The sequence below is a fragment of the Argiope bruennichi genome, chromosome 1, assembly GCF_947563725.1.
Source record: "Argiope bruennichi chromosome 1, qqArgBrue1.1, whole genome shotgun sequence".
Classification (NCBI taxonomy): Eukaryota; Metazoa; Arthropoda; class Arachnida; order Araneae; family Araneidae; genus Argiope; species Argiope bruennichi.
The window spans coordinates 95,064,679-95,306,549 of record NC_079151.1 but is presented as its reverse complement, the minus strand read 5'-3'; the positions used below and the strand labels follow the sequence as shown (position 1 = coordinate 95,306,549).

The following is a 241,871-nucleotide window of genomic DNA, read 5'->3' as shown; positions in this document are numbered from 1 at the left end:
TATTTTTTTATTTTATTAATCTATTAAATTATCCAAAATATGATCCCATCAAGGAGTATTCCAAATGAGGGGTAATGAGAAGTTTAAGGTGTAATGGTTGTTTTCCGTCTCCGTCTCTCCTGACATCATCTCCTGACGGGCTCCCTGCCAATGACGGCACGTACCTTCTGCAAAAAAAAGATTGTACAGAGCCGCCATAGTGTTTGCCTTATTGCTGTTGCGGTTTCCAGATCGTTCAATTAAATCCGTATGCCATTGAAAAAGGCTTTGGAACTCTTATGTAATGACTATTTTTTTAGAAAAATCAGCAAGAATATTTTATAAAATTATGTAAAGATTTTTCAGTATGAATCCTTTTATAGATTTAAATGTATAAATATTTTCAGATTCTTCTGTGACGCAATCTAACTTTATTCTTTTATAGTAAAAATAATCACATCGTAGATATACAAAAACAATTTCAGTTTATCTTTGAATATTACCTCATCCAAAACCCTTCCCTCTTACAAAATGTCAGGGGTTCACAATAAAATTTTATGTATGATAAAGCAATTTTGTCTCGCTTGAAATTTCCGAAAACTAAAATTTAGGATGCCACGCTTTAAATCTAACATGAATTGATTGAATAAAATAGGATAGAAAGTCTGAATATGCTTAAACTCAATTTTTATTGGAAATTGCATTTCAGTTACCAGATTATTTTAATATAAAAAAAGAGGAACGGGAATATCGGGTTCATATCTGGAAGGAAAAGCATTTCCCATTTTTGATGAAATTTTAGTTTTCTAACTGCATTACACAAAATTCCATTCCCAGCAGCTTATTAAATTTTAATCTTACCCGTGTCATAATTTATTTCATTCTGAGTCGGGTATGTTTTCATCTGTACATGTAGAAAGCAAAACTTTGACAAATGGATTAAAGAGAAAATGTCATATTACGTCTGAAAGCTATATTTCATTTGTTATCAGAGTTTGAAAATTCAAATATTAGTTTATTCCATGGCATTTCTGATTTTATTGCTACTATTTTCTGGTTTAAACAGCTTCTAGTTTTGTTTTATAATTCAATTTTCATACCTCTGTAATTCGTATTTTATTGAACAACTGGATCGTAATTATTTGGTATCATATATTATATTTGTCTTTCATTTTTTTGTATTATATATTTTGATTATTTGAGTTGATTTTTATTCTAGCTATCTTATTTCATGTTTGTAAATAAAAATTATGTAATAATGTTTTATCGTTAAACTCAGGAATGCTAGGAATTTGATGCCCTTATAAATTCTATTCTATCTCTACTAATAATAATTCTATCTCTTCTACCAGAGGGCCGCAGTGGCCTGGTGGTAAGATCTCGGCTTGTGAACCGTAGGGTTTCAGGTTTGAGACCCGATTCCACCGAAGAACCGTCGTGTAAGGGGGGTCTGTTGCACGTTAAATTCGTCATGCCAAACGTCCTCCCGCTGATGTGGTGTGTAGGGAAGGGGGTACCAGCTCAGGTGTCGTCCTCGTCATCTGACCGCAGTTCAAAATTACGAGGTCCGTCCCAAAATAGCCCTCGTGTTGCTTTACAACGAGACGTTAATATAACTAAACTAATCTCTACTACTAATAAAGGAGAACGTATGCGTGTCTGTGCTGGTGCTTTACAGAAAAACAATTTGACTTGCAGCTATATGTTTTGGTGGCTACGAAGGCTAATTGGGGAATTAAGCTAAATGTGAGGTCTGTCCGCTATAACTTCCGAAGATATTATTGCACACGATTATCTATATTTATTTTTACACCTTTCAAAATTCGCGTGTGTGTGTGTAAGCAAGCATGTTTTAGCATTAGGAACATAAAATTTTAAAACTTCGGTTTATTTTGTTACGCGAAGCATTTTATGTACAAGAAGTTATGATAAAACTGAAGTCCATCGCGATACAAGTGCAAGAAAGGGACAAAAAAATTCCTTCAGTAATTTTACTATGAGATTTAGATAAGGATTTCTTTGGCACATGTAGATTTAGGATTTGAATTTTAGGTATGTTTGAAAGAATGTGGTAAGTATTAAAGATATTTATCCATTCCCTCGGAGAGAGAGAAAATGCAAAAGTAAGCATTTTTACAGAGCTCGTGTAGAATTAATTAAATATATAATAGGATTAAGTCAGGTAATAAGAGAACATTGTATAACGAAGTTAATATGGGGTAACTTAAGATTAAAAATTGGGAAAATAATTATGTTTTAAGTTAACCTTTCTAAAATGTCAACTTAAGAGTGGTTCAAATGTTTCCCGATTTTTGTAATCCGTCAAAAATATTTTTTTGGCTAATTTCCAACAATAGATTACTGTTGATCTGAAATTCAAACCGTTTTCATTGTTTCATCAAACATATAGTTGTGTGATTTTCTACCAATGTGGAGTATAACTAAGAAAGAAAACGATTCTGTTTATATCTGTATAATTTACAAATAAAAAAAATAATGTCTGTATAATTTACAAAATATCTGTATAATTTACAAAATATCTGTATAATTTACAAAATATCTGTATAATTTACAAAAAATATCTGTAGTAATAAAAATGTCTGTATAATTTACAAAAAATATCTGTAGTAATAAAAATATGTTTATATCTTTATAATTTACAAATAAAAAAAAATAGTATCTGTATAATTTACAAAAAATATCTGTTTATATCTGTATAATTTACAAATAAAAAAAATATCTGTATAATTTACAAAAAATATCTGTAATAATAAAAATATCTGTTTAATATCTGTATAATTTACAAATAAAAAAAATATTATCTGTATAATTTACAAAATATCAGTATAATTTACAAAAAATATCTCTAATAATAAAAATATCTGTTTAATATCTGTATAATTTACAAATAAAAAAATATTATCTGTATAATTTACAAAATATCTGTATAATTTACAAAAAATATCTGTAATAATAAAAATATCTGTTTAATATCTGTATAATTTACAAATAAAAAAAATATTATCTGTATAATTTACAAAATATCTGTATAATTTACAAAAAATATCTGTAATAATAAAAATATCTGTTTAATATCTGTATAATTTACAAATAAAAAAATGAAATAATAATACCTCGAAAGTTAAAAGATCATTTTACGTTTTCAATAGAGCTATGACTTTATAGAATTAGTCTTCATTAGAAAAGTTCATGAACACGATAAACATAACATATATGAAATAATTAAAATAGCGTGGCTCTAATGTCTGAAAATTTGATGAAATCACGGATATGAAGTTGTATCTAATATATTTGAAATCTTATCTAATGGGGTATTTGAGGGGAAAAATTGATTTCCATATTGATTCTCATAATTTTGATTTTTATATACTAAAAAGTTTATAGTAATAAAAATAATAATAATTGTCATGGGTCATAATTTGGCTTTACTATTCTAATAAACTATATGAACTGAACTAAAAATTTTAGTAATTGATTTTATTAAATTTGAATGTCTGCTTAAATTTCTGCGAAAGTTTTGTTTCTTCTCCATTTGAAAACTTTATATTAAAGTTAGGTACACTTTCCATCATTTGATACACATTGAATATTACATTGCATTTTTGATAATACAGAAGGTTATGTTATGAATTTGCATTTTATATATACATAAATAAAAGTTACTAAAGGACCCACTTAACATATTTTATTAAAATGATAAGTGAAATAAATTTTTAATAAAATTTATATTTGATTTTTTTTTGTCAAAAGTAAAAGGTAAAGATTTGAACCCAGCTAAGAAAGGTAAAAATTTTAGAAATTTTTTAATGCTTTGAAAATAATCTATTTAAACATTCTTCTGCTCTATTATGATAAAGGTTACGAAAATTCATGTTTAAGAAGGCCATAAGTTCGATTCAACTTAAATTATCTCAATTAAAACGCTTTCCTATTGATTTTTTTTATTATTATTTCAAAAATGTGAAAACAATTTTTTATCAGTCATGGAATTTGATTTTTTTTTCCTATTTTTTATTCATTTCTTTAATTCCGAATTTCATATTTGTTATCGAATGTTAACCCTTTTTTATTGTTATTTCGAAAGTCTCACACTTCCGATGGGTGACTGTTCTTCAGAATAATTCTTAGGTTTTAAACCGGTTGAATTATGCAAAGAACATTATAACAACTTCGCGACGGAATTTTATCTCCTCATTATCTAATTCAGCACCTTCTCTATTTGTTCGCACACTAAGCATCAACTTTGAAAATTCGAAAGCTAATTCAATCCGGAAACGAAAAGGTTACGCCAAAATGGGATTGTCCTGAAAACCATACCTTGAAGAAGCGACCTTTCTATAAATGTTACATTCTTAAGATCATTCTTTGCTTCCTAAGATCTATTTCTATCTTTCTAGCTATGCAAATCAGATGACAGAACCACAAACCACTGAATCATCAATGCTTCATTACAACAATTCTTAACCCCATAACCTTTTAACTCTGAACATGTCTGCCACGACGAGTCCATCTTATGCAAATATGACCGAGAATTACTTTTCTTTTTATTACTAATCCCAAACGACTAGAACACTCCTCAGCACCTCTTGACCCTCCCCAACTCGTTCTTTGTATTTTTCGCTTTCTGCTTCAACCACACCTGGACACGACAGTTGACTAGTTAAGGCAGTTCACCAATGCGGAAGCAAGAAGAGAAGGAATTCCACGACGTGCGTTGATGCGTTGTCCTTTGGGACCCGTTCGTTACTATAATGCGATTGCATCTGTGATGTCTTATCATTGGGAATATCGAACCAAGGATTCGGTTTCTTGCAAGGGAGGTTTTTAAGTATCGTTGGACTTCTAAAAGTTAATCCGTATTGATTGCCAGCACGAAGTCAGTGCTATTGTTGTTGGAGTGATTTTCTACAAATGGTGTGCAGTTTGCGAGACGGTAGCTATTCGTTTGTGCGTGTGATCTGGCTTCGTGGCTTTTGTTATAAAATTTATGTGCCATTACCAATCGGCTATCTTAGTCTTTAAAGTTGTAAAGTTTAAACAAACAAATGAGCTTCCTTTTATTTCTAAATAATTATGTTGTCTTTTTTTTTTAATGTTACAATAAATGCCTACAATATTTGACCATCAAATCACACTTTCTGCTGGTAAAATGTGACATTTTTTTTAAATAACCGAAACTTACATGGTATTCATATTGTCTTTTTCATTCTCCTCTTTTAAATATTTTAAATCACTATTCGTAATTCGGTACCTTATGAGTTTTCATAACAGCATACGAAATTCCCGAATTATATACAAATGAAATTGTCATCAAATCATTAATAATGAGATACAATTTTAAAGGAGAACAGTTGCAGGAGAAACTTAACAATAAATATTATGTTGAAACATATTTTTTCCTCCTCAAATGAGTGTTTTATGACAATGATAATTGAAGTTTGTTTCTTATTATTTCAATCACTGTATTCGATATTGTCATTTGAAAACCGTTCCGAATTATTTTAAAATAACCAAAATTCATCTGATATTCGCATTGTTTTTTTATTCCCTTATTCTAGATATTTTTTTAAAAAATTCAATTTATGGTACCGTATGAATATTCATAACGTTAAGCATAAAAAATTCCTGAATTATATACAAATGAAGTTGTCATCAAACCGTTAATAATGAGAAATAATTTTGAAGGAGAGCAATAAAAGGAGAAGTTTAACAATAAATATTGAAACATGTTTTTCCTCCTAAAATGACTTCTTTTAACAATGATAATTAGAATTTAATTCTTATTATTTCAGTCACTGTATTCGATCTTGTCATTTGAAAACCGTTCCATATCATTTAAAAATAGCTGAAATTTATCTTGTATTCACATTATATTTTTATTCATCTATTCTAAATATTTTAATTTAAATTTCCTATTACAGTACCTTAGGAATTTTCATAATGGTTAAGTATACGAAATTCCCAAATTATATACAAATGAGGTTGTCATCAAATCGTTAATAATGAGAAATAATTTGAAGGAGAGAAGTACAAGAAGTTTAGCAATAAATATTGTGTTGAAACATGCTTTTCCTCCTCAAATGATAGTAATAATGTGTTTCTTATTATTTCAATCACTGTATTCTATTCTAAATTCTGTAATTCGAAACTAATTCTAACTGTAATTCTAAAAACCGTTCTATATTATTTTAAAATAACCGAAATTTTTTCTGATAGGCACATTGTTTTTTTTTAAATTCCATTTTTCTAAATACTTTAAATCAATATTCAACACGGTACACAATCAATACGGTACCTTATGAGTTTTAATAACGGATAAGCGTAAAAAAATTCCGAAATTATAAAAAATGTTGTCATCAAATCGTTAATTATGAGTAATAATTTTAAAGAAGAGCAATACAAAAAGAATCTTAATAATAAATATTGGGTTTAAACATGTTTTTCCTCCTCAAATGAGTTTCTTACAATAGAATTACTAAGAATTACTTTCTTAGAATTTGTTTTTTGTTATTTTAATCATTGTATTGTCATTTAAAAACCGTTACAGATTATTTTGAACTTAATATATTTTGTCGAAAACAAAAGGAAAAAATATTTTTTTTTATCAAATCATTAAGGAAAATCCGATTAATTGCTTTCGTTTTTCGATACAACAAATTAGTTTTTCTATGCATGATACTTAAATAGAATGTTGTTGATGTTTTTATTTCATAAATTAATCAATAGAGTTGATCGTGATACATAGATACATTTATATTTTAGAAATATAATTAAATGAATTAATATTGTTTGCAACTAATTATTTATGTCTTTCATGGTATAATCATTTTCTAGAAATATGCATATAAAAAAAGCTTAAGAATAAGAAAAGAATGTTCTTTTTGTACAATGGGCTAGTAGAAATAATTAGAATTTCATATATTACTACGTATAAATATAATAAATATAGATTTTTAAAAAAATTTAAATGGTTTTTTAAAATGTATTTTGTAATTTATATAAATTGCTTATTATTCCTCAGATATGAGGCTTCTACTATATAATTACAAAATTTAAATTATTTGTTTAGGAAATTGCCAGTAGTTGATAAGCCAAGAAAATAATTGTCCATTTATCTTAGATTTATTCCGTCGATATTAATAGTTTTCACTTTATCTGATAGTTACGATTTCTTTTCTTCAAATGCAATTATTTAAAATCGTTTGATGAAACTAAAATGCAAGACTTCTTGAATAATATGCAGTATTAATGTTACATCTACATAATATTTAGTAAATAGATTGATAATCAAAATATCTTTTACATCGCAATTAATAAATTGCAAATAATTTGAGAAGAAAATTAAACTTATGATAGAAATTGCATTGATTTCAATTAAAAAATAGTCCAATTAGAATAAATTATCCTTAACTGAGAGAATTTAAAAAAGCAGTTTCAAAAGAGCAGTGGATTTCAAAATAAGTAAAAACGACGAAAATAAGATTTTTTTAAATTATTTCTTCTTTAAGATATACGTTTCTATTCAACTTAATTGCATATATTAGCATTATTAAATGATACTCAATAGCAATATTAAATGCATTGTTCATAAATACGAAGGCTTTAGAGAAATAAATACATTTTAATAACTTTTCTCAAAATTTGGCTCTAATTAGACTTAAATATCTTTGAAATGTTCCATGTCCCTTAATTTTTAAAAAAATTACAGAAAATTGGTAATGAAGATGCAATTAAACAATAAAAAAAACCATGGTATGCATTTTATGTTTTTATTTCTTTTAGATATTTAAAAATCAATTTTCAATCAATCAAACACAAAATTATTATAAAAATTTGATGTTTGAGCATAAAAATATTTCTTAAAAAGTTATCTTTTAATTGGAGTCACAAAATTATACGCATTTTTTTTCTGTGAATTTATATATAAGAAAAAAAAATAATAGTGAAAATTAAAATTTAAATCGCCTTAAATATTTAAATTTTTTTTTAATTTTTGAAAATAATATATTTTATTAAAGTATTTGACGCATTTATATTTTAATGCATATGAATAAAAATTTTATAACTGGTAATAATTAATTTGCAAAAATGTCAAATAGATTCCACCGTCCCTTTAAAGCATGCATCTATTTTTAAAACTCTTACTTTCATTCATTCTATAACCGATTATTTTATTTTATTTCCACAGTACTACACATGATCTAACCAATATTAAATAAAAATATATTCCTTAACAAATAATTGGAAAATTATAATAATTTTTTAATAATATAGTTTTTATAGTAAATTTTAAAAACTCATATTTCCATTCTACATTATTATACATGATCCAATAATCAAGATTCCAGAAAAAATATTCCTCAATAAATAAATGGGCAATATAATAAAGTTTTTATAATAAATTTTAAAAACTTGTATTCCCATTTTATACCTGATAATTTTATTTCCACAATGCTACACATGATCCAATAATCTAGATACCAGAATTAATATTCCTTAGTAAATAATTGGATGATATAATAATCTTTTATAATAAAGTTTTTATAGTAAATATTAAAAACTACTTTCTCCATTCTATAACTGATAATTTTATTTTATTTCTACAATACTACACATGATACAATAATCAAGATTCTAGAAAAAAATATTCCTTAACAAATAATTGGATGATATGATGCTACAGCTGAGTGCGTAATTTCATCACAATAAAAGGACCGTACCTGTGGGAAACCATTTGTTCATATTTCCACCGTCTTCAGAACATGCCATCATCGTCAGTGCCCATACGTCTTAATTATTAGACCGGCGTCAGCACTCCCACACACTCCGGAAAATGACCGACCCACCTCCGGTCAGCACTATCCTGTTAGCGGGAGCTGACGTAGCTTCGGTCATAAATCCTTTGTTTTTACAGGGAAGTCTTTATTCCAGTCCCTTGAATAGGAAGGAGTTCGGATAAGAGAGAATATTGGACTTAGAAACGCAGAGATCTGTAGAGCTTTTGTTATTCCCGTATAGCTTTGTTATGTACGTTGCTGATTCCTTTTTGATTTAACGACTTCTGCCTAGAAGTTTATGCTGCGAAGTCAGCGAATTTGTAGAGAAATACCCTAAAAAGGTTCGTTTCTTGCAATAAGGCAACGATAAAAAAAGGGGATTCGATTGAAATATCAGTTTGTTTTTCTGATGAAGATTTGATAATGTTTCCCCTTCTAAATCTTGAAAAATCCTTTTATGATCTCTCTAACTCAATGTTTATGAGCAGTGTTAAATATATTATGGTGGAATTTATTTTTATATCATTAATTTAGATAAATTTGGTTCGTTATTTTTTAAAATTAATTTAAATGTGCCGTTTCTTTAACTGCAAATTCGCAAATTTATATTCTAATTGCCTATATATATATATATATATATATATATATATATATATATATATATATATATATATATATATATATATATATAATATAAATTATTATTTAAAAAATAATATACAATACACTCCAGAGTTTCCGGCCTAATATGGTGGAAAAAGAGACCGGATAACAAAAAAGTCGGATAAACCGGAGTTGCATAAATTCATTTCTTTGCCCACCAATAAAAGAAGACATACTAAAACTCAGATATTAATGCGTATTTTTTCACTTCTTATTGAGGACTAAACTCTCCATTCATCTCAAGCCACATGAATGTGAACGCGGCCCGGTGAAACATAGAAGTTATTGCTGGTATCGCGTCGAATTAAAATAGAAGACTCTGTACTTGTAGTAGTATACTGCAATATATATTTATATACTGCACTGTAAGAATTTATTAGAGAAAAAGTAAGTTAAAGAACATAAACTGTTCACATTTTGACATGATATTGTACACTTCATTATGGTATATTTAAAAAAAACATTAAGAATTCCCCAAGAATAATTTGCGAATAATGTACAAGTTTAGTTTAGTTATATTAACGTCCCGTTTGAAGCAACACTAAGGCTATTTTGGGACGGACCTCGTCATTTTGAACTGCGGTCAGATGGCGAGGACGACACCTGAGCTGGCACCCCCCTCTCCACGCTACACCACACCAGTGGGAGGACGTTTGGTCAGGACAAATTTAACGTGCAACAGATCCCCTTACACGACGGTTCTTCGGTGGAATCGGGTCTCGAACCCGAAACCCTCCGGTTCTGAAGCTGAGAACTTACCACCAGGCCACCGTGGCCCGCGAATCCTGTACAAACTGTGCTGTTATAATCAAGAACAGCGGCAACAATTGAGGTTCACTTCACACTGACGAAACATTGAACAATGAGCAGAACGGTGTTTTTCCTGTCACAGCTTGTATTTTGCACACGACATGTAGGAGGATTATAGCAGACGGCTGCTTCCAATGCCTGCATAATATTGCCAATGCAAGTCAGGCCTATATCTTTTAATTACGACAAAAGAAAAATAGATCGGATAGTACGGAAGCCGGATAATCGCAAACCGAATATTCGGGAGTGTACTGTAGATTTTTTTTTTTATTTTAAGGTTAAAAGTACTTTGGCTATTAAATTTTTTCATTAATATAAGTTTTATTGATCACCATAAATTATGAATTATGTTATGCTAATTAATTTAATTTATAAGAATTATTAAAAATATGCATTTCCCAATCAAGATGTGTAATAACCCTTAGATTTGTTTGTGGTTGTAATTGTCACGAACCGGATATTCGGGAATGTACTATATAAGAAACCCGATGAATTTAAATTCAACATCTGTGATTAAAAATATGTTTGTTAGACAAACACTTTCAATAATCCAATTTTTTTAAATTGTTTTCTCATTACATGCATTCAAAAACTTGATTTAAAACTTATTCTTAAACTTTATCGCTATACAAACTTTATCTTTGATGAAGAATGTATAAATTTTATCTTCGTACGTACTCTTTCCTATCTTTTAAATATATAAAAATGATTTAAAGTCCTACAATAAGATATTCATATTTTTTTTTCCGATTTATTTCGACTATGAAGCTTGGTCAAGCTTGAAATATTTGTTTAAAAAGCGTAACAAATGGTAGATGACGCTTGCTGTTATCATACGTGATATTTGGAGAACAGCAATAATTTTTTTACGAGTAATTTAAACTTTACACTGTAAAATTAAATAAAGCGAGACTCCTTTATTAGTTTCTATTGTTAGCAGAGATAATGAATAATTTAAACAAAGATTTCGTCGAAATAATATATTTTGAATTAAGAAAACCAAATAACCATTCCCCATAGCACCAAACTCTAAGCCTGTTTTCTATAATTTTTATTTCATATAAAAATTTATTATATCTATATAGCGCATTAACAATCTGTTGTCCCTCATCTCAAATTCTATAGAAATCTCAAAAATATTATTCTGCTATACCTCTTCTTTGGAGTAAACCACTGCACTAATAGTGTTAATTTTTATCTTTCTAAAGCGATATATATCCTAGATATGTCAAAAATGGTGGTTTGCCATTCACAACTTCCCATTACCGAGACATATTTCGAGCCGAGGTGGCCTGGTGGTAAGGTCTCCATAGGGTTTCATAGGGCCATAGGGTTTCAGGTTCGACACTCGATTCCACGGAAGAAACGTCGTGTAAGGGGGTCTGTTGCATGCTAAATCCGTCAGGGCCAAACGTCCTCCCGCTGATATAATGTGATGCGGAGAGGGGGGTGCCAGCTCGGATGTCGTCCTCGTCATCTGACCGTGGTTCAAAATTACGAGGTCCGTCGCAAAATATACCTAGTGTTGCTTTGAAACGGGACGTTAATATAATTAAACTAAACCGAGATATATTGCTGAATAAAAACTCGGTAGAACCTTCAGTCTCAACAACTGTACCGATTTCACCAATTTATATCAGTAACTGCGAAATGTAGGGAAGTAATTGGAATGCTCTGTTTATTGAGCAATTATAATTTTAAATAATTTCAGCTTCTTTCCTTAATGGTATGTAGTTAATAAAAGTTAATTGGTTGAATAAGTTAATTATAGAAGTAGGATGGACAAATAGCTAACCATTGAAACGGGTTGCTAAAAAATCTCGAAACCTTCTATTCATCATATTCTCTAATAAAGATGTTATTCCCTCTTCCCGTAGCAGTGGCTTGGTGGTAAGGTATCGGCACGTGAACCGTAGGGTTTCAAGTTTGAGACCCGATTCCACGGACGAACCGTCGTGTAAGGGGATCTATTGCACGTTAAATCCGTCAAGACTAAACGTTAAATTTTTTGCCGGCATAAAATTCATATTTAACATATATGAATTATTAGTATGCAATGCTAGTGTAGATATGTTAGTATTCCATGAATGGTATAATTGTTGACCTAATTTCGATTTTATAAAAACTCCGTTCCAATAGATTACTCCTTTCCAAGCTGAGAATTCATGAAATTCCAATATTTTTCTCCTTTCAAGAATTACTTGGTAATCTGGAGATAGTTTCTTTGAAAACTTTCTTCCTCTAAAATGTTTTACCTCTAAAACCTATCTGTTTTTACAAATAAATTCTACATATTTGAATTCTTATTTTGAAATGAAATATATGGTTCACAAATAATGAAACGGAATTTCTAATGTGGCCATTTTTCCAGTAAATAATTACTATGTTCTTCTTGTAATTATGAAGAAAATATAGTGATTTTTTTTTTTTTTTGTGGATCAATTAACTTTACATAGATTTAAATTATTTTAAGTATACATCCTTTTAAACAGTAAATAAAGCATTCATTTTCTTTCAGGTTTCCTTCTTTGAAATATTTACTATTTTAACAGAATGATTATTACACATACTTTATATTATATTTTAATATTCTATAAAACAAGAAAGGCAAAAATAAATGGAAAATGGATTAAACGCAACTTTTCTCAAAATAATCTTCTTTTTTTACTATAATTCACTTGAAAATAGTAACTGATATCGAAAATGCTAGCGTATTTTATCGAAGCTGGTTTAAATTTTATAAAAATACTCAAGTAAAAAAAAAAAATCGTTTTTTTTTTTTTTTTTTTTTTTTTTTTTTTGCAAACATTCTAGAAATTCTGATATTTATTTCATAGAATTTTATGGTTAAAAATTGATAATTTTCCAAGAAACTTGTTAGCAATACATTTCATGAAAATTCCTAGAATTTTATGCTTCTTACAAAAATTTGTCTTAAAAATTTATCTCTATCAGAATAACAAATTTCATGATTTTTTTTTAATATTTTGAGCTGAATTTTCCAATCGATAGGATATTTTAAGAGATTTTGACTTATGATTGCATTTAGCAGTCTTTGAAGTAGAAATTATAAAATAATTATATCTGATAATTAATATAATTCCTTATTAATTCTATGAACTATTTATTAATTCAGTTATTTATTATTTCAATATAGTATTTATATTTAAAATTATTTACTATTTATATAGACTATTTTTAAAATATACCTCATTCGCAAGCAATAAAATAAATATTTTTGCTCTGTCTTTTTTTGTGATTTTTTTTTCATTTTTTTATTTATTTATGCTATTAAAAATAAAATGATTTTTTTTTAATTTTCTTAATTTCGTCATAGCTATTTTAACGAAAAATAGAAAACTGTTTTCTTGCCTATACGCACCTTTGTAATTCTTTTAAAATGATTTACTAAAGTTGCATGAAAATGTTAATTAAAACTGCAATCAGTTCATTATCAAATGATATATCATGTGCCATAATTTTACATAAGTTAAATTCATCCTTTGAAACGGGGAAAACTTCTTTTCAATCGTAAAGAAAATAACACTAAATATTTATTAATAAAACAAATTTTCATTAATCTCCCGATCTCCCGTAAAATAACGAAATTTCTATGCAAATGAACGATCCCTTGCAAAACAGTGAAATTTAAATTCTAATTCACCAACTTCGAAACTTGGCTGTATCCAACAGACATTAGGAATAATTGAATATAAAGTGAAACAAAGCAAAATTAATTTCCATTGCGAAACAATTAGCCTTTGGAATATCTTTCCTACAACATTATCATTTATTTATTCAACTAATTTAGTAATTTTGCAGTCGAAATCTTTACTCTTTAATGCTAATTAATTGTTGGATATTTAATAAACGAATTTAAATTGGAGATTTTCACACTTCGGCTACTTTTGCAAATGGGATTGAATATCAAAATATTGATATTAAAGCATTTCTATAATTGTTCCATTTATTAGGTTTAACCGGGTGGAAATAATTAAATAAACTATCACTTATAATTATTTTGTTATTATCTCTATTAAATCTGAATAAAATACATTTTGCATTTTTCTCTTTAGTTGTAACTTCATTTGATTTGATTTTGAATTCGCTAATGTAAACACTTGATTTAGGAGCTAAAGGGCCACAAGTTCAGGAGCCAATTGAACCCCTCTCCTAAAACCACAACAGGTCACACTCCTTCGATTACTTGGTGTAGAAGTTTCGATTGGGAATTCCCCATCATTGACTGGTGTCATATGATAAGACATTTGTTTAGGATATCGATCTGAAAACAGCCATAGAAGAGTTTCAAAACAAGCGTTAATTCAACCAGTTGAATTTTATTAAGAATTTTTTGTATGTGAAAGCTGTTAGCTAACCCATTAGGAATTACTTTTTCTCCATGAAAAAATTAATCAGGAATAGGAGAAACGTAATTATCTCTGCTTTTAAATAATTAATTTTTAAAAAAAATATTTTGATATTTAGAATGTAGTTTACCATAACTAACCGAATTCAACAGTTGAATATTACTAAGAAATTTTTGAATGTGAAAGTTGTTAATTCACACTATTAAGAATTACTTTTTTTCTCCACCAAAAATTTAGTCAAGAATAGGAGAAATGTAATTATCTCTGCTTTTAAATAATTATTTTTTAATTAAATACTTTTTTTGAAATTAATTTTTTATAAAAATATTTTTAAGATTTAAAATGTATTTTACCGTAACTTCAAAACAGGGCGTTAATTCAACCAGTTGAATTTTACTAAGAAATTTTTGTATTTGAAAGGTGTTAGGTAATCCTATTTGGAATTACTTTTCTTCCACCAAAAACGTGATCAGGAATAGGTGAAATGTAATTATCTCCTCTGTTAAATAATTAATTTTTAAAAAATATTCTTGTGTGTGTAATTTAACTAATTCCATTAGGAATTACTTTTCTTCCAACAAAAACTTAATCAGGAATAGGAGAAATGTAATTATCTCTGCTTTTAAATAATTCATTTTTAAAAAATATGTTTGACATTTAGAACGTATTTATCATAATTTCAGTCAGACCATCATTCAAATTCTTTTGCACATTTTTTGAACAATAACTAGTTATTTTATTTTGTAAGTCATTCTTTTTTGTTTCAATGGTCGTTTTAATACGAATGGTTAAAAAATTTGATTAATAAGATCTTACCTGACCGAAAACCCATCTTAAACTAATCTTAGCTAGTGAAATAAATAATTTATTTACCTTGGCTAAATTTTTACTTTACAATAATAATACATACGTACTTTACAATGCAGCGATAACTACTTCAAAAACTCAAATTGGGGAGAATAATTAGCTGTTGTAGAAGGTAAAGTATATTTTTTCGAAAAAAAATCAAGACAAAATTTTTATTGAGGATGTTGAGTACTACTCTAGTGAAGTAGGATATTTCGAGTTGGTGGTTAAACGCTTTTTTTTTCTTTTTGTGTACAAAACCAAATGACTGTAATTGTCGTTTGGTAGACATGAGGATATAAAAATAAAATAAATCAGTTGGCTTAGACAATAAAAAAAATCTGTTTTGTCTTCCCAGCAAATAATTAATGTTTGGCCGCAAGCTGTTAGCCGATGACAAGCTCTTATTCTTTCATTACTAAAATGACTAATAAAGAAAATATTTTGAAATTAATCCGCATTCTATATTGTCCATTCACTTTCTCTTTTATGAACAAATCTCTTAGAATACTTTCGACTGGAAAAAATTATTTATCTTTAATTATACAATGTGAAAGAGGCAATGAAATTGGAAAAACATTCATCCTTTCAATGCAACATGAAACACAATTTATGTTTTCTTCATAATAAAACGATCAACTGTAATAAACATTTTTATTGATGATAATTATTTAATTATTGTATCAGTATAATATTGATATATATACTTGTTTTTCTACTGCAAAAATTGAATTGTATTTGCCTTCAGTAATACGACATAGTCTTTGTAAATACTAATATGGTATTGAAAAATCATGTTTGTAAGAAATAAGCTAGTTTTATTTTAACTAGAAATTACTTTCTGTAGGTACTTTTATTATTTCATTTCAGTCTAAACATTATTTGATAGTTATTAGCTGAAACCTTTTTCTATATCTTAGTAAAACCAGGGAGAATGGAAGAGTCTGCCCAAAACTTTATCGCATATTCTTAAATAAAAATGTTATCTTGGAAAATGACTTGCATATCGTTTGCGTACTGTATTAACGAAATACTAACCTTCAGCATGAATTTAACATTATTACTGAATCTATCATGCCATCTTTGGAGAGTTTCTTGGCAATTAATCACTATCAAGCAATGAATGGAACCCAAAATTGAATTTGTGTTTTAGATGTGCTTTTTCCAAACGATTGAAACACAAATTTAACACAAAACTACACTTATAGTCACAAAGTGAAAATCAAATTTGATATATTCAAGTCATCGCATATTTGAATTATCGTGATTCCATGTTTCTTAAACTACAAACCGGCAGACAGTCAATCTCTTATTGGATTTGGACCAAACTTTGACAAGAGTGTACACTATACATGTTAAATCATTGTTTTAAACGAAGTTTGTCTATAACGTAGTTAACGTGTTAAATTACATTAGAATTGCCGGACAAACTTTTCAGAACCGAGTTTGTTCAAAATTTCTTGGAAATTTATAAATCTGGTATAAAGAACTTATGCTAAATTTCATCTGTCCATCTCAAAACGTTTTTGAGTTATCTTTATCACAGTCAGACCGATAGACGTTTTCTAAATATGTGTTTTTGAAACGCTGGAAGGTCTGAAACGTGGAGATTCGCTAAAAATCTAGAAAAATTTTTTTGACGATTACACTACTTTCTCTCTACTTCCTATACGAGAAAGTAAAAAATGATGCTCATGGTATTCGATCATATTTTTTTTCAGCTGCTGATGATGACTGAAAATTTGAATTGTGAAACCTCATTCCAATTTAATTTCTTGAGTATTTACCATTCAAATATAACATAGAATTGTAGTGAATAGCTTATAAGCCAGTTAACAGCTACGCTAATGGAGCAATTGCTTTTGTATCATGGTCATGTTACTGGGCTGCGAAACACAAGGTCCCAGGTTCTATCCTAGCTCATAACAATCTTTCACATTGGTGACGTTGGACGATGAACCTTCAGCCTTCGTACAGCTGTTGTGGTGCAATCTACCCACAGCAAAGACAAAGTCGTCAGATTCATTTGACGCAGCAAACCAAAGTCGTCAGACTCACTTGACGCAGCAACAGCAACCACTCACACACACGCTCCCCAACTCAAATGGGTACAGGTGCATTAGACTCAACAGCTAAATACATCATCACTCAACAGCCATTTCGTTCGTCTCACCTTCGACTCACTGGAGGGAGAGCCTGTGGTGAAAGCTTATAAGCCAGTTAACAGCTACGCTACCCGAGCAATTGCTTTTGTATCGTGGTCATGTTACTAGGCTGCGAACCACAAGGTCCCAAGTTCTATTCTTGCTTATACAATTCGCCACAGAATTATCGTTCAAGATATTCAACTTCAATATTGCAAAGTATTTGTTCATTTTAGACAACACTCACACACATCCACATATTAAACCAGTGTACCGGATCTTATTTACCTAGCTCTCTTCATTTTGTAGTTGTTTATGTTAACTTATATTCGAATAGCTGGACAGACGGACTTCCTCTAAACAGATTTTATTCAAAATTTCATAGATATCTGAAACTTTTTGTGTCGAGAACGTATACCAAACTTCAACCGTCTAGCTTAAAGCATTGTTGAGTTATCTTTATCACAGACGGAAGGACATTTTCTAAATATGTTTTTTGAATTCAAGGAGGTCCAAAGTTTGGAGAATCGCCAAAATTTCAAATTCGAATTTTTTGATAATTACAATACTTCCTCTGCACTATGTATACGAGAAAGCAATAAAAAATCTTTGATCATAATCAATTAATCATAACACTCATTGATATGTATGTAAGAGAAAACAAGGTAATACAGCACGAGGATAATGTGGTGTAAGCTTATAAGCCATTTAACAGCTACGCTACCCGAGCAATTGCTTTTGTATCATGGTCATGTTACTGGTCTGTGAACCACAAGGTCCCAGGTTCTATCCTAGCTCATCACAATTCGCCACAATAATACCACAAATACCTGTCTACTCTAGTAAAAAGTGCGGGGAAAATCAGACGTCAATCCCTTGTTGTATTTTAGATCAAGCTTTGACAAGTGTTTACTTTGGGGATTTTAAATTAGTATTAATATTTAATATTATCGTGTTAGTATTTAATATTATCGATACATTATTGTAACAGTAATGAAATAAATGATATTGATTTTCTCGACTCTTAACAAGACCGCAACTTAGAAGCTGAACGTTTACCAATCCAAAATGATATACTCATAGTACATTCTACAAATCCTTTGTATCATTTATTTTATACATATGACAACACATCAAAATCCACGGTGATGGCTTCCCATTCTTCCCACAAGCCGTTACACTAAACCTTCCAAAGGCTTGGCAACTCAATGCCTTCTGAAGACTTATAAGACGGTTTTACGGGCTTGGCAGGTTTTAAAAAGATTTGAACCTTAACCCATTCCATATCATTTGCCGCCTGGACAATCCCTGTGGTCACAGCCCGTCAATTGTGAACACGCAATCCAGCCAGATAAATCCGTATCATTTTCGAACACTATATTTCAAATGGCGGATAAATCGAGATCTAAACCGGCTCGATCGACCTTTCAATTAAATGCCTTTCTCTCCGCAGTGACGTCATAATCCCTTCAACCTATCAATTAGCGAGACACTAATACCGGGGATTAAGCCGGTAACAATGAGGGATTGCTAAGAACGGGATACTTCCACACAATAGGCTTACTGATAAACATCGGGTTCATCATGCATTGTTGGTTTTCACGATGGGGGAGGAGCTGCAGGTTTTCAGCTGATTCGCGTTAGAAAAGTGTTTGTTCTCTCTCTGCTGTGACAGCCTTTCGACAATAATTGTTAAATGAGCCCTTAACGGCCACTGTCATCAATAATAGTGTAAACAGTGTGTGGTTAAGTTATGGACTGTTTTCTGAGAAAGTTGAGAAGGAATTAATTATTGCAACACGGAAAGGTGTTGCGCAACTCATGATGTGATGGGAAAGAGCAGCTAGTTAAACTGTTTCCTTTGACAGATTAGTTTGCGTGAGATGTGCTTTTTTTTTCTGGTGTCGCAAAGGACATAGATAGTTTTAGAAACTATTTCAGCAAGTCAGATTAAAAGTTTTAAAGAGTTAATTGCGTCTGAATCGGAATGAGAATTATTTGTTTCTGGTTTTATGATTTAATGATCTTATTATAGTTTGGTTTGATTCAATTGTGTTGTGATCTTGCTTGCGTAGATTTGAATTTTGAAATAATAATGTGTAATTTGTCTTGGTGTTATGATATTAATTCTTATCTCAAAACCTCAATTTCTTGGGATTTTTGTGTCACGAGGGTTCAGTGCCTGTACGAAAATCAGATCCTTCTCAGAAAAAAAAAAAATCCCTGGTTTCATTCCTTGCCTGAGGGTGACCCTTGAAAAAGTCTTCAGCCCGGATTCATCATTTCTTTCTTTTTGTTCCATTTTTACATTTAATCTTAATATTTACTTCTAATTTGATTCTGTTTTTAACATAATTCGCACGCTCATAGTAGCGTTTCACATTTCATTTCATATACATACTTAAATGTAATTAATTTATTTGGCCTTTAATTAAGTGAAGAGATAACTACAGATATTATCTATATGATAAATATTGTTATTTTATTTGAAAATGGCAATTTTTCCTGTTTGTCTAATTTTCTTATACAATTGTTACATTTGCATATTACTATAAATTACGCATATTATTGCTCAAAGTATTGTATTGTAAACATTGTTAAAACGCTTTTATTGGCATTATATTTTGAAAAAAACATTTTACATATATTAATTTTGGTAAAAAAAAATAAATTTACAAATAGCAAAACTTTTCTATCAAGGCATTTTTTTTCTTCCCTATATATTATAATAATTTAATAAGATTATGAAAACACTTATTTTATATATTACTCTTCTACTATCACTGCTTATAAGCAAACATTTCACTAACTGAATTTCAGAAAACCAGGTGATTCATTTCATGTTCTCGTATGTGATACATATCAGGAGACAATATACAAACATAAAAAAAATCGACTTCAAGAGATTTTGAATGGATTTCAGCATTTTAAATTTGCTGACATCAAAACAAAGAGGTATTCTTTTTTTTTTCCTGTTTTACGGTGAACAGGATATTAGATCCAAGACATTACCTGATAAACGGATAAAATAATTCTGTGTGTTATCTTTAAATCAATATTATAATTTCCTATCGAATTTTGAATTGCATCCTTTATCAGGAAGACTTCCTGCCTTTTTTTTCCCATATGTATGTGAATATGATAACTCAAAATCGCAATAAGTTCAACTTACATTCCGGATTGGATTTTATTATGAGCCTGCGTCCTGGCCTAGGGGTAGCGCGTCTTCCCCGTGACCTGGCGTCCTGGGTTCGAGTCCTGGTTAGGGCATGGTTGTTCCTTGTGATCTCTCTGTGAGGTGCGTGAATGAACCCCCTGTAAAAAGGCGTTGTGCAAGCGAGTGTGTGTGTGCTATCTTCATTTGAGCTAGAAGTCGGACTTCTGCCCTCGGTTGCTCAGGGGTCTTTACCCTCAGAAGCTACTGCTCAAAATTTGGCTTAAATTAGTCGCACGACAAAAAAATGTATTATGAAGATGTATATTAAATATTTTACCAAATCCGTCTACAAAGTGACTGCCATTCGTTTTGTCTAGTCTTCCACTCGTGGGCCAATTATCTATAAATGAAATAACTGAATGTATTAATGGAAAATTCGCAAACAAATATCCTGTATAGTCACAGTGGATCTTTGGCAAATTTTCATAAACCATCCCAGATAAAACTATCTTTATGTCCATGAATATCGGAGCACAATAATTATAAAAACCTGTCATATTGAACATTATATGAGCAATTGAATTAATGCACCCAAATCATAAATATTCATGAAATAGAATATTAATAGACCCTGATATTTACCAAAAAAAAACATATTTTCGATTCCTTATAGTTTACCGAAAATTCAAGTACAAAAAAAAAAAAAAAAAAATCGCGTTGTTCAAGAATATAAGACAGTCAACTAGGAATTGTTCCACTTGATTATCTGATTAAACAAACAGAATATGCACTTTACTGGAATTTCAGTCTCTAAAAATCAGTCAGTAAATCTGCAGTCACTTGCATTTTGTAAACAAATATTATTCACATTTTTTTGAGATGATTGAAAATCGACATTTTACTAAATATATTCGCTCTTTGTAAATTCTACGGCAAATATAAACAATTTTTTTTAATAACATGTATTAATAATCCAGTTAATTATCATGGTTTGATAAGAACTTTGTCGTTTTGTTTCGAAAATTATTATGTAAACACTGTTTAATTAAAAACTATCTACTGTATTAACTAATGCCATTATATAAATAACCATATCTAAAACTAAAAAAAAACTTTTTCTAAACGAAATTAAATAATTTCGGAATCGCAACCTTTTTGTTTCATAACTGGTTTGAGTGTTATTATATGGTTATTTTATGTTATTTTGTTATTTAATTATTTATTTATTTGCTTATTAGTGGACGCATTCTTCTAATTTATTGTTTTGTGTTTTTCTTTTCTGTGTAAACGGTATATCTCTTAGGCCTAATTTCAGGGGATTTTCGGGTCATGAGGAATCGATAATTGGACTGCTTAGTCTGCATTCCTTCACAGAAAAAATTCCTTTTTTTTTGAATCACTGCTTGAGGGTGACCCTTGAGAAAGTCTTCAGGCCGGATTCTTCTTTATTTGGTTTAATTTTGATTTTTCCTATTAACTTGGTTTTTATAACTATATATATAATATTATTGAGAGAAGTAAATGTTTTTCTCTCAAAAAGAATCACATAAGAATCTTCTGGATCAAAATTCAAAATCCAAAATTATTTTATATGAAGTTTTTAAGAGAATCTAATATCAACATAGTTTCATAAATTGTTTATCTTTTTGTGTCAAAAAATATTATTAGTGTCTATTCACATTAAAATTATGAAATATCGTAAGTAACGGTTTTTTCTTATGTACAAAAACATAGCAGCGAAAGCAGTGATTCATTTAAGTTTATTCTCAAGAAATTTCTGATAATTAATCAATTGTAATGATCATTTTCTCTAAATATATTGAGTAAAAGCAAAGTACATTGAATAAGATAATTCAACTAGATAATTTTGAGAAAACAAATTCATATTGTGGCTTTTAAAAGCAAACGAGTTTTGAAAATATCCGATGCATTTTTTAAAATTCTTGAATTACAAATATAGACACATTCTGCTTAATCCGTTTGCTTCAAACATTCAATAAAAGAAAACTCACTATTCGTGATGTTCTATCTAATAAGCACCTTTCAAATAGACTGTAAATTGAAAGCAATTTCCCACAACGATAATAATTAGTCTCAACGAGCGAAGCCTATTTAAAACGAGAAAGAAAACAACTTAAAACAACTCCAGTCAGAGCCGGCAGAAACTACTCAACCCAACTCACATCGTCGACGGATCTTTCGACTGCATCAGGCGATTACGATTGTGATAGCGATTCCTCGTTTCCGACTCTGCACTCGGCTCAAAACAAACTCTACGAAGAATACAGAAACAAGAAAAGAAAAGAAGGGGGAAAAGCTATTAGGTATTCCGGGAAAGGAATCAACCTACCATCGTGACAGTAACATAAAGTAGATGACTTTCTTTACTGGAAGATGCCTTAAGTCGAAATTGTGGTTACTCTCCTTTGATTAGTCATTAAGGTTTGCGATACGCTGGTGGTAGGGCGATGTGATGATGACACTAAATAAATTTTCGCCCGCTATGATTACGGTGATAGTAATGGCAGCATTCTTTTTCTCTGAGACAGAGGAACTTGTGCCGTTGCCAAATTGTACTTACCTTTTACATTTTCTTTATTATTTTTCTCTCTTCCTGTTCTCCGAGTCTTATTTCTTGATGGAAAGTAATTGAGATAATTACTAGGAGGACGGTTTTCTGGGGATTTTTGAATGAGTGTTTGGTTAGTAAGATGTGAAATGATCATTCTGTTTGAATTATGGCGGGAATTATGAGAACAAAGAAATTCTAATAATGATTATAGGGTTAAAGTTTCACGCAGCAGAAATTTGATTGCTGAAATGATATATTCAACATGGTTCTTCTTGTCTGAACTTACTTTGTTGAAATAATTCATCATATTGTATGAAAAATATTTTTTAAGTGGTATGTTTGATCTAAGTGATAAATATTTAGACATAATATTATTAAAAATAGCCTATATTATTATTATTTTTTATTTTTCTATTAAAAACAATTGATACAAACATATCATTAGCAAACATTGTAATGCCATTGATAATGTTTCCGTGTTATGTACCGTCCCATTTTGAAATTTATGAATGACTTAAAAATGTAAAGAATCTTATTATGCGTAATATGTAGAGATATGAAAGGAATTTTTTTACTGTCAAATTTCTATGAGACATCGCAATTCATAAATATTACATCTATAAAATGCTTAAAGTAAAATTAAAAGCGATTTTTACCACGAAAAATTAATCAAATTTTAGTATTTTATTGTAATTCACATTTCAAGTAAGTGAAAGGAAATAAATGCTACATTTAAATACCTTCTCAATATTTCAATGAAATTATATCTCAAGAATTAAATAGAAGATTGTTGTAATACAGGTAATATCTTTCTTTCATTAACTTTCATTTGACTTTCTTTCATTTGAAACCTACTTTTGGGGTGTATTTTAAAAAATGACTTTTACTACCATTTTAGAATGAGGACTCATATTAGTTTGTAAAAAATTTATAAACTTTAACTATATAATTATAATTTTATAAAGGCTACGGTGGCCTCGTGGTAAGATCTTGGCTTTGGAACCGGAAGGTTTCAGGCTCTGGACCAGATTTCACAGAAGAATCCATCGTTTAAGCGGCTCTGGTGCACGTTAAATCTGTTGGGGTAAAACGCTCTCCCACGTTATGGAGCGGAAATTTGGAGAAGGGGGGGGGTGCCAGCTCAGAAGTCATCATTGTCATCTAACCGCGGTCCAAAATTACGAGGTCCGTCACAAAATAACTCCAGTGTTGCTTTAAAAGAGAACTTTAATATAACTGCTCTGAACTATCATTTTACAAACAAAAGATTGTAATCACAATTCAGAAAAGAACAAACTTATATCTATCTCGATTTCAGGATGAATATAAGCAATGATTGCGGCTGCACAATAGGATACATTCATGCAATGACTTAAAATGGATAAAATTGGTCACATTGCAAATTTTTACAAATTTTACACACCACCATACTATACCTTCGTTTCTAGCGCTCATGTGGTCCGTTTCCGTTTTGATAATTAAAAAAACTGAAACACTAGAGGAGACTTTAAAATATACTATTAATAAAATGTGGGGAAGGTTAAAATATTGCACGGAATATCAGAATCTAGTTAGAATAATTCTCCATGATCAATTAAGAATTTAATCATTTTTATGATGAATTATTAAGGATCTTTTTATACTAAAGATTTTCTAGAGAAGTTGAAGGTTTTCTGAGATGCCATGAAAGAGTTAAAGGACAGGATATAGAAAAAGATGTTATAAAAAGTTAAATACATGAAAAGGTAAATTGGCAGACGCTGCTTAGATTTCTCTTACACTCCTTAAAAATCTACTAAGATAGAATATAATCTAGATAGAATTGAAGCTATTTGATACAAACTAAATTTTTAATAGTATGTATTTCTAAAGATAATGAATGCTACGTAAGAAAACCTTGTTGATTTCAACATATGTAATGAAATTAATTGAACGAATTAATTAATCTAATTTTTATTGTTAAAATAAGTTGCCAAGTTACTACGTAATTTCGCTCTTGAAACAAAACTGGTCAACTGTAAACTAGCACTAAGAGAGCCGCTGTTTCCATTGATAACAACAAAGAAGAATTACAAGTTAGTTGTCAATGGAGCGTGACTTACCTATTTATATTAATTCGGTCATTTAAATCGTCTAATAAGGGACTGCAACTGAACCGCATCGGTTACCAAAACTAATTGACAATGAAAGATAAGTTTTTAATTTTTTTTATTCTCTTAGCCACTAATTCAATTCCCTTTAAATATTATGTCTCTTATGTACAATTTGCCATTTTTCTCCAGTTTAAGAAAATTACGAATGAAAATTTAACTTCCAATATTTCAAAACAGGTTTTTAAATCATACCTAGTTTCTAACCAACAAATACATATAATTCTATACCTACTAATTTTATCTAGTTTTTGAATGATAAAATTAAAGTAAATCGCCATATAATTTTTTTTTGCAAGTTTTTTTTACTAGCATATGATTGCTTTCTCATTTAAACTTAGCAAAATCTTTATTTAACCTGTTAACTACTGAATATGACGAAATATTTCAATGCAAAATGAATTGAATATAAGTTTATTCCCTGGTTAACAGATTTAAACATCAATTTCTCGTCAGTTTCAGAATATTTTGATTAACTAAACACCCAACTCATTATGTTATAAGCGAATTGAATCAGAATAAATGCCTATGTGAAAAAATACATTTTAAAAAGAAGTGGCCGATTAATTAACATAAGAAAAAAGATGGAAAAAGCACAACATATCTCAGAAATATTTAATTACTAGGATTTATGTGTTATAATGCTAATATGTTCAATTCTGAATAATTTCATATCCAATAATCCAATATTTTGAAGTAAATTAGCAGAGAATATTTTGATTAAAAAAAATCAAACTGAAACAACTGACAATAACGAATCCTGTAAGTAAATTCGAAAAGAGAATAGATTATTTAGAAAGAGTAAAAGAAGTTTCTCAGAATATTATTTATTTAGAAGATATTATATTTTAATGTCATTCTTTTTATATATCCGAGAATGAATTTCCATTAGAAAAACTATTAAATTCTTATAAAATTGTCAAAGCAGGTATTTTGCAAATTATTCGAAAAAATAGTTTACACGAATTTTGTATGATAAAAGATGAAATTATCGCTGGTTTTTAATACAACCAGATTTTTGTAACAAAATTATAGACAAATATATTAGTTCTTTAGTCATATATAATTTACCGGAAATTTATGAATCGTCGGTATTCTATATAATACTTAGGCCTTTTTTGAGAATTCTTGGCATTTTCAGTATATAAAATGCATTATATATTGCCTATGTATTTGTATATAACACCTAACCATTCTATAGAAAATTATGAATGCTATAAAGGGGGGGGGGGTCACAAAAAGGCCATTATTTAAAAGACATTCATTTCTCAAAACTAAAAATTCTATAGGCCGGGATAGCCTGGTGGGTAGGGCGTTGGACTCGAGTCCTTTGGGTTGCGAGTTCGAACCCCCCCCCCCCCGGCCGAAGACTCCCCGAGTGGTGACTAAAGCGCGTATAAATCTGTCGTGGTCACAAAGTCTTCAATGTCGAGAGTAATACCACTGGGGGTACTGGATCAGGAGTGATCGTTCTCTGATTCAGGTCTAAATTACGATCTGTGAATGAAAGGCATGAAGGAAGTCCGCCCTGTAAAAATGGTTGTGACATGTGTGTAGCTAAGTCGTACTTTTGGCACCAGATGGTGCTACTGAAAAACAAGAGACATACCCTTGGCTTAAAATCATTGACTTCTAAAGTCAGTGGGCTTGTCTATGACAAGTGCCATTAGAAACAACAACAACAAAAATACCATTTTGAAGGGAAAAAACGATAAAAGAGAAACTTTTCTAAAAACACTTTTATTCAAAGTGTGTAAAAAATAATAATGTTGTGAAAAATAAATTTATAAGTTTAATAAAGAAATCTTAATAAAATATCAAATTATTTGTTGAATCAAGAAAGGAAATAATTTTATTTCGAATTGCATTTAATATTATGTCTTACTAGCCGCCTTAGGCAACCAGCATATACTCCGCGATTAATGGCTGCTAAAATTTTTCAAATAATAATTTTGCGACTTAATGGTTTCAGCAAAAAAATAGTTTATAGTACTATGTGTTTTCTTAATTTTACTATCACCTTTCTAAAAATTTGAAATTTAATTTGAAACGAAATTATTAAATTTCAAATAATACAAAACCATTTTTGCTGAAATCAAGCAGGACTTTAAAAAAATATGGAAGCAGAAAATAGAATCATTCAGCATTGAAGTCATATAAGTCTGATGGAATATTTTATATAATTTATATAATGTTCGAAGTATTATTATATAAAATTTATCTAATAGGTCGTCAAATTCAATTTTCAGTTTTAATTCAAAAGAATTTAAATGGTGAAAATAAAAATAGTTATTTTGTTTCAATCAATAAATATACTTCTAAAATATTATCGATCACTGAATATTTTCAATCACATGGATCATATTCAGAGAAATTCTCGACACTTCAATTTTTAAATATATATATTTATAAATATATATATAATATAATATAAAACGTTTCAATCTTCTGAGACCACTTCTGGCAGAGTTATAAAGCTTTTGATCATATAACTTCAGAACAAAAAATTATTTTAGACCAGTCTGCTAAGTGTATTTTCTTCAAGTTGGCCAATGAAATGGTCTAAAACCATTCCATATATATATATATATATATATATATATAAAATAAAGACGGTGAGATTTGCGTAACTTTTTAACTTTAATGGTTTAGAAATTTGCCGATAAGTCATGAATACTGTATATTTTAAACCATGTTTGCTTTAAAAATTGCAGAATTATTGAATCAGTAATCTAGATCATTTAAAATCACAGAAGCCCTTTATTTTTTATAGAAAATATAATGTTTCATATTTATTTTATTTCCTACAGAGAAGTGCTAAAAATTGCGCTTATCTAGATTTAATTGTAATGAGAGTTAACTTCATTTGTTTGACAGATGGCAACGCATTTATAAAAGCTTTATATTTTCATATAAGTATAACGAACTCGTTCTTGTAAAAATTTATTTTTATTTATATATATATTTTAAAATTAACTAAAATTTGAAAATATATATATATATATGTAGCAAATAATAGGTTTCATTGAAAATATACTGTTTTTGAATTATAAAACGATGTAATTTTTTTTTTCCTCTAACACTTTTGCAAGTTATCAACGGAAAAACGCTAACATTTCATGTAATTTTTAATTAATATTCTAAATAAAATTTTAAAGCATCCCTCCAGTGCCCACATTTACACTCGCAAAAAGATACGAGTCGTGTTTTGTAGATCTATTCAAATCATCGAGCCTATAAAATATCGACAAAGACACACACAGGATGACGTATAAAATAAACCAGTGTCATCGAAGATGTATATCATACTTTGGTGGCTTGTCATTTCATATTTTATAGAATGCCTAGGAAATGTGAGAAGTAATAACCATTTCATACTCTGCTGGTCAGTTTTCGGCATCGTATAGAATACATAATTTTAAATTATTGCGGCAAAATGTATATTAAAACAGGCGTGTTTCGTTTTATCTTCAAATATCTTTGTAGGTATTTTTTAAGAAATTCTTTCATGGGAATTACAAAACAGTGCAATTTCGCAAAATATGTGCCATTTCGAAATTTCCAAAGCTAAAGAAAAAAACCAACAGTAATTTTTTTTTTTATTAAAACTAAATACGTAATATTTCAAAAAAGTTAATGATATATATTATATGATGATATATAATAATATATTAATAATAATTAATATTATATAATATATTATCGTATTACTGATATATAATACCAAAGAATTAATAAACTCGATGGACCACCAAAGAATTTTAAATTAAAGCTTTTAGAAAACAATAAGATTATTGATATATTTCTTGAATTGAAATAATAAAAGCATTCTGTTATATTCGACGGAGATTAAAGAAGAAAGGATAACAATAAAATGCATTTTTATTACGTATGGAAGTTTATTTAGCAATCATTATCAAGAGCACGTCTATTCATCAATTTTTTTTTTTTTTTTGAATACATTGTTATTAAAATCTTTCTCTCAAATGTATAAACAATACAAAAAGAAATTTCTCTGCAGTGTAAGAATAGCTCGGAAAATAAAATTAAAGATTCAAAATCTCATTGCTGCTCATATCACATGCTAATTCAAGTCAATAGCCTTCTTTTTTTCTCTCTCTACAATACCGTTAGTTGCAAACGATTTTAAATCTTAATAATTCTAGGGATTTTTTTTTTTCCCTAAGAAGTACATTTTTCCCTCACGGAAGGTAGTTATTAAACTCATTGTTCTAGACCTAATTAGTGATTTTGGAAAAAAGGGGAAAAAACTTATACTTATTAAGAATTCTTGAAATTATTTTTTAAACATTGCTTATACGAACACGACCATTTTAAAGTGCTTTATTTATTTTTTTTTTAACCTAGGTAAAAAAAATGCAACCCTTGATTGTTGTTGTTGATGTTTCGCTGTGCTCGAAATTAATTAGGGAAAAAATTTATTTATTTATTTTTTAGTTGAGTCTAGTTTCTTTTATACTCTTTATACTTGCATGAAGATCACTAATTAAGTAAAACTTGGAAAAAAATTGCTCGGAGTTTTCATTAAAACGAATTCTAAATTGTTTTAGAAAATTAAAAAGCCTCAAGTGAATAAATGAATAATTATTGCTCCCTGTATAGTTAAAAAATTTTGTTAATTATAAGGAAGACACGAAATTCGAATTCTCTTTTTTATTATTCACTCCGTATTTTTCATTAAATGAAACAATTAATTACAAAAATACTTCTTGAGTGTTTTCAGACTAAATTTATGCCAAATCATGTTTTTAACGTATGTCTAGAACAATTTTTTTCATGTAGTGACGTCCACTTACAATTTTTAAATTGTCTTATTTACAAAAGAGTTTATTAATTATCTTTCATAAAATAATATTAATATAAAATATATAACAATCTTAGTTTTTGTTCATGCCCTAGAGAATGAATTTGATTTAGAAATGCCAAATCTGGAACAAATATACTTTGGAAAAAGGAAATTTAGCAGAAAGAATTTGGAGGGTAGAATTTTATTTATTTATTTATTTTTGAAATTTTAATTAGGCTTATAATTAATTAAAAATTGATTAAAATTATCACTATTTTCTGTAATCTTGAAAAAGTAATTGTACTCAAATCTTATTTTAAAATGCAAAAAATTGTCTTTTCAATAATGCAGATTTAAATTGCAATGCAATTTTTCTAAATTTGGGCAATTCTTTAAAAATATATATTTGCAAAATTTTCAACAATAGACTTCATTGTTGCAATGAAATTCTAATCGTTTTGTTTGCTTCATCAGTTATTGTTTTTATTCGAGTAACTTTCTTCCATAATAGAAAGCTATGTCTAAAAGCATCTGTTTGTAAATGGTGCAGTTAACATGACTTATGAGGAAATGAAACTGCAATACCACAAAGAATGATAGCTCTGCATAAGTGTAATCGGCACGATGATTCGAAACAATTAGGAGGGTTCATGTGCATAATAAACAGTACATGTGTAAGGCTATTACCATAACACGATGTTCATGTATATTACAATTTGATATTTAAAAAAAACTTTATTTACAGAATCATGGGTATCGTATTTAGAATAAGACATTTAACTGAAAATAAACATTAGCTCATATTCCCGATGATTTCTAATCGCCTTTCACGGCGATCGATTAGAAGTCATCGCATTGCATTATTTTTTTTTATATATATTTGGAAGTTTATTCGTTAAATAAAATTCTTCAGTTATTATTATATTTTTAAAATTTCTACAAATCTGAAATAATATATAAGCATTTCAATTTATATATCATGGTATGTCTTTCAAGCGCAGAGATTAAATGTTTAATTAATTTATAAATTTTTTCTTATGCATATATAGTTATTTTAATTTTATATTTAAAATCTACCAAATATTCAATTTTTTTAAAAAATATGTAAACACAAAATATTTTTAATACTAGACATAAGCACAATATTAATATTTTTAATACAACATTCAAAGGAAATTTATAAGCATTTGTAAACTATAATTGTAAGAATTTATTAGTTCAATTCAGTGAAAAGTGAAATTGGACAAGATATCTCACAAAATTAGTGGTCAGTTAAAACCTTTTTATTATGATTTAATTTTTAAAAATTCCGTGAAAAAAAATTGATTATTTTGATCAAAATTTTGAATACAAAACCCCCATAAAAATAGTTTGAATTTAAAAAAATGTTTAATTTTTTACTAAGAAATTTTAAACAAAAGCATAATTTTCATTCCTTAGCTGTAAACAATGGAAGAAAAATAAATAATTAAATATTTTTTTTAACGGAAAACGACAGCGAATATTGTCGCTGTTTGAATAACAGCGACAATAAAAAGTATTGTTACAAATTACACATAGAAATGCTTTTCAAAATGTGTTAAAATTAGTAAAAAATATGGATACTCAAATATACAATGTTATATAAATTATATCATTGAAAAGACAATTTTCAGCATTTCAGAATGTTTTAAAAATTATTCTTATTTGAGGATATTTACGGAAACATTTGATTACTGTTTAATTAATTAAAAATTGTTAATTTTATCTTATCTCTATCTCTATTAATTAATTTCTATCTATCTTAATTTGTTTATCTATATTATTTTGTGAAAAACAAAATCGTTGTGAGGGGTGAATTTCTAGATTCCAGTATATATTTCGAAACTGTAAGAATTAGAAGCCTGGCCTGCGGAGCGCCAGTAATTGCACATATAGACAAATATTCTTTATTATTAGTAGTAATAATATTTTTTTTGAAAGTACGAATTTCAACTAAGAATGGCTTTATTAATATTAATATAAAATACCATATATTTCAAAACTCTATTCTTTATGTACGAACAATTCGAAATTACATTCATGCGACATATAAAAGTATAGCAAAATACTGTTTCTTTCAAAATAAATAAAAAGCTGAAATAATTGTTTCCGTAAACAAAATGAATCCAAGCTGAAAAACATGCATTACTATTCAAAATAAAACACTGTTTGTCATACGAATTGATATCTTCATGCTCTTTTATGAAAATGGCTTAAAAGTAACAAATCAAAAGTCAAAATATACATACTAAATTCAACCCATTTTATTCTGTCGAACGAAAATTATTTGGTTTCCATTCATATTGTCAGAATTCTGCATTAATCTCTCATCCAAAATCATCGAAGAAGAGAAAACGAAAAGAAAAAAAATGGCGATTTCGAATCATGTCTTTCAAAAAGACAGATGCATTTGATCCATATTTAAGAATGTAGCAAATCGTAATACATTTTCACTAGAAGAAGCAAAAAGAAAGACGAATATCAAATGGAACAAAAAAAAGCAATACAACTTTCGATCAGGCATAAAAAGTTCCGAAACTACCGCGAAATTTAAAGCGCTTCTTAAACTATTATTCAAACTCACCAGCCATTTTAATCTCGCACCAAACGATTTTTTAAACGTTTCATCTGCTTTTTTATTTATTTATTTTTTATTCTAAATCCTATTCTTTAAGAGCTATACTCGTGCAAAAAGTATTAACAAAAATAAGAGAACAAAATAAAGAGATGAAAAAATAAATAAGTAAAAAACGATCAAGAGGAGAGAAGTGAAATTTTTCGTTTCAGGATTTTTCGTTTGTGTGAAACGGGAGGAAGAAAACGATTGGAAAAGAGAATAACTCATTAAAGTGCATTCACGAAGAAATTCTCTTCTACAACTCTTTTTCCTCTTCTCCGGGCGCGTGGAGGCATTCGTGGATTGAGCTTTCGCTGAATTTCCTTTTCAAACTGTCTACACTCGCCAACAGACGCATGTATTATGCATGAAACTGAGACGATTGTTTCCCTTTTCTTTTATTCTGTTCTTTCCGCAACCCTACACTCCCCCCCCCCTCTTTCTTCATCGCCTGATCTTCTGCTTCTCGGGGGCTGTCCAATCACCCTCTCGCATAACCCATAGTTCGCATCTCCGTAGGTTCCCCTGAATGACGGCAGTGAAGTCAATTTAATTGACTTCAATTTTATTGACTTCATCTGAAATATAACTCCATAATATTTGACGCACCTCCCTTTCGCAAAATTCGCAATTAATTTAAAGTACAATAGATTCTCGGTTATCCAAGTTAGTCAAAATGCCTTAAAGGATATTTAAACCTAAAGCATGAAACATCGTAACAGGTAATATTTTAGGTTTGAGAATTTGACGCATTTCCCTTTTGCAAAATTCCCAATTAATTTAAAGTGCAATAGAACCTTGATTATCCGAGTTAGTCAAAATGTCTTAAAGGATATTTGAACCACTAGAGTGAAACATCGTAACAGGCAATATTTTAGATTTGAATATTTGGCATACTTCCCTTTCGCAAAATTCGCAATTAATTTAAATTACAATAGATTCTCGGTTATCCAAGTTAGTCAAAATGCCTTAAAGGATATTTAAACCTAAAGCATGAAACATCGTAACAGGTAATATTTTAGGTTTGAGAATTTGACGCATTTCCCTTTTGCAAAATTCCCAATTAATTTAAAGTGCAATAGAACCTTGATTATCCGAGTTAGTCAAAATGTCTTAAAGGATATTTGAACCACTAGAGTGAAACATCGTAACAGGCAATATTTTAGATTTGAATATTTGGCATACTTCCCTCTTGCAAAATTCCCAATTAATTTAAAGTACAGTAGGCTCTCGGTTATCCGAGTTAATCAAAATGTCTTAAAGGATATTTAAACCTAAAGCGTGAAACATCGTAACAGGCAATATTTTAGGTTTGAGTATTTGACGCACCTCCCTTTTGCAAAATTCCCAATTAATTTAAAATTCAGTAGACCCTTGATTATCCGAGTTAGTCAAAACGTCTTAAAGGATATTTGAAGCTCTAACATAAAACATACTAGCACAGCAATATTTTAGATTTGAATTAGCTGTATTTATTTTACTCTTAACTCGTAATTAGCCGCATAGGGCGACCAACTGTTGGTCACTGTATTAATAATATTAATTAAAAACTGTGATTCATCAAACAATTCAGTTACTGCTTGATAAAACCTAGTTCTTAATTAGATTATTTTTATTATTAATAATAATATTATCAAATAAAAATATTTTTCTAACTGCACAGAACTCTAAAAAGCTTAGAGCATTCTAATTCGTTAGTTGTGCAAACAAAGTGCGAAAATTAATCGGCTGAATCCAGTCAATTATTGATTGGAATCTTTGTTCTGGATATTGTATGCCATCTCTTAAAAATTAGCAGCCTTAATTGCACGTGCTTTGTTATATCAAATAAAAATAATTTTCTAACTGTACAAAACTGCACAGAGCATAGAGCATTCTAATTTATTAGTTATGCATGCCAAATGTGAAAATTAATTGTCGAAAGCCAGCCAGTTATTGATTGGAATCTTTGTCAAGGATATTGTATCTCATCTCTTAAAAACTGAAAACTAAGGAGGGGAGGCATTTATCTATCTACATGTGTTTATTATATCATGTGTATTATTATATCAAATAAAAATAATTTTCTAACTGCCCAAAATTGCAAAAAGCATAGAGCATTCTAATTTATTAGTTATGCATGCCAAATGTGAAAATTAATTGTCGAAAGTCAGCCAGTTATTGATTGGAATCTTTGTCATGGATATTGTATGCCATCTCTTAAAAACTGAAAACTAAGGAGGGGAGGCATTTATCTATCTACATGTGTTTATTATATCATGTGTATTATTTATATCAAATAAAAATAATTTTCTAACTGCCCAAAATTGCAAAAAGCATAGAGCATTCTAATTTATTAGTTATGCATGCCAAATGTGAAAATTAATTGTCGAAAGTCAGCCAGTTATTGATTGGAATCTTTGTCATGGATATTGTATGCCATCTCTTAAAAACTGAAAACTAAGGAGGGGAGGCATTTATCTATCTACATGTGTTTATTATATCATGTGTATTATTATATCAAATAAAAATAATTTTCTAACTGCCCAAAATTGCAAAAAGCATAGAGCATTCAAATTTATTAGTTATGCATGCCAAGAGTAAAAATTAATTAACGCAAATCAGCAAATTATTGACTGGAATTTTTGTCATGTATGTTATATGCCATTTCTTAAAAATAGGGAATTAAGGGGTGGAGGCATCTGTCTATGTATAACGAATTTTTATGTGAAATAAAAATTTTTGAAATTTGTACAGTGGTTTTGCTTGGATAACTAACTCAGTTATGGTATTTTTTTATAAGAAAAGAAATGTAAAGTTTCCTCAAAAACGGATTTGGCCAAAGTGAACAAGATCACTGATGATATTTCTGCGTTTAATAAACTTTCATATACATTAAAAATTGGAGAAATCAGTTCAGTCATTGGGCCTCAGTGACTCTGTCGTGTTTTTTGAGTATGAGCAAAGAATCATTTATTTTAAAACAACTATAACCCTACAAAATACTACAATTTTTCAAAAAAATAATATATTTGAAAAATGTATGTTCGGCAATTGGTTCTTTATTACAAAAACTGCGTCTGACTGTGGAATTCAGTAACTGTAATACAAAAATTTTTTTATAGAATACAAGAAAAAAAATTATGATTGAATTTCCTATAAACATAATCTATGACCAAATTCCCAAAGAAAAATTATTGCATTAATGTAATTCTACAGCATGGTGGTATTTTCAATTTAGCCAGTTGGTCTGTTGATGGCATAGATGTTTCCGAAGACTGGAAAGATAGTTTTTTAAAGTGATTTAATCTTTTAAATAAAGGAATCTAACTTAATAAAAAAATTGTTTGTTACTGTTTTATTTAAATACACACGACGAATTCTTTTTATTGATGATATCATTATTCAATTGTTTTTTTTTTCTAAACCAACAAAATAAATTAAAAATTTATCCTTAACCCCACAAAACACATATTCTTAATTATAAGTTCGTTGAAGTTTGAATATCACGTTAAAATCGAAATTACCTATAGAAAGAAATTAAAGGCGAACGTAAGATAAACAAGTAAAAGAAACATTCAAATGTAAAACAATTGAAATCAGCTCAAAGTTTACCATTCTTTCCTTAAAATAAAGCGCGTAAAATTAATTATGAACCCTATAAAGGCAATAATAATTCAAAACTGGAAAGGAAACTTTGTTTTAGATAAATATAACAAATCTAATTAAAATTCTTATCTTGTCTTTTTATGTTCCGCTATTTGCTTTCTTTATATATGAAATTTCATAAAGAATTAAAATACACCAAGCAACTTCTTAATTCAAATAAATTCCTTTTCATATACAATTCTTAAACATTTTAACTGAAAACAAAGATATATAAAATATCCATTTGAACGCCATTTATTTGACTCGGTCATGTTTAAACATGGAATTTTTCACGAACTATTCAGTAAAATATGTTTATTCTTCATCTTTTAAATGAAGAAAAAAGAAGAAGAAAATACTTGATTTTTATTTTGAACTTTATTTTATACTCTTAGAACTTACTTTACACTCTAAATAAATCGCTTCAGTTTGAATGTTTGATATTCTAAAATGATATAAACATAATAATTTATTTGTCAAAGCATATTCTAACAAGATCACTAATGCATTAATTTTTTTATATAATCCTATTAAGTCAAAACAGAGCATGAAAGAAAATTATAACTAATAATACTACACAATTATCAACATATTATTATTAAAATTATTTTACTATCAAAACTTAAGACTTTGACTATCAAACGTAAGACTTTTAAAATTATTATTTGAGAAAAAAAAATCTTACTGACAGTAATGATAAACGAGCTGTAAAAAGTACTAATTAAATAAAATGTGAATAATTCTGATGAGTTTTGGGATCTTTACAAACAAAACGTTGACATATTTAAAAATTAGGAACTTCAATAAATAAATTTAAGTTTTTTTATGCTTTGTGCACTCTAAATCTTTTTAACAGTTTTAAATAAAAAGTTGATTTAAAAAACAGTTTTTGAAGATATTTATCACCTTTTAAATAAAACCTAATTTATTGTAGCAACACATTTTCTTAAAAAGTTTCTATTTTACCTTTTTGAAATTTCTAATAATGCAGTAATTATAATGCAGTTATAGAACGCTTATCTTGCCACTTATATGATTAATTACATAATTTGCTCTTTATGATTATGAAATTATGTTATCAGTGTATTTTTTTATTTTTATTTGTTCAAATTATTATACAACATTCCTAATAAATTAATGAAAAAAAGTTTTATTATGAAATAATCTGAAAACATGAAGCTTTAAATATAATGGCAATTTTATGAAATTATATTTACTCTAGAAAAATATTTTAAGTGTAAAATATGAATCACAGTAGAATAGGCCGCTTTAAAAATTATTTTTCACTTCAGCAAATATTATTTTCGTTTTATAGATTTTATTTGGTTATTTCAACTCTTAGATGAGATCATAAAATGAAAAATAAAAACCCAAAGAAAATATATTTTGTGTTTCTCTACTATTTTTTTTCTTCTAACAAAATCCTTTCTGAAGAATTTGAACGTATAATACGAAATATTTGAAATATAAAGTCATAAAATATTGCTTCGCTTAATATCTTTAAATTACTTCTTTGTTTGCAAAAGTAAGAATGAATCGATTTTATAAGACAAACGATTTTTGAAAGTGGAATATAGAATTATGATTGGTAAAAAAAAATGGAAAAAAAAGCTGCTTTAAATATTTTAAATACTTCTCAGAAATAAATATTTGTAACATTTTCATATGATTTTTCATTCTGAATGTGACAACTAAAAGAATGCTAAGAAACTTTTTAGTCTATTTTTTTATAGATATAGAATGTTGCAACTTGTTTGCATAATGATATAAATATACATTTTAGTTAATATAATATATTTATTATCTATCGTTTCATTAATCAGTGTGTACCTTAGATCAGTTCAATGATTAATCTTATACCTTTAAAAGAGCAATTCTTGTGTGTGTGCGTATATATATATATATATATATATATATATATATATATATATATATATATATATATATATATATATAATATTAGTTGACATTTGAAGTAGACTATCATGTAAAATTTTAATGCCTTTTTCAATCTTATGTGTATGATTACGTTTGTTTGCTTTTAACTTTCCATAATGCTTCTGATGGGATAACGATCATACAAAAGCTAAATATTAAAGTTATCAGTTACACATTTATTTTGTTAAATCGGATCGGAAAAGCTCCAAGGACTATATTGTTAATCTGATAATTTATAATTATAGAATATATTCAAGATGAGACGACATACTTAATTTGGAAAAATTAAAGAGTAGTTGACTCATTCATTAGACTAATACTCCTGCTTCGTAATTTTGGGAGGACTCTTTTGAAAAGCACCCTATAATCTTATCATTTATTAGAAGCCGTGGAATACAACTTAACATTGAACCTATTTCCTAGAATTCTCACAACATAAACCTAATGGTATTAGTAATTTGAGTAGTATTTCTTTTTGGCTTTTAGAAGATCTCTTACACAAATACTTTCATAATTTAGATAAACTGGCACCATAGAAAGATTTAGAAAAATCTAAATTTTTTTTTAAAATTCTTCCGGTGAAAGAGTTTTTGAATTTCGTAATACTGCCCGTCTTCAAGCATTTCTGTACAATTTTTATTAGTTTTACTGTTTAAGTTGTTTGAATAGACTATTACATAATTGTCATAATAAATCTGCTACATAATTGATTTCTCTCTCTCTCTCTCGCTTTTTTGTGAGTTTAATTAGCTATTAGAGACCTGATTTCTTGATAGATCAGCTATCTATACCCGCCAGATAACCCGTCAAAAATGTCGATGACCAAACGTTCTCTTTTCAATGTGCACTGGAAAAACGTTAATTACGCGAGAGCTATTATTTAGCACTTTCACATTTATTTAATGCTATTTGAACATGACAATCCTATATTACCACAAACATGTTTATAATCTAGATATTGTCTATAAAAAGAGTCGTTACGTGATGCAAAAGCTCTTCGGAAAACGCTTCGCTACATACTTTTGGACCAAGAGCTGCTAAATTTGACATGTAGATAAATTTTGGAAAATAAATGGTCAATAAGTAAGGAAATTTTCAAAATATTAATTAGATTTCTAATTAAAAATTAATCTAAATGTTAAACAGCTCCTCTCAGTAATTTGGAATATATCACACAAACACCATTTTGATACTTACATCACTTAAAAACTATATATATAACATAATTCAATGATATCAGTTTTATTTCTTTACAGCCATTTTCTTAAACTTAATAATTGTTAGAGGCATTTCAGTATATTTTTCAAAAATATTTTTTATTGTTTTATATATTACTCTTATACTCACGTGCGTTGCGACAGTATTAAATAATTCTTTTTTGTGCCTGTTATCTCTGCATTCTAATTAAGAGGAAACTGAAGAAAAAAAAGAAATTAAAGGCAAATTAGCCATATTTAAAACATTATCATGCTACAGTGTTTCGAAAAAGAGAATTGAAACTACTCCCCCCAACCCTGAATATTTGTACAGTTGATATTAGTTATAGTATGAACCTGGAAAATATGGTAAAATAACAAATTCTCCTTTTCGATATTTCAGTAAAAAATATTTCAGTTCAAATATTCAGTTTTATTGATATTGCAGTTAAAAATTTTAAGCAGCGTTTTTTTCTTTACTCTTTTAAAAGAGCTCTCACAAAATAATTCGAAATATAAGCAAGATTTGTTTGTTGCATAGAGTGGGTATGGGTGAACACATTCTGTTCACCCATTTGAATGGAAGAAAATTATAAAGCTCCTTACAAAACTCCCCTGTTGTAACTTCAAATGTCGAAGTAAATCCAAATGACAAGAATCTAAAATTTTATAATTTAAGAAACCATGGACTGTGCCGTTCAATAATAAACATAAAATATTAGTCAAAAAATCTTTTTTCTGAAAGTATGTACTTAGGGATTTTACGTCTAGGTATTTGTAAACTAATAGTTTAGTTAAGAAACAACTCCAAAAGTCTTCACACGTTACCTTTACAGAAATAAGACGTTTTTTTAATGTCTTTTTGAAAAAAAGTTTTTTTTTTTTTTCATAAATCTCAAAAAAACACATTTCATCTGAAAATGTATTCGTAGTTATTTTAACAAAAATTTAAATATATTGTATTGGTGTTACGTATAGTCGTTACAATTTCAGAATTAGAAACTAAAAGGAAAATTTCAGAACTAATTAACAGAGAAATAAATAAAGGAAATGTCAAATAATGATTCTAATTTAGCGAGATATATGAAAATCATTTATAAATCAACAGATTTTTTTCAGCCATTTTTATTTGTTAATGTTCCAGCCAGTCTTCTATTGTAGAATAAACAAATAAAGAATAATATTTTCCTACCAAACGATTTCATTGATTTTTTTTTCGATTTTGGAGAATATTAATACGTAAGAAATCGTTTTCGTTCGCTATGCTATGTTTTAGTTATTATTTTTTTTGTTTTAAGTAAGGTTTTGTTTTCAAAGTATTATATCAAGGCAAAAAACATATTATTTAACCAAAATTTAAATATATTAGATTACTGTAAATACCGTTGTTGCTATATAAATCTATAATGCATTAAAAGGTGTAGTTATTCTACAGCTTAATACTGCAGATTAAATGCACTGTAATAAGTCGTAACCCAAAACTTAAATATTTATAATTCTTTTTTTTTCCATAAAATAATTCTGAAAACCATTTGAAATCATTTTTTTTTTAGTTTATTACTTTTCGATCTGTTTTAGTCATTAGAAAAACATACTTCTGAAATCTTTAAATAGCATACTTTATTTTTCCATTATATTAATGAAGTGAAATTTCAAAGAATGTTTTCTTTCAAAAAAGAATGTATATTGTTTTAATCAAAAATCAACTTTGGAATTAGAGTTTTACAATCACAAATAAAAGGCAATTTTGAATCAAATTTCCTATATATATATATGTTACATTTTCATTTTCTAATTATCGAAATAAGGAAAATAAAACATTTTAAACAACATACTTCAATTTGAATTTATTCTTTATTTTCTAAATTTCTATGAGTATTGTTTCGAATGAAAATATTTTGATATCATCTGTGCGAAATAACAAAATAGCCCTTTTTTTTTTTTTTTGCAGTATCGCATAAATAATCGGAAGAAAATACACTTTAGTCCATTATTTATTTAAGAGTTACAAATAGCAACCAATGAATATACGAAGAGAAAATACTGTAATTCTGAAAAGAATTTGGTTTGGAGACATTGATGAATTTGTTTATAGCCTCTTTTGAGTCCACTTTTGGAATCAGTCTGTCTTTGAACACGATAATTAAAAAAAGCAAAAGAATTTAAAGAACTAAATTAAGCAGATACTGTTATAAACAAGGATTCTGATCTGTATAATCATTTGAATTAAATTCTTCAACAAATTTATCGTTTGATGTTTTGATTTATAAATGCGTCGAATAAATGAGATTCGTTGTAATAATGGAGACAACAGTACAGAAAAATACACACCCGAAAAGCATTTTCGTTTTTTTTATTATATTTCAAAACACAAAAAATGCAATATATTTTTTTGGTTTATGAAAAATTCCAGCAAAAAAATACTTTCTTTGATTTTTATAAAATTCTCTCAATATATACTTCGGTATTTCCTCATATCGTACAAAAATATATAGAAAATGCATACTTAAACATTTTTTGTGTTACAGACAATGCATTTCGTTTTTCTGAATGTATTCAAGCATCTTATCTTTAAATGAGTCGTTTCAATTTCTAAAATATTTCGAAAAAGAAAACAAAGGATATATAAAACGAGAGAAAATTAATATTGAATTTTTAATATTTGATACTTATTGGATAATTCATTCTTATTTGTGAAGAACTATGTAATATAAGTATTTTATCTTCAGCGTTATTTAACCAACAGGGATTTCAGTAGCGTTCTGTCCCTATCAGCACAAGATATTAACCGGTATTTCTAAAATGTTTATTGATATTATAAATTCCATATAATATCGTAAAGGTATTGTAACTATATTATTAAGCATTTTGTACTAATAAGGATTGTTCAAATGTTTACATATTGATGACAAGTTGCATGGAGTAAGATTATGTTACCTAGGAACTGGAAATGTTACAAAATAACAGTTGATAGCATTTATCAGTAAAAGCTGATCATAACAAATGACGAACAGTTCAAGTTATGTACTGTGGGTATACCATTTTGAAAGCATATTGTGTCGATGTTGCACCAATATTACATATTCTTGGAGTCTCAAAACTTCTATATCATTATTTTGATATATCATTGTCGAATAACGGAACAAATATAAATACCTGTAGATGGCGTCGCCTTATGTATCTTCTTTTAAGTTCATAAGGTCTTTTTTGTGCATTTGTGTGCTTGGTTTGTGCCTTTTTATAATTCGAGACATTTTAATAAATAATCGTATCTAAGCTTGCGCTGTAGAGTAAGATATTTCGTCATTTACAGTTTTGCAAATTCTGTACAGTATAGCGCCATCCATCGGCAAAACTTTATATTGTTTTTGATTTAATAGACGACGAATGCATAACTTGAAATACATATCATCAAAATTTTTGTGTTATTTGGACCAAGAGGATATCTTCTGATTTGGCGAGGATTAATTTAAATAACTTTATTCTTAAATTTATTTTTAGAATCAGTATATCACCACGTAAGTTAAATTTTGCATTGAAATAATTAAGGCACACAAACAAGGGCCTACAGAAAGTATAGCATGTTATTAATATGATTTTTATTATGGAATGCAAATAATTTTTGAATTAAAAAAAATAAAAATCTTATGTTTCTTAATTTTTTTTAAAATCCTAGCCATATAACTAACCCAATCTATAAAATACAAGTGCCTATAAGCCAATTTTTTTAACAGTACGTAAAATACTTGCTATAAATTATCTTCTCAGCTTTCTATAACCTTAATATGATAATTAATGTTTATATTTTATAGTTTTTGACTGAATTGTTTTAAAAATGATAAACCCTTTACTTGAACTTTTATAAATTTCAATTACCACTATTATTTAGATACGGGACTTTCATCAAAAAATTGTGTTCCTTGTACAGCTATTGACATCGATTTTAAGCATTCTAAAATTATGTGAGCCTCCTTTCAAAGGCGGTTTCGGGACATATGACGATTCTTTTAATATTCAAAATATGACCTTTCAAAGTTTTATTTTTATAATACAAATTGCTGATAGTGACTAAAAAAGTAATTACGCTTTCAAGTTTTTAAACAAAAATGCTATAATAATGAAAAATCCATTAAATTCTGAAAAAAATGATTCGTATTTCCGTATCTTATAACTTTAAATGAACAATTCTTGTATACATATAAATTAATTTATTTCGTTTATTTCGGAAAGGGCTCTAACAAATTTGGATCAAATTGTATTTTTAGATAAGGTTTTGCTTTTTACGTTTATATAGGTGCCTTTTCTGAAAAAAAACCCTCGATTTTACTCAAAAAGATAATTAATAACGAATGATTAGAATATATTTAACTTCAGCTTCGAAGTGCGGGCAGTACAGTATAGTAGTCAGAACAACATGGATGATGACGCTTGTGTTGCAGGCCCTCTGTTCGAGTCGCGATTTTTACTTAAGTCACTTTTACACACAAAATAATAATCTTTTTATAATTTACTATTAGAGCCTTTTTCTTTCTGCTATTATGTTGACAATGTCATATAACGCCATCTCGGACCCGATTGTACCATGGTAAAACTGAGTGTAAGTACAAAAATATAAGTAATGACATCAACTCTAAAATGAATACTGTAATATGCAGATTGTTTCGAATAACGAAGAGTATTCATGATTCGTTTACTTACAGGAGCAATTCATATGTAAGTCAGATTGAAAAATATTCATATGTAATCAATATATGATTAGTATCTAAGTATTTTCTCTGAAAAAACGCTATTTTACAAACAAAAATAAATTACTGATATTATTTCAGTATTATAGTTTGTTCGATGCGCACATTTAACCTTGACTTTAATAACAAAATTAGACTTAATTTTTAAGATCAATTCAAATGCATTAAAACTTGATGTTTCAAATCAATACTGAATTTCTTGTTAAATTGTATTAAATTTTAAAATTCAAAACTAATAATATATGACCATTGATTAGAAATGTAACTAAAAATAGCTAATTATCTTTATCAAAAAAAAAAAAAGATGGTCTTTCTGATAATTGCTGAGATAGTCATTAAATTATGTCTGTTTAAAATATTTGGTATAGGAATTAATTCGTGTGGTTTTACAAGAGATGGCGTAACTAGCTTATTGTCCAATAGTTTCGTTTGTTCAAACATGCATTTAAAACTACTGTTATTGAGCATATAGTTTAGTATATGCCATTTGGTTTCAGCGTAAACAACAACAATTTTTATTCAATTGAAAATGTCAAATTTTGTGCCTGATAAAGTGTTTTTGCAGCGGGTTCTTCTTCATTACTTTAACAGGAAGAAAAGTGTTACCGAAAGTCATCGTATTTTGGTGGAAGTTTATGGTGACCATGCTCTAGCTGAGCGAACGTGTTAGAAGTGGTTTGCACGGTTTAAAAGTGGTGATTACGGCTTGGACGAACAAGAACGACCTGGACAGCCAAAAAAATTTGAAGATGAAGAATTGACAGCATTGCTCGATCAGGATTCGTGTCAAACGCAGGAAGAACTTGCAAAATCATTAGGAGTTGATCAAACAACAATTTCCAAACGCCTCAAAGCAATGGGAATGATTCAAAAGATGTCACATTGGGTTCCATATGAATTGAAAGAAAGAGACGCTGAAAGAAGAAAAACCGTTTGCGAAATGCTGCTTCAAAGGCAGAAAAATAAGGGATTCTTGCATCGGATTGTTACTGGTGATGAGAAATGGATTTATTACGAGAATCCTAAACGAAAAAAAGTCTGGGTAATGCCGGGTGAACCAGGTCCATCACAACTGAAACGAAATATTCACTGTGCAAAGGTTATGCTGTGTATATGGTGGGATATGAAAGGCGTGGTGTACTATGAGCTTCTGAAACCTGGTGAAACTACTAATATAGAACGTTATCGACTTCAGTTGATGCGTTTGAAACAAGCTCTGGCCAGAGAACGACCAGAATGGGATAACAGACATAATAAACTTATTTTTCAACATGATACCGCTCGACCACATGTCGCAAAAGCGGTCAAAACATATTTGGAAAATGTCGGATGGGAAGTGTTACCCCACCCGCCGTATTCACCAGACATTGCTCCTTCAGACTACTACTTGTTTGATTGCATGAATAACGATTTGCTTGGATAGAGGTTAATTTCTTCAGAAAATATTGAAAAATGGATCTCTGATTGGATCGCTTCGAAAAGTGAGGAATTCTTTCGACACGGAATTCGTCAATTGCCTGAAAGACGGGGAAAAGTAGTAGCTAGCGATGGACAATATTTTTGATAAAGTATTTATGTATTTTGCTTTTGAAATCAAGCTTTAATTTTTTTATTAAAAACCGCACGAATTAATTCCTAGACCAAATACAATTCACAAAAATCCTGTCAAAAAAAAAAAAATCTTAAGTAAATTGTACTAGGCATATGTTCATTTAACCTTAACTTGCTTCCCTTTTCTTTTTCAGTTACAAATTCGCATGTTCCGTCCATTTTGTCCCCGAATAATCCTTTTCCAGGAAACACATATATTTCCAGGAAAGATTAAATGTCCCATTCAGTCATGCCCAGATCTTTTCATTACCCTTCCAGGATTGAAAGTAAACTTCCACGCGCACTTTCAGAAACTTATTAAATATCTCCTGAAAATGAAAGGGAATTTTGTGAGGGAAAACGCAAAGAAGTAAAGCCATAGAATGCATTTTTAATTGAATGCACGCTCCTGTAATAACTTTTGAAGAGATATTTTTAATGAAATTTTCGGAACATAAATTTTAAGTGCGAGACCCTCTTGCCAAATCGAAACGAATTTTATTGCTGAGAATTATCTTTATGACCATGCAGTGAATGGCAACGGTGTAGTCTGCCAAACGATCTCTTTGGTTGCTCATCGTTTTATGATGGCTTTCTGTTTGTGTTTATTGCTTTTTGTTGTAAATAGGAAGATAGTAGCTATTTAAAGCAAACGACATTAAGTCGCAATTTTAAAGTGTTTTCTTCGTAGCATTTATGAAGCAAACTCCATCATCACGGAATAACTCAATTTTTGTTCTTTCTCTCATTTTACTCTTTTATTTTAGAAACTGCTATTTCACTCGGTAAATTACAAAGCGGAGATTTTTACAGAGAAAAGATTCTTAAATCTTCTTAAAGTCCTTTCAGTTATTTGTTGCTTTTTTTTGCTTGACGCTTGTGTATATCCAATGAAATTTGAATGAAATTCGTTCTTTTTGCTAAGAGTCACTTAATGTTCTGAAAATTTCGCTGAAAATAAATTGGCTTCTGTGAAAAATAAAAGCGATCTTTCATTGTAGGAAGTTTAAATTCTAAGCTCTTATTGCTCGCGATATCAAATGAATATAAAATGAGAGGCGATTGGATAAAATTCTTAAAATCACAAGAATAATCTTAAATTAAATATGAATTTCTTTTCGTATTTTAGATGCATTTCAGTGAGTATCGAATAGAATGCATTTAATTCTTCCTTATTTGAGAATTTTTTGGTAACGATATTTATAGAATGGGGGAGGAGTATATTTCTTATCTCTCTGTTATCTGCAAGTCGCACATTTTTCATATTTTTATTACGGAAAACAATGCATTCCGACATCGCTATTTACGACTTAATGTAGGATTCCTATCAGCCTGTAATATTGATATCATCATTGGAAGAAAATATGTGTTCGTCGGATTAATGATTCATGAATTCATCATCATATTTTACTGATCCGATCCAAAACTGATTTTCTTTTTTGCGATTCGCAAAACAAATAAAGATAAAACGATATTTTTGAGATTTATTACTATTATTATAAAAAACATTTTTTAGATTTATTACTATTATTTTATAAATATTACTAGATTTATTACTTTAGATTAGATTTATTTACTGTTACCATTATTTACCATTTACCATTTGGATTATCTGAACTCCCGATATCAGTAGTTCAGCTAGGAATATTCTGCAGCTATAAAATTTTTGAAAGAGTAAAATACAATAAAATTCTCAATAAATATTTCAACAGTTCCTAAAGTAAAGGTTTTGGTGTGATTCTAATGTATGATATTCGGCGAATTGAGGGCCGCGGTGGCCTGGTGGTAAGGTCCCGGCTTGTGAGCCGTAGGGTTTCAGGTTCGAGACCCAATTCAACCGAAGAACCGTCGTGTTGCACGTTAAATCCGTCTTGCCAAACGTCCTCCCGCTGGTGTGGTGTGGTGTAGACAAGGGGGTGCCAGCTCAGGTGTCGTCCTCGTCATCTGACCGCAACGAACCGAATTTCAACGATTTAGAGCTGGCATGCGATTAATAAACAAATAGCAGAAAATAGAGTATGGAATTTGGACACCTTTCTTCCAACCAACTAAAACTAAAATTTGATACATAACTATATATATAATATAGTCGCAAGATCATACACTAAATTTCATTTATTTTAATTGATACGTTTTGCAGTTTTCGCTTTAACATACATGTGGAAATATACAGACTGACAGCGTTTACCCTTTTGACAGAATTAGTTTTAAAAAAATAGATTAAAATCTATATATTACATGTTAAAAACTGTGAACGAAATTTTTAAATTATTGTTCAAAAGTAGAGATTGTCAACTCTTTAACGAATATGGTTCAAAATTTGATAAGAAGTTACATTTAAGACGCTAAACCTGTGTACCAAATTTTATCTATGTAGCTCAGTACATTTTCTAATTATCTTGTTCATTTATAATCGTACAGTTTACGGATACACCTCATCTGAAAAGATTTCTTTCAAAATTTGACAGAAGTCTATAAATTTGGTTTAAAATCTATATTCCAAATTTCAATCTATATTCCGAAGTTTTTTTTTTAATTATCGCATTCATAAACAGATATAATTCCAATAATGCATATTTTTGGATTCAATAAGATCTGAAGCGTAGAGATTCGTTAAAAACTCGAGCTCGAATTTTGACAGTTACAATATTTACTCTTTTCATACTTTGCATACAAGAGAGCACGAAGTGAATAATGAATCAATTTCCTGAAACACAAACTTTTCGTTAAAAGAATTACCAGAATATTTCATAATAAAATCAGAGATTCGAGTCTATTAAATAAATTACTCTAAATGGGTGTAAAAAAGCTGTTAATAATAGCTCAACTCAGAGCTTTGTATTGAGATTTGAAATCCCTTTTTCTTTTTTTAATTTGATTATCCGAACCTATTGTCATTCTGATTCCTTGTGGATATTATAATTTTGAGCCGTGTTCAGTGGACAAGAGCAAACCAGAATTGAATCCCCATTCCACTGCAAAATTTTGTGACACACCAGTGAACGAAGACATTTGACCTTCGATAGATCTAAAATGAATCTACCCCACATACCTGATGGATCTTCCTTTGACTGGAGTTTCGAACCCATGATTCGAGATTGTCATCAAGTCACCTGAGAAAATCGAGAGTGTCATCAAGTCACCTGAGGAAATTCAGGTTGCCATCAAATCTCCTGAGAAATTCGAGAATGTCATCAAGTCACCTGAGGAAATTCAGATTGCCATCAAATCAAATGAGAAATTCGAGAATGTCATCAAGTCACCTGAGGAAATTCAGATTGCCATCAAATCAAATGAGAAATTCGAGAATGTCATCAAGTCACCTGAGGAAATTCAGATTGCCATCAAATCAAATGAGAAATTCGAGAATGTCATCAAGTCACCCGAGGAAATTCAGATTGCCATCAAATCAAATGAGAAATTCGAGAATATCATCAAGTCACCTGAGGAAATTCAGATTGCCATCAAATCAAATGAGAAATTCGAGAATGTCATCAAGTCACCTGAGGAAATTCAGATTGCCATCAAATCAAATGAGAAATTCGAGAATGTCATCAAGTCACCTGAGAAAATTCAGATTGCCATCAAATCAAATGAGAAATTTGAGAATGTCATCAAGTCACCTGAGGAAATTCAGATTGCCATCAAATCAAATGAGAAATTTGAGAATGTCATCAAGTCACCTGAGGAAATTCAAATTGCCATCAAATCAAATGAGAAATTTGAGAATGTCATCAAGTCACCTGAGGAAATTCAAATTGCCATCAAATCAAATGAGAAATTCGAGAATGTCATCAAGTCACCTGAGGAAATCGATACTGCCATCAAATCAACTGAAAAATTTGAGACTGTCATTAAGTCATTTGAGAAAATCGAGACTGTCATCAAGTCACCCGATCTTCACTAGTTATTTTAAACCAGAAAATGTATTGTAAAATCAAAGAGGTGTATCAAACTAAAAACAGGCAATCGATTCTGAAAAGCCTTTAAGGCAGAATTAATCAATGGACATTTTTTGTGATTATTTATGCCGGTTATTTTTAAATTCTTTTTCTTATATTTTTTAAACCCTCAGTAAATAAATGGTAGCGGACATTGAATGCTCAATTTTTGTTAAGATCGTGAAACACATCCACTTGTATTCTAAAGGTGGCCCCGGAAGCAGAACCTGGAGAACTTCATTCGTAATCACTTTAGTTTCGACATCTGGCAATTGCTGCGACAGCAGACGATGCAATTGCTGACAAGATGCGGGGCCCGAATCGTTCGACTGTAGATGTCGTTTGCTGTAACGAGCCGTGTTCGTATTATGTGGGACTTGGGGAGGGAAAGAAGAGGGAATGCGAGCAAATCACGGCACTTGTTTTAATCTTGTACATCGTTTGCTGGAACTCCTTTCTTGGAAAATCGTTTTCGAATGTTTTCTTAGTGATAGCCCTACGTGTTATGTTCTTGGATATTACCGCAATTTCACTAAAATCTTCAAATATTTATTTACCATGCAGTTACGGGGCTTATTGGAATGCTTATTTTATTTTTAATATTAGATTATTACTGAATTACTTATTTATCAACGGTGATTTTATGTACATCTGTGTTCTTTCAACTCTTAGCACGAATTTCGCATTTCATTATTCCAAATTAATGAAATTAGCTACTGATTTTTGCTTTCTCGTGTTCGAATGGTGCAAAGAAAAAGTATTGCAATTTCCCAAAAATTTGAATTCGAGAACTAAAGTTCCACAAACTACATTTTTGGAATTATGTCTATTTGTGAACATGATAATACAAAAACGCCTGAAGCTAGATAAATGAAATTTAAAATATAGAATTTGTAGAATTTTGTCAATTTTTGAACGAAATTCATGCAAATCCTGTCCGGCTGTCCGATTACACACGAACACGATGATATAAAATGTAAAGAGCTGGATAAATAAAAATTGATACGTAATTTTGGTATCTAAGAAGTAGACCATCGTCCGATTTTGATCCAAATATGCAAAACGGTTCACCATTTGTTGATCTATTCATTCCAATGCAAATAAACTCAGTGACTTAAATAAAATATGGTTTATAATCTTGTGACTATAATTGTATTTTAGTGTCATATTTTGGTTTCAATCAGTTCGAAAGGGCATCCTAAATAAAAATTCAATTTTCTTGTGTTCTGCTATCCCGCATGCTATATATAAGCCGGAGGGAGATTAATCGCTAAAAGAATAGCCAAAACTCGCATCCCAATATGTTCAATCATAAGTATTGCCATCAATGGCATGCAGTAATATACGATGGGTTTTTTTTTCTTTTATCATACTATGAAGATCATAACTATCAAGTACTCTAAAAATAAAAATCAGAACACTCATTGCATTTATTGCCTTGCTCTTGTTTAATTCGAGGGTGGATAGAGAGATAATGCTCTTATTAGATAGAATGCGATAAAACTTTGGGCGGACCACTTCTTCAAGTTAGTTTATGCTCTCATTAGAAAAAAAAAATATCTTAGCTTTAGTCTTTTACCTTTGTTAATCATAGTATCGATAATAAAGCTGTTTTAGTTTTCTTATATACGAAATATAAAAACAGAGTAATATAATCGACAAAAACATTACCTCCTTGTTTTGACTTCTTGTATCAACAAAAAAATGGCGTACAGTCTACGAACAAAGTAACTCAAAAACACAAGGTGTTGAGTAAAATGCTTTACCTGTATTTTTTCTTACCAACTTTAAAAATGGTATCAGATTTTGGATGAAATTTGCTCTTTCTCTGTTGAAAGAAAATCGCACAGAAATACAAGATAAGGCTCGTTGATTTTCTTTTCACTATAACAAATTTGACATACAGATTCTAAATTGTTATAAGTTTTTTCAGATATTTTTTTACGCGCAATGCATATGCTTCTTAGAACTTTGCTACTTTGCTAACTTTTATAAAAATACTAGCCACATTTGTCAATAAGTTTGCTCGTCAGCATTAATGGTGCACTAAAAAAATTCTGTAAACATATAATGTAATTTATTGTTAATCGCTTCCTCGACAAAGTATCCTTCAATTTCAAATTTAGCTAGATATTGAACTTGTTCTATTTAAGAAATCTTACACTATTCTATTCATTGAGTATTCTATCGATTGGATAAATTCAGCTAATTTTCTGCATCTCATTTAAAAATTGAGCTTTAATATATAATGGAACCTTAACTAGTTCTGAATTAGTTATTATTTTATGTTTACTTTATTTTTAAATATAACAAAATATTAAAATTTTTTGGAAGAATACCTTAAACAAAAACTTAGCCATCATGTAAAAATTAGCCTGTATTTATTTCTTCATTTAATAAAAATAGATGAAAATTTCCAAGATGAATATTTCTAAGTACAATGAAAAAAGTTGGAGCTTTATTTCAACATTGAGATATACTATCGCCAATGAAATAATTTTTAAAAAAATTTAAAAATAGACATAAAAAGTACTTCTGGAAAGTTGTATGGTTGAAAATATATTTTTTTTTAGTTTTCAGATGCTGTATAAATAATTTTAATGTTGTACTATTTAGCGAAAAAAAAGACAAAAATTCATTTTTTATGTATTTATGTATAAAAATTCTAACTAAAATTTATGAAAATTTACTTCCGACTTGCATTTGACTACTTACTACGTTCCAAAGCATATATTTGCCAAATTTGATGTGTCTATACTTTATGGTGTGATCTATAGACAACCAACACATACATACATGCATACATCTTTATTATTAATACCGATAGAGATAGGAACTAGCAGAATCATCATCATACTATTTATGGTATGATGAATATAAGCGAAGTTAATTAACAGTAATGTAAAATAGAACCTAGAAAAATAATATTTATTTTCACGATAATGATATAACCTAATAAATTGCAAATGTTAAAAATTTGAAACATGTAACTGGAATTTAAGATTCGCTAAAAAAGAAGACAGATGATGATGATGAAATTAGAAAATTTCCTTCAAATTCTAATTTAAATTATAGGAAAATAATTTTATAATTCTTGTTTAATTAATTTGGTTCCTTTCTAAATCAATAATAACTGAAAAAAGTAGCCAATAAAGAATGGCGAATGAAGAAATTCAATTTTAATTTTTTTAAGTATTAACTCTTAGACGTTTTCCGTATATATCATTATTTTTTAAAACTATTTCAAGGTTCATTAAATTAATAAATTTCTTTAGAAACACAATTGCTTGGTCTTTTTAATAAAGCCCAACTCTTTTCTCTATGAGCAACAGAATTGACAGTATGGGCAAATACGTTCGAAAAATCACTCAAAAACTATTAAATAAAAAATTCGCAGAATGTTGAGACTCTACCTGAATTTCATTTCATTCAGTCGTTTCTCCGCTAATAAGATTCAAAGATATGGGATCGTAATGTGAAATAATCCACTCGTTATTAATCTGACTCCATTTTATTATCTCTCTATCTATCTATATACAATTCTATTTACATGCTATATATAATTTTAAAATGCTTGCTTTTTTAGTTGCCATATACAAAAACATACATTGGTTTCGCGCGCAGTTAATTCTGATTTTAGAGTTGTAAAAGCAAGTTATAACTCTAGTATGATTAAAGTTAAAATTAGTTTTTTAGCCAAAGGCGCTCGTAACATCCTCCCACCTTTTGATTTTTAAATTAGGAGGTTACAAAATCAAAATTAACAAAATATTGCATTCAAAATATTTAGAAATCAAAACATGAAATGCACATATTTGAAAAGTACATAATAAAGTTCAAAAGTTATTTAAAATGTGAAGGTTTAACCACTCTTCTTCCACTTCTAGTTTTTGTTTCATAGTCGTTATTTTCCGAGCTCGGGATTTCGATTTCTTCATACGAAGCAACCGGTTCGTTTTTTCTCGCACCCACAGGATCGTCATGGTCTAATTCCAAGGGGTATAAACGTTGCACTGGACGCACAAGTTCCACACTCGCTGTTTTTAGCTTCACTACTCGGATGCAGCCATCTTTCCCAGGAAACACTTCGATTACCAATCCCAAAGGCCAGTCTAGTCGCTTTTTGATATCACTTTCAATTATAACAATATCTCCCACTTGCACTTGTCTAGATTCCTTTCCTTTTGGCTTCTTCTGGATTAACAAGCTTAGATATTCTTTTCGAAATCTTTTCCTCAAGTCCTCTCGTAATTTTTGTTGATACTGATATCGTTTGGAGATATTTACTTTATCCAATGTATCCAAATCGGGAACTCCTACCTTTGTAGTCTCTTGAATGAACATTGAGGGAGTCAGTGGAATTAAATCATTCGGATCTTCCGATAGATAATTCAGAGGTCTAGAATTGATGTTGGCTTCTACGTCACAAAGAATAGTGAACATTTCTTCGTAATGAAGCGATGCCTTTCCTAAAACTCTTCTTAAAAATTGTATTCAGAGTCTGTCGCTGGCCATTCTTCTTCTGGAAGTTTCAACCACTGTGGACCCTCCCACCATCTCGATTTCAAAAATCCTTGGATTGAACAACCACGGGAAGGGAGATCAGCAGGATTGCAAGTGCCTGGGAGATGCTTCCAAGCATCCTTTGAAGAAAGACTTCTTATTTCTTCTACTCTGTTATTCACGAACGTACCCCAATGATCTTCTTTTTGAATCCAATAAAGAGCAACAGAAGAATCTGTCCAATAAAAAGTAGGTACGTCTCTCAAAGACATAGAATTTTTAATATCTGAAGTTAACCTAGCTCCAATGCAGCATGCTAGTAATTCTAGACGAGGTATTGTAATAACCTTTAAAGGTGCTACTCCACTTTTTGCCTCTATAAAATATATTTTGACTTCCTCTCCCAAGGTATTTCTCAAAAATACGACAGTACTGTATGCAACTTTGCTGGCATCACAAAAGGTATGAAGACTTAGTCCTTCTGTGCAGCCATTGATCTTTACACACCTAGGGATCTTAACTTCAGACAGCAATTTCAAATCAACAATCAAAGTTTTGAATTTTTTCTGAATGTCATCTGGTAGAATTTCATCCCACCCTAAGTTTCTTTTCCAAATATTTTGCACTAAGAGTTTTAAACATATTGTCACAGGACATAAAAATCCAAGTGGATCAAATATCTTTTGAGACGTTGACAGAATATTTCTTTTACTGCAAACATCAAAATTAAATTCTGTATTTTGTAAATCACAGAAAAGGAAATCTTCATTTGTATTCCATAACAGTCCAAGTACTGAGGTTGGAACGGTTGGCTCGTCCCGACTTAGGTCCCTTGTATATTCCCAACCTCGAAGATCAAAACAAGCCTTGGAAAGCAACAACTTTGCTTCTTGAATGAATCGGGTAAGATCATCTTCATTGCGCACGGATGTCACACAGTTATCTACATAAAAGGAATTCTTCAATATTTCGAAGGTTTCAGGAAAGCACTCTTTACTTTCCTCTAGATGATTCATCAAAACCGCTGCCAAGAGGAAAGGACTACAAGTGAGGCCAAAAACAAGACGGCGGTGACGAAGTATCTCAAATTTTCTTGTTTCGTAATCTTTCCACCAAAGAAATTGCAAAACATCTTGATCCTCTTTTGCAATTGAGATTTGAAGAAAGGCTTTTTTAATATCAGAAATTACCCCAATGTTATTTTGTCTGAATTTTCTTAAAATGGGTGGAATTTGCTCTATTAAATTTGGTCCCTTTTCCAGACAGTCATTTAAGGACGGAACTTTCTTAACTCGACAAGAAGCGTCAAACACTGGACGTACTTTGGTTGATGAGTTTTCCTTAAAAACACCTCGTTGCGGCAAATAATAACTTGGATTTCCTTCCTCCATTTTGGGCACTTTCTCTATTATATTTTCCTCAAGCCATTCTTCAAAAACAGCTTCATATTCTGCATATTTCTTTTCATCTTTTAACTTTTGTGAAGTACGGATACAACGTTGTTCAGCTGTTGATCTATTGTCTTGTAGAATTTCTTTTGCTTCTATCCAAGGTAGCTTAACTATGTATCTGCCATTTTCATCTCTATCCACTGTTTTCATAAAATGATCCATTGCGTTTCTTTTCATTTCTTCTTTAGATTTAGTTTCAACTGGATCCATAATACCTAAAGTTTCTAATTTCCAAAGATCAGCGATAGAGCTATTTTGTATTAGCATTGAAGTCACCAGTTGAGCGGAAGTATTTTCCTCTTTTCCTCCAAAAACTTTACCCATGATCAGCCAGCCTAATTTTGTTTCATATGCTACTAATCCACATTTCAGAGCATATATATTTCCTGAGAATAACTGTCCGCAAAAGTCAGCCCCTATCAGCAATTCAATGTCAGGACAATCATTGCCTTGATCAGAGAGCATTATATTCTTTTTCTTCAACTCCTTTTGCCAATTTCCTTTGTGGATCCGAGGTATTTTTCCGCATATAATTGGTTGATCGAGGACTTGCATATCGTAAGTGAATCCCGTATTCAAATTCTGAACGGTTATTTCATATAGTCCATGATCTTGTTTTTCTAACGTAGATCCACCAAATACCGAATGTATGATATTTTTAACTTTAGTTGGCCTCAGATTCATTTCTTTAATTGTTTTCTCTAATAAGTATGATCGCTGCGAACCACTGTCAATAAGAGCTCGTACTCTGCGTGTTTTTCCTTCTGCTTTAATATTAACTTGCAATGTTTGAAGGAGAACTTCTTCAGCAGCACACTGATTGGATAAATTGACATTTAGATTCTCTTCCACCTCAGGTGTTTTGACTTTTGGTTTGTTTGTTGGCAGATCTGGACACATCAAAGTCCAATGCCTCTTATTACAAAGCAGGCACTGTACATTTGACTTGCAAATTCTTGACCTATGGCCAGGCTTTAAACAAGTGAAGCAGCATTTTTTATTTTTCAAAATCTTTTGTTTCTTTTCAAAATCAAATTTATTGGCATAGTAACATTCTTTGCTTTCGTCAGGTTTTTCACAAAAAACGCATATGGTATTATGTTTTCTTTTTTCTGTACCTCCTGAAAACAAATCTGTAGCAGTAGCCACAGAATCAGAATTCCTCTTATTATACACCTTAGGTGCAAATCCTGATTTCGCTAAGCGAATTCTTTCCTCACCTTCTATTTCTGTTTTGAGAAAGAGTAATAAATTTTTTAGTTTTTCTGAATAAGCATTGCTTTCCGGGTCATGATTTGCTATTATAATTGGATTACGCAGCCATACCCTGAAAATATCTTCAGGTATGCAGGATTCCACCAGGGGGAAAAGCATTGCTGAATACTTGTCTGATGTTAAACCAATTGATTCTAGAGCTCTTAAGTAAGTTTCTAATTTATCATAAATTTGCGACGTGCTTAATTTCCTTTTAGCTTCTGAAGCATTTATTATAACTAATTTTAGTAGCTCACGAACGTAGTATTCAATAAGCAACTCATCCTTTCCGAAACGCGATTTTAAACTTTCTATTGCCTTGCAATAATTCGCATTTGTTGGAGGATAACTGTCTATAATTTCCCGAGCTCTAGTTCCTTCACTTACACATTGGATCAAATATTGAAATTTGTCTTCATTTTCTAATTTATCATCATCATGAATACGCTTAAATTGACTCCAGAAAGCCAGCCAATTCTTAATTTCACCGTTAAATTTAACGAGTTCTATTTTAGGTAACTTAAGTTTTCGTTTAATTCTAGGAGAAACAGAACCAACGCTTTCCTTTTCAGCGTAAGAAAGTTTAGTCAAATATATGTCCACATTTACTTTCGCATCAATCATTTTTGTGCTGTATTCTTCGATTTTCATATACTCATCTTCATACTTTTCGGTATCCGAATTTTCCAGAAGAAAACTACATATTTCATTATCTAATTTGGCCAAATCCGAATAAATTCGTTCCAAATTGCCGAAAAGTGATTTAATTTCTTTTTCCTTAGGTTCATCGACCTTTAATCTTTCAATTAAAACATTATACGTTTTCGTAAAGTTAGATCTAATAGGTATTCGCTTCTTAACGGACATCTCCATTTTTATTTCACTACTTAATTCTTATTGCAAATAAAAACAGACGTACCGTATTTTTAGCAATCACGTCCGGGTTCACCACAATGTTGAGACTCTACCTGAATTTCATTTCATTCAGTCGTTTCTCCGCTAATAAGATTCAAAGATATGGGATCGTAATGTGAAATAATCCACTCGTTATTAATCTGACTCCATTTTATTATCTCTCTATCTATCTATATACAATTCTATTTACATGCTATATATAATTTTAAAATGCTTGCTTTTTTAGTTGCCATATACAAAAACATACATTGGTTTCGCGCGCAGTTAATTCTGATTTTAGAGTTGTAAAAGCAAGTTATAACTCTAGTATGATTAAAGTTAAAATTAGTTTTTTAGCCAAAGGCGCTCGTAACACAGAACATTCAAATTGCATTGTGTCTCAATTAAGTCTACTTGTGAGACAAATTTCATTACTGTAATATATATATATATATATATATATATATATATATATATATATATATATATATATATATATAATATTGAATATCGCAACAACACTCGCATAAATTAACAAATTAAGTCATCCTTGTATAAATATTTTTTTTCAAAATAATAATAATAATAATAAATCGTTAGATATAATTGAAGTAGAATTCTTTTCTACATTCTGCAAAACCTTCTAATATAAAAGCTTATTTCTTTTTTGCTGAAGCAGATATGTATCAACATATCTGACATGCAATGGCATATATCTAGTCCAGTAGTAGCTTATCTAACTGTAGATATGCATTAACAAATGGATCCTGAAATTCTGAAACTTCTGTTTTTATCGCAGATGCATTGTCAGTAAAAAAGGAGAGAGAGAAGAAAAATGTGTTAGATCTATCCAAATCAAAAACTATTGCACTTCTATCCTTTTTTTTCTGGTGAGGGCTTCTTCTAACACTAAGCCTGCCTTAATTTGTGGAGATAGATTGGACTAGCAAAAGACAAATGGGAAAACGATGTCTCTAAAGAGGACAAAGAGTGACCGATATCATTAAAAAACAACCACTGTGGGACAGGTAATAAATTAGGCCTGTAAATGGAATAAAGGGTAAATCTCTGGCATAGCAGAAATGAATATTCTTTTTTAATTTCTATTTTGATTTATTGAAATTCATTAAACTATATTAATTGCCTGAAAAAATTGCTCATAAATTAAAATTATTATGCTAGTAAGGTTGTTCTAATAACTAGAACTAACTATTATTTCTATGAATACCAAAAAAAAAACTTTTTATTTGACTGAAGTAATATAATTTATTGGCTGTATTTTTATCAAACTTTAGACAAGTGTACTTTATTTTAGAAATGTCATTGACAAGTGTAGGAGTTTTTTGTGCAAGGTTTTACTGTGAAAATTTATTTGCAAAAGAGTAAGTAAAACAATGGATACTGTAAGCGCAGATCAATACGCGTTAAGGATCTATCAATATTTTTCTTTTATTTTGACTTTTTAATATTATTATGAATATTGCGCTCCAGCAGTCTCATCATTAAAAAAATTACAGATGTTTTCAATAAATGCTGAAAGTGTATTAGGTTAACGACGCCCAATCTTGATGTTGAATTTGACTACCATCTGCTATGTAGTAACGAATTTGGGAACCAAAATGAATATTTTAGGAAATAAGGCAATTTGATTCTGTCTTTATTAGGAACTAAGATTCGAAGATTTTTCCAGGAAAATCCTTGCCTTATTGGAAAACATATATCAGCACGAAAGTTTCAAATGGTTCAATTTATTCTCTCTTTGAAACTTAAGTCGTGGAGTGATTAGTCCAGCTGCATTCTGAAGGATATGACTATTTTCTGCCTATTTGGGTTGTGAATTTTCTTCAAGATTTGCTCTTTATATATGAATCCTATGCGTCTTTTCTAACTATGTATCATATTTTCTTGTTGGAAGAGTCATCCAAAGTGTTGGACTTCTTTCACTTCACACCCACCGGCTGATTTACGTAACGATATAAGCAATGATTTTTATTCTGTGTAATGGAATTACATATTTTTGAAGTTTAATGATCCTTTAAGAAAATGCATATGCTTTATACTATTTTTTTCATCAAATATGGGGCATTTTTTATATAAATGATGATATAATCCAAAATTTATATACAAAGCGCATTTATTTAAATATAAAAGTGCATGCAAATTAGTAAAAGGAATTGCATATTTGCCGGCATGATAGTTTATTGCAAACAGACAAATGTAATTTAATTTAAGAGGAAATGAAAAAAAATCCAGCTTTTCTAAAAGTGTGTACATATTGAATAGTTGTTATATATGCAATTATTGGAAATCATTAAAGCTTCGTAATATAATTAATAAATATAAATGTAGAAATTTTTCAGTTATCAGAAATGCTTAAATTTCTAATCTTTCTCGTCCTGCTACTGGTGATAAATTTGGTTGAATGAATTATGTTTATTAGCATTTGGATGTATTGTCTTCCGGGGTCTGTTTTTAAATCTCTGATTAAAGTCGTTTTCGAGCTATACATATTATGCTTTCTGTATTAATACCGAAGGAATTCCATTTGCATAAAATATGATAAGTGTAAGGAATAATTTACTACTAGTTAATCTTTACAAACTAATTATTTATAAGAATTCCACCAAGTTAAGTATGATATCTAGATAGTAATGCAAAGAATTCACCACACTTTTTGAAACACTTTTTGTATTCCCAAATATTTCTAGAGTGCATCGGATTTCAGTGCGCTGACATTGAAAGTTCATATAAATATCACCAACCTCAGTACACAAAAAGAATAACATGGCTGATGATTAACTGCATGATGGGGAAATTAATTATTTTCTAAGAAATACAGTGACAAGAGAATTAGGGAAGGCAAGAAATAAGAACTTTGAATTTCTATTTACAACTCCAAATGAATGACTGAAAAAAAAACACAGCTGGAGTGGTCTCCCGAAAACTTTCTCGCGTTCTCTCTAATAAACGTGTCATGCCAGAGGACATCTTACATGGCATTGGCATACAATAGTTACAAAATATAAGCTTTTGACATGAATTTCACATTTTTACTCAATCTATCGTGTCATCCTTCGCAAGTTAATTGGCGATTAAGGCCTGGCATGCATTAATAGTGTCTAAAAATTATATTTATCCTTCTTAGAATTTAATATTATCAATTCATTATTGGTACACTAATAAAACTAAATAATATTGAATTTCTCAACATTTAACAAGACCACAAATTTGAAGCTGAACGTGTACCAGTCCAAAAGGATATACTAATAATATATTCTACAAATACATTTTTATCATTTATTTCATACATATGACCACACATCAAAACCCACGTTGATAGCTTCCCGTTCTTTTTGGACGATTACTATAATTTCTATATACGATACGAGAAAGTAAAAAAAATCATATTTACTTCAAATGGAATAAACAATTTCATAATAAATTAAATTCTGAAAATCTCTAACATATGATATATGAATTATATATTTAATGGGGTACATGAAACTAAACATTTATCACAAATTTTAAATCAAATTTTACTTTAAGCATTTTTTATATTGTTTGTTGCATATGCATCTGAATATATAGACTATGGCGAATTGTTATGAGCGAGGATAGAACCTGGGACCTTGTGATTCGCAGTCCAGTAACATGACCACGATACAAAGGCAATTGCACGGGTAACGTAGCTGTTAACTGGCTTATAAGCTATTCTCTACAAGAGCAACGCATGATGGATCTAATTCCTTCTATAAATTTGATCAAAAGTTAATACAAATAAGTAATTCTGATTTTAAATTTGTATGCCAAATATCATCTTTTTCGCACTTTGCAATTTTGAGTTGTCATGTTTATATGCATGCAGAAAGATAGATTTTCCACTTTATTTATGAGTGTTCATGGTAGGGTCACATATCAAGTTTCATCTCTCTTGCCCACTGCATTTTTGAGTATCATGTTCAAACACAGGTTTTAGATTTTGAATCGAAAAGAAACATTTTTGAATGCCTAGATATAGTAATTAAAAAAATGAATTCTTTGGATTCAAGGGAGATGGAAACATTGAGATTAATTAAAATCTTTATGTTTGCATTTTTTTCTCTTTGTATATCTCAACAAAGAAAATGTCTAATATGTTTGAGAATATAAATGTAAGAAGAATTTAATCGTTTTTTTTTATCAGTAATTGCTACAACATTCGGTTATGAGTTGAAATTGCAACAACTCGCTCATTATAGCAACATCTATAAAAGAATTCAAAGCTGTGTTTGTTTTTAATTTTTTGTCTTTCGAAATATTATTTTCAAAGATAGGTTTTAGATTTTGAATCCAAAGAAAACATTTTTGGATACCTAGTTGTAATTTTAAAAAATATATTCTTTCGATTCAGGTGACATTGAAACATCGAAATTAGTTTAAATGTTCTTGTCGAATTTTTTGACAGTATAACTTTTCCTTTGTGCATTTCGTCAACGAAAATGTCTAACATGTTTGAGAATATGTGTTTAAAATAATTTTAATAATTCCTTTTTTATTAATTTCAAAAAAATTCAGTTATGAGTTGAAATGCAACAAATCTTTCGTTATATCAACATCAATAAAAGAATTCACAGCTGTGTTTGTTGTAAACAAAATTCTAACTATCAAAGTTCTTTCTATCCTCTCAAATATTCTTCCGAGTTTCAAAAATACATTTCTTTCGAAAATCATTTTTGAAAAATTTTTACTCAAAAAGTCATGACTTCTTTCCTTTTCTCCAATATAAAAGTGGCAAAGGAAATGAAATTTTCAACATCCGAATTTATGATCAGGGGCATGCAGCAGCAGTAGTACTAGCCTCACTTTCAAATACATATAGAAATACTCCTGACGGTCAGCACTGCAGGAATACACAAACACGAAAAAAAAATAATAATAAATTGCCTCCGAGAAAGAAAACTTAAACAAAAAGGCCTTAGCCAATCAAGTAGCCAGATCCTAGAATTGGCACTGTACATACCGAAAAAAGAAATGCGATCCAGAAAAAGAAAATTTTTCGAATAACGGAGTAAAGGTTGCGAGAAATAAAGAAGCAGATTTTACGACACCGTTATATGAAAAAGTTGTTTAAACGTCCTTTCTGTGCCAGGCTGTTTATCACAATTTTTATAGTCAAGGATGAGATAGGTCGGCAATATGGCGAAAAAAAGAACACCCACGAATCAAAACCATCCCATATTTTCGAGCCCTCCCCCTTTAAAGTATAGGAAAAAGGAACGTTTTACGACTCTAAATTTGAAGTCTTGTGAAGAAGAGGAGAGATGATTTACCGTAGCGTTTTCATTCCAGACTAGAATCGGACGATGCCCAGCTTATGTTACTTCACTTCAGTTTACTTTATCTCTCCTTTATTATTCGAGAATAATGAGTGGAACGACGAATGAGAAATGAGGAACCAAAGAGCGAATTTATAAAGTGCGGAAAGGGGAATTTTACGTTCTTCTCTGGAACGTAATTTTGAACAAGCGCGTTTTAGTGAGACAGCCGGAAATTTATATATCTTAGAATTTCAGCATTGAGAGTTTTGTTTGTTTTTCTTCCTTGCTTGGTTTTTGTTTCTTTTGCTTATTGTGAACATTCTGGACAGTAAATTTTATAATTCATATCGTTCGCTTGTCAAGCGTTTAGCTCAAGTTTTCAAGATGTCTGAGTTAAAGGATTTAAGAGCAAACCATAAGCGTATTTTTGAAATTACAGTGGAAAATATTTTTCTTTTGTAATAGTTCTGAAGATTTAAGGATTTTTTAGGCTTGTTAGTTGCAGACATCCCCTTTATAGTATATTTTCTCACAGAAGAGCATAGATTAACCCAATACATTTATAGAAAACTTTATTTTTGTAAAAATTGTATGATTTAACCCTTTCTAAGGCCGTGGGAAGTATGTTTCCCACCAAATTTATCAATCTTTGTATGAAATTATGTAGGTTGGCATAAGTTCTGACAAATTTTTTTAGAAAGACATAAACTTAGATGCTCCAGTTCTTTATCTCGCACAAAATGTGTCGATTTGTCACTTAATTATTAATTAACCAAATTAATTAATTAATCAAATTAAATTTACCTAATAAGCTAAATGAATCCCTTTTCTTGTTCTAATTTCAAGCCTAAAAAATATTTTAACATAATATGACTAGAAAAAAATGGCCCTTTAAAGGGTTGAAGAAAGAAAATATTTTTAATTTTTAAATTATTTTGAAATAAGGTTAAGTAATGTTCTTCAATAAAATTGGTGAATTTTCAAAGTATCCATTAATAGAGCAACAGAAAGATTTTGTATATTTTAATCAAAATATTTATATGATAATTCAAAACAAAAACTTACCGATTATTGAATAACTTCATTATAAACAATAGTAGGGAGAAAAAAACTGAACTATTTACAATAGTTTAAAATTTTGTTTGGGAATATTATAAGTGCTCTATATGATTCACTTTGTTTAATGGACAACATGTATAATAGATTAAGGAGCCCACGGTGGCCTGGTGGTAAGGTCTCGGTTTTTGAACCGGAAGGCTTCAGGTTCAAGACTTGATTCCACCGAAGTCTGGTGCATGTTAAATTCATCGGGGCCTAATGTCCTTTCGCTGATGTGGCGTGAAAATTTGGAGAGGAGGTGCCTGTTCAGTTGTTGTTTTTGTCATCTGATGGCGGTTCAAAATTACGAGGTCCGTCCCAAAACAGCTGTAGTGTTGCTTTAAAATAAAACGTTAATATAACTAAATTATGATACATTACATTTCGTCCCGATCTGTAAAGCATATTCGCACTCATCGATGCAAACATTATACAAAAGGAAATTTAGAAGAATTTTCCTTCAGAAATGTATAGTTCCTTAATATACTATTATCAAAAGAAATCTACTCCCCGGAGGCTCTGGCAATCCCCCTCGTCCAAAGCCGTTTTAGACACTTTTGGACAGATCTAATTCTATTGTGCTACTGGACAAGACAACAACAACAAAGGAAGTTTAAAGTTTTGCTTGCATATGAAATAATTACTTAATGGGATTCCTTTTGGTCAGATAGGGAATATCTTTATGTTTGTTTCACACCAGATACCATGAAGCATGTTTGCAACTGTCGATACAAGCATGTTTTATGTAGCTTTCTGGATTTTCTGAAATTACTTCATATGTCTCTATTTCGTTGGGATATGACGCAAATTGTGTCTAAACATTATTTTTGCATAGGATAATGGATGAACCGAAGATACTTGTAGAGAATGAATCATATAGCAATGAAATGGATTACTTGAACGTCGCCCTTATGACCAATTTTTATGCACGCAAATAATCATTTTGTATACAGGACAAAACGTCATCTCAAACCTATCTGTAACCATTCTAAACGGTTTGACAGGGCATGTCACAAGAATTTTACTGAACATCAAAATTTTTACAAAACATAAAACATAAAAAAATAAATACAGAATTTGAAAACATATATAAATTCATAATAATATGAAACCGTTTACTATGGCTTTCTACTTTGAAATAAGACAGAAAAATTATCTGGAGTAATAATAAATAGAAGGATATTATGAATTAAAGAAGCACATGAGTTCTGTGATTGTTCATTTGTTATCTTAACACAGTAGATGAAAAGGTAGTTAAAAAATCTAATATAAAATAATTTGGTTAATAATTACAAAGAAAATCTCTTAAAAAGATATTTATGGTTCCGTATAAATGTGAAGAAACTGCAGTTCTGTCCTCCCCCGCCCGATCTTTGAGTGGATTACACTTGATGATGCAGGCTGGGGAGGCAAGAAGAGATCTCTGTTTTCTCTGATAAACTTAATTATCCAAAGGATTTTTTGTATGAAGAAGAAATTGTTGGCAAATCTTTTCAGCCATTTTTGTTCAAGGTTTGGTGATGGGTTTTTTCATATGCCAAGAGACTATGAGGATGCATTCTGTAGCATAATCAAGTGTCGTTCCAATCCTTCCACAGCTGCACTGATCAATTCCTAACAGGTTTAATCTCAGTAGTTTATGGCAAGGACTGTATATACAAATGAAATTTTAAGCTTCTTTCTGTACTGTGGTTAAATCTGAAATTAACGCAAATATTCGAATAATGCTAAAATGCATCTTAAAATTACCAGCAATTAATTGTATCAGAAAATCTCTTACTTTTAAAAAAGTTGTCTTTTTAAAAATGTCTTTCAGTTTATATCATGAAACGATTAAGAGTCTTTCGTTCGACGCATTTTTTTTCTATTGTCTTCAAACTGCAATGTTTATGCCATTACAAAAAAAAAAAAAATAGGTGATGCTACTTGTCATGGGCAATAAGTTACTTGATTCATGACTGCTAAGTAATAAAATCATTCATTCGGGCTTAAATTTTTTTTTCGAAAGAAATTGTTAAAAATAATATGAATCCAGTGTCCTTAATCATCTCTTCAATCTGGAAAATGAATCGTGCATATTTTAGAAATGTGGCAAATATTAAATATTAATTTCATGAGAATATTTCAATTCTCTTCAGTTTTTAAATACAACATTTTAAAAAGAAAATCCAAATTGAAGAAAAACGAAAATGATCTCTTAAATATTCTGCTAAGATCCTGATTACTTAGTGACATTGCAAACAATTTTGTATTGTATATACAATATTAGGATGAAGTATCCGAATGATTTATACTGTCCGAATATGTAATATATAAAGAACATTTATCTGTTTTTTTGTCTTTCTCTCTCACCCATTTTATAATGCAAAGTACATTCACTCCTACAAAAATGAGTAAAATAAAAAGAAATCGTAAAGATATTTATTAACTTGGCGAACTAAATATAATAAACTAAAGATTTATAAAAATTTTCAAAACATAATGCATTCAAGCGTGCGAGATATAAATTATTCCATCATATTTCTGCAGCTCATTTTTTAAAAATCTAAACACTTTAGTTTTCAACCGTGATAAAAGTTATAAAAAAATTTATCAGAATTTTCATACGTTCCCACATATTTTAATTCTTTTTTATGTGTCTGTAACCAGTACACGTATCAGTTCAGACCAATAACTCTCCTACATATATATAGTTTATGTTATAGTCATATCAGTACGAAAAAAGAAAAAAAAAAGAAATAACGTGCCTGATCCTCAAGCATTCTGTTATAGAGATATACATTTCATTTTTTTTTCTTGACGTCTGTATGTGTGCTTTATATAAATACGTGCCTTCATAGCGGAAGCTTTCCGCCGGGAAGTTCTGACTTGGCAGACGGTGTTGAATAGTTTATTGAATTGGGTCTTTATTTTCACTCATGCAAAGTTGAAAATGTGGTGGGGAATACAGAAAGCATGTTTCCCTTTTGATGTTACCGTCAACGTGAGCGGCTTAAATTCCCTACAGGGAAGGAAGGGAATTTATAAAACAAGAGTTCTGGTCTAGTCGCTATGGTCCAAATCATCGAATAATAATTGATCGTCTGCCAAATTTTGGATAAATGCAGTTTAATTTCAAAAACAATATCCATATTTTGAATAGTTATTCCAATCTTTGTAGCGTGTATTCAATTAATGTATTAATTATGTAAATTTTAAATATAAATGCCCTTTATTAAAGGACTATTAAATTTAAACCGACCTTTCCATTACTATGTAAAATGAATAAAATATACATACTAAAGATTTAAATAAATTTTCATGAAAGAAACCGGGTTGAAAAGAATACATTGCTGTAAGAATTTAATTGGAAATTTATTTTGGATCAAAAGGGAATCTTCATGATTTTTCTAAATCATCTTAGAAAAAAAAAAAGAAGAATATTCCTTTGAAAAGGCCCATGAGATAGTTAATGGCTTATCTAACATATAAATTCTGCAATGAATTCTGAAAATTTATTGCCGAATTTATATAATGTACGGCAAGACTTTGCACTTTCTTTCTTAAATTACTTATCAGTAAACGTAGTTGATAGATAATTCTTGATAATAAATTTTCAAAATTTATATAATGTGTGACAAAGCTATGTGCTTTCTTATTTACAGTTAAATTCCTTATCACTGAAAATAGTTGATAGATAATAGATGATAATAAATTTTCAACATTTATTGCAGAATATATATAATGTACAACAAAGTTATGCGCTTTTTTACTTATAGTTAAATTTCTTATTAATGAAAATTGTTGATAGATAATAGAGGATAATAAATTCTCAGAATTTATATAATATACAATAAAGCTATGCTCTTTCTTACTTATAGTTGAATTCCTTATCAATGAAAATTATTGATAGATAACAGTTGATAATAAATTTTTAACGACGATAATAAATTCTCAGAATTTATATAATATACAACAAAGCTATGCTCTTTCTTACTTATAGTTAAATTCCTTATCAATGAAAATAATTTATAGATAACAGTTGATAATAAATTTTTAGAATTCATTGCAGGATTTGTATTATGTAAAACAAAACTATGCGCTTTCTTGCAGTTAAATTCCTTATTAATGAAATCAGTACATATCATTTATATACTGCAAATGCCACTATAAAGTTTTTCACTGTCACAACCTTTATAGAAGTGAAAAAGTGACTTCTAATTTTATTTCTTCCAAATTGGCGAATTTTCTTTTCAATATTTTAACAAGGCCTCTTCAATTTTGGAAAAAGTTTTCTCGAACATCTTCAAATCTAAACCTTACCCCATACTTAATCCCGAATAGAAACTCTCGCAAAAGTATAAACTTCTCATTTACACGATTATGCTTCGATTTCTCATATCATATGCATCTATCATCTGGGATACAGCTGTCAGGACTCATATAATACCATTAGAAAGACTATAAAATGTGACGTTTAGTCAAATCAATAACATGCCGTGGTCATACAATAAAGTCACCCAGAAAGATCTTAGTGTGCCAATCTAGCAAGACTTCCACAAGAATTTCTCGGCTCGTTTGTTTGAAAAAATCGGCAAAAGCATTAACATCGCAATTAAAGAAATGGAAAATTACGACCCTACACTACAAAGAAAAGCTAAGCTACCTCTTCATATCCTTCATGTCTAAGATATCATCATAAATTTACCACACCGACTTGATTCTGGACCGAAATTTATTAATGTAAATTTTTTCTTCTCTTCTCTTCTCTTCATTCTTTACTTTTTCAGATTTATTTTTAAATTGTTACCTATCAAATTAATCCTCAATTTATCTTCCACAACCAATTACTAAATAATCTCATTGCCATGTCAATACGTAATTCAACTGTTATGTCCGTAGGTGAAGAGCCTTTAGTCCAGGAACTCCGTGATATTCCCCTCAAATCGACAAATTGACATTTTAAAACAAAGTAATTTTTTCCTTTCAGTCTAGCTTGTTATTATTCTACTCAAAAATATTATATGATATAAAGGTTAGTAATATTATAATGTTTTTGAGAATTTTTAAATTTAAACACCACTCTAAAATTTTCGAAAATAATCATCATTTTATCATTTATGTTATACTTTACTAACTAATTCTGAAAATATTCCCGTTATGGTTGTTCTATTATTTTTTAGATAATTTGTCTTAAGAACTATTTTTGAAATGTAATCTTTAAAACATCTTCTTTGAATCCTAAATCTAAACAAGATACATATATTTCTGTACTGTACCTTAATTGATACTATAAATTTTTTACGTCTGCAACTTTAAAATTTGACAAACGATAGTGAAGTGATCTTGTAAGACAAAAATGATTCAGCAAAGCACTTGAGTGTCATAATTAATTACATGACACTCAATATAATGTTTAATATATGAAATAGATTAAAGTAGAAGTACGTTATGCAATAGAATAATCTACTGCATAAAAATATAATAAAATATTCACTTTTTAAAATTCCTATTACAACTAAAATTTCCTTCCATCAATTTAATTATAAAAATTACTCTTGAGGGAGTTTTGCATACCTTACATTATATAAATTGCAGAAATATATTCAAAAATTGACTTTTGTATCTAGAAATCAATTTATTTTTTGCTTTTGATTTTCCTTTATTGTTTTTAACACATTTTTACTTCCCTACTGTTTTGCTTTATATGTGTTTATTTGCTTTCACGTGTTTTGTGTTTATATATTTTATGTTATAATTTATCTTTGTTATTTATTTTTTCATTTAAAAAAATAATATCCACTCCCATTGATCTAGCTAGGGAAAAACAATTTCTCTAAAGAGAGATGTATGTTGAAGCCTTTAGTTCTGTTAAAGAGATATATGTTGAAAAATTTTGCCTTTAAAAAAGGGATATGGAAGCCTCTTGGCTCTAAAGAAGGGATGCATTAGAAAAATGTTGGCTCTAAAGAAGGGATGTATTAGAAAAATGTTGGCTCTAAAGAAGTAAATATTTTGGCTCTAAACGAGGGTCATGTATGGAAGATTTCTTTGATTCTAAAAGCAAAGATATGTGAATATTTTTTTGTTTTAAAAGAGGGATGAATATGGAAGCCTGTTGACTCTAAAAGAGGAATTAAAGGATAAACTAATAAATTTAATATGATATTCTATAAATTAATGGATAAAGCTAATTAAATTTAAAGCATGTGATTACTTGTGAAAAAAAGGTTTATTTTCTATTGTAATGAAAAAAATACGGTGTATTCAATGCGTCTAATACTTTTATCTCTAGATGCCCCCAAACATGGAAATCTGTCAAGATAAATATGTCCCAAATCAGAGTAATTTACATTCCTTGAAATACATGCGAGATTATTTTCCACGTAAGAAATCAACTTTTTCTCAGTTCAAAAGTTTCAGCTCACGTATTTATTTGAAAAATAAATTCCAATCAATAATAATAAGTTCTTAAAGAAGATATGTTGTTTTAAATGCATGTGTTTATTTAATTTTTAAAGAAAATTTGTAGAGGATTCCAATAAGAAGAATGAGTAATAACATCTATGCTATTATTATCTCTCTTATGCAATTATTTTTCATTTTGTCTTATAAAAAACTTAAACTGAATCGATCTTGAGTAATGATATGAATTAAGATGATTGCTAGACAATGCAGGTATTTCTTCTCAAAACCAATTAATTGCAATTTGTTTTACGAATTATTGTTCGTCCTTGTTAGAATTTTTTAGCTATTTAGTTTTTTAATTTTTTTCTTAGTAACTAAAATACATTTATACTCAATTTGTGATTTTCCGAATAATATATTGTTTGATAAAATTTAAACTTCATTTTATGATAAAGATGAGTGTGTGTATGTGTGCGTGTATCTTACTCAGCAGATTATTTGACTTAAAGCTACCAAATTTGGCATAGATATACTTTGAAAGGTAGGAATGTAGATTTGAAGGGTTTTTTTACTAAATTTCAATCGGAATTTTAATTAAGTGATGACTAAATGAAAATTTGATATTTTCTTACCATGATTTCAGAAAATATTATTATACAAAACTGCTTTTTACTCTATTTTAAAATTGATTTTTAATGATACAGTTTAATTATCATGCAAATTTTTCCTAACTTTTGGCAATTTTTTAAAAATAACCTTTACATAATTTTCAACATATATGAATTTAAAATTCAAATCTTTTTCATTGTTTTGTGAAATATTTAATTGCATGATTTTCCTCCGTTGTTTAAAGATAAACTGATAAAGTGAATTTTTCTAGAGAAATTAGAAAATAAATACATTAACGCGAAAATCAGACGGAGGACGAAAGTGACAATTACGTTTTCAATAACATTATAAAGCTATGAAATTTGCTTTTTGGGACATTTTCTATATAATGAATAGAATAACTGCTCGGCTATTAAAATAACACGGCTAAAACATATGTCCAAATTTGATGCTTGAGAATACTTTCTTCATGGAGTTAAGAGTCAACTTTAATTGAATGAATGGCCTTAAATCTATTTTATTTATTATGTAAATGAACCTTCTTAATAGAGACAAGTTCCATGATGTCTCAATGCCGTTAATTGCTTTCATTGCAAAGGCATTTTCATTTGCAATGCCATAATTTCCTTTTCCTTTTTAGTTTATAAACAACATCTATACTTATATAAAGCTCAATGTGTGTGTGTGTGTGTGTGTGTGTGTGTGTGTGTGTGTGTGTGTGTGTGTGTGTGTGTGTGTGTGTGTGTGTGTGTGTGTTAGCTCTCTACAGGCCAGACCGTTTGACCTACAGCTACCAAATTTGGCACATGTATACCTTGGAGGTCGGGAATGTGCACCTAGGGTCCCTTTTTTGAATTTTTAATTATAATTTTAATTATTAATTAAAAACTAACTTCCCCGCCAAAAAAATCTTTTCATTTTCCCCACCGCCAAATGAGTAATGCTTCAGTTTTTTTCCCACACTAATGAGGCTAGGGTTAACATTTTTTGGCCGATTATTTCAAACGATTCTGTTTATTTTCTTAATGTTTGATGCATTTAAAATTAAACAATATTAATTAATCGATCTTTCAGATTCATTCTGAAGTATTTTTGAATTAAAATAAAACAGAATAAAAGAAATTAAAAATTTCTAATCTGCATAGCGTTACCCCAACTGGCGTAGAAAAATTCATCCATTTGCGTTACCGTAACTTGCGTTAAAAATTCACGCATGCGCATTGTGTTCTGATTGTTGACAACGGATTCGATTTAAGTTATTTTTAAGTTAGTTGTGTGCTTTTATATTTAAATTGTATTTATGTTAGTTATATTACGGATTTTCTACGGATTCGGATTTGATTTAAATTATTTTTAGGTTAGTTGTGTGCTTTTGTAATTAAATTGTATTTATGTTATATATATATATATTTGTATATGCTTATAGTTTTATGTATATCGTTTTTTAAGTAGTTTATTTTAACCTGTTTTCAACCGATTATTTTAAACGATTCTGTTTATTTTTTTAGTGTTTGAGGCATTTAAAATTAAACATTATTAATTAATCGATCTGCTCATGATGAATCTGAGAAAATTTTGTTGATAAATTCGTGATATAGTACATAAATTAAGATATATATTCTTTAGTACCCATAAAGTTTAAACGCTCAGTGACTGTTTTCAGTAATCATATTATAAAAAAATGCTTTGTGTCAGTAAAAAATATTATATTAATTGCAGATTCATCCTTTCCATTCATCCAGAAAATATTTTTTTAAAATTATCAAAATGTGTGTGTGGGGGGGGGGATTAGTAAATTATCATCATTAAAAGATTTAACTGAATCATAAAATTAAAAAATTATTTTTGTCCAATAATATTTTCGGAAATTAATACGAAAATACTCTAGTTCAAAATCTAGCTTAATTTTTAATTTATTTTTATTTTTTAATTGAAATTTCAAAAAAGTATTTCCCTTCTTTTCTTTCTTGTTATATCTGCCTCATTCATTATATTTGTTATATCTACGTACAATCTGGTGGCAAAGGTGCAAGTCTATATCTTCTTCTTTAGTAGAGACTATTTTGAATGACTATATAAAAATTATAATTTTTAATATTCAGTTATTATAATTTTTTAATATTGATTATAATATTCTTACTCTTTTAATTCTGCTTTTTCCTTTATTTCCAATATTCAATTTTCGATTCACAAAATATTGAAATCTTTATATATATTTAATACCAATTTTTACTCGTAAGCAATCCCAATAAAATGTTAATATTTCTAGTTAAAATAATTAATCCATATTGTGAAATAATGCTCAACCACATCACTGATTTGTTGCATACAGTTTTAAACTTTTGCAAAACATTCCTAAATTTTCCATCGAGCAGTATTTCAAACCTGTGCAATTAAACTACTGTTTGTCTGTTTTTATTTTTTAATACAAACCTTGCACTGAAGTTACATGAACAATATTGGGCAGAATCGAGGTAGTTTGAAACCGGTTACATTATGAACATGTCACTAGAATCTTCACCCCACTCATAAAATTTCACTTCTACCTTATCAAGGACGTCCGTTGCCCTACAATGTTAACAAGTATCTGGCTAAATTCATGATGCATTTTCGGCGAAATCGTGATAAGAGAGCATGACACTTTGACCTTGGAGATGAAGTTATTGCTACTAATTTCAACCTTTAACAGACAATAAGCAATAAAAAAAAGAGTTACTGAAAAAGCATCGACAAATCAGGTGTCTTAACTCAAAAAATGTAAGCCTTTATTCTTAAATAAGTCAAAATTCTATACTATACTATAGAGTAGTATTGGATCTAATAAGAATTTTAAAATCCACCTTGTTTAATTACTTCATACCAAACTTACTGCCTCAAGTACTTTAACCCTTTAAAGGGCCATTTTTTTCTAGTCATATTATGTTAAAATATTTTTAGGCTTGAAATTAGAATAAGAAAAGGGATTCATTTAGCTTATTAGATAAATTTAATTTGATTACTTAATTAATTTGGTTAATTAATAATTAAGTAACAAATCAAGACACATCATTTTATCTGAGATAAAGAACTAAAGCATCTAAGTTTCTGCCTTACTAAAAAAATTTGTCAGAACTTATGCCAACCTACATAATTTCATACAAAGTTTGATTAATTTGGTGGGAAGCATACTTCCCACGGCCCTATAAAGGGTTAAAATGGTAAGGAATATGAATAGAAACAAAAGCTCATACAAATGCAGATTTTCGAATTTTTGAATACCAAAAATTTTTCTAATCTCGTTATTATTAATAGGAAACCCGCCATTGCAGTATCTTATTTATCTGCCTTGTGGTCGATAGAAAAAGAAACAATTTATATTAATTATATATTTTTTAATTAATATCATTTTATAATGGAACATCCTTAAAATTTTAATAAAAGAAATTACATATTAATCATACCATACAACGGATCACCCCGAGTAACATATTCAATAAAATTGCTTAAAAATAAAACATGACAACCAAATTCCATGCTAATTCATTTTTTATATCACTTCTATGATTAACCTCTATGCAATAAAGAAAGAAGTGAGAATTGATTCTATTGCCATCGTAGTATTTTAGTTAAATTTCTGCGCTAAATTTCAGCAAAACTGAGCCAATTGTTTTGAAAATCTCTTTCTACTACATGCTTTGGGATAATTATCATCTTGAAGGTTGTTTGAATCTCATGAGATATATATTTATGAGACAAATTGAAGCACATGAATCAATTATATGGCCATTCGTTACATGTATTTTAATTCCACTATTTTCTGCATAGAAAAGATTGTTTGGTATAGTTCAATAATATTTTTATTCAGTCCAGAATATCAATTTTTATCGGAAGTGATTTAGCTATTCAGCAGTAGATTTCTCTTTATTAAAATATCCAGACTAAAGACCAGGCATCCTATAATATTCATAATAGACAACAAAAGTATCATCTTCAGATATTTCTACTCTGGCAGATTATTACTAGATTCACCATGTTCAGTTTGACCTCCAAGGATCAAGAAGAATCAAAGCCAAGTGCACCTGGCCAAAACCAACAGGAATCAACAGCCGAAACTTCACACAATGTCACCAATTAAAAACTCAATTCTCCTTTTCCCCGCATTAAATTTAAGACCTTTGGTAGAACCGCAAATATTTTGCAATTCATTAACGAACAATAGTTCTAGTATATATCTTTGTTTTGAATCAGAGATTTTTATTGAATCTATCGTGCGAATATGAATTTTGAAAGCCATTTTGCCTACCGTATAGGATCCCCGGAAGGCACCACGAAATGAGGATGAGATGATTTCGGTATGGTGGCTGGATCTCCCCACCATGGGTGGTGGACACAAAAAAGGTGGGGTATCTGGCTCCTCCCATCGATGATGGGACGTATTTTCTTCGGGAAGGGTTGTACCGTGGCCAGTGATGGCCTTTAGGACTCAACCACAGTTCCCGCCTGTGTTGCTTTTGCGGCCGTCCGGTCATTCAGTATTATTTATCATTGTGCCTTCGGACGGGTCGGAAAGTCAGTGATATGACTTGCCTACTGTATAGAACCAAATATGATACTGAACTACAATTGTAATCACAACAATACACGCTGAGTTGCATTGACTTAAATATTTCCATTCATGAGTTATCGTGTTGGGATGCATGTGTAACATGTGTTTACATGTTGCAAGAACAAACCGACAGGCTGAACACCTTTAATAAATTTGGCTTAAAATTTAAAACAATCTACATTTTAGATGCTACACCTGTATAGCTATTTATGTTTCGAAGTTACCCTGTTCAATTATATTTGAGCATCAAGAATTCCTTTCAGTAGATTTGGTTCAAAATTTGACAGAAATCCACAACATTTCTGTAAAGACCATTTCAAAATATCAGTTATATCAATATACATCAACATTTGATAAGAAGCTATATTTTCGCTGCTAAACATGCATACCAAATGGCATCTATCTAGCTTTGTGCGTTTTGGAGTTAATTCAATTGTAATAGAACAGTCAGACAGACTTTCTGCGAATAGATTTCGTTCAAAATTCTATAGAAATCTATATCATTGTTCTTGAACTACATGCAAATTATATCCGTCTAGCTCAAAGCGTGTTTGAATGATCGTATTCACATATAGACAGACTGAAGGACTGACACACAGACAGTCCCAATGCCAAAATGTGTCTTTCGAATCCCGGGAGGTCAAAAAGAGGAAATTTGTTAAAATCTTGAGCTCGTATTGATTGACGATTACGATATTTCCACTATACTTTGTGTATGAGAAAATAAAAATATACCAGTTATTTATGCAATGTACGGTAGATGAGACGATTGACTTTATGTTGACTAATCTAGGCTATGTTTGTCAACGATTTGACTAATTTGTGAGCAATGAAGGCATTTTTGCAAACAGTGACTTATATTTATCCATTAATATATATATTTTATTATTTCTCGTGAATTTACTTTTTCATAAATTGATTTTTATCATTTTAAATGTTTTGATTCTTCTGCTTTGTATTTTCTTTTTTTTTCTCAATTTTTAACCTTGCTTTTTTTACTATTGCCCAGACAAATTGAAAAGGAGCCTTCCCGTTCCTTTTGAGGAAATTCTTAGCCTGCCATTTAGAGATGATGCTCAAACAAATATAAAAACGCTAAGATACACATTGAGTTTGAGTATATTATAAGCATATATTTGTCTCTAGATCATCTAATTCTAAATACTTTAACTCTTACTTTTACTTTACTCGTACTTACTTTATTCTTACTCGAACTTTACTCTTAATACTTTTCTGATTTTTTTCTTTAGAGAGTTTAGTGGTACATAAGTGATTGCCATTTATAATGCAATCAATCAAAATTACAATAAAAGCATATATACATTGAGTTTTATATGTATGGATAATTTTCTTAATATCCAAAAAAATTTCATTTAATTTAAATTAGCTAATTTTTCTAAACAAAAGCTTATTATTCTAAATACTCAACTAAACTTTTGTCATTAACTTTTTTCAAAAAAAAAAAAAATGCATATTTTGAAACAGATGAAAAACGAAAGCGTTTCACTTTTCACTAACGAAATAAAAAAAAAAGACAATTTCTTGTGGGGCATTTTGATCTTGTTGAGCAAACTATAGCAGATTTTTTTTTAAATTTATATAAAAAATAGTTTCGATTACTACAATAACAGGATAAAAAGAACTTCTATTATTGTTTGTTTGTCAGATATGACAAAAAGGAAATAGAAGACATAATTTGGTATTTCGCCTAATTTTTATTTCTTTTGGCCAAACTTGACGTTAAATTACGAATTTTTTTTAAATCTTCAAAATATTTGCCGAAAAATGGCTTTCAACTGAGGGAAAAAACAAATTACGAATTCTTTCTCAAATTTCAAATAAAGTTCTCGTATAACAAAACTTGGAACATACATCAAATAACATGTCAAGGGCGGAATTACGAATGAAATTCGACATCTCGAATAAAAAAAAATTCACTTGATAATCATCTGTCTACCTAGAATACGGAAATCTAACTGTGCGCTTCATTTCACTTCTTCCATCTTTTGAAAATCGTCTGCCGCGAAATCGCGCCGAATTCCATCGAAGAAAAGCAATCGTTTCTGAGTGACGTTTTTTGCTCTATCATGTGACATTTTTTCGATGAAGGGAAATCTGAAAAGAGGTTTCGGGAAGTTAAAAAATGTAAAGAGAAAAAATATATTACAGAAATAAATAGAAAAAGAGAGAGAGAGTGAGAAAAATATCACACATTCACCAAAAAAGGTGAGAAGTTCTTCAGGAGAAGATGAAAACTCCCACTTTTATTTCGAACCCTTATTTCGAACATTCTCCACCACCCCTTTCCGAACCCGCCTTCTTTCAAAAACTCGAAAGGCGAGAAATATTACACCACTTCCGATGGGAATTGAAATCTGGCAACGAGAATGAAAGAAAAAGAGCAGTGCGGATATTTCTTCTGGAAGTATTATTTATTTATTATTTATTTTTCACTTTTGCGTCTTCTATTTTCGCAGTGAGTTACGTTTTTCTTTTCGGCCAAAACCATCTTAGTGATCTCTTCCGACTTTTATCGGTCACGTTCGTTCATTTTCGAAGAAGGATGATACTGTTGAAAAAGGCGGCGTACTTTATATGTTCGTGTTTAGTGGCTCATACGCAGACGATAATATATATAAGAAGAGCGATTCGACTTTATTTCCCGCGTGTGGGAAGTGTTTTAGTCAAACTTTTTCTTATCTTTCTATTTGATTCCAAACAAGAGACAAGTGACAATAAGTTGAAGATTGAATCCTCTGAAAAGAATATTCCCAATTGGTGTTGAAAAAACGGGAGTTTCTACATCTCTCTATCTTGGACTAACTCACGCAGAAAAATATCACTTCATCAAAAATAGTTTTGTCTGTCTTATATGCAATCAGATATTCTTGCTCAAACAATACGCTTCCATAAATATGTTTTTATTAGTATTTTAAAATGTAGAAAATGATTTCTTCAGCGCAATATGCAGAAATTAAGAAGATAATTAGAATTAATTAGATACTAATATAAATAAATATTCTATTGGAATTGGAATTGGAATTAAAATTAATTTAGATTTCAATTTTCACTGAATGTTTAGTAAAATTTTTCTTATACTATTTTTCTTTATTTTATGTTATTTAATTCCTTTCATATGATTTTTACTTATATTATTTCTTATATTATTATTTTTATGACTATTGGCTTTCTTACCTGTTAAATTCTATATAGCATGTAATTATGAATTTAACTGAATCGTTTGATTATATATCACTGCTCATGCAGATTAAAAAGTTACAAAATAAAAGCGAAAGAGATATTCCTACAGAATTTATGTTTAAAGAAAGATTTTCTTAAATTTAATTTTAACATTCACTAAAGTTTCAGTTTAACAATTTAATGAGGCAATGAAATTAATTAGCTTTCATTGTAAAATTTTTAAAAAACATTATTACATCTCTGGAATAAATTATGTTTTAAAATATTTATTAAAATAAGATAAAAAAAAGCAATTACACAGAAATAAAATTGGTGTCATTTAAAAGGTAAATGTTTCAGTTTTCCGATGATATCTGCTTTTTTTTTAAGTAATAATTTGGACGATAGAACTTAACAAAAAATTGCCGAATTTCATTTCGATAGAAAAGAAAAGCTGAAAATTTATATGAAAGACATACAAATAAAAATTCAATTTTATATATGATATTATTGAAGATATTCAGTAGAATACGATGAAAATTGCAGCAAAAAATAACGATGCTTTATTCAAACGAAAATATTGATACACAAGTAATAAAGCATAACGGAATGTACACAAGATAGCACTTATATTAATAAGTAGCGGACAAACAAATTGCTATTAAACCACCACAAGAATTCGCTGAAAATACTATTCCCTTTATTTATTTAATAAATTCTACACGCGCTCTAGAAAACTAATGATCTCAGCATTTTCTCACGCTCTGTGCGAAGAAATAAAAATCTCTAATGCTTACAACATCCTTTTAAAGATGCCTAAGATTCCTTTTCTTAAAGCGACAAGTGTCAAAGAAATCCCTATCAAATTCTCATCCTAAAAATCACTTGATGGTAACATTTCTATCTCTTTTACTCTTGTGTCACGATGTAGATATGCACATCGCTTGCCGTTTTTTCCTTGGTACGAAAATTATTCCTTCCGTGGTGAAATGAATAGAAACTCTCTTCTATTCTGCTACGCCACTGTTAAAATATGTTTATATATGTAGGACTGGGTGGGACAAAATGCCCATTCAATCCCATTTGGATCAGTGTCTAGGGTACTGATTAAGAAACTTTTAAAGAAAAACAAATAGTTTATTTACAGTAAACAAAATTAAAAGGATATTAACAATTAGGACGGGAAACATTATTTACATTAAAGTTAGAAGTAAAATATTTAGATGGCACCAAGGGCGAAGCCTAACAAGGTGTCTGCTCATAGCTAAGCTATGTAACGCCTCTCCTTCTCTGCTCTGCCTCGAGCTAATGCCAACAGCTCGCTTTTTCAAATTTATGGTCACGTGACCTAGCACTTTCGATTAGTAGAACCCGTGGTGCCATCTATTACAATACAATAAAACTAAATTGAATTGGATGCATTCAGTATAACAGTGGAATGGTAATGGCCACTAATTAAAACTCTACATATATATATATATATATATATATATATATATATATATATATATATATATATATATATATATATATATATATATATAATCAGATTTATCCACTAATTCGTTAAAATTTTAGATTGAATCATAAATGTTTACTTATACACTGGAATCTGTAATGTATGAATAAGTCGTATGTAATTGTTAATGATTTTATAACCTTAATTCCGCATATTTGTGTTGAAGGTAATTTACAGAAAATGTTATCTAATCATTAAAAGATCTAATCATTTAAAGGATTTTATAATATAGTGGAGAGTACTTAATTAAAATAACGTATTATTCAATAATTATCAAACTCAGTTTTAGAATAACAACAACGAAACTAAGCTAAATGGGAATTATTTAGAAGTATTTATCTTTAATTAGTGTTTTTTTTTCTGTCTACCCTTAAAATTAGTGAAGAATTTTTCCTCAGAAAAGACAGTTAATTGTGGCGTGTATTAAAGCGAGCAATTTCATTAAAAATGTAAGATTCACCTAGATACTTATTTTATTCAACTATTTAACGCCATTAAATCTCGAATAACCCGCACAAAGCAATTAATATTTCAGCATTTAAAATATTTATACCTCCATTATTTAACAGATGCAGCTACGATAATCTTTATAACAATCATCTTTCCATTCCATTCTGCATTATGGCGCCATTTTAATAAACATGGAATTAAAAACCAGTCACTTTATCACAGAATGAAGATTTTTATCAAAATGAAGAAAGAAACTGAACCAAAATAAAATAAAAAAAATAAAGCAACGAAAGCGTTTCCCGATCAAATATGAGTTAATTAAATACAACGGCTGAAAAGAATTAAAATCGAGCTTTAATTAAAACGTTCCGAATGTCGCACAAACAAATGTTCTTACGCACTGGTGGAACAACTGACATCTAATTGCGACGACTAAATAATCCCTAGGCGTTTATTTTTGATAGTGTCTGGAACAGAGAAAACATGACTTTTCTCTCTCTGTTAATTTAGTCTACGAGACAGTTCAAATCCACAAACCAATCACCTTGCAAGTTTTGGCGTTGACTCGTTGCACATTTTGCTTTTTATCAGTTCTGCAGGACGTCGCTTTTGTAAATCTAATTATACTTTTTGGCAATAAAGGCCTTTTAGGAGCAACAATGGCGGGTGTTGTCATCGAAATAGATTATGTTTATTGCCATGGTGTAATATCTTGATCCAGATTATATTTGAATTCTTTGTTGAGATGACTTATTAAGAATCAAAAGTTATTTTTGATGTGTAGCTAATTAAATTTGCTGGTGCATTTGCTTATCAATGACTTTCTTTTACTATGAATGCTGTTTACAGTTTTGCTTACACTAGTATAATATTTTCTATAATTTGATTAGTGTTGAAGTTTGTATCTACAAGTTCTATGTCTGTGGATTAATATTAATAATCAATTGATTTCTTTGTCTAATTCCACAGAGTTTTTGCTTAAAAATACATATTTAATTAATACATCATAAATATGAGTATGTACTTGTAGATGAAAAATATATGATTTTTTTAAATTTTTAATTTGGTACGGTTCTCTAAAACAACGTGTTTTCAATGGCTCTTATGGGACATCTACAGATTTCAGTGTTTTAATGCGTATTATATTCTTGTCATCATACACAGAATTCTAAATAATAATTAAAGTAATTTTCTAAGAATTAATCATTTAATTAGGAAATTCTAAGAGCACGTAAATATATTATAAATATTTTATTTACTTAATATGTGAATACAAATAACATTTGTCATAACTTTTCATCATTTGCTAATTAAAATGTTAACGTGTACACATAATTGCAAAAACGAAAGTTTTGATGTTCCAGTTTTAAAAGTGGTATCACCTGCGTCTTCCATATCAAAATAAACATATGTTTAGTGATACCAATAAAGCAAATGCGAAACATGACAGCTTCCAAAAAGCGAAGGTTGCAAAAACAAATACATTGCAATCTGGAACTGAGAACTGTATATTCACGTCCTATGTATATTAATTCACATGATAAGATTAATTTATCATTTAACTTTTTAAATACTCAAACTAGTTTGAAACCGTTCGAAATATAATAAAAAAATATTGTAATATTTTTTTATCGCCTAATTAATATTCGGCATCATATTCACTAAAGGTCTTGGGATATAATAACTAATACTAAGTCATATAAGCGAGAGTTCTTTGAGTGCTAACGGCTACTGAATTAGATTTTTGATAAAATCTACTGAAAGCGAAAACGCCCAAAAGCAGAAATCCAGAGTTCAAACTTCCATTGATAGTATTTGACCAAATTTTACCTGTGTCTGTTGCATTTAGAATATATTTGGGAACAATAGCTTTAGAGCAAATAATTAAAGAAAATTATCTTTATAATTTAATTAATGTCAAACAAATATATTCAAAAATTGGGATAAGTAATAAGATAATGTTCTATTTCAAGGCATATTAATTAAAGAAATTACAGCGAAGATGTTTTCTTCGTGCGCTGCTTGCATTCAAGCATTTGTCAGCAATTTAGCAGCGAGGCGAGAGCGGGAAAATAAATAATTCCATTATTATTTTCTCGTATACGTAGTATAGAGAAAATATAGTAATCGTCAAATATTGGTACACGAGATTTTTACCAATCCCCACGTTTTAGACTGTAGGGAATTGGTATGAGTGAGGATAAAAATTGGTACCTTGTGGTTCACAGCCCACTAACATGACCACAATACAAAAGCAATTGCCCGTGCAGCGTAGCTGTTAACTGGCTTATAAGCTTTCACCACAAGACCTTCCCGAGTTCTAAAAACACATTTTTACAAAATTTCTGTCTCAGTGATAAATGTAACTCAAAAACGCTTTGAGCTAGATAGTTCAAATTTGGTATACAGTCTATACATCACATTAGAAGATGTCACTCAAATTTGTGTAAAATATGTTCAGAAGAAATCCGTCTGTTCGATTAAATGTTAACGCGATAATTACGAAGCAAAGAGAGCGAGATGGATAAAATTTGGTACATATATTTAACATCTATAGTGTAAAAACCAGTCAAATTTTGAGATGAAACCAACTACAAGTTGACTGTTTTTAATGTCAGAAACATTTAAATGCGATAGTTCGATAACGCACGGATTTAAATATATCAAATTTGATATAAGACTTTAACTCCAGTTTTATTTCAAATATTTGTTTCAATCGGTTGAGGAAAATGCGTCTAAAATTGAAATTTGGTTTTTGTAACTATTAACGCGTGCCAGAGATTAATCGCCAAATAACTCGCCAAAGAGGAGAGCATAAATTCAGTAAAAAGGCCTAAAATTAATGTTTTGTAATTATTGTAAGCCAATATCATGTAAGACGTTCTCTGGTATGACAAGTTTATTACAAAGAATACGAGAAATTTTTGATGAGACCACTCCTGCAGATTATGTTGTACGATTGAGCTGTAAAAATGAAAGCCGCTATTAAGACTGATTAAAATTTGGATGAATCTTTTTGTTTTTAAATATGAATATGAATATTTCTCAGCCATCCAATTAATAGTAAAACAGCCTTCTGATAACCACCATCATTTTTCCTTAATTGAGCTGTTGACGATAATTTTGTAAATATATATATATATATATATCTTTGCTTCTGCCATTTTCACTTTCCCTTTGAACAGTACCGACTTCTGCTCATAGTAAATGCTTTAAATTTCCCCAAACTGTATTGAAAAAGTGTTCATATGTATTTCTAAGAGTTGATAGAATCCAACCATCATTTTCACAACTTTACCCTTGTCCTCATGTAGTCGCCAGTCAAAGTGACAAAGTTTTGCAATTCTCGTTAATGGAAAGATGAAATCCAGGTCAATAGAACATGTCTAACTAGCTTTTTGCTAGGATGATGACGACAATATACCTTATGTTCCTCAAGAGCCAAAACAACAACAAGATAGAACAGAAATAACTATGTCACATCCAGATGAACATTTTAGCAAAATTGTTTCTAAAACTAAATCTGAAAGCCCTGTCAGATTTCCTAAAATCTTAGAACAATTCATAAAATAAATTTCTCTTGCAAATTTTTTTTTATTTCATGTTCTAGAATGAGTAACAATCATGCAAGGCAGTCTAAAATCAATTTAACAATCATATATGAATTTATCTTTTATTCTCAGTTAACTAGGCAAATTCTTTGATATCAAATGTAACATTTTTTGTATAAATCTTGTGTAATCCGTTTTTATGTGTTATGGTTCAGTGAGTGATTCATGTTTGTGGTTATGTTTCACGGTTCGTCTATTTAGTGGACGGGAGGGGGGGGATACTCTGTAGCGATGCCGATCTCTCCGAATGTGTGCTTAGATTTAAACATGTGTCAGCAATTCAGCCGCGATGCGAGGGCGGAAAAATAAATAATTCCAGTTCTATGCCGAACTAACTGAACTGTGAAAATGAGAGCCGCTAATAAGATTGTTGATTAAACTCTGGATGAATCCTTTTGTTATTAAATCTGAAGATGAATATTTTGTAACTATCCGAGCGATAGTAAAACAGCCTTTTGATAACCACTATTATTATTTCTCCACAAAATCTAGCCTTTCAGTTCTTTCTTTCAAAATTAGTTATCGTTAAGCATGAAGCATTTTGAATCTTTTAGCTTGAAAATATTACATTTTCTTATCTATTGTTCATGCAGTTTTGTATATGGATCTGAGTTGTCTGCATTGTCTCGCCTCTCATGTTGGCGCTAGCGCCATCTTCCATTGAAATTCGTTTATTTGAAATAATATTTATAGGGAAGCAGCAGACTTTCTTTTACTTTTGCTGATTACATTCTATTTCGTTATATGGTATATCTTATGGTTATATTCTGAAGTAAAATTTGTACATATATATATAGTAAAATTTCTTCACTAAGTTTCTTTTTATATGGTGTTACATAAGAAATATCATTTTATACAATCCACACTTTTCACTTAAAACAATATTGATATAATGGCTTTGATAAATAACAGAATGTAATCGTAAATATCTATTAAATTTAGAATAATTGCAAAATAATTAGCAAGTGTTGAAATAATCTAACTATTGAAGCATAAACCACAATCTTTAGTGTTAATCAGAATTGACAAAACGCTTTAATATTCAAAATTAGTTTTATTTGCTGCATAAAGAAATAGACATTTTGTGTTAAAGAATAAAGTGAAATTTTTATAGCTTATTTCAACACGACAATGACTTCACGAATTTGTGAACCATAGTTGTTTGTGCGATAAGAATGTGACTTGCAAGACTCTCAGAAACAACAGATTAAATGAGTAACTGTTTCGAGCAGAATGTACAAAAGTCAAAATTATATGCTTTTTGTGTACTGGAAATTCCGAATACAACTCTTTAAAATATTTTAATCGATTAATTTTAATATTATTATTGTTTCATAACACGAAATATAATTATTGAAACAATTCAAGCCTTATATTGACACATTTCAAAGCATTTGAAGAGAATCGAAACACCTTCGCTTAACAATAAGAATACATACAAAAATTTGTAACCATTCGAAAAAAAAGTGGTTTTGTCATTTCACGACGTTTTGCTTATTTCCATAGTTGACGTAATTTTTATAGCCTACTGAGCTAAAATTTGAGAACTATTTTGTAACTTTCTAATGTATCTTCAAAAAATTCGTGATTGGTTTGGTTTAGTTAAATTAACGTCCCGTTTAAAGCAACATTTTGGGACGGACCTCGTAATTTTGAACCGCCGTCAGATGACGAGGACGGCACCCGAGCTGGCACTCCTCTCTCCACACCACACCAGCGGGAGGACGTTTGGTCATGACGGATTTAACGTGCAACAGACCCCCTTACACGACGGTTCTTCGGTGGAATCGAGTCACGAACCTGAAACCCTACGGTTCCGAAGACGAGACCTTACCACCAGGCCACCGCGGCCCAAAAAACAAATTCGTGAATATGAGCGTTAAACACAACTGACTCTTTAATATTAAAATATTTATTTTTAAGCAAGGAGATTATTTCTATTTAATCTTAAGAAACTATTATTTTATGTAATAATAATCAATCGAATTATATAAATAATTTATTGAAACAGGAAGCATAGCAATCCATGGGGCTATGGATTTACGTTTAAAAGGAAATATCAGCAAACACGTAATGCATTACTAGTGTGAAGTTGATTTACACAAATTCGCCTAATTGTTTGGTGATTTTTTTTCTTTCTTTTTCATAAATTGCGGGGTTTTTTCCCCCGTTTTGAAAGCGAATGGAATTATTTTTGAGCAATACTGTGCAACTGGAATTCTTTTCAGACTTAGGCACAGTGTGACAGAAAACCTTTGCAAAACTTTAGTAGGCTATGAATCACAGTTTTGGCTAGATCAAAAGTTTTCGCTCACTTTGCATTTTTTAAAAGAATCATTGAAATCGAACGAAGGCCTGCAACTGCAAGAATTAACGAAAATATTGTCATGGGCATATTTTCTGATCGTTACTTGACAGTCGTTTTTCCATTCTATTTGCACCAGTATTCAACAAATTTCGACGAATTAATCAGGAATGATCTATTCAAAACATTCTGAAATAGCTTTCACGGAAACAAAGGAACAACATGTAGGCAATAGATCTTCGGTTCCGTTACTCTTCCTTTGTGTTCAAAGAATATTTCTATTTCTAGAATTGAAAATTCGTTTCAAAGACAATCGTTACTACTAGTAGTACTAGACTGGTATATTATTACTAGTACTAGAAAGCATCATTAAAGTACTAGAAAACATTAAAACGGACGTAAACAACTAGATAAAGGCAATTTCAATATTTGAGTGTTATTTACACGAAGAGTGGAAAAATCGTCATCAACGTCATTTAGTTTTGGAAGGTAATTATTTTGAAGGAGACAATGTGAGATAGTAATTTTAATTTTAATAAAGATTATTAAAAGTCTCTCTGATTACTTTATATTTCCTCATTTCTTATATCATTAAGTGAAATCACAAATGAGGATCCCTTTATTTCTTGCAGAATTTGTAACTAATCTCGTGTGTAAAATATAGAGAAAAAATATAATTTTTTCTCTCTATATTTAATTTTTTCTCTATATTTTTTTTCGACATTTTGTCATTTCTTCTGGGGCTTCTTGTTCTTATAATGAATAAATTTCTCATGACTGAAAATTTTCACCACCCTAGTTTTTCACACAAAATTCTTAATTTTAGAATAAGTGCGAGATTTATCAATTGTTACTTTTCATAAATAGAAATAACCAGAGTCTGGTTTTCCCAAAACTTTCTTACATACTCTCTAATAAAGATATAAACTCAGATACTCCGTGCATTGGCATTGGCGTACAATAGTTACGAAATAATAACTTTTGACTTGGATTTGGTATTTTCATTGACTCTATCGTGTCATTTTTTGGCGAGAGTTTTGGCTATTAATTCTTGACATGCCGTTAATAGTTCCGAAAATCAAATCTGCCTTTTCGACACGTTTTTTTCAATTGACTGAAACAAAGATTTGACAAGTCAATTGTAGTAGCAAAATTCATATCATATGTGACATATTTAAGTCATTGCGATTTTTGAATTATCGCGTTTACATGTTTCTGAAAGTTCAGACCGGCGGACAGTCAAAGTCAACCCTTTGTTTGATTTGGCTCAAAATTTGATAGCTATTTACATTACAGATGCTTAATTTGTGTACCGAATCTTATCTATCTAGCGCTTTCTGTTTTGTAGGTATCATCTTAAATTATATTCGAACAGCCTGACAGACAAACATATTCTAAACAGATTGTACTCAAAATTTGATAGAAATCTAGAAACTTTTGTGTAAACTAAATTTCAGCCGTCTTGCTCTAAGCGTTTTTGAGTTATCTTTGTCGCAGACAGGCGGACATTTTCCAAAAATGTGTTTTTCGAACTCAAGGAATTATAAAACGTGGTGATTTTACAATATCTCGAGTTCGAATTGTTTGAAGATTACTTTACTTTCTCTATACTACGTATCCGAGAAAGTAAAAAACGCAATATTTTTGTGTGCTATATTAATTCAAAACACTAAATAGAATTTCCTGAATTTTGTTTACAGATGCCATAAAGCATAAAAAAAGTTTCCTGACATTTAGTAATTAAGTTTTATTAACTGAAAAGCATATCCTCTGCGCATTTGCGATGTACAAAGCTAAAAATATTGTAATAAAAGTAAAGTGCATAAATAATTTGTACTCTATAAAAATCCAAATTATTGAATAATTTCCTTTCAACTTTATTCTCAAATATTCCAAAGCATCTGTTTCGAAATAAAAGAAATGAACCTATCACGAGTTAAGCGGGCTTTATGCATAACAATAGTTTTATGTAGATTATATTTTACTTCAAAAATATCGACAAGAAATTTATCCAAAAATTGTTGGATATATAAGCTAGTTTATAACATAAATTACTTTTTTGAATATTTTTTCAATACTTTCACGCAAAATAAACTTGAAAACTGATGATTTTGAAATGCACAATCACAGACTGAAAGCCTTAGTTTCAGTTTATTCAATAAGTGGATTTAGAATCCAATGATATTAGGTATATTATGATAGAAATGCTTATATCAGCAATAGTATTTTTACTGACAATGGCAGGTGCCTTATCAAAATTCACATTTGTATAAAAAACACATTATTCTCATAAGATTGCTTGGTGAGTCTGTGGAATTTCTTATATTTAAGCCTGTTTGTGCATATTATAGATTTTAAATTGCTTTCTAATTCACATAATATTCAAGAATGCGATATTCTATCTAAATATTTTTTTTGCCAAAACCTTATTAATAAACAAAGAATAAAAAGGAAAATAATTCTATAAAACAATATCTACCAGTCTTTTGTGTTTTATGTCAACAATTTCCACCAATATTTTAAGAGAAAGATATGGTTTTTTTTTTTTTTTTTAAATCAAGCACAAAATCAATTTTTACGAAATGCTTTTCAAGATTTTGTGAAAAAATCTTATTAAACCTTTTATTTACCTCCTGTTTGTAGAAAGCACTTAGTGGAAAAGAGTTTAGAACAAAATCTAATTTCCTAGAATAAACGTGTTTACGATTATTATGAAAACTACGATAGATTTTTTGTGAGTGTCTCTGAAGAAGAAAATTCACTGTACATTATTACCTTTAGTTAATTTTTTATACCATTTCTATTTTGTTAGCGAGAGATAGAATTTTCATCTTCGTCCTACGCTTTATTGTTGTCAACAACGGCAAGAAAATTGCTCGTCGAGACAATGATCTTTGAAGCAATTTTTTTCCACTGAAAAATAATGGTTTTGCTTTCAGTTTCCTTACTTAAGAATATAAAATTTTACTTACTCGATTGAAAGATATAATCGATGGCTTGTTTTGCTGAAACACAGGAAATGTACTTTGGTTTTGACGCTTAATCCAGAATACAATAAAATCAACTGCATCTGAAATATATTACCCGATTTCGATTTTATCAAAAAGGTATTTTACCTTCACAAGTTACCTCGACAATCGGAGCTTCCATTGTTATTGTTTCAACCATTTTCGTAAACCTATTAAGTTCATTTTAATGTAAAAAAAATCAAGTAATCTAGACTAAACAAAGAACATTCATTTTTTTTTCTCTATTAATCATCTTGGAATTATAAGATTGGTATGACCCCAAAAGACTTCTGTTTATTTTGTTCAAATGTCCAAACACAGTGATTCGCTTTTTATCAACTAACAACACAATTTATCATTCTAATCTCCATTTTAATATAATAGGATGATTTTTGATTTTGCATGGTCGTTATTTGGCAGTTTTGAACTTGAGATAGATTGAAATCCATCAGAATCAACACCATCATTATTTATGTAAAAATGCCGAATATGCCAAAATACTTTGGTACTAAATATTTATATTTTTTTTTATATCTATTCTCAAATATTTTGTGTAATATGTATTTGTTGTGCATTTTTAAAACTATCATATCTTGTTAGTGGTATTAAATGTCGCATCAAAATTCATATATTTTGTTGTATGTAGTGTTGAAAAACTCTAGTATGTGTATGTTTTACTGCGTGTAGACTTACTCTCATACTCTCTCTATAATTATATTCTTTTGTCATTTTACAATGGTTCTCGTACATATTATCATTCTTTTTGTTTCAAATAATTTTCATTACTTTTAAGTTTTTTTAAAATTAAAACTTTGGAATAGATAATACGAGTGGTACCCAGAAATTAATAAGTAATTAAAAGAAAAGGAACAATTGTTAGAAAAACATCTTTAGGGTATAATGAATGACAACATTTTTTTTTTTTTTTTTACATAATGAAGTACAACATTATTTTTCTCCATTGCCACCATTCCCTATTGTATAATGAAGTACAACGTTTAAGTTATTTTTCAACAAAATTGCCTCTATTTTTCTCCATTGCCACCATTCCCTATAGTATAATGAAATATAACATTTAGGTTATTTTTCAACAAAGTTGCCTCTATTTTTCTCCATTGCCACCATTCCCTACAGTATACTGAATTATAACATTTAGGTTATTTTTCAACAGAGTTGCTTTTACATGCCTTCGTCGTAGAAAGATGTCACCTACAATGATGAGGAAAGAATGTGGTGAATGTATTGACAGTGTCGTATTCCTCAATATTCTTTTCATTTGTGTAAACAAACAATCACTCAGAAACCGCAACTTACTTCTTCCTTCATCGTAAGAATTTTCACATATTTCTTTGAAACTTCGTAGCCACCTTCTTACAATCAAATAACTTACGGTATTTTGTCTGTAAATTTCACAAATTTATCTGTGATTTTTTATTGATTTTCTGTTCCTAGCTTTAAGAAAGCGTATGACAGAATGTAAAGGCCAAAATATGCCAAAAGTATAAACAGTTAGGATTAAAAACTAGACACTCGTATTAATGTGGATTGCAATAAGATCAACTTGGTGTGTTGTTCCTATTCCATAAATCTTAATAGAGTTGTAGTTAAATTTATTTGGATGTTTATATCAGATAAGTAAACTAATATGTAAAAGAAAGAACAAATTATCTGTAATTTATATAAGCTGGAAAAAATTTATTCATTTGTTCACTTACTTTGATTCTTTTTATAAATTTCAACCAGTATTAATTTTAAAACAAATTCATTATATCTGCAGATTTTTTTTCTCCTTAAGAGTTGAATAATTTGCAATTCGTTAGATAATTGAATCGTGATTTGCGAATAAATTATTAGTTATAATGAATTAACCAGGATTATTTAACCTTCTCATTTAAAATTAAATAATGAGTTTGTTTAAAAAATAGTTTGTGTTTATGCTGATCTGAGACAAGAGGCACCAAATATTTTTATACATTTTTATAGGTTATTACATTTTATTTTATTGAGAATATACGTTGTTGTTGTTGTTTTAAGAGCATTACTTTGATTTTTGTAAAGGAACTGAAACCTTTTTTATCATGTGAGAACATGATGTTGCTTAGGTTAGGGGCTTTTGAAGCTCGAAATCGCGTAGGCAATGAATAAAGCATAAATGGCAATTTTTATCATCATATCTTAATGACATATATTTTTTTACGTGCTTTTACCAGTATTGCATTATTATTATTATATAAGCTTCTTTGAAAGCAGATGCGTTTTTAAAAGGTTGATCTTCTTTTACCAATATTGCTTTATTGTTACGTATGCTTCTTTGAAAGCAGATGCGTTTTAATGACATTAATTAATTAAAACAAATAACGACTTAAAAATAATGTTCTCACATGATAACTGGAAATTTACAATCGTAGATTTCATTAAAAAATTTTTATTTAATTTTATCTTTTTTATTTCTTTATTTTGTTCTGTAAATAAATTCCTGCATTCCTCTTTTTAGTTTGTGAACGAATAAAATCAGAACTAGTCAATCAAAGTGGAAAATAAATTATCACTTCTAGATTAGCACAGCTCAAACTTTTTTGCAGTTAGCTGAATGTAAATATCGAAATACATTAGCCATTGTACCAGCAGGGTAGCCATTAATAAGTGCAGACGATATATATTTTCAACTAAAGAAATGTGGCTGCGTTAGCAGTTTAATTAATATTTGTGGTGTGATTAATTTGTTTAATTTATGACAGTTATTAATTTTAATAACAAATTTATGTAATTATGTGTGAAAAAAATATTTGTGACAATAATTAACTTTTTTCTTGTTTTGTGACGTTTTCTTTTTTTAATTTTTTAGATATAAGTTTGTTAATATTTATTATTTATGTCTTCTTGCGATTTCGGTATGATACTTTTCTTTCTGGAATCTTTTTAAAATAAAATTAGTGGAACACTGAGTTTTTTTTTTCACGCTACAAATTTTATTTGTGAAATGAGGGTTTTCTCTGAGATCTTTGCTCCTAATTTAATTATATATTAACTTATTTTAATTAACATAATTTAAAACATATGTAAATAAAGAAAATTGACACAATAATAACGCCTTAACAGTGTTGTTCAAAATTACTATTCTAGAGAATGTTGACTCTCAAATCAACAATTATAACTAACTTTGTATTGCAGTATTACGATTTTTAATATTCACATCATTTAGTCGAAAACTATTTTTAAATTTTAATTTTTATACCCAAAATGCTGAAATCAATTATCATGAAAATGTAATTGTAATGCAATTCTAATGTTTTATTTTTTCAGTTTTATAATCCCTCTAATTTAAAATTTGCTTGTAAAGAAATTAAATCAAAAACATTAAAATATCTGGTTTTGGAATTCGGAAAAGTACGCTTTGAAATTTGTGTTATCTGAGGACTTTTTCAGGATTTAATGCAAACACTAGAGTAAGATACACTCTGATTTCACGGAATTGTTAAATATGTTACAGCAGTGCATGAAAGTCAGAATTTTGTAAGATATCTGCATTTTATAGAATAGAAGAAGATGGTCGGCAGAGCCTGAAATGATTAAATTTTACACATTTCCTTGCATTCTATAAAAGGTTAAACGGGACAATATGGCAAAATATGAAACACCATCGACGATTCTTTTCGAATGTCACATTACGAAGCCGAATTTAATACTCATCTCAGGATCAGAACTTATCATTTGTATTTTTCTCTTTATACTGGAATGTTATAATATATAATCGATTAGTCATAATATGCGAAGATTAGTTTTATATTGTGTTGCATTAAAATGAAAAAGAAAAATGTAATGATAGAGGATGTATTAGAGATGTTAGTAAAACAGTGAATCGGCGGTGAGCTGTCCAAATTCAAGTTATTATTGCAAAAAATAGTTTTTTATTATCCGAAATTATTTATTAAAAGTTAGTAAACTATATATTCGATAGTTCTTACATTTTATATTTCGCCTGAAGACGCCGACATTCATATAAAATCTCAAGGTATTCTTTAGAATGTTAGCCTTATTTCATACTCTGCCTGAATAGCATTTGCTGTTCTGGCATTATAGGCATTATATTCTTTATATAGATATATGATATTACTATACTTTATATAAATATGTCCAGGAAAAGTATATAACTTTGTCCCACTTTCATACTTTTCTTAAATACGCCGGGCATTTAATAAAATTCAAATGTATTCTATAGAATGCTGTTCGTTTCATATATTATCGGCAAAAAGTGTATCAAATGGCATTTTATGCGTTTTCCATAGGACAGATGTAAAATGATGTATAAATAAAAAAACTTGTAATAACATTTTAATAATTAACTTTGACTATCATGTATTTAATGGTACTAATGCAAATTCATTTAAAAGTTATAATTTTAAAGTTTTTTTCAATATTTCGGATAAAATACTATATAAAATTGAAGGTAGTGATATTAAAAGTAGATTATTAGAAACAACAAATTTAAATTGCTCTGAAGGCAAATTAAATTTTAAAATTGAGTGTTAATTTAGCTTCACAAAAGAATTTTGTCCTAAAAATGGGGAAAATGCATCGACTGTTCTTGAATATATTATATCCTTTTTTTTTAAAAAAAAATTATATGATTTATGTGTATGCATATACAGAATCTTTAATCATCATTGAACCAGCAGATTATCTATCTGTCTTAAGCACAGAATTACGAATTAATAAAGTTCATTAATGTCTTATCATTGAAGTTTTGACGGAGTTCGAAGTTTTTCAATTCTATTCATGTCCTAAAAGAATGTTGGATTAAGTTATTAACTTTCGACGAAATCCTCTACAGTTAGACCAAACAATGTATCTTCTATTAATTAAATCAGTCATAAATAATTCCAAAACACATAGTGTTAGAATTTCAAGGAAAAGTTTCCACTGAACCTTGGACTACCAATTTTAATTTTATTTTGGAAACCATTTTAGATATGATTTCTTTAAAAAAATGTATTAGCCAAGTGCTTTTGATCAGTGGTGGGCAGATTTTTCCAATGTGCGGGTTACTTCTAATTTTTTTTCAAGGTGTTGCTGTTCACCCAGTGGCGTAGATGTGGTGATCTAAAGAAACGGTCTGTATTATTTATTATAACTTAATAATAAATACGGAATATGTATTTACCTACATAACTACTAACATAATAATGATAGCAAGATACAATAATAATAGCCACAAATATAATAATATCAAATGATGCATTTAATTTTAAGCAATTCAAAATACATTAAAAAATAAATCATTTTCATCTAAAGTTAGTTCTTGTTGCTGTAGTTAGTAGAAGACTGTTTGCATACTGTCTGTCAGTCTTGAATATCTCGGTATGCAATTTCTAACAGCTAATCTTGTACTACGTGGTAGTCTGTGAGAGGGGAACGGTATGTTGTCTTAATTATATCCATTTTTGAAAATGCAGACTCACACAGGTAGATAGAGCCAAAGGATGATGATAAATTATATGCATTTTTTTAATTAGGATACTTTATTTTCTTCAAAAAATATTTGTGAAATTTAGATAATGAGAAACTTTTTAACGAAATTTCATGTGCAAATGTTGAAATACTTTTAGCAATAAAACTATTATTAGGTTCTGAACTATGTGCTTTTAAGATTATGTCATTTTGAAGGAGAAAATTTCGTTTTCCCCAAGAGATACAGAGAATATATAATTAAAAATAAATTTGTTTCTTTTAGTATGCGCGTCTTAAGTCTTTGTAAAGGCGGTCACCTAAAAATATCTTGGTGGTCCACGGGTCGATCGCGATCGACTTTGCCCATCCCTGATATATGATTATAATCGTATTGCAAAGAGAGAGAAATTTAGAAGAGTGGAACATATTTGTCTCTCATACCAGTGACTGGATCATCAGGTCCTACTGGTATGCTAGGTAACAAAAAAAGCATCAACAAATATCTTACAAACATTTTTTTTTTTTTTTTTTTTTTTACGATTGTTTACAGAGAATGCCTATAAATCAATATCATGTGTTGCAAATTCCAAAGAATAGTATAAAAAGGGGAATTTGGCACACGGGACACTAAGTTTTGGTTCTTATTTCATAGATTCTACTGCGTTCTGAATCAGAGGAACACTATTCAATAAGTTTTAGAGTTGGTAAAATTCCATATATGCTTTTATTCGATTTTATGAGAAATATGCATCCCATTGGTAATCTAAGGGTTAATAGGAATATGGAAATAATAACTGAGGCAAATAAATATTCGTGAAATTTTGATAATGAGAAAATTTTTTAGCTAAATTTCATGGTGCAAACATTGAAATACTTTGAGCAAAACAAGTATTTCATTTTTTTTAATATTTTTGAATGAATTGGTACAGAGATTAAAAAAACTAAGTAGAAATATAACGAAGAATTATTAAGAAACGTATAAGCGTAGATTTACTGTAACTTCAGTGATGTTTTATTGTTAGTTGCAACATCTTTGAATTAGTTTTTTTTTTGGGGGGGGGATCAATTAGAAAAATTCATAATTCCCCAGTAATAAAAAATGCAAAATATATTAGTAATAATATTATTATTCAATATTACATTATTAATCTTATTGACATTATTTCCATATCATTTTTTTATGTAAAAACTAAAAAAAAGACATAAAAAATGCAATATCATTTAGAAATAATAAATTGACAGTTGAACTGTCAAAGCATAATTTAATTCGGAATTAATTTTATTTAATTATGATTATAATTACTTTTTTATTTAAGAAATTCTACTTACTTTGTAATTTGGAATTATAAAAATGCATCGTAAATTATCTGAATAATCGATTAAGCTGATATAAATGGTTTTTTCAAGATCTTTTTCCAACAAGTTTCTTATCATTTCTTACAAATGATTGCATGCATTTTATTGTCATCAAATTTTTGGAATATAGCCTGTTTTTTTTAATTTATTGAAAGTTCAATTTAATTGATTTCAGAAAAAATTTGTTTGGATACTTTTATTTATTTTCAGAATAAAAAAAGAATAATAAAAAAAGAAGAATTATTCTTGATCTCAATCTTGGAAATGTTTTATCATTCCTTAGAGAGTTTTCTTTGTCGATTAAAACAATGTAGCCCTCTTAATTCAAAATCTATTATATTATTGGTCTGAATAGCGTTAGTTCCATATCAAATTTAGAGCAAAAACTAAAATAATATGTATCATTTAGAAAAGATAAATTAATATTTAAAATGTCAAAAGAAAATTTCTACTTACTTAATAATTTGGAATTATAAAAATGCATTATTATCTCAATAATCCATTAAGCTGATATAAATGGTTTTTTTCAAGATCTTTTTCTAACAAATGTCTTACTCATTTCTACATCTATTTTATTGCCATTAAATTTTTTGAACATGCCCTATTTAAAAAAAAAATCATTAAAAATCCTATTTAATTGATTTCAGAAAAATTTGTTTGGATTCTTTTATTTATCTTCAGAGCAAAAAAGAATAATTAGAAAAAGAACAAGTATTCTTGATTTCAATCGTGGAAATGTTTTATCATTCCTTAGAGAGTTTTCTTTGTCGATTAAAACAATGTAACCCTCTTAATCCAACATCTATATCTCCCTTCGGGGATTCTTTAAGAACTGCTGCCATCGTATCAAAAACGAAATTTGTCACATGGGCTATATCCATGAAATGTCACGTGTCTTACTCGTTTCACGTATTACTCTGTTAGGATCATTAAAATGCCGAAAGGAATGAACAGAAGAAAAAAGAAAAGAAATTGGAATAAAATAAAAGTTAAATTTTTCTTCCGAAAAATCAAAGATTTTTTTTAAAGATTTCTTTTTCCAAGTTTCCTCTTGGCTTTCATTTTACATTCTTTATCTCTCTTTTTTTTCTTTTACTTCTCTACATCTGAAATCTTTCTCGTTAATGCAAAAGCTGCGAATTTTTCCCCATCTTTATTTTTTCCCCATTTTTTTCCCGCTCTTATTCACATCTTAGAAGAATCTGTTCTTATTACGGTGGCAGTTCCAGAGAGTTCCAAGACAAAACTCTCTAATAATTATCCAGTCCGCAGGCAAATCATAAAGCGAGCTTTCTCTCTTTTTTTCTTCTTCTTGTTCTTCTACTTTAAGATAGAAAGCTAGAAATAAAAAAAAAGAACAGATCCGTATCGAGAAAGTTCGGAAGCTAAAGGAAACAGAACTAATACTTTTCCAGTTCGTCTCTTGTTAAAATTGGCTTCATGATTTTCCCGCGCAATTGTCGTTTTATTCTCTGTTCTCATACTTTGATTCTGAAGTAGTAGAAATAATGAATTGATATCAAGCGAGACTTGATTTCCAAGACCGAAGGCAAAGTATTTAAGTTCAACAAAAGAAAAATGTTAGTTGTATGCTTTAGCAAAATCAGTGAATACATGTATCGATTGATAAAATACTCATTATCTACAGAAAGCTGGAATTACTGAAACCATTAGAGAAAAACAAAGTGCAAGTCAGCACCATAGATCTACGTCTAATGCGTAGATCGTGTATAAAGAAGTTGCAATCAAAGTTACAAAACCTTGATCGTGAGTTTTGAAATAAATAAATTCTCCCTTTGCATGCATCAAACATTAAGAATATTTTGCACCGTTTATTCTCTATTTATTCTTGGAATATCACAATATTCCAAATCTTATCTTTTCCCCCGCTTTGATTGTAACGGGCGATTACTTTTAATACACGAGTATTGAATATGAAAAAGTGAATTTAACTCCATCATGTGAACAGTAGTACATATTTAATGATCCAATTCTTTAAATTTGAAAAATAGAATATCACGATACTTTATTCTTAATATAGTTATGGATTTTAATACAATAGGTAAACTAATTAAATGTTTTATAATCATTTCCGCATTTATTTCCAATTTTAACTGATTTGCAACTATATGTCACTATGGATGGAAATAATCGGTTATTATTAAGTAATCAAGCTAGTATTAATAATAACAAGTAATTATATTTAATAACCACCTGATGAGATTAATCGATTAATTATGTTTATCACATAGTTATCATTATTAATAACAACCAATTAATTAATCGTAGCGCACGTATTTCTTCTGATATATTATGCATTCAAAATATGGTTACAAATTTAATTACAATTTTCTACACTTTTTAATACTACACGTTTTTAGATAAATTGACGTTTCGATTTGACGTTCGATGACTTTGGGATTAATTTTATTATACACTTTCTGATGGGCCAAAATGCTAACGTTTTGTAAAGGTACAGGTCCTCGATAGTAAAAAATTAATAATATCATAATTAATTATTAAATTATTCGATTAATTTTAATAAAATTATGATTCTGTTTGAGAGACGCCATCTGGTGATGAACAAGAAATACATTTTTGACAGAATTTCGTTATAATAATAATAAAAAGTAAGAATTCCTAAGTTAAATTCTAATTAAAAAAGGAAATATAATAAAAATGTTTTTTTTTTAAATTATAAAAACATAACAGCGGGAAAATGCGAAAACAATACCCTACAAAATTAAATCGCAATGGACACCATTTATATTTATAATAAAGCTCAATGTGTGTATGTGTTGGTGCTCTGCAGGCCACGCCATTTGACCTACAGCTCGGGAAGGGATCGGGAATGTGCCCTTAGGAGTGATTTTTTTAAATTTTTAATTAGAATTATAATTAATTAAAAATTAAACAAAATTTTGACGTTTTTCCATTATAACTTCCGAAAATTGTGCAGCTCAAAATTGATTTTTACTCCATATTAAAGACCAAAAAAATTATCTTTTTAATGATACTAATGTTTTAACCTGTAAATTAAATTTCTATCTTTAATAAATTTTAAAAAAATAACTTCATAATATTTTTTAATAATTTATTTCACACAAAATAAAAATAAAATTTAACCTGTACCAGCATGGCGAAAAATTAGGTGTGTTAAAAGTGTCATCGCCCTTCTAATCCCGCATAAAACAGAGAACCTTGGGCAAAAACGTGAGCACCATGAATGGTCAGACCACTGGAATGATTTGCGAATCCCACGTATGACGTATTCTGCTCTGTAATATTGTAAAGGAAAGGACTATGCATTTTAGTTGCTTTTTTTCGACAGCCTGAAGCCAAAATTTGGTACAGAACTAAATTATTAACAACAAAATCGCATGCCAAATTTTATTTAAATTGTTACTATTTTTCAGTTATCGCGTTTGTAGGCATGAGAAAGTACAGGCCCACCTATGGTCATCCTTTTGATAAATCTGATTAAAAATTCAGATTAAGATTTAAGTTTAATAAAATAAAGAGATAAATAAAAGAAGTCTTAGATAAATAAATCTATTAAATCTGTTATAAATCTTAGATAAATAAAATTTTGTAACGAATTTCATTTATCTAGTCGTTGTATTTTTGAACAATCACGTTTAAATGCTTACGAAAGTATATACCAAAAGAACCGAACGCCCCTACCCCCGTATCCGTAACCATTCTGGTCACTGAGCGGTTTGATACTTACATCACGGGAATTTTATTAAAGGCCAGAATATTTACAGAAGATAAAGCAGAAATAAGTAAATACAGAATTTACAAACATATAAAGTATGATAATAATATCAAGCCGTTTGAAAGGGTTTTCTTCTTTGAAATATGATAAAAAATTATCTGATGTAATAATAAACAGAAAGATATTATAAATTTAATAAAACATACGTGTTCTGTGATTTTTGCACTTATTATCGTAACATAGTATATGAAATGGCAGTTAAAAAATTTAATATAAAATAATTTGGTGAATGAGATTAGGAGAAGAGATATTTATGGATACATAGTATTGTGGACCAATAGACTATCAAATCTTTAATGTATTTGATTCAAAACTTGATGTGGGTCTTAAACGCTAAAAATATATAGCCAAATATTTTATATCCAGCTCTTAGGATTTTGTAGATATCGTTTTAACCTGTACATGAATAAAGATTTGCTACGAAATTATTTCGTTCAAAATTTGACGAAAATAAGTAACTTTGTTGCAAAGTTCAAATATAGAATGCCATCAATTTAGCACAAAGGTTTATGTGTTATTGTGTTCACAGATAGACAGATTTAATTCCAAAAATGTATACTTTGGACTCAAGGGAGTCTGAAATGTGAAGAAATGTCGTGTTTCGATTATAAAATTTTCTTTTTATCTTCTTCTAACAGAGAAAATAAACAATCTCATGCAATGTCTTTTATTCTATTAGATATTCATTGCATTAGTGAAATTCAAATAAGTTGATATAATATGTACATTGAGTTTTGCTCAAATATGCTACTTATTAAAACTAACAGTCCCCTGCAAAATATTCGCGTATTCTTATGAATAATTAGTTACTTAATATAACATTAATGTAATGCAAAAAATATAAGACTTTGGCAACTTTTCCTCTAGGAAAAGTTCTTCAACAATTTTCTGTTACTACCATTGAAGATGAAATGCCATTTCAAAAATTTCATCAAAAAAAGTCATTTTCAATTTTTTTATGGTAGTTTCTGTATTAAAATCAGAAAATTCAATTGCTGAGAATGTGTTTCGCATTCCGTTCTGCAAACTTCGAGACTTAGAAAACTGCCTATATGTAACGTTAGTTTTGAGTTTTCTGGTAATGTGAAAAACGCATTAGAATTCTACAAAGCAGGCTAGAAAATATTTTAAACCACACTAAAAGGGTTTCGAAGTTTAAAGTTTCCTAAATTCCGGATTAGGCCGGAATAGACTGAGGAAAGTTTTCTCAGGAAGAAGTTAATCTTCTCACTTGTGTGTTTGCTTTACGGAGCAAAAATTTAAAACGTTTTGTATGTGACAGCAAGCGCGACGTAATCTCTTTCTAAAAGGCAACAACTCACTTATCTGAGGTAAAAGAAATGCTTATTTTTGGCAACAATCTTGCAGTCCAGCTTTTGTTGCAAGGAAATGCTGTCATCATCTTAACTGTAGTTGCTTTTAAGACTAAAAGCACGCGATAAATTCATATCCTTGTCTCTAAGGACTAACATTTGTTCAGTGGAGCCTTTTAAGATGACATTTAGATTTGTCCTTAAATGTTTTCTTTTACTTTCTCTTGCATGCATGGTTCGTTACATAGTAAAGACTGTTAATATAATTTTCTTTAACTTTTTTACCGACTTTATTTTTCGTTAGTGAGATAAAGTAAAGTTGCAATTATGTTATTTACCACGATAAAGAAGGCAATGGGTTGAAACTCTGATTTTTACTTCTTTTGTTCAAGATGTATACAAATAAAAAGTATTGTGGCTGTTAAAAGATTCTTATGCGAGATTTTGACGGATCTCCACATTTCAGATATCTTTAAGTCCTAAAAAATATATTTGTAGTTATGTCTGTCTTTGAATACGATAACTCTGAAACGGTTTAAGCTTGAAGGATAAAATATAGTATTTGGTCTCTTTGATAAAATATAGTATAGTATTGGTCTATAGTATTTGGCATGAAATTTTCAAATTCCTATCAAATTTGGTATATGATCTTTGCATGAAATATACAAATTCCTATCAAATTTGGTATATGGTCTTTACATGAAATATACAGATTCCTATCAAATTTGGTATAGGATCTTTGCACGAAATTTTCAGATTCCTATCAAATTTGGTATATGTTCTTTGCATGAAATATACAAATTTCTATCAAATTTGGTATAGGGTCTTTAAATGAAATATACAGATTCCTATCAAATTTGGTATAGGATCTTTGCACGAAATTTTCAGATTCCTATCAAATTTGGTATATGATCTTTACATGAAATATACAGATTCCTATCAAATTTGGTATAGGATCTTTGCACGAAATTTTCAGATTCCTATCAAATTTGGTATATGTTCTTTGCATGAAATATACAAATTTCTATCAAATTTGGTATAGGGTCTTTAAATGAAATATACAGATTCCTATCAAATTTGGTATAGGATCTTTGCACGAAATTTTCAGATTCCTATCAAATTTGGTATATGATCTTTGCATGAAATATACAAATTCCTATCAAATTTGGTATAGGGTCTTTACATGAAATATACAGATTTCTATCAAATTTAGTATATGGTCTTTATGAAATATACAGACTCCTGTCAAATTTGGTATATGTTTACATGAAATATACAGATTCCTGTCAAATTTGGTATATAGTCTTTACATGAAATATACAGATTCCTGTCAAATTTGGTATATCGTCTTTACATGAAATATACAGATTCCTGTCAAATTTGGTATATAGTCTTTACATGAAATATGCAAATTCCTATCAAATTTGGTATATAGACTTTGCATGAAATATACAAATTCCTATCAAATTTGGTATATGGTCTTTACATGAAATATACAAATTCCTATCAAATTTGGTATATGGCCTTTACATGAAATATACAGATTCCTATCAAATTTAGTAAATGGTCTTCACAATAATTATTATTGAATTTCGAGAGAAATCCATGCAAAGGAAATCTGTTGTCTGTCCGACTGTCCAGATACAACGTAATTGATTTAACTATAAACTGAAAACACCAAGATGGATCAAGTTTGGTACATAGATTTAGAATCTAACTTATAGATCAGTGTCAAATTTTAACCATAATTTAATAAAGGACATAATAACTGTATCTGTACTTTTTCATAAATGTAAACACATTAACTTAAAAATGAAATGACTTAAAATAAATAAATAAATTTAATACACTAATCTTATGACTATAATCGAACATCTGTGCCAAATTATCTATTCATCATTCTTATTCCTGTTTATTATTCACCAAATAATAATCACCAAAAAATCGCCAAGAAGTGTATGATAATTGTTTTTTGTTTTTTTCATAACTTTCGTTCGCCAACAGCATACGATTAATAAGACGCCAATACATTACTTAGAAAGTATTCCGTACAATTGAAATTGATTTCATAGAAAATTAAAGCAATTTTTTTTTTAGAAAAGCATTTTTTAATTGTATTTACACAATTATGTTGCAAATAAAACATACTATGCAAATTTTATGTTATCTTGACATCTCAGAATTTTAGTACTCTTTTAAATGAAATGTAAGGCATTTAATTGATTTAAAGAATATTTTTAGTTTTAATTTGAAATATTTGTAATAATGAAATATCAAACAATATTCTAAAATTCGAAAGTTTTTAGAGTATTTCTTATTAATAATTTCGGGTCTCCATTTATAGATTGTGAATTTATTATGTGCGTCATTTATTATGTGATCTCCACTGATTGTGAAAAAATTATATGCATATACATTTAAATGTCGAATTTCTTATGTAGTTGGAATTTTAATTCGCTTTTACTTCGTAATTTGATTGAAATTAAGAACTTTTTATTTCAAGAATAACATTTCTAAAAATAATTTTTAACATATATCGTGTTTGCAGCAAAACATAGATTTCATAAAAAAGATAGTTAGGTCTTTCAATTTAAAATTATTGAGCAAAAATAAGATGCGCATGCAAAAGTGAAAAATATTTCAATCTTTACAATTTTCTAATTAAAAATTTTAAACCACTTTCAGATTTTAAATGATTTTTTTGACAAATTTCTGTAATTAGTTTTCGATATTACGGAAACGGAAAGCAGACGGAAAATAAGAAATCCGACATTTAAATGTGTATGCATATAATTTTTTTCACAATCAGTAAAACATTTTTTTTAAAAACTTAGAAGTTCTGAAGAATGTTTTTTGTTGTAAAAAAATAGTTAATAAAGACTATCTTATGTTTACAAAATACGAACCCTCCATATCGAAACTCAGAACTGACAGTCCGATCACAATTATCCTCAGTTTTCTGAGAATTAATTCGTTTTCTACTAACTTTACTGGCACACCCAAATAAATACTTCAATATCAAATAGGCGGCATATAATTAATTTCTAAATATTGAATAATTGCTAAAAGCATTTCTGTCTATATATTTAAATAAAGAAATATTTCCGTTATATACTTGTCTAAATAAAGAATATGCATAATACGCCAGTTAGGATCATGGCTCAATAGAGTGTCAAAGCCGATAGAGTTCAGCATATTCTTTCATATGAAAAAAAAAAAAACTCTAAATGAAGGAAGCAATTAAATTTTATGTTGTTTGAATATATAAATATATTTCTGAAAAAATAATATGCCTTCGTTTTTATGTTGTCCTTCGGTCCTATTAATAACATTTCGTAAAATATTTTTGACAAACTCATATGTTTTACTAAAAATGATTAATTCTAATATTTTGAAATTTTGATTAACAAGCATAATTAGCTTCCGAATGTTTCTCGTAAAACGAATCACTCGTTAAGTAAAACATTTTTTTTTGTTGTTGTTGTAGGAATCTACATAAAATGAGACAATCACTCCATTCCTAAAAAAATACTAATGTAATTTAGAACGTAATGTATATGCTAATATAATGTATACTAATATAATTTATTATTTATAATGACAGTTATTTATAAGAGTAACCAAAGACATTGGTCTTTGGTTACGCTTAAAATCAGGAGAAAATGAGACTCAGCAATATCGTTAAAGGAATTTGCAGCGCTCATGCATCGAAGAATCAGAAATTTGATCAACTGGTTGAAGATCTGTTGAAACATTCGTCCCCTTTTACGGAGAAAGCGGCCTATTATCTCTTCTGTGACTTAGTTAAGAAACCCAAAATAATAATTCCATACAATTGAGGAGTTTCAAAGCAACGTTCAAGCCCGTCTCATATCACCAATGATAATAATTTTTAATAAGATGATAGGATATATCGTTATAACAAATGCCTAATTCTTTACTGCGATCATGCCGAAAAGTAATCATGATTTTACATAACTTTTAGAAACATATTAATTTTGTTCTGAACTTTTGGCTTTTTTAATGGTTTATCAGAGATGGATTAAAAAAAAAAAGTCCATATGAGTCTTTATATTGTCACCTTCCTTAAATTGGCGCTATCAATACTACGCATATGTTGTGCTAGAAAATGCTTCAGTTCACCAAATAAATAAATGTTTAAACACTTCAAGAGATTTTAATCTCACGAATAAGCTCAAGGAGTCTAATTTTTAATTAATGATTCAAGATTAATTTTTACTAATAATTTTAGTATTTTCTTGCTAATAATTTAATTACTAAGTTTTTAGTTTAATTCTTGATTAATCATTCATTTATTCGGTTCAAAAGAAAATACGAATTTAATATTTTAATTTTTTTTTCATTTTCAAAAGCTACGGAATTATATATATACTATATTGGATTTTTCTTTCTTAATATTTAATAAAAATAAAAACAGGACATCATTACAATGTGAACCTGATTTATACTTGAGATTATAACAAAAGTTGCAGACTTTCGAAATCGGTTGTAATAAAACTGGCTATAGGCATTTTAATCCTTGCCAATACTAAATCTTACTATTTGCAGTTAGGCATTGTTATCAACAATTTACCACAATATTTCATGCGTTTATGTTTTTGCTGATAAAACCTCAAGCTTCCTTTCATAGTTATTCATTTTTTTTCTGTCATTATTTGCAACGAAATTTTTTTTTATATATATAATTAGCGAAATTAATTTACATTCACCTGAATATTTTTCAATAAGCTCACGTACGTAGGATAGCCATAATTAAGTGTATATGCTTATAATTCCATTGCAAAAATTGCAATTATATTTCATATGCATAATATTTAGACTACGGGAAATCTATTTATGAAAAAACAGATTTATGTTTTATTGATTATATATTCTGTTTTATTGATTATATATTCTGTTTTATTGATTATATATTCTGTTTTATTGATTATATATTATGTTTTATTGATTATATATTCTGTTTTATTGATTATATATTCTGTTTTATTGATTATATATTATGTTTTATTGATTATATATTATGTTTTATTGATTATATATATATAATATTCAAACCCCAAGGGAAAATGTGGAACTGTAAGTAAATTGTGTGCAGTAATGTAACGATTAAAACTTTTTAATAATGCTTTACATGAATGATTAAAATTTAATGCACTATTTAACACAAAAATTTCGAATGTTTAAAGCTGAAAAATTTATACTCTTTAGCGAAAATTTGAATTAATTATGGTTCAAATGAGCTCTATCATGTTAAGCTACAGGCAATTAAATTGACAATTTCCTAAAGTGAAGATAACAGTCACTGAATTATATTTTAGGGTAATTAATAGCTTAAATGCAATTTCTATGTACCCAAACTTTAAGGCAATAAGTTTAAATAAATGCAAGGACATTAGTTTTTAAAATCAAACTTTAATTAAGGTGTATGTACACACTTGAAACTTCGAAAATCGTTCAAAATATCGAATATTTTTTTTATTGCTTAATAATGTTCTCTGATCCTTTAGCTTTCAAACGATACCAAGATGTTGTCAATATTCGAAATATTTCTCGAGTTATAATTTTTTTTTTTTCAGGTGCTTTCATTAAAAACTCTAGTTACGGTGTTTTTAAAACTCATTTTATGAAGAATGATATTTTTGCACTATGTTGCTTCATTCAAACAAATATAACTCAGCAAGAAATTAACGAAATACAGTTATTTATATATCAAAATAATCCGTATGAAATAGCGTATGTTTTGTGCCTCAATCAAAGTTATATTTAAAAAAATAAATTTTTAATAGCTGTTTAAATGTTAAAATGACAGAAAAAATCTCGCTTTTTCTATTCATTGTTGATGAAAAATTGTTTAAAAAAAACTATCTATTTTTATAACTTGATTGAGGCAGACAACATGAAGACTAATATAAGGCATAATTTCCAACTAGAATTGTGTGTCTGTACAAATTAGAATTTAAGATATCCTGTTTCAAAAAATAGGCTAATTAGCTCATTAAATATTATTTAATTAATTAATACTTAGTGCAACATACTTTTTTCTCACTGAAATGAGTTTAAACATATATTAGCAACCTACTGGAAAAAAAACTGGATTTTTAAAGTTAAAATTTTAAAAAAAATCTTCAAGTGTGTACGTACACCTTAATGTATAAAAAAAGTAGAAATTTCATCATAATTATTTTTTTCTTCTAAGTTTCTAATGTTCTTGCATTATTATAAAAATTTTGAATGACTGAAATCAGTTTATCTTTCACGAATTCAAAGTGCCATCATTAATACGAATTAAAGATTTAATAAATTATTTAATTACTTAATAATTAAGTTCGTAAGATAAAACAACAATGTACTCCATTGCAAATACATGAGTGATTCAAATCTCAAAGCGACTACCACATCAAGGTCTGAATTTAAAATCAATTACAGAATTCCATTTTTACAAACATGAAGCTAGTGAAGTTTTAAAAAAAATTATAATAAAAACAAAATGAATTTCATATCATTTACCCTCTAACTTTAATATCACTAAAATGAAATATCAAACTTTCATTTAAAGACTTTGTGTACACAGACTACGAAAAGACTTTGTGTACACAGCTGACCTTTCAAAAGAATAATACTATCAGTTACATTTACATAACTTTTGCAATCAGATCTTACTTCGGATAAAAACCCCAACTCCAACTTAACTTATCCAATAACTCCGTAAAACGTGATTCTAAACCCAAATCCCAATAATCAATCTTGCCTCATTTACATTTTAGAGAATGCAATTATTGCGGGGAATGAAATGTACAAATTATACATGCCCAGTGACTTGTTCTATGTCTTTCTGCAAACTAAAATCATTATTCATCCAGTGCGAAAAAGGGGAAAAAGTTTCCAACTTTCAAAGCTATCTTTCCCAGCGCTCAGCTTGGAGCAAAGAAGGAGAGAGATAGAGACATCAGGTGTCTTAAAACAAGTGGGAGGTTTACAACCACCTCCAAGGTCAAACTGGCTATTAGTTTTCGAATTTTGACTGGGGTGACATGAAAATATATTACCTTTTCAAGAAAGTCATGAGTCTGGGTTGCTGCATGCTTAAATCACTTGCATTTAAAATGAAATGAGATATCCTTTGTTAATAAGCGTTCATTAATCTCTTTATGTAGAAACCTTAATCGACGGAGTAATTATTTTTTTGACCGGGGTCACCTTTTTATCATGGTCGATAATAGTTTATTACATGGTGTATTTTAATCTTTATTCATGACGTCCTATTCCTCTCATCTATTTTTTATTCGTCTGTTAATTGCTTCTATATAGAATTTTTATTTCACCTTTTTACAATGTAATAAAATTCTTCAATTTTGAATATTTTAATTCAATTTTCCAAGACTATATGTATTACTAGTTGCATCAAAGGACCACTGTGTCCTGGTGGTAAGGTTTCATCTTCCGGACCGATTGATTCCAGGTTGGAGACTCGATTCCACCAAGAACAGTTGTATAAGCGGAAATGGGGCACGTTAAATCATTCTGGGCTAAATGTCCTCCCACTGGTGTGGTGCGAAAGTTTGGAGACGGGGCGGGCAGCTCAGATTTTATCCTCGTCATCTGATTGCGGTTCAAAAATACGAAACCCATCCCAAAATAAACTAAACTAAACGCTAATTACTTCAAAATAAAATTAATATGTATCTAAACTACTGATTCGAATAAATTATAAGTAAGGGATTTCAGAAATATAACTAAAATTCAGAAGCAATGGTTTAGTTCCTTTCAAAGAATATTCTCTCAAATTTTTATCAATTTTCGGAAATTCAATCAATTTCGGAAATCAATTTTCGGAAAGCTTTGTAGTTTCTTCCTTACAACATGCTAATATATACTGGTGTAACGATTTGACAAAAATAAAGAAAGAATTATAGGGTTATATATTTTATTGAATGTAAAAAATACATTTATAAATCAGACAAAGCCTTTAAAAGATATGTGCTAAATATCAAACATCGAATATAAACAAATAATCACTTTTTATGATTGTATTTTGGGTGAAAAGATGCAAAAGCATACATGGATGCATAAATAATACAAGAAAAGTACAAATATCACATTAGAAATATGTTCAAAACAAATACAAAATTGGAAGTCCCTGAAAAGCGTGAACATTTGAAAACTTGAAGTATGTGTATATACAGATTAAATCAATTGGTAACCCCTAAATTTTCAAAAAATAAAGTGCTTTATTAACTGATTGCAAGTTAAACTCAATCATCTTCATGCAAAAGATGAATACATTGCACCGCACAAAACAAAACATGAGATTCCTAACACAATCAAGAGAGCAAACTGATCGCTTCCATATAAAATAATAAAGCTTATTTTCTGGTCCTTTTTTATTTAAAATTCACTTAATTTATCAATTTTTTTATAATGGATCAAGATTTTACCAATAAAGAGCAGCAGTTTCGCACATTTGAAGAAAAAAAAATATTGCGATTCAAGTAAAATAAGATGTTCTGAATGGACTGAAAATTCAACAATCATTATTTGTGATAATAACAAAATAAGGCTATCTTTATGCTTTTATCATACATGAAATAATAGCAGATGGAAAATTAAGATTATATCCCAAAGACTTATAAACCTGCTTTGGAAATAATTTTCACTTACCAGCTATAGCCGATATATACAGATATAGACTAAAAGAAATGCAATTTCAGACAGATGATAAAATGGTACAATTCAAGGTTAAACAAGGTCACAAAACAACAAGTAATAAGATGTGACTGTTTGAACAAGATCCATATTGTTACCCAACGATCACCAATAAGTTTCTTTGTTTTATCTATCGCAATTTTAGTCCTAGTTACAACAACCGCACCACACGGAAAATGTTTGAATACTTAATGAACGACGTATCTTCAGACGATCCTCAAACGCCGATTCGAATGTTCTTGAGTTCCATAATTTCATGGTGGCGACCCGTATGATCCATACACATTTCGGAATGAAACTTCTGGTTTGGCGTAAAAAAGTTCTTCCTGTCGACCCCCAGAAGGTCTCCTCATTGGCCCAGTAGGGGGTTGTGGGCGTGGAAGCTTCAAACTTTTCTGAAGAATCTTCTTTCTTTTGCTTTTCCTATGCCACTTGTAGCAACAATACGCACCTATGAGCCCAAGGACATGCGCTACGGACAAAGTGACTGTAGTAGCAGCTATAGTGGTCACAGTTGTGCAAACCATTCCAATGGATTCTACATCTGCTGAAGACTCTGAAAACAAAAATAAACGACATGAGATATAATTTTAGAATTATTTTGAAGAAAAATTGTCACAAAACATTGGATAAAAGTACAAAAGTCAAAACTTTTTCAAATTATCTCAAAAATATCAGAGGTCTAATGGAGAATTTTTCAATTCTCTAGATAATTTCGTATAAGTTGATTGCTTTCAAATCATATCTAAACTGAATACTCTTAACTTCAATGGAATCAATATCAAACTCTATTTTAAAGTTGTATTAGTTACAAATTAATGTTATGAATCCTTAATAATTCCTATTTAATACATTGGACACATGAAGTTTTTTAATTACTTTTTCATTTTCTGACTTCTACTGTTTGTTTTATCTGTGTAGAATGCATAATTTTTTGATAACAAAAACGACTTCTCAAAAATATTCTTAAACAATTTTTTTATTATTATTTATTATATACTAACCCCCGTATACGTACAAATTTACACTATACATTCTTTCAATTCAACCTGCAGCGGCCAAACAGGCGATAAATCGCTGTTTGTTTCGCCAGTTGGCGATAAGCATCAATCATACCTACGGAGATGAACTTTGCTCTCCAACGGATACGAGTGACTCACTTCCTGCCTTCGCCAGCTGGCGTAGAACTTCTGCCTCGTGCTGGTCGATGGAATTACGGCCAATGTATCATATTCTATATTTGTTAATTTAATTTGTAATTAAAATTTATTTTTGTTATCTACATGGCTGGCAGTTTTCATTAAGTAAAAATGTTTTAACACTTTAATTTAAAGTAAATTTGGCAATGCGTGTTAAACCACGCACCAAAAACCCTTTAAAATGTTTTAGAGTACCCACACCTAATTAAAAAAGTGGCACTGCAATTTAAATTTAAAAAAATGATTAAAATTACATAAATAGCTATGGGGAAACGAAATTTATGTCTTTATAAAGTTAAGTTTTAAATTTCTAGACGATGTAAAAATAATTTTTGTGCAATGATATATTCCAAAGTTATTGCGAAAAACATAAAATTAATCTGCCTTCGTTTCATTCCGTAAAGCAGATCAGGAAAATGTTTTATTAGTACAGTTAATCCTGTTAAGTGCTCAGAAACATGACTTCCAAATTTTGTTTCATTCTGTTGAAAGATGTGGAATTGTATAAGATTCAAGAAAAGAAATGAGCATGCATTAGTCATATTGAATTTTGCAATTCATATCTACTAGCACTAACTTGTTAAAAACGATCTCAAATAATAAATTTTGCTCATTCTCTTTTGCTTATATCTATCAATATAAAATGCCATTAAGATGAAAAGAATTTTACTGTACATACCGGTTGAACTCACCACTTTGATACTTATGTTTAAATAATACCTTATTAGCACAAGATATTGTCCGATATTCTCACGATATATTTCGGTATTCTGAATACTGAACAATATTGTGAGGATATCATAACAATGTATTTGGATATTTTGTGTTAATAACGTAAACGTGTCAAAGATTATTATAAGATTGATTAAAAGATTTTCAAATTCCCTTATAAATATTATATATATATATAAACATATTTTAGTAGTTGCGTGGCCGAATAGAAGAAACTTTTGAAAATTCTAAAATTTCGATTTATTCCATCCCGGGAGACATAATTTGTATAGATAAAAAGCGGTAAGAGATACGTCAGTCTACATCGCGACACAAGAGCGGAAAAGCAAAAGCCACCAAAACTCTTCCCTTTACAGGTTTTACAATGAGATTTTGATGGGGATTTCTTTGACACATGTAGTCTTTGGAAAGGGAAATTTAGATATCTTTAAAACAATATGCTAAGCAATAAAGATTTTTATCCCTTCACTTGGAGCATGAGAAAATGCTGAGTGATGATGATTATGACGTCGTGTCCGCGTTACCACGGTACGGGGGTGCAGTAGCTTCTGAGGGCAAAGACCACTGAGCACCCGAGGGCAGAAGTCTGACTTCTAGCTCATATGAAGATGAAACTCACACATTCGCTTGCACAACCCGTTTTTACAGGGGGGCACATTCACACACCTCACAGATAGAACACAGATGAAGAACAACCATGCCCGAACCGGGATTCGAACTCGGGAAGCCCAGATCACAGAGAGTGAGCAGTTTTATAGAGTGTGTGTTAAAAGTAATTAAATAAAAAGTGGAAATTGGATCAGGGAATAAGAGAATATTTTAGAAGGAAGTTAACATGGGATAAATTAAGATAAAAATCTGGAAATTAGTTCGGGTTTAAATTAGATTTTAATATATCATTACATATATGTATATATATATAATATATTTTGATATTTTAAAATATTATCATATATATTTTATAGTAATATGCTTTATGATAGGCACTAAATAATGAATGGCACAAACATATAGAAGAGATATTTCAAATGAGCTCATACATTTTTCAAAGAAACCCGTCTCCAATTACTTAAGTGACAAATTTCTTAAGACAAAAATTGATGAAATGCATAATTTATCATCGTGCAACAAGACATGAAAAAGCAAAAAAAACTTTAGCGCCCTCTTTTCCTAAAGATATTTTGCGAACTCAACCGCTCCACTCGAAGTGATTCTAAGCACAATATTAAATTTTAAAGTAAGCCAGTCCTTGCGAAGAGCACTCTGTGGGCTCGTTGAAACCCATTCTATAAATAAAAGCCATCCTCTAATTCTCCTGTAAATAAGAGAGGACCGTGTAGCTCTAACGACGAAATGTCCTCCAAGTTAAAGTCGTTTAAAGAACTCGGACGCCACGAACGAAACTTTAATTATCCAGACATAAACTAAGCTAATTAAGGTACTCTTTGACAAGGCGAGGGGCTCTTCTGTTGTGAAATTATGGGACTGCAGCATTTGGAATAGTGGCGTAAAGCCCGGATTTTTGTCTCTGGGCTTTCGTTTGCAGAGACTGAGTTACGATTCTTTAACTCCAGTGTTTTCATAATGCTGACGATTTGAGAAATCTGTTGTATTTAAAGTGTTTACAAAGTCAATATGGTATATATACTAGCATTTAACGAAGAAATTCATTTCTTTTCCTATACTGAAGAATTTCTTAAATCTATAACAATTTTTTTCTTTTAATTTCTAGATCACAAAGTATTGAAATGAAATTATAATGAGAAAGTATTGTAATCGTAAGAAAATTCGACTTCGAGATTTTGACGAGTCTCCACGTTTCCTGAGTTCGAAAAATAAACATTTTTAATTTATCGTATACGTATTTGCAAATTAATAATACGTAATTGCAAATTAATAAGCTTAATAAATACATTGTATTAAGCCTATTATTGCATTGTGGCCCATTCTTCTTAATCGAAGATTCGATGTTAAATTGACGCGCCTTCGAATTGGACACACCCATTATACCCATAAACACTTGCTCTCTAAGGATTCTGCATTAATGTGTTCAACGTGTAATGAAAGTAAAATTGCAGATCATGTTTTAACAAAATGCCCTGATTTTAACTCTTTATGTTTACACTATTTTAAAACAACCGTTTTAGGCTTGAAAGACTCCACCCAAATTTGTTTCTTTTCCTAAGAAATATAGGCATCTTACCTCTAATTTATGTTTTAACCCATGTTTTTACTGTCTTTTGAGATTCTCACTGTTTTCAACGCGTTGTAACAGTATGGCTTCATTTGATTTTTTTAAAGAAAAGCTACAACATTATTTAAAACTTTCGATTAATAGTAATTTTCATTACTTATTTTAGTCTTTTTTAAATTGTTTCATATTTTAATCTTGTGTTTGGTTCAGCATAGCCGACACCGGCTTTTGTACCATAAAACGCCAAATCCCAATCCAATCCGTATAGTATTATTTTGAAAGTATGGCAACCGCCAAAAAATTTGAATACGAGATTTTGACGAATCTCCACATTTTAGGCCTGCCTGAGTTCGAAAAACACATTTTTGGAAAATGTCCGTCTGTCTGAGACAAAGATGAGTGAATGCCTTGAGCTAGGCTGTTAAAATTTGGTAAACGATTTTTACATCAAGTTTGCTGATTTCTATCAAATTTTCAATAAAATCGGTTTTGAGGAAGTCCGTCTGTGCACCTGTTCGAATATAAGTTAACACGACAATTACAAAACGGAAAGATCTATATAGATAAAATCTGATGCTCAAATTTAACATCTACAATGTAAATAAATAACATCTACAATGTAAATCAAATTTTGAGATAAATCCAATGAGGACTTGACTAGGTCTGTACTTTCAGAAATATATAAACGCTATCATTCGAAACGCAGTGACTTAAATATGTCAAATTTGGCTTGGGATGGACTAGAAATGCAATTTTGTGCTATATTTTTCTTTCAATCGGTTGAGAAAAACTTGCCTAAAACACAAATTCAATTTTTGGATACTATTAACGCATTCCAGGAAACAATCGCCAAAAAACTCTCCAAGGATTTCAGTAAAAATGCTAAATTAGCGCCAAAAGTCATCATTTCGTAACTATTATACACCAATGCAATGTAAGACGTTCTCTGGTGTGACAATTTTATTAGAGAGTATGCGAGAAAGTTTTGAAGAAACCAGTCTGGTTGATCGGAATTTATATCTAGTTTGAAGATAAATCAAAAAGGGATCGAGCAAGAACAAAGAAATTCAGAATCAAATTTTAATACTATATTTTTAAATTTCTTTTGAAATTTGTATTGAATCCTTGATGGGAAATCTATCAGTCTATCAATATGCATATGAATACGTTAATCCAAAAGCTAGAAGAGCTATATATAGGAAATTTGAGATACATATTTCCCATCAAAATTTTAGGTGTGTTCTAAAATTTTTGTCAAATCTGTTAAGTGAGTGAAATTCTATTGATCGGTATAATCACGAGTATATGAATACGATAACTCAAAAATGATATCTTAGATAATTTAAATTTGATATTATGTCTTATACTTAAAATCCGTGTAAGAATTTGGATCCAATCAGTTTAAAAGAAAGTTTCCAAATAGCGTACTCGGTTTTCTGTATTATAATACGGTGAACAAAAAGCGCTGTTCTATGTCACTACACATGAAAATCGAGATAAAAGAAAATCATGATTGCGGACTGTCACAACCTGACAGGATTTGCTACCATCATTCATCGATTATCCCATTCCTGATATAACGTTCAAAAAATGTAGGGGAGGACAGAGGGAGAACAGAATAGAAGATACTAAACATTCTAAATTGAAAGTAGAGTGGGAACACTCCCGCAAGTAAAGAAGACATGTATCGGTGAGAAGATCAGTTCCAATTCTAATTCTACTTTTGTTTATTTTTATAAATCGGTTCAATATGCATATTGAACCGATTCATAAAAATATAAACACATTAAGAGCAGTATTATGCCAGCCTTATTTTATTGGTTGCAGACATGCTTTAAATGTGAATGAGTGCAAAACAATACGTATTTGAACTTTAAACTTGATTACTTTGAGTTGAGAATATCGGAAAATTCTGCTGTTCTTTTCATCAGTTCATAAAATTTCTATTAATAACTTTTAAATACGTCAACTAGACTTTCATACTCAATTTTTTAAAAATAAGACAATTACTACCAGTGTTAGATATATTATTTGGGGGGGGGGGCAGTGTGAATGACGAAACTTTAAGATCATCAAGATTTCTGGTTTAATTACTGTGCAAGAATGAATATATATTATATATTTATCACTAAGCTTTATATTTTTCTTTGAAAATGTTTTCTGCTTGTAATGACTTAATAGTTTAGTGCGTGGCACATATCAAGAATATACATTGCAGGATGTAAATTATTAATTTAACCAGCTGGCAACATAAATTGTTGATGTTAGAAACAGTCAAAATTAAGGCGCGAAAATCCCTTTTCAACCATTAACTTCTAAGATATTGCAATTATCGAAAAGTTTTAAATACAAAAGTTGTTCATCTTAATAAGGCGCTAATATAGCTAATTCGTTTTATATTCCTATCTTTAATATTAAGAAAGTGATAGCTAATTGAAAATTTCTTCCCTTCCCTCCCACCTCCCCCCATTTCCATACCCTTTGAACTAGAAGGCCATTTGCGAATTCGTCCGATATTTTTACATTTCTAACAACATATTCCAAGCCAATTAAAATCCAAACAAAATCGCTCTAGTTATCCTGTTCTTCACAAGATAACATGGGCAAAGCTTTTAACATTTTAAGCCATGATCGGCGAAGAACTGAAGAAACTTTCCCAAAGTCATGCCATGAGAATCATTACAATAGATAGTCTTCCTATAGGAATCTACCTAAAATCGTTAACAATTGTTGCTTTAGAGCCAAATTGCAGAAATTGACTCGCAGTTGGAATTTTCTTCTGATTTCATCCTTAAATACAACAATTTGGGAGGTCAGTTTTCTCTAAAATGAGTCAAGCAAGACCCCACCAATTATATATTATAATTAAAACAGACTTTTAACTCAGATGTTCAGCTGTCCCTTTAAAGCCCTCCATACACTTCCCCTTTATTCTAGGTCTAGATTAGGAAGCTCTACCTAATGGAATTAGAACTAGCATTTAATTTCATTTATGTGTTGGCAGCTTTAATTTTATTTACTCGTCTTAAGAAGTTTTCATAAAGCGAATTAGTGCTCTAAAATCCCTTCTGGGAGTTGAACGAAGGAATGAAAACTTATTAAAAGTTAACAGGATGCTTTAGTCTGAGTATTGAACAATCATAGTTTGCTATTGTTAGTGCTCATCGTGTTTCATTCGTTAATAGAATATATATTTTGAAATATTGTTGGTGCGATTAGTTTTATTGTATAGGCTTAAATATTGCGAGAGCGTTTTAGTAAACTAATACGAAAGAAGTTCTAAATAAACTTCGGAAGAAAAGTTCGCATAAGATTTAATAAGTAATCTCACTTTTATTGTTAGTTATTGTTAGTGTTCATCGTATTGTTTCTTACTTTTAAATAAAATAAATACTCTAGAAGTATTGTTGGTGCGATTAGCTTTATTTTATAGGCTTAAATATTGCTAGAGCGTTTTACTAAACTAATACGAAAACTAAAAAAACTTCGGAAAGAAAGTTCGCATAAAATTTAATAATCTCACTTTTATTGTTAGTTATTGTTAGTGTTCATTGTATTGTTCCTTACTTTTAAATAAAATAAATATTCTAGAAGTATTCTTAGTGCAATTAGTTTGATTTTATAGACTTAATATTGCGAGAGCGTTTTATTAAACTAATACGAAAAAACTTCTAAATAAACTTCGGAAAGAAAGTTCGCATAAATAAATAATCTCACTTTCAACAATATCAATTTATTTCACAATGTTCAAAACTTACTGAACTGACGAAATAGAATTTTATCTAAATTTGCACTAATTTGGAAAAAACATTTGGAAAAAGGAATAATAAAACTGAGAACAATGTCTTCTACTGTAGCCAAATATTAATTCAAGCCTTCAAATCCATTTATTTTAAAACATTTTATTAAATTATTTTTTCATTTATTTTTTAAATAATTTTTATTACAAATTATTAGTAAAATTAAATTATTTTGTGTTTATATAGCATTTGAAATTCTCATAAAAGACTGCATTATGATTGTCTGTGTTATGAAATATTACGATTCTTAATTATATCGAAATAATTTATTTAATTTTTCATTCAAATAATTTAGCATGTTTTGGAAAACATGTCTTTGAAGTATCACACTTCAATTTCCATCTTTTCATGACACATCATGACAATTATAAAAACATCTTAAACTACAGAAATGAAATCAACTGAATCACTTGAATGATTTGTTGAAAAATGGGGATTTAGAACTTTTTTTAAAAAATTGTTTTTAACGGTAAAAAACGGTATACACTCTTTCATTAAAAGCCATAAACTGTTATATTCAATTAAAAATTTTACTTTTAAACCATAATCTGAAAGAATCTAGTAATCAGATTATATTTTAACTGAATAATTACTATGTGCTTACTACGGCCCAATCGCAAAATTGTCGTTTTCAAAAATTATTTCAAAAGACTCTTAATCTTGAAATTAGATACAGTTATTTTCCAATGAAGTTTTCAACTTTGAATGAACTTATACAATAAATTTCCTTTTGAATGTTAATCTTTTTTACAACAACCAATTAAAAATCGCTGTATTCATTAGCGTCTCGTTTTGAAGTTACAGGAAATTAATCGGATTTCAGATATCGCAAGTTTGAATGATTTTTAGGAAATGCGTGATCGACTTGAGATTTTAACAGTGCTATAATTTCTTAATACGTTCAAGATCTTACAGCCAAAAGTTAAGAGATTTTAAAATATAGCTGTAAACAATTAATGGCTTATAAGATTCCAATTAGAATCCAGTTAATCAAGAATTAAACTCATAAAATTCTTATTATGATGTTTATAATCTCTTAATTTGGCAAAAGCGGAATCATTTATCATTTTAATTTTACTACGGAATAGTTTCCTAAAGGGAATTAACTCATAAATTAGAGACTCGTAGAGATTTTGTGCACAGTACAATTTCAACTATTTTGAATATTTCACCAATAAAATTATATCGATACGAGTTAAACATTCAGATATAAATTAATTATTAAATGTTAATCTAGGTGGAATGGGTATGTGTTTACTTGTGTCTCAACTTAGATTTACTAGTAATATTTCACACCAGGTGGCGCTTTTTGTAATAATAATAAGCTTACGTCTATCTGGCACAGATTGTACAAATTCGGCAAGAAAAGTAATTCTTTCTTATAAGAATATCCATAAATTATACTGTACTTTTCCAAATTTGTGAAATGTGTTACGAATAAATCGTAGAATAGTTTCAAAACAAAACATTATCACCAATTAATTTTATCAATTAGTAAAATCTTATTCTCTTTTCAAATAATAAGTGTGATTTATTTTTGTACACTTATGACAGTAGACGATAAATTCGGTCGAAACTTTTTTCATTTTTTATTAGTTAATAAAGCTAAATTAACCTTGTGTATTTTATGCCCTGTGATTAAAAAAATTTTACTTTTGTTTCAGTATTTCCATTCTTAAAGTTGTCACCTGATCTAATAGATTTCGAACTTTACTAAAAAAATATTTGCTGAAATCAGCTCAAATTATAAAGAGATAGTGAACAAAATGCTAATGCAATTTATTATAACAGGATCACAATTTTGGATAATTCATAGATGGGTTATCTATTTCCAATAAGATGGAAATAGTGGATGGAGGTTGACATTTTTATTTCCTTATAACTGCTTAACTGATAAAGACAAAAAGATTATTCGAAAAAGACGATTGTTTCTTACAATATAATCAACAAATTTCGTTGTAAGAATTTTTGACACTTTTAGATGTTAAGAGCTAATAACTCTATCCATAAATAAAAAAAACATCGTAATATAAGTTTAATTTTTGTTTTTCGTAGGTCGCATTAGTTGCCACGGCTGCATGGTCACATGACCAGACCGGAGAATTCTGGATTTTTGTCTCGATTCCATGACAAATATAACTTTTTGATAAGATGGAAAAAATTTCACCCGATTTCTCATCGGCAGTTTTATAATAGAAGCCCAATTTGCCTTTTACTTAAACTCTAATATAATTTATAGTAAATGTTACGCAATTGGAAATAATTACATTGGAAGCTACTACTATAAATTTTGACAGTAGGAATTTTATAACAGGAAAATTAATTGCCGCATGTCGAGTGGTTAGTCTATTTGCATATTTCCAGAATTATGCGCGTGTGCGTGCATATGTATACTTATATTCATCTATTATACAAATATCTGGGCAAAGAGTATACTTTAAATAAGCAATGTTTATAAAGAAATGTTGCTTTTAAAAACCAATGTTTATATTTGATTATTAGTAATAAACGACTTAAAAATAAAGTTTGATCATCCTATTAAACCATCTCATTTAAAAGTCATGACATCAGAAAAATATGTAAAAATTATTTCTTTATTCTAATAAATTATTCATGTATTATAATAGTACGTCAATACGCTTCAGAAAAAAAAAACTTGTCACACAAAAGCTCCGAGGAGTCTTTAGGGACCATTATACCTGTGTTCTTCTCAACAGCTCTTCGTTTATTGTGCTCAAACTTTCTTAGACTAGGAGGTTCTAGTGGAAATTTTTGAGTCTTTTGATACACACTTTTCAAGAAGTGGATGGGGTCCTCCGGGCTTAAAATGTACGTTTTGAGTGGCAGCAAGTGGCATGCCATCCACTCTCCTCCTAACCAGCATGACCCCCCTTGGGAAAAATCGTTTGGCAATTTAATAGCAATGTAATTAAATTCTCACAGAAGCGGTGGCTGGCTTCTTTGCGACAACAGAGCGGGGGATGTCTTGAGGGGGTTTGGCACTTCACATTTTTGAAACGTCAGCAATTCAAAATGGAAATCTGGATGGAGGTGTAGGAGATATGAAGTTCGGTGGGAGATCTGAGCTGTTGTTTACCGAAATGATCGTTTGAAGATTGGTCTCTTTGGGAAAATACAAAAGAATGGTTTGAAGTAATGATGTGAGAGTGCTTACTCTGTTTGAATGTTATCGTGGAAATAATTAGAACTGCTCACTCTCCAAACGCAAGCGTCGAGAGGCTGCAAAATTGAGAAGTCACTATTTTCTTGACAACTCATAATGTATATTCAATTAAGCACCTATTTATCATTGTTAAAAGACTTATAGAAAATTAGTTTAAATGTAAGAATGGATAATTATTGCTCTTCGAATGTCATGGATCAGTCCCTTTGTGTGCATAAAATAGTTTTGTTTTTGAGTATAGCATTAAAAATTAAACATCTTTTCGTAAATAATGACTACAAATGACATGCGCCTCTAATGGCCATAGTAATTACTTTAAATAAAAGCATTGAAGGGTTTCAATAAGAAAAATTAAATTTTTGGAAGTTTTAAAGAATTTAGCTTGTTAGGAATTGTAATGACTTGTTTGAGTAGTTAAATAAGAGATCGAATGAAAGCTTTTCAAAAACATAAAAAAAAAATTGCGGATTTTATTTTTAATTTTCTTTTCCGTTAACTTGGATGTTATGTGAAAAAAAAATTGATTGATTTTTGTGTATTCTCGACTTTTATAAATTATATGTACTGTTCGTTTCAATATTCTGAGACGACCACATTCCGACGATTCTATTTCATTATGGGGAGAGACGCGTAAGGATGAGCGCATTTTCGGAATGCTTCGTCTTTCTTTGACCTTGATTTTTGTCCTATTAGATATTTTTTTGTTCAATTGTCTTTCATGTGCTTGTGAATATCGTATCATTTCTGACCGTATTATTTTAATCCAGTCTGCGAGTAATCCGAGTTTATTTTATTGTTAAATGTGAACATCTTCTCTTTTCATCTTTCCTCTCATTCCTACTTTGACGAATTAAACCCATCCTAATTCATGCGCAAAAGCACGAAGATTTTTAGAATCCGCTCTCAAACAATATATATTTGTATTTACTATTTTCCTTACATTTGTCAATATATATGTGTGTAATGATATTTTAAACTCTTAATTTAATCCAAATTAATTTCCAAAACTTTATCTTCATTTAGTCCATCGTAACTTCATTCTAAAAATATTCTCTTATTTCATGATCCAATTCCACTTTCGGTTTAATTAATTCCTCTGTAAAAATAATGCACCATCAGTACTACGTATCAAGAGAAAGTGATAATCTTCGGTGCCCTTGAAAAGGTGTCAAAGGTCACCACGTGTATTGAATTGGCCTGGCCAGAAGTCCTATGTTATATAAGACTAGTGATCATTTGTTCGGCTCTTTCTTGCCTTCTGCTTTTGTGTCGCGCTGCACCTTCTTGCAAATAATCATGTTTGTCTCCCGGTAGAGAAGAGAGAGAATAAAACGGATTTAAAAAATTCCAAGTCTCTTCACTGCTTCGAACGTGCATTCTACTTAAACCAAAATATGTTACATATTATTTATCGACAGGATTCGAAAAGCATTATATATTGGAAAAGTTTCATTCTTTTCATTTATTTATTTATTTATTTTGAAAACAAAAGCTAGATTTTTCGAAATTATTTTACTTCTTTGTATTGTAAGCATTTATTCTAAATTACGGAAAAATATAAATGCACTTTCTCTTTTTTATGCAGCATTTATCCCCAATAAATATCAATAATTCCTTTTAATTAAATTTCCAATTAGGCAAAAAAAAAATTGCGTTAGATTGCTTATTGTATAGAGCTTATTCCTTATTTGAAATTACATTACTAAAAATTTATCAATTGTTTTTAGTTTTATATTTTTACATTAATAAAAAGGCAGTCATTTAATTATTTTATAACGCCTCTTATATCATTATAATTATAGATCTTCTGAGTGAGGTTCTCACATTTTTAGACATCAATATTTATTTTAGATTATCTCATCTCATGTTATCCCTCATTTAAATTTTTTAAACATTTCCAAGATAGTAAAAGTATACAATTTAGGGAAGATGGCTCTTCTCTTTCTATTCTGTTTAACACATAGTGTGGTTAAAAATGAGATTTACTATATTTATTATAAAGATATGAAATGTATAATAAGTATATGCTGAGTGAATATACACGTTCTAAGTTTATTAAGACGTTCTAAGTAAAATAAGGAAGTTACGAAAATAATCCAAAAAATCAAATTAGAAAAAAACGTACGCTATATCATATTAATACTGCTATGCTCAAAGAAAAAGTGTATGGAAAATTATCTATAAAATTTGAGATAAAATTTCTGAACTTTCTATGACTTGAAAAATGGTTTGTCCTAAAATGAAATGATACATTCTCCCATATACCAAAACCCAAATAATGATAATATTGGAGAATACATTTTTTTTTTTAAATTTAGGATTAATCATTTTTCAAATGAAGGAGAGTTTATAATTTTAATCAGCAATATCTTCCCCAGTTTTACAGATAAACTCCCTGAAACATTTTCTTGTGTTTTTATTATGGTATAATGTACATTTTTTCTAATTGGACATTTTGGGTGATTTCATTTATTTCTTGAATTATTTTATAACTTTTTACTTCGCCCCTAGGGGCGCTGTAAACTATCTCAATTAAATTAGCTAGTAACTTTATTATTACTATACCTTGCTACCTATACACACATCACACACATACACACACACACACACACACAAACACATTTTATATATAATATTCGATCTCATCTAGATCATCAAATACTTTTGATTTGTTATCAACTAGTTACAAGTTATTATTTAAAAAGCTTTTCTCTTAAACTATGAAACGTATTACAAAATTTTTTAATACACATACAGTTTTACAATTTATTAATATTTTGAAACGAAACGAAATATAATATGAATAACTAATAACGATTTCTTAAATATTTTCTTAGAGAAATTCAGTTATATTTTCTTAAACAAAGATAAATAATTCTTTTAAAATAGTAAAACTTCCAGCATTCAGATAAAAAGAATCTTTTTAAAATATTTTTCATCAAACTATAAACTTTACAGTTTGTCATTTTAATTAATTAACTATTTTGTTTTCCCTCCTATCCAAATTGATGACATTTTCCTTTTTAGGAACAGTGTCCGACTGATTCAACGAAGAATATATAAAATACTTTTAGTTCTTTATGGATTATTTATAATTTTATGTTCTTTTATAGCATCGTTGAATAATATAATTTCAGCTAAGTTTAAGGAAGGGCAATATGTAACATATAACCATTTCAGCATCATGTAAATAATTTTTATTTTGAATTCATGAATGTAAACTATGCATGATTAATTTAATTAGATAAAACGATTCATTAAAATTATGATGTTTGATGGAATTCAAGAATTATTTAATTATCGTTTGCATATTAATTTTTATTTTATTTTTGTAAGAGAATGTAAGTTATAAAGTTATGAAAATGTAAATTAATGATACTGAATGAAATTTTTAAAATTAATTGCCAATGCATTATTTTCACTTTTTTTCTTCTTCTATGTATGTGCATGTTTCGATCCTCAAATAATTTTTTTACATAGGTAAAAATTGATTTGGATATAATTCTGTTTCTATTTAAGAAATAAAATCTTTGCTGTTGTTTTTTTATAGGGTTTTCAACTTCAAATCTTATTTTTTCTGAAAAAGCATTGCATACAAAATATTTGCAACAAAAGCTACCATTGCATACAAAATATTTGTAGCAAAAGCTACCATTGCATACAAAATATTTGTAACAAAAGCTACCATTGCATACAAAATATTTGTAACAAAAGCTACATTTCCATTATTTTTATATTAGCATTATAATGTTTAGACGTTTCATACAATCTATAAATTAAATGATATATCAAGTTAAAAACGTAATACAATAATTCGTTCAAACATGTCCAAGCATACCATTTGACCTAGATCTACCCTATTTTCCATGTAATTACTTCTTGGTTAGGATGTTTACAATAAAGAAGTTTTATCTTATAATAATCAGATTTTTAAATAAAAAAAATTTATTTTATTAGTTTTTTTTTTCAAAAATATTATAAACTATAATAGAATAATAATCTTTTGCCTCTTTAAATTTTTAAAAATTTACTTTTCAGTTTATTTTTTTTATAAATTTTTCTGTAATTTTAATACAATTTTGAATTTTTTTTAATATGTATCATTATTTTTTTTATTACTTCAGTTCATGCGTTTCTATATACGCGTATTGCGACAGCATTAAACAAATTTCGTGTCTTTTCGTTACTTTATTAAAAATAAGAGTGATTTTTTTAAAGAAAAATATTAAAATTAATACACGGATCAATTCTAATACGTTATTATGTTACAATTTTTCAGACTAGAGATTGGAATTTCTTTTAATTTACCCCCTTTTATTTCCTCAACAGATTTAGTTTTCACGAAGCCTTAAAAAAATTAATAAAACGTGAAATTCAAAAATATAAACTATAACTTTAACTTGCATGCTTACCTAATGGATTCACTTGTTTCATTTTCGACTTCCATCCTGATACATCTACACCAGAATCTTCTCCAACCATAATAGCAAGTGACAAAGGCAATTCATCTGGTACTGGTACCATCGTAGATATCACTAACTCTGGAGTGGTCAGGGAAGACGGTGGTACATTATCATTAGGACTAACAGTCGAATGGGACCATTTACCATCGCCGTAACCGCCACTGCCATTTGAAGGCGCATGAGTATTATAAGCGAAATACCGATTAGGAATTGGTCTACGGGGTGGAGTACTGCTGTTAGGAACGGGCCTATTCGTCCACTTGTCCTGGGTTGAAGATCTATGTTCATGTGCCCTTCTTGTGGAACCGTAACCATAACCCCTACCCTGAAATGTATCATTTTTGTCTGTTGGCTTGTTTGTGAAATGGCTGGTATGTTTAGGCGTCGAATAATAGTTTCTGGTATTCTTATTCCCTATTTTTGGTGTGAAAGTTGAAGGTCTTAAAGGATTTGGAGGTCTACTGCTCTGCTGTTGCCTTGCCCTAGAAGAAGGTCTTTCTCTACTAGGAAGAACTGAAAATTCGTCTTCCACCCCATCTGCGGTGTGGTAACGCCATCTGTTGGCATTTTCGTGCACCACCTTTGTCTCATCCATCAAATTTCTCTGACTGGGATTGATCGGGGAGTCATTGACAGTGACGCTCCGATTCATCAGCCCTCTATGACGGTAATTATCCGTGTGGACATTCCGCCAATTATCGTGCACTTTGATTGCATCGGATGCCCCCTTTTTAATAACGGGGGATTCAGTCGAGCTAATCACTCTGAAGGTACCGAACACTTGTGTCACGTTGACCGCCCACGCGGTTCCATTTCGGAAGGGCGGGGTGAATCTGTGAGGTGTGAATTGTGATAGCTTAATATTCGATTCATGGGAGCTGGAGTGGGTCTGGCGTTGCGTGCTGGCTGTTGGGGGGGATGAGGTGTGGTGGTTGATGGATGATGAAGATGATGGACTGTGTGCTGTTGTGTCTGGGATATCTCGTTTTTTCCTACCGAATGATTCCATATTGTTAGAACATCGCACCTGAAAAAAATATAAAGAATATTAGTTGATAATGCTTTGTGAATAAAGTAAGAAAAATTATTTTTGAAAAGAGCAGAGTAGAAATATAATACGTAAAATGGTATCTAGTATAAAATATAATGCTAAAATTGTTATTCGTATAATAAAACGATTCTGATTCAATGGTTGAAAGTAGCCAATCATGAAAATGCATATAATACAATTATATATAAAAGATATTCTATTAACTTAACCAAAATTATCATTTGAATCATAGCTGAAATGTTATCTGATTTTATTAAGACGATATTTCGAAAATTAATCGTATTTGTTAACATACATTTAAAGAATTATAAAAGAGTTATGATTGTATTGATACTAGTTAGTAAATATTATCAATCAGAATATTTTCAATATGCTATATTTCTTTTCATGGAGCAAAATGAGGGAAAAGGTCATTCACTGAATAAATGATATATTGGTTGTGTTTTTAAGAATGAGAACTATTGTCAATTCATTGAAAAAAATTATAGACATTAATTCATATAATGTACAAAGCTCCAAAGAACAAGATATTTCTATATTAACAATAACCTCATAGTATGAAAGAAATTTTTTCAAGTAAATTTAATTTGCAGTAATGATATGAATCTTTGAAACTAAAAAATAAATATTTTATTTTCTAATAATTAATAAGCATTTTCAAGTATAGTTAAAATATGAACGATTCCTTGACTTGATAGGTTTCAGATATACTTTGAACTGTTCGATGGATTTAGTCACAACAAAGCGTAGCAATATTCATATGTATTCGGTGATTATTCCTTTAGAGTTATGATTGAAATGAACTGTTATTTTTCGTCCTTTGTAAGATCTCTCTCTCTCTCTCTCTCACTATATATATATATATATAATTGTTACAGTTTATTTTTTTGCCTTAAAATCATAATAAAATCACCTTTTATTTTGAATTTTTCTTAAAAAACAAGTATATAGGATGATAATTCCGTTAATTTTAAACTTATATGCCTTTGCGTGTCGTGTTATTTCTAAGATAAAAAAGAGTAGAAAAATTAGTAGAATTGATTAGTAGTAGTAGTAGGTAGTGAAATAAAATACAAAACTTGAATAGATTCTTGATTAACTTACGGGTTTGCACTGGTCCTGGCAAAATCGGATTTGGACTTCGAAATTGACCAGACCTGTAGAAGGAAATCGGAAAGCCTTGAAATTGGCGAAAAGGGACTTCCGGTCTCGAGCGTCCAAATTCAAACCAGGGAAAATACTCGGGTCTGTAGGGCACCTATATTATATACAAACAATGTAATAAACAAAAGATTATATTACACTTTTATTTAAAAATAATTATGCGGTTTTTTCCTATGCTTCAAATTTCACGTTAGATTATTGTAGATATTACAATACTAGTACTTCATACTCCAGAAATGATAACTTATGCTAGACGATGCGTTGGCGTTTTTTGTATTTAATAGTGTAAAGAACTCATACTGTTGTAAGGAATGGTAGATTAATATATAAAGTTTCTTGATTTCGATAATGAAAATAACCTACACTGCGATATTGCTATCGAAAATTAATATTTGCTAGTTAATTTTTGAGCGTTCTTGATTTCAATAAGATATTGCAACATTAATTTTTAATTTTTGTATTAAAACATACTAATTACTGATTCTTTTTTATACCTATATTTAAAAAAAATCTGCATTGTTACAAAAAGAGCAGATTAATTTTTATGTTTCTTGAATTCCATAGTTAAAAAAGAATTCTTACATTTTGCAAGAAATTTTAAATTTATTTTTTATGAAAAATCAACTTATATGTTTTTATTTTATTTATTTATTAGATTTTGGGGCATTAAAATGAGTTTTTACATTAACAGCATAATTATGCATATGATTACTTTTTGGAAGGCAAATGATGAATGGTTGTTCTGACAGATAGTATTTTGATCTACAGGATAAAAGAAATTCTTGTTCTGCTTTCACTGGTATATATTTATATACAAAACTTAACTTTCCTTATTGGTATTCGTGTTCACTAAACTGTCTCAAAATCCCCTGTGCAAGTATAAAATTAAAAGAAAACTGTAGCAAATATTTCAAGTTTAAAAAAAATATTGTAACACTTTTGAAAAATCATCAATTCCATAAAATTTTAATAGTTTTATCCTTTATATAAAGAGCACTAGAACTTTCAAGAATCACAGAGTTGCCTTCTAATCTGTGAAATATTATTTTGTGTCGTTCTATTTTTATTCTCAAACATAATTTTGATATTTTGACTTAATAATCAACTCAAAGAATTGAATGTCCTGATTTTGTGATAGAGGTGGAGTATAAAGAATCCAATTGTCCCCAAATCATCTACTTAACGTTAAGAAAGAGAGCTTAGAGAGTTGTATATTAACTGAAATTTGAAGAAAACAAATGGTAATTCATATTACAGCTCAGAGAATTCATTTGAAAAATTAAATGAAAGCATTTACAAAAATTATTCCAGAAAATTAGATTTGCCAACTTTAAAAATATTTTTGGAATTATATTTTTGGATTTGAACCTGAAATTTCGGGGTTTTGAAGTTAAAGTGATTGTATGAAATAAAATGAATTATGGAAGGGTCTAATAAAGAAATTAATTTGTTGTTTTATTTCTGTAAAAAATGGTTTATCTCTAAAGCCTCAATTTTAGGGGATTTTCGGATCACGAGGGGTCAATATTGTTGGTCAAAGTCAGACCCCTCACAGAAAAAAATCTCTGAAAAAATCTCCAGACCCCTTGAAAAAAATCTCTGCCTGCGCTCTCTAAATTCAACTGTATCTTCTTTAGTTTTATACAGAAATAATCTTTAATTTTTGTATTTTGTCTTCAGAAATAAATTTTAATTTTAATTGAAATTTCATAATGCATATATTTTTGATTTTCTTTTTACTCAAGTAGTCATATTAGTGTAGGCAACTGTCTTAAATTTTGAAATTTTGATCAAAATTACTTTAAGAATAAACTAATTACAACAAATAATTGTATTGAAATTTTTTTTAACAAGAAACTCTTTCATATCATGTTCTTATAATCTTTGGTGAATTGTTTTAATTTTCTTATTTTTTTCTAGTAAAAAAAACTGTAATTTTTTTTTACTATCAATCTAATTTAATTTCTGTTAATCTGATGTCTTCTATATCTAATTTTTAGTAAATCATTTAGTTTTATTAAATTAAAAATCTGTTAGTCAACAAATATCATTCTATTTCTCAAAAATATTCAATGCAATTATCTGTTGTAAATAGTTAAAACTCGATCAGTTTTTTTTTAAGGAAAATTAGATAAAAGTTTCAAAATTTAAGACAGCTGCCTACATTAAAATGGCAATTTAGAAAATATAATTTGTTTGGTGCATTTTTGTAAATGCTTTCAATTAATTTTCAGGTAACTTTCTTGAGCGATAATATGAATTACCTTTTGTTTTCTAAGTTTTCTATGTTTAATATTTCTAAATGTAATATTTGGAGGAAAATTGTTTCGCTTACATTTCCATCCTGATAATGATTATATTATGATTATAGGTATTCATTTCACAGATATATTGTTAAAGGTAACAATGCATTTTGACTATATTAGATTTTGCTTTTTAAATATAATTTTGAATTTGAACAGAACTTTTCTTAGAATTTAACTGGAGTTCAAGAAACATCGCAATCGCTTAATTTGTTGTTAAGAACGTAAACATAGCACCACAAGTTAAGGAAACATTGCTAAATTTGTAATTCAATTTTCCAAAAGAATATTAATGTAAATGTGAAATAATTAATATATATTTTCGAGATGTCTTTTTCTTCATAGTTCATGAAAATATATTTGAACCTTTTTTTAGATTTTTCATGATATTTGATAGTAGCTTAGATGCAAATATGTACATACTTAATAAATGCAAATATGTACATTTTATAGGTACATAATAAATGCAAATATGTGCATTTAAATAACATTTTTATTTTTTAAGCAGTATCTAGTATATTGCTAATAATATTAAATGGAGTTTATTCCATGTTTCATAACTATATTTAATTAAGTGCCAAAATACAATTTGAATTTAAAATACATTTATAATATATTAAATTAAATCTATTTCATTATAAATTATTCTAAAATTGCAGCACATAAATAATTTGAAAGATCCCCGCTTAAATATAGAATAATTATGAAAGAAATTCTAGGGATTAGCTGCAGAAATTTTACGCCAAATTGATAAATCTTTTTTTTTTTAATTTTAACTTAACAGTGATTTTTTCTACTAAATTTTCAAAAATACATAAATAATTTCATTTTTTTATTTTTATATATACTCTTATTTATATGCTTTTTCTTACCCAGTGCTGTCTATCAGGAATAAGGATTCCCCGTTCTTGCTTCGTGCATACAGATTTCGTGCAAATATGGCCAGATTGCCTGTACAAAAAAAAGAAGAAAAAACAGTTGTATTTCACATAAAACAGTCACTTTCAAATTTATGAATTTAAGTCTAAAATTAGTTATGGATTGAATTCCGCAGTTAAGGTGTATGTACACACTTGAAACTTCGAAAATCGTTCAAAATATCGAATATTTTTTTATTCTTAATAATGTTGTCTAATCCTTTAGCTTTCAAACGATACCAAGACGTTATCAATATTCGAAATATTTCTCGAGTTATAATTATTTTTCTTGGGGAGCTTTCATTAAAAACTCTAGTTACGGTGTTTTTAAAACTCATTTTATGAAGAATGTTATTTTTCCACTATGTTCCTTCATTCAAACAATCATAACTCAACAAGAAATGAACCAAATACAATTATTTATATATCAAAATAATCTGTAAGAAATAGCGGATGTTTTGTGCCTCAATCAAAGTTATATTTGTAGAAATAAATTTTTTATAGCTATTTGAAAGTTAAAATGACAGGAAAAATCTCGTTTTTTCTATTCATCGTTCATGAAAAAATTGTTTAAAAAAAAACTATACATTTTTATAACTTGATTGAGACAGACAACATGAAGATTAATATTAGGCATCATTTCCAATTAGAATTATGTGTCTGTGCAAATTAGAATTTAAGATATTATGTTTCAAAAAATAGACTAATTAGCTCATTAAATATTAATTAATTAATGAATAATTAGTGTAATATGGTTTTTTCTCACTGAAATGAGTTTAAACATATATTAATGACCTACTATGAAAAAACTGGACTTTTAAAGTTAAAATTTTAAAAAAAAATCTTCAAGTGTGTACGTACACCTTAATAATTACCAGTAGTGATATTAAATTACTATCTTTTTTATTTTGATCTCAAATTTTTATATCTTTAATATTCTGTGGCAATGTTTTTATGTATTCGGTTATCATGTTCTATAATATAAAAAATTAAAACGTGATATATATAGGCAAGAAATAATGCACAAGCAAAACATAAGGAATAAAAATAAATGTATAATTACAAAAAAATGTAACAGCAAAAAAAAAAAAAAAAAAATGAAAATCGAACCTAAGAGAAGTAAAAAAGAAAAAAGTCTTAAAAAGGGGAGGAGAAAACACACTTGAAGCGAATGCTCAAAATACTGCAGTTCAACGAATGCTGTAATTATAATAAGTTACAAATATATATTAAATGCGGAAATAGAATGATTAAATTTGTAATTTTTAATTTTATTTATTTCGTATAGCATTTTATCTCATATTTTTGTCGCTTTTCCATCTCTATAGCATTGGTAGATTATAGCATTTAGGATGAAGGGAGTCTCATTTCACTTCAGTGTTCGACACTGTTTGCATAAAAGCGATCAGCATTGATTTCATCCCCTGGTGAACAAATTAAGGCGCCGTTTACAATATTCACATTCTCTTTATGTAAATATATAAATAAATGAATTAATTTTAAACTGTTACGATTAATAGCAATTTAAAGAAAAAAATTTAAGTACTCGAAAAACGCAATTTTTTTTTTCATAAAGCAGCGATTGTGTTATTTTCATCATTAGCCAGCTTATTGGAAACAATTTTTTAAAAAAGGAAATCATTATAAATAAAATTTTACTAATATAAACTTCGATCATGTGATTAATCTCAAATTTTTAAAGGTAAGAATTAAACTATGATGCATCACTACAAGCGCAGTCACTACAGTAAATATATATTGTATCAATTTTTTAAGGAAATATATATTTCCTTTAAAACCCGAAAATATATTAACTTATTTTGAAGAGTACATGTCTACTTTGATTCTTTGCAAAATAAATGTAATCATTTGGTAGAAGTGAAATTACAAGATACATAAAAAAATAATTAGCTTTAATTCATCATGTTTTTATCTTTACTTTTCTTACAGAGTAGGCATTTTTTATTTGAACTTTTAAGCCGAAGCGCTTACCCTTTTGCCGCTTATGTTGCTTTCTTTGCAAGCAAATTTCGATCAAAGATCACACTTTTAGGAGTTTTTGCATTTCTTTCAAAAGCTATTATTTAGTTTATCCTCAATAAAACATATCCATTCCTTCATAAAAAAATACTTTAATGCCAATATTAATATTAATTCTTATAGCCACCACTTCACAACGAATATTTCATATCTCTTAATTTGTTATCCCTTAATATTAAATTCAACAGCCATTCTTTCATAAAAATTACTTCACACTTGTTCACTTGACATCACTTAATAATAATTCTAATTGTTAACAACATATAGGCGGGCAATTCTTAGAAAATTTGATAATGTTTCTCAAGAAACTCTCAAATTAGTTCTCATATTAAGTAACCCTCAATTATTAAATAAGTAAATGAAAAATATTGTATTCTAAAGAATATTTCAAGAAATCATAGTTATTTTATAAAATGACAAACATTATAGGGAAAAGACACCCTTGAATTTAATAGAAAATAGATTGTAATAATTATTTAGTATAAGAGCCTGTTTTAAAATAGCATATTTATATTCCTTCTAAACATTAATATACCTTTTAATTGTGTAATGAAATTAATTTAAGGAAAAAATAAAGTAAAATAAAGCAATTTCCTAATTGCGATCAAAAAAATAATGGAAATTTGAAATGCCACAATCGAATTTATCAAATATATTATGATTCAATAAATGAAATGCATAGATAGAATGACATATTTCAAACTTATATAATTCAGATTGTCAAAGACGATTGTATAACATTCTCTAATTTTGTTTAATTCAATGTCAGCTTCAAGGACATTCTGTCTGTGGTAATCTCCTGTGAAGCTTGCTTTGAATAATTATATCATCTTTTCAAGGCCACTACTTTCTGAGCCAAAACAGCATTTAATATGAAAAAAAGGAAAGAAATGTGTTAAAATTAAGGACATATATCATTACTGGCTGGTTCCCTGAGCTCTATTCTCAACATGAGTTCGTCGCCAAGCCCCACCACGCCGGCGTCGCGTCCGGTTCTGTCCAGAACTCTCATGACCAAGTTGGGGGGAGGTGCAGTGTTGGTGACAATGGCGGTGACAGGCAGTTGGAACCTTGTCCTAGAGAACCGGAGATGACAAACAATTAGTGTTCTTGAAATATTTATTATACTAAAATTTTGAAGAAAGTATCAAGTAAACAAAGACTTTTTTTTTTTTCATATTTTTCAGAATTTAAAACTGTAAGATGTCAGGAAAATTGAAATTATATATGTAAATCTTTTTTTTAAAAAAAAAAAAATTAAAATAAGTTAAAGATTATCAGAAAAGTACAATTCGGTAAAAAGTGTTTTTATTTAATCTGCATTTCGTGGTCATTTCAACCATGGTAAGAAAATATCTTATGCCATTTTCAGCATGTTAATAATAAATTCTGAGACTAATGTTAAACTAGATTCAATGGAAGAGTAAAGTCTGAAATATGTAAGAGCGGTTTTTTTTTTTTTGTTAAATTAATCTTATTTTAACTAATATTATTCAATATTTTTTGGTTAGATGGGGGAAATAATATAAAGCATCTTAAATACCTGTCAATTATTTGTACATGAATAGAATTTCAAAAAGCAAGACGAGAAACTTTCTGGAAACTGCATAACAGATATAATTCTTGCTTTTAGAATGTTTGAAAAATCGTCAGTTATGAACCTCAAATACAACTATGTCTTCACATTTATGCATTTATATGTAATAGACTTGTGACAGGTAATATTAACTTATCTTAAGTTACCCCAAAATAAGAAACTTGCAATAAATGCAAGCTTATAGCTATTGCCAAAAGCAAAGCGAAATATCAACTCTTCAATGTACAAAAAGAGGTTTAAAATTTAAATTCGAGTTCTCTTGTGATATCATACCTATATAAAACTGAAGCAGTTTAATCACAGAAAAATGTGCAATCAGCAGAAAAAGAATTTCTCGAGTATTAAAAACAGTTCTTTCAAAAGCTACACTGAATACTGTCATATTCATATTTTATTGTGATGCAATTTTAACTCTGTCGAGAGTCAAATATTTGCAGAATTTTTGTCGACCAAACCAGAATGAATTTATAAATTGGTATTGCACACTAAATAAAAGCATTAATCAAAAGAAATAAAATGTTTCGAATTAACATTTAGCTATCCTTAGATAAAATATCTTATCAATTTCAAATTAAATAATGAAATTTTCTATAATTGCTAAATGCATCGCAAGTGGTAATAAATGCTAAAGATATTCATAAGACATCTAAAATGAAACTCAGTGAATAATCACTTTCCTTATTGAACAAGATATATGAAAAACTCATTCCGCAGAATGCTTTGATCGGATAATTTCCAAGAAAAATTATTATATATCTCTAAAAATAGCTCTCATATATATTTTATCACAATAAAAAAAAATCTTTAAATGTTTGCATTAGTGTCTATAAATTTTAATTATTGCTTTCACAATTTAATTGTATTTTAATCCCTTATAAAAATGTACGATAAGAAATACTTTAGAGTATAAAAACAATGAATAAATTAATTAACAGAAAAATAAAATTATTACTATTATTTCAACCTAGAATAGGTCATCTTAGCGAGCTAATACACTCCCAATTTATCAATTTAATTGATCTTTCTAATGGATAAATTTAAAAAAAATCTTTTTAATATGCAAATTTCAAAAGCATTTCTCTAGAGAAATTTTTTTAATTAATTTTAAAGAGAAAAGATGGAAGGAAAGAGTATTCTTTGTGTGCTTTTTTTTATTTCCAAATTATTGAAACAATGAGGTAAAATGTTTGTAACAATAGCATTTGACTGTAAATGGGAAAAAAACATTTTAAATTGCTGTTTCTCCGGTTCTTTAGAACTCAGTTGGGAAAACTTTGATGTGTAAATGGAAATTCAATTTTTTAAAGCTGAATATCATAATACTTTAATGAATAAAGGTAGTTGTAATCGTTTGCATATTTTCTTTCGGAATTTTATTTGTATCTTAATTGCTTTTGTCGTAAAATCTCCTGTGTTAATATGACCTATAGTTTTAAAAATCAATATATTTACTCTGAATTTTATAAAATGTTGTAAATATTACACTGGAAGATTTAGTAAATAGATAAAATGGCCATTTTTTGCAAGCTCCGATCGACCATAAAAAAAACAAGCAAAGAGAATAAAATTAATTTATTAGCGAAATTTATTGCCATTATATTTTCTTTTCGACATAATCGCCGTAAATATTTAGGCATCTGCCATAAAATTGAACAAGATTTATTTTCGGCTTTTCGAAAAAAGTAGCTGCTAGGTACTTGAGATTGACTCTGATATTCCTTTAAAGTTTTGCAAGTTTTGGATTTCAAGCCAGCTCTATAATTTAGTCTATCTATTGCAGCAGATGACTTTGTTCATCTAATTTATCATATGGTTCGAAATAAATTAAGAATAATGGAAACCCAGGCATTGCGCTGGGCCACCAGGATTCTAAGATAAAGACAATGGAGGGTGTATCTAGGCATTTCTACTCCATATTCTTCTTTTAAAAAACTCTAAGAACTTCCAGATAAATTATAAACTTCAAGGAAGCATTATGGTCAGTCTCTCATTAATAGTTGCAATATTTGCATTTAGGGAATAAGAAACCTGGTCTATAGATATGGCAAAATGCCTGTAACTTCATGGACTATTATATAGAAAAGAAACTATGTTTGTACATTATTATTGGTAATAAATTATTTTTGTATTTCATTTTTGTCTTTTTAATGGCCTATCAGAGTTTGAAAAAAATTAATATGTTACAATTAGTACAGTTGCACACATATTGCCATAAAATCTAAATGTACACAGCGACACAGTTAAAAATCAACATCACTTTGCATAGTTTTGATCGCAACTGTTTTTAAATTGCTTTGCAGAAAATACTTAAAAATTACATTGCATCAAATCAATTATTAGAATTGATTTATTTTGCAATTTTTGAAGAACATTCAATCATTTATAATAAACTTTACACTCTTATTAAAGAAATGGCACTTGTTCTGCATGTATAATTAAATTCAGTTACTTCTTATTGATTACAAACATGCAAAATTTAGTAAATTTTAGTGATTTTAGAATAGAAAAAATTTCTGAGAAATTAACCTTATTTCTTATATTTTTAAGAAGAAAAGGAAAATTCAGTTTTCAATTAGTTGGTTATTTCATCATATTTAGAATAAACTTATTTATTTTTATTAGTTTTATTCAAAAGATCCATATTTATTAAATTAATAAATGAAGTTTAACTTATTAAAATTATTGCATTACAATAAATTGTTTGAAATAAAAGTTTTCATTTTTTTTAAATATTTAATCTTAAATTTTTAATTCGTTTTTTTCGTGTGTTTAGAAGACAAAAACGAACTTTACCCAAATTCACAACCAGGTGGCACCACTCAAATGGAATGAAAATTCAATTAAATTAATAGATTAGCTATCAGTTATATCTGAGGAATTAAAATAGTGCATTCTCATGGAGAGTATACAAGTGCATAGAATTTCCAAACCCTTTAATGAAGTTCGAGCAAAATCAATTATATAAAACTCAATCTTTACAAATATAAAACAAGCCAAGTTAAAATAAAGATGAGCAAAAGCCATTATTTAATCTTACAATTTTCAGAATGACATTTTGACATTTTTAAATGTTCGTCCAAATATTTCCAAAAAACCTCGATATAGAAATAGTTCTACCGAAACTAAGTAATAACGGATATATTATGAGGCATATTAAATGGAAATATATATTAATTTTCTACATAGGAGTAAAAAAAAGGGGGGCAATAGAAGCTGCTTTTAATTTGAAGGAATTTTCAGAATGATCCTAAGATGGAATACATTCCAGCAAAAAGACGATTAAAGGAGTCAAATTATTGAATATCATAAGCACATATATGCAATCAGATATCAGCTTCGGGGTAGGAGGTTTCCTAGTTCGAAGCCCGAATTCATTAAATAGTCCATCGTGCATGTGGTACTGCTGCGTATGGTGCTGTAAATCTGATATCTGGGGCGTCCTTCCCTTAGTGCGGTGTAGAAGTTTATAGAGAGAGTTGATGCCAGCTTAGGAGTCGTTTTCGCAGTTTCAACGTGTTTCAGAACTATGAGGTTCGTCTCAAAATAGTCCTTGTCTTTCTTCAAAATCGGCTATTAATATAATTGAACTAAATTGTTGGGTAATATATTGCATATTAATCAATTTGAAATAGATAATTATGCACATGTAGATTCAATTTACGTTAATGAGGGTCAAAATTCTTAAACTGGAATTTATTTCACTATTGTTTAACCATTTCTTCGATATCTTTGACATTGTTAGAAAGTGTGGCTTGAACTTACTGAGGCAAGAATTTGCTGAAATATATATAGAGAGATAAACTTTTTAAAATTTTTCCTGTTTTTCAATTTAAAAAATTCTTCTTACGTGACATCTAGTCCAGGTGATGCGCCAGGAAAAAGAGCTCCCAATGTCACTGTCCGGTCCAGGTTTTCGAAAGAGCACACCACTTTAATGGTTTTATCGCTGTTTGTCACAATCACTGGATGCTGTTGAATGACCACTTCATTGGCGTATCTTCCAGATCCCTTGTAAAAAAACAAAAATTTATCATTAAAATTTCCAAGCTAGAAGAAATATTACTTAAATTTTGATTAACCAATATCCTAGAGCATTTTTATGAATTCTATAACTATGAAAAATGTTTTATTTTCACTATTTTTGCTTTAATAATTATAATTAACTCAACAATAAAATCTTTTATGTTGCCTTACGAATGGCACGAAGTAAAAACCAAATGGTTGTCCATAGTCTTATTTTTGTGTCATAATTCCATTAATAATATCCGAATTGTACTGTAATGTCAATTTTTCAACACAACAATATCCAGAAATTAAGAATGATGGAATTCTTGCAACCCGACATTCGGGGTGCGTGGACCCATTGCCTGAATATTCAAAGCACCAACCAGAGGTAGAAATGTAAGCTGATATTTTATAAAAAGAGTTGTTATTCGCCTATTGGCCGCGTGGAGATGATATCTCCATGATGTTGTTGAATATTTTGAATGTCGGCCAATGTTGTAAAGATATCGTAACAATTTTATTGTGAAATTTGTGATAATTGGATCGACAGCAGAATTCACAAAAATCTAATTGAGTTTGTTGATTAACAAAAAAAAAATATAGGTTCTAATATAAATATCGCCACATCATCTGATTTTAACGATAAGTTTCGCGATGTATGAGAATGGGGTAGTTATTAATTCTGTAAAAAGATAAATATAATATCCATCATAAGAAAGGAACACCCCAAAAATGTGGGTGAGAAGTTTCCAGTATGATATTTGGTTCTCGTTTCCATAACCGATACTGTAAGATGTGGAACTTGCTATATTCCTTACTGATGACAGGACATACTTCCTACAGAAGAGATTGTACCACGGACGATGATGGCTATAAGGAGTCAACTATAGTTTCTGACGAAATGCTTTCGCGATTTTGATGGTCATTCAGTCTATCCCAAACGTTACAAAAGGGTGAAGTAGCTCTTTGACAGTTAACATTTAAGTCTGTACCCAAAGAGAAGAAAGAGCCAAGAGTAAGTAAATGAAAAGTCAAACAACAAGTAATCTAGTTCTCTTCAGTAATGGTGTGGGATTGAGATTCCTTCACTTTGATAACGAACGTATCTTTTGCAGTAGGGATTAGACCTTATGATGATTATCTGACGCAACGATGATCATTTATTACCCAGCTGAATAGGCAAAGCGAGGTTCTTTCATTTTAGACATCAGTAATGTATTTTTGTCAATACCTGAAGCAGAAATTGTATAATTTAAATTTTCATAAAGTTTCATATACGAAAGTGTAAGCAAATTTAGATTTGGAAATAAATTTTCGAATACATGAAACTGAAAAAAAATTGCGAAGTTTATTTTATTAATACTGAATTTGTGTCTTATTAATATCATTATGAAAGGTTGTGAAAAACTTTTTTCCCATTTTATAATTAAACTTTCTAAATCACTTTTTTTTTTACATTGGAGTTTTTATAATGATAATGAAAAATTCAAAAAGTTCAGAAAAGACTTTGCAGTGATGTTACATTATAAAATCCGTTCCATCGTTAAGAAAAAAAAACCCATAAAATAATTACTTTTACTGAAACAAATTTTCTTATTTAATAGCAAAAGCCACGTCAATTATTTTTTAATTTGCAAAACATTAAAAAAAAATCCTTTAGTGAAAACTTTAATTTGTCTTATTTTTAGAATCGGATTTAAATAATTTCTTTACGGAATATAATTACAATATTTAAAAGCATGCAAACGATATTAAGATGACGTACTTCCGGCTATTATAAAACTCATGCGTTAAAGAAATCTTGCTTTAATATCTTCAGTTAAACTAAAATTTAATTTAAGAAACTTTCCAAAACTATTTAAAAGCTATGTAATTGGAAAGTTTACTTAATGAATTTCCATCTGATTCTGAAATGGCGCAATTTCTCTTTCATGGCATTTTAATGCGGGAATTCATTTTCTGAAACTTTAGAGTGAATACTTCAGCAAGATTCTAACGCTAATTCTTGCATTAGTTTAGAGCAAAAGCTGCTCATTTCGAAGTATTTGTATTCAAGGAACTTTGGTTTTGAAGTGAAATTTAATGCTTTAAACATTTATTATATCGAAATATCATCATATTGATAGAATGGTAGTTTTAAGGAACTTCAGTGTTTGAAGAGAGCTTTCAATTCATTCTTTTTTTTCGGTTTCTATTTCCAAAAGATTTTACCATGGTGAGTAAAGTATTTCAAAAATCTGATTCTATAAATAATATTTCTTTACAAAATATATTAATGAAATGTATGAAATAGTTTTAAATAGTTAACCGATATGAAATCGGTTAACTATGCTATATATTATTGTTATCGGTTAGATATTTTAATACAGTTAAAATATTTTATTCAATATCAATAAATTGATGTTAATGAATATTAATAAATAATTCATTCAATATTAATAATTGAAAAATAAGACTTCTTATTCTTACAGATTCTCGAATAATAACAGAATTTCTAGCATTTTATTTTTCGGTCATCAATCTATATTTTGTTTTTAATTTTATTTCTATAAATTCCAATTATAACAGTATTTACAAACAAAGCGAATTTCGTAAAATATTAATTTTACTTAAAATTAATATGATGTGAAATTCGTTTATTTTATACAAAAAAATTATTTTATATAAAAATTAATAACATGCAACCGTTTAAAAATAAGATAACTTTATTTGTTATTCTTATGCTTATAAAGTAAACGCTTTTTTTAATAATTTATTGCACCCGCTTATATATGTAATATATTTAATGTATATTTAGTGTTTATTAAATTATTATAAATTATTATATTGAATAGGCCGATTATAATTAGGGACAATATATTTTAAAAAATAATGAATACAATTATGCATTTTCGGGGACAATTTGCATGAACTTTTGTTTTGTTTTGAATAAATTATTAATAAGAATTATTAATAAGAAATTATTAATGTTTTCAGCAATTATTAATAATTCAGTAAATTTTTAAATAATTAATATTAACTTGTTTAAGTAAATTCAGAAAGTTAAATTATTAATATTATAAATTATTAATAAATTATATTTCACATTAAATTAATTAAAAGATAGTTGGAAGCAAATATCCAAAATGAAATTCATATATTAATGACATGTCAAATGCTTTTTATCAACACAGACACTTTTTATCAACTTCATTCCCAAAACGATATCAAAGTGCTCTCTTATAACAGTAACTTTCTTTAATTGTAGTTGAATGATTAGTTATCACTTACATAAGAATTATAATTAATAATTACCTCGACAAGCGTACCGCACCTGGTACCCAAAGAGATTGCAAAAAGCAGCGTAGTCTGCCCCGTACCAACCATGTAACACTGAGTGGGATTGCCTTTTGCATATACGCGACCATGGAATGGGGATCCAAAATTGACCGTCAAAAGCATATCTTGCTGATTGCACTGGACACTCACTAAAGAAAAATAAGAATTAAACATGTAGTAAAAATATGTTCTTTCAAAAATATTGAAATGATGATGATCTTTGCTTTTCGTATGATGTTATCAGATATCGTTTGTACGTAAAAAATAAATATTAGACATGTAATAAATGTCTATTCTTTCAAAAATATTCAAATGATGATGATTTTTAATTTTCATATGATGAAATCATATATCGTTTCCATGTAAAATAATAAATATTAGACATGTAATAAATGTTTGTTAATATTGAAATGATGATAATCCTTGCTTTTCATATGATGAAATCGCATGTTATTTGCATATAAAAAAATAAATATTAGTGTAGTAAATGTCAGTATGTTAGTCAGTTTGTAAATCTTTCAAAAATATTGAAATAATGATGATGTGTGCTTTTAATATGACGAAATCATATATCGTTTGCATGCAAAAATATTAGACATGTAATAAAAAATCTGCTCTTTCAAAAAATCTTGAAATACTGATGATACTTGTTTTTCACATTATGTAATCATATATCGTTTGCATACAAGATTGAAATTTCGTCTGCTCTTTTAAATTCGTTTATATGGGAACTAAGTCAAAGAAACTTTGTTTAATAAATAATTTTTTGTGCATGAAGTTTAAAAATCAAGCTACTCAAATAGTTTTGTATAAAGAAAAAAAATGTTGATATTATTTTTAATATAAAGTTTCTGCATAAAGTTTTGGCCTCTAAAAATATGCATTATTAAGAATTTACGATAGCATATAAGCCTCCTAAAGTAAATAAAAATTCATTAAAAATAAATATTTATAAGTTCTAATTCCAGATATAATTTTGTTTTATAAATTCATTTTCCTATTTTAACTTCAGTTTATTAACATTTAATTGATATTCTTGAAATTATTTTTAAATAAATGAGTATTTATAATTGCGAATTTAAGTATCTGCATTCATTCGCTTTTTTTACCATTGTAAAATAAATTTTTATGCTACAAAAAAGAAATAAATCGTATTTTTTAAACTGAAAGAAACGTTGGAAAAAACCTGAAAGCAGAAAGAAAACATTAATTCTTTAAACTAAGTAAATAAAAAAGTAATTCATATTTTCCTTACATTCATATTTTACATACATTACAAAATTATTCTCTTAGTATATCATAAAAAAATTTCAACAAATTATCTTACATCTAAACTGGTTCCATTGTAAAAACATTATTAAATTGAAATGCGATGATTATATTTTGGGTACACAATAATACTAATACTAAGATAATAATAATAACTAATACTAATACTATAATAAATACTAAGATGCTGAAACTTACACAGATTTTAATTCTTGTTAATATAATTTTTAAAAAACAAAAGAAAAAATATCTTCTGAATTCTAAGTGCATTACTTTTAATATTTTGAAATTAATAAAATTTTACGAAACATGACTCTGTTGTGAAGAAATGTGATTCCAAAAAGAAAACTTTTTTATGAAAATGCTTTTCTTAAATACTTTAATTTAACAATGTGCATTCCCCTTATTTTATCTAATTGCGTAATACTGAATGATTTAAGCTTTCAAATATGTCTATATTTTTGTTTAAAAACACTATTAATAATCGACTGCACGTGATATCTGGAGAATTGTTGCCATATCCTAGGAACAATCAAGAATCATCCAGAATTCAGCTTCCCTCTTACCTTGCTCGCAGCTTCCTTTTTCACTGTAAATCGAATTCGGTCTTGGTATAAGACCCTCAGACATGTGTTGCATGCTGATCATGTCGTCACTACTAAGAGCACAATCCCTCACCACAGTTTCAAAATTAAGAGATCGGCACACGAACTTGTCCTCGAGATCACACTGTCTCTGGCAATCAGCCAGACTGAATGCTCTAGATAGACGGTCTATATAGGGGAAGAAATGATCCGGGATGGTCCGGTATTCGCAAGTGGCAGGTTCTAGAACAGAGACAAGAAAGTATCAGTATAGAACGAAAAACTAATAAACTTAATAAAAAACAATAGTTTCATACTTCAAATTGGCAAGATAGCCAAACCAACCGAAGTTACATTCAGTCCAAATTTTGAATTGAATGTAGATTTTAAAAAGTAGGTCTTGGTGTGTAAGATTATAACAAACGCTATACTTCGTCTGGAAATATATTCTTTAAATTGACATACGTCACAGAATAAACAAGGAATCTTATAAGCAAATTTAGCACGCCACGGGCTCTTATAGACAATAGTTTTATAAATAGTTAATTTGACAAACAAGTTATCTTCCTTTCATGGTTACTTCTTAAATGCTTTAATGCTTCTTTGCTCTAAATGACAGGCACAGTAGGACCTTGAGATAAATAACAAACCATGTTATCAAACCCCATGTGCAACCTTGATTCCCATTAGTGAACAGAAATGCAGATATTGTTTTAACTCGTTTATGCATTGGACATGCTGAATTAACCCATCTCCACCAGTTTCTATTGTAACAACCACTATTGTGTTTGTAATGTCATTGCCAAATTTCTATCCAACATATTTGTCAGATTTCCCAAATTTCAATGCCCAGCATTGGGCCCTCATCATCGAAAAAAAAACCCAGGCATTGTTTTAACTCGTTTACCCATTGGTAATGTTAGATTCACCCATCTCCACTTTTTTTCTATTTGAACAACCACCATTTTGTTCGCCATATCATTGTCAAATGTCTGTCCAGTATATATTGTCGGATTTCCCAAATTTCAATGCCCAGCGTTTGCACTTTTTTTTTCAAAAGTCTAGCATTCCATTATCTTTTTTGTTTGATAAGACACTTCTCCAAGTTTTTGCATTTTTCAGATCCGTAAAGTTTTATCCACTTATTTAAATGTTGTTTACATTGTGAAATTTCATCTTATATTCCCTTCGATGTCTGTTTTACAAGGATATAATTTTACCTATTTTTTGGAGCAGCATGGTCAACATCATGCTATTGCGTCAGAAAATCTCAAACAAAATCTTTTCATGAAAACAAAATTTTTAAGTGAGAATTTAAGGTCCGAATTTCACAATAAGTAATGACCGTAGTGATCTGAGAATAAGGTCTCGACTTCGAGAGTGGGGAGTTCCGGTTCAAATTCGATTCTACTGAAGAACCGTGTAAAAACCGGTTTTGGGCATGTTAAATCCATCGGGGCCAAACGTCTTTCTGTTTGGTGTGGGGCGAAAGTTTGGAGAAGGGTACGCCAGCCTAGCTGTATTTCCTCGTCATATGACCGTGATTTAAAATTACGATGTCCATCCCAAACAGCATTAGTCTAGTTTTCAAATGGAAGGTTAACTTACCTGAACTAAGCTAAACTTCGAAAGAGGTATTTTGTACTTACTTAATTTTTCATGTTTATTTTTTCAATATTAAAAATAGTGGTCTGATAATAAGATTTAGGATGCCCAAGTTTTTCATTTTTCCTAGCAGAGTTACAATTTGGCAGATTCTTTCAAGAAACCAAGAATAATCGTCATCTCTTGTAATATTCCCTAAAAAATGAATTATCTGACTCATTTGCATTCCTTACCAGAAGCACATTGGTTTTCCAAATATTCCATTTCTGGTAAATCTCGAGCAAAAGCAGATGGCTTCGATCTTCTGTCGTCCGCGTAAAGCCTGCATATTCGTCGGAATGTGTCGTAGGTGGCCGATTTGCAAGGTGGCACATTCCGGACACACAGATCTTCGCAATCTGTACGGCGTGGCACTCCTGGCATTTCAAGAATAGGAACATCGTGAAAATCATGTCCTGGTACTCTCTCAAATGTCCAAAGCTTACCACATGTGTAACCTACAGAAAAAGAATATGATGTTAGTTTCTTTTATCTTGAATAAATATAATTATTTTGCCAAATATTTAAAATCCATCAATATATAAATGAGAGCATTTCAGCTCCTAATTGTTTTTATTTTAATAATTAATTGTTAGAAAATAGATTCCATTCGGTAAATTGATGATGTGTCCGCGTTACGACGGAAAGGGGTTGCAGTAGCTTCTGATGGTAAAGACCCCTGAGCACCCAACGGCAGAAGTCTGACTTCTAGCTCACATGAAGATGAAACTCACACATTCACTTGCACAACCCCTTTTCACAGGGGGGGGAGTACATTCACACACCTCACAAATGAAGAACAACCATGCCTGAACCAGGATTCAAACCGAGATGTTCAGATTACGGGGAAGATGCGCTACCCCTATGCGAGGATGCCGGCATTCGGTAAATTATTGTGTTTATGTGCATATGGGAACCACAAGAAAGTGCCCCAAAAATAAAATAAAACGACAAAAAAAAATGGGTGAAAAAGTGTGTTTTATTCCAATTACTGAAAAAAAAGATATATATATTCTAAATTTGGTTGTTAGTTACTGTTTTATTCCCAAAGTTTAAATGATTTATGGGGCCTTGGTGGCCTGGAAGTAAAATTTCGGAATCCCGAGGGTTTTCAGGTTTGTCACCTGATTTTACCGAAAAACCGTCGCGTAAGCGGATTTGGTACACGTTAAATCCATCGGGGCCAAACGTCCTCCCATTGTTGCGGTGTGGAAGTTTGGAGAGGTTGCCAACTCAGGTGTCGTCAATTTCATCTGACCGCGGTCCAAAAGTACGAGGTCCAAAAAGTCCGTCTAAAAATAGTCCCAGTGTTGCTTTAAAAATTTGAGGTTAATACAACTGAACTTAACTGAACTGAATTGAACGATTTATGTACAGTGGTTTCGGAAATATTATAGTTCCTTATTGGGGCGTTTATTTCTAAACACCCTGTACGTGTTGATCTGCTTTGTAAAAAATATAGGATACATGAATTATAATAGCTTCAAATAGGCGGGAGTCATCATCCTGAAACTTTCTCGTATATTCACCAAAAGGTATTACCCTTCTTTCTCTGCGTAACATTATGGATCTTCTGTAAATCTGCGAATACCTTGCATACTATTGGTCAACGATAGATAGCTACGAAGATCCATCAAAGACAGATCTTCGATATGATCTTTCACATGAAGCTGATGACAGCGGTGGACTGGTGGTAAGGTCTCGGCTTATGAGCCGTAGGGTTTCAGGTTCGAGACTCGATTCTACCAAAAACCCATCGTGTAAGGGGGCCTGTTTCACGTTAAGTCCGTCATGCCAAACGTCCTCCCGCTGGTGTGGTGTGGGAGAGGAGGTGCCAGCTCATGTGTCGTCCTCGTCATCTGACCGCGGTTCAAAATTACGAGGTCCATCCCAAAAATGCCCTAGTGTTGCTTTACAACACGACGTTAATATAACTAAACTAAACTTCACATGAAGCTAGTATTTCTACTGAATATGTCGCTTGAATATGTATTTTGGACTCCTTTTGTCGGCCGATTGACACCAAATTTTAACTGAAAACTATAAATGCAGTCATTAAATAACACATCATCATTGATTCATTGTGTTTACATTCATGTGAAAGTGCAGACAAACATACGGTCAACCATTTGATGGATTTGGCTCAACATTTGATAATATATATATTTTAGATGATAAACTATATATTATCTGCTTGGGTCTTTGCGTTTTATAGTTATCGAGTTCTTTTACGCTCAAACATTCAGACAGAAAGACTTTTTTGTGAATGTATTCAGAATTTGATAGAAACCTACAAATTTATCTGTAATTCTATGATGTACATTTCAGACGTCTAGCTCAGATCGTTTCTGAGTTTCATGTTCATAAACAGGCAGACTGACAGGCAGTCATAAAACGAAAAATGTATATATATTTTTTTAATACATAGAGATCTGAAACGTGGAGATTCGTCTAAGTCTGAAGTTCTTATTTTTTTGCTATTACATTATTTCCTCTATACTTCGTATATAAAAAAATAAAAAAGTACGTGTACAAAATTATTTGAGCGAGAAAAAAAACAATATTACAGAATATCCATTTATAATTGTTAAAGCCATCTGTTTAACAAATATTTGTACCATTTGCTTTTTTCGGACCTATTGCCACTCTAGTTAATTCTTCATCTTCATTTGTATGTCTTAAAATATTCAAAAGTTACATCTTCTCTTCAATCACTTATTCTTGTAAAATAGTTTCAAAGCTGGTACTCAACAATTAGCAATAGGTCGCATTATCAGCCTTTTAGAATTCAGTTGAATTATTTTAGAATATAATAATTTCTAAAAAAAAACTAATCCTAAAATATCGTTAATGGGGGGGGGGGGTCATTACTCCAACAAACAGTGGTGGATTTAGGAATTTTACGACCCTAGAAAATGAATGAAAGCACATGATGAGGATGTGAAACAAACAAAGTATATGATAATATAATGCATATTTTAAGAAAGGATTTTAATGATATCCTGTTTTTATTAACTGCTCGATTTATTTATACCTTTCGAAAAATATTATATTCAATATTTTAATCGTTTATTTTAGTTTGGATTTTTATTTTAGTAATTTTATAAAAATATGCACTTGTTTATTTATTTATTAAATATCTATATTATAGAAAAGGGGAATTAAAATAATAAATTCTTAACTTATTAACCATAATTATTAATGAATATTTATCTTACTTTCAAATGAGAGCATTATTTTCTTACTTGCAAATAAAGAAACTATTATGGTGAGATTATAAGGAAATCATAAATTTATTATTTTAAATTGAAAATTATTATTTTAAAGAATATTGCCTAAATAGTTAAATGAATAATTAATATTCCAACATATCATAGATAATCTCTTTTTTTTTCTTCTTCTTTTAACTGCATAATAATATTAAGTTACTTTATTCTTTAATACTTATATTAATAATTAAATGTAAACATATCATATAATTCTAATGTTTTATAATTCATAGAGTTTGTATTGTTTTCCAAGTTTATTTATTTGTAAATATAAGGACATAATTTAATCGATTTGTTTGTAGCCTTAGGCAGCTGCCTAGTCAAAATTCTGCCACTTTTTTTCTAAGTAAAAGAGCTGCTATTCGTTTTTTTTGCCCTAATTATTTTAAACAAAACAATGTTTGAAGAGGTTGTATTACAATTAAAATAAGTTTTATTCTCTAGTTAGAATAGTCTACTACATTACTATATACCAATAAGTAAATAATAATTTTTTAAAGAAATTTTCAAAACTTTTGCAATTGGCTAGAATATTAAATTTCATAAATTTTGAATGAACAAGATATTTCAAAATTTTAATCTTTATCTTTATAGCATTGTATTATAATTACATAAGTTTATTTGTATTACATATATTTATGTCTCATATATAAATTACCAGTTTTGATTCTCTTTGCTATTTATATGATTTTTCTTGCATTTTAAAACTTGTTTTTTTCCTATCTTCTGTTTGTAATATATTAATTGTTAATTCAACGTTTTAGCTTCAAATTATTCTGTTATTCAATACTTTTCAATTCATATCTGCGATAACGTCAAAAATAGAATATTAAACATATAGAGAAATCGATTATTTCTCTCTCCGAGATTAGTTTAGTTAGATTAACACCCCATTTAGAAGCAACACGGGGGAACTATTTCGGGATGAACCTCATAAATTTGAACCCTGGATAAACCACGAGAATGCCAAAGTTTTAAATAATGTCAAAGATAGAGGGAGAATGCATGTATGAAATTGGAAACTAAGCTTCAACTAAAATTTACTCCAGTTATTAGTTATATGAATTATATAATGAAATAGAAAATGAAAGGAATTTTTTTTCTGAACCTCTTTAAAAGGCACAGTATGCTAATTATAATCCCTAATAAATCAATGTGATATAAGAGGGAAGAAATTAAGTATATTACGTCCTTATAAACAAGTCTGAAAATGATTTTAATATATTCAAAAGTATTTATATGTTTGAAAAAAATAGTTTAAAACACTTGTATTTTATACTGTTATGATTTTATGATATTGTTTTCCTGTGCAGTTCGTTTCATGGCAAAAAAAAAGTTTAAAAATAAAATGAATGGATACCGGGTTAATGATCAATCTTTGCGACTATTGGCAAAAAAAAAACGAAAGCCCCAGAAATTTCTAGAATTTTGGTGATATCTTTATCAGGAGCAAAGATAATATATCCTTCTAGAAGTTTCTCCATCAAGTCAAAGGAACTTTAAAAAGACGATAAACAAAACTGCGTAAAATCAGTAGTCCAATCGAGAAAAGAGTGATTGAGTGAATTGTTTCTTTGGAGTACTGATCACCATCGAATTCTCCCTGAGCGCTTAGTGGTATTGTGATTGTTTAGTAATGATTTTCTGCTTATCTGTGACTATTCTTGTGTACACTTTGACTTACTTAGCAGAGATATTTTCTTATTTTTTGTGCAGAATAAAATGCCGATATTCCTCACTTAAATTTGTTGGACCTTTCACTGTACATACTCTATATTAGAAATTTTCCCATAGTTAATCAATGTAACAGCAATGTTTAAAGAATAATTATTAAATAAAGCTTATTTAAGAATTGTTTAAACTTTCTATAGATTAAAAATCAACAAGAAACTCTTTCTACGTAATTCATAGGTAATAAGGGGCTTTGTACCGTTTTTTTCAACGTCAACCTGAAATATCACTCATTACAATCTTGGAAATAATTTTAAATCTCAAATTCCACGTATTCTTCTACATTTCAATCATATAGAAATGAATTTTCGTTATCTGAAATCCCAAACGAATCATCTATATATTTAATTCTAGCATCGCTATTTAATTTCTACCCATGGGATATCACAATACATATCATTGAATCTTTATAAAATAATTCTACTTTTATCACTGCTTTGGTAAATGTAGTTACATTTTCGTAGGCCGTATGAAAGCAAGGGAAAAACAACAACAAATAAACGTGATACGTTTCTGAAAAGCACTGTTAAACAGTGCAAATAGATTTTTATTTTTCCTGTCTAGACAGGTTTCACCAACTTCACATTCAAGAGTTATATTACATTCAATGTCTTCGATGTATCTATTCCTTCTAACTTCAACTCGCCGACAACTTCAACCATTTAAGAGCTTCTCCACTCAATTATCTCATCCGGATAAAAGACAGATTGTAATCGACTCGAAAATTGGTATTCCAAATATTTATTTAGTAAATTATAAACTTATACCTCTTAATTAGTGAAGAGTGGAAAGACATTTAACAAACACTTTTGAAATATCTACGGGAACTATTCTAATGGTCTTTACCATCACATGGGTAAAAATCTTCTGACCCGTCATTTCTCATATTATTTTACTTAACTTCCATTCTTTTTTATGTATTTCAAATGTGAATTAATAATTTTAAATGACAGATTTTGAGAAGTGTTTCGTGCCCTGTTTGTTTTTCAATGTGAGTTTTCATAAATATTTTTATGTATTTGTAATATTGTTTTCCTAAAATGTTAGTATCATCACACAAAAAAGATAGATTTACACATTGATAACAATGGATGCAGAATTGGTAGTCAATGATCTTCAAATTTAGCTACAAATTTGACGGCTACTTGGAGACAAAAATTAAGGCTCTGGAATGTATAGGAATTATGGAGATATCTATATCAAGAAACGATATCTAAAGATCCTCATAGAGAATCCCTTGCTCTTTTGGGAGAGATTATAAAAGGCTAAAACTCACACGAGGTATCAATTATTTCTTTGAACTAGTGATCGCGTAGCGAGCTCTCTAGCTGGAAAATCTGAGTGTTATTCATATTTTATGAATAAGCAGTTTTCTGCCTGTTTTGTTCTGAGTTTCTACAAACTATTTGCTGCGTACATTTAGTATATATTTTTATTTGCATAGATTTCGACTGCATTTTACTATCTGTGATTCTTACTTTCATGGAAAAGTAAGCGTCGTTTTGCATTATCGAGCTGACTGGATTTCTTTCACCGTTCACGAATCTTGTAATTTCCACTACAATATTTTAAAAATGCTTCTAGGAAAAATATCAGCATGGTTTTATACTTCGCAATTGCTTCACTTTTATTGCCGTGAAGCTAAAATTTATTGGTAGCAAATTTTACAATTTAAAGATAACATTGGTTGTAATTCCTCCAAGATTTCTGCATAAATGTGATTTTTTTAAAGTTTTCTATTAAATTTTGAAATTTATATATTCCCATTTATTTGATATAATCAAATTACGGAGCAAAATTATCACACATTCTGGATCCTCAAAGCTATATGAATGTGAATTGTTTCGTTTTTGTAAGCATTTTGTGAGCTAAGGATTGTGCCTATAATATGTACATTAGAGTATAGGTTTTTTTTTTCAAATTTTATATTTTGATTCCAGATAAGGTCTCATAGCAGGATTTGAAGTTTGCAGAAACGCGGGTAGCATTTACTTTTATAATAAATCAATGCAGAAATCTATTTTAATTTAAGATACTGCATTAAAATTCTAAAAATAAGTTGGTCAATTAATTTTTTTCTACTTATCGCGGAAGAATAATTTATTTTTTAATTTTGTTTCCCAAGATTGTAAATACTTTTGGAGAGGCAAAAACTCCTCCGAAAAATGATTCCTCTGTAATAAGATGACATTGAAAAAAGTTTACGAAGACATGTTATTTTCTAAAATTATTTTTTCAAATAAAATATTTGAATTTAATATTGAACTTAAATCAAGAGAAACTAACTGAATTTTCATTCATCATATCATTCCGAAGAGAAATCCATACCTTTCCATTCGAAATATTGTTGTGAATTGGAATTAAGCGAGGATAGAACCTGGGACCTTGTGGTTCGCAGTTCAATAACATGACCACGATACAAAAGCAATTGCTCGGGTAGCGTAGCTGTTAAATGGCTTATAAGCTATTCACTACAATGTCCAGTAATAATTATGTACGAATAATTCCCCGTAAGTCGATGGATTATGCAATATCATCGATGATTGATACTCCATGCAAATGAATTCCTTAGTCCTTAAGTAAATCTTATTAGAATACCGAAATACATTATTACATTATCGTATACGAAGAATAGATGAAATAATGTAAACGTGAAAAATTCGAACTCAAGATTTTGACCACATCTCCACATTTCAAACCTCCTCGAATTTGAAAAACACATTTAAAAAATGTCCGTCTGTCCGTCTCTCTGTTTGTCTGTAACAAATATAACTCAAATACGCTTTGAGCAAAATGGATGAAATTTGATATGCAATCTTAACACCAAATTTATAGATTTCTATAAAATTTTGAGTAAAATCTGTTCAGAGGAAGTCTGTCTATCTGTCTATTCGAATATAAGTGAACACGATAAAAACGCAATGAAGAGGGCTAGATAGAAAAACTTCTTCCACATATTTAACATCTATAGTGTAGACATCTATCGAATTTTGAGCCAAATTCATAGAGAGGTTGTATTTCTGTCGGTCTGTACTTTCAGAAACACACGTACACGATAACATAAGATTGCAATGACTTAAATATAACAAATTTGGTATGTAATTTTGTTCCTTTAAGTGTAATTTAACATCAAATTTTTGTCTCAACCCGGTGGGAAGAAAGCGTCTAAAACCCAAATTCGATTTTTTCATACTTTTATCCCATAATGAATTAATCCCAAAAACTCTTTCCAAGGATCACATGATAGATTCAGTAAAAATTCGTAATACAAGCCAAAAGGTTAATATTTCGTAATTACTATATGCCATTGCCATGTAAGGCTCTGACTGGGATAACATCTTTAATAGATAGTATGCGAGAAAAATCTGGAGAGACCACTTCCACTAGTTTCAGTAGCAAAGTTTCCTGAAGTAAATTTCAATAGCTACAAGTTTATTTCCTCACCTGAAAGGCATATCTTTTCAAAGTAAGCTGTCTCCTGAGCGGGTGATATAGTATTGTCCGCAGCACTTGAATAGGCATCTAACCAGAAACAGAATTGCTGATACTTCGAATATTCGATTATGAATCCCTTGCAACGTTCTCCAAGCCTTTGGCAATGAGCTTGGCATTCTGTTACCACTCCAATTGGATTTCGTGTCACCAGTCTTTCTTTTCTTCCAAATCTAGAATTAAGTGAAAAATTAGTAATGAATGAAATAAAAAGTTTAATTCGATTGTATGAATCTAATTAGGGATTGTATGAACCTAATATTTGTAAATTTAAGAAAACACACAAATTTATCCAAATTGAAGAAGAGGTATTTAGAATACTATTTAGTAGAATAGCAAGTATACTTTGTATACATATTTTCTCTTGAATTTGCAGTTTCGGTTTCGGAATTTTTTAAAAAAAGTAATTTATTCTGAATTATTAATCTTATCGTAGTTGATGGGAAAAATAACACAATAAAATTGAAAATATTTGAAAGTATTTTTCTATATCTAAAATGAATGAATGAAACGCATTTTCATTAAACAACGATTTTATACTAATTTTAAAAAACTAAATAGTGCTAATAATAATATTTAATAAAAATATTTTTCTTATCATCAAAAATTTTAGACAGAAAAAAAAAAGTTTTCTGACGAAGATCTTTTGCAATTAAAACTTTCAATGAATAATTCTGATGAGAACTTTCATAGCGAAACCTGGATGGATCTACAAACATAAAATTAAAAGAATTGAAGGCATTGAAACTACAGTTGATAAACAAGTAGCAACAAATGTATGATGGCATTTGTGTTTATGCAGTTTTACCCCTAAATGATCTTGCTCATGAATATTATGAATATCGAATTATCGCCTTTCAAACATATAAACTGAAATTAAATCATTCAAAGGTGATAGATACAAAAGAACCCAAATAATACACAAACATTTAAAGTATTCTATGGATGTTTAACTGAATCAGAAAGAATTTTTTTTTAGAAATAGAAACTGTCATCTGATTAGATAACGAAAGAAAACCAAACAGTTAAAGGGTTAATAAGTTTTCAATTTTTTAAGGAAAGTAATTGCTGGTAGTTTTCCAACAATAAGTAACTTTTTTGCACAGCAATTCTCCGCAATGATCAAAATATGGACTATTTTTCTTTCCTTTTTAATAGAAAACTGCATTCTAAGGATAATATGTTTTGAAAATGGGTTCCACTTTGGATAAATCTGATTGGCTTAGGTTAGAAATTTCAGAATTTTCATTAAATATTGTGTTAATAACAATTCTTTGTCAGCCATTACATCTATGTTTCAAGTTCATTCACTACTCCTGTTACAAACTTTGAATTAAAAAGAGATTTTACATATTTTAATGGCCTTAGAAATATTTGGAAAGATGTATTGTTATATTAATGAATACAAAAACTTTTGCCGTTTTTCAAATGCGATATTTTAATTCATTCGAAAAATTTCAAACCTCCTAAAACTGCAATAATCATTTACATTTTTTTTTATTTGAGACCATTGACTGACTGAAGGAATTAATCATTCGGAAATTTTGAGCTTAAAAATAAATTCGATTTTTGTATTTTACTTTATCATTTGAAGTGTTAAAAATATAAATATTTTGCAATTTTTATTTAAAAAAAACTATAATTAACTTCTGTCAAAATGTCTGGCTCAATATTTAAATGGTCGCAGCTGTTTTGCCATTAAATTCCAAAAAAAAAAAATCCATTTAAAAAGGTATCAATGATTAATTCAGTGAGTCATCATTGCCATCTAGAACTTTGACTTTTAATCCTAAATTTTTCTGACTGCCTAAATTTTTTAAACAGCATATTCATCGATCTAAAATATAAATAAATACAAGCATTTATAAAAAATAATTTCAAAAATATTAAATATAAACTGTTAAATTATCCATTATTTATAATATAATTTTAGTACAAAGAATCATTTTTCTTATTATTATCTATATGAGGATCAAAATTCCGTACCTTAAATTGTAGTTGACAACTTTTTCGTAAGTAAATTGGTCAAACGTACAACGATTTGAAACAGGGGGAGGTGGTGGAGGTGGTCGCGCCGTGGGTGGTGAGTGGGATGATGCTACTGGAGGTGACGTCACTGTGGAACCAGGGGGAGGCGTCGGGAGAGTTGTACCTGCAAACAATAATTTTTACTTCAGTTGAAAATTAAGAGTGAATAAACAGGTGTTGGTGTATCAAACAATATCGCTGCTATTCTCTTATTCAAGAACCTTTATCCCTTGTGACAGAATGTTTTAGGAAGGAAATAGCAATTTTTACTTCTTTTTCAAATTTTAACAATTACATTCATTTAGAAAAATTAAGCAAATGTTTGCAGAGGTGATTATCTTTTAAAAATGTTTAGAGAAATGAATATATATTTAAATGAAATTATTCGAATATTTAACGTGTCAGTAGACTGATTTGTTAATCAGCATTATCAAGAAATTTCAGTTAGCTGTTATTGTAATTGTCATGTTTTTTAATTTATAAAATCAGAACATATTTATTGCTTTGTTTGAATATAATTTAAGTAAAAAAAATGGAAATGTTTCAGAAGACAATAATAACTGTTTTAAACGTCCGCGTATAGCACTATTAATAAATATTAGTAAGCAAATTTTGGTAATTAATATTTTAAAAATGTGTATTCGGAGTATTGATTCAATGAATTGATTTACGAGGATTTTAAAATAGCATTTATCGCTTTCTTTTCAGTTAGCATTCGCGTAAATCACATTTTTATAGAAATCTAAACTTCAGAAGTGCTGAAACCAAGTGAAAGATGAATATAGAAATAAATTTGCTTGAAAAATAGGGAACCCATACCGCAAACATTTATATTGAATTTAATTCTTAAAGAAATTTTCATTAATTTATGAGATTTAAATATAATTGATTTCGATATTATTAAAAATGAAATCTGATTTCTTCTGGCATTTGAAATTTAAGGCAAATTCCAACAATGTGCTAAGTGCTTTATAAATAAGTTATATATAAAAGATTGATTATTGTCCCTCATGGAAAAATGCTTCAAATGACGGAAATAATTAGATTTAAGGATGCTTTTGTTAATAAATATATTTTTCAGAAAATTACGAAATCAAACTTTTTATACAGTCTTCCAGTCCTATTATTCATATATTATGTTTAGTAAATTATTCTTGGCACTGAAACATTTTGAGCTAAAATAAATATTAATCAGCATAGATCAGTGTTTTATAACTGTTTTAGTTATAAAGCACTGAAAATATCTGATTTTTGACGAATTTTGCGCCTAAATCCTCGGAATTAAGGAATCGTTTGTAAATTTAAATTATGCACCGTAGTTTTACGTTTTTCAAACTTTTCCTTAAAATAAATTTGTATACGATCCCTATTCAGGATATAAAGTTATTATTCCATCAGTTTCAATTATAAAACATTGGAGTTTTCTTTATCATATATTTTAGAATATAGACAATTTTTATTATATATGATTGAAACCCATATAAAAAGTTAGAATTCATAATTTTTTCAAAAATGCAATTTTTTTTTTTATCAAACATCATAAAATATAATTCTTTCTGTCAGTTAAAGCATATTTCTGATTGGAACTAGATGTCTATCCTCGTAGGTTTAGAGATTAGCTTTTGGGCCATTATAAGAACGGATACCCTCTTTGCCAATTTTTTATGGTGTTTTAAGTATATGGCAAAACTATGTTCTAAATGTACAAGAAATCAATACAATTTTCTTTTATAGAATTTAAAAGATTCCTTAACATATTAAGTTATAGATTTAGATTTAAAATTATGAAATTCACAAACCAGGGATCTGTCCTCTACATTCTACTTCCTCATACAAAGATCTTGATCTGTATCGTATGGCTTTGGTTTGTCCTGTTTGTCTATTCTCGGGACTCAGTAGACACAAGTCGTTGATACCTCCTTGTTCCAAATAACTGTACGACCGACAGTTGAAATCTTGTTCTTTCATGCATAACTGACGACACAGTTCAAAGCTACTGATAGCAGGGATGGCTTTACTGATATACACCATAAACATGTCTCGTTCAGGAATGGTATATGGACAAGTAGAAGTGCCTGAAAAATAATTATTTTTACCAGTAATTAAATATAGCATATTATCTTTTTCAAAGTTCGATTCTGAAAATTTTTTCAAATGTTCTTCATCGTTGCGCAATCTGCAAGAATTTTGGGGAAAATAATCTAGATATTAATATATCCTCGATTATTAAAGCAACGGTAAGTGTCTTTTCTTCTGTGGTGATAGAGATGTAACCTTATTATGACTCTTTACTAAAGCGGATTCAAAGTTACCCATTTGTTCTTTGAAAGTACAGATAAAGTCTAAATATTATCATCCTCGATTACTAAAGCAGATTCAAAGTTACCCATTTGTCTTTGATAGTACAGATAAGGTCTAAATATTATCATCCTCGATTACTAAAGCAGATTCAAAGTTACCCATTTGTTCTTTGATAGTACAGATAAAGTCTAAATATTATCATCCTCGATTACTAAAGCAGATTCATAGTTACTCATTTCTTCTCTAGAGGTACAGTTGAAATTGAAAAATTATGATCCTTAATTACTAAAGCAAAGTGAGGATTAATTATTTTATTCTCGGACGGTACATATACATTCTTAATAGATCACACTAGATCGGTGAAACCAGAATAGCTTTGATTAGATTGAAGATTAACTTTTTATTCTTAACCTTAAATAACCTTCATCTGGTCGTCTGTGATTGCTAAAGCAGAATGGAGATTAGTTATTACTCCTTGGACAGTAGAGACAGACAATCGAGACAGTATCAATGCTATAACAGTAATATGATTATTGTCGATCAATAGAGTAGTGTGAAATTAGGCAGCATGGTAAAATTGCTGAACCAATAGATAGTTTCCATACTGAGACATATGCTGTAACCACAGTTCATTTGGTTTCACTTACCAAGGGAAACTAATATGCTGTTTTTCTAATCTCCTGACAGTTAAACACTAGTCTAATCTGGAGACCAGAAACGTTGTTGAGAATATTGGCTGTATTTAATTTCAGTTAAATCGCTTAGACGTAATTTCATGTCCATGATTCTATTTAATTGTGGGTACTAAAACTGCGTTTTTTAGTTATCATATATATGTTATGTATATTATATACAAGAATTTTCCTAGTGCAGACTAGTTCCATGACATCACAGCGCTGTTAAAGCGCAATTGTAACAATTCATCGCTTTTCTAACTTTTGAAGTATCTCAAATTTACTTTTTATCGTCTTTTAAACTACACAGATATTAAATAGAATACTTGTTTTTAGCTTTCAACAATAGGAAAAAATTCCTTAGATAAAATTTTTAAGGGGACTCGGTACCCTGAGAATTTCGGAAAATGAACGAATATATCGATTTTCTAATTTTATTTTAATGAACACTGAACCTTTGACTTATTAATCTGAAATTTCAAAACAATTGGACCAGTATGTAATAAGATATGGAGTTATTTCGTCTCACACAATATCAGGTGCCACGTCCACTTCCAGTGTTTTGTATCAAATATATTCCCTGTGCAAGTAGTCTAGCCGCTTAATTTTTACCATGAAATAAAAGGCAAGAAAATTGTTTGATACTGTAGAGATTAAATCTTTGTTTATAATTTTACCGCTTTCGTTTTTCTTTTTGATTGAATTTCTCATTGGTTATTATAATCATCTTCAAAATTACTAATTTCATTTGAATATCTGTCAAATGGTTTAGAATTTTTGTTGTGTTTTAATAGATATTTAATAAACATAACTGCAGGTTATTTCCTAAATATTTTGACGAAAAAAATTTTACTGATAAAAAAAAGTGAAAATATTCTAATTTTTTCTAATAATCCCTATATATAATAATGATTATTAATAAATATGATAATAATATATATTAATAAAATTGTTATCTTAGGACTTACAAATGCCACATTATTTCTGTAAGAAAAAGTCAGTTTGATATGAGCTGTTTTTATGACAATTTTTTTTTTAACACTTTAAAGCTGTTTATCTCAGTTTGTTTTTTTCCAAAATTCTATTTATTACAAAATGTTAAAAGTATTACAAAATCTAATAAAATAATGCAAGCTTAATATAATTAGGATGGATTTGTTAATATTTTTGATTAGAATTTTTTCTAAAAATATTCAAAATGAAAAAATTTCATATTTTCCAAAATATTTCACAAAATTTTTATCAACTTTTTTTTTTTCAGAAACTAATATAGATATCGAAAATCCGATTCCACATTCTGTTAAGTACATTGTGGGATAAAAAATTTAGCCTTTGAAAAAATTTGGGGGAAGATGCCGAAAATTGTGCAAGGAGAATCATTTTTAAAAAAGGGTTAATATTTTTTTAAATTTAAAATATTTAAATTTGTAACTTTTGAAACTAAAAAACATTTTTGAAATTTAAGTTCCTTCACAGTTTACATCTGTTTATCATAAAATTTTGGAAACTGTTGAAATGGTCAGAAGATAAGAACAGATATATTTATGGGCACTCCAAATAAAGCACTGATCTTCTTTTTCAAATACTTCTCTTCTTCTGCATTAAATAATTTCTCTCCGTCGTAATTTTTAAAAAAAGTTAATTAATATATAATATCTCTTTAAATACCTTACAGCATTCAAACAAACCTGATGAAAAATAATATGTATTCTTGGTTTACACTTTATTTTATCAAAAAATTTGTTTAATATAATTGCTAGATACAGGAGGGATTTATAATTTCATTTCGATTTGATTTCAAAGAATAGGATGAATGGCTGACATTAGATTAATATTTTTGAAAAGTTTCCAGTGTATAGAATTTCTAGAAATTACACTTCATATTTGTCTTATAAATAACGTCATCTTATGTCTCAGTTAGTTAAACTACTCATAATCTTGCAGTTAAAAAAATATTTGAGCTGAAGTGTCTCCTCTCTCTGTCTAGACATGGAATAAATTCGTATTGTTTCTTAAGACTTGCATTTTTATTTAAATATTTAAAAGAAATTATTTAAGTTCTTAACAAAATTCTTCAATAGTTTTAAAATAAAAGATATTAAGACTTTCGAATTGTATTTATTATAATCGATATGGATGTTGACAATTGCAGTTTCATCACTATTTCTCCAAAAATTACAACTAAAAATTTCTAAATAAAATTATTAGATTGACAAATGAATTAGAAATTTCAGGACCGCTTTAATACTGATTGCCTTTTCTTTATTCCGTAATCCTACGAAATTGTAAAATATCTTAAATTTGTTTTTAATTTATCTTATAATGGAAAAACCATCAGATAGTTAAAAATTAATGAAAAGTGCATTTATTATTTAAATTTATTTGATTTCATTTGAATTATTGATAAGAAATATATTTATTTTACGTAATTAAATGTGTTTACTCAAATTCGGTGCCTGTTCCTTTCATGTACCTCAGTTAAGTAAAAATAATGAATCTGAAAACAATTTTGAAGTATTTTCTCAAAAATTATTTATTTATAGGTTTATTAAAAATTTATGGGAAATATATTAATTATTTAAGATTGATTTTAATTTTATTTTACGATATAAATTTATGATGCATTAAGTAAGCAATAAACGGATGTAGGTGGGTTGTCGTGGGGTAGACAATGCAATAAATGGCTGCAATATATCATTTTTATAATTTGTTCATTTTTGTCTATATAAGAGAATAGCAAAAAAAAAAATCAATTTGAAAAATTATTTTAAAATTTCTGAATTTTTATTTTTTATTTTAAAAGTCAATAGGCTCTAAATCACACTCATCGTTGTTCAACAAGCAACTTCACACAACTCAATTTTCCAAATTTTAGTATAATATGAAAAAAAAAATCGCAACCAGTAATGAATATTTCTAATTTTTTTTCACATCTCCTGTGATGATAAGACTGCTTGTTCATGCTAAATACGATATATCATTATTTTGAGAATAAATTGTGCTATCAAAACGTTTATTATAAAAAAAGTACCGAAATATAAGGCTTGAAATATAAGGTAAAAAAATAAATTACACTGTTAGTGCAAATCTTGAAATTATTCTGAATTAAATTAATCAAATAAATTATATTAATGCGCCATTGAATAGATAATAAATCTTTTTTATCTGTATTCAAAATTTTATTATATAAAGATTCTCATTCTGGTTTGCAAGAAAATGAATTAAATTTTTTCACGCTTTTAAGAAGGATTTTTCTGAAAACCAATTATTAGTGAAAAATATTGTATATTTTATACTTATTATTGGGATTTTTTGTTGTTGTTGTTTACAGTAATAGAAACATTTCATTAATCATATTCATAGACAAGCAGATAGTCGTAATCCAAAGATATGTTTTCTAAACTTAGGCTTTCTATTTACATTTTTTTTTGTATATATCTGTTTCAACTGACTGTAAAAGTTGTGTGTGCGTGCGTGAATTGACGTTCTACAGACCAAATCGTTTGACCTAATGTAAGCGAATTTTATATAAACATACTTTATAAGGTGTAAATGAAAATTTCAGAAAAATTTTTATTTTAATTTTAACATTAAAAATTTAGCGATATTTTTACATACTTTCACAAACCTCACGAAAATATTATTACAAAAAATATGATTTTTACGACTTTTTTACAAAATTCCAAAAATTACCTTTATAGGAAAGCAATTCCTTTATCATGAAATGTTTTTTTTCACTTTTTTTTTCAAAAACATTTTTTGCGTAATTTTTAACAATAAATCTAGTTATGGAAAGGTAATTCAAAGCATTTTCGTTGTTTCATCAAGTATTTAACCACGTGATATTCCTTATTGGTAAAAGCTAAAGAAGAACGATATTCTATTTTTTTTATCTTTTCAATTCCTTTGCAGAATAAGAAAGTGAAGTTCCCTTATTTGCGAAAGGCAACGTGCAATTGAAAATTAGATAACCTAGCCAATTACGTTTTATTGGCAATATTACGTCATGGAACTTTATTCCATTAGGAATAAATGTACAATCAATAGAATACATTTACTTAATATATAAAACAAGTGAAATACTATTAAATTAATACGGTTACTATTGTACGATTACTCTGATGACAAAAATAATTTTTGAAGGGAATCATGAACATCAAATTTGCATAATCATAAATATAACTCCACCTTGCTTACGAAATCAGATTCACTGAATGTTTAAATCGAGATCCAGCGGTTCGAAGACGTTAAATGCATAGAACGGTGGTGGAGCCCTCTTCATAGATCTTAACTGAAATTTCAACCAAATTCTGGTTTTCACAACACCAAACGACTCTACACTGAGGGTCCTAAAAGTGGTCGAATTTCGAATATTTTACTTTGAATCAAAAAATATATAACTCGTTAAAATAATAAATTAAAGAAAAGCACCATTTCATACGACTTAGAGCAGCGACTTCAACAATAATTCAAAATCAACCAACCATCTGACAAAAACATTCGACACTTTTCTATTTCTTTCTGATAATATATTTACCATAAAATTCAGGCTTTTAATATCACAAAACAGCTGTCATTTAAAGTAATGTAAAATGATTATTAATCATAAATATTATAGTCAGACAAGAAAGGTAAAGCACTATTAGATCTCAGGAGAGGTCTCAACGACATTTTGAACCACAGGATCTGCACCATTTGAGGATTTATTATACCTTTAAGAATTCTAAAATATCAAAATTTTCGTAGCCCTTTCAAAAGAATACAGCAACATCCTCAATTCCGCAAGCACATCCTAATGAAGTTTTAAAGTCATTTGTACAAGAAAATTAATATCAATAAAACAAAACCAACATTCTAGGTGAATCAAATGGTTATCAGAGACTGTGGTTTGTAAGAAAATGAACTGAATATGATTTATAAACAGTGATATTCCGTAATATAAACTGAGCTCGATTTGAAAAATATTGAGTTTGAAACAAAACTTATTTACTACATCTTTCACGAGTTTATCGCGTAATCTTGGATAATCGAGCAATCCAACTCACCGACATTGCATTGATTTTCCAAATAATCCACTCCTCCCGCATAAGTGAGTTGAGTGTGCGGAAAACTTTGCTCCTCCGAGAACAGCCTGCATTCTTGATTGAATCTGTAATAGTTAGCAGACCTGCAAACGAATCTCTTTTCTTCCAGGCACCTGCGTTCGCAGTTTGTCCGGGACACCAATCGGATGACATCTCTTGGTTGCACACCTCTCAGCTCTTTGTCGACGTATCTGTCGAACATCCACTGCTTGGAACAACCCAGGTAAACTATAGATGGAAAATAAATATTTTTAGGATCTAGTTTTATTGTAAGAACTTGATTAAAGCGATTGTATCATATTCATATGTATTTATAGTAACTGTCAAAATCTAATAACTATTCTCTCAGTCTCATGCATTGATTTATTCCGATCTTTTTTTATTTCATTATGAAACTTCTTGACTTCTTAAGAGGAAATAAATGATCGACAGTATCCACTAAATCTTATCTTTAAAAGCAATCTCAAATTTGTACAATCTTTTATAGTACATTCTCTTTATATAAAAACTTCGATAGAATACTCCAGCCTCATTCATTTTATTGATATGGGCAATTTTTATTTCATTTGCTCTTCATGTTTAGACATGCATGAATGGTTATTCATACTTCCCTTCTCAATCCTTTTATTTGACATGATTCCCAGTCTCAATAATTGGACCGATTTCGCCAATTTATTTCGTTATTTTAAGTGCATTGTCAATGAAACACAATGTTTTATGTTTATAGTACAATTTTAAATATAGTTCTACTTGATTTGATAATATGTAGTTCATCAACATCGATTAACATTATTAATTTATGATGGACAAACAGATGGTTTTCGAAGGAGGTTAGCTTTGAATTTTCTTATACTATGTTATTTGCAATTTAATAAATAATTTTTGCTTTTATTCATTCTTATACAATCTTAATTGTATTATATTTTGCAATGTTTTATTATAAATTTAACTTATACAGTTTTTCATTTTCATTATATTCGGATAGAACGGTATTGCTAGAAATAAAAATGACAGTGCATACTTTTTCAAAAATATTACAGTTACATAATATGAAAACACCCATACATTCTTTATAATTCAATTTTGTTGAAAGATTTATTGAAATCATATTAATAAGCTCTTAACAAAGACATTAAGTGACTATCGACAATTAGTTACAGTAACTTTAGTGTTATTTTATCCTAAATGACACTTTAAAAAATTGAACTTTCGAATCATATCTGTTAATCCTAAACGTGAAAACAAAAGGATATTTTATATACCATCACGACTTAATAATGATGCATTTCTTCTTATTGCTCTTACATATGTTATCAATTTTTTAACTAATATTTATTATACAAACTACATTGCCAGACTAGATTTAATATAATGTTGGGATTAAACCAACTATTTATTTGGATGATTTCTCATATATATTCATAAGAAATAATAAAGTTTGGTTATTAAAATTTCACACTTACAAGGCAGGCATATTCCTTCAAAGAACGCTTTGTTATCTGCTGGAACGAGCTCTTTTGGTTTTGTCGTTGATGTTTCTGATCCACTGTAGCATTCTTGCTTGACATAATCCAAGGTAAAAGCACGACACTCATAATTGAGTTCACACATTTTTCGGCATTCGTTGATAATACCCGGTATGTCTGGATTTCCTCGGTACAGAACATTTATGCTTCCTAAGTGCTGGTAGCCAGTGGTCTTTTCCAACATCATAATCTCACCGTGGCTACACTGCCGGGCTGAAAAAGCGGGAATCAAATCAAGTATTGCGCAGTCAATCATGAAAAACTCTTTTGTAGTATTTAATCAGTTATTAGATACCTAATTTTTTCAATTGAATATATTTTAAATATTAAAAGTGTGGATAAATTTTTAAGGTTTTATTGAAAAGTATTCAAGTAACTTTACACTTCCTGGTAAAATATGGAACATGTATCTACTTGAATCAATATTGAGCAACTCAAGGAATTGTGATCTTCTTAGAACTTACCCGCGGTTTGGATATATTTAGATTTTAATTGTTGTTATTTTTCAATTTTTGGATCTACCTTTACTATTGTGTTCAAGTTTTGTACTCAACTTTAGCTTTTAATTCCAAGTTTACTTAACATGTATATGCATCAAAATATATATAAAAATCGTTATATCTCACCATATAGAATTAACATTGATCATATCATTATTTATATTTATCTTGGTTTATAATTTGGGATATCAAAATAGGCAACATTTTATTTATTGATCATAATATTAAAGCCAATGTTGAGAGGGAGTTATCAAATATTTTAAATGCTTCATCGTAGATTTACTGAAATCCAATGTTTTCTTTGTCAATTTACATCAATATACATCATTTTTCTTTTGATAAAGATTATTTTTCTTTCAAAGTAGATGATAGTATATTTTGAAGCATAAAAATGTCGAGCGTTTAAGTGAAACTTTGAATTTTACTGTGAAATCAATGATGCTCTTCAAAGCATCATGAATTTTACTGTGAAATCAATGATTTCATTGCTCTTGACCATTTACCATGAATGAATTACGAAGTTTTCTTACGTTTTAATAAATCATTAATTAACATATTCATTGTACATATTAAATCATATAATTTTCTTATTGATTCTGTGAGACAGCCGAGATAATTAGTGTTTCTTGAAATTCAAAATTCTCAAATTATGACCTTGCTGTCTTAAGGTTTCTTTTTAGCTAAAAAAAAATGAAAAGTGTCATTAGATTTAACATTGTTACGAAGCACTTCCTTTTTTTTTTTTTTTTTCTTTTCGCTTTGTACTCTTTTTAAAACTTTCAAAATCCCATTATTTCAAAACGGACATCAGTAGAACAAAATGCTCTACAATATTTCCACAATATCTTTACAGTCATGTATGGCATTCAGAGTACCGAATAAGATACTGATCTGCGAACCACAAGGTCCCATGTTCTATCCTCTCTCATCACAATCCGCTACATTGGTGACCCGGACGTGATAAGTGGGATTTGTTGGATTAAGTTTCCTCATCATTGAAATGAGGTTGGATGCATAAGTGGGTGTTTCAGTTGCATTTACAATAGAATCGTCTCGTAAAAGATCAGACGGTAAACGTAATGTAGTTCCGTATTGTGGAGATATCGTTCACTTTGTGCTAAATGGAGAGGTTGTTTAATCGCATATCATTTAGAGCATCATAAAACTCACTAGGTGGTGGCACATCTGTTGTTGGAGTTGTAGGCGCTTCTGTTGGTGGCGTCACAGCAGGACATTTCCTTTCATTGTAAACTAGTCCTGGCCTTCCTTGAACAGCTCCATTCCCGCCACTGGCCCTGTCATCGCCACTGAGGAAACACTGCCCGTTGCTGGAGTAGTAAGCATACGATCTGCAATTGAAACTGCGGAATTGTGTACAGAACTGCTCGCATACTTCATTTGATGTTATTCCCACCATTTGTATGTGGTCGGTATAAGTAGGGTAAGAGTCAGTTGTTTCTTCATAAGGGCAAGACTGAAGAACTGCAAGGAAAGAAAAAGATTTTCTGTATTAACTGCATTCATTAATGCCTTATCATTTAGAATGTTAAAGATACTTAATACATTTAGAATGTTAAATACAAAGATACTTAATACATTTAGAATGTTAAATACAAACAAATACAAAGATATTTAATGCATTTAGAATGTTAAATACAAACAAATACAAAGATACTTAATACATTTAGAATGTTAAATACAAACAAATACAAAGATATTTAATGCATTTAGAATGTTAAATACAAACAAATACAAAGATACTTAATGCATTTAGAATGTTAAATACAAACAAATACAAAGATACTTAATGCATTTAGAATGTTAAATTCAAACAAATACAAAGATACTTAATACATTTAGAATGTTAAATACAAAGATACATTTAGAATGTTAACTAGGATACTTAGATCTTCATGAACGCCTTATGTTTATGGCATCAAAGCTTTCAAAACTAATTCCATGTGCAATAGCTTCATTCTAAATCTATTATGTGGGTCACTGGTTTAAATATCTACGATTTAACATCTAAAATCAAATATATCATGAAACACAGAATAGCATTTATTGACGATCACGAAAAACACACGCGAACACAAGATGTCCACAGTTATATAACTAATTAAATATTACAAAATCTGCATGACTAAGCAGAAAAAAAAATTGAATCAAAGTTCTAGAAAAACTGCGCATGCCCCGGCTTTCATTGCAACCACAGTTTCTGAAGGGAAAAGGCATTCATAAGACGGAACACGCTATTTAATATTTAAACAATAAATTTTGTTTTTTAAATAAATAATTATTTTATGAAAATTAAATGATAATTCTTGATTTTTCTGTAAATAAAATCTTTACTGATGCGAATTATTTGATGTTCGTAAAAAATTTCGTAAGAAATAAATCGACTTACAACTAACTGCAGACATATAAATTAAAGTTTAACTACAATGTATATATGAATATGTAGCCAAATAAAATTGAAGCTATGAATTAGAGAATGACAATGCTATTTTTATCAATGGAAACCATTACAGTTTTTACTGTTGATTAAAAAGAAGAAACCTCGAATGTTTCAATAAAAGTTTAAGAAAAATAATGGAGAAAAATTAAGTTTCCCATTTAGATAGAGAAAATAAACTGATTTCTTAGCTTTTACTTCGATTAATCAATTGGAAAGAAACATTTTTTCTTTAATTTTACTTCCCATGTTTGATGGTTAATTAGACAGGGCAAATGATTTCTCAACAAAATGTCCTTTAAGGAAGCACTTCTCAATGTTATTTGTTAATTATATCCTTATAAATATTTTCATTGATTATCTTTCAATTGTTAAATGATTTCATAATTAAAAGCTGGTGCCCATGAAAATTTTTAATAAAATTACCATACACACTAGATTTATAATTATTATACAGAATATTTCTTTTCTTTATTCTCCCTGATAATTTCTTTAGGAAAAGATAAAATAATTTTATAATGTTCTATAAATTTATCAATATCTTCGAAAAAATTCTCATTTATTGTGTTTACTTGATTTTAGTATACTTACTTCCTCATCTGATACTTTTTAATTAAAATAATAGTAATTTATGCAAAACTTCATATGCGCACACCAAATTATTATAAATGGCATGTAAAATTACTGGTTTAATTCTAGAATGCATGACTTTTTATTTTTTTACATAAAAATACATGTGTTTTGAAAAGTTGCATATAATTTAGGAAAATTATTTTTAAAAGAAATTTTAATAATTTCCTTTCTTGAAATTTTTTTTAAAATTAAAATGAATCAAATAGCCTTATTATGAATTAAAAAAAATCACAATGACAATAACAAATTCTACAATAAAAATAAAACTCCTTTTTCACCAATATATTTTATAGCGCAAAAATAATATTTTGATAGTATTTTTAATAGTGGAATTATTCATCCATCTTTTTAGTTTCTCAAGTCTCCAATTTAAATTTAATCCTAATACTTCTATTGCGATATATGAATCTTTTCTACAAATGTTTATCAAAAAAGATTTAAGAAAGAATTTCCAAACACTCATTGTTGTCTTTTGGAACAGTTAAATGAAGCTTATAAATGGAAATAAAAATGTGTAGCCAAATGATTACACAATGCATTGTAGGGTTAAACAAATAACAGTTTTACTCTATGCTACATTAGCTTTCGAATACGAAATAAAATTAATCGCATAAAATAGAAATAAATCGAATTCGAAGTTGAAATGGAAATTCCGCCATTATGCCAAAATATTTATGTATTTATTTATATAAAAGGAAGTGAAAAGTAATGTATTTTATCGTTGCTTTTACAAGAAGAATATTGTCTCTAATATTTCTCAAAGTATCTTCCACTTACCTGGAAGGCATTGATTCTCCAGATAATTGACTTTCACGTTGTTGGTTCTTCTGTAGAAAGATGGTAAGGTTCTACGATCCTCTCTGCTGAGTTTACATTCTGTTGTGTCGTCATTATAAAGTGCTGATCTACAGATAAAACTCCTTTCTTCGAGGCACAACTCTTCGCAATCACGACGACTCTGCACAAAAGGCACTGTCCTGTCGTACAATTGTGCCTCCAGTTCGTGTCCCAAAACGCGCTCGAAGGCCCACGCTTTATCCTTGCAAGCTGTTGCCACGGGACCTTAAAGAAAAATTATAATATAATTACAGTTAAAGATAAAAGAGATGTTATCATTACTAATGGCAACATCTTCGTTATGAAGAACATTTTAGAGGCCTTATCTAGTAAATTATATAAGGCATTATATTATCTATAATTTATAGTGAAATTCCTGTTTAATAACTTCCTTTCTTTGCAACAATATTCATGTGAGATAATAATGTGGGTTCCTTGAGTCAAAATAATTTAACTTACCAACAATTTTTACAGTCACGAGTCATAGATTTAAATGTATGAAGTATGTTTATACAAATCAAAACTGCATAGCACCAGACAACTCTAAAGCTAAATTTCAATGCAGTTGTCCACCTTTTATAATTTGTGCAGTTAAGGATTGAACTTTCTGAAAATTACACCATATCCCGAGCATGAAACTTCATAGAGTCTCGAGATTTTTCACTTCTTAAACCGATATTGGCGCCATATCTGGTAGCCAGTTCGCCAAAAATATCTTCAAGTTATGGAAATTCTCCCATATCTAGAGAGCTCAGCCTTATCAAATCTCGAGATTTCGTACTTCTGAAAGTGGCATTGGCGCCATATCCAGTCGTCAATTCGCCAAAAATGTTGTGAAGTCTAGAAAAAAAATGTCACCAAGGCAAAATCGCCATAACACTATAGAATATTATGATTAGTTTATTCCAAAGAGGAAATAAAAAATTTTAAATCTAATAATCTTTTTCATAAATTTAATATTTTTTCCACCTACACTAATAAAGGTCTTTTTTATTATGCTAATTGAATATCAGTTTGATAATTCAGTTGCTTCAATTTGTCAATTTGAAAGTTAAATTTAATAAAATGTGGTTTTGTTGACTGTGTGGAAGATTTATTCTCTCTGCAATAAAAACAGACGCAATTATTTTAAGAATAAAATCGGAAAGACATTACTGTTCTTTTTATATAGTGTGAATAGCATATTTTATGAATAATTATTATTTTCGATTAAATTATATCAAGGAGACTGTGGATTCTAATAAATGTTTTGCAAATTATTTTTCTAAAAAGTTGAAATTTGGACTTTGATTGTATTTCAATGTGAATATTATTTTTATCATTAATTTAGATATATCCTTTTAACTAAAAATCTTATTTTAGAATTTTTAGTTGTTGATTATCTTTTATTTTTTGATGTTTCACTTAATTTTTCATTATTGTCGTTCAAAAATGTCTTGTGAACAAATCTGGATATTATTTTGTTATATTTCTTTTTAAAAAATTTTTAATTTTTCTAGGAAATATTTTGCCACTTTTGATGAATATTTTCATTAAAATTCCGTAATTCCTAAAATTAAACAAATTTTTGAAAGAAATCAAAGAATTGATTCACACATTCATTTCAGTGTAAGACATTAATCATTAATTTTATGCAATTTACTAAAAAATTCAAGCTATGTTGCGCTTCAGAAATTTTATGAGTTCTTAGAAAAAATATTTTGAGGAAAGAAAATTTAACCCTTTTGAGCCCATTAACCCCTTAACTGTTTCATTTTCTTTACTATCTAATAAAATGACACCTTCTATTTTGGAAATATTTTCTTTTTTTGATTCAAATGGAAATCCTTTGAATACTTGACTTATCTATGTATTCGAAGTAATTTTATTATTGAATTATAATCGTTATGAATGGTTTATTTTTTGCTTACAACTATCAAAATTCAATAAATTGACGTATGGCACTCTGGCACTCGGGCAAAACAGTTAAGCGGTTAACAAGTTATTTAATAAGTTGTACTAGTTATTAATACTAGAACTACTTGTGCTAGTGATAATGCTAGTTGTACTGGTTATTTAGTCAGTTTCGTGTTGTTCCTATGCGCATGATAATTCACAAAAATTATTAATTTAATTGCTGTCCCTGATTCACTGATTTATAAAACGCACGTCCATTTGAAAGACAAAACAGCTACAGATGATCAAGAATCTATCTATATTCTTTTTATTCAATAATCTAATAATAAATTAAGTAATGTAAAAATAATTTCTATTAGCTATACTAATTTGTTTTTAATTTTTGAATAATAGTCTTAGTTTAGAAATCTAGTTAGACGCCTGAATAGTAGTTATAGTTCATCTAGATACATAAACGCATTTTGTAAGTTATTAAAATCGTACTTAAATACAAAGTGCCATAAAATAACTTTTCCTGTTTGAAGATATATTCAGTGAAAACTAATAAACGGAACGAAACCAAATTTCCTATATATGTAGACTGTGAAAAACACTAAAAATATAATTTCCACAAAAAAGAGGAATGTAGTAGAAGTCAAAGATGCATTATCTTTTTATAAAGAAGAGCATCGCATTGAAATGTGCACAAGAGGCCCTGAATTTGAATAATATAAAACTACAAGGTAGTCAAAATTAAAACACCCCTACTCTGAGCTCTCTATACAGCGATCTGCTCAGTGTAAAAACTCCGAAATTGTTGAACATACAATTCAAGACATGGGAAGATTGATTACTCGAAAACAAATTAGTTCCAGAAACACCGATAGATAACGCTGTACAACAGAAAAACATGCCAGAAAGGTACAAATAATCACGAAAAAACTACACAAGTGGTATAGAATTTTTCCATACTAATTTCTGTTGCTGATATGAAAAAAAAGAAGATAAAAAAGTAAAGAAACTGGAACTGTCATTGTGACTGCAATTTTTTGTGCAACTGTAAGCACAAAAATTTGCATAAACCCTTGGTTTGCTGATAACTGTTCTAGGCATAAAAGGGATAAAGCTGGGAAAATGTCATTCTTATCAGCGATGGATTTGCGCTTTGCTTGTGAAGTTGTTTTATGAAAACAAAGGGAATGCTGCAGCTGCACTTCGAGAATTTCGTCGACTTGTGAATTTACGCAAAGGACCAGCAGGTACAAAAACATGCTGAAAAATTTTTCCGTACCCCAAATGCAACAGAAACAATGTCTCGATTCAATTATCTTTCTGGAAGATGAAGCTTCTCCACACATTGAACTCTGTGTACAGCAGTCGGCAACATTTATTAACGATAGAGTAATTAGTAACGATAAAGTAATAGGCAACATTTAACGATAGAGTAATTACTAACGATTAGTAGTTAGGTTGAAGGTAACGTGCGTTACCGGCAGCCTAACCATCTCGTTCTAAACATCTTAATCCCTGCGATTTTTGGCTTTGAGGATTTTTAAAAATATCTTGTTTATCGAGAACTTCTGATAACTTTGGCAGATTTGAAAGACAGTATCCCTTTGCATGTGAGAAGCATCTCAATCGACCAATTATATCCACAATTGAACAAGGTGTCTACAGAATGCAGACTTGAATCGATAAAGTCCTTGTGATTGAATGTTTAATACGGTCGAATAAAATGTGTTATAAATGTGTATTTTGTGTCTTTTCAGCATATTTTTTCCTTGTTGCACAGCGCCATCTGTCGTTTTTTCTTGAACTATTTTTTTCGCGTAAATCCGCCTCTCCATGTCTTGAATAGTATGTTTAATTTTTGAGCCTTTACACTAAGCAGTTCGCTGTATAGAGAGCTCAGAGTAGGGAATGCTTCAATTTTGATCGTCTTGTATTTCTGTATTAAGATTGTAACAATAATAAAATGTTGCATAATATATTCTTCATTTATTCATTGTTATTTTTTTCCGTCACGACAGTGCGAAACTTTTCCTATCAGCAGTCATTATTAAATAATTTTATGAAATTCGTTTCCCATGTCATCCCAGTCTACATATGAAATTTCGTTTCATTTCATTCATTACTTTTGGCAGCAAGGGCCACCAAATAGAAGAAGTATTTTATGACCATCCTTCATGTTCATAAGTATTTACATAAAAGTTAAATATTTGTAAATTTATATTAGTTTAGGAACTATCTAGTTATAATTCCAGTAATAATTTTAGCACATTAGATTGTAGAAAAATTTGTATTGATTTAATAAGATTTATTAACATCAAAATATAAAAAACTAATTCTTCCAGTCAATATTAATATAATTAAAAAATGTCCTAATGTCTTACATAAAGTTAATAAGCTATAAATTGCGACAGCAAAATAATTCCAATAAAAATAATAAAAGTCTAATTAAAAACACATGTAAATATACATTTATATATATATATATATATATATATATATATATATATATATATATATATATATATATATATATATATATATATATATATATATATATATATATATATATATAAGAAAACTTAATAAAGTAAAGCACAATATATAATTATAATAATTTTATATTTTTACTGCCAAAGAAATTATGCCATTCGAAAAAGCATTTGACTGGAAAGAATGGCTTTCTTAATTTTCATTTCTATTGAGAAAACATTAAACAAGCGATGTTTAATTTTTATATGAGTTTCATTTTTTAATTATTCTTAAGTCTGCTTCTTCTTTATTCTAGTTCTATGTTTAAAACTAATTACACATATATATGAATTTGAGAATTAAAGCAATTATGTAATATTTTCAATAGGTACGAAACAAATCAAGCATCACTTATTATGTTAGTTTTGCCCAAGACAATTGCTACAAATTTAATTCAGAACGGCTTATTTAATGTTTTTTTATTAAGTGAACGTCATAATTATACACTTAGTATCAAAATCTCAAGTATCAAATTTCAATACAAGCAAATGATAAATAAATTTATTTATTCTGCTTCATATATAAAATGATTAATATTGGAGGATAGAACACGAAGTTTATTTAATTATTGGCAAGCAAAATAAATGGAAATTTTTTTTATGAAAAAGTATTTTCATTTGAGCATAATTAAAAATGTTTCAATTTCATTCTGAAAAATAAATTTTTAGAAATCGTTGTGCTCCTTATTTGTAAATTTTCTTCATTTCGATTTTCTGGTACTGAAGCATAATTTTATTATTTTTTTATGAATGAATTGCCCGAAAGAACATTTGGAAATATAAAAGTGATGTTATCTTTAATAACTGGATTTATTTTCAGATGGCGTTTAATGAAGAATTTAAATTGCTTCATAAAATTTTAAAAAAGGATTGACTTATTCTAAAAACAGTTAATAAAATGTCGATAACATTTAAAATAATAAAGAGCAGATTTAAATATTTAAAGAGCATTTTAAATAATAAAGAGCAGACACGTTATGTGTATAACTTAATAAAAAAAACAGATGCTTATGAATGGTTGAATTATTTTCTTGGCAAAATTTGTAAAAGCAATTAAAAACAAAATATATTTTATTAGACCAATAAACTGTCATTAAAATATATAAATTTCATTTACATCTACTTGCATGATGTTGTTTGTGAATTAAATTGAATCAAATATGGTTTTAAAGACTCGAAACACATCGAAATTTAGAATCTAAATATGTCAACTTGTGCCAAAAATTATATTTCGGTAACAGAATAATAATGCATTACCAAATTGTTCAATCATTATATTCATTCCATACACATATAAATTTGAATTTCTCAAAATTTATTGCTTGTAATACTAAATTATATAAAATAAAATATTATTGATGCTACAAAAGTTACAATTTTATTTCATGAAAAAAAATTTTATTTTTATTTTTTCCTTATAATTAATGTATCAACTATCCAAACGGGCAAATTTCTAATTTTTTTATTGTCTTATAAAACTTTTCCTTGAATACAGTGTATCCAAAAAGTGTCAAATTGAAATTTAAAATTATTACTCAAAATTTTTTCAACATTATTATTTAAATAACCTAAAATTATTATTCAGAATTTTCGCCATATTGAAACTTTTCGGATTCAAATTATTATTTCTTGTTAAAAAAAATTAAAAGTCAAAATTATAAGTGCTTATTTAAAGAGTTGGAAATGCTTTGAATTTAAAATTTTTAGTGTTTCACATATAGTTTATTTCGATAATTAATGAAAACTAAAATTAATTATATGTATCCAGAACATAATTTCTGTCAACGTTTCATCAAATCCTCTTCAGAATAAGCTTTATAAAAATGTTTTGAAGGTGTGCTGAATTGCATTAAAAGCTCGTGAAGTCTATAATTCAATAAAACCGAAAAAACACTTTTCTATTAGGAGAAAAAAAAAACTTTCTTCTTTTCGGATCTGAATATATACCAAACTTTATGATTTTTTTTAAGATTAGTTTTACTAGACAGAAAAAAAGCACAAAATTTTCTTTCATTTTTCATTTTCATTATTTAATATAAGAAAACTTGATTGGTTGGTTGAATCAAGCTTTATGGCATACATAGCAGTGCTCTGCCAAATGGAAGAAATAACACAAATATTGATGATGAAACGTAGATACCATTATCAGTATTTGTGATGCGTAATTGATGATAACGTAGATAGCCTCATTAGTATCTGTAATGCGTAATTGATGATAACGTAGATAGTCTCATCAGTATCTGTGATGCGTAATTGATGATAACGTAGATAGCCTCATCAATATCTATGATGCGTAATTAATGATAACGTAGATAGCCTCATCAGTATCTGTTATACATAACTGATGATAACGAATATAGCCTCATCAATATCTGTGATGCATAATTGATGATAACGTAGATACCCTCATCAGTATCTGTGATGCATAATAGATGATAACGTAGATAGCATCATCTGCTTTATCTAAAATAAAGAAAAATAATTTAAATCTTCTATAATCACTTACCTCGGAGGCAAATTTTCTCAAAATAGTTCTCCCCATCCCTTGGTATGAGATCCTGAGTCCTCCCTTGGGAATTTCTGTCCAATTTATCGCACCTCATATTTTGGTAGTTGACAGAGAAAGCCGGGCAATCCAACCCATCCCTTTGGCAATACTCCTGACATTCTAGAGTGTTCCCAAGACTGCCCGGATTGCTCACCATTATGGAGTTCTGAACTGCTGATCGAAGAACAAAACCAGTCATTTTTTCATAGGTGAAAGCTCCTCCAGTACATTGTTCTGTAAATTAAAAAAAATATACTTACACATCAAAACTCATAAAAAAATTATTGGAATATTTTATTCAAAAGTATATTAAATAGAGCGATATTCAACAATATTGCTATACAATGCATCTTCACACCATTGTACAGAATTTAGAAGTTAAAAGTAAAATTATTTTATAAAATATAAGTAGAGTCCACTTAGCAATGCACGTGGTATGACGAATGTTTGCAAAAATATAACCAAAATAAAATAAAATATAGATATAAAAATGAAGTAAAAAAAACTAATAATAACTTGGCAATTATTATTATTATTAATGGTATCGTTTGTTGAGATATACACTATGAAAATCAAAATAAATGACTGAAAATGAAGATGTTCTAAAAAAAGAGTGAGACAATAAAATTAGTAGAAAATTCGTGCGAGAGATACTATTATGGTTTAGATTTTATTAAAAAAATATTTAAAGAGTTACACCCTCTAAACACCAACTTCAAGAATAATGTTTTGATTCTTTAGAGATCACTAGGTGATCTCTACTTGTTTCACTCGCTCATCAAACATTTATACATTTCTGCTAGTGATAGAAAATTATAAATACATTATTTACTAAAAATAAACTTAAATTATTTAAATTGTATGAATTGCTCTTATTAATTTTTCACTTTCTAAAAACTGTGTCATCAATTTTTTAATTTTTCTGGTTTATTCTTGGGTGTGGCTTTTATTTTTTTTTCTTTCATTTTTTTTAAATTTATAAATAATTTTAAATAATATGCTTTCCCTTTTTTATACAAAAATTAATGTTTACTCTCTTAATACTTGAATTATATTTACTAAAAGAAAGATAATTATCAAATGAATGTGGGGTTTTTTATATAAAATTATTTAAATTCAATTTAAGAAACAGAATGTTTCAAATAATTTTTTTAATTTTTCTTTAAGAAAAAAATGAATATTCTTCTACCTATATTTAAATTATAATTCAATCTTTTTAAAAAATAAATATAATTTAATTGGTAATAAATATAAGGTATGCTACGATTACACTAAATTTCATCCCTAACTCAATTTTCCAACCTGTTCCCATCGCTTGTAAGATGAAAATTGTACTTTAATTCAGAGAAATTTCTGATGTTTGATTATCACACACCGAATTTCAGTATTAAGTTCGGCATTGCCACGTTCATCATAGCTAAGATTATCTTTAAAAGCAATCTTATCAGTTCTGTATGACAAAAGTGTTGTTATTAGAATTAAATAACATAGATAATTTATGGTAAGTTAGACAGACATCGTAAGCTAGTTTAAGCAAGATTTCCCGCCAATGGATAGGGTCGCGATAGCCCGGTAGTAAAGATTGACTTCGGGACCGGAGGGTTTCAAATTCGAGACCCGATTCTAATGAAGAGTCGTCATGTAAGCGAGTCTGGTGCTTGTTAAATCAGTAGAAGTCAAACGTCTTCCCACTTTACGAAGAAATTACAAGAGTGGATGTCAATTCAGGTGTCGTTTTCGTCATCTGACCGCTGTTCAAGATTACGAGGTTCGTCCTAATATTGTCCTAGTGTTGCCTTAAAATGGTACGTTAATATAACTAAACATAACTGATCTTGCCAATGGATTTTCATGATAAGAGAATAGCGCATTTTCGAATATTTGGGCAAAACGGAACAAGTAAATTAATGTTGGTTTTCAGCTGCTCTCTTAACTTTCGCTATTATATAGGGGAGTCTAAAAAGATATAAAGATGGACATATACTTGGAAAAATATATAACTGTAAAAATTGCGAAATCTAGATTTTTAGACAGTCTTTCTCTACTATCACTCATATATAGGAAAATACTCTTGGTACATTATCAATTAAATAAAAAGAAATATTAATGTTCAGTCTTTTGTAATCAAAGCTGATTGAGGAATAAAGCTTTGATTTTCGTTATTTTAGACCAAGCAATAACTAAATTGAAGGGCCCACATTAATATATAAGAACATAATTGCCATATATATTTACTTTAATAGATGTGTACCAATTTTCGAAATGTACAGTTTTCAATAATCATAAAATATTTGCCGATTACTTTTACATTTTCTAGATTGAACAAAAAGAGCAAAAATTCGGGAATCTTTTAAAAAAAAGTATATGATTAGCGAGTTAATCACTGCAACAAAGTTCTTTTGTTCCTGCGGGGTCTAAAAATCAATATTGCTATGATTGCATTTATAGATATAAAAAAATAGATTTGAAATTATGGCCATCTTATTTTGTACCTTTCTATTATAAAAAAAATATTTTTCATATTCTGAGAAAATGTTCGAATTACACTCTGCTTGAACTTCATCAGAAATATTACCGTAAACAGAAATGTATTATCTTAATGGAAAAGGCTTGGATTTCATTTTATTATTTATAAAGGGTTGCTTTGGCAATTCCAAAAAACGCAGTAAGAGATTAATTAAAATATGCTGGATTTTTCAAATTGTCATTTCAGTTGTCTGGCTACAAAATATACACCCACTGTCCAGCTAAAATGATACAAGAAATCTTTTAACATTTCAGAGTATATTCACTATGTGTATATGTAGCATATACAGAATTTTCATTTTTCAATAATTAAATGAGTACATTTAAAAAAAAATTCTTACTATATGTCGTATAAATATATTTATACCAAAAATTTGTTTTATGCAATTTTCAGGCTTCATTTCATCAAAATTAGAAAATTACAGGTAACTAACTTTATACAATTATTCAGTGTGTTATAGTATATATATATTTAATTGTTCTGGATTTTATAACTTGACAAAAAAATCAGCATACGTTTTAAAAAAACAAAAAGGGATATTTTTTTTATACATTTGTACGAATTTATGTGATATGAAGTCAACTTCTAAAGGTATGTTTCATGCCATTTTAGATAAAGAGTATTACAATCCATTTTTCCAATATTAACAATTTATTTGCTGCAGTTTCTATTTTCTAAAATTTATTTTCTGCAGTTTAAAAAGCAACATATTTTTATAGGCTCTGATTGAAAATTTAAGGCTCCAAATGCTTTACATGGGTATTATAAATAGATCCTCATGCACAAATGTCTGCGTTACAGTCAAAATAAATAATTAATATAAATTTGTAAAAATTAAGGTGTATGTACACACTTGAAAATTCGAAAATCGTTCAAAATATCGAATATTTTTTTATTGTTTATTAATGTTTTCTGGTCCTTTAGCTTTCAAACGATACAAAGATGTTGTCAATATTCGAAATATTTCTCGAGTTATAATTATTTTTCTTGAGGTGCTTTCATTAAAAACTCTAGTTACGATGTTTTTAAAACTCATTTTATGAAGAATGATATTTTCCCACTATGTTGCTTCATTCAAACGATCATAACTCAACAAGAAATTAACCAAATACAGTTATTTATGTATCAAAATAATCTGTATGAAATAGCGGATGTTTTGTGCCTCAATTAAAGTTATATTTATAGAAATAAATTTTTAATAGCTGTTTAAAAGTTAAAATGACAGAAAAAATCTCGCTTTTTCTATTCATCGTTGATGAAAAAACTATACATTTTTATAACTTGATTGAGGCAGACAACATGAAGACTAATGGTAGTCATAATTTCCAACTAGAATTGTGTGTCTGTAAAAATTAGAATTTAAGATATCATGTTTCAAAAAATAGGCTAATTAGCTCAATAAATATTATTTAATTAATTAATAATTTGTGTTATATGGTTTTTCTCACTGAAATGAATTTAAACATATATTAATAACCTACTGTGAAAAAACTGGATTTTTAAAGTTAAAATTAAAAAAAAAAATCTTCAAGTGTGTACGTACACCTTAATTAATTAGTTAAATATAAAAAAAATTAAGACATGTAAATATATTATACATATCCTACTTATTAATATATGTGTATTAAATTATTTTTACTACAATTTTTCACTATTTGCTAATTAAAAGGTAAATTATTTTATTATAATAACTCTGTAATGGCTTGCTGATGGAAGATTTAAGGCTCCAAATGCTCTACATGGATATTGTAAGTAAATCCTCGTGCACAAATGTTTAAGTTACAGTTAAAATAATTAATTAATATAAACTTCTAAGAATTAATTAATTAGTTAATTATAAAAAATTAAAAGACATGTAAGTATATTATACATATCCTACTTATTAATATGTGCGTTTTAAATTATTTTTACTACACTTTTTCACTATTTGCCAATTAAAAGGGTAATTATTTTATTATAATAACCCTATAATGGCTTGCTGTTGTTTCAGTTTTCAATGACTTACCAATACATAAATACAATTTTCCATAATAAGCCTGAAATTCATAAAAATGATCGTTATTCTCTCTTAAATACTCAATCGTATCATTCTTTATATTTTACCCCTTCAACCAATTATACCCAAATAGCTTAAGATACTTAATAATATTATTTTCTCCATGATATTGTATGCGTTGCTTATAACTATGCTATTATGGCAGTTATTATTTCAATAAATCTTCCGACAATCAACAAAAATCTCTATTACAACACGAACAGCGTAATCGAGTTAATTAAATGAAAATATTTATTAGTTCTATTTTTGTTATGTTAATGTTAGTCTAAGTCTGAGGGAGAATTTATCTATTTTAAATGAAAGAATACTGTTTAAAATCCTATAAAAGTTTTACCTAAAACACATTTCTTTTCGCCATAAGTTGCACCGGGTTTCTCTGGTAGTACTATAGGACCCAAGCTGACAGAATCATCACCACTTAGGAAACACCTGTTGTTGGTGTAAGTGTAGGCTCTGCAGTTGAAAGTGGCTTCGCTGTCGCATTGAATTTGGCAATCATCTGAAGAAGAGGCAAATTGCAATGCATCCATAGAGATGATGGATAATCCAGGACGAATATCGTAGCGACATGATGTAGGAGCTATTAAAGAAAAAGTTTTTTGAATTAATTATTGTCTGCAGAAATTGAGAATATACAGAGCTGATTGGTGATGTTTCCATCCAGGAAAAATAAATACAATATACTAAATTTTATCATTACGGGATTATTAGATCATAAATTAACTTTATCACTATGGAAAAAGATAAGAATGTGTTGCTGTTGGCGATAAGCGAGGATCGAACTCGCAACCTTATGGTTCGTAGCCGAGTAACATGACCACAAAACAAAAGAAATTTCTCTTGTCTCGTAGCTGTTATCTGGCTTATAAAGCGTCACCACATATCCATTTGACTAACACATGCGTGAGGTCATTTTGAACCTAAATTATCAGGCACTTATTCTTTTCTTATTGGTTATTTACATAAAAATAAAATTGGCACAGAGTATATGGCTATTTTTTTTCATACAAATATATTCTGTGGATATAAAATTCCGGAGTCTGTAGATATCCACAGGTACTTAATATTTTATACAAATGTAGTGTTTTTCTTAATTTATCATATTATTCTAATTGAATAGTTGCCCATTTGCAAAGAAAAATGCTTAATAAAATGCAATAAAAAGTTTAAATTCTAGGTAATATATTAAATGCCATACAAACTCTCGGGCATATTTACTTTATAATAAGGAGCTTTGCTTTTTACCTTCTATTATAAATAGTTTAGAGAAAGTATTGTAATCATTAAAATATTCGAACTCGATATTTTGATGAATCTAGGCGTTTCTGACCTCTCTGAGTTCGAGAAACACATTTTTGGAAAATATTCGTCTGTCTGCCTTTGTTCTATCTGTGACAAAGATAAGTCAAAAACACTTTGAGCTAGATGGATGTAATTTGGTATACTGCCTTTATACGAAATTTACAGATTTCTATCAAATTCCGCTCAGAGGAAGTCAATCTGTCCGACTGTTCGAATATAATTTAGCACGATAACAACAAAATGAGAGCTAGATTGATAAAATTCGATACACAGAGTTAATATCTATAGCTTAGAAAACTCTCAAATTTTGAACCAAATCTAATAAGGCATTGACCGTCTGTCTGTCTGCCTGTAATTTTAGAAACACGTAAACGTGATAACTCAAAGTCGCAGTGACAAATATTTCAAATTTGGTATGTGAATTTCTGGCTTAAAGTGTAGTTTTGAATCAAATTTTTATTTCAATCACAAATCGATCTGAAACACAATTCGATTTTTCTAAAATACAAATTCAATTTTTGGATGCTATTAACCGCATGTTTTGGTTTAATCGCCAAATAGCTCGCCAAGAATAACATGATATATTCAGTAAAATTCCTAAATTCACGTCAAAAGTAAATATTTCTTAACTATTGTACGCCAATGTCATTCAAGGCGTTCTCTGGGATAGAACTTTTATTAGAGAGTGCGCGAGAAAGTCTTGGGAAGATTAGTCCTGTTGGTTCCTTTCGCTCTTTATGCATGGTATGGAATCAAGTTCTATATAATTCAAAATGGTTCAATCCTAATTTTTTTTTATCACAACCGTGGATTTTTCTCCGAAATAATAACTTTTCGACTAGCTTTTTTGCTGTTGTTATTACAATTTGATAAACTTCATTTAAAACAAATACATAGTTTACTTTCCGTTTAAAATTACCTATCATGTCGCCTATGCTAATCTCCGTATTTTATACTTGTTTAATTTTTTTTTATCTTATTCCATTGTTTTCTTAAATTTTTATTCCAAACAAAAATATAATTTTCATCTTTTGAAAGAAATCAAAAACAGTTTCCTAAAAACGCGTTATTGTAATTCACAATAGCTTTTAACACACATGTATGATATCATTTAATTCATCTGTGGTAGGATGGGCAGTTGCATATCAAATAAACTTGTTGGTTTTTAAACAATAGGTATTGCATTCCTCACTAAATACGACTATGACATTTGTTTCGTTTAAAATAATTTCGTTTGTTTGTAGTTTATACTTGTTTAATAGTTTTTTATCTGTGTTTTTTATTGTGTTTGTAGGTTCATTATTACAAACAAAAATGTAACTTTCATCTTTTGAAAGAAACGCGTTATTATAATTCACAATAGCTTTTAACACACATGGATGATATCGTTTAATTCATCTCTGGTAGGATGGGCACTTGCATATCAAATAAACTTGTTGATTTTTCAACAATGGGCAATGCATTCCTCACTAAATACGGTTATGACATTTGTTTCGTTTAAAATAGGAGGATGGTATGATTTCCTCAACACTGCAATAGTTTTTGTTTCTGCTGAATGGCATCCAATTAGTCCTTTTTGTTGAGAACTGACAAAACAGATTTGATGAAAAGCAGTAAAAGTTGTCCGTGCACCGACTTTCCCGTCAAGTCCTTGGACATTTCCTGGGCGGCTAGTCCCTGACCTAAATTGAAGCACCATCTCTTTTCACAAATACGTCAGAATTCGCAGGCCACGAAATTCACTAAAAATTCGGAAATGTGGTAATTATTATTATTTTTGAATAATGGCCATAGTTAAGTAAGGAAAAAGAGACTTTTTAGTGAATTAATAAAGAGACTGTAACTTCATTAATTTCTTTCATAAATAAAATAGGAATTTAAGTTGGGCTAATAGAAATAAATTTAATTTTATAAATGCTATTTATTTATTTATTTGAAGATGCAAATCAGTTACATTTTCTTTCTTACGACACTTGAGGGAACATGACGCAGTTTTTAAACAAAAATTATGACAATTTGTCGCCTTTAATATAATTTCTATGTTTGCATTGCTAATATGATAAAATTTCACGAAAAAAAATTTAAAAAATCTTTACTGCAATTTCTAAAATGGGCTTTATATTAGGTTTCAAAATTTTATGATTTGAAACTTTTATGTTTCCAAAATAATATCTAAAAATAAATGTATTAAAATAAATCGTTAGCAAAGAAAATTTTCAATAATTAATTCATATCTATATAAATTATCTTGGTTTTGGCGGAAAAGTTTTTAAAACTTTCTACTTTCGTTTTTTTAGTTATATGTATACAAAAACATAGATCTTTCTTAAATGGCTAGAATATGTGCTTATATATAAAGATGTTCTCTATATATATTGGAAACTAAGTATCTAGGTAATCCAAAGTGGCCTTGTTCCACATAGTTAAATGGCTTATATCAACACATGGCACAAACAACGAAGTTAGATTTCCTATTTCGAATGATACGAGATACAGAGGAGAAATTAATTATAACATTGCAGAGAGTCTTCGATATATTATGCAAAGACATCTTGAGTGCAATGCGATGCAATGAGATGATGAATTTGGCATTTGTTTAGTATGATTTTGCGATTTCCTGACGACACTCTCATGCAAAAAAGCGTTAGAAATAAAACAGAACAATTAGTTATTAGCAGATACTTTTATTTGCTATGTTCAAAATGCTCTGCGCCATCTGGTTGACGTTTATTGTTCTAAAAATAATGTTGTTGTTTTTTTCTTTGCGAATTGTTACAACAGATATCTGGAAAATCCATGCCGAGTAAATGTGTGATATTATATATTTTAATGTTATCGTTACTACGCTCAAGATGTCTTCTGTAATGAAATCAAAGATGCTTTACAAATTTGTAATTGTTTTCTTTCCCCTACCTTGCCCCGCTTTCGAGATAGGAAGCCTAACTCCGTTGAATGACTCTAGGTGGCGCTGTGATCAAACACTGTGTAGCGTCTGATCACTTTACCACACCTAGACATCAAGTATATTAAACAGAAACGTCGCATGGAATTTTTTAAGACTAATACATTGTTGGATGGAAATGTCTATTGAATCTATCGTCTTCACCTTTAGAAAATGTTCCATAGACTTGTAATTTTTTACAAAATGTCTTGAAAAACAGAATGGGATAATATTCTGAGCTTCTATTCAGCGGTTTCATCGCATCCAGAATTATTGTAAATACATTTTAATTAAAATTTCTGTTTGTTACAGAATTTAGTTCTATTTTGTAAATAAGCATACTAAAATAACAGCAGTTAAAATTTATAGAATTCTCTGTAATCCTTTACTGAAATCTGTTTTAGCTTAACAATTTCAGTTATATCATTTTCACTTGCTTGTCATTATCATGCAGGCATTTTTGGTATTTATGAATAACTGAGTTAAAAAAACATTAAGAAATGATATCTATAAAGTAAATAGTCTTTCAAAATCTTAATTCTTTATTGCTATATTTATCTAACGTTTTTAAATTCTATATCATATTTTTAAAAGGAACTATTGCTATAACCGAATGTATATCTATTACATGTTCCATTTAATTTAAAACAACAATGCAAAACAGAGATAGCAGATATTCTTTATAGTATTTTTTTTATTTATCTATTAAATTTTATTGTTAGCTTTTTGCGATACTAGAAAAGGATTTTTCAAAAGCACTTGGGCCTAAATTTAGAAAGAATATTCAGGAAGAATATTTAAAGTATAACATTACAACCTTTTTGCAAGTGCTATTTATAGAACATACAGGAAATGTATCATATTGTAATATTACAATCTTTTAAAAAGAGCTATTTATGCAACGACATGTAACAATGATGAAAATAGCTCTTTTTAATATTACAGTAAAGTATAATCTAGAGTAAATTTCTTTTTGCTACATATAGATTTCTTTTCAATTTTTCAATAAAAGCTTTAAAATACAACTCAACTTTACTCATCACTTAAAAGCCGATAACTTTTTACAGCTCTATGAACCAAAGTTTTCTGAAAGAAATTTCAGACCTTGTGTTAAGATGATAAACAAGAATCTGCTGAAAAGAATGAAAAAAAATTCTCAGGGAAAAAAAAAAGAATTAGCGACAAACAAGACTGGAAGATCTGAAAGGAAAAATTGATGAAAAAAAATTATATTCGTACACTTGCGTTATCAACAAAGTAGGAAACGGGTGGAAGTGAAAATAGTTTGTTCCATAATCCATCATGGAGGGTTTATTTTTCAGACTGTCAAACATTATATTGAGGACGAAAGCGCCTTAAAAATTCGAAGAAAGAAGACGCGTTGTGCGCGGGATAAAGGGAAAAAAAATCGTTCCACAATAGGTTAGAGGACCGAGCATTTCGGATAGAGCAGGGAAAAAAAGAAAAATGGGACAATTGCATTTCGAATATTTACGTACATTTTTTTTTTTCCCTTCTCTTTTGGAATGGAAAAAATGGCGGAACTTTGGAAAAAGAGAATTCGAATACTTTTAACTGAAAATTTCATTCACCTATTCTTTTTTTTTCCTCCCCGAATAAGTAAAAATGTAAAATAAATTTTCAACGAACACCACGCATTTTTGAAAAATAAGGAGAGATGTGGAAATTGAGTTAGGGCTATGAAAAAATGAAGCAGAATCTTTTTTTAGCGGCATCTTACCCTACCCAAGAGTTTCAAGAAAAATTGCGGAAATGATTCAATTTCTCTTAATTGTTATTTTTTTATACAAAATAACTTCATTACTGTATTTGGATTCGTTTTTTAAAGTATTTTGTATTAAGGCAAATTCTAAATGTTGTTATTTTCTACTGCTGAAATTGAGCATAGAAGTAATATAAATTCTAAATATAAGGCTAATTTCTCTAAGAGTAATAAGAATATCTTTTATTTCTCTGATAATAATAAGAATCTCCCTTATTTCTCTAAGAAAATAAGGCTTACTTTCTCAAGAATCATTTAATATTATTTCTTTGATCCAATTAATTAAAGTTGCATTTGAACGAATATGCATACATAATAATAATCGAAATCTCACATCAGATGTTAGTCATTTTCTTACAAAGATATAACTTGCGATTGAATTCCTTTACAAATTATCGGAAATGGGACTCTTTTAATCTTGATTTGCTTCGAAAAAAGTTTTAAAAAATTGAATAGACTCCATTCATTATCAGTTTCAAGATGACAAATTTTAATATAATAAAGCTCATGTGCAGTAAAACATTTTTTAAATTGCAACATTTTTTATGTGTATCAGAATATTTTAGAAGACATGCTACCAGATCTAAAGCTACTAAATTTGACATTTCTTAAATAAAAAATGTTAACTACGAAAAAAGTTTTTTTATTAATTTTTTTTAAATGAAGATTATTTTTTTTAAACTATCAGAAATGTGACTCATTTGATCCTAATATGAAAGCTAAAAATTTTAACCGACTCCATTCATTATCAACCTCACTATAATAAATTTTAACACGACAATGTTCATGGGCCTAATACCTTACTTTTAAATTGCAACATACAGGATGAGTAATTTCACGTTAAGCAGTGAGTCCTCTAAGCATGTCCTTTAAGCAAGCTTAGAGGACATGCTATTTGATAGAACTACCAAATTAATCCCATTCACTAAGGAAACGCTTTTTTAATGAAAAAAATAGTAAAATGTGAAGAAAAAATTCCTTTTCAAACTATAAAAAATGTGATTCATTTGACCCTAATACATGCTTCAAAGAAAGGAAAAAAACTGTAATTTTCTCTATTCATTATCAACCTCAACATGATAATGTTCTTAGGTTAACATACCATTTGTAAATCTCGATATGTATGAGGAAAAAAAATATAAAATATTCTAATGAGCAGACCGTTAGATGTAGAAGTGCTATATTTGGCATTACTTGGAAACTAAGTTCTCATTACAAAAGAATTATTTTTAAAAAATTTCTATATTTTTAAATAATAATTGATAATAATTTAAATTTTTTCCTTAACATCTTCGATGGAAATATAAATAATAAAATTTCCATTAATAATAATATGTTTCTTAAGTATTTTTACATTTTTTTTCTTTTTTTAGAATTCTATTTAAAAACTTTTCATTCATACTTTTCTTATTAATTTTTTCAGAATATCTTTAAATATATTTTAGAAAGATATTGTTCATTGTTTTAATTACTGCATTTTTCTCACAAGTATTGCGACTAGAAAAAAATTCTTTTCTTTGTGTGTCTGTCTATGTGTACACATTATCACTTCTGTATAACTGCGATTAATTTTTAAAATAATAATATACAGAAAAATTAGATTAAAACTATACCATGCTATGAGGTTTTAGACTATAAATATAAATTTCCTTTCATTCGTTAACTTAAGAAAATTTAAATTCATAAATCTGGACTTTCTAGTTTAGTATTTTAATCCAAGTCAATTATTGATGTTTCACATACTCTTTGTATACTGTAAAAATTTATATGTCTACAAGATAGCGATGCACAGATATTTTATTTCTTCATTAGGAACTATTTCACAGTAATCAATTCTAAAATCAATCGTAAATCAATTCTAAATACAGATATATCATGCTAAATATCTAATTTAAAAGTTTTAACATTTTGCTAGTCATTCCTAGACATTTTTTTTTACCTATGTCTTTATTAAGGATGTCAAAAAAAAGTATAGATTTGAAACTCAGTCAACCACAACTTATTTTATGAACAGAAAAAAATTCTTTGATGTAGATTAACCCCAATCATGGATTTTTTTCTGTAGAAAATAATTATTATTTTCAAGAACAATGAATCTCTATGCTCTGTTGTTTAAATTAAAGAAAACTCGTAAAATTGTTTAAATATTCTACATATACATATCAGTTTGTTTCAACATCGTGTTTAATGTTTAGAGATTCTTTTAAGAGTAATTCTTCAGTATCTTCATTTGTAACAATCTTGATTAAAGATTGGTAAGAAAATTAATATTGTGATGTTAACATTCAACATTGCTTTTGTCAAAAAATGTATCTTTACCAACATTTAAAAAATTTTTAATAAGCGACTTGGGCGTGTTTTTTTTTTTTGATATATTTCGAAAATATCGCATTCAAAAACGTTCTTTGTGTCTTTAAATTTTTTTAAATTTATTCTTTAATAATAGCACTTTAATTACTATGTATATTTTTATACATGGTATAATTAGGAATTGAAAAAAACGTTTTTAAATAATTTTTAACATAATATTTTATAGTTATTTGCAAAAAAATTCAAGTTGTTATCATCAAATATTTAATCGTTCGATTCTTCCAATGGTAAGAAATAGGTTGAAGGATTCTACAAATTTTCTTCACAATTTTAGTGAGGAATCAGAACATGAAATTACGTTTTTGCAATTACGTAAATATATTACTCAGTCACTTAACTTTTAAATAACTCTATGATGTCATGTGACTCGATTCTAATAGGGAGATTCAAATAAATACTATACATACAAGGTATAAAGCTATTAAATCGACATTGTTTAAATATTTCCCCAAATAGATGCTTACAAATATTCAGAAAATGAAATTACTTTTTTGCAACAACACAAAATATAAAGTAGATTACTCAGCCACTTAACTCTTAAATTCATAGCGATATAGATCTGCATCGTATGTTTAAAACCACTAATCTCTTTATGTAACAACCTTTGAATAGTGCTTATTTTTTAATTTTAATTCTACCAAAGCAATATTATCATTTCCCAACGCACCTAGAAGCTTTGATGCTTTATTTCTTTATCTGTGACAATTTTCATTGTTAACTCGCTATCTGAGTACAATTTCATTTCAGCGGATAGTACAAATTACGATTATTTATACAAAAAGTAATAAAAACATACAAGTAATGTTGTTTTGGGATAGAAACAAGGTAGGAGTAACAAATAATATTTATATTTTTGAATATACTGATATATTTATGCAAGAAAATGTAGTTTTTTATGATGTAAAAATACATCAATATGCTAAATTGGTTTTACAATTGTTTCATGCATTTTCAAGTTTTGTAATGTAATGAGAGATATGATTTATGTTTGAAATATCTTCCTGTATGCAGTAGATTTGTAGAGATCAAGGCCTGGTTGTTCATGATGATGTAGAAAATACATCAATATATTTTTATAGAAATTTTTTTTAAAAAATCTTACATATTTGTTTCCATTCACTACACCCATTTCTCTGTTGGTTTCAATTTCATTTATTAAAAAAAAAACATGCATTTAAGGTTTAACTTTTAAATAGCACTGTAACGTCATAAGACTCGATTCCATTGGAGAGATTCAAGCAAATAATATATAGAAAAGGTATGAAGCTATTAAAATAACATAGTTTTAATGTTTTCCCAAACTGATCCTTACAGATATTTTCTTCAAGGAATAATAAAAATTAAATTATGCTTAACAGATTAAGCTGAAATTAAACATAACCAATATTCCCAGCAAAATAACTGGTCGCCCAAAGTGGCCTGTTTATAAATCTATATCAAAATGCTTAAAGAAAAACACTTTTTATAAAATTCAGCTTTATGTATAAAAACATTTAAGTCATGAATTAACACAAACATTTATTTAAGATTTTACGATTCTCAATTGTTCTTGTAGCATTTCTATTTATTGCAAGCGAATTCTATAATTTTTCCGAGCCGCTCAAGATTTATCCTTTCTTTAGCGAAATCTGCCGTTGTCGGAGCTACTCAGTTTTTGTTTTCAGATGCAAAATCTGCCTTCATCTAACCTGCCTTGAATTTTTAACAGCAGTGGTTTCTATTTGTTTTATATTTTATTATCTTCTGTTTTTATACTTGTTTTCATTTTTTCTATTATTAATGTTATAATTTGTATTTATTCCCTTCTTTTACATTTACTTTTTTTCTCTCTCTCTTTTAAACTTTTTTCCCTTTCTATATTTTTTCCCGTCTTAATTTTTTTATTTTCCTTATTCTTTTCCTTTTATTTTTTTTTATAATTTTCCCTTTTTTTTCCCCTTTCGCTTATTCTGTTCCTTTTTGTACCCAGAATATGTTGCCTAGGGTCTATGTATTTTTTTTATTTAGCAAGGAGTTTTTTTTTTTTTTTTTGCTTGCAAAATTCTAATTTTATTTAAAGTAAATATAATGAGCTCTATATCGGTGTAAAACCGCTGTTGGCATACGCGTTACATTCATCAATCTTAACAATCTGACAATTCTCAGACCCTTTGTTTTTGTAATAAACTACCGGAAAGATTAGCTTTTCAGAAAAACAAATTGTATATAATTTTCATACAATTTCATAAATAAAATTTAATAAATATTTTTTAAATAATAATATTAAAAATCGTTACCAAAAAGACAACACTTTTAAAATAACACTATCTATCTTCCTGAAAAAATTTTTAAGGAATTATATTTTCACTATTATTTTATATAAACAGAAATCTTTCGTTAAAGTGATTCTATTTCAAGCATAGAAAAATGAAAATTCAAGCTGCAAGAATTGCAATAATGAAACTATCATAATTTCTCAATTATTTTCTTTTAATTATATATCGAAATTAATCGATATATTCGTTTATTAATCGATTGTGTATTAAGCAGAACAAACTCATACAAAAGTTGAAAGTTCCCTCAGAGAGGAAGAGAACAAACCGCAGTTCGACGCTCGAATAAGGCATCCGTGCGCATCAATTGCCAACACCCACCCATATCTGTATTTCTCGTTTGGTAATATAAGAGTTGAAAAATATCGTTTGCTGTGTATTTCGATCACATTTCTTTTTTAAGGAGACAAAGAGTTACTCAATTGGTTCTATTTTACAACAACAATATAAGAGCAGAAAAATAGGGAAGAAAAGGGGAGGGGGATGTAAAAAAAAGGAAAGAGAGTTGTTCTGTTTCGGCAATCCCACCCAAATCCGGTACATCCAAAATCTGCTATTTTGAACACGAGATGGTTCTATGACATCCCACTAACCCGGTCAGATTTAGATGAAGATTCGAATGTCCGAACAATTTTTTCGAAAGGGTTATTCTTTAGTCCATTCTTTGTTCACGGAAAGTGTTATTTCGAAAATCGATTTGTATCAAACGGAATAAAAATAGAAAATTTTTCTTGCAGTTAAAATATTTTTGAAGCATTTCAATTGGAAAAATGTGCTTAATCCGATTTAAAGTTTTAATATTTCGATTAGAAATACGATCCTAATATTACTCACGATAAATTATTGGGCACAACAATTTAATGATAATCCGATGCCAATTTTAAAAATCGTTTGAAGCTGAATTTTTAAATTCAGTTTAAACCTTCAGATCTAGCTTTCAAGTGGAACCACAATTATTTAGATACCAGCTTAATTAAGGAAATATACATGAAACTGTTGGATATTTGACAAATATAATATTTTTGTTGAATGAAATTAATATAAACTATTCTTATTCCTAGATTTCTGAATAATTAATGCCAAAGAACCTTTAAATAAAAACTTACAATGTTTTTATTCCTATTAAATACATATTTTAATTAGATTTTTAATAATTTTAGTTATGATTGCTAGAACTATTATGGCATAACAAATTATATTGGCACACCAAAAAGAAAATCTCAACATTTTGCACTACTTCCGTGTACTCTTTGTAAAAAAATCTGGCTGCACGAATGAATTTTTATCAACATTTATTTAAATACGTAGATAGAATCCACGCACTTCCTTTTCAGTCATTCCCAGAACAAAGACATAAATTGCATGCGGAAAGAATCAAATGCCCCAATAAAGATTGTCGAGTTTGTAAACAGCAAATATTATCTAAATCTGAAATCTGATTAATTTTAATTATAAAATACATATTGATTTTTATTAAATTATTTTCCTCTGATAGTGTTTGGAAGAAAAATGCACTTTTTATCTAATAACACACCTCAAGTTATTGCTGTGTAGAGATTTGGAGAATTTAATGTTATTGGTCAATGACAGAATAATTCAGTTACTAACGATTTCAGGAGCTTTAATCTAATTTTAAATTTTAATACAAAATTATTGATGCCGGTATTTGAGATTTAAACCTACTGAACCTATGGCAGTGATCTTCTAAACACTTTCTCACATTCGCCGTTATAGACTTATTATGTTTCTTTTCCCGCAGAAAGGGACCACTGTGGTCTGGTGGTAAGATCTCGGCTTTGGAACCGGAGGGTTTCAGGTTTGAGACCCGATTCCACCATAGAACCATCGTGTGAGCGAGTCTGGTGCACGTTAAATCCATCGAGGCCAAATGACCTCCCGCTGGTGTGTTGTGGAAGATTGGAGAGGGGTGCCAGCTCAGGTGTCGTCCTCGTCATCTGACCGCGGTTCAAAATTACGAGGTCCGTCCCAAAATAGTCCTAGTGTTGCTTTAAGAAACGGGACGTTAATATAACTAAACTAAACTAATCTTCCCACAGAAATTTATGTAAGGTTGCTAAAACCTAGCATGTATTTGTGAATAATATTTATGAAGCGAGTCTAAAATTTTTGCTGGATATATCGTGATAATGTGTATTTTTACGCCTTTTTTCTGACATTAAAACTAAAACTTGCACAAGGTACAACAATATCGCATTCTGAATTTCATTTCTTAAAGTCTTTAAATTAATAAGCTATTTCGTTTAGATGCATACAAATAGGCTGTCAACCCTTTGACACACTTCATTCAAAATTTGTTTACAATCTATATTTTAAATGTTGCACCTCTATACCAGATTTTACCTATCTAGCTCTTTACGTTTTGAAGTTATCGAGTTCAGTTATATTTCGGATAGCTGGAAAGATTTCCTCAGAAATGGATTTCTTTTAGAATTCGAAAGAAATCTATAAATGTGTCCTGAAGTCCGTATACCAAATTTCATATGTCTATCTCATAGTATTTTTGAGATAATGTCAAGAATGTGTTTTTCGAACTTAAGCAGGTGAGTATTGTCAAAATCTCAAGTTTCGAATTTTTGGACGATTACAATACATTTTCTACATTACTTTTCCTTCGTATGCGAGAAAGGAAACCAACGAGAGTTTTCTCCCAAAAACTTTATTGTGTATTCTCTAATAAAGATGTTATACTACAGAACTTTTTTCATGGCTTTAGAGTTTAATAGTTAAAAAATATTAACCTTAGGCGTGAATTTTATATTTTTATTGAATCTATCGTGTTATCCTTGGCGGGTATTTTGGCCACTAATCCCTCGAATGCGATTAATTGTAGCCAAAAATCGAATTTGTGTGTCACATGCGTTTTTCCCATCCGACTGAAACCAAAATTCGACACAGAACTACACTGTTTTTCTCAAAATCAGATACCAAATTTCATATATTTAAGTCATTGTGTTTTTGAATTATCGCTTTTATATACTTTTGAAAATGCAGACCGACAGACGGCCAACCCGTTGGTGGATTTGGCTTAAATTGTGATAGATGTCTGCTTTAAAGATATTAAATCTGCGTGCTGAAGTTTTCTATCTAGTTCTCTTCGTTTTGTAGCTATCGTATAAACTTATATTCAAACTGCTGGACAGTCGGACCTCCTCTGAACGAATTTTACTCAAAATTTGATAGATATCTGCAAATTTGGTGTAAAGACCGAATACCAAATTTCAACCGTCCAGCTGAAAGCGTTTTTTTTAATTATCTTTGTCACAGTGAGACGGACATCTTCCAAAAATATGTTTTATGAACTTTGGGATGTATAAAACGAGAAAATTCGTCAAAATCTCAGTTTCAATTTTTTTTTTTTTTTTTTTGACGATTTTGTATACTACGTGTACGATAAAATAAAAAAAAACTAATATAATTTTAACCTTTTTTTAAATTATTGCTATCATAATTCTTTTCATTCTGTTCTTTTTCGGTCACTTACAACTAATAACATGGTATATTCAACCATGAGTAATCTTTCAGTTATGAATGTAATATTAAGCAATTTTAAAAATATCCTTGTTAAATTATACAAGGTGGTTATAATTAAAATTTCACTTTGAAATGGTCATAAAAGGAAAACTGCTGGACCAAATGTTATCAAATTTGGCAATAATTTAAAGGAGGTCACGGAATTTTTTTTTCTGCCGAAAACAAAGTTCAAAACTCACCACCAGGGGTGAAATGACACTGTATCCATATAAGTAAGCAAAATAGAACCTGAAGACAGCGGTTTTAAATATGCATAATCGTTTCTGAAACGTGTTACAAAGCATGTTCAATGTGTTTTATCTCAAAAGTACTGTTTATGGTGATCATCTGAACAATTTGGCGGAACTGAAAGAAGCGATGCACCGACATATGCGTAACATTCCTCCTGATATGCTAAGAGGTACTGTTGAGAATGCTGTAATGCGATTGAATTTGCTTTCAGAAAATGCTGGACGCCACATTGAACATGCTTTGTAACAAGTTTCAGAAACAATTAAACACATTTTAAACCGATGTTTTCATATCCCATTTTGCTTAATAATATTGCATACAGCGCCATTTCCCCCTGGTGATAAATTTTTAAACTTTTTTTGAACTTTTTTTTGGCGGAAAAGAAATTCTCATGACATCCTTTAAACTATTACCAAGTTTCATAACATTTGGTCTAGTAGTTTTCCTTTTATGATCATTTCAAAGTGGAACTTTAATTATAACCACCTTGTATTTTAAAACTTTAGTTACCGAAAAAAAAAGATGCTTTCATAATCTAAAGACATTGTTGATGATAATACTATGAAGTTGCATTCACGGTAAAATGACTCATAATGGCTTAGTGAAAATCGTTGAAAATCTTAACTTTTTCCTTAACAAACTTTTTATTTAACATCCCTTTCTGTTCTTTGACATGTCACTCCTTTTTTTAACATTGTATAATATTAATTCTTTTCTGTCATATTTTAGATTTTTAGGAACACATAAAAAAACTTCAGAATGTCCATTAAATACAATAATTTCTTACTTTTTGTTGCAAACAAGTGGAATTTTTATATACATTTTGCTGTTGAATATAAGGATCAAAGGATTGTCTTTACTTAATGCATTTATTAAAAATGAAGAAAATTAAAAAAAGAGTCCATTTGGCATTCGAAAGTCCGGTTTTAGTTTGGGGCTTTTAAATTTTCTTTATACTTACATATACATTTTCGATCTTAAAAAAAAAGTCAAGATGCAGTTTTGAGCAAAAGAATTTTTTTTCCTGTCATAAAGCTTGCAAAAACTAAAAAGTAAATTTTAAAAAACTGCTCTGTAGTTAAATAATAATTTCTTCCAAATGTTATAATTTCCAAAACATAAGTCAATTTTTTAGATGCGAATTTGTTGCTCTGTAAAAAAAAAAAAGCTCAGACTCATAAAGCATTTTTTTAAAAACTAAATAGGTATTTTTGAGATTGTTTGTTTCCTCAAAGGACGTCAAAATCTAGATTAATAATTTACAATTTCAGTCTCAAGTCACATTCTACATACAGTCCGTTTTTGTATTATTGTTTTAGAATTACACTAAAGTTAACTCAGTTAAGTGGTCGAGAATTATATCAAATGTCTTAGTGTAAATTTGGCAACAGCTGGATATTATTGCAGAACAATTTAGACAGATATTCAGAATGAGATAATTGTTGTTGTAGTAAAAAGCTATCTTAGAGTCTGTCACATGATAGTACGCGTGATGTTTTTCATTTGATGATGCTTTCAATTATTTTACTTTGTTTCCTCCAAAGTGAGTTTTGATCCACTGATTTTCGTTTTCAATTTTCGGTCAATCAGCATCTATCATCTCAGGATAGCAAAATAGGCTATCCTGAGGTGTACAAGAAGACTGATGCCCATGAATTTGGATTTCAGACTTCTCTAAACTAAAACAAATTTTTGGAATTAAGTCCAACTATCTCTCTATCTGTCTGCCTGTGAACACACTAAGTCAAAATTGTTTTGAATTAAAAGAATAAAATTTGGTAAAGACCAAATTTGTAGATTTAAATTAAATGTTGAACGAAATCCATTCTGAGAAAGTCTGTCTGTCCTGCTGTTCGAATACAAATTTATTTGCTACTAGTATGTGTAAAGGAAGATGGCTAAATGGAGAAAAAAGATAGCATTATTGTTTATATATATAAAAAATTTAGAACCAAGTTAGTCAAGACTATCAGTTCACCGTCTGATAGTCTGTATATTCACAACCATGTAAACACTATAAACCTACAACGCAACGAATAAAATATATGAAAGTCGGTAAGTGATTTAATGGATACTATTGTAATTTCGTATTAAATTCTGGTTTCCTCTAAAACTCTCTTGCGTACTGTCTAATAAAGATGTTATCCCAAAGAATGCCTTACACGGCATTGACGTCCAATAGTTAAAACCATTAACCTTTGGCGTGAACTGGCATTTTTACTGGCGTGAACTTGACATTTTTTTGGCGTGAATTTGGCAAAGGATGGCTAGGTGAGTTTTTTGGTGATTATCCATGGCATGCTGTTAATAGTATACGAAAATAGAATTTGTATTTTAGACACCTTTTTCTCAACCGCTTAAAACAAAATTTTGACCAAAGAAATTGCACTTGTAGTCACTAAATTCCAAATCAAATTTGATATATGTAATTCATAGTATTTTTGAATTATCGCGTTGGCATGTTTCTAAAAGACAAACCATCACCACCACCACTTTCCACTGACAAACGATGATGATGATGTCGTGTCCGTGTTACCACGGAAAGGGGTTGCAGTAGCTTCTGAGGGTAAAGACCACTGAGCACCCGAGGACAGAAGTCTGACTTCTAGCTCATATGAACATGAAACTCACACACCCGCTTGCACAACCCCTTTTTACAGGGGGGCACATTCACACACCTCACAGATAGAACACAGATGAAGAACAACCATGCCCGAACCGGCTACGAACCCGGGACGCCCAGATCAAGGGGAAGAACTGACAAATGATCACCTCCTTTTTAGATTTGGCTAAAAATTTGAAAAGTGCCTACACTATTTGTGTTAAATCTACATACCTGTTTTATCTCTGTAGGTCTTTTCGTTTTGTAGTTATCGTGTTCACTTATATTCGTATAGACGGACAGAGAGACTTCCTCTGAAAGGACTTTGCTTAAAATTTGATAGAAATTTACAAATCTGAAATTTCTTGTAATGAACGTATACCGAATTTCAACCGTCTAGCTCCAAACGGTTTTGAATTATCTTTGTCAGAGTCAAACAGATGGATATTTTCCAAAAATGCGTTTTCCGATCTCAGGGAAGTCCAAAACGGGGAGATTCGTCAAAATATCGAGTTCAAATTCTTTTGACGATTACTATTCTTTCTCTATAATACATATGCGAGAAGGTAAGTCATCCAACTGACTCTCCGACCCACCACGAAGGCACACGGATTTAAGGCTGAATGACCGGACCGCCGCAACAGCAACACTAGCGGGAACTGTGGTTGAGTCCTAAGGGCCGTCACCGGCCACGGTACAACCCTCCCCGAGGGAAGTACGTCCCGTCATCGATGGGAGGAGTCAGATCCCCCACCTATTAGTTTACCCTCCAGGGTGGCGAGATCCAACCACCATGCCGGAAGTATCTCATCCTCATTTCGAGGTGCTCCCCCGGGAGTTTATGCCAGAAGGTAAAAAAGAGTCCAAAATACATATTCGATTTTCTGTTATATGAGTATTAACCTCAACTCATCATTAATTTTCAACATTAATCTCCTCAGAATATCAGTCTCAACATTAATTTCCAAAGAATGCTTTCTAACATAGGTTCTTTCGTAACTAGTGTCTATCAATGGCAAACGGTTAATAATTCAGAAATACTTTTATTGGAGAAAGAAAGCATTGGAGAGACTATTACTGCTGGTCAATATTACATTAAGTACATCATTATATGCTTAATTATATTTTATAATATACAAATTAATCAATCTGAAAACTTGGCTTTGATTGTTTGTTTGTTTTTCTTGCGTCCCTTTTAACATTTTCGAAATGCAATTTCCCTTTATTTTATATTAAAATAGTGTCAGGAGACTTTGACCCTCTACACTGTTCAACAAATTTATTTTAGTCTATATATAATTATTATTCTAGTGCAATGCAGTGCGTAAGTTTTACTTTCTCGTATGCATAGAATAGATAAATTATAGTAATCATCAAATAATTCGAACTTGAAATTTTGACGAATCTTTACGTTTTAAATCTCTCTGAGTTCGAAAAACATATTTTTAGAAAATGCCCATCTGTCTGTCTTTCTGTGACAAAGATAATTCAAAAATGTCTTGAGCTAGACGGTTGAAATTTGGTATCGTTCTTTACATTAAATTTGCAGATGTAAAGACCTACATTTGTCTATCAAACTTTGAGTAAAACGTATTCGGAAGACATCCGGCTTTTCGAATATAAATTAACACGATAATTACGAAACGAATAGAGCTATGTAGGTAAGATTCGGTATACAGATTTAACATCTATAGAGTAAACAACCCTCAAATGTCGAGCCCATTCCAACAAAGGCTTGATTATCTGGCAGTCTGTACTTTCAGAGATGTGCAAACGTGATCATTCAAAAACGCGATGGCATAAATATATCTAATGTAGTATAGAATGTCGTGACTACAGTTGCACTTTTGTATCAAATCTTTGTTTCAATTGGTTGAGAAAAAACTGTCTTATACACAAATTCGATTTTTGGATAATATTAACAGCATGCCAGAAATCAATCGTCAAAAGAGATGGCAGTTGGATGACACGATAGATTCAGTAAAAATGCCTAACGTTCATATTTCTTAGCTATTGTATGCCAGTGCCAATCAAGATGTTCTCTGGTAGGAGAAGTTCATTAAAGGGTTTGCGAGAAAGTTTTCGGAGACTACTCCCTCTGGTTTGGATTGGCGATTTAAAAAGCGTTTTGAATAGCCCGTTGTTTGGTTAAATTGAGTTTTAGCATATTCTAATTCCTTTCAGGATATAGGATACCTATTATATTTCTAAAATATCTTCTAGCTGATATTTTCTACTATTTTAATGTTAGTTAATCAAAAAATTACAATAAATAAAACTGAAGCAAATGATAAACATGTATTGACTATGATCCTCTGATTATTAGACTGGCTTAAAATTCTTCGTCTGCTTTAAATGTATGTAGGTCACAGCCATCTGCATTTTCTGTTTATGTTAAAAAGCAACAAACTACATTTTCAGGACTGAAATCAGTGTCGCTTCCTTTGTGACGTCACGCAACCACGTGACACCGTGTAACACATGAATGACCGTTAACAAAGCAGCGATGTACAAATATGAAAGTGTTTGGAGGGAAGCCCGATAGCGAAAAAAAAATGCAATTCTTTGTCTCCGATTCTTGCGTTTTGTGGAGTATCTTTTTTAAAAAGGTAATGCGATTCATGTTTTGATGCTGATAGTATCTCGGAGAACTCGTTCTGTCGATCTATTCAGTTCGGATTTATTTTGATGAGTTTGAAAGGTTGCATATACAATCCATTGTAGGTGTAGGAGAAATATATTTCCGAGATATTGAAATATTTATTCAGATAAAATTATATCTATATAACTCTCTACTATATTAATCGAACAATGATAAAAAGATGCAGATCAAAAATAGCGATCACGATGTTTGATTAAATTTTATTAATCTGAATTCAAGATACACGTGTGTGTTTTGTTTAAAGAATAAAGTTTATAAAGAGTAAAAATTTGAATTAGATTTTCATATAAATTAAAACTTATGCACAGCAAACAAAAGACTTCGCAATATATTCTAAAAATTCGACATATATTTTTATTTTGTAAATAAAAAGCCTTAGTTTAATTCTGTATCTTCTAATATATTCTCTAAAGAAAATCAAAAGAATGTTATATTTTTTATAGTAATAAAAGCATTTCAGATAGTTACAAGATCATTTTAACCCATTGACGTCAACTACTATCTTTTGAATTTTCATATAACAACCCCCTCCCCCATCGCAAAAAATCAAAGTATTGATGATTTTCTATATCAGAGTCCGTCTAAGAAATATTTTCAGAAAAAGATTTTCTACGCTTCAACCGATTTTAGTGTTATAATCGAAGAAAAAAATTTTATGGTCGAGCCATTATAGAAGAGATTTTTTCGTTCGATTTTCTTCTTTCTAACCGGTAGCGGGTTATATTAGAAAAAAAAACCATCTCATCTGAAGCACTTTCAAAACTATATTATATTTGAATCTAAAATGACTCTCTAAATTAAAATTATAAATAAATAAAGGAATGCAGATATGCATACCTTCAAATTAAACTTTAAAATATGTTTTTTATATTGATGAAAATTTGTAAATAAATAAAAAGCAGAGTTTTAATTCTGTTTATAAAATAAACAAAAAAGAAGCACGTATACTTTGTTTTGTATATTTATAATCAAATATATTATATCATTTATATATAAATTGATATGGAATTATAGAATTTTTTTTTTTTACTTTGTCATGATTATACTTAAACTTAACGGTCAAAATTGAATCTACATGTAAATTAAATGTTTTCTACATTTTAAATAATTAATAAAATCAAAATGCATTACTGAATTTCGAAATTTGGTTTATAACTGTAATTTGATTCATTAAATTCATATTTCTGCTTGGAGCAAATAAAAAAAATAGATCAGCATTTTTTAAGGATTTTTAAATAAGTTCGACATAATAAATATAGAAAAAAAAATCATTTTAGAAGCAAAAGAATAAAGAAAAATGTATTTAATAAAACAATAATATCTTTTGTAAGCTAAATATAAGACGTAATAAAGCTAAGCGGTAGCAAAAATAAACATATATTCATCATAGTTAGTCAATTTATCTAACAGATTGTAAGCAAGTGATCGCGTAAATTTTAATATTTGCAATGTTGAGTAATACTCCCAAAATTGAGTTTTATCAAGAGATATTATGACTTTGAATTTCGTAGAATCAAACTGGTACTGCATTTTATTTCCTTTTAGTTGTAAATAAAAGAAATAAATACTTTATATAATTTGAATTTATTGGAACCCTTATTGTCACTCATACAAATAAAAAAATGACGTATAAATATTCTTTCATTGTTAAAAATGCTCAGATCATAGAGGAAATTTATGAAAAAATTTAATCGTAATAGTTAGTCAATATCGTCTGTGAATTTTTTTTCAAATAAAAATTGTTTATAATAAAAATCGTCTGCATATATTTATTCGATTACTGACATTTTTTGTCGTATATTAATTGCGAATTCTTCGTATTAAACGATGACAACTTTTATTGCTAAAGATCCCAAATTATGTATTACAAAAGAAAATAATTTATGTATCATAAAAAATTATTAAAACTACAAAATTAAATATTGATACAAACTGATAAAGAATTTTGAGTTTTGGTGGTATTTATAATTTTAAAATACTTCAGTTTGACAATAAATAAAATTAACATATATTTTAATGTTGAAAGCAGCATTATCATATTAACGATCGTCATAACAACTGTAAAACCTCTAAAGTGCGTAAAATAAAACATTTTAATGATAATCAAAGCTGATTAAACCATAGTATTAGGACACCAATTTTTTAGCTTGTTTTGAGTTTTATTTCAACCTCTTTTACAATAAAACTATTAAAATAAACTTTAAATTTCAAGAGGCATGAAATCGGAGATATTAAATTAATAATCCAGTAACTAGCATTTGGATAGTTAAGCATTTGGTCAGTGTTGCATCTAAAACACTGGCTATTTCTTCAAATTGTGCCATATTTTTTAGATTCAGTTGACTCGTCTTTTTAAATATTTTATTTAGGAACAACAAAAACATAAACTTAAATCGGTTGTTGTTCCAATTTTGAAAATCTGCTGGCAACCTAGAAAAACAGCTTTTCGTGAAAAATGCAAACATAAAAATAAGATTTAATATTCCATTTTCTGAACATATAAAATATTTGTAGAAGAAACGTAAATGTGAAAAATTTTAAAGCTTTCTCATACAGTTACATAGCACTAATGGAAATGAAATCAAATATTAAACATATTTTCAAAATGTACTTTTCAGTTTCTTCTCTAAGGTGCCCTGCTCGAAATGATTCCATATGTTTTTGTAACTTTCGGCATATGTATCTTTTTATTGATGCGTTCCGCTAACAGTGGTAAACTATTTATTCTGTTCTCTTTGTTGCAAAAAGAAATTCTTTTGTAATTATTTAATAATTATCTGAGCTTAGAAATCCCTCATTTCATGACAAAAGTAGAATTAAATCAACATTTAAAGAAAATAGAGGTATTTTACTGTTATTATTAACTTGGCGAATATGAGAAATACTCAATTCGGCTTTTTTCATTTTGTAAAATTTATCCAAAAAAATTCGAATTGTTCTTTATATAAAAGGAGTAACATCTATTATCTCTAGATGCATATTAAAGTTTTCACATAAAACATTTAAAATGTGTCAATTTCAAATTTACTTTCTTTTGATTTATAATAATTGATAAAACCAACTAATTTACATTGAGATCTAAAACTTTGGTGTTAGTGCCACATACCAAATTTCATTCGTCTAATTCAACAATCATTATATTTACATACAGACATAAATCCAGAATATAAGAATAGACAAACTAACAGACATCTAATCTTTTAATTGTTTTAGTTTAAAAATTAAAATTAAGTTACGGGAGATACATCAAGTTACTGCATTTTTGTATAACGGACAATAAGACCAACTAATTTACATTGAGATCTAAAATTTTGCTGTCAGGGTTACATACCAAATTTAATTCACCTAACGCAGCAATTATTATATAAGCAGAAGAACATAAATTCAAAACAGAAAGATTTTCCAAGCTCATAAAGATTTTAAACATGAAGAGTCATCAGAGTGGTGTAAATTTATAATGATTTCAGCAATTCATCTTTAACTCTCTATCTTTCATTCTTGCCTGTACATATTGAATTTTGTAACTGATTTTTCACTCATTTCTTATGTACCAGAATTTTGAAATTTTTATACTTTGTAAATTCCCGATGACAATGCAACATTCTAAATTTTTTTAACGTACACATATGAGCAAACAATATAGCAGGAGAGTACTAACCTGATGCTGCGCACTGGTTCTCGAGATAATCCCTATTACTTCCCACTACTTCTCTGAAGGCTTGTGGCTGAGACCTCCTGTCTTCTTTACTCATGCGGCATACCCTCATCACTTCATCGTAGTCAGCAGACCTGCAAATGAAGTTCACCTCAGTCAGACACAGTCTCTCGCATTCCTCCTTAGTCTGTACGTTCTGTACTTCTTTCTCGACGTAACCGTTAAGAAAGGCATCCCGGACTCGCTCAAAAGCCCACAAGCGATCCCCACACAAGTTCTCGAACAAAGATCTTTGGACTGGGAAAAAAGAAGAAAGAAAAGGAATAAATTATCAAATAGAAGTTCGTAAAATTTCAAAAATTGGAGGAATTTCGATTTCACTATTTTCTATCTATTATACTGTATTGTAATTATACATTTGAAGAGAACACCTTTTATGAAAAATTGCATCGTTTTTAAAAATCTAAAAAAACTATACAAACCCTGAAGTTTTCGTTTATTGTATTATTGAAGGCTAAACTTTATTTGAATTTTAGTTTTGCATATAACAGTTAAAGCTATTTTTAGAATAAATATTTTTTATATTATGTAAAATGATTTCAAGAAATATTAATTAGTGATATATATTTAATGATCTTATAATTAACTATTTCATTCAATATCAGAAGCTTATTATACTTATTTAACTTTTCGATATAAAACCATGTCAAAAGAATTTGTAGTAAATCGAAGTTTATTTGAGTGATTTCAAAGAGTTATAAATCAAATGAGCATTTCATTAAATTTAAAAATAAATCAACTGGTGTAATTGAGATCAATATTCTAAAGTAAGAATGTAAAACTCTTGATATTTTGCTCATACTTTCATATAATAACGTACATAGTAAAGGGATCTCGTAGATTGATATTGTATTGAACTTTAACATTAAATTTTCGATTACCATCAAGAAGATTAATTTTTTACCATTTCCTTTATAAGATATTATTGGATAAGAACGCACAATGGAACACACAGATTCCTATTAAATTATTCAATACAAATATCACAAAGTTTGAATTTTTTTATTTATTTACAGCTATACAATCAATTATTGATAGAAATGAAATTCTTGAAAAATAATTTCAATCATGCAAACGACTTAATAAAAATAAAAATCTTATTCCACAAAAATCGTTTGAGCCAAACGAGCATATTTAAACCATTCTTCAAGAATAGTTTTAATCATGCAAACGATTTTTTTACTGTATATATTGATCATTCTTCTATCTGAAATACAAAGCATTAGAAAAACTTTTGTAATCTTAACAAACTTGGAGATCCAGAATCAGAATTAAATTGTTCACCAACCTCCATGAAAGCAAGTTTTTTCGAAGTAGTTGTTGTTCAGTCTGACTTCCAGTGCGTCTCTTCTACCTACAGAGTTGACATTATAAGATGCACATCGAAATCCAGCATAATCCAAGGAAAATGCAAGACATTGAGATTGTTGCTTGCAGAGATTAATACAGTCTCTTGTCAGAGCCTGATCTTGCTGTTGCAGTAAGACGGATGTGCCCACAGATGGCCCAAAAGCAGTACCTGTAGTTTTTTCAAACGATTCTATGCCTCCAAAGCAATTTTGTGCTGAAAAAAAGATAATATATTATAAGTTTTAGTTTAGCCCAAATATTAAGGATGATTATTGTTAAAAATTTCGAGCAAATATGTTTCATTTTTTCAGAGGATAGTTGCATAATTTTAGTGTTATTATTCAGATATATTTGCAAGTATTTCATTTAAATCAGTTTAATGTTTACAGTAATTATCTGTTCAGATTTTAGATTATTATTCGGTATAGAAGAATTTTCTTTAATTGGAAAATAACATTTATATAGAAGCAATGAATTTAGAGCTACTATATTTTTAATTTTCTAAATAGAAGCAGTCGTCTTCTGTTATTCAAGAATACTTTGAAAATCTTAGAATAAATACACTTCAAGGAAGAATATATTGAAAATGGTAAAATAGTATACAATATTTTTTGACTATTTTATTATTGCATTTTTGTGAATAAATATAATGAAAAATTTAGACATAAGGCTAAATGACAAAATATAAAAATATTAATCTCACTGATTATCCAATAAATATATCATGACCGACATTTTAAAAATAAATAAGCATTTTAATTAATAGAATGTCCTTAATTATATTTCCATTAAGTAGAACTCTTTTCAGATAAATCAAATAATCAAACATTTAAACCTCTTACTGAATTACAGGAAGCAATAAATCACTATCAATACAATAATTTATTCTTGTTGGATCCTCATTTGTATTTATTACATATAAAGCATGGATTCACTTAGGATGTTGAAAACAGCATTGAACAATGAATGTCTAAAACTATAAATGGAATATGAAAAATTCTGAAAGAAAAATAGGAAAATTTATCCCGTTTATATTAATACTGATAAGCGATAATTTAAAAGAAATAAAAATATGGATTAATACATAAAAGCAATGTAATAAAATAATTTTAGTGCAAGAATCAGGACTTCAATCATTCTAAAATTGTTCGAAAAAATGTGCCCACAGCTTCCGTAATTTTTAGACCGCAGTGGAATGGCATATATATCATCGCATACATATGATTATTGGTTGACCATCTCTACTAATAATAAATTGTGTGTGTGAGTGTGTGTGTGTGTGTGTGTGTGTGTGTGTGTGTGTGTGTGTGTGTGTGTGTGTGTGTGTGTGTGTGTGTGTGTGTTCTAGAGCCCTTTGATCTATTGATTATTGGTTGACCATCTCTACTAATAATAAATTGTGTGCATGTACGTGTGCGTATGTGCGTGTGCGTGTGCGTGTTCTACAGGCCTTTGATCTATTGATTATTGGTTGACCATCTCTACTAATAAAAAATTGTGCGTGTGTTCGTGTGCGTGCGTGCGCGCGCGTATGTGTGTGTATGTGTGTGTGTTCTAGAGCCCTTTGATCTATTGATTATTGGTTGACCATATCTACTAATAATAAATTGTGTGTATGTACGTGTGCGTATGTGCGTGTGCGTGTGCGTGTTCTACAGGCCTTTGATCTATTGATTATTGGTTGACCATCTCTACTAATAAAAAATTGTGCGTGTGTTCGTGTGCGTGCGTGCGTGCGTGCGCGTATGTGTGTGTATGTGTGTGTGTTCTAGAGCCCTTTGATCTATTGATTATTGGTTGACCATCTCTACTAATAATAAATTGTGTGTATGTACGTGTGCGTATGTGCGTGTGCGTGTGCGTGTTCTACAGGCCTTTGATCTATTGATTATTGGTTGACCATCTCTACTAATAAAAAATTGTGCGTGTGTTCGTGTGCGTGCGTGCGCGCGCGTATGTGTGTGTATGTGTGTGTGTTCTAGAGCCCTTTGATCTATTGATTATTGGTTGACCATCTCTACTAATAATAAATTGTGTGTATGTACGTGTGCGTATGTGCGTGTGCGTGTTCTACAGGCCTTTGGTCTATTGATTATTGGTTGACCATCTCTACTAATAAAAAATTGTGCGTGTGTTCGTGTGCGTGCGTGCGCGCGCGTATGTGTGTGTCTGTGTGTGTGTTCTAGTGGCCTTTGATCTAAAGCTACCACATATATATATCTTGCAAGGTGGAAAAGCCACATATATATCTTGGAGAATAGAAATGTGTTACTCGGAGTGATTTTTTATTACAATTGGAATTTTAATTGATTAAAATTAAGATGAATTTTAGCGTTTTTTTTCGCAATAATTTCCAAACATGTTATTGCCCAAAAATAAATTTTGCCCCTTTTCAAAATTTGTCTTTTTAATGCGAATTCGCAAGCTAGTATGTATTTTAAGGCGCTTGAGTTACTAAGACAGCTTAGTAAGTTTGCATTCAGTAAGCCTATTTTTAATTTTAATATTATTCTTAGAATGTGATTAAATTTATTTTATTTATTAATATTTATTTATTAAATTTGTTTTTAAATTTATTTATTTTTCTCGAATTTTGACAGTTTTTTTAATGCATACATACTTGTATAAACACACACACGCACACACACACACACACACACGCACACACACACACACACACACACACACACACACACACACACACACACACACATATATATATATATATATATATATATATATATATATATATATATATATATATATATATATATATATATTAGATTTATTAGATTTTATTAAATGTTTAATCGCGCTATTTTCTTTCATTGTCAAAAGAAAATGGATTTTGTTTGATATGTGTGTAGTTTACGAAACGAATAGAAAAGTGAAGTTACTATACCCTGAGATTTAAAAGATAAATGAACATTTATTTTTTTTAATAATTTATAATAACTGTTTAAATTTTTAATAGAACTATCATGTCATCGGAATGGAGTTCGTTAAAAAGTTTCATGCACACAAGGATAGAACATATGTAAGATAATTTTAAAATAACACTCAGCTTTAATGTCTGAAAAATTGACGGAATATCAGGAATAGAAAATTATATCTAAACGATTTTTACCGAAATAAAATATAACTAAATTTTCATGCAAACCAGCTGATCGTCAAATGCGACTCTTTATATAATAAATAAAGCTAAACCTCATTTAATTGAATCAACATGTTCTTAAAAATGGGAAATAAACATAAATTTTCTTTACCGATATATATTTCTAAAAGGTAATTGCGACGCTACTCAGAATGGTATAAAATCTTATTCTATTTTCAATTTCTTTGAAGTCTTATTCTATTCTATTTCTTTGAAGTCTTATTCTTATTCTATTCCAAATCTTATTCTATTTTCAATGGTGTAAAATCTTATTCTATTTTCAATTCTTATTCTATTTTCAATGGTATAAAATCTTATTCTATTTTCAATTCTTATTCTATTTTCAATTCTTATTCTATTTTCAATTCTTATTCTATTTTCAATTCTTATTCTATTTTCAATGGCATAAAATCTTATTCTATTTTCAATTTCTTTCGTTTGCTAGGAACAAGAAAAAAATACAATTGTACCAGTAAGATAATCTAATAATACAAGCCGTCTAATGAAGATTATATAGGAGCATGTATTATTCATCCCTATTCCACACACACAAAGTGCCGAAATCATATATGCACTGCTAATATATCCAATGTAATGTTTGTGGTAACATATATTCAATACACTCAGTTGATCAACACATTTCAGAATTGTATACATCTGCATCACGACAGTAGATATTGTGCTGCAGATCGGCAGTTGTCCGTGTTCCCTATAATGAACTGCGGAAATTCGCGAGCTAATATGTATTCGAAGGCGCTTCAGTTACTAAGACAGCTTAGTAAGTTTGCATTAACCCTTTCTAGGGCCGTGGGAAGTATGCTTCCCACCAAATTTATCAATCTTTGTATGAAATGATGTAGGTTGGCATAAGTTCTGACAATTTTTTTTAGAAAGACAGAAACTTAGATGATTCAGTTCTTTATCTTACACAAAATGAGGTGTCTTGATTTGTTACTTAATGATTAATTAACCAAATTAATTAATCAATCAAATTAAATGTATCTAAGAAGCTAAATGAATCCCTTTTCTTATTCTAATTTCAAGTCTAAAAATATTTTAACATAATATGACTAGAAAAAATGGCCCTTTAAAGGGTTAAGTAAGCCTATTTATAATTTTAATATTATTCCTAGAAGTGATTAAATTTATTTTTATGTTGATCTTTTGTGGAAATTAGACGAATTCTGTGAAAAAATTGATCATAATTTTTTGCTTAAAATTTCGAAAAATATTTATTTGGCTTAGAAACTTGAACTATGATTATTAAGTAAGAAGGAAAACTACTTTTTGTTAGATTCTTTCATATTAAAGAAGGGCTGACAAAAAAATCTCATGGACTGATTTGGATTAGTAAAATTTAGTTGCAACTCGAAAATAATTAGATATTCATAAATATTTATAATAGAGTATTTTAAACCCTTTATTTACCGACGGTACTTTAAATTATCGTTTGAATCTAACTTATATTCACAATATGACTAATTTTTTAACAGTATTTGAAAGAACACGAAGAAAGCATTTCCAATAGAAAGCAGTTGGTATCAACTAACAATAACATTAAAACTTTTAGTGTTATTTTAATTATATAATTATTAAATTATTTTAATTATATGATTATTAAATTATTTTAATTATTGTATTTATAAAACGTTTTTGCCTTTCTCGGTTTATCCTGTACCAAAACTTAGCTAATGGTTCAAAAATAAATTTGAAAAATTGATGGTTAAATAATTTGGTAAATAACGAGTTAAAATGCATATATTTTCCACTTTTAAATGATTTTTTTAGAATTGCGGTTATGATAAATTTTATAAGCTTCAAATATAATTACATCCCAAATTCTTCACAAAAATTTACTGAATTTATATGGGAAAGATTTAACGCCTTTTTCTAGTATTTGAATTTGTAATAATTAACATATTTTGAGATAAAATAATCTTACGTATTAATGCAGTTGATTTAGGGAGTCGCAGGGTATTATTCTATAAATCTGGAATTCATCGTTTTATTCAAGTTTCATGTCACGCGAACTTTAAATATTGTCAAAAAAATGGTACGATGGTGTTTGGGGATCTTAAAAATTCATTGAAATTTTGGAAGCAATAGTATTTTATAGAATCACTCAACATCAAGGATGTATGTTCTGGAACGTACTGAATGTGAAAAAATCAAATTTTAAAACAAGTCTAGTTGTAACAACATTTCTCAGATCGCATTATTCAAATACAAACAAATATGTATGCGTAAAATTGAGTATCTATCTTCTTCCGGATCCTTCATATTGTATTTTTTATTACAACCTAATATATTATTAAAAATACTATTAAACATTAAGATCTCTTTTAGAAATCTCCACGTTAAGAATTAACAAATACAAATGTTAAAGAAGATTTATAATTGGATGTATTGAATTAAAATCCCTGTTGAAAGATACACGAATTTAAAAATCGAAAATGAAATTTTGGAACCTGATCTGATGACAAGGTCTAAACTTCTATGCTATATTAACATGAGTTTGTGCCAATTCAAGATTTTATGTAAATTAATTCTATATCAGATTCTCTGTTAATCGTCTTTAGAATCGATGTTCGACAACGTGATTTTCTGAAATAACATTTATATATTAACACAAGACAATTGAAGGCTATTTTGCATTTTTTAAAATGCAATATAATATGTATTAACAGCTACTTCTATTATCATGAAATTTACAGTCACGCAAATGAAAGAAACTGATTTCTGTTTGATAATTTTTTATTATTATTTAATATTTATCAACTAAATTTTATTTAAATTTTCAGCAATTTACATTGCAAATCATTATTTTAAATAAAAATTTGATTTTTAAAAATTTTATGCTAAAAAAATCTAAGGCAAAATATTTGTGTTTAAAACTTTCTTACATTATAAAAAAGTTTCTGATTAAATGCTTAAAAATGTTTTATATCTAAACTAAACTCAAAAGAAGAAAATAAATATATGCTAAATAGAGATTTTTATATAAAATGCTCAGATCGAATTAGTTTTTATTACATTAAAGTTTTTAAAACTTATCTCCTTATTAATTTTCATTAAAAATAACATTAAATATAATTTATTAATAATTCATTTAATGTATAAAAATATTCAGTACTGTTCTAGTTTAAAGAACGGTATATCTTAGAGAACAAATAATTCTTTCAAACAGATTAACTTTTATCATCGAAATATGTTATAAATATCTCAAAGTTATCTTAAGTTAACGATTAGGATATAAAAATACATGTTAGAAATCGCTTTCAAACAGTTCCTTTGACCTTTAACCAAAATTTCTTCGAAGTTGATTTTATTGAAATCTAATAACAAATTATAATTAAATAATATATTTTTAAAAACGTTTCATGTTTTCTAATTTCCAGAAAATTTTTCTTTTGTCTAATATTAGAAAGCTACATTAAATTATGAAGGTAAGCATTTCTATAATAATTACAGTTTGTAAAGTCTATTAAAATTTCAAGCGATTATAAATTAAATTAAACAGTATTCATGAAAAATTCTATATCAAGATTAGTATTTTTGAACAGAATAACTTTAATGAAATTATTCTTTTAATCATATTATATATTCAATTTTCAATTTGATCACTCTATTTATTTATACTTATTTTTATATTTTTGCAATATTTTTTGGAATTTCAGAACGATAAAAATTAAGATATGAGGCTCGCAAAAAAAGCATTTCTTTAGTATACGCATTTCAAAATATATAAATGAAATATTACTTTTTAATATTGATATATGATTAATCTTAAAATAATAATATTTAGCTTGAAAGACAACTACAGTGGTCTGCTTATATTCGACTTCATTAAAACTACTTCAGATATTAACTGTAATACAGAATAAATCCATACAAATCACTTTTGCGTTGTGCTGACCTTCAGCCATTAGATAGTAAATAAAAAAAATCTTTATCGTTTGTTGGCAGCAGTTGAAAAGCATGAGTAACTTTACTGAGAATATTTAGCGCAATTTTAAATAAAATCTCCGTTTTATATTGAATGTTTTATTCTATAAAAGACATTCAAAATGTTTGGGAAACTACTTCTGAAGAAAAAAAAATGGCTATTTTCTCAAACTTTTTTTAATTCTAAATCTTTGGCATTTTTACTTTATTATATTTCAGTAAATAATTTAGATTATAGGTTTTTAAAAATACGGCAGCTACTAAAGATGGTTATCGTAAAGGTGGGTTTTATTTAGAAAACGATTTCTTTCAATTTTCATATGTTATCAAAAGCAATTTATTCTCAATAAATATAGCATGTATAAATCCGTTCAATTATCATTGTTATAGAAAATCCATTCTTTGTATATTTTGTAATTCTTGATCATTTAACAAATTTTGCAAATTTATCTTTGCGAAAGATTTATTATTAAAATTAAATAATCATTTTTTTTAAATTTTAGCTATTATTATGATCATTTAATCGGATAAGTATTATTTCTATTGTTTTCTATTTTTATGTATTAACCCCAAAATTATGAGAGCAAGAGAAATCTGATGCTGGAATAATTTAAAAAAGGAATTAAAAACAGTCAAGAAGATTCTAACATGGCATTCTTTTAAGATATGTCATATTGAGTCGAGCATTGCTCTTCTGTTATCACAAGATATTTAGAGAAACAATGATGGGGAAAAAAATATTAGACAAAATTGTAATGAAAATAAAATCAGCTTAAGGAATAATTATGCAAATAATATTATATAAATTTTAAATCAAAGTACGAAAATTTTCTCTAGAAATTTTTTTTACAATTTGTAGAGCAAAAAATACCAGCAAATGGGCAAAAGTTTTCATAAATATAGTAAAGTAAAACAAGTTTAGAACAACATAATTTAAAAAAATATTTATTATAGTTTCCTTGAAAGACAAAAGGATCCTATATATATATATATATAAAGTATAAAATCTAAAAAAAATAATACTAATAAATTATAATAAGAGATTGACTAGAAAAGTTTATCACTTACCGGTGCTGAATTTTATGAAGACTATTAATATCACAAATATCCTATATGAGCAAATGAAATTCATTCTATTTCTGAAACAAAAAAAATTAAACAATGTAATTATCAGCTTTTTAAAAAATATTCTAATACATATTGACATACATAAAACAATACAAAACGATTTAATTTTCTTGAAATTTTTATAATCGCGTCAATTTTAAATAATTTTTGTCTCGTGTTTTAATATTTTGTATATAAATTTAAATATATTAGAAATGAAAATTAATTATATATATTTTTTATACAAATGTAATTTAGTATATCTACCTAACGCCATCTTAATGAGATAAACCAGGCAACCAAAATTTTTTAATCAAATTTTCATAAAACTTTTAATTTAACTTAATTAAATAATATTTACTAGACGCATAGTAATTTATGCTATAATAAATTTTCAAATAAAAAGTCTAATTTATCACCTTGTCCATATTAAGTTAAAAAGTATGTCTGCACAACATCAAAATGACATGTTAATAGTAAATCCACAATGAAAATTTAAATAGGCTTAGTAAACTGCATAATTTCATATCTTTATTAAATGCAATTTTACGAGATCGATAAATTTAGTATACGATATGAAGCCGAGAAATAATATTATTAAAGTAATAATATTAATTCACTTAAAAAATATTATTTCACTTTGGGTAAAAATTATGTATATAAATTGTGTTAAAACGCTCTTATAGATTTAAGAACAAAAAGAAAATCTTATTTATCCTGATGAAGGAGTGTGACCTCATTCAGCAGTAATGTAAATATTGTAGGATTAATTCATATGTTATTTTCAAGACAGATCACAGTTTTAAAATTATTCACTATTAACTATAAATCTATCATCTCAACGCATAAAGATTTTATAATTAAACTTATGATTTGAATACACAAAGGTGAGCATAATTCATATATTAAATATTTCAATTTTATTGATGATATTTCTATATATTAAACCTTTATTTTTAAATTTAGCATTGAATATATTATTTCAATATCAATAAAAATGTTTACATGAAATTTTAAAGAAAATTTAATGCTTGTGATAAGAAAATGGCATGAATTTATTCATTGCACAAGAAAAGACGTTCATAATCATGATGTTTTTGTGTTATTTACAATTATTTGATACTCAGCAAATAAATGGCAAATGTGCCTTTCCTATTAAATAACAAGTGTATGGTTTTTATTCAAATTTTCAAAAAAAGCAATATCTATACTTATTAAATGTAAAGAATATTTTATTTTATTAAATGTAAAGAGAATTTTGATAAGCTCAATAAGTTAAAGTTTTAAAAAATACCAACAGACTGAAATAGATCACATCATTCACGAATTCAAAGTTTAAAAATTGTTATCGATTGTGCATCATGTATAAAAAATTTAGCTGTATGTGTCTCGGAAATCTTTTACCCTAAAAGCGAAAATATCCAGCTAAATGTTTTTGAGTAGTAAGTTTTGTTTTGTAACGATTTCTACATTGCTAAAATTGCCAGACAACCACCAGCGCTATGAAGATCTTGCTTATATTTTTGAATTATTTTGACAGTCTCTTAGATAATAAAGATAAAAGATTCAATAATTTTGCATGTGTTGATGGAACAACTCAGATCTTCGAACTGAAATGGATCAGCAATCATGTTATACCAAACTTATGGTAATCGCATGAATATAGCAATTAAAAATTGCCTTTTGCCATTATGTGACACAACTTTCTTCACAGATATAAGCATTTCTTCTCTTGACTCTAAAATATATTCAAAAACTAAATAGGTCTTGCTCCTTCAGTTGATTCACGTGAACAGGAAAGATAGAATGTCTTGGTGGTAATATTTCGAATCCTTGACCGAAATGCTCCAGTTTAACTCCCATTCCACAAAAGATGTGTCATGCAAATAGGGTTAGTGAACATTAAATCTGTCGTTGAGGATCACATTTTCTTTTTCTGGTATCACTCAGAAGTTATTAAAAAGTTATAAAAGGAATAAGTTATATACAGAAGTGTATAAAGTGTGTCGTCCATTTCATCTCACTATAGAACAAAATTCCAAGATCCATCTCAATATTTTCACCGTATTGCTTCAAGAAATGGGACATTAATATAATTAAACTTAATTTAATGAAGATATATTCTAACCTTATTACAAAAAGGAAACTGCTTGTACTATCAAAAGGATAAGTTCACGAATCATATTAAATGCTGCATTATTAAATAATTATGAACCATGAGATAAGTTACTTATACAAAAAAACACGAATTTCATACAAACAAATATTCTTTTGTTTATACTGATTACGTCGATTCATGCAAACAAATTGACCTTTCCATTGTCAAGAAAAACACACATCATTAAAAGATGATGTCCGATTATGACGATTCCCCGTTTTCTATTAAAGGTCATTTCCCTCAACACCTCTATTCCAGACGCAACAAATTTTTTTGTCATCTTTCCATCAAAAAGAAAGAAGGAAAAAGAATACTAACGGAATCCAATGGTTTCCATTATTCTTCTCCATTTGTAACACCACATTTGCTGTCCACAAGTTACGCCCCTCTTGTGTTGATGATTCTGACATCAACAATCGAAAAAAAAAGAAACCTCCAATCCACACATACCAATAAACAAAACTCAAACCGGTGGCCTTGTTGGCAAATTGAATCCCTTGCGAGTTTGCATGGCGTCTGCCATTGTTTCTATGTGACATTGAGGCAGAAAAATGAAAAAACCAATCTACGCCTAATAAAAGAGAACACATGCATAGGTGTCAATAGCGGTATCGGAGGTCAACCCTTATACCAAACGGATATCAGACGTCTACTACTGGACTCCTAGCGGATTGACCCATTGGTGTCAAACGATTTGGTCTTGGTTCAGTGAGCAGCTTTAGATGCCAACATAAAGCAATATCCTTCTACAATTTAGGCAATCACCTCCGCTGGCAATTAATGAATTTCATCTTACAACCCCATTGAACAGTCCCCGTTTCGCAGTGCGTGCTACGACATGGTGCCTTGTTTTTGCGAAACTCATGTTAGGGAGGGTTACTGTTACAGGGTTGTATTCTAATTTCGTTTTTCAACGCCTGTTCCCGAACATGGCTTTACTAAATCTATTTTTGATAATGAAGAGGTGTTGTCGGAAACAATTTCTGGGCTCGAGGGTTTTATAAAATGGTGCACGCAGGTGGTGAAAATAACCTGTTGTTGCAAGAACATAGTTTTGTTTCCTGCATTGATGTTGTTTGAATATTAAATGAATCTCTTCTCTTAGTTAAGTTTTATGTCGAAATGGTTAGACCACATTGCACATCCTACGCAAGAAGGATGGACCTATTTTTATTTCTTTTATTTAAAAGGAAAAGTTAAGCACATAGTCGTATGTTGTTGCTTTTATTATTATTGAGACAAAAACCCATTGTAAAAAAAGAGAGGAATATTGTACTGGTAATCACTTAAATAATACAGCGTAATATCTTTTTAATTTCGTGTCAACCTACAAATTCAAAGAAAGAAAGATGCAAAAACTTTAAAGGGATTCAACTCATAGTTCGAAACAGCAGCTTATGAATATTTTGTTTCTTTCGCATATCTTTATTTTTTAAAAATTACTACCAATGATAAAAATGATAATGAATACACACAAACTAAATATCGTCGCATCGTATATGCATATAAATGAAGTAACTAAGACAATGAAAAGTATTATTGTAAAGTATATTTCAAAGTAGTTTCAAAAAAATTATTACAAATAGAGAAAAAAATATAAAAGAAATAAAAATAAGTTTTGCTGAAATTTTTTTTTAATTTTCAAATATTGTGAAAAAGGATATTTTACGCAATTATATAATTTAAAATTACTGACTGTAAATCTTCATATTATCACACAAATTTAATTTAAATGAGATGCAATTACTGCCTCTAAATATTATCGAAAGTCACTAGCAGTATAAATAAAATAGTTCAAAGATGAAAAAAAATTATTCACTACAAAATGTTCTGTCTTTTTCATTTGTATAATTTGTATGTAAGTTATTGTTTATTTTATACATGAAATGATGTAATTTTTTATAAATAAAAACACTTTAATTGGAATTGAGTTGATGTATTTAAGCCTATTCTTATATTTTTCTTCTTCTCAGCTTCAAAAAGAACAGGAGCTCATTCCACCAATGCATTTCTTTTAAATTAATGTCTGAATATTTTCTAAAGCAAAACGGAAATTAAAATTTTTCACCAAAAGCCTAAACGGACCTAAGCCTAAAGGCTTCAACCAAAGCGCCTAAAGCCTAAGGGCCACTAAAACGATACTTGCGTAATTTCTTGAATGGCATAATCACAAACTAATAGATGTCGTAAAAATCGTAATTTTTAAAAATATTTTTGATAGAATTATTTTTTATGTAAGAATGAGATTATATTTTGCAAAATATTTTTGAATTATTGTTAGTTTAAAGAAAGCAACTTAATCCAGATTATTCTGATATCTTTTTAAATGAATTTTCCAAATAAGTTTTATTTTTATCATGTTTCATAATACTGGCACAGCAAGCATAATTTGCAATCCTAACTAAAGTATAATCTTATATCCAATGGAATTCAAATCTAAAAAAGCGTATCAAAGTTTCCATGTCGTTCATCAAAGAGATCTAACTTATCCCAGTTGCTATGATATTGTTTATTATTATTCATTTTTGGTCCTGTATGTAAATAAATTAATACTTATTTACCAGAGAATAGGAATGCTTCTCATATTTAAAAAAAAATGTCCATAACACCGCAAGTGTTTTGATACTCAGAATTAAATCTTTCATACTAAGAATTGAATAAACTTTACTGTTGGTATGCAATCAGAAATCGGTCGGAAAAGTGTATCAGAAGCAGCTCCAAAAAAAATTCAGCAAAATGCTAATGTGCTTCAGATCGTCTGACATTAAAAAGTAAACCTAAAAAGATTATATTTACAAATCGTTTGAAAAATAAAAGAAATCCTGCAAACCTTATATTTACACGATGTAAATATGCGATGGCTCAGTTTCTAATAAAATACTGTGTATATTTATATAGCAAAAGATCTGTGTTTTTTATACTCTTTATTATCCGTACTAATTTGTTTCAATGTATATTGTCAGAACGCGTTTAAAAAATTTATTTTGTCAATAATTGCTTTAATTTCAAGGATTCTTACACAGACAGGGATCCAGTTAAAAAAAATCATTTGGAAACCAAACCCTCACTTTAAAAACTAATAATAACTATTTGCTTTGAAATGTAAAGATTTGATTACAGTGTCCAATAAACATTTACTATTTGCAAACATTCGGAAAGAACTAAAAACATTGAATAAATAAACATGTTCCATTATATAAAAAATCTTAATTAGGCAAAAGGAGGTTTTTAAACAAAATATTCTTCTTTAAAATCAATTTCTTTCTAGATTAGTTTTATAAAAAGTAATCCACTGCTTAATTATTTTAAATTTCTCTTTATTAATTAATTAATTAATTAATTATTCGCCCAAAATGATTCCCGAGCTTATTTAATTCAGTTAATTAAATTTTTTAAGACTCAATTCAATTAGAATAATCTCAAAGCAATGTTTTTCTGTTGTTGTTTTTTTAGCTGAATATAAAAAATTCAATTACATAAATGAAAGATACCGCAGAAATTTTTATTACGCTTATTAGATGACTTTCGTTATTTTTAAATTTATAAATGCTCTAAAATAAACTAATGAATCGATGTCTTTTGAAGATTTTTTTTTCTAAATCTAAAAACTTGTTTTACTAATTTTGTACTTTACATAACCGAAAGATTAACAGCCAAACACAATAAACCTTTCACTGTTAAGTAAGTTATTGAATGAAATTGTTAGGCCTAAAATTTCCATTTCTCTAAGAATTTTATTACGTTAATTCAATTTTGTTTTTATCTTTTAAGTAATTTTTTATTGTAACTCATTATATTATTCTTGTTCAGTTCCAATTGATAGAGGAATTTATGAAATAAAAAGGACCTGAGGAATATTAATTTTATTTTTACAATTTTATTTCTGATATTGAATGACTATTAGCAAAAATAGAATTCTTGATTTTGAATGTATGTTTCTGATATTCGAAAAAATAAACATTCCATTTAATTTCTAGTTACTTTCGTCTCAATTTTTATTAATTTATTTATATTTATATTATATTTCAAATATAAACTGAATAGATTTCAAATTGGAATAACAGCAATGTTAGTTCTTCGCAAGAATATGTTCGTTAGAAGTAGAAGTTTTGTCTCTTAATAAAAAGAAAGCCATTACGCTTATCAAGTATAATTTCATTTATAGATACTCAACTCACATTTTTAAATTTGAAGTCGGTTTTAATTCTATTATTGCTCTTTATTTTCAATTTCATTTCTAAAAAATAACGCATAAATTCGTTACTTTTTTCATATAATAAAACATTTTTTTATAACACAAAACTTTCTTAAGAAAGCTAACTAAATATTTTAAACGAAAGTTTGTTAGTAGTTTGTATGTCTTTTGGGGATGAAAATATTTTGTTAATTGATACAAAATATTTAATTTTTATAATTTTTTTCAGATTTTTTAGCCATTAAATGAAAAAAAGTTCAAAACATCTTACATTCTATCTATCTACATGAATTCTTCTATTTCCCATAAGTTCCCTGACATCGAAAATATATAAACATAAAAATTTTATTTCTAGACCAAATTTAAAATCACTGAGTTCTAATCTACGGGATATGATTTTTTTAAAAGGAAAGAAATAATAAATGAGATTGAATGAAGTTGCTAGAAAAGAAAAGAAACAAACGATAAAAAATTATGCTGTACTGAAAACAAGAAAAATTGATCTTAATAAATAATTTCTTTTACTTTATATAAAAGATATTTTGATGCTAATTACTAAAATAACTAATTGGATTGTGAGGCTATATGAAAAAATTGATACTTCGTGATTTTTCTCAATAGTGCTTTTATTCACTCAAATAATATAATATAATTTTTTCATGATTTAGAGCACTTTTCTATTTCTTTTTAAAAATTTGGAAATTAGCTTTTGAACTATAATTAGAAAGGGCACCTTGCATTGTGCATGTTTTTTTCTTTTATATTTCTATTTTGTTTTCGTTCATTGTCTTTATACCATCCCTTTTATTATGCAATGCCCTATAGAATAGCTTCTGTAACAAACTTACCTTGCCTTACTGTTTTATAGCTGGATAGAAAATTTCTAAATAGCTATTCCTGGACCAGAAAATAAAATCCATTCATTTAAAAGGAAGAAAGAACTCAAAAATAAGAATTCCATCAATACGTTATTTATTTTTCTTGGCGGGAATTCAATTTCAAATTAAATTATCTGCATTTCAATAAAACTTATTTCCCCTCCGAAGCTATTCATTATAAATTTATTTTCTCTTTAAAAAGTAATAAATAGATAAAATCTAATGATAATTATCGTATCTGTCAATTCTGTACTTCTTTTACTAATTCTTACTTTTAAAAATAAGTTACCATAACTATCTCTATGAATTAATTAATCAAAAAAGATCTATTTGTAACAAGAAAATTAATTTCAAATGAAAATTCCACTAATTGAATCGCTTCAAACGATATTTTCGAAATATCGTCATTATATGTAGATAATTGAAATTTTCGATTAAAATGTTTACGAGGAATATTTTGATACAAGCTTCAATTATTCATTAATAAAATCAATAGGAAACATTTAAAAATTCGACGAGGAATTGAGTTTTAGTTCATTATTTTTTTACTAAAATAAAGATGAAGTGATTTCGTTCTCATAAATTTTAAAATAAAAGATAAAAGAAAAGTAATGAAAAATTTTAGAATATTTCGTTTTTTATTTCTCCCAATATTTTTACCTTATTATTTTTTCGACAGACAAAAAAATACATTTATTAGATTCTAGATAATTATTTTTTAAAAAAAAAAACTCAATCAAATTATTGAAAAAAAATTGATCTACAAATGTATTCTCAGTGAAAAAAATCGCAAAGAATACTTTCAATGTCAATAGTGTCAGAGTAACTATAATTCCAAAAATAAATGATTACATGAAATGCATTTTCAGTTTTAAGCTCCTGGCAAATAACTAAAACTCTTTACTAAAAATTTCCCACTTATTTCTCCAAATCCTCCTGACCAAAATACTAGCCGGAAATAATAAAATTTTTTGACAAGATCTCGACGGTTCCCAAGTAACCATTCTACCAATCCACTCATTAACTGCAGCAAACGATTTTGAGTTGTTGACGTATTTTTGTTGAAAGCAGTTGTTTCGTATTGAGGTCGCATCCTGTAAAAGCAACATTGCCTCTGTCGGAAGCTCTTTCGCCTGGGAATATCAGAAAGAGGCATCACTAGTGATTTACCCACAAAAGAAGAGTTGAGATTTGCTCACGTTTTATGCTCTCTATATTCCGGATTAAAATTCGAAAACCTATTATGGTTTTCATTAGTGAAATTGTAAAACAGACGTGAGGGAATAAAATTAAGGCGATTTATTTTATGTTACGATTTTTTTTATTATTTTTTCATATATGAAATATACAAAGGTAAAGTATTGTAATCACAAAAAATTCGACCATGATATATAAGCAAATCTCCATCTTTCGGAATTCCATTAGTCAAAAAAGCACATTTTATGGAACTATGTCTATTGTTCGCCAAAGGATTCTAAAACACTCCGCGTTTTTGCGCATGCGTTAGAGTGGGTTTGGTTCGACAAAATAGGGGTTAGAGGATAGAAGAGAGGGATGTTTACATTTAACGATAAATTGAATTACGGAAATGCGCACATTCTTCCCCTTCTCACACTTAATGAAATAGAATCGTCGAAAAGTGGTCGTCTAAGGATACTTAAACGAACAGTATCTGCCTGTGACTTCTATAACTCAAAATATTTTGAACTAGATGAATGAAATTCTGTATATGATCTTTACACCAAATGAAAAGAGCCAAAAGAAATTTGGAACGAAATCCCATCATGGACATGAAGTTATATCTAAATGATTTAACTGAAATAATATATAACCAATTTTTCCTGGCGAATCAGCTAGTCGTCTGAGGCTAGTAGTTCGTTTTTATAAGCAATGCATCGTAAAAAGGAGTTATGAATCTTTTCTAAGGTTTGCCTGACAATATTTATGATCAGATTTAATTTCGTTTTTATGCGCTTAAATTTCTGTCGGTTTAAATAACTGTACTACTTTTCCAATACTCTAGAATAAAACAATCAATTTATTCGGTTTAAAATATTTTAATTAATATGAATAGTGAAAATTAAGAAGAATTCGAATCGAATCTATTGCTAAAACACAACAAAACCTCTTCTCTTGGCTTATTTTTCAACTTTTATCTGAGCTTTGGTTAATTAACATCCCTGCTGTAAACACAGAGAAAAGTGGCATTATTACAGGCGATAACAATTTTCAAGAATTAATTATCTCTAAAAGTATCTGGATATGTCATCTTCTCCTGTCAAACTAAGAAGTTGTGTTACTTTGCTTAGTGTGATTTAAAATGAAAGATTAAATAATATTTTTTTTTTAGTTCTTAAACATTCTTTACAATTTTAATCTCATTCTCAGTATTGGACTGATGTTGTTGTTGGAGATTAGAAGAAAAACATTAAACTTTAATTAAAATCCTAAAGATAATAATGCATCCTTTGTTATTAAAAAATGAAATAAAATTCTCTTGAATTGCATTCCTTTAAATCTAGTTTATTGATTGAAAAAAAAAAAACCTTTTTCTGTTTTTCTTGCACACAATGAGCAATATTAAAATTTCCAGCGAATATTTGATTAATCAGTAATTTTTGTTTGTTCAAATAAATATATCATCCTGTAGGTTTTTATATTAAAGAGCATCTCATCAAATTGTAGATGCATTTAAAAACTTAAATTAGTTAAAATCTCCAGAGAGATGAATTATCTTATTCATATCATTATTTACTATTTCCCACCTTCCTGGCCCAGGGATAGCGTGTCTTCCCCGTGATCTGGGCGTCCCGGGTTGTAATCCTGGTTCGGGCGTGGGTGTTTTTTACCCGGCGCTCTATCTGTGAGGTGTGTAAAAGAGCCCCCTGTACAAAGGAGTTGTGCAAGCGAGTGTGTGAGTGTCATCTTCATATGAGCTAGAAGTCAGACTTCTGCCCCGGGAGCTCAGGGGCCTTTACCCACAGAAGCTACGACACAAACTCGGCTTAAATCATTGACTTCGTCAGCGCGCTATGGCAAGTGCCATAAGTAATACCAACATATTTATTATTTTAAATATTTTATCTAGTAAATGGCACTTACGACTAAGTCATAATTACATTTTAGTTTACAATGAAAGTGTAATTATATATTTGAAAATTATTTTTAACATTAAATAACATTTTATTTCAAACTACATCGTTGTTAAAAATTAAATTAAAATTTTTAAATAGTGAGAAATACCCACCAATGACATAGGGCTGTAAGAAGTGATTCCGTAGAGAAAGTTATGGGTTTTATCCTCTGACTGGACAACAGTTCAGAACAAATTGTTGGAGCTAGGTTTACAAAGTATGTCGTGTAATTATTTCTTGGGCAGTATGCTGCCACTAAGAAAGGATTTTTTAAAAATTTGAAAGCTCTTCTTTAATAATTTTAGAGCCTCTTATTATTCCAAAATTATTTATACATCATTTTAAAGTTTTTAAAAAAGCTAATTTTTTAATTATATTAATTTTATTTTCCTAGAAATATTTCTCTAACTTTAAAAGTTTCAAAAAATATTTTATGCATATTTACAACAATTCTTTTCATTGTTGTAGTTATTAGATGCAATTCCAGCTTTAAAAGTCAATTTAAACCAGCAGGAATAGTCCCCTCGAAACTTTCTTCCATAGTGTCTAATAAAGGTGTCATGCCAGAGAAAGCCTTACAGGGCACTGAATTACAATAGTTACGAAATATTAACTTTTGGCATGAATTTGGCCTTTTTATTTAATACTAGCCGCCTTTGGCGACCAGCTGGTTCGCCACTCTTAAATACTTGTTAAAATTTTAAATTCAATATTTTATGTAATTTGTCTGCTGTCTACTTCTTTATTAAAATATTTTAAGATTAAAATTTTGATAGTCATTCACTCTTACTATTATAAAGGTCTTAAGCCATAATGAGCTATGTATCTTTCAAATTTTTCTGTCAGCTCCCGTAAAACTTCAACTTTAAATTAAAGTGGAAATAATTAAACTGCAATTAATATAAAAACATTTTTTTTTACTGAAACCAAGCATTTTTTTAAATATATGTGCTGAAAATTTCTCATATTCATCATAAAACTCAGTTTTTAGTTTTACTTTCAAGATGATTTAAATATCGCGAATAAAAATATATTATTTTGTTTCGATCTATAAACATAATTTAAAAAATTATGAAGCCTAAATTTTATACAGTCCTTTGGTCCTAAGGAATCATATTTTGCGAAATATTCTTGACAATTCAACCTTTAAATAAACGTTTCTGATATCAAATCTGATCTATTTATGAAATTTTTAATGACATAGTTTAGAGAAATCAACATTTTTCATAATCTTAGGCCAATCAGTCTTGAGAAACCTCGAACGCTGATTGGAGTATCATCTTTCAGACAGTCTCTGAAGTGGTCTAATATCGCCCGAAAACTTGAATAGTGATATTCAAATTTTCATAAATCAATTGGTTTTAATGACCGATTTAATTGATTGTATTGCAACTCTTTTAATTTAAAATATTAGTGTCCCAAGAATATTTTATTAAATATGATTCACAAAATCTAGGATCTAGATAAATCTAAACATTCATGATTTATTAGAGCATTTATTCACTCAAGTTACATAAAATATAATTATTTACTCCATTTTAGACACATTGTATTTCTATTATTAAAGACTTACAAATTAGCCGTTGGGCACTGAATTAAAAGGATTTATATTAAAGAAATGTTTATCTTCAATAAAGCTGATTTATTCAATTGATAATTTAGATATAATGAAAGATCATAGAAACCTTTTTCTACATTTATTTTTTTAAATATCCGATAACAGTTAACTTAAATTTTAATTTGATCTGTTTCCAATGTGATGGCAACACGTTGATAAAAGCTAATTTTTTTTCCTATGCACGTATAACGTGATCGTGCAAGTTCAATTTTATTTTTATTTTGTGCGAAATAAATTGTTGAAAAAAATAATTAAATTATTTTTTAAAAAAATCATTAAAAATAGAAATTTTATTTATTGGTTAAAACATTAGTATCATTAAAAAGATGATTTTTTAATCTTAAATATGATGTAAAAATCAGGTTTGTGCTGCAATATTTTGGGAAGTTATAGCGAAAAAACGTCAAAATGTCGCTTAATTGATAATTAACTCAAATTCCAATTAAAAATTCGAAAAAATCTCTCCGAGGTGCACATTTCCGACCCCCAAGGTGTTGTGCCGAATTTTTTAACTATAGGTCGTACGGCCTGGCCTGTACAGCTCCAATACACACACACACATACACATTGAGCTTTATTATAAGTATAGATATCGTGTGATCCCTGCGATTAATCCCTGGTATGCGCTGATAGTATCTAAAACTCGAATTTGTGTTTTAAACAAGTTTTCTTCAAATGATTGAGACAAAAATTTGATACAAAATTGCACATACAGTCACAAAATCCCATACAAAATTCGATAATTTATTTTGTCTTTGAATTTTTGCGTTTACATGTTTTTAAAAGTGCAGACTGTAATTATCTATATACTTATAATAAAGCTCAATGTGTGTGTGTGTGTGTGTGTGTTGGCGCTCTACATGCCAGGTCATTTGACATAAAGCTACCAAATTTGGTACATGTATACCTTAGAGGTCGGGAATGTGCACCTGGGGTCCCTTTTTTTGAAATTTTAATTAGAATTTTAATTATTAATTAAAAACTAACTTTCCCGCCAAAAAAATCTTCCATTTTCCCCACCGCCAACTTTTCCGCCAAAAAAATCTTCCATTTTTCCCACCGCCAAATGAGTAAGGATTTAGTTTTTTTTTCTCCCAACAGTAATAAGGTTAGGGTTTACATTTTACGGCGGATTATTTCAAACGATTCTGTTTATTTTCTTAATGTTTTATGCATTTAAAATTAAACATTGTTAATTAATCCATGTTTCAGATTCATTCTGAAGTACTTTTGAATTAAAATAACACAGAATAAAGGAAATTAAAAATGTATAATCTGCATAGCGTTACCCCAACTGGCGTAGAAAAATTCACGCATTTGCGTTACCGTAAAAGGCGAAGAAAATTCACGCATGCGCACTGTGTTCTGATTGTTGGCATGGCAACCATTATCAACGGACGATTTAAATTACTTTTAGGATAGTTGTATGCTTTTGTAAGTAAATTGTATTTATGTTAGTTATATATTTTTTATATATGCTTACAGTTTTAAGTACATCGTTTTTTAAGTAGTTTTTTTAAACCTGTTTTCGACCGATTATTTTAAACGATTCATTTTATTTTCTTAGTGTTTGATGCATTTAAAATGAAACATTGTTAATGAATCGATCTGCTCATGATGAATCTGAGAAAATTTTGTTGCAAATTCTTGAAATATTACATAAATTAAGAAAGATATTCTTTAGTGCCCATAAAGTTTAAACGCTCAGTGACTCTATTATCAGTAATCATATTATTAAAAAAAAATGCTTTGTTTCAGTAAAAAAATATTATTATATTAATTGCAGATTAATCCTTTACACTTTAATTTAAAGCATAAATTCTACTAGGGGTAACAGAAAATTAGAGAGATACATATCACGTTATGACTGAAGGCCTTTATAATATTATGAGTGAATTATATGACTATCAAAATTTGAAGTTTTAAAATATTTTGCTGAAGAATCTATTAAAGTTGGAATTGCATAAAATATTTAATTATTAAAATTTTAACGAACATTATAATTGGCGAACCGGCTGGTCGCCAAAGTCGGCTAGTAATAAATATAGAGAAACGAAACCTAAAACAGTATCATAATATGATGCTTCGGACTAGACGTTCGAAATTTCTTTAAACATTTTTATTTATGATCATTATCATTGTAAAATATTTTTTTAATAAAATCAATGTGCAATCTTTTTAGTAAACTGATTCTGTTTCAGACAAACTCAATTCCAGTTCTAAAGTCCTTTCTCCCCGTAAACGCATGACTCGGTGTCTCACCATTATGCAAATCGGAGCTTTTCTTTCCCTGTCAGAGTCCAGATTTCTGGGATTTCCCAGAATCCCTTGTTTATTCAGTCTGGAATTGCAGATAAAAAATGAATCTCAAAGTTGAATCTATTTAGATCTGTCACGTGCCAAAATGAAATGCCTTTCTGTTTCGTTTCGTAGGTCTTCCCATTCTTCATTTTTTAAGATGAGCTTTATTTCTTCGAAGTTCAGTTGTTGGAACTGTTTTTTCGTAAATGCCTTTTTTAGTGACAACATTCTCAATGAAAGTATTTTCCATGCGTTTCTTGAAATCAAAATCTCATTTCCATAGTGGCAGGTTGTCTTCTTATTTAAAGTTTCAACCTGTTGCCATGTTGGCATATAAACTACAGATTTGCTTTTTATATTTTTTTTTTCGAATTCTGAAGAAGGAGAAAGAACCAAGCGAGATTGGAAACTTAAAATAAAATCTCAAAAATCTACCCCGTGTCGACAGACAGAATGTTTATGACACAATTTGTATGAAAGCGAGACTTGGAAAATACAATCTTTTAACATAAAATATATTTATAGCTCAACAGTTGCCATAGAAATAGAAATATGCTCATAAATAGAAATATTCATAGAAAATTCTCAACATTTACCATGGCGATACATCAAAGTTTTGAAAAAATGTTTCCAACTCAAAAAGTAAACAGAAAATTTTATTTTCAATATTTCTATCAATGTTTTTAGACAGCAGCCTGAATTCAGATTGATATTTCTATTTAATTGTATAAAAAATTATTTTTTGCAATATAAAATTAACAATTATTTATTTGCATAATAAAATTTAATTTCTACAAAGCATTATAATTTTTTAGAAAATGTATTATGTCATGTCATTCATTTTATTTTGTGGTGATTTTTAACAAAATAATATTTATAGGCAGTATATTATTGCTTTATGCAACATGAAATAATAATTCAAAAACTCCACAGGTTAAATCTTTGTATCTAAAAATTCTTGTTTTAAAATTTTTTTCAAAATTTTATTTAGTTTTTTATTGAAAGTTAATCCCAAAGTGAAATTTGTTTTGAATAACTCCGGGGTATACTATCGGAAAAAATAATTTTTATACCATTTTTAAATCATAATATTATTTTTTCAATGCTCCGATTTTATTTTTCATGTAAAGCTTTCTCTAATTTTAATAAATTTTTTAAAAGTACAATTTTTAACATTACTTTGTTTTGTTGTAATGGCTGTGTTTCTCAATACTGAAATGATATTGTATGCATTTATTTTTTTCAAGTTTTCATTGCTGTAAACAAAAATATTTTTTCTTTAATGACATAAAAATAAACAAGTTTAAATTGACATCCTTGTACGACGTTTAACATAGAGATTCGAAAATTATTTTAACAAAAATATATTTAATAACTTAAATATCAGCAGTAATTATCTGAATTCTGAAAACACAAAAATAAAATGTTTTCTAAAAAATCGTAAAAGATATTTATTCTTAAACTAGTAAAATTAATTTATCTCTGATTAAAACAAAAAGAATTTTTCCTCAAAATTTGATTTTGATTCGTCTAAATAAACAATCAGTCTATCATAAAACCACACAAAATCCTTTAAGTACATATTTTATATTTCGCTACAAAAATCGTGATTATGATTGAAAACATAATTGACTAATTAACTACATTAGCTTCGTTTAAAATTGGAGTAATTAAAAATTTATAATGGAAAAAAATCAGCTTATTCCTTTTTTTTATCTGATATTCATTGTAGTTGCATTTAAAAGAAAAAAAATTGAAGAGATATTCAAATAATGAGTATATACAAAGAGAAAAGTTGTGAATTAAGAATTATCTAATTTAATGTCTTATAAGAGGGATGAAAGAAAGGTAATAACGATTTTAAAAAAATTTATCTTCTGTAAAATTTCTGTACACCAGGATTTATTTTTTACTTTCGAATGAATTAAATAATAAAATTATTGGTAATTAATATAATACATAATCTCATATTTGAAAAAAAGGTTGTTTTTGTTTTCAAAAAAATTTGCTTGGTAAATCGTTTGCCATAAAATCGTTTTCGAAAAACTAAAAGAGAACATTTCATATAAAAAATATTTTTAAACACTCATATGACCAAGATAATTTTAAATTATAACATAATAACAAATAAAAAACTCGTTTTATCTTTTTACAAAAAAAAAGAAAGAAATGGACATTTATTATGATATATGAGTAACTGTTTTAAGTATCAGATTAGAATAGTTAGCACGCAGATTATCGTCGTAATTTAATATTAGTCAGCCGCAGTAATTATCAAAATAATGTGGCAATTTTCACTTAAAAAAGCAGTTCAGAATAAAATTATTATCATCGAACTGATCATTATTTTTTGCGCTTAAGAGAGTACATAATTGTTATCACTTACAGTAGTGATAAAAGTGTTTTGAAGTTTGGAGTAGAACCTAATAATGATTCGAAAAAAGAGAGTAAAATGTTTTTTTAGCTAAAAATAATAAAAAAAATTTGTGGAGTGCTTAATATAAATAAAAGTTTTTGCATTTGGAAATATTAGAATAGATAAGTTTTTAAATTATGGAGAATGTACCAATAATGGTACATTACATTATTTTTATAATACAATTTTTACACAAAAGAAAATTAATGAAAGTAAAATGACGTTCCCTTTTCACATTTTGTTTTAATCTTTATTATTGATATACATATATAGTTCTTCTTTTTATGGCATGACAACTCAAATCGACGCTTATACTAATGGCTACACTGACCATATAATAGTTACGCTCTCTAGGGGAAAATTAAAACACGGTTGTTCTTTTTTTTAAATGTTTTGCTGAAAAAATTTTAATACTTTTTACCTCCTCATATCTTTGTGAAACTGGATTTTCAAACTTTTCATTAATTAGAAATAAATACATAATATACCTGCAATTTAAAATTACCATTCATTTGAAAAGAATGAAAATGAAGCCTTACATATTAAAATTGATTACAAAAAAAAACTTCAACCAGATTCATTAATTCTAATTCAACTAAAGCGTTCTAATTTTTCATTATTCTTAACTATTATTTTTAACAAGCTGATATACTCAACTCGGCGTTTCTTGTCTAATATTTTTAATGCAAATTCTATTTTTGAATAAAATTTGATAATGCATAAAAAATTTTAATAATCTTTTAATTAAAATAAAAATTTAAATTAAAACAATCAATTTTTAAAGTATTCCGTACTAATTTGTTCTCAGCAATAAATCAAATTAGTAGTTCTTCCTGATATAAATTATTACTTATTTGCTTTACATTTTTCTTTTAGTATTTTTCTAGAATTCTGCACATGTATTTTGGCAACAATTCTTCGTTTGTATTCTTGTTCTTCAACAATAAAAAAAAAATCCTGAATATATCGTCTTTTAGAGCCAATAAAAGAAGCTGAAATAATATTTAAAAAAATAGAGCAGAAATATCAAAAAATAAAGGTGGAGTAGTTCATAATCTCGCCATTTTTTAACAACAGCACATCTACAAATTTACTTATTTTAAAATCGTTTGCATATATTTAATTATTACATTTTTAATATTTAATAAAAATTAATGTAAAATTATGTTTAAATTAAATTAGTACAGTTGAAAAGGCAAAATTTGGTATTTAAAATTATTTAAAAAAATATGTATTTTGAGTTAATCAGGTTCGGAATTATGACGGAAAGACGAGAAAATTTTCAGTTATATTTATTATCTTATGAATATTTATTTAGCTTTTGTGGTTTGAAAGTTTCTTATCCTAGATAATATGTTTTTAAAACTTATCTGAATTGGGCAAATTATTTAAGGAGGGAAGTGCACACATATCTATACAACCACAATGGCTTTATTAGTATTATAATTTAAAAGTACTAATTCAGAATTTAGTTTGATAAAATAGATTTTATTAATCTTATTCTTTGATTATAACCATTTAATTTCAAGCACACTGATTTTTATCAAAAATTTATTTTTATGTTGGTACATATATTTTTGATTCTTGTTTATATGGTATTAAAATTTTAAAAATTTGAGAGCTTTCGAAGAGATAATTATCAATAACCACAAATGAGCTTCTAAAACTAATCAGCTCTGTTGAAAATGACATTAAAAAGAGACTTATTGTATGGTAACTGGTTGAAAACAAATATGAGAGAGATCAAATCGAATCGTCCTGATTTCTGGACGAAGAAGATAAACTGACACTTTAAAACTTGAAGAAACTAGTCTAATTTATATTTGCCTTCGGAAATATTTTGATTTTTCTGAAATAAACTTTATATTAGACTCATTTATTGATTTTAAACAAGCTGGAGTTTTCTCCCAAGATTTTTCCATATACTCTGTAATAAAAGTGTTATTATTCTCCAGAACACTGCACAAAATTGTGGCCATTTAACAAGGCCTCATATTTTTATTTTTAAAGTTCCGAACATGAAAGTTCTGTGCTTTGAAGCCTACTAAAGAAAACAGATACTTGTTTATTATGAATTTCAGCCTATTTGGCGAACAGTAATGCCTGAGCAATATTTGAATATTTTTTTTTCATGATCAATTACTAGAATACTGTTAATACGCAAGCACCAGAAAGCCGAGTATGTATTGTGGATGCCTTTTTTACTTTATCATATACGTAGTATAGAGAATTCGGGCCGGCGTCCTGGCATAGGGGTAGCGCGTCTTCCCCGTGATCTGGGCGTCCCGGGTTCGAGTCCCGGCTTGGGCATGGTTGTTCTTCTGTTGTTCTATCTGTGAGATGTGTGAATGTGCCCTCCTGTAAAAAGGGGTTGTGCAAGCGAATGAGTGATGCGTGAGTAGCAAAGTCGTACTCTTGGCCCTAGTTGGCGCTGCTATAAAAAAAATAAGAGACATCCCCCTCAGGCTTAAATCGCTGCCTTCGTAACAGCAGGCTTGTCAGTGGCAAGTGCCATAAGAAACAAACAAATAACAAACAGAGAATTCGGATTTTCGAATATACGTTAACACGATAATTACAAAACAAATAGAGCTAGATAGATAAAATTAGGTACACAGATTTAACATCTATAGTGTACACCTTTGTCAAATTTTGAGCCAATTACAAAAAAGATTTGAACCTCTGTCGGTATGTATTTTCAGAAAATATGATCTGTCGTAAACGCGAAAATTCAAAAACGCGATGACTGAAATATATCAAATTTAGTATAGATTTTGTAACTAAAAGTGCAGTTTTGTATCAAATTTTTCTTTCAATCAATTGAGAAAATTCTAAATTCGAATTTTGGATGATATTAACACATACCAGGTATTAAGGACAAAATAAATCGTCAACGATAGATTCAGTAAAAATGTTCAATTCATGCCAAAAGTTAATACTTCATAACTGTTGTATGTCAGTGCTATGTAAGGTGTTCACTGGTAAGACAAATTCATTAGAGAGTTTGCGAGAGAGTTTGAGGAAGACAATTCTCTCAGATTTTTAATCGATTAAAAACCAAAATTTATCCCAAAACTACAATTGTAATCATAGTTTGACATACCAAATTTCAATTATTTAAGTCTTTAAATCATTTGTGAGTTATTGAATTTACATGTATGCTAAAGTACCAAACGACAGATGGCCACGTCTTTAGCATATATGATTCAAGATAATAATATTGTAAAATTCAGATACTAAAACTGTAAAATTTTATTTATCTAGTCATTTACTTTATATGATAACTGTGTTCATTTCCACTAAATAGATTTCCTTAAATATCTGATAGAAATCCACAAATGTGGTGTAAAAACCATAATCAAATGTCATCCATTTACTCACAAATATTAGCCAAAATCGGAAAATCGAATTTTTTTCCCATTACAATCAAAGAAATAGAGAAAGTAAAAATTAATAAATTGTCTATAATTAAATTATTTTGAAAATTAATACATAATAATACCACTGATAAGAAATATACAAAATTGTTTTTATTCTTTTGATTCTTTTTCGTATTTCCTATCTGAAATTTCTATAATCTAATTATTTATTTATTAATAATTAATATCCTCTGATTGAATATTAGATTTTATAGAGTTTTAATATGTTAATATTACAATTATTTGTGTTTTTTCTGGATTTGAAAATTTGATAAATAATTAAAGATTAATTATTTATGAAATTTTCAATTCAAAGTAGAGAGAAACATCGTATAATAGAAATAAGTTAATGCAATTAAATATTCAAATATTTACTTTCAATAAAAAATTAATTTTGATCGATTGAATAAAAAATCCTCCTACACATTTTAATACTTCTTAAATGCTTTACAAATATTTTGTATTCATGAAAGCTTTATAGTTCTTTTATTTATATTCATAACTTCATATCTTATTTAAAATTGAAAAAGAGTAGATTTATATAGCAATTTGTATTTGTTTACTCAAAATGGTTAATAAAATATCTCTCTTTGTCAAATAAAAGGAATTCTACTATGATACGCTAAATATAAGTTACCAATCTAATAGTGGACCAATAGCTAATTTTAAGTCATTAGAAACAGACAAGTGCATAATTACAATTAGTAAAATGCAATAAATGTCATAAAGAATTATACTGATTGAGTCGCTAAATAAACTCCTGAAAGAATTTCAAAGTCAATTTTTATGCGGTCTCCTAGTTCCTATCATTCATATTTTGTAAAATATTCTTAACATCCTGGCATAATAATTGGGAGCTGTTCTACGTACGCAATTGACCGAGTTATGAAACTGTGTATTTCATTAATTTAAAACCAATCAGCATCTTCAGCAGACTTGAGCAAGTACACCAACTAAATGACAAATCTTCCCTAGTATTCTATTCATTCTAGGCAAATGAAATGGTGAAAAATGTCTATGCAAAACTTCAAAAATTAATCAGTTTTAGTTGTTGAAAAAGAAATTTTTTTAACTCTTTAAATGTCTAAAATAGTTTACTAAATATGATTTGTAGGGCCAAATGACGATATAAAAAGTTGGAATTATAATTTTTAACAGTAAATTTATTGACTCAAACAACGTAAAATATAATTCTTAACATCATTTAAAATAAGTCTCTAATTGGAACATTCTACATATCTCTAAAAGTTCAGAAAATAGCTATTGGGTCGTGATTAAACTAGACACCCTGTAATAATTCTAATTCATAAAACTCAGCGACGATCCTTTCGTGATAAATTTAGAAACGGATTGCGTGCAATTTTCACTTTCAAAGACCATTTTGTTATGATTTGGAAGGGGGGTAGGGTATTTCTGGTTTCTCTTTCCTTTGAATTTTTTATCTGTTTGACCAAACGTGATCCGCTTTGATAGTTTCTTATCTGATGCTGATGCGTGCGTTAAAACTCCCTTTTATGAGGCAAATGGACTGTCCAAGTTTCAGGAAGTAGTATGCAAAGAGCTCATATCTGGCTTTCAAAAGATTTTAATATGACAGAAAGTGAAAACACATTTTTTTTACAAACAGCTTTTAACCTAAAACAAAGATCCTGACACATTTTAAATCATGCACAAGATAAGTAAATATAAAAATATATACGTATCTTCAACAGTTTACTTTCCAATATATGTATCACTATGTAACGTATTTCCAATATATGAATATTGGAAATGTGCTTCCAATATTTCCAATATATGTTCCAATTTAAAAACCAAGTTTGCGCAGATTTTTGGTTAAATTTTTACTGATTTTTTTCCTAAAGTCTTGAAAACTTTTACTATAGTCTACAGTGTTAGCCTTAGAGCTTTCGCTAGCATAAGGCCATTGTGATTACCGCCACAGGGTCCAGACAACTATGTTAAAAAACCTATTTTTAGCAAAAAATATTTATTTTTATTCAATATTCTTATAATTTCTTATGAGACCTTTCTTGAGTTTTATTTCTATTTTCATTCTTTGAGAAGCATTGATTTTTATGTTTGCATAGTACATGTTTTAACGCTATTTTTTATTGTTAAATTCTATTTTCTGAGATTCTAAATTTCTAAAAACTCTTTTTAAGACAAATCTCGTAATTTAAAATCCAACGCATATTTTTTTTAAATTTAAATTTGGTATAATAATTTCTCAATATATTTTGCAGTTCCTGAAGTAGAGAATAAGAAATCTACTTATTTAGAATGATTTGTGAAATTGTTTTAATAATTCACAATGTGAAAAAAATCACAAATTTTATACTTTTTATCACCAGAATCCTAATATTTAAAGAATGGGTAGAAATTTCTTAGTTAAGGAACTAGGCAATATATTTCTTATTTTCAAGACTTTGAATAAAGCCTTTTACAAGATTCAAAACTAGATTGATTTTTGCTTTACACTGCAGTGAAGAAGATAATATATTTCAAATTTTCAAATAAGTTTTGGTTTTAAACTGGTATATTTTTTGTTTCATAATTTTTTTCAACCTATTTTATGAAAAAAAATTGAAAAATATAAGTATTTTATAATGTTTTTCAAAAATTCGTCCAGAAAGTTACATACCTTAAGAACAGGTGCCAAGTAGGGGGCTTAATAGTAAATACAAAATATAAACTTCATTTTAATGTTTAATTTAAAGTTATAATAAAATTATTTAGAATAGTTTGAATTCCTGTATTAAGAAGCGATTATTTTTATTAAGAAACGATTAGATGAACAATTTAAAGACTTTAATTTTGCATTTTTTATTAATGCTGATTTCGGAAATATTTAAATTAGATGTTCGCTCTAGTCCGTGTTTGATGTTAGTGAAATGAATAAGCTACATTGAAGACTTTGCTCTTCGTATTTCTTTGCTTCTAAGAATCTTTGATAGTGTATTTGACAAAGCAATCTTTAGTGGAAGCTTACCTTATTCAATTCTAGTAAAATTCTAATACATTCTCATATAATACTGAGCAACAATGATTATTTTAGATAATAAGTGTATCGATTACAAACAATAAAAATATTGAAAACTTGAGAGCTTTTCATAGTGTTATAAAAGTTTATGCAGAATTTCTACTCTAATCGTAATAAAGGTTTATTTCTATTTGAATTCTTATTTTACAATGTCGTGTCATTTACAAACTCGCATCAACATCAAGTAAAAGAGCAATTATTTTCCTAGCTTTACTTCAAACAAATTGTGTATATTTACAGTATATCCTCTCTTATCGTGACTCATTAAAGTTAGGTATATAATTCCGCTTAGGAAAAATGATCTAATTAACATTAAAAGTTATATTCTGTGTTGTTTCAGCCAATGATTGTACTACTGAAAATATTAAGAAGTCTATTTTGTAAGATTTTAGACTATATCAATGGTCGTCTTGAGGAGGATTGAATTGAAGGAAAATTCAACCAATTTGGTAACGGGGCATTCTTGAGGCAACTGTTGATTGGTTTACTATAGTGAAATTCAATATTTCATAACGTAGCAAGTTACGGTTACAGAAAAAAAGAACTATTTTTGCTAAAGAAATAATTCTTTTCAATAGTTTTACTAAAACTTTTAGTGTATTAAAATAATTTTATTAAATATTTACTAAATATGTAATATGGGTGAGGAAACTGTATAAAATTTTACACAACGTAATTTGCATAATAATATATTAATTGGTTCAAGCAGCATAAAATATAATTCTTGTGACATTTAGACCATTTTTTTCTTAGTATATATCTAGTTAATAAGTTAGTTATTTAGCTGCAATTAAAAAGCATACCCTATATAAAATCGAAATAAAATGCCTCTTTATAAATATTGTTTAAAATTCTTTATTTCGTTAGATTAGAGTCAAAAGTCAAAAAATTAATGGACAAATAAGAATTTAAAGTGAAAAGTAAAGTGTTTTTATCTCAAATACTAAAAGATAGAGTTGCTGTTTATTAGCGTAATTTAAATTGTTCATCATATATATATATAACATCATGACTTGTTTTTTAAAATTCTTTATAAAGTACTTCATCTCGTTGCTATATTTATAATCGATAATCCTTTTTTTATATGTCATAACAGTAAATAAAATAAAATTATAGTTTTTTCGACTGCTGCAAGCGAAGTAAGATAATTTGCAAACAGAAAACCAACGCACTTATTAAGAAATTAAGATTAGGGCAACAATTTACAAACATTGATAAATAAAGCGAAAAATATGAAACAATTTTGAATCAAAGTTATCTGCAAAATCCATCATATCCATTTGCTTCATGGAATAAATAGTTATGTTTTTTTTTTAATTAATCATGTCAGTTTACTGTTATTTAAAAATATGGAACCAAATACTATTTATTATTCTCTGGGCTTCATAACAATATTCAATTAACTGAAAATAGAATTTTCTATAATTAGAATTAATAGACAAATAGAATTTTCTTCAGTTAAATTTTTATTAGTGACTCCAAAATTTAAACATTTTGAAGAAATATTTATATTAGAAATTCAGAAAACATTCAAGTAAAGAAAAGTTCTATCTTGACATTTAAATTCGTGATTCTTATAGAATTAGGAAATAAACTTGAGTAATCTTTACTAAGCATTGCTTATTAATTCTTAAATTATGCGTTTAGAATGTACTTTCTGTGGATAATACATTGTTATCTATATAAAAAATACATTTTTACTGTTCCACAAATAATTGTACATGCACATATATGGAGCTAAAGAAATTCATTTATATAAAAAATTTTGAAAATCTGTATGATTACATTTTAATTTAAATACTTAATTATTCAAAATGTATGAGCTTCGATGCACATATATATAAAGAGAGAAAACATTTAGCATTTTAAATATATATCTAACTTCTAATGGTACATAACATATAAAATCTTACTCGCAAATACAATAAATAGCTTTGAGTTCTTTTTCACTTCATTCCTTCAAAAAATTACTTTTAAATAACTTACCTAATAAAAATGTTCCTCGTATAAATTTAAAATCTTCAAGTCATTAGTTTACTTCATCAACTGCTGAACATTCTTGGCGATTTATTGGCAGTTTATTGCATCGACACTTCAGAGTTCAATGAGTCCTAATTTCCTTTGCCATCACAATTTTCAAGTGCCTTATTTAAGATATCAATTTGAAGCTTTTCAAAAGTGGATCATATTTCAAATACAACTTCTGATTATAAGAAGATGGTCACACACGCACACACTGTTTAACCGAAATATGTTGAATTTCGGATATATGAAGAATTCTTGACTCATGAATGGCAACAAGAGAGAGGGTTGACGTTCATTGCCTCGAAATTTCCCAGTTGGATACGGATGGAAGATAGTATATGCCTGTGAAGTGTCGGTCTTCCACCAAATGGTCTGTGAAGAGTAGAGAGAGGACCAGTTTGCTATGCTGGCTACTCGGTCATTGTGCTTTGGAATCACTTCCACCTCGCAGTTTTTGTCGCTCTTTTTTGGACACGGGAAGTGGCTCTTTCTACGTGTGTTTGTGTGTGCCTTTTCAAAGTGTGTGGAGTGGGTTTATCTCTTTTTGGGGTGGTGGGTTATTCTGCGGAAGGAATGGCACTATTCCTGCCAAATATGCGCCTAGGCCTTTTTCGGCCTTGGGATTTGTCAATTTTTTTTTATTATTATTATTGTCCCGCTCTTTTGATGGAACTTTTGTTCGGTGGTGCTTCCAAGTGATTATTTGAGGCTGCACGTTTGCAGACCTGGCTAAGACCTTGTCCCCTTACAATTGTTCCTTTTCTTTGGGTGAAAGGGAGCATGATGTTTCGGTGTCCCTGCTCTCGCACGTGCTAAATCAACAGGTGGGATTAAATTGTGTGGGTGGATTTTATGATGCACCGAGTTTGGGAAAAGGTTAACAGATGGGTTAGAGAGCTGTTATGACTAACGATATGCATTGTATGCAAATTTTTTGTGTAGTAAGATCTTATAACTATTATAACAAAAACCACCAGTTGAATATTTAAATTTTACTTCCCCTTCCTGGCTTATTTAAATAATATTTTCTTCATTTCATTGCAGAGAATTTGCGAATCTGCGTTTAATATTTTTTTCATTCCATTGCAGAGAATTTGTGAATTTGCGTTTACAATTTTCATTCGATTTCATTTAAATTATCCATTTATAAATTTTTAATTACGAAATGAAATTCAAACGCATAAATTAAATACCATAAATTCTTATAATTTAAAAATGTTACTAGCTTACTTTCACTAAATTCATAAGTTTCCTTCTTAAAATTTAGATGGGAAATAAAGTAGTCAAACAGAAATATGCCTAAATATGTAATAAAATATTTAATGAAGATTTCTTGAAATCTTGAAAAGGATAATTACTTTAAAGACAGTACTTTTTTAA

General features: G+C 28.7%; 1 protein-coding gene across 1 annotated transcript; it reads right to left on the bottom strand.

Annotated features, from left to right (window-relative positions):
- Positions 1–110,995: 110,995 nt before the first annotated feature.
- Positions 110,996–240,674, bottom strand: LOC129973699 (uncharacterized). Its single transcript, XM_056087512.1, has 22 exons — positions 240,453–240,674; positions 215,269–215,339; positions 207,040–207,315; positions 205,695–205,988; positions 182,616–182,861; positions 177,657–177,932; positions 170,676–170,960; positions 167,981–168,292; positions 166,248–166,523; positions 164,746–165,012; positions 158,525–158,800; positions 156,684–156,849; positions 154,650–154,870; positions 146,400–146,663; positions 144,544–144,804; positions 142,685–142,857; positions 139,233–139,393; positions 134,710–134,864; positions 131,704–131,782; positions 128,469–128,622; positions 126,263–127,340; positions 110,996–111,297 (listed from the first exon to the last, which is right to left on the bottom strand). Exons 2-22 carry the CDS (start codon positions 215,330–215,332, stop codon positions 110,996–110,998), a joined length of 5,586 nt encoding a protein of 1,861 aa, XP_055943487.1. The 5' UTR covers positions 215,333–215,339; positions 240,453–240,674.
- Positions 240,675–241,871: the final 1,197 nt, after the last annotated feature.

What these genes read in the sequence shown, in the direction of transcription:
- LOC129973699 (XM_056087512.1), bottom strand. Translation starts at nt 215,332, where the DNA reads ATGAATTTCATTTGCTCATATAGGATATTTGTGATATTAATAGTCTTC. An exon ending in AAAAACTTGCTTTCATGGAG is followed by an intron (nt 205,989 to 207,039) that starts GTTGGTGAACAA and finishes CTTTTTTCCCAG; the next exon opens with TCCAAAGATCTTTGTTCGAG. An exon ending in GGTGCGGTACGCTTGTCGAG is followed by an intron (nt 139,394 to 142,684) that starts GTAATTATTAAT and finishes TTTTTTTACAAG; the next exon opens with GGATCTGGAAGATACGCCAA.